Source organism: Talpa europaea (assembly GCF_964194135.1).
Source record: "Talpa europaea genome assembly, chromosome: 5".
Taxonomy (NCBI): Eukaryota; Metazoa; Chordata; class Mammalia; order Eulipotyphla; family Talpidae; genus Talpa; species Talpa europaea.
Genome location: NC_140071.1, coordinates 72,423,000 through 72,666,792, shown reverse-complemented (window position 1 = coordinate 72,666,792; position 243,793 = coordinate 72,423,000). Strand labels below are relative to the sequence as shown.

Genomic DNA, 243,793 nt, shown 5'->3' with positions numbered 1-243,793 from the left:
TGCCGATTAGGAATCCCAAAATGGCGCTCTCAGAGTTGGCCGCCAGCCAGGAGCGGTGAAGCCAGGAGGCGAGCGATCGCAAGCCAGAGAGCGAGCAAGGCCCACGTGTTTGGTTTTTATATCCAACCTGGCTGCCCAACTCCACCCTCAGGTCCCAGCCACCCTCCCCTTGGTGGTGATGGGATTTGTCTTTCCCAATGTCCTGATGGCTTTAGTCTGGAGTGGGGGTGGAGTCCACAAAGCCTGTATGAGATTATCTCAGGACATCCTTACCCCCTAACAGCATGAACATCATCCCAAGTTTATCTGACTTCCTTCTTAGGGATTGCAGACATTAATGTGCTTCAAGCTAGCTTTCTCCATGGCCTGCCAGAGACCTAGTCTATCTGGTTTCCAGGTTTAGGAGCATCTGACACATAGGATAAACTTAATGAACATGAGTGGGTGAATGATCTTCGATGTGAGGCAGAGTTCTTATCTCCTCTATCTTTTTACTTATCTATGAAAGTATCTAAGCTTTTTAATGATGACTGGAGCTAAAGGTCCCACACTTCCCAACCTGATTGTAATTTCCTAAAGGCAAAAAATATTTAGTGTTCCTCTAATTCAATTTTAGCATCTAGTCTTGTGGAGTTTTTCTTTCCTTCTTAAATTATTAACAAATATTTATTTTGTATCCATGCTTTCAGAACTTTGTAAAAGTAATTCATTTAATCATCATGACAACCTTGTGAAATAGGTACTACTGATATTTCTGTTTTACGGATTAGGAAACAGAAGGATGGGCGTTTATGTAACTTGCCCAAAGTGAGACAGCTAAATTTAGCTGTAAATGAATCAGTACATGTAGCATTTAGAATGCTGGGTGGTATTTCATACCACCATGTTTGATATTCATTCAACAAAAATTACTGACTGTCTATTAAGTGCCAGGAACTATTCTAGCTGTTTGAGTTACAAGTATACAAAACAGAAAAAAATCTATCTTCATGAAGCTCAAATCTAGGGGAAAAGAAAAAAAATTAAAAAGTAGAGCATTGAGAAATGTCAGACAGAAACAAATGCTAAGGAGAAAAACACAGGAAGAGTGTTGGTGGTTGCAATTCAGGATTAGAGAGACATTGCCATATGTCCTCTGGGGGGCAAAATGGCTTCTGGTTGAAACCACTGAGCTAGAAGTACAGCGAAAACCAGGGGAAAGAGTGGGCTTAGCTTTAGGCACTCTTTTATTTTTTAGCATTTTCATTTATTTTCTTATATTATTAATTTTGGACAGTATTTGATTTCTCCCCTCAGGTGCAATACTCATAGTTCTTCCACAACCACAGCACCCGTGATCCATTATCATATGCCCTTGTGTTCTTCTCTCCCCTGATTAAACCCCTCTCCTCCCTCTCCTCAGATCTATGGTCAGCTTGCAAGTTTTGTTTTTTTCCTGATCCTTGTTTGGTTTCTCCATAGTCCGCATATGAATGAAACCACCTGATATTTATCTTTTTCCTTCTACTTATTTCACTTAGCATAATCCCTTCTAGCTCCATTCATGTTGCTGCAAAGGCATGAATTTATAATTTTTGATCACTGAGTTGTATCCCACTGTGTATATATACTACTTCTTGATCCATTCATCTGTTTTGGGGGCATTTAGGTTTTTTCCATATCTTAGATATTGTAAATAGTGCTGCAATAAACATAGGAGAGCAGGTTTTATGTTAATGTTTTTGTGTCCTTTGGGTAGATTCCTAGGAGTAGAATTGCTGGATCACATGGTAGATCCATTTTTAGTAATCGAGAACCCTCCACACAGCTTTCCATAAAAGTCAGCTCCATAAAAGGGGCTGGACCAGTTTTCATTACCACCAGAAGTGTAAGAGGGTTACTTTTTTCTACATCCTTGCCAGCATTTGCTGTTTGTTTTTTTAGTAAGTGTGAGGTGCTATCTCCCTGTAGTTTTGATTTGCATTTCCCTGACATAAGCGATGTTGAACATTTTTTCATATGCCTGTTGGTCATTCGCATTTCTTCTGGAGACATGTCTTTTTAGCTCTTCTGTCTTTAGGCACTCTTGATGCCAATCTTTAGGCAGATGTGACACCACTGCAAAGCTAAGAGTTAAAAGATCACTGAACGCACAATTTTAAAATGGTACAAATGATTGTCACATTGAGAACTGACGGTAGGCGCAAAGACAGAAATGGAAAGTCCAGTTGGGGGACTAGCTCCACGATTCCATTCATTTTTAATTTGGATTAATGTGTTCATTGATTTGGCTGCTTGATGGTGGTTGTGGAAGGGGTGTGGCAGACAGCTTATAGAACTGAGCTAAGAAACTCTGGGGAAGAAAGGAGGAATGTAGAATCAGCATAAAATGAAAAAAGAGTGTGCAAGCAATCTTTTGCTGAAATGGAAGGCACAATAGTAGTTAAATTCTTTTGAAAGAGCAGAAGGGATTGTGTAGGACAGAGTATGTAGAGGTCAGGGTCAGTAACTGCTGTAATAATTAATGACTCAGCTCTGGATGGAACATTTGAGCTAGAAAGAATCATTTCAAAAGGAGTCTCCTGGAATAACATGGGTGAGAGAGAATAAGAGATGAAGTTCAGGTGGAGGAAGAGCAGGGGCACGACTTTCTGGTCAAATGAGGTCGTGCTCCAAAGCTGGAAAGACCATCTTCGCGATGATTTTGTCTGTAAGCTAGAGCTGAAGGGGGTTAGAAATATTATCACCACATCAGACATCAAGTGAATTCCAGTCCGCCTTGAAAAGTTAGGTAGTGCAAAATTTCCGTGAAGAGGATGTCCCCCCAAAGAAAGCATGTGTCTTCAGCAGTCTTAAAAAAAAAAAAAAACAAAAAAAAAAAACCTAACATCAATAGGTGAGAAAAACGATGCCGAGTCTGGCAACGAAGGAAAAATTAGGTCAGTAACCAAAGGTTCTTCCAGGATGGTGGAACATTTCAATTTTCAGATTGATTTGAAACGCCTTGCTAGTTTTAAGAAGCCCGTCTCCTCGCCCCGCGGGGGCGCCCCCCACGCCCGCCACATTCTGCGCTGGGACTGGAGCTGCGAGTCCGGACGCCCGTCGCGCCCCGCTCCGCCGCGCGGTCAGCAGCCCGGGCGCGGCTGCAGCGCCGGCCGCCTCCGAGGGGCCCCGCCCGGGCGTGGCGAGGTGCGGGAGGGCGGGCGCCGCGAGGACGTGGCCGAGCGGCCGCCCCGCCCGCCGCCGCCCCGCCCGCTTCCCGCCCCCGGCACCCCGGCTCGCGGCCACCGGCACCAGCAGCAGCCCCGGGCGGCGCGACGGTCCCCGCCATGTCTGCGGCCATGAGGCAGAGGTTTGACCAGTTCCTGCACGAGAAGAACCGCATGACCGACCTCCTGGCCAAGCTCGAGGCCAAGACCGGCGTGAACCGCAGCTACATCGCGCTCGGTGGGTGCCGGGTCCGGGGGGCGCCGCGGGCTCGGGGACCGCTGCCGCTCCGCTGCTGGGGCGCGGGCGGGGACGGGGCCCGGGAGGGGGCGTCGGGGACGCGCGGCCGCGAGGCCTCCCCCGGGGCCGGGCTGCTGGCCGAGAGAGGCCGGGGGCCGGCGGTCTCGCCCGGCGGCCAGGCTAGGGCGTGGCCGGCCTGCGCCCCGGGCCGGGTGGCGGGCGGAGCCGGGCGCGGGGCCGCGGGGCGCTGACGTGTCGGTGCCCGCGGCGGGCGGGTCCGGGCGGGGCCGCTGCGGGCGGGGGGAGTGGCGCGAGGGCCCCGGGGCGGGGGGCGCCGGGCGCCCCGAGACTTAAGGGAAGGACGGGGGGGCGCGGGCCCAGCCTCGCTGTGCGTTGTTGTTCCTGAACGCCAGGCCCAGCGTCGCGGGGGTGGGGAGGCCGCGGGGCTGAGCGGCTCGGGGCCGGCGACTCACTCCTCTGTTCGGGTCTGCAGGTGTCGTCGGGCTGGTGGCCCTGTACCTGGTGTTCGGTTATGGCGCTTCTCTCCTCTGCAACCTGATCGGATTTGGCTACCCAGCCTACATCTCGTAAGTGGCTTTCCCGCAGCCGCCCCTTCACGTCCACTCACTGCCCCGGGACGCGGGGGTGCCCAGGGGCAGGGTAGCGCCACTTTCCTGGGAGAGATGGCAAAGCACTGGAGTAACCGACTGCTTAGGGTTACACATTTTAGAGCTTAATTTGATGCCTGATGATTCGTCGAAATGTATATTTCATCACATTATACTGGCTTGCTGTCTACATTCCAACCCAAGCACAATGAAAAGTGTCACAATACAGACAACCTGCCTGTACTGCCAGGGAGATCCCTAGGGGCTGAGAGAGACGTTTCTTCTTCTTCTTTTTTTTTCAACTAGAAAGGCTATTTTTTTTTTTTTTAAGATTTATTTATTTTACTTACACAAGCACTGGGTACAGTCAGAAGCGCGGGAGGGTGAGAGAATTCACCAGAGCCAGGGCGGGGAGCAGAGCAGGCAGAAGGACCGAAGTACACTGCTGAGGGGAGCAGCGGGCGGCAGGAGAGGTCTGCGCGCCATGTGGGACCCTCCTCTGGTGGCCGGGGAGCAGCCGGGGATCGAACCGGCGCTGCAGAGGCCGCGGGCAGCTTCGCAACCCAGCGCTCAACCGCTACGCCATCAGGGAGGCCCCGATTTCTTCTTAATAATTATTCTTATGTATATTTCAACTTACAGATGTTCAGAGACGGTAAAATCCCAACGGTTAGGACTTCCTTAATTTTGAATTTATGTTAATTATGTTATTTTTTATTTATGTTAATTATGTTAATTAAGCTAGGGAGAATTTTACCTTCTTGAATTTAAAAAGCTTTGCCAATTGTTACAGGCAAATAGGAATGCTTACCCTAGTATAAAAATAAACTTTATAAAGTGCATCCCTTATATAGGGATATAAGTATCTCTATATAACTAATGTGATCTTGGTTTTATAAATAATTAATTTATATAATTAAATTAATTAAAGATGAATCATCAGATTTTTATCCAAATTACTAGTTGAAGTTGTTTTTACTCTACAGTGTGATTATTTGACAGGTATTCCACAATTTAACTTTTAGATAGATTGACATAGGAATCATTCTTTCCCACAAATGAATTTTGTTTTACTCTACAGTTCTTCCTAAGAAAGCTGGTGGGTTTTACTGTCATTGAATTGATCTCTGCAATTTTCCTCAACCCTAGGGACAAAAATTAAGAAAGAAAAGATTTTCAGCTGTTCAGCTAAAACACAGATAACACATTATTATACCTTGTTTCTATCATGGGCTGGGCTAGAATTTAATATATGACTAGAAGGGGAAGTAACATTTTAAAAGATGTTAGTTCTGATTTGAACAATGAAGTGGAAATTACACAAGTAGTAGTAACTGTATAGTCTTGTGCAGACACACAGTGACACTCAGAAAGTCTGCCTACATACATTGCTTGCTTACGAATTTGGAGGCACTCTGTCTTACAGTTGAGAAGTGCTTTTACCCTCTCCAAGAACATACCATTCAGATTTTATATGTATACTAAATGATGCCAAAGGAAGGCTAGAAAAACTGGTTTGTCTTGTCCATCAGCGAAAAAGGTACATGAATAGCAGTTTTCCATAAAATGTCATGTGCTGTCTGCTGTCTATAGAAAGTTAGTAAGCAAACCTGATTCAAAATGGCTTGCATATCACCGTATTTAAAGATATTCTTTTACATTAATTCAAAGCAATATATGCTGTGTTCACTGAGAAAGAAGACATTTTCAATGAACTTGGCTATAAAAGGAGAAGAGTTAGAAGGAAAAAGCTAAGTGAGGGTTTAGTGTGCAAATATATTACCTTTCCACATATGTGTGTGTACATGTATAATAAGTAGCATATACATATATGTATATATGTAAATAAAAAAGTGTTCTTTAACCAAAAAAAACCAAAACATGCAAAGTCTTTCTCAGATTTGTGCTTTAGATGTTATTGATTACAGTTAGAATAAATCTTATGTGGCACATTAATAACTGCATAGCTGCTTGAGTTACAATGAACTAGCAAGAAATGTGGATTTTCTAAAATACCAAATAGTATGAAAAAAACATCACTTCCACATCAGTGTCATTTTGTACATAATCTTATTTTTTATGTTTTTCCATAACCTTCTCTGATGGTGTGGCTATTCATTGGCATGGACTTTAGAAAGTTAGACATCTGTTTCTAAGTGGGATATGTAGATCCATATATGTATAGGAGTGGATATAATTGAGATGAAGCCAGAATTACTTTTCCTTAACCTGAAGTGGATTAATTCTATCAGGGACTATTTCTTTAGTTGTATTTTGAGGTAATTTCAAGCCAGTCATTTTTGGCTTTATCATTTGTTTGTAGACAGTCAATTTTATATTATGCCTCTTTTTACTTAAAAGAAACTAAATGTTCCTCTCTATTGCAAGGAATTCTGTAAAATTGTCATATTTCTGAGTAGTTCAGGTAAGTTGGCTTTACATATATTAGAATTATTCTATTCAAGTGTACACATTTCTTTTCTATTTAAATATCTGTGGTAAAGTGACATTTGAAGTATACCTTAATATGAGTTGGAAAAAAAATTAAAAATCTAATCAAAGGAATTTCACAATTTAAGCAAAAACTCAAGAAATAGTTTATGAATATCTTTGGGTTGGTATTTAATTCAAAGTATTCTCCCTTTTTTTTAAGATTTATTTATGCGTACAATAGTGGCATACAGGCCAGAGGTATAGGGGTAAGAGGATTCATCAGAGATAGAGTGGGAAGCAGAACTGGCAGATCCACTGAAATACACTGCGGAGGGGAGCAGGCAGTGAGACAGGAGAGGTCTGCTGTGCTATGTGGGTAGCTCCCTGGCCTGGTATTAACTCGTGCTGCAGTGCAGTGGCTGCAGATAGTGCGGTGACTTAACCCCTTGCACCACCAGGGAGGCCCCAGTATACTCCTTTTTGATAGATCCAACTCTTTTACCTTTAAAGTAAATATGAATCTATGATGATAAGGAAATTAGATGAATTAAATGGTCTCTACAAGTATGTGGCTTTTCCCCCAAATAGTTGTTCCCAGCCTTGGCTATCCATTGGAATTATTTGAGGAACTTTAAAAAATACAAATGCCTGGCTCCAGCCCCCAGAAATTCTTAAGTGGTACAGCCTGGGGGTGGGAATTTTTTAACTTCCTTGATTTTTTTACTAGTCTAAAAGGATTTAATGAGCAATGTTGAGAACCCCTGGTGTATGGTAAAAGCAGTACCCTGTGCTTTTCCTCGAAGGTGGGGTGAAAGGGAAGGGGAAATGTCCTGTTGAACCTGGGACTAATCCAGAGGCCTACTTGGCCTTTACTTTGTGAAGGAGATTCAAGATGTGGAATTATGTGCGAGTAAAACCCTAGTTAGTAAACAGTCAGGCAATCAGTGTTACATTAGTCTCAAGTCTGTTCATTGCTTAACCAATGTGTATCATTGTCAAAAGAAAGCTCTTGAAAATAGCAGTATCAATAGCACCTAAGTCAGAGTCACTTTGAGTGTGATCTATGATTATCTTCACTTTGTTTTCCTTGCCTATTGTAATTCTCCTGATGTTCCCCAACCAAAGTTCATCAATTCCGCAACAGTCAAATGCCAATCATGTGCCAGGTACAGTGGCGACACTTTAGACACACCAGGGGCTAAGGCAGACATGTTCTCCATTTTCCTGAAAGAACCATCTACCGGGGTGAACTGCAAGAAAGGGTAAAGTAGCGACAGTGTGGTGAATCCTCTACAGAAAATTGACAGAGCGCTGTGTAGAGAGTAACTGGAAGGACCCTCCTCAGATAGTTATCTGCCATACTCTCACAGTTAAGATGTGAGGAATGAGAAAGGGCCCAGCAGAGGGAGTGGAGTGTGCCAGGCCTTGGGGCAGCAGGTACCCAGGCTGGTGGAGGAACTGGGGTCTGTTCTCTGAGAAGGAAGTGGTTGCAAGAGGATGAAAAGGAAGGTGCCAGTGGGTAGGGCTGGAGCCAGTACACAATGTGCATTTTATACTAGGTGGTTGTCAGGAGTTTGCATGTTTTCTGAATGCTTGAAAGAGTTTTAATAGGTGTAACATGAGATAATTTGCATTTTAAGGTCATCCTGACTGCTGTGCCTCCTGGAAGTAATCAACAATCCTGCCAACTATTGCTGATCCCTTACTGTTTCTCCTGAAAACTGAAAACTTATGCTCCTGCTGTTTCCTTTTCCTGGGCCATTATAGAGAGGAGCCCACAGATTGTGTGTAAAGGGATCTTATAAAATTTGGAGAACCTCATTTGGCTTCCTAATTTGAGTTGCCACCTTGGGAAATCTGTGGGTGGGGCTCTAGGTCAGGTCTGGGTAAGTTGGAATGCGCAGCTGAGGCTTGCCACTGCTCATGGACCAGCAACCCCCTTCTTCTGGCTTACTCTCACTTTCTGTGTATGTTGTTTCTTTGAGAGCACAGCCTTAGTCCTCTACCTTTGTTTCCAGACATTTGGCCACTCTATATAGGCAACTTGAAATCTGATTCCAGCCTTTTCAATATTAAGTGCTGTGGCAGAATTATTTAATCCCTTACTTTCCTCTGTTCCTGACAGGAGAAGGAAAACCACTGGATAATACTAGGAACCTCTATTATAAGATAGACCGGCTCACCACCCTTTTAATATGCAACATTTTCAAAGTATACAACTCATAAAGTGTGCAGCCCTCACCACTATCTAATTCCAAAATATTTTCATCACCCCGGAAAGAAATGTTATTTCTATTAGCAGTTACTCTCCATTTCTCTTACATCCCAGTCACCGGAAACCACAAATCTATTTTCTATTTCTATAGGTTTGCCTATCCTAGATATTTAATATAAATAGAATCATATACACAGCGCTGAAACTTGTTTCTGGTTCAGCCTTCCTCGGGGTCCCCTCGAGAACGTGTGCTGCACTGCACTTTGTGCTGCAAAGACTCCTGCCAGAGACCACTTTTAGTGGCCCCTGAATGGGGCCACTGGTCCTGTGCCAGCTCCTTTGCTCTAATGGGATTATGAGGGAAAGTTTAATGACTTTGTTTCTATTTTTATTTTTGCTCTGTGGAAAAAAGGAAAAGAGGAATGGTTTTTTGTGGTTTTTTTCTGTTTTTTTTTTTTTTTTTTTTTTTTTTTTGTCTGACAAAGTCACTTTTTGTTTTAAATTCTGTGGAAAGGTTGATTTTTCTCTTCCTTTAATATTTTCCTAAGGATCAGGCTGGCACTTTCCTGGGACTCTTAGAGCTGAACCTTAGAGATCAGACATGATTCCTTTAATTTTCAGATGATCCAGGGACACAGAGAGGTAGTGTATGCTTCCTGTGGCACAGGTTAGACATGGTCTGGAACCCTCAGCTACTACACAAGAATGTGACAGCACATTTAGGAATATTTTACCATCAGGTTCAAGCAGATTAAATATGTTTAGAGTCTTGCATTTGGTGTCTGGTGTTTGTTAACACTTGCGTAATCCCAGGCCCACTAAAGTGATCTGTCATTTGATCATTTATGGACCTCTTCAGCTCATTTTAAATTTTGCTACTAGTTCAAACAATGTTACTGCTTTTCTCTCCTTGCATGACTGCTGAACACTGATGCAACATTTTAACATGTAACAGACCTGTTTGTCTATAAAAGTTCCTTCCAAATACAGCTTGTTTAATCCTCATAACAGCCCTCCACTTAAGTACTGTGATTGTTCCCATTTTACAAATGAGGAAACAGGGAAAGCAAACTTGATCAAGGTCTTCTAACTGGCAGATGGTGAAGATGGTATTTAAACCTACGAAGTCTGACACATGTTTATAACCTGTGTGCCTTACTGTTTCTTCTGTGGCTTTTGGAGTGTCTCACAGATATAGGCCATGACTATATGTGTACTGAAAAATCACAATGTCGGTATTAGCTTTTTCTTTAATGCCTTTATTGCAGTGTGTTTTTTCTTTATCATATAAAGTACTGCCATCTCAAATCATACATCTGTACTCATGGGCCTTGATCACATTTTGTGAAAATGAGTTAGAATATGTTACTAATAATTTCTTATTATCTGTTCATGTAGCTTTGATTCATGACAGTAGCAATGTAAATAGTTATTTGCTGGGACTTGCTCTGGTATACCCTTCTGAAGATGACACCCTGAATTGGGTTTCCTAAGGGAATGCTGTATTCCTTTAGTTCCATGTCATCAGACAATGAATCTAAAGGGGAGAATGTTAGGGGATAGTCCCTATGACATCATATCAAAAAGGGAGTGTGGGGACAAATTTGGAAAAACACTGTCAAATAACTACAAGAGTTTAATACAGTTAACTACATAGGAAAAGCTGTAACATCTTAGCAAATGATATCCAGCCAATGAAGTGAGGAAATATGGGTTTAAAAGGATTGGAACTTATTTAATAACATACTTGTTTATGATTTACAATGGAAGACTCCTAAACAGAGTTCATTACCAGAGGAGAGTGTGAGAAAGTTGCCATGTAAACCACTTTTTGTTTCACAGAAGCAAGTGACCTGAAGTAGAGAGAAGCAGAGCCAGGCTTCTCTTCGTACTAGAGGGTTTTTGTGGTTCTCTTCTTAGATTGTGTTTGGATTTTGTGAGGGGGATTCATTTTCTTGTGGGGTTTTTTTTTTTTTTTTGAAAACTTGTAATTACATTTTTTCTCTTTTATTTCTGAGAATTTGAAAACGGGTAGATTCCCTATAAGTTGCTTATGTTCCTGTTACATTAGCCTTTCTCTCTGCAACTGTATGTTCTTTGTTACAGTGCTTAAGAGCAGAACAATGCACACCCACATTTTACCTTCTCAGTAATGTAAAGATGTCATCTTCTAGCCATCAGTGCATCTGGATCAAAAATATAACCTGAATTCTGTTAATTTGCCTTAAGCAACACTGAAATCCTATACATTTAAGCACTTTACTTTTGTCAGCTTTTTTTGGTTATGTTTTCACTTAGTATTACTGCTAATATTGCTAGCCTATTTTAAGTTGAAGTTGTGGAGAAAAATTGAAAAGGTAATAAAATAGCCATCTAACAACTTGTGACTATTTTTGTAGATAATTTGATAACTTTTATTTCCCTCTTGCCTGTGACATAAATAGTTTTGAGGAGCAAAAAGATGAATGATTTAAGTTATTTATTCATCATCTGAGTTTCTGGACCCTAAAATAGTTGATAGGGGGATCACATTCCTAGAACTCTATTCTGGAGTCTTTCCTATGAACTTGAATGAACTTTTATTTTTGTCTTTTCTAAGACCCTGAAGATTGAGTCCATTGTCTTTGGAGCTGCCTTCATCTCCCCTCTGTCCTGAGTTCTTCTCTTTTCAACACTTACTTTGTTTTTTTAATATAAATTTTATTTTTATATTCCCCATACAATTGCAACCCCCTTATATTGACCCCAATCCCTCCCCTCCCCAGCCCCCACCCCCCATAGAGTGTATCTGGTTCATAGTTGTTTGTTGATTTTGATTTTCACTTTCTTATAGTTATTCATTTTCCTGGTCCCTTATTTAAGTTTCCTGGATTCCTGCTATGAGTGAGACCATCCAGTATTTTTCTTTTTCTTTCTGGCTTATTTCGCTGAGCAGGATCCCTTCCAGCGCCATCCATGTTGCTGCAAATTGCATGTGTTTTATCTTTTTTGATTGCTGAGTAATATTCCATAGTGTATATGTACCACATCTTCTTGATCCAGTCATCTATTTTTGGGCATTTAGGTTGTTTCCAAAGCTTAGCTATTGTAAACAGTGCTGCTATAAACATAGGGGTGCAGGTGTTCTTTGGAATTGATGTTTCTGTGTCCTTTGGGTAAATATCTAGGAGTGGAATTGCTGGATCATATGGAAGCTCTATGTTTAGTAGGTCCAGAAATCTCCACACAGCTTTCCATAGTGGTTGGACTAGTTTGCACTCCCACCAGCAGTGCAAGAGAGTTCCCTTTTCTCCACAACCTCGCCAACATTTGTTGTCGCTAGTTTTTTTAATATATGCCATTCTCACTGGTGTGAGATGGTATCTCATGGTAGTTTTGATTTGCATTTCCCTGATTACAAGTGATGTTGAACATTTTTTCATATGCCTGTTGGCCATTTGCATTTCCTCTTCAGAGAAGTTTCTTCTGCCCATTTTTTGACAGGGTTATTTTCTTTGTTGTTGTTGAGTCTCATCAGCTCTTTGCAGATTTTTGTGATCAGTCCTTTATCATTAGTCAACACTTACTTTGAATGAGGACTCATTTTTCAACTTAATCTCCTCATATCCCATTTAAAGTAAGTGGCTATTGATAACATACCAATTAAGAAATTTTGAGGAAATGAATTTATATCAAAATTTAAAAACACTTTCAAAAATTGCTAATGAGATGACTTTATGTAGTAGTTGAAATGTAAGTAGAGGCTATAGAAATCTTCCCTGACTTCATTCTATCACTTTTTCATTATTCTGACTTCTGGGAAGAAAGTTTCTCTTTACCCCTTTCAGTCACATGGCTATAGGATCTAGTCATGGGATCGCTAACATGTCAGGGGGAACTCTAGCCTGCTGCCTACGTTTTGATCATCATCTGTTGCCTGGAAAGATTGGCTTATGTTGTTCCAGTCAAGTTTGTGAAGGTACTTGAGCTCAGATTTTATTATAGTTGATATATGATATTATATGATATTATAGTTGACAACTATGATATTATAGTTGACATAACTAGCCTATTTACAGAGTGATCAATTTTATAAACAACAATTTTCCCCAGTAGGATGTGCATCTACTATTTTATTGCATGAGGAATTCATCTTTTTTTTTTTAATTTATTTATTTATACAAAAGCTGGGTTTCAAGTCAGAGGTGTGAGAGGGTGAGAGGATTCACAGAGGGGGGAGCAGAACAGGCAGAGGGACTGTAATACACTGCTGAGGGGAGCGGCAGGTGAGACAGGAGAGGTCTGCCATGCCATGTGGGTATCTCCCTGGCCAGCCGTGAATTGAACCCGTGCTGCAGAAGCTGCGGACAGCGTCATGCACTGCGATCAAACTGCTGCACCACCGGGGAGGCCCAGAATTCATCTTTTTAAGCCATCTCTCTATCAAATCGTTGAATGCATTCAGTTTTGAGTTAGAAAATTAGGGAGGAGAGGTCTTAGAGATCAAGTTGCTGAGGTCATATGTTAAGCAAAGACAGGCACAGGCATGGGACTGCCTGACTCCCTGGCCTGGGCCTGGTCAACAGTTCAATATTTCAATTTGACTATGGCTGAATCTTCTATTTTGCATTATAAAGCAACAACAACAACAACACTAAAATGGCAGGTAGTTGGTAAATAAGGTCATTGTAATTGAACATCAAAATCTTTGACCACTGAGTCAAAGATTTGTCTGTATAATTCACTCTTCATAAGAAATGTTTTAAAGACTCATTTTAAAATGTTTGCCCATGAATTTAGCTTATTTTATGTTATACATTTCACTAAATCCATCAATTTATATTATATGAAGTCTCTGTTAAAGAACAAAGGAACTTTATTTATTCTTTCTTTCCTCTTGTATAATCATCTTAGAAATCATATTTGCCACTAGCTAATATCCTTTTTTTTGAGTGGGGGAGAAGTGTTGGGCATGAGATGAACTGTAATAAACAAATCAGTTTTATTTTCTGTTCCATTTTTGTTTTTAGTCTATTGTTCTGTGGATCCTCTCGCTTGCTTTGAATGCAATTACTCTATAATAAAAAAGAAGTGTTACTTTCAGAGTGCTCGTATTTTCTTACCTTCTTTTTTTCTATGAAGATGAAAATCTTTTATTTATTAGTGTGGAAACAAACTAGTATTTATGTCTTAAAATGTATAATTTTTTTCCTGCAGGGGCAGACACCTAAGTAGAGGTAATATAAAATTCTTTGAAGCTATCAGGAATTCCTACATCACACTGTACATAAATAGAGCCAAACCAGTCCCATGCATAGTGGGTTCTATGGATGGTCATATTATGTGTCTGCTATATCAAAAAAGGATTATAAAAACATGATGGTTCATATTCTTTATATTTTGGCTTACTAACAGTATATCTCAAAGCTTTTCTCCATTATAAGATTTTTATTAACTGATTTTTTTGATGCACTGTCCATCTTGTAATATAAACTTAAAATTCTGTTGATGAATACATTTGGTTTTAGTGGTATAGCCAATGCCTTAAAGGCATATAATAATTTTATGTCATTTGGCTAGTTTGAATTGTAGTGGCTAGTTATATATGAACTGAGGCAGTACAGAAAGTATGTACTCTGATGTGAGTAATTGGAAGCAGATGATAAGTAGTAGTTATATTAACCCTTGGACAAATAGTTTAACTTTTTTTAAAACTAAATTTTCTCATGTATAAGAGAGGGGATAATATGTGTCACTTTTCACAGAATGCTTAAGGATGGTAACTTTGAACATAAAAAGAGGAAAGAAAATTGACTTATCATAATTACAGTTCTCTTATTCTATGTTATTGAACTTTTGAACTATTAAGGAAAAACTTTCCAGGTAGTGTTTTCTTTTGTTTAAATTTCTGCTTTTTTTTTGTTCCTGTCTTAACTTATATCAACATCTTAATTCAGCATTACTGCAAGAACAAAAAAAGGTAAATATATGTTTTTGCTAATGGTTTTCTTCTGTTTGGGTAGAGTGGTATATATGCTCTTAAGTAGTGGTATAATTTTAACAATGTTCAAATATTAAATTCATTTCCACTTTATTGTGTTTCCATTGAGATTTTCCATTTCAGTTTCCCATAACTGCCTCCATGGTTCTCCTTGATAAGATCTCCCCAAGCACAAGTGTACAATAATTAGGAAGGGAACACTTTTTGACTATGAGCTTTTGGTCTTTGAGAATCATTGTTTTGTCCCCAAGACTTAAGTACAGTGTCATTGTGTGATGGGTACTTGTGCTTGGAGTGAATCTATCCCTGGTAATCTGGGGTAGATTAGTAGACAGGGCTCCATTGGTCATTTCATTTCACTTCACTGTCTGTCCCTTGCACCCAACCGACTACTTAGTGGAGAAAAATAAAGCAAGTCAACTTTTGGTTTATATTGATAGTTAATAATTGTATTTACTTTCTTCATTTCCTTTTTATCTTGAGAAAAATTATATCAAAGTAAAGATTAAATCATACATTCTTATTTCCTATTAGAAACTCCCTTTAAAGTATATCTTTTAGGATATAGGACACAGGAATGAATACTTAGAAAATTCTAAATGAGCTTTTTGGATTTGTCATCTGTCTTATGATTTCCCTTCACTTTGTGTGTGTGTGTGTATAATACATAAATATAAATATATACTTCATTTTAAGGTAGGAAATTTACATTTTTATATATTATGACATGAATGAAGGTATTGAAATACTTATTAATCAGGAATCACTTTTGAGTCTGTAAGATTAATATGGTACCAAAAATGCTTAACTTAGAATGCATTTCAGTAAGCTATGAAATGCTTACATCCCAATGAACTACATCACTTAGCTTGTCATGACAGAAGAAAAGTTAAATAATTGAAATGATGACAAAATATTTCAAAGACACAGAAAATACAACTCTCCCCCATATCTGCTGTCTCCAGGTTACTAGTTTTAATTCCTTTTTTAAAAAATATTTTTTATTGAAGTAACATTGCATTATAACATCATATAAATTTCAGGTGTGCATCATTATAAATCAACATGTGTATATGCTACAGTAAGTTCACCACTAAAAGTCCAATTATATCCATCACCATATAATTGATTGTAGTTTTAGTCTTCAAAGCAATAGAACAAATATTGATGAAATTCTTCTGGAGCACAAAAAAACTTCAAATAGCCAAGGTGCTCCTGGCTAAAAAGGAGGGGAATGGCAGTATTACACTCCCAGATTTCAAACTATACTGCAAAGCCATAATAATTAAAACAATATGGTACTGGAATAAAAACAGACACACAGACCAGGGGAATTAAATACAAAGCCTAGAAATAAAGCCACAAAAATATAGACAACTAATCTTTGACAAAGGAGCAAAGAATATGCAATGGGACAAGGACTGTTTGTTCAATAAATGGTGCTGAGAAAACTGGGTCGCTACATGCAAAAGAATGAAGCTTGGCTACTACCTCACACCATGCACAAAAACCAACTCAGAATGGATTAAAGAGCTAGACATTAGAACTGAAACTGTAAAACATATAGAAGAAAATACAGGCAAAACACTACATGACATGCATCTCAGTAACATCTTTAAAGACACACCACCTAAAGCAAAGATAGTTAAGGAAAAGAACAGCTGGGACTACATCAAATTAAAGCACTTTTGTACAGCAAAAGAGACATTAAACAAAACAAAGAGACACCGCACTGATTGGGAGAAAATTTCTGCACACAACACCAATGATAAAGGACTGATCACAAAGATCTACAAAGAGTTGAAGAGACTCAACAAAAACAAAATACACAATCCAGTCAAAAAATGGACAGAAGAGCTGAAAAGACACTTCTCCTAAAAGGAAATGAAATTGGCCAATAGGCATGTGAAAAATGTTCAATATCTCTTGTTATCAGGGAAATGCAAATCAAAACCACAATGAGAACTACCTTACACCAGTGAGAATAGCACATATTAAAAAAAAACTAGCAATAACAAATGTTGGCGAAGATGTGGAGAAAAAGGAACTCTCCTACACTGCTGGTGGGAATGCAAACTGGTGCAACCACAATGGAAAGCTTTGTGTAGGTTCCTCAAACTACTGAAAATGGAGCTTCCATATGATCCAGCAATTCCACTCCTAGGGATCTACCCAAAGGACACAAAAACATTAATTCAAAAGGACACCTGCAGGCCTCCCTGGTGGCACAGCAGGTTGAGCACCGCACTGTGAAGCTGTGCCTTTGCAGTGCTGTTTCGATCCCTGCTGGCTGGTGAGAATCCCATGTGGTGTGGCAGACCTCTCCTGTCATGCCTGCTGCTCCCCTCAGCAGTGTATTTCTGTCATCTGACCTGCTCCCCACTCTGTCTCTGGTGAATCCTCTCACCCTCCTGTGCCTCTGGCCAGTACCCCAGCTCTTGTATAAAAATAAATAAATATTTAAAAAAAAAAAAGGACGCCTGCACCCCTATGTTTATCACAGCACTTTTTTTTTTTTAAAGATTTATTTATTTATTTATACAAGCACTGGGTATAGTCAGAAGTGCGGGCGGGTGAGAGAATTCACCAGAGCCAGAGCAGGGAGCAGAACAGGCAGAAGGACCGAAGTACACTGCTGAGGGGAGCAGCGGGCGGCAGGAGAGGTCTGCGCGCCGTGTGAGACCCTCGCCCGGCGGCTGGGGATCGAACCGGTGCTGCAGAGGTTGCAGGCATCCTTCGCAACCCAGCACTCAACTGCTGCGCCACCGGGGAGGACCTATCACAGCACTTTTTACAATAGGTAAACTAAGGAAGCAACCCAAATGCCCAAAAATAGATGACTGGATCAAGAAGATGTGATATATATACACAATGGAATATTACTCAGCAATCAAAAAAGATAAACTCATGCCATTCACAGCAACATGGATGAAGCTGGAAGGGATTATGCTCAGTGATATAAGCCAAACGAAAAAAGAAAAATAACAGATGGTTTCACTTATAGGAGGAATGTAGAGGAAATAAATAAGGGATTGGGGGGAAAAAAGTAATTATAATGAAAAATCAAAATCAAGAGGCAACTATAAATCAGAGACATTCTGCAAGGAGGAAGAGGGAGAAGGATCAAAACAGGGGTGGGAAGAGCACAAAGGACTATGGTGATGGGACACAGGTGAACTGGTGGTGGGAATTTCACGGGGACTACACCTGAGAGGAGAAAGCATACATTGTACAAAAATGATGTAAAATATATATAAAATTAAAAAAAGAGTAAAAAAAAATTGATTCTAGTTTTAGTTTCTTAGTAAATCAATCTCTTATTTTTTAAGTTCTTAATTACCTAATAGTCAATATTAGGTAAAATTGAGTGTCATGTTATTTGGTATATTATTTTTTATATTTGTTAAATGTTTTAAACTACTAAATGTATTACATGTTAGATATGATAAACCTTGATATTGTCCTAAAAAAAAAAGATAAGAATTCAAAACAGAAACATGAATAAGCTGTTTCATTTATATGTAGAATAGCATTTTTATCAGCTTTTAAAGTTTGTTTTTATCAGTGTGAGCCTGACTTAAGAGCATATGAAAGTGATTATTTTCCTAGATGGATGTGTTAAGGCTGAAATAATTTTATTAAGTAGTGTATTTCTCCTGTCTACCAAATGAGCATTAACTGTAAATAGTTTGACATATATATATTTGTATATGTATGTGTGTGTATATATATATGTATGTGTGTGTGTGTGTATGTATATATATGTATTTGATAATGGAATTTGGCAAGTTAAGCAGAGATGTTTTTTGACTGTTTTCCAAGACTTTTTCCATGGTTCCCCTCACCTTTTATATCAGGTTTCAGTTAGGTGTGGCTATTAACAGTGGCCTAAGCAATGAAGAACTTGAATTAACTAACATATTAAGAAGTCTGGAAGGTGATGTTCCATGGGTGATACAGCAGGACTCAGGGTCTTATCTGGGCACAATAGAGTGCTGACTTCCCACCCCTGCCTGTTGCCCTACCTATTACAAGGTTGCTGCCTCCCTTCATGCTGGGCCCCATAAAACTATGAAACTCATCATCATGTCTTTAGTTATATGATTTCCTTCTAATAAAGTTTTTACAGGATTTGCAACTTAGTCATGTGCATAGGTCAGGGAAATCTTAGGTTCTCTGAATGATGCCACTTAGTTTGGAAGGGAGAGCCTAGTACCATCTTTGCTCAGCCGTTGCTTTTTTTCACATATTTTAAATTCTATCCTTTGACCATCCTTGGCTTCTGTCCTGGCTTTTAGAAAACAGCAGCAAAGGTGTGAATAAGTAGATGGCCACCAACAAGAGTGGAGGCAGCTGGTACTGATACAGGGCAGTAAGGGGTACTACACCTGGCCAAGAACACTGCCCAAAGAGTTTACTGGCCACCATCTGAGTTCTTCGCCCAATTGTAAGACTCTCAGGTTCAGAGAACAACAATAATGGGATTTGTTTAACAAACCAAGGAAAACAAAGAGTTACAGAGGTCAAAATTGTCTGTTTACCTCACCCAAAGCAGTGTCCAGTGTTTTCAAGTCTTAAACACAAACTCCCAAGATGGCATCTTCCCGCCACTGCAGACCTGAAGCACGTGGCTGCCAGACTATAGGCCTGGATCCAACTCACAAAGACAACAGAAGACACAACAGGAGATTGCTCACCATAGCTGCTGAGATGCCCCAGCACAACACCAGACAAATGACACTCAAAACAGCAGCTGCAGCAGCCGAACAACCCAACAAACAGCCATACTCATGCAGCTCAGAGAGGGGCCAGGCACTGGGTCTTCACCTTTCCTGCCAGACTCAGTTGCTTGGCTGTAACAGCAGCAAAACTGGGAACAGTTTTAGTTGCTCGGCTGCTTGCAAAGCCTCCGAACTTTTCCTCTCTGAGAGTGACTGCTGGAAGCCTGTCCACATTCTTCAGATGCCCACAACAGCCTTCTGGAAGATCAGCATGGTGGGGGCAGAAATCACTGATCCTGAAATTGCTGAAGATCCAAAAACGCTAAAATCCTTGAACGCTGAATCCTGAACATTCACACTCGAATGCTCACTCACAAACACTGAATGCTGAGCGCTGTTCTGCAATCCCTTTTGTATATATATTTTATCAGATTCTCCACCCGGAATGATACTTTGTTCGCATTTTCCCTGGGGCTCTCTATCCTCACCAGCACTCCCATCCAGGGGAGACCACCTCTAACAGTCTTTGGCTTTAGCCACCAGTTATAGTACCAGTCACAGCGGTCTGCTGGTCTGGGTGAGGGCCAGTGGATTATGTACACCAATCCAATATAAATGTAAAAAAATAATTGCTTGTCTGTGCCTTGCAGCATGGATCTGAGCAGTGTTTTCTGTGGCCCCCAAGTTCATTTCCACTGACCAAAAAATAGGATTTCCAGGATTTCAGCTAACTTTTTACTCTGTAACATTTGGTATTTTGGAGAGTAAGATATAATGATATACATGGATAGTTCTCTAATCTTTTAGCCTTATGAACAATGGTATCAATCCTTTACCACCTCTACATAGGCATAAGGCCTATAGTGTCCTTACAACTCTCTAATCTTTTTACTCTCCTATTTTCCTATGACAATAATAAATTATTATAATTATTACCCATTAACGTGCAATCTACTGAGCTCTTACTCTGTTCCAGTCATTGTTCTGGTCATTGAATTTAAACAATTCAATAAATCAATTTAATTAAATTAATTAATTAATTTATTTATTTATTTTTTTTTTTAAAAGATTTACTCATTTATTTATTTATGCAAGCACTGGGTACAGTCAGAAGCGCCAGAGGGTGAGAGAATTCACCAGAGCCAGAGCAGGGAGCAGAGCAGGCAGAAGGAGCGAAGTACACTGCTGAGGGGAGCAGCGGGCGGCAGGAGAGGCCCGCACGCCATGTGGGACCCTCCTCTGGTGGCCTGGGAGCAGCCGGGGATGGAACCGGCGCTGCAGAGGCTGCGGGCAGCTTCGCAACCCAGCGCTCAACCGCTGCGCCACCGGGGAGGCCCTAATTAAATTAATTTAATCTTCCCAACAACACAATAAGATTTATCATCCCTACTTGACAGAAGAGAGAACTAAGAAAAATTTTGTCCAAGGTCATACCTAGTAAATGTTAGGATACAATGAAGGGAAAAATCTAGCTATTCCATAGTTCAGTATAATTCATAATTTTTTGATAGCTTGTTTTGAAAATTAGAATGAGTTCAATTTCTCTCAGCATCTTTCTTGTCTGTTTGTGTATTGAAGTCCTTTTAATGAACTAAAACACAACAGATTGTGTCTGATCATTGTTTAGAGGAGTTTGTAAGTAAGTCATGAGCTGTTTCCTCAAGAGAGAAATTAAATGAACTTGTCTGATGTTCACTTTACTGTTTGTTCTTAACAAAGCCCTATAGAGGAAACTAGTCTCATGGGAGGAAGTAGTTATACAAGGTCTGGTGCACTTTATTTTCTCTAGTAGAAATCTTTTCCCTCCATGTATGAAAAATAGTATTTGCTCATTGCAAAGATCTTCAAAAATAAATTCTACTATCCCAATATCCAATATTAACGTAATAATTTGAAATATATACTTCTGGATGCCATCCTTGGTGTATAAGCATGCACAAATAAATGTTCCTTTTCTTTAAACACAAAATTATAACACTATTTTAAAACACTCATTTTAACAATATTTCTTGGACATCTTTCCCTATTACTACCCCTTTTAAAGACTTCAGAATATTTCATTGTATGGATACACTAAAATGTATTTAAATAGTTCATGCAAATGAATGGAACTCAACCACCATCCACAAAAATTAATTCAAAATTAAGATCTGATACCATAAAATTCCTAGTGGAAAATATAGGCAGTAGCTTCCTTCACATCTGTCTGAATGATATTTTCTTGGATCTGTCTCCAAAGGAAAGGAAGGGCAACTAAAACAAAAACTAAATACATGGGATTACATCAAACTAAAAAGATTCTGCACAGCAAAGGACACCAACAAAGGAGAAAAGATACCTATGGTATTGGAGAATATATTTACAAATATACCAGAGAAGGGATTAGTATCCAAAATATATGAAGAACCGTTATTGCTCAAAAACAAACAACCTGATTGGAAAAAATCGTCAGAGGAAAAGGGAATTAGAATAGTGAAATGCGGAGCTGGAGTTGTCTGTACTACTTCTTGGATAAGAGATGCCTTTTCAGTTGAATATCCATGGACTACAGTGAGTTTCTACAGTGCCATTGAGAATTTATGCAGATTAACCAATTGATGCTGATACAGCAGTGATGGGTTCTGGCCCTGGAGGATGTGATCCTATATTAAAAGTGGTAGTTAGGCTCAAAATAGTGTGCTTTGAGAAAAATGAAACACTTGTTAGAACTTGCTTGAATGTTGGTTGTATTCTTTCTAAGGTTGTATTAAACAATTCTCATTATTATCATATGACCCATGAAAAATATTTTCATCTAGGGGAATTGAAATGCCTGAAGTCCATTTGAATTCAGAGAGAATGGTGGTGCAGAAACAGCAATGCAGTAATTCTATTTATCCAAATGCTCTTGAGCAACTGGTTGTTTAGTTTGCATGTATTCACAATTTTTTGATTTTTTTTCTTATAGTTTGATTTCTAATTTATATCATTATGGTCAGAGAGAGTACAAGGTATAATTTTGATCTTTGTGGTTTTATTGACTTGAGCCCCAAGATATGGCCTTTTCCTAAAAATGTTTCATGTATACCTGAAATAAAGTATATGTACCAGTTCTATCTTGATTGTTAATTTTGTAGGGAAAAATTATGGGCTGAAAATATTTTTCATCTGGAAATTCTTTAATTATTATCCTTTAAATGCCTTTTTCCAGTCTCTATGTGCTTGTGATATTTCTGCTGAAAAGTCTGGAAATGATTTGATTGATGTTCCCTTATAAATTACCCTCTTTTAATATTTTTAATATTCTGTCCTTATCATTGATTCTTAACAGCTTTATTATTATGTGTCTTGGTGTATATCTGGTATTAATTATTTTGTTTGGAACTCTTTAGACTTCTTGAATCACAACTTCTGGTTCATTATCCAAGTTGAGATTGTTTTCAGTGTTTATTTCTTTAAAAAAGTTTTTTGTGCCTTTCTCTTTTTCTTCTACCTCTGAACCCACCATGCTATGGGTATTACTTCTCTTTATGTTATCTCTGAGATCTTTTACACTATTTTCATTTTTTTTACACTATTTTCATCTTTTACACTCTACATTTTTCTATCTGTATGTTCACTGACATTGTGCTTTCAAAGTCATTATTTTTTCCATTGCCTTTGTTTGCCCGCTGATAAGTTTCTCAATTATATTTTCAAAATCAGCTATGGTGTTTCTTAGTTCCATTATTTGTAATTGTAGCTGTCTCATATTTTCTTTATCATTATTATGTTGTTATCTTATATCCTCCATTGTTGTTTCAAGGTCCACCAGCATTGCTAGAACTATCATGTTGAATTTCCCTTCTGCCATGCCCTGCAACTGTGTTGAGTCAGGGCTCCTTTTGGGGCTTTCCTCCTCACATTTGTGATGTATTCTCCTGTCTCCTTGTTTTCAATGTTTTATGGGTTTTAATAGGGATAGCTTTATAACTGTTGTCTTTTATCTGTTGACTGGTACTGGCAAGGGGTAGTCAGTATAAAAGAGGACTGGGCCTTTGGGCACCATAAGATCACCTCCAACAGGCTCAGGAACTTGTGCTCTGGATACCAAAGTTGTGTGATGGAGACTCACAACTAGCTCCTATGTCTTAGTATTTCCAGCCTAGGAGTTTTTCTCTTTTCCTCTCCAGTACAGAATCTTATCCTAGGATGTCTACTCCCACTTCTGGTAGCTGCTCAAACTCTAGTTTGTTTGGAGTAGTGGCAGGTTTTTTGGATTTCTTAGTGAGGGCTTCAAGCTAGTACCACTTGCAATAGTAATACAAAGAATATTCTTATAATTACAGGTTCAGAACTTACTCCTTTTTCTGGAATAATGATTGATGAAGATTCAATAGTGTTATATACAGGTGCTTTCTTTGAAAAAATGTTCCATAAAAAATGGTTGTCATTTGCACAGTAGTAATAGTGTAGAGTTGGGTTCAGTTTGGCAAAGACTTAATACAGATGAGACAGCAGTTGAGTTTTTGAGTCATGTTGGTGGAGTTGAATGGATATGGTATATATAAATAATTTTAATATATCCTTCAAAAATAAGGATTTAAATTTAAACTGAATATGAAAATTACTGGTGTCACTGAGAAGTTAGATGGGAAAATTGATGTTTCTATTGAAGTTGCTGCTGGTGATCAAGCTAAAGTTACACTGTGATGCACCTTTGGTTTATATTTATTGATGAGCATTTACTCAGAATTTGGGCCTGGAAGAACTTGGAGTTGATCTAGATCCTAGAGGTAGAATTCTAGTCAACACCAGATGCCAAATTAAAATTCCAAGAATCTATGCTATTGGTGATATGTTTGGTGGCCAATGCTGGCTCACAAGGCAGAGGATGAAGGCCCTATCTGCACTGAAGGAATGACTCATGGCTCTTTGTATGTGAACTACAGTTGTGAACAACCCTGAAGTTGGTTTGGTAGGCTGATCAGAAGAAAAATTGAAAGAAGAGGGTGTTAATTTCAAAGTGGGGAAAATCCCATTTGCTGTTAATAGTGGAGCTTAGACAAATGTTGACATAGCTAGCATAGGAAAGATTCTTGGGCAGAAATCAATGGACAGAGTATTGGGATCATATATTCTAGGTCCAGGTGCTGGTGAAATGGTAATTGAATATGAAGGATCCTATGAAGATATATAGCTAGAGCCTTTTCCTGTACATCCAATCTTATCAGAAGCTTTCGAAGAAGCAAACGTGACTGTGCCATTGGCAAACCAATCAACTTTTAAATTAGAAGACTAGATTTTTTTCTGAAATTTCCTGCAAGTTTTTATAGATGTCACATTTCTGAACAGGGAATGCTCACAGTTCCACAAACTTCTAGAACTGAATTATGAAACACTTGGGAGGTAATTAAGAGTTTTGGAAGAATGGATTAGTCTTTATATTTTAGATAAATTTATTTTCTCTCAGTTCACTAATACTGCAGAAAAATGCTACCGTAGTTGCAGCCTGAAAAAACTTCATCAATATGTTTTTGTGTTGTCTATGTAAGGTTCAACTTCACTAAATTTATGTGAAGTACCTTTTATCTCTCTATATAAGGTTGGATTTACATATACAAATGGAACTTGAGCATGATATGTGAATAGCAAATTGATCGTTATTTTAAACTTGGATTTTATATCAGAAACAGATGTAGGTCATTCAAATAAGATTCAAATATGTATAAACTGAATTGATGTAAATAAAAATGATGGTCTCCAAAAAAAAATGGTAGAGGATCTGAACAACTACTTCTCCACAGAAAACATACAGATGGTCAACAGGCATGTGAAATGATCTTCAACATTACTATTAAGCAGGGAAATGCAAATCAAAACTAGAATGAGGTATCACCTCACATCTGTCAGAATGGTTTTTATCAAAACATCAACATGAAAGCAATTTTGCAGAGGATGTGGAGAAGGGAACTCTTGTGCACTGTTTTTGGGGATGTAAATTGATGCAACCAGTGTTGAAACCAGTATGGAGTTTCCTCAAAAAGTTAAAAATAGAATTACTGTAACTTTCAGCAATCTCACTTCTAGATATGTATCTGAACAGAACAAAAGCACTAATTTGAAATATTTATTTTATTTAAAATATCACAATTGTACTATGTTTGTCATGGCATTATTCACAGTCACCAAATATGGCAACAACCAAAGAGTCCAACAATGGATAAATGGTTGAAGTTACTTATAGGTGCAAATCCAAACTCTGCTACTTGCAGCCAGGTGCCCTCCACATGTTATTTTTCTTCCCTAAGTCTCAATTTCTTCTTCTCAATTATTATTTATATATATTCCATAGAACTAATGAAGTTTAAATGAAATAATTATTCAGCTCTTTCCCTCTCATTCTTTATTTTTGTCCTTTGGTCCATACAATAAATGACCAATAAACATAGAGTGCATCTTGGATTTCCTGAATTCCCCTGTGCTGCCTAATAAATTGTTACATCCTCATTCTGACACAGTGAGTTGAAATCTGTACATACTGTACAAGTCCAGTTGTAGAATCTACCCATATTCACTCACTTGGACAAGGATGTATTGGCTTGGTGTTACTTTAGCTAGTGTATATATGAGAAAAGGTAATACAGGCATATACAAGTCATTATTTTATAATAATTTTTTAAAGTTCATTTTATTTACATTTATTTCATACATATTTTGTGGTAAAATATCCATTTTGCCCTTTCTCTGATGTTCAAAACTGCATTCACTTCCTCATTCTTCCTCTCCTTCTCTTCCTAAATCATTAGCATTAATCTCATTCAACTCTAACTTTCCCTCTTGTTATTTTTGTCACACTTTCATGCATGTATGCAGGCATACACTCATAGCTTCTCCTAATTAATTCAGAATCTTCCTTAGTGAATGACTCAGCATGACTCAGGGCCTAACAGTCACTTTGGGGAACTGATTTTAGTAGCTAGTGCATTTTCAATAGTTAACTCATCTCATACGCTAAACAAGATTCATATTTTTTCTAGTTTATTATTTTAGTCCAGCTCAGTTATAAGCATTCAGATATATGTTGGGATAGGATTTAAAATATTTCATTTAGCTTTAGAATGAGGAGATTCACAAGACTATAAGAAATTTCTGTAATTCAGAAGTAAAAAGAAGATTGTTATACAGAATGAAATCTCTAACTAAATTTCATTTGCAGAAAGAATTTGTTTAAGCAACAGTTGCTACTGAGAAAGTCATATTATTGATGAGAGGAGGAAGATAAGAGGATCACAGAATGACAACCAGAACCAAATTGATAGCAAAGTATTTTCCCTATTTGTGTGTTATGGAATTTGGATAGTATCTTAACTATGTTCCTTTATGAAAATTGTTATTGACCCATGATGTACCTCAGTTATTAAAAGTGCACAAGAACTGAGTTATCATAAGAGATTTTTTGATATATCCTGGTGGTAGACCCCACTCAGTTCTAGTCTCAACCCCGTTTGGAGTTACTGGTCACTGGTGGTATCTCCTAGGGTCTGGCTGGAGCTTGACAGGAGACAACTGGTTTTGGTTTCTCTGGTCACCAGAGGATCAGAACAAGAAGTTATAATGGTTTGTCCTTACTTCCCCACATTGCTTCCTGGCTTAGGTTGTACTCTTGCATCTAGTAATAGTATATACATTTGCCTGAATTTCTTACTTCATGTTAGAGGACAGCTGTGAAAGTATGTTTGAAAATGCCTTATTACACCTTATTAAATGATAAAACTTACATTTGTATTGCCTTTCAGGATTAAAGCCATAGAGAGTCCCAACAAAGACGATGATACTCAGTGGCTGACCTATTGGGTAGTGTATGGTGTATTCAGCATTGCCGAGTTCTTCTCTGACCTCTTCCTGTCATGGTTTCCCTTCTATTACATGCTGAAGGTATGTGACTTCTCCCGCAATGCTCTGTTTCCTTTCATCTATGTATTTGGTTTGATGTCTACCACTAAATTAAATTCTCAGGACCCGTATCCCAGGAATAGGAACAAATGCTTGGATGTTTCACAGCTGTTGGCTATGACTCAGGTTACAAACAAGAAGGCAGGATTCAATGTGTCTAACTTTTTGTATACTGTCTTGGAAAGAGCCAAAGCAATTGTGTGTTCATGGTGTGTTTGATAAGAACAAAGGATGAACATACCATGACTAGCACAGGCATTGCTGTGGGTTTGCTCCTGGCAAAGTTCTCTACAATTGATGTGGAAACATTGCAGATTTTGCAAGGCAATGACTGATTATTCACAGTGGTGAACAGGAGTCATTCTTTTCAAAAGAAAAAAAATACATATTTTTTTATGTAGGTTTGGAGAAAGAAGATGTGAACTAGGTTGTCTGAGGAAATTATTTTAATAAATTCAGCAAGTGCATAGGCAGATGTCAGGCCTGCCATACCTCGAATTTGCAGAGGATTTGCCTTAGTTACAGCCATGTGGGGAGAGGAATAGGAAGTTGAAAGTCACTCCCAACAGGACCTTTGTCAACTCAGGACTTGCACCAGAGGCGATTAAGAGTGAAAGAGTTCACAACTTCTGGTAGATAGAGTGGTTCTCTCTCCCTAGATGAGACAAACTGTCTTCAGTTGGCAGCTCAGATGTCTTCCATGGGAGAGGCCCTGAGTCCTATTAATTGTGTAGGATGTAAATAGTCCCTCAGGTTCACAGAGCAGGTGTTCCACACTGGAGAGGGTGGTGAGCTCAGCCATTGTAAATTCTGGCTTTCTTCTTCCCTTTGTACTTTTTATTTTTAATAAAAATTAAAAAATTCTTTGTACTTTTTCATTTCAATAAAAGTTACATATGACATAGTTTATAGACTGAAATATTCCTGTAAGATTTTAGAAGAAAAACATGAGTTCTGTACCTTTGCCCCCCTATGTTGCCTTTCTTAAAAGCAACCACCATTCCTTCATTTTTGGCACATTAGCTTGTCTTCACCTCTGTGTCTCTAAATAATATTCATATCAACCACTCTTTAATTTTTCCACTTCATGCAGTAACTCTTTGATTCTCCTTGAATAATAATGTTTCTCCCCTCATCCCTGCCACTCACATGCAACCTTCCCATTTTCCCATCTTCCTCAGACATGTGTGTCAGAGTCTTGATTAAATAAACAGGTATTACTTATTATGAATACTGTCTAGTTGGGCCATACAGAGCGCACATAAGGTTCATGTAGTGTCCTTGCACATTTAAAAAGAATTTTCCTGGGATCTAGTAATTATTTTCTTATTTATATATTCAGACCTATTTCTAGTATCCTATTTGTTGTACTACTTTTTCTATATTTCCATTTCTTTTGTTTTAAATTTCTTATCTAAGGAAGTTTAGATATAGGAAATTAGATGAAGGAAGTACTCTCCTTCTTTGGTTTCCCTTACCCCAACAACTACATTGTTATTTTGATATTTTGATCATATATATATGTACATATATTTGTGTAATGTATTCATTTGTATTTTACTTCTTCCTAGAAAGTTTTCTCAATCTTACCTTCCAGTTCTCAAGTTTCTCATACCTTACTTGATTTTTCCTATGTTTGCTTGTTCTTGTTTCTTACTGCTATATTCCTTTTAGCATAGTTAATATTTCAATTTAAAATTCTTGGTCAGTCAGTTGTAATATTTCTGCTACTGACAGAATCTGTAGTTGATTGTGTTGTCTTTCTTTTGAAATGGTTGTACTCTTCAGATATCCCCTCATTTTGGTCTAAAAGCTCATTTTCCTTCAGGTGTATCAGCACCTCTGTCAAGCTCTAGAATGGGAAGGCCATCCCAGTTGTTGGCAGTAAAGAGCTCTGGGCGGATGAGTCCTATGGAGGTGTCCTAGGCAGCAGAGTAACCACAGTTCATCATCTCCCCCACAAAAGAGCTCTTCACCTTTGCTTCCCACTCACTCCAAGCAGCATTGTGAGAGGATGCTCCTGAATTTTAATCGCAGCTCTAAGGGTTGGAGCTGGGGGCTTGCGAAGGAACTGCTTTTTAGTCCCTATGTGTATTTTCTTTCCTCACCAAAATGTCTGTTTTACCAGAAATATATAGGAAGGTGGTTTTTAACTTGGAAGTATGAAAGTAAGACAAAAAGCAAAAGTCACAAAGATTTGAAATTTGAGTAATACAATATCTAAAAATTAAAATTTTATGTAGCCATGGCAGCATAGACAAAGTTAAAAAAAAAAAAGACAAAACTAGGAAGATACATTTACAACATTTACACCAATAAGAAATTGATATCCAGGGGCCTCCCCGGTGGCACAGCGGTTGAGTGCTGGGCTGCGAAGCTGCTCGAAGCCTCTGCAGTGCAGGTTAGATCCCCAGCCGCCAGGCGAGGGTCCCACATGGCGCACAGATCTCTCCTGCCGCCCGCTGCTCCCCTCAGCAGTGTATTTCGTCAGTCTGCCTGTTCTGTTCCCCGCTCTGGCTCTGGTGAATTCTCTCACCCTCCCGAGCTTCTGACTGTACCCAGTGCTTGTATACATAAATAAATAAATGTTAAAAAAAAAATTTCATGAGTCATCTGTGAGTTAAAATAGTTGAAATACCACATATTGTTTATTAAGTTGACAGATATTTTAAAGATTGATAAGATTTAGGAATATTATCTGTATTGGAAAATCTGTGGTGGGAGTGTTCTAAGTTGAAATGGCATTTTAAAGGCACCCCACGACAGATTCTTGTCAAACTGAAAAATGATACTGTAACAGTTCTAAGTATCTGTCCCAAGGAAATGTCCACTGTGCATAAGAAAGCTGCATAAGGATATATGTTGCTGCAGTTTTGGATATAATTAAGAATTATAAACAATGCCTCCCCAGTGGCACAGCGGTCGTCGAGCGCTGGGTTGCGAAGCTGCCCGCGGCCTCTGCAGTGCCGGTTTGATCCCCTGCTGCTCCCTGGCCACCGGAGGAGGGTCCCACATGGTGCACAGACCTCTCCTGCCGCCCACTGCTCCCCTCAGCAGTGTACTTCATCATTCTGCCTGCTCTGCTCCCCACTCTGGCTCTGGTGAATTCTCTCACCCTCCCGTGCTTCTGACTTTACCCAGTGCTTGTATAAATAAATAAAAATAAATCTTAAAAAAAAAGAATTATAAACAGCCAAATGTCCAACAATAGATAAAGGGTTCAATGAATTTATTAGCAGCCAGAGGTAGTGGGTTCTTCAGTTCCTCCCTCAAGAATGAAATGGGGACTCTAACCATGGCAGTTGATTTTGAAGCTGAGACTTAACTGAAACAATAGATCAACCTCCCTTCAATATCAAATAATTATCAAAGCAACTTCTGCCCAACTGTCAAAGCCCATCCCATGAAATAAAATTCTTGCCAAAAACACATTTTGGGAGGCATATTTTTGTTTCAAATAATTAAAAATATTAAATGGACCACACTTATTATACTTTCTTTTAATATTGAATGACATTACCACAGAATGCCTTGAAGACAACTGTAATTTTCATTTCAAAACAAATGGAAGATTAGTCTTTTGGAAAATTTAAGATTTTAGAGATTGCTGGATTTTTTTGTTATCCAAAGATATTTAGCACTTATAAAAATATTTTTATGATCCTTGAATTTATCTAAATTCACATATGTTAAAATTTAAAATATTTGGAAGTCCTTATTCATAATGCCCATCTAATAGCAGTGATATCACAGTGCAGTCTCCAATAGAAAGAGACTTGGCTTTTGCCTGGGGCCCACAGACTGTGCAGTAGAGGGTCCTGTCAGCAGAACCCCACCCGGTTAATATATGATCTCAAACTATGAAACATGAGCAAGCTTGACTCCCTCCCTATTCCTGCTCCCCTCTGCTAGTGGAGGCTACATGAGGTGGAGAGAGGATCCAACATAAAAGAGAATTACTAAATCATTTATATTTGTTTTTAAAGTACATTACAAAAATTGCTTTGCAGCAGACTTTCTTCTCTATTAGTCAAATGCTTGTGTGTCCATTATTATTCAACTCCACAGCACCAATGAGATCACTGAAAATAAGTGAATTTACTGCAGATGTTCTAAATAGATAATATACTTGGATGAGAAAACATTGAATATGCTGTCAATCAAAATGCTTTCTTCTGCATTAGTGATATATTCTGAGTGAAGGGACTGAGGAAAAGTCCATTCTCTGTAAGAGAAATTTTTGAAGCATATCCCATTTTAAGGGGTAGCAGGGATCTTACCGATGTCATTGCTACAAACACACAGTGATTGCTTGGAGTGTAAAGACATGTTTAATATTTTATCTTTTATAGAATTTTTTTTTATTTGTGTTTTTGTTTTTCTAACGCAGCCTGTAACATTGGAGTATCCACTGGTTAGGCATCAAAGATCAGTTGAGAAGATACAGCGCCATGTGTGGAATTAGAAACAATACAACGGTCAAGTTTTGTTCTGAGGTCTGTCTTTGACAGGTTTTAAAAGTTAGTGTAGGGCCTCCCTGGTGGCGCAGCGGTGAGCGCTGGGTTGCGAGGCTGCCCGCAGCCTCTGCAGTGCCAGTTCGATCCCCAGCTGCTCCCCGGCCACCAGAGGAGGGTCCCACATGGCGCGCAGACCTCTCCCGCTGCCCGCTGCTCCCCTCAGCAGTGTACTTAGGTCCTTCTGCCTGTTCTGGTCCCCGCTCTGGCTCTGGTGAATTCCCTCACCCTCCCATGCTTCTGACTGTACCCAGTGCATGTATAAATAAATAAATAAAAATAATTAAAAAAAAAAAGTTAGTGTAAAGGCACTTTTTTTTTTGATTATGAAAGTAGTATATGTTCATTCCTTTACTCAGCAGATATTTATCTGAATGTTAAAAATCTTTTCTAAATCTAGGGGATACTTGGATAACACAATATCCCTGTGGTCATTCTCTTTACATTTATGTGTGTTGGAGCATGTTTTAGATACGGAGGAAAATAGCCCTGGTAATCCTACCAATTTTAACATATTAGGGTAGTCGTCCTTTTTTTTTCAAACGCACAAATCTATTGGCATGTATACATAAATACATACAGAATTGTGTATGTATTACTGCCCTAACTAGATATGTAGGGTACATCTAATTCTGCCTCATTTTTTTCAATTAATACAATACTATGGGTTTATTCTCATGTTATTCAACATTCTTTGATATAGCTGTCTAATTCATATAGAGAATAATGTACTCATTTCTCCAGTTGATAGACATTTAGGAGATCTGTCTTGCTATTATAACTAATACTGCAGTATCTTTGAACATGAGCTTTACCCTCATTTAGATCATTTTTCTAGATTTATTTTTAGAACAAGATTGGATAAACTCTGACAAGTTTACGTTTTGATCCAAACTGTTACCTATGCTGTTATACCCATTGACAGAGATCATAGCAGTACTCTTCTAATTTTGGAGGAGACAAAATTCACAATTTGTTAAGCTTTTATTTGTGCATGCTGAACAGTCATTTTAAGTTTAACCCATGCCTATTCATGTGGCTACAGTGCAAAGATTTCCTAAGACTTATAGTCTAATAAAGTAATTGTAGTGTATCAGGAGGATTTTTCTAACATTAACTCTTGGTTCTGAGCAGCTAGTCCTATACTGTATATGTTAAGCATAATCCTACCTTGGAAATACCTCTCTGAAGGAAAATCAGATAGTGACAGAATTATCCGGCCTATTGTCATCATTCATGCAAGGAGTGAGTATGTTAGTGCTAATACAATCTAGAGTCCAAGAATTGCCAGACTCTTTGTTGATCTGCTGGTAAGAGTGGCTTGTTGGTATATCATCGGCTGGCACTTTGGGCTGTAGGATAGCGACATAGATTAAGAAGAGGGAGCTGAAAAGCTGGTGACTGAATATCACCTGAGAGTTGAGCAGTAATTAACTTTATTATTAATATAAGAAAATTATTCATTTGAGAACTGGAAAATGCTAAGGATGTAAGTAGAAAGCAGTAATTATTTTACTGTGTCAAGGCAATAGCTAGAGAGTACTGGAAAGAACTAAATTAGCTGGACGGTAGCCTACAGAGCAATCACAGTGGAGAAGTATGAAAATGCAGGCAGTTGAGTCTGGTCCCTCTCATCATCTGCTTAATCCATTCAGAGAAGGTGAAAGAATCATTGCTGAATGGTTGATATCTATATAAGCAGATAATATAGGCATCGGAGTGAAGTAGAAATGACTCATTCTCGTTATGAATCAGGACAGTTGGAGACTGCTTTATGATTTTAGATATGTTAACTACCCTCTCTAAGAGTCAGGTTTCTCTTCTCCAGGATTTTAAGAAAGTCACAAATTAATGTACTTAAAGTATATAAGATAGTAGTAGTGTTACTAAATCCTATAGTTGTTGAAAATCTTTAAAATATTATCTGCTTATATAGATATCAACCATTCAGCAATGATTCATGGTCGGCAAAGTCTAATTGACCTGGCTTTCAGCAGAGGAAATGAATACTAAAACCGGTGAACAATGCAGTCACTTAGTTCTCCATTTTGTGTTAATGTAGATGTATAGATCAAAAAACCAAGGTTCTCCCTGGCAACATCTCAAAATTCACTGAGATAGCTGGCCAAGCCCAAAAGGTGCTAGGGTAGAATCACTGGGAAAACTGACAGTAAATATGAACTACCCGCACCTACTGAAGTACTGAGGGTCCTTCAAGGAGGGAGCTTCATTTAAGTGCTTGAATGTTTTAACACCATTGTTTATCTGTGAGAGCTCATGGAGTTTTTGCATGGTTGCATATTTCTATACGTGTTAGTGTAACTAGGAGATGACCAGTCTGAATCCTTGCCATTCCTACTGCCATGCTTCCCACCCCCCACCCCCGCTTTGTAATCCTAACTGAATATTCTGTTTTCCAGTTGCTGTGTTCAGTAAACCAGTCTTGGCGGCTGTCAGACATCAGGAGTAGGAGAGATGAAGCAGGGAGGGCTGGCTTAAAACCCTAAGAGGGAGATTGTGGCAGTGAGTGTGTTTGGTTGGGTGTTCTGATATGGAAAGCAGGCTGTGTGGTCTCTCTAGTCTAGGTAGTCTCAACCATTTGGAAATATATGTAGGAAATCTTGTTTGTAGCCACTATAGTCACTGATTCTACTTATGGATATTTTATGGCGTTTTTTAGCATATTTTGGTTTAAACACTTATATACTGAAATATATATTGTTTATTATGTATTTTCACTTTGTTTCCTTTATATTATAGTTGGAGAATTACATTGATTTTTTTTTATAATTATGTGTGTAAATATAGAAGCACATTGAATGTCATTTCAGGTAGTAAAAGGAGTCAAAATATTTGTATAAAAAAGGGGATCTTGTTTCATGATTTGATTTTATCCACTTTATTTAATTATTTTTTTTAAGATTTATTTATTTATGCAGACAAGAGCTGGAGTACAGGCCAGAGGTGTGGGGGGTGAGAGGATCCACCAGACACAGAGTGGGGAACAGAACAGGCAGATTGACTGAAATACACTGCTGAGGGGAGTAGCAGGCGAGACAGGAGAGGTCTGCTAGACCATGTGGGTTTCTCCCTGGCTGGCCAGGGGATCAAATTTGTGCTGCAGTGGCTGCAGACATTTTCATAAATTGCATCTTAACCCCTTGCACCACCAGGGAGGCCCAATTTTACCCCACTTTAAAGCTAATACATTAGTCTGTTACTATTTCATGGGTGGGAGTAGAAGACACAGTATTCTTGCAACAGATACAAAGTCCCTACTATTCTAATGCCCCAAATGCTTATTTTCTTACAAATTCTGTGTAAGGTAGATTTTTAAAAATTTTTCATGAGTATCTATTTTAGAGAACCAAAAAGACAAGCAGTTAAATGACTTGCAGAAGGTTTGCCCAACTAGTAAGTAGCAAGAAGAACTCAGGAACCCAGTTTCTCTGAGCCGACTTTTCTATATACTACAGGAGATAGTTCTCTTAGAATTCCAGTTTATTGGGTGGGAGCCCTATATATATATATCTTTATTTATTTATTTATTTAAACATTAACTTTTTTTTTTTTTAAGATTTATTTATTTATACAAGCACTGGGTACAGTCAGAAGCACGGAGGGTGAGAGAATTCACCAGAGCCAGAGAGGGGAGCAGAGCAGGCAGAAGGACCGAAGTACACTGCTGAGGGGAGCAGCGGGCAGCAGGAGAGGTCTGCGTGCCATGTGGGACCCTCCTCCGGTGGAATCGAACCGGCGCAACGGAGGCTGCCGGCAGCTTCGCAGCCCAGCACTCAACCACTGCGCCACCGGGGAGGCCCTATATATATCTTTAGATCAAGATTTTTAATTTTGTGTTCTTTGTTCTATATTCTGAACAATTTAAAATTTGTTTGATATATTCTTTTTTTTAATTTTTACTTGTTTTTTTTAATTTTATGTTTTTTACATCATTTTTCATTTTTGCACAATGTATGCCTTTTCATATTGGTTATAGTCCCCATACAATTCCCACCCCCCCTTATTTTGATCCTATTTCCTTCTCCCCCATGCCCTGTAGTGTGTCTCTGGTTTATAGTTGCTTGTTGATTTTGATTTTTACTTTAGTATAATTAGTCTTTTTCCGGGTCCATTATTAGGTTTTCTAAATTACTGGTATGAGTGAGACCATCCAGTATTTTTCTTTTTCCTTCTGGCTTATTTCGCTGAGCATGATCCCTTCCAGCTCCATCCATGTTGCTGCAAATGGCATGGGTTTTTCATTTTTGATTGCTAAGTAATATTCCATTGTGTATATATACCACATCTTCTTGATCCAGTCATCTATTTTGGGGCATTTGGGTTCTTTCCATAGCTTACCTATTGTAAATAGTGCTGCAGTAAACATAGGGATGCAGGTGTACTTTGGAATTGATGTTTCTGTGTTCTTTGGGTAAATACCTAGGAGTGGAATTGCTGGATTATATGGAAGCTCTATCTTTAGAAGACTGAGGAATCTCCACACAGCTCTCCATAGTGTTTGCATCAGTTTGCACTCCCACCAGCAGTGCAGGAGAGTTCCTTTTTCTCCACAACCTCACCAACATTTGTGGTTGCTAGTTTTTTTTTAATATATGCCATTCTCACTGGTGTAAGATGGTATCTCATTTTAGTTTTAATTTGCATTTCCCTGATTACAAGTCATGTTGAACATTTTTTCATATGCCTGTTGGCCATTTGCATTTCCTCTTTGGAGAAGTTTCTTTTTAGCTCTTCTGCCCATTTTTTGACTGGGTTATTTACTTTGTTTTTGTTGAGTCTCATCAGCTCTTTGCAGATTTTTGTGATCAGTCCTTTATCATTAGTGTTGTGTGCAAAAATTTTCTCCCAGTTGGTGGGGTATCTCTTTGTTTTGGTTACTGTCTCTTTTGCTGTGCAAAAGCTCTTTAATTTGATATAGTCCCAGCTGTTTATCTTTGCCTTCACTATCACTGCTTTGGGTGATGTGTCTTTAAAGATGTTACTGAGGTTTACGTCATATAGTGTTTTGCCTGTATTTCCTTCTATGCATTTTATGGTATCAGGTCTTACGTCTAGTTCTTTAATCCACTGTGAGTTGGCTTTTGTGCATGGTATGAGGTAGTAGTCAAGTTTCATTCTTTTGCATGTAGCAACCCAGTTTTCCCAGCACCATTTATCGTACAAACTTTTTTTGTTCCATTGCATATTCTTTGCTCCTTTGTCAAAGATTAGTTGACTGTAAATTTGTGGGTTTGTTTCTGGATTTTCTATTCAGTTTCATTGGTCTGTGTGTCTGTTCTTGTTCCAATACCATGCAGTTTTGATGATTATGGCTTTGTAGTATAATTTGAGGTCTGGGCGTGTGATACCTCTGTTCCCCCCCTTTTTTTTTTTTTTCAAGAGAGCTTTGGCTATTCAGGGTATTTGGTGGCTCCATATGAATTTCATCAATATTTGTTCTATTTCTTTGAAGACTGTCATTGAAATTTTTATTGGAATAGCATTGAATCTGTAAATTGCTTTTGGTAGGTGGCCATTTTGATAATGTTAATTCTTCAATCCATGAGCAGGGGATGTCTTTCCATTTCTTTGTGTCTTCTTCTGTTTCTTTTAACAGTGTTTTACAGTTTTCTTTGTATAGGTTCTTTACCTCTTTTGTTAGGTTTATTCCCAAGTATTTGATTTTTTTTTTTTGTTTCAATAATAAAAGGGATGGTTCTTGATTTCTTCTTCTGATTTATGGTTTGTGTATAGGAAGGCTACTGATTTTTGTGTGTTGATTTTGTATCCTGCTAGTTTACTAAACTGATTGGTTTTTCTGTGGAGTTTTTGGGGTTCTCTATGTATATTATCATATCATCTGCGAATAGTGATAGATTTACTTCTTCCTTCCCTATTTGGATTCCTTGTATGTCTTTCTCTTGCTATGTCTTATTGTATGTCTTATTGCTCTGGCTAGGACTTCCAGTATTATATTAAAAAGCAGTGGTGAGAGTAGACATTCTTGACTTGTTCCAGATCTTAATGGAAATGCTTTCAACTTTTCACCGTTGAGAATGATATTGGCTCTGGGTTTGTTTTAGATGGTCTTTATGATGTTGAGGTATGTTCCTTGTATCCTGAGGATTTCAAGGACATTTATCATAAATGGGTGGTGTACTTTGTCGAAAGCTTTCTCAGCATTTGTTGATATTATCATATGGTTTTTATATTTCTTTTTGTTGATGTGTTAGATTACATTGATTGATTTTAGGATGTTGAACCATCCTTGTGTCCCTGAAATAAATCCTTGGTGGTCATGGTGAATTATCTTATGGATACATTGTGGATTCTGTTAGCGAAAATTTTACTGAGGATTTTTGCATCAGTGTTCATTAGAGAGATTGGCCTGTAGTTTTCTTTTTTTGTGTTGTCCCTGTTTGATTTTGGTATTAGTGTAATGTTGGCTTCATAGAACGTGTTTGGTATTATCCCTTCCTTCTCAATTTTTTGAAAGAGTTTGTGAAGGATAGGCACTAATTCGTTTCTGAATGTTTGGTAGAATTAATTTGTAAATCCATCTGATCCTGGGCTTTTTTTGGAAGGAAGGGTTTTGATTACCAATTCAATTTCGCTGCTTGTAATTGGTCTGTTTAGGTGTTCTATTTATTCTTTATCTAGCTTAGGGTGATTGTAAAGTTGTAGAAATTTGTCCATCTCTTCTAGATTGTTGAGCTTGTTTTCATATAACTATTCATAGTATTTTCTGATTATTCTTTTGATTTCTACTGTGTCTATTGTGATTTCTCCTCTTTCATTTGTGATCCTATTTATTTGTGCTTTCTCCAGTTTTTCTTTTGTGAGTCTGGCTAGGGGTTTGTCTATTTTATTTATTTTTTCTAAGAACCAACTTTTTGTTTCATTGATCTTTTGGATTTTATTTTAGTTTCTATTTCATTTATTTCTGCTTTGATTTTTATTATTTCCTTTCTTCTACTGGTTTTAGGGTTTATTTTGTTGTTCTTTTTTTAGTTCTTTGAGATTGAGATTAGGTTCTTTCTTTGAGTTTTTTCCTTTTTTTTTTTAAAGATTTATTTATTTATGCATACAAGAACTGGAGTACAGGCCAGAAGTGCAGAGGGTGAGAGGATTCACCAGAGACAGTGGGGAACAGAACAGGCAGAATGAGCAGCAGGTGAGTTAGTAGAGATCTGCTGCATCATGTGGGTAGCTCCCTGGCTGGGGATCAAACTTGAGCTGCAGAGGCTGCGTATTGCTTCATAGGCTGCATCTTAACCCCTTGCACCACCAGGGAGGCCCTCTTTATTGTTTATTGATGTGAGCCTGTATTGCTATATATTTTCCTCTTATTACTGCTTTTTCTGCATCCCATACATTCAACTTACAGCATTTTTTAATTTCTTCTTTGATCTCCTCATCTTCCAGTAGTTTGGGCTTCAATCTCCATGAGGTAGGAGGATTCCTTGCCTTCCTTTTATTGTTAATTCTAGTTTGATTTCTTTGTGGTCAGAGAAGATGGTTGGTATGATTTCAGTCTTAGTGTATCTGCTGATGTTTGTCTTGTGTCCCAGTATGTGATCAATGCTGGAGAATGATCCGTGTGTGCTTGAGAAAAATGTGTACTCAGATTTTTTTAGGTGTAGTGTTCTATAGATGTCCGTTAAGACTACGAGGTAGAGAGCCTTATTTAGAGCCTTAGTGTCCTTACTTATTTTTTGTCTCGTTGATCTATCCATTGTTGATAGTGGTGTGTTGAAGTCTCCTACTACATACGTATTTTCTCTGACGTCTGTTTTCAGAGATGATAATAATTGTCTGATATATTTTGGTGCTCCTTCATTTGGTGAGTATATGTTAATGAATGTTATGTCTTCTTGGTATATTGTCCCCTTGATCATAATGTAGTGTAATGCAGTTCTTGTATGCTCCATCTGAGTCTCTCTTTCCCTTTTTGAGTTTCAAATCTGTTTTATCTGACATAAGTATAGCTGTTCCTGCTTTCTTTTTTGGTCCATTTGCTTGTAGGATTGTTTTCCATCCTTTTACTTTTCAGTCTGTTTTTTATCTTTTGTAGTTAAATGTGTTTCCTGGAGACCGCAAAAGGTTGGGTTTTGTTTCTTAATCCAGCCTGCAACTCTGTGGTTTTTATTGAGGAGTTTAGTCCATTTACATTTAGCGTTAATATTGATATGTTGGCGTCTGTATTTGCCATTCTGTTTGTCTTTTCTGTGGTTTTATTGTTTGTCTTGGTTCGTTGTTATTCATCTCTCTGTTGGTTCCAGTTTTAGGACTCCTTGTAGTATTTTTTGGAGAGGAGGTTTAGCGTAATGAAATTCTGGAGCTTGTTTGTCTGGGAAGTTTCTTATACTTTCTTCATAGAGGAAGGAAAGCTTTGCTGGATAAAGTGTTCTTGGTTGGTATTTGTTGTCTTGGAGTTTTTACTGTGTCTCTCCACTCTCTCCTTGCCTGTAGTGTTTATTTGGAGAAGTCTGATGTCAGCCTGATTGGTTTTCCTTTGTATGTTATCTATTTCTTTCCTCTTGTCAGTTTCATAATTTTTCCTTGTCTTGATTCTTGGAAGCCTTACTATTATGTATCTTGCTGTATTTTACTTTCATCATGGAAGTTTGGTGTTCTTCTTGCTCCTTCTTCATGCTTGGGAAGTTCTCATTGATTATCTCCTTGAATATTTTCTCTGTTCCTATGTAGACACATAGGGATCCTTCAGGATCCCTATAACTCATATTTCCTTTCCTCATGGAGTCAGATAGTTCCCAAAGTCTGTCTTCATTCTTTTTCTTTCATACTTCTCTTTCCTTTTCTGTTTTGGTTCTTTTTATTTCTGTGTTTACGAGAGTACTTTTTCATTCTTCCATTTCATCTATTCTGCTTTCACTGCTTTCCCCAGAGTTCTTTAGCTCCTCCATTAATCCTTTATCTCCTGCATTTCTTTCACTTCCCTCTTTAGGGACTCAATTTCATTCTTCTGATTGTTGATTATTTTCCCCATATCATTTTCTACTTCTTTCAGTTTTTTAATCATGGTGATTTTAAATTTTCTATCGAGAAGGCTCAGAAGTTCTTCCAAGTCACTGTTGTTGCAGTCTGGTGGTTGATTTTCTTTTTGTTGTGTGTCCTTTCCCTGAGGACTGCTTTGGTGCTTGTAGTTTTTTGCTTGTTTTTTGATTTGTACTATGCGTTGACACACTGTGTCTCTGGTACTGGCCAACATCTCTTTGGTGAGCTCTTTCTGGGATGTCGGAAGCTCTGACTTTGGGGATAGCCCTTTCTCAGTTCCACACAATTTTGGTGAGGTCCAGATGTGGAGCTCCCTGCTTTAAAGGTGGTGTGTCTGGGAGACGCTCACCTGTGCCCTTGGTCTGCCCCAGTGGTGGCTGGATCACCCTCTGGGCACCAACTTGTGGCCAGTTGGGGGGGGGGGGGTTGCCTGGCTTGTGTGGAGGGGGGAGGAGGAGAAGTGGGGAGGGTGTTTACTTCACCTCTGACTGTGGGGACAGCCCTTCTCAGTTCCATACAGTTTTGGTGAGGTCTGGATGCAAAGCTCCCTATCTTAAATATGGCGTGTCTCACACGTGGTTTTTGATTACTCAGTGAGGGTCATTCACCTCAGTGACAGTTCCAGCATGTCTTCCCAGGAAAATAGGTCGAGTGTGCAGGGACCTGGGCAGCCACGTTTCATGTGTGCTTTCTGAGCACGCGCGCTTTTCCACACAAGCTTACCAGCTGTCCTTGGGCTATTTGTAGGTCTCTCCACTGAGTCCTTATCTTCCTCTAATGGTGCCCAGAGCCATTCGCTCACTTCTATGGCGATTCCTGCACAGTTCTTCAGTTACCGTTCGCAGGATGTGGTGCCTGCAATAGTTCCTTTCTACTCAGTGCCCCCTCTTGATCTGTAGTTGTTCTTGTTGTTGTTTTTCTCCTTTCTTTTGGACAGAGAGTGCCGGCTTTGTGGGTGGGGGAGGGAGGCAGGGTTCTGAGCTTTACTCTCTTCTCGTGCACTTTTATGGCAACTTTCCTCTTCAGGCAGTTTGCCAGAGTTGCCCTTTATCTTCCGTGTCCTGGTTCCCACAGGGACCTGCCACATTTCCTCCCTATAATTTTTTTTATGGGAAGACTTACTCGCAGCATTTCCCCACCGCCATGTTGATCCACCTCTTCACAAGTCTCATATATTAATTTGATGGAAGTGTTAAAATCTACTATGATTGTGAATTTTGTCCTCCCATCTATATATTTCTGAATTTAATATATATATGTCAAAACTATACTTAGTTATATATAATTATGTTATAATTATAAAAATGAAATTTATCTAAATTATAAAAGTGTGATTATATAATTACAAATATATACAAAGCTATATATAATTTATATATTTCAAGAAATATTATATATTTCTTTGAAGAAATATATTTCAAAGAAATATGTAATAAAAAATTTAAAATGTAGGTTTAGGTAAATCTTCTTGGTAAATTTTTTTCTTCTTTATCACTTAGTTTACCTATTTTGCCCCAAATAATGTTTATGTACTATTAATATTTCAGGATGAGCCATTTTGAAAGTTGGTATTTGTCTGGGTTATCTTTTTTTTTTTAAAGATTTATTTATTTATTTATACAAGCACTGGGTACAGTCAGAAGCATGGAAGGGTGAGAGAATTCACCAGAGTCAGAGAGGGAACAGAACAGTCAGACAAGGAAACACACTGCTGAGGGGAGCAGCGGGTGCGGCAGAAGAGGTCTGCACGCCATGTGGGACCCTCACTGGTGGCTGAGGATTGAACCTGCCCTGCAGAGGCTGCGGGCAGCTTCACAGCCCAGCGCTCAACCACTGCACCACCAGGGGAGGCCCTGTCTGGGTTATCTTTTCCCATCCATGTTCCTAATTGGTTTTCAGTTGTGCTTCTTGCAAGAGGCATATAGCTATAGTTTGTTTCTTTTTTCATCTGGTCTAATAATCTGTTCTTTGAAAGCTTGCCCCCCTGCCCTTGTGTGTCTATTACAAACTCAGATTAGTGGATGTTACTTTTCTAGAATTCTGTAGTTCAAATAATCTAGAGAGAGTAATCTGTTGAGAACCTGTGTTTGTATTTTGAGTGTAATAGAAATTCAAAATGCAGTACAAAATTTTAAAAAACAAACATGATAATGTAGTAATGAGCTTTTGGTCACAAATATGTGCATTAGCGCTCAAGTCTCATAGCTTATAAACTAAGCAGTGGTCCACATTAGAAGGGAAGTTTAGGTGCTGGACTTGGTGTGTTTTTTTTTTTTTTTAAGATTTATTTATTTATGCATATAAGAACTGAGGTACAGGCCAGAGGTGGGGGGGGGTGAGAGGATTCACCAGAGACAGAGCAGGAAACAGAATAGGCAGATTGACCAAAATACACTGCTGAGGGGAACAGCAGGCGAGCCAGGAGAGGTCTACTGCGCCATGTAGGTGCCCCCCCTGGCTGGGGATCGATCTCTGTGCTGCAGTGGTTGCAGCTAGCTCCATAGGTTTCATCTTAACCCCTTATGCCACCAGGGAGGCCCTGGACTTGGTGTGTTTTACAGTCTCAGCTTTTCCCTACTAGCCCATTATTTGTTACATTTTCCCCATCTAACAGAAGCCCACAAGCACCCTGTAGAAAACAGTGGAAATGCTACTGGAGAAAATAGCACACAACCATCCCCACTGCGCAGACAGTGTGTGGGGGACACGTGCCCCTCCTGTTACATGTCAGCTCTTACTTTGCAGTGTGGCTTCCTGCTGTGGTGCATGGCCCCCAGCCCTTCCAACGGTGCTGAGCTCCTCTACAAGCGCATTATCCGTCCTGTCTTCCTGAAGCACGAAGCCCAGGTAGATGTTGTGGTGAAAGACCTGAAAGACAAAGCCAAGGAGACTGCAGATGCCATCACCAAAGAAGGTAAGACTTGGGGCAGCATGGTTCAGTGTGTGAGAGGAGACGGGATATGCTGGGCCTCAACAAACTTCCCAGCCTTCTTGTCCTGTCAGCTCTCTTCAGCCAAACGCCAAAGCTATGCTGGGATTTTCTTACCAAGGCTGCCTATTGCCTTTTACTTTTTCCACATTTAATGTGCCATTCAACCATCACATTAGCAAAAATGACTTTCAGTGGTGGCAGAGATTTAGATAATACTCTAATTTATATACAAATATAATCTCTTTAACCCAGTTCAGGTTGAACTGCTTACTATGCTTTTCAAGATGCTTTTTATTTATAGGTACAAGAGAATGCCCCCTCTCTCAGCTCTCCTAAGTCATTCAACAAATGTTTATTTTTTAATTGAAGTTTTTTTATATGTTCTTATAACATATTAAGTTCTTAATATGTGCTTATGAACATATAAGCATGTTCACAGTACTGGGAATAAACCAGTGAACAAGATCATGTTCCTTGAACTCATGAAGCTTGTAATCTTGTTGAGAGAGAATGACAATAAAATTTTAAAGTAAGAAAAAGAAAAATTTTAAAGTAACTTATATTTTATATTAATAGTTTACAGATGATAGAGAAAAAAAATAAAGCAGAAAGATAGGGCTTCCTAGTGCCAGGAGCTGAAGGATAGGCTACAATTTTAAATAGAGTGATTAAGGAAATCCTCATGCTGAAGGCTGTCCTGAATCAGATTTGAAAGTGGTAAAGGAAGGCACAGAGAAAAGGAGCTCCAGAGAATGCTCCAGAGAAAAGGAGCCGTGCTTGCAACAGCTGGCAGGTGAGAGCACTGTGACTGGAAGGGGGACATCCAGGCAAACCAGGCAAGTCCAAGAGGTTGGGAAAAGTAGGCTGGAGGAAGGCAGATGGTATCATGTCTTGCAGGCTATTTTATTTTATTATTTTTTTTTTAAATTTTTTTTTTTAAGATTTATTTATTTATTTATACAAGCACTGGGTTACAGTAAGAAGTGCGGGAGGGCGAGAGAATCCACCAGAGCCAGAGCGGGGAACAGAACAGGCAGACCAACGAAATACACTGCTGAGGGGAGCAGCGGGCGGCAGGAGAGGTCTGCGTGCCATGTGGGACCCTCCTCCGGTGGCCGGGGAGCAGCCGGCAATTGAACCGGCGCCGCAGAGGCCGCGGGCAGCGTCGCAACCCAGCGCTCAACCGCTGCGCCACCAGGGGAGGCCCCTTGCAGGCTATTTTAAAGGCTTTGGATTTTACTCTGTGTGAGTTGGGTGCTAATGGAGAATTTTGAGCAAAGGAGCAACATGATCCATCTTGTATTTAACAAGATCACTTTGGCTACTATAATGTATCAAGAATAGCCTGAAGTGGGGACAGGGAGGACATTGGTAGACCAGTTAAAAGATTATTGCAGTGACTGTATGATGGTGGTGGCTTAGTTCATAGTGGTAGCTGTGGGAGCTAAGATGTCATTGGATTCTTGATGTATTTTAAAGCTAAGTGGATATAATTTGTGGATCAGGCATGGAGTATGAGAGAGGGGTCAATGACAAGATAAAGCTTTTGAGCCTGAACAAATGCAAGAAAAAAATTGTCATCGTGCAGGAGAGGACTGGATATAACAGATTTGAAGGGAAACACAAAGAATTTCCTTCTAGACATAACTTTGAAGTGTATATTAGATACCTACATGGAGCAATCAAACACCAGTTGGATATAGATATCTGAGAGTTAAAGAGAAAGGTCTTGGCTGGAGATTTAAATTTGGGGGTTACCAGCATATCCAGTATAGTAAGCATGAGATTGGAGAAGATCACTGAGAGCGAATGTAGTTAGGAAAGAGGAGGTCTGAGAACTGGGCCCTTGGCCCCAATATTTAGAGACTCAGAAATGCAGACTGAGAAGGGAAAGCCCAGTTGAGAAAAAAATCCATGAAGCTGTGGTATCCTTGAGTCAAGTGCAGAGAGTGCTTCAAAGAGTTAGGAGCAATCCAGTGTCACATCTGCAGACATGTCAAATAAGATAGATAAGGGCTGAAATGTTATTTGATTTAGCATTGAGGAAAGCACTAGTGATCTTGACAAAACAGATTTTGTGGAGTGGGAGCAAAATCCTGACTGTTACAGATTTGAGGAGAATGGGAGGAAAGACATGACCTAATTTAGACAACTGGAGAAATTTCCTGCAAAGAGGAGAAATGGAAAAATTTATTTTTTTCTTTTCTTTACAGTAGAAGAAATAAAATATGTGTGAAGGTTAAAGAGAATAATCCAGGAGAAAGGCATGTTGAGAAGAAAAAATAATTTTGAAAACATGAATTGGAGCTCTGACCTTAATTAGACCAGACAAGACAGGTAACCTCGTGTAAATAGAGGGATTACTCATAGGAGCAAGAACAATGTATAATAACAGAAGGGAAATCAGGGCTTATGGCTGCAGATATTGGTAGGTGAGCTTACAGAAGTGATTGTCTGATTGCTTCAAATTTCTCACTAAAGTAGGAAGAAGGTTAGCTGAGAATAGGGAAAAGGTGATGGAAAGACTAATTATGAACTGACTATCTGGGACTGAGGTAAACATTTTCTGTGGAGTGCCACATAATAAATATTTTCTTTTTTAAGGACCTTCGGGTCTTTTGCAACTACTCAGCTCAGCCACTGTACTGTGAAAGCAGCCACAGGCAATTGTAAACCAGTATGTCTGTAATTTGCTTGGCCCTCTTGGACAGTGGGGGAATGAATGGACTGTGTGACATGGTTGCTAGGGAGTATAAAAGACTGACTTGAGATTTGTTTGTGATTTTAAAGTGAGACTGTTGTGTTTTTCTCCTCCCACATTCACTCCATGGATGGAGAGTGTGTCAAGGTTGATTTTGATAGAATTTGTATGTAGAAGTGTCTGGCTGGGCTTTTGTTTGGGGGGAGATTATTTTTTAAAGATTTATTTATTCATGCATACAAGAATTGGGGTACAGGCCAGAGGTGTGGGGGGTGAGAAGATTCACCAGAGACAGAGTAGGGAGCAGAGCAGGCAGATCTACTGAGATACACTGCTGAGGGGAGCAGCAGGTGAGTCAGGGAGATTTTTACTATTAATTTCTTCTTAGCTTAGCTAGAAGTTTATTTTATCTTCTCAAAGAACCAACTATTAGCCTCACTGATCTTTTGTAGAGACCTTTTGATTTCTCCGTCTTCTATTTCTGCTCATTTTATTATTTTCTTCCTAACTGAATCATGTTTGTTCTTTTTTTCCAAGTTGCTTTAGATGTGATAGATTTTTTTTATTTGATTTTTCTTTCTTCCTATTTCAATTATCTTCTCCCTTAAGACTGCATTTGTTGCATTCCATAATTCTGATAGTTTCTGTCATTTTCTTTTGGCTCAAGGTACCTTTTCTAATGATGAAAAAATTTATATTTAGAATTAGTCCACTTTAAATGATTCCAGTTTTGTTGGAAACATCTAAAAACAATCAGGAGCTTTGGAGGAGCTAGTTGGCCATATGCCTTTTATTCTCCATCAGGTTTGATCAGGGTGTTGTTGACCTTGGCCATGTCAATGTCATAGACTTTTTTCACAGTCTGCTTGTTGGCTTTGACATCCACAATGAACACTAGTGTGTTGTCCTCTCTCTTCCTCATGGCTGGGGGAATTTGATGATGGCATAATGGTCAAGGTTGTTTCTCCTGGGGGTGGTCTTCTGAGGATATTTGGGTTGCCTTCAGAACTACAGTATCTTAGACCACTGGAAAGTAGGTGACAATGCGAATCTTCTTTCTTGTGTGGCTGTGAAGCTGGTGTGTGCTGTTACCATGATTACAGCTGCTGCTGCTGCTTTTCACCCTAGTAACCCTTAAATTACCATGAGTTCTTGTCCCGTGAAGTTGTAAAAAGAAATTCATAGACAAACCCTCGATAAATAAGTGGAGAGAAGCAAATCTTTTAGAGAGTAAAGAAAAGATTATTTAGAGGAGAAAGAACAAAAGCAAAGACTCCAAGGCAGCGATGCCAAGGAGGAACAAAAGATGCCATATGGGCCTGCGTCTAGGGGATATTTAAACCTTTTTTCTCTGTTCTAAAATGTCATCCTCCTACTAGGTGTTTGCCTCTTTCTCCTAGTGGCTGTACTCCAGGCAGATGTATCCATTTTCCCAGCTCTTAGAGTTTCTCCTTTACCTCCCCTGTCCAAGGTCTCTTAATATTTATTGCCCCCAGTAACCCTTCTCTCTGGAGTAGGTTTTGTTTAGCCCCTTTTTAACTGTCCCAAAGGCCTGCCTGCACTGTCCCTGAAGCTGTCTGATTAACCCTAACTTGCCTGGGACTCAGCTATGGAAGCCTTTCAACACTGCTTTCTTGTTCTTTAAAACTTTTGCTTTGGTTTTGGCTTTGGGAGAGGCAGGGACTTCCTTCTTTGCTTTGAGCACCATCTTTATATTATCAAGGTATATTTTAATTTCTTCTTTGACTTCCTCTTTTATCCAATAGATATTAAGCAGCATGTTGTTTAGTTTCCAAGTGTTTATAGTCTTTATGCCTTTTAACTGGTGAATTCAGGCCACTTACATTTAAGGTGATGTTGAGACTTAAATGCTGACTGCCTTTTTTTTTTTTAGTTTGTCTTTTTCTTTTGATTTTTTGAGCTCTTCTGTGTATGTTTTGTTTAGAATCCATTTCCATGTCTTATTTGTTACTTCTACTGAGTTTGTTTGAGATTTAGTATATGATGGACTATTTGTGTGAACCACTGGACTGTCTGTTCCCAAACTCATTCTGATGGGCCACATTGTTGCTGTCCTCTTCCATATTATATAATTTAGGTGACTGTTACCTTTTTATTTGTTGTTCTGTCACTTTATAATAACCCTGTAGTACTTCTTTCATGTGAAGCTTTTAGTTTTTTCTTTTCAGTGAAACTCTTACACTTCCTTCTGTCTAGAATGTTATTCTTGTAAGATAAAAGATTCTAGACTAGAAATATTTCTCTTTGAACATTTTAAATATACCCTGCTGTTCTCTTCTTGCCAGTAGAGTTTCTACTTAAAAGTCTACAGACAACCTAACTAGTGTTCCCTTATAGGTTACCTTTTTCTCTAGATATTTTTAGTATTCTGGCCTTGTCACTGGTTTTCAAGTTTTATTATAATGTGACTTGAAGTGTGCCTGTCTGGTATTGTTTTGTTTGGAACTTTTTGGGCCTCTTGGATCAGGATATCTGGTTCATTTCCCATCTTGAAATGATTGTCAGTAATAATATCTTTAAATACATTTTCTATGCCTGTCTATTTCTCTTCTACTTCTGGGAAAACCATGGTATGGGTGTTATTTCTCTTTAGGATAGCCCAAGGATTCTTTTTCTTTTCTTTTTTTAAAGATTTATTTATTTTTGCATACAAGAACTAGGGTGTAAGCCAGAGTCACAGGGGCTGAGAGGATTCACCAAAGAGAGTGGGGGCAGTACAGGCAGATGTACTGAAATACACTGCTGAGGGGAGCAGCAAGCAAGGCAGGAGAGGTCTGCTGAGCCATGTGGGTTGCTCCCTGACTGGCAGGAGATAGAGCTTGTGCTGCAGTGGCTGGCGATAGCTTGATAGTGCTGTCTTTAACCCCTGTGCCACCAGGGAGACCCCCCCCCCCCCGCCCAAGGATTCTTACACTATTTTTATTTTGTTTATTCTTTTTTTCTCTTTGTTGTTCTATTTGTGTTTTCTGTGACATTGTGCTTTAGAGTTCACCAATTTTCTCCACTTCTTGCATTTCTCTGCTGTTGAGGCCATCTACAAAAACATTACATTTTTTAATTCGGTTATAGTATTTTTTAGATCAATTGGTTCTAATTGTTACAGTCTCCTATTTCTTGGTCTTTATTCTATGCCTGTTTTACATTTTCCACTGTTTCTTTTAGTTCAGTGAGTCTTGTGAAAACTGTTACCTTGAACAGTTCTGATGAATTTACTTCTTGTAGGCTTTTCTTTGCTCCAGTGTTTGTGTTATATTCTATTGTCTATTCATTTTTAATTTTTACAGGTTGTAGCAGGGATAAACTTTCAGATTGCTGCCTTTACTCTGTTAGGTGTCCAGAGAACAGGTGGCAAGGGGTAACAAGTAGAAAGAAACTGAAGTATACATGGAGCACAGGAGGGTCATCTCCAGTGAGAATCAGGGATTCAAGCTTCCTTCTTTCCTATAGGTATGAGTTGTGTCATGAAGCTCCATAGAGACCCCCTTCTCCAGAAAAACTCCCAGCCTATGTGTATGAACACACACACACACACACACCACTTCATATAATGTGTCACACACCACTTGAGCATTGGACATGGATTGTTTTTGAGACAACGCCAACAAGACAGGTGTTGGTTAATGCATTTCCAGTATAGAGCCTTACCCTGGGGTGTTTGTGCCTATTGTTGAGATCTAGGTGTTTAAATTCTAGTTAATTCAGGTGTCATCTCAGTTTTGGTCCTGGGTTGAATGGTGGCAGGTGTTTAAAATATCACAGCCTCAGGCTGCAAGTCAGCCTCATCTATGAGGATACTCAGGTGATCTGACCTAGTTCTCTCTATTGGTTCAGGCTCCAGCTGTTCTATAGTCGGAGCCTTCAGTTCAAGCCAGTAATTATCACTCTACACCCGTTTGTTCTATAGTTTCCCAACAGTGCACCCTCTGTCCTGGATGTCAACTCTGTACATACCCTTATGCAACAAAGTGCTGGGTCTCCAAAGTCTCCAGTGTAGGTATGAGCCTGAGTCAAGAGCTGAAGGTGGTGGTGGGGGGGGATGGTTCCATTCAGCAGCCATATCTAACTCATGAGTTATATTGCACTAGTTTTGCAACAAACACAGTTTACTGCTGGACCATTGCTCCTGTTTTGTGCTATAGTTGTCTCTTCTCTTTCAGGGGTTAACTTTGTCCTCACTTTGCTGCCATCTTGTTGGGACTCCTCAAAGTTGACTTTTTAAAATAAAAGCTATGAAGTTAGAGTGGGGCTAACAAATAGGTAATGCCTGACAGTGGAAATTAAGCTGGGTGAGGAAGAAGAGAAGAACAGAAAGGAAAGAGAGGATCAATGTAAAAAGTATTAGGATCAATGAATAGAAAACCAGGTGGTGGGGGAAGAACTCTGAATCAGTATAATAGTGATCATGAGCTGCAGGGATAGGAGGCACCGAGATTAAAGGAACTGTAGTTCTTGGCAGTGACAGAGGCCACAGAGTGAGTGTCTGAGGTAGAGTATGGTAGGTAGGATGAAACATTGTTTTGGGAGGGAAGAACTAAGGGGCTAGGATATTAGAAGGATTGTGGACATCTATGGTTATTGAAATCATCAATAATTAAAATAGGAGTAGTGTTAGAAAATAATGTTATCTTTGGGGCAAAATCTTAAAGAAATGAGGCAGCATATGTAAAGATCAGAGGTGGCTAGGGGAAAACACACTAGTAGTAGATATAATAAGATTCTGAATGGGACAATGAAGAACAAAGAACAATGAAGAACAAGAACAACCTCAAGCCCTGGTGCTAGAATCATAGAAGAAAACAAATAATCACAACCAGAGAAAACACTGTCCTTAAGGACAGCTGGATTTCTGTAAAAGCAAGAAGGTATAAAGGAAACATTCAGAGACATGAATGAGGATATAGAAGTCATATATAGAAAGCTAATGATGATCTTAAGTTCCACAGGGTTTTTAGAATTTGTAGAAAAGTGGGCAATGGACTTATAATTCGGGATTTTTTTTTTTTGCACTCTTTAATTAGAAAGCGGGAAATGAGAGATGACCTTGCCTCTTGAGGAGGCAAGATGCCCACCAAGATAGGTCTCAGCAGCACTGGTGTCCCTGCGGGATGTTCCCCCACTTCCTTCTCACAGGCCTCTCTCCCTCCTACACTGCTATTTCTGGGCACAAAACTCCAATCTACTTAAATACTTTTCTATAATTTTAAGAATTCTCTTAACTTGTAACTTCCATACCCTTCTTCCACCTTGGGCTCACCAGTTTCTTTTTCAGAGCTCAGAACTCCTAGATGGCCTTCAAGAACTTTGTTCAAATACTAATATTTGTGATCTGAGGCAGTATCTTGTCCATTTCCTGGAAGTTCTCAGCCTAGACCACAGACTTCTGTGTTCCCTTCTGAACATGAGTCATGCGATTGCTATCTGGTAGCTACATTAAGCACAGAGCCTATATTGCAAACAACTTTGATTATTTTTCTTTCCTTCTAACAGCCAAGAAAGCTGCTGTGAATTTACTGGGTGATGAAAAGAAGAGTACCTAAGCCATGACTGGATGGACCCTTTCTGCCCTCTCTATACCTTCTTATTAGAGCTTGCTATTACTACATTAGGGATTGTGGTATAATCGTTTTAATGTTACCTTGGACACATTTTTGATATATGAAAAAAAGGAATGTGTTGGGTTGTTTTTGTTTTGTTTTTTTTTTTTTGCTTACTTTTACTATATACATAAGGAGCATTTTAATTTAAATTTAATGTAATTTTTGGAAAATATGTTTGCCTCTGGGTAGGAAGAGACAGATGTTACTGTCCTACAGGAAATAAAAACTTAAAATTAAGTATCCCACAGGCATTATACCTTACTGTTCTCTCTCTGCATGCATTCTCTCTGTACTTACACTTACTCTGTGTGGTTCTACTTCATGAAATGTACAATTTTGTATGAAATGTTTTTAATGTATTTGTGCATTTATGTGGAAAAATGTTATAACATGCATAATGCTCATGGAGAGCAACTGTCAAAAACTGAAGACTCCATTGTGATCTGCTAAATAATACTGCAGAAAATTAATACAAATGAATAATATTTCTAAGTCAGTTAAGTGATAAATGAGATTGAATGGAGGGTGGCCTCCTTGTTTTCCTATCATGGTAGCATCTAAATATAAGAACAACTTTGTAAAGCAGTCACTTTAGTGATAAATGTGGAAATGTACACACACATTAGTAATTACAACTCCTAATTCTGTGTAGAACTCGTAATACTATCTTGTGGCCTTTTAAATACTTGCTTATAAGCTTTAGATGTCTCTATTTTAAGATGCTAAAGTTTCTTAACTTCAAGCTGGTTTCACTTTCAAAAGTGAGGAGTAATGTAACATGTTGGTTTAGTCTTGTTTTATTTCCTAGTCTTTTTTAAAACCACTTTAAGGAACTGCCCATCTCTGATTCCATATTCTTGTTTATATCATTGGTAATGTCATGATGATATTAGGTTTTAAGAACAATGCTGACAGAATGAAAGGAAGTATAATAAAACCTGTAACCTAGTTGGCAGTGGTTAAGCCAGCTGCCCTAACCTTCTTTCTCTGGCCTTTTAGGGCAAATACAAGAGATACCCCTAGTATACTATTCACAATCACTTATAGTCCTTTAAATGTTATCATTTTTATGCTTTCTGTTGATAACCTGCATTTAACTTCAGAGCAAAAAGGATAAATTAATATCTGAAGCTGGATCAGCCAAATAATAGAGACCTTGACAACTTGTCAGGACTAGATAATTGAGCTTTATACCAGTACCACTGCTTGGAGCCTTCTGAAGTAGAATAAATTGACTAAAACAAGACTGTCACAGAACTAACAAGATTAAATATCCAACCTGTAAAATATTTGTTGAGGCAAATAGAGCTGGTTAACTCTCTTTTAGGTAACAATTAAGATTGTAACATGGTTCATGTTATAAAAATGAGACAGTATCACCCAAATATTACAATATGGATCAGGGCTTTATTTTTTTTCTGAAAAACAGTGGTGATCATAAGTCATCTTAGTAAACTTACCTCAAAATTAAAAAAAAAAACAAAACCTTTAGAAAGCAAATAATTGTTATTGGGAGAAAAATCAAGCCTTAACTTTTTGTTTTTAAAAAAAATATCTCTAGGAATATTTAAAGCCCTTTCCCCATAGATAAAGTATGCTTTTCTTGATGGCAGAAAAATGAAAATTAGCAACTTAAAAATTAGAATATGTAATTGTTAGAATCCAAAACATATAACTTTTACTACATAGAATATATTATCAGGCAAGAAGGGGAGGCATAAGTTACTACCGCTCATAACTGCTTATAGGCTAATAAGTTTAAAAGCTATATTAAGAAAATATATTCTGACTGAAAATTTTTTATCCATATAACTTTCTCCTACAGTGCATTCTGCAAGGAATTTAGGGTACTCTTCTGGGCAAAGTGTACATATTATTGACAGAAGCTATGAGCTGAAAATTCTCAGTTTAGATTTCCCAAACAATATATTGCTATGGTTAATGTATTTGAAAAACTAATTAAACCTGTGTTTAGCTAGAAAACAAGCATTTATTAGTACCTGAATGATATTTCAGGGGTATGTAAAATTACAGAATCCCTACAGCAATTTCTTTCCTACTTGAAAGGTTTCAGATCAACAGTTACTGCTACCCTGCGAGACTCTTCTACATACAGCCTGAAGAAAATGAGCATAACCTTTAAATAAATTACAACCTATCTTGGAGATGTGATATATTAAGTGGAAATGGATGTAAATAAAATTCCGTTATCTCAGTGACTGTTCTATTTCATTTTATTTTATGGGCTTTGGAAAAAAAACCCTAAAATTACTTAAGCAAAATCATAGTAAATATAGAAATGAATTTTAAACATTGCTGTTTATTAACCGCATTGCTTATCTGTAATTTTTCCCTACTGATCACTACTTGTCAGAGGAAAGACCTTCCCTAAAAAAGTTTCTACCAATAATTAGTACTAGATTTAAAAGAAACTGAAACCATCGCTTTCTATACACACCAGTCTAGTGTAACATAAGATAGTGTTTTGCATATATGTTGATGTATAATAAACACTTCTTATACGTGCCTCTAAATCATTCTGTACTATTTTATTTTATTTTTTAAATATTTATTTATGCATACAAGAACTGGGGCACAGGCCAGAGATGTGGAGGGTGAGAGAATCCACCAGAGACAGTGGGGAACAGAACAGGCAGAGTGACTGAAATACGCTGCTGAGGGCAGCAACGGGTGAGTCAGGAGAGGTCCGCTGCGCCATGTGGGTAGCTCCCTGGCTGGGGATCGAACTCGTGCTGCAGTGGCTGCGGACAGCTTCATAGGTTGCGTCTTAACCCCCTGCGCCACCAGGGAGGCCCTCTAAATCATTCTGTACTATGTTAGAAGAGACTGAGAAAAGAACTTGAGAATTTTATTTAAAAATACCTACTTCTGGAAGGGTGATTTTTGATCAGCTCTATCTCATACATCTACTTTTTAGACCTGTATGTCTAGAATTGTGGTGTTTAGAAGAACACACACATTTCACATACTTAGCCATCAAGATTTCAGTACAGTATAGTCTGGCAAGAAAGTAGATAAATTTGAGAATGACCTTAAAAGTTTTTCTAGGTCCTCTTAAAATATTGGCTTGTAAGATCTCTTTATAACACACACTTCATGGAGAATTAAGGGCAATAAGGAATTTCTTTGGTTAAATCAGTAGTTCTCCTACATTAAGATGCTTTCTTTGAGTAGGGGGGCATTGTTAAAACAGACTGATGATCCCATCACCCCCCTAAGTTTTGACTCAGTAGGTAGGGCGTGGGGCTGAAAAATTTGCATTTTCATCATATTCCCAGGTGGTGGTCCAAGAACCGCACTTTGAGATAAAACCACTGGGTTAGGTAAATGTATCATTACAAAAGTTTTCAGATCTGGCTGCACATTACAGTCACTTGAGAAGCTTCCTAAAAAAACTGGTTTTTACCTCTACTGCTAGAAATTCTATCAGTCAGCTATGGTACCCAGGTACCAGTGCACTTTTAAACTACAGGTGATCCTAATATATAGCCAGGGCTGAGAACCACTGATGACTACTAGTAAGAACAAGAATCCCAAAAGATTTGTCTTAGCTAGATAGTTCATCTGGCATGTTGGTTTGCTGCTGTAACAAATTACCACAAATTTGATGGCTTCAAAGAACACAAATGTACTAGCTTACAGTTTTGGAGACATCTGAAAATGGGTTGATAGAGCTGCATTTCTTACGGAGAATGTAGTGGAGAATCTATTTCCCTGCCTTTTTTCAGCTTCTTTTTTTTTTTTTTTTTTTTATAAATTTTATTGTTATATTCCCCATACAGTTGCAGCCCCCCATTCTGACCCCAATCCCTCCCCTCCCGCCCCCGCCCCCCTAAAAGTGTCTCTGGTTCATAGTTTTTTGTTGATTTTGATTTTCACTTTCTTATAGTTATTCATTTTCCTGGTCCATTGTTTAAGTTTTCTAGATTCCTGCTATGAGTGAGACCATCCGGTATTTTTCTTTTTCTTTTTGGCTTATTTCGCTGAGCATGATCCCTTCCAGCGCCATCCATGTTGCAGCAAATTGCATGTGTTTATCTTTTTTGAATGCTGAGTAATATTCCATGGTATATATGTACCACATCTTCTTGATCCAGTCATCTATTTTTGGGCATTTGGGTTGTTTCCAAAGCTTAGCTATTGTAAACAGTGCTGCTATAAACATAGGGGTGCAGGTGTTCTTTGGAATTGATGTTTCTGTGTCCTTTGGGTAAATACCTAGGAGTGGAATTGCTGGGTCATATGGAAGCTCTATGTTTAGTAGGTCCAGAAATCTCCACACAGCTTTCCACAGTGGTTGGACCAGTTTGCACTCCCACCAACAGTGCAGAAGAGTTCCTTTTTCTCCACACCCTCGCCAACATTTGTTGTTGCTAGTTTTTTTAATATGTGCCATTCTCACTGGTGTAAGATGGTATCTCATGGTAGTTTTGATTTGCATTTCCCTGATGACAAGTGATGTTGAACATTTTTTCATATGCCTGTTGGCCATTTGCATTTCCTCTTCAGAGAAGTTTCTTTTAAGCTCTTCTGCCCATTTTTTGACTGGATTACTTTCTTTGTTGTTGTTGAGTCTCATCAGCTCTTTGCAGATTTTTGTGATCAGTCCTTTATCATTAGTGTTGGGTGCAAAAATGTTCTCCCAGTTGGTGGGGTTTCTCTTTGTTTTTGTTATTGTCTCTTTTGCTGTGCAAAAGCTCTTTAATTTGATATAGTCCCAGCTGTTTATCTTTGCCTTCACTATCACTGCTTTGGGTGATGTGTCTGTAAAGATGTCTTTGATGTGCAAATCACGTAGTGTTTCGCCTATATTTCCTTCTATATATTTTATGGTTTCAGGTCTTATGTCTAGTTCTTTAATCCATTTTGAGTTGATTTTTGTGTATGGTGTGAGGTGGTGGTCAAGCTTCATTCTTTTGCATGTAGCGACCCAGTTTTCCCAGCACCATTTATTGAACAAACTTTCTTTGCTCCAATGCATAGTCTTTGCTCCTTTGTCAAAGATTAGTTGACCATAAATCTGTGGGTTTATTTCTGGATTTTCTATTCGATTCCATTGGTCTGTATGTCTGTTCTTGTTCCAATACCATGCAGTTTTGATGATTATGGCTTTGTAGTATAGTTTGAAGTCTGGGAGTCTGATGCCTCCATTCCCTTCTTTTTTTTTCAGGAGAGCTTTGGCTATTCGGGGTTTTTTGTGATTCCATATGAATTTCATCAATAATTGTTCTATTTCTTTGAAGAATGACATTGAAATTTTGATTGGAATAGCATTGAATCTGTATATTGCTTTTGGAAGGATGGCCATTTTAATAATGTTTATTCTTCCAATCCATGAGCAGGGGATGTCTCTCCATTTCTTTGTGTCTTCTTCTATTTCTTTTAACAGTGTTTTATAGTTTTCTTTGTATAGGTCCTTTACCTCTTTTGTTAGATTTATTCCCAAATATTTGATTTTTTTTGTTTCAATAACAAAAGGGATGGTCTTTTTGATTTCTTCTTCTTCAGATTTATTGTTTGTGTATAGGAAAGCTACTGACTTTTGCGTGTTGATTTTGTATCCTGCCACTTTACTGAACTGATTGATGAGTTGAATTAGCTTTTCTGTGGAGTTTTTGGGGTTCTCTATGTATAATATCATATCGTCTGCAAATAGTGATAGTTTGACTTCTTCTTTTCCTATTTGGATTCCTTGGATGTCTTTCTCTTGTCTTATTGCCCTGGCTAGGACTTCCAGTATTATATTGAAAAGCAATGGTGAGAGTGGACATCCTTGTCTTGTTCCAGATCTTAATGGAATTGCTTTCAGCTTTTCACCATTGAGAATGATACTGGCTGTTGGCTTGTCATAGATGGCCTTTATGATGTTGAGGTATGTTCCTTGTATCCCAAGAACTTCAAGGGCTTTTATCCTGAATGGGTGTTGCACTTTGTCGAAAGCTTTCTCAGCATCTATTGATATTATCATATGGTTTTTATATTTCTTTTTGTTGATGTGTTGGATAACGTTGATTGATTTTCGGATGTTAAACCATCCTTGTGCCCCTGGAATGAATCCAACTTGGTCGTGGTGAATTATCTTATGGATACATTGTTGGATTCTGATAGCTAAAATTTTATTGAGGATTTTTGCATCAGTGTTCATTAGGGAGATTGGCCTGTAGTTTTCCTTTTTTGTGTTGTCCTTGTTCGGTTTTGGTATTAGTGTAATGTTGGCTTCATAGAACGTGTTTGGTATTGTCCCTTCCTTCTCAATTTTTTGGAAGAGTTTGTGAAGGATAGGCACTAATTCGTCTCTGAATGTTTGGTAGAATTCATTTGTAAATCCATCAGGTCCTGGGCTTTTGTTTTTGGGGAGGTTTTTGATTACCATTTCAATTTTGCTAATTGTAATTGGTCTGTTTAGGTGTTCTATTTCTTCTTTATCTAGCTTTGGGTGATTGTAGAGTTGTAGGAATTTGTCCATCTCCTCTAGATTGTTAAACTTGTTTCCATATAACTGTTCATAGTAGTTACTGATTATTCTTTTGATTTCTGCTGTGTCCGTTGTGATTTCTCCTCTTTCATTGATGATCCTGTTTATTTGTGCTTTCTCCCTTTTTTCCTTTGTGAGCCTGGCTAGGGGTTTGTCTATTTTATTGATTTTTTCAAAGAACCAGCTCTTGGTTTCATTGATCTTTTGGATTGTTTTTTTAGTTTCAATTTCATTTATTTCTGCTTTGGTTTTTATTATTTCTTTTCTTCTACTGGTTTTGGGGTTTTCTTGTTGTTCTTTTTCTAGATCTTTGAGCTTCGAGATTAGGTTGTTTCTTTGCGTTCTTTCTTGTTTCTTGATGTGAGCTTCTATTGCTATATATTTTCCTCTTATTACTGCTTTTGCTGCATCCCATACATTTAGGATATTGGTGTCCTCCTTGTCGTTCAATTCAAAAAATTTTTTAATTTCTTCTTTGATCTCCTCATTAGTCCAATGGTCTTCCAGTAGTGTGGTTTTTAATCTCCATGAGGTAGGAAAGTTCCTTGCCTTCTTTTTATGGTTTATTTCTAGTTTGATGCCTTCATGGTCAGAAAAGATGGTTGATATGATTTCAATCTTGGTGTATCTGTTGATGTTTGTCTTGTGCCCCAGTATGTGATCGATCCTGGAGAATGATCCGTGTGCGCTTGAGAAAAATGTGTACTCCGTTTTTTTGGGGTTTAGTGTTCTATAGATGTCTGTTAAGCCCAATTGCTCTAGGTCTTTATTTAGAGCTTTGGTTTCTTTACTTATTTTTTGTCTTGTTGATCTATCCATTGTTGATAGTGGTGTGTTGAAGTCTCCCACTACGTATGTGTTTTCTCTGATGTCTGTTTTCAGAGAGGACAACAGTTGTCTGATATATTTTGGTGCTCCTTCGTTTGGTGAGTATATGTTAATGAGTGTTATTTCTTCTTGAAGTATTGTCCCCTTGATCATAATGTAGTGACCATTGGGGTCTCTTTTTATATTTTTGAGTTTGAAATCTGTTTTATCTGATATAAGTATAGCTGTTCCTGCTTTCTTTTTTGGTCCATTTGCTTGTAGGATTGTTTTCCATCCTTTAACTTTGAGCCTATTTTTATCTTTTGTAGCTAAATGTGTTTCCTGGAGACAGCAAAAGGTTGGGTTTTGTTTCTTAATCCAGGCTGCAACTCTGTGTCTTTTTATTGAAGAGTTTAGTCCATTTACATTTAGAGTTAATATTGATATGTTAACATCTGTATTTGCCATTGTGTTTGTCTTTCCTTTGATTTTATTTATTTATTCTTTTAATAACTTTTTTTTTTTTTGGCCTTCTTTCATTGTTATTCGTCGCTCTGAGGTTCTGGCTTTAGGACTCCTTGTAGTATTTTTTGGAGTGGGGGTTTAGTTGCAATGAAATTCCGGAGTTTCTGTTTGTCTGGGAAGGTCCATATTCTTTCTTCAAAGAGGAAGGAGAGCTTTGCGGGATAGAGTATTCTTGGCTGGCATCTGTTTTCTTGGAGTCTGTTGACTATGTCCCTCCACTCTCTCCTTGCCCGTAGTGTTTCTTCGGGGAAGTCTGATGTCAGCCTGATTGGTTTTCCTTTGAATGTTATCTGTTTCTTCCCTCTTGCCAGCTTCATTATTTTTTCCTTGTCCTGGATTCTTGGGAGCTTTACTATTATGTGTCTTGCTGTATTTTTCCTTTCGTCGTGGAAGTTTGGTGTTCTTCTTGCTTCTTGTATATCAATTTTCAGCTCCTTCTTCACATTTGGGAAGTTCTCTTCAATTATCTCTTTGAATATTTTCTCTGTTCCTACATCTCTCTCCTCTCCTTCTGGTATTCCTATAACTCTTATATTTCCTTTCCTCATGGAGTCAGATAGTTCCCGAAGTCTTTCTTCGTTCTTTTTCCTTCGTACTTCTCTTTCCTTCTCTGTTTTGGTTCTTTTTATTTCTGTGTCTTCAAGATTACTTATTCGTTCTTCCATTTCATCTATTCTGCTTTCATTGCTTTTCCCAGAATTCTTTAGTTCTTCCATTAATTCTTTGATCTCCTGCATTTCTTTTACTTCCCTCTTTAGGGACTCAATTTCTTTCTTCTGACCATTGTTTTCCCTCTCTAGGGACTCAATTGCATTCTTCTGATCGTTGATTATTTTTCCCTTATCATTGTTTTCCTTTATGACTTCTGTCAGTTTTTTAATCACGGCAATTTTAAATTCTCTTTCTGGAAGGCTCAGAAATTCTTCCAAGTTATTGTCGTTGCAATCTGGGGGCTGGCTTTCTTTTTGTGGTGTGCTTTTTCTCTGGAGAGTTGCTAGGTTGCGTGTGGTTCTTCTCCTCCCTACTGTCTGTTTTCTAATTTGCCGTATGCGTTGGGACACTGTGTTGTTGGGACTTGCCGGCATCTTGGGTGGGCTTCTCTGTTCCCCTCTGGTTCTTCCAGGAGTCATCTGTCAGTTTCAAGCAGCCTTTACTGGAGAAAGGTCCCTGTTCTAAAATGCCGATGTGGGGACACACTCCCCTGTGCGCCTGGTCTGCCCTGGCAGTGGGTTTCTGCTCCCCTCTGGGCTTGGACTGCAGGCCAGAGGGGGTCTGGCGTGGGCGAACTTCCCCCGCTCACCTCTGGCTCCTGAGGAAGCCTTCTGCAGGTAGTCTTTACTGAAGAAATGTCCCTGTTCTAAAATGGTGATGTGGGACACACTCCCTGCGCTTCTGGTCTCAGGCACACTCTTCTGCGCGCCTGGTCTGCCCCGGCTGTGGGTGCTCGCTCTCCCTGTGGGCTCAGACTACTTGTTCAGAAGGGGCCCGGTGTGGGCTAACTCCCCAGCTGGCCACTAGCTCCTTCAGTAGCCTGTGCTGGGGTCAAGTCGCTAGGTGGTACCAGAGATCTCTCCTAGAGCCCTTGGGGAGCTGATTTTCCACCCCGTGGGACAGGGAGCAGAGCGGGGATGGTAGGGTACACCTCAACGGCTTTGGGGTGCTGTGTCTGCCTTGTGCCCCACCGTCGTGGGGAACCCACGCCCCTAATTTCGTGCCCCGGGTCTCAGTTCCAAAGCCCTCAGTTCCAGGACGCGGGCTGTAGCCCAGATCAGTGGCGCGGGAATGGCGCCTTTTGAATCCTGCTCCCCTGCCTGGGCGCCTTGTTCCTGCTCACTCAGGGAGGGCCTCCGCCCGGGTCTCAGTTCCAAAGCCCTCAGTTCCAGGACGCGGGCTGTAGCCCAGATCAGTGGTGCGGGAATGGCGCCTTTTGAATCCTGCTCCCCTGCCTGGGCGCCTTGTTCCTGCTCACTCAGGGAGGGCCTCCGCCAGGGTCTCAGTTCCAAAGCCCTCAGTTCCAGGACGCGGGCTGTAGCCCAGATCAGTGGCGCGGGAATGGCGCCTTTTGAATCCCGCTCCCCTGCCTGGGCACCTTGTTCCTGCTCACTCATGGAGGGCCTCCGCAGTCTCCCCGCAAGCCTAGGTCGCAGGCGCAGGGCCCTGGGCAGCTGCAATCCGAGCGCCGCTTTCGCGCAAGCTTACCGGGCGGCCGGGGCTGTGTGCTGGTGCTGGTCTCCTCCTGGTGGGCGGGGCTCTCTTTAATGGCGCCTGGAGCTCACCTCCGCGGCGGATCCTGCAGGGTTCGCCTCAGCTCCCGTTCACGGGGTGTGGTGGCTGAAATAGTTCCTTTCCACTCACAGTCCCACTTGCTGCATCCGTTTTTCTTGTTGGGCGTTTTGGTTTGTTGTTTCCCTCGTCTCTGCCGGTCGGAGAGTGCCGCCTCTGTGGGCGGGGGAGGGGAGCAGGGTTCTGTGCTTCCCTCCCTTCTCGTCCTCTTTTATGGCAACTTTCTTCTTCGGGCAGTTTGCTGGAGTCGTCCCTTTATCTTCCGTGTCCCAGTTCTCACTGGGACCTGCCGCTTTTCCTCCCTATTAACTTTTTTTAATGGGAGATCTTACTCGCAGCGTCTCCTCGCCGCCATGTTGCTCCGCCCCCCCTCCTTTTTTCAGCTTCTAATGTGGCCTGCATTTCTTGGCTTGTGAACCTCTAATACTCCAACATTGACTTCCTTTTTATAAGGGGATTATATTGTGATTATATTGGACCACCTGGGTAATCCAAGGTACTCTCTCCAGATTGAAATCCTTCATCCCATCTGCAAAGACCATTTTCTTTCTTTTAAAATTAATTTATAAATTTTCTTATATCATTGTAAAGATGTGATTAGGATGGGGCAGTAGTTTATTTCTCTTCTCAGGTTCTAGTCCTCATTCTCCCATCACCATAGCACACCCGTGATCCATCTCCCCTAACCCTCACACTTTTCCCTCTCCTGCTGTATGCTTCAGATCTATGGTCAATTTGCAAGTTTTGTCTTTTTCCTAACCCTTTTTTCTGTTCCTCTACATTCCATATAAGATTGTCCTTGGATATTAAACTGATAAGAACTCGATGTTAGCGAAAAGGCTGAAAAGACTGTTTCCATGTAACTTAACATTCACAGGTTTGGGGGGGGGGTGCTGTAGGGGAGCATTATTGTACCTACTTTACCCAGTTTCTCTTTGGGTATAGAAATTTCACTATAAAGTCACACCCAATATCAAAATGCAGATCTTCGTTGACTTACAATGGGGTTATATCCAAAGAAATCCACTGTACATTGAAAATACCAAAGTTGAAAATGCATTTAATACACCGATCAAACATTATAGCTACCTTAATTATGCTTTTATCAGCTTATATCAAGTAAAAATCACCTAACACAAAGTCTTTTTTTTTTTTTTTTTTTTAGAGAAAGAAGGGGGTGGGGGCGGGGAAAGGAAGGGTTGGGGTCAAAATAAGGGGGTTGTAATTGTATGGGGAATATAAAAATAAAATTTAACTTAAAAAAAAAGAAAATAATAACACTGGAGTCATGGAAAAAGGGTGATCAAACTTTCTTACCTCCTGTTGAAAAAATAATGTAAAGTGCAAAATCCTGGGCACTATTTTCAATCTGTCAATGGAATAAATGAACAGACATTTAAAAAAAAAAGAAAGAAAAGAAAAAAAAGAAAGAAGGAAATCCTGCCATTTTTCTTTTTACTTTTTTTTTTTTTTTAAGATATATTTATTTATTTATACAAGCACTGGGTACAGTCAGAAGCGCAGGAGGGTGAGAGAATTCACCAGAGCCAGAGCGGGGAGCAGAGCCTGCAGAAGGACCAAGGTACACTGCTGAGGGGAGCAGCGGGCGTGACAGGAGAGGTCTGCGCGCCATGTGGGACCCTCGCCCGGCGGCCGGGGATAGAACTGGTGCTGCAGAGGCTGTGGGCAGCTTTGCAGCCCAGCGCTCAACCGCTGCGCCACCAGGGGAGGCCCACACAAAGTCTATTTTATAATAGTGTTGAATATCTAATACAATTTATTGAACACTGTAATTTATTTTCACTGAAAGTGAAAAACAGAATGATTGCATAGTTTTTCACCAATAATTAACACAGTTGAAAGTACATTGGGCCTGGAGAATGAAACACTGCACTAAAATTAATTGCTGGAGGATAGAAATGCTATAGTTACAGGGTTGTCTTTCTGTGATAAGGCTCAGAACAGCTGGTAGGTAGGTTGTTTACTTGCATGATCACATGGCTGACTAGGAGCTTTGGCTCCCTGCCACTGCCCAACAGCATGAGTACTGCACAGCCTATCACTAGCCAGCACCCCCATCCCCCAAAAAATAATCTGTACGGAATGTGTGTTGCTTTCACACCCATTGTAAAATTGAAAAATCAAAAATCTTAAATAGAACCACTTTAAATTGGGGATTATCTGAAATGAGCAATCTCAACATTGAGAGGGAACAAAAATAAGGGAAATAAACCGAGAGTAGAGGTTTATCCTCTTAGGATAGGTTGAGTTGAGGGAGAGAAGTAGTTATATTAAAACAGAATTGAATGACTAAATTCTGAGACCCAGTTCCAAACCGTCTTCTCTCACTAAGCCCTTACAGATCCTTCCTCCATTCAGGAAAATTGATAAAAAGCAGATCAGCCTATGTGAAAACACCTCTGATCTTGGAGCTATCTCCCCACATGTGTCTGGCAGATATCCTTTTAATAAAATGCATAGTATTTATGTGCTCAGTAGTGCCAATCGACTTCTTGGTGTTTCACTCTTTAAATACTCATCACTGTCCCAGCCCTCCCAGTTACTGGAATCAGCCCGGGAGCTTCTGCTAGGCAGGGTAAGATTTCAGCACTGGGACCCTCCACTCACAGTCCTCACAGCCCTCCAAGCCAGTGGAACAAGGCACAGACATGCTCCAGGGCAGGCTCTACCACCACTCCAGATCTCACAAGGCCCCAGCAGCTGTGCCCAACATCAGGTAACACCCAGAGCAGGGGAGAGAAGGACCCACATACAACAAAAGCCCCAATTACAACAGAGCAAACCCAAAGCAAACAATAGGGAGAAAGAAAAATACAAATAGCCAAGAAAGTCTTCTGGGGAACAATATAAAACGGGAATATACAGTGCTCAAACATTTAGTTTATTTCTAAAACTTGGTTATTGTAAATAGTATTGAAACGATGCTAAGACAGGGCTCTAGCAGGGCTACAGCACTCAAAGGACAGTGCACAGGTGGAGGTCAGGTCACTGCTATGGTTTTTCACCATGTAAACACAACTAAAGACCACTAATGTTCAAGGAACAACAACAATGGGGCTTATTTATCAAACAGGGGAACAAAGAATTCTGGCTATCTCAGCACAGAGTCCAGAAGTCCCAAACAAGACTGTTCATTAGATGGTGCTGTCCCATCAATGATGGCCTAGAGTTTGTGGCAACACCAACAAGCAGTGGGCCAGGATCCAATTCACAGTGGCAGCTGGAAGTGCTCAGAGGCGGGGCTGCTGAGATGACAATGCAGAAGCTCACAGAAGGATAGACTGGACAGCACCAGAGACAACAGCACCGGGAGGTGGTACTGGACAACAGAAGTGGTGGACAGCTCTTAGAGGTGACCCAGACAGCGTGCCAGTCACCTGTCAACAGTACTGATAGTACTGGCCAGTAGTGCCAGTCACCACTGGTCACCAGAGGCAGGCATAGCAGCCAGGTCTCTGTAACAGTCTTTGGCTTCTTTCTTTGGAGACAGGCTGCTTGAACGCTTCTTCTTTCCTGCAAGGTTGTCACTGATCCTTTATTTCTTCAGAGTCCTGAAACAAAATCTACAAGCTGGCTCCTGCCCTTCCTTCTATCCTTTTCAGGGTCTCCTACCATACAAGTCTGATTGGACCATTTTCAATCCTAAATTACTGATTGGACATTTGCACCAAACAGCTCATTCTTGTTTTTGGTTATGTGTTTTTATGTGAATAATTAACTAATGATCTGGGCTTGAGCCTTATTGGTTCATTTAGCTCACACATGATTGTTTCATTCTACAACTTGGTGTCTGCAAAGACCCTACCTGTTCTGACCTGAAGGCAGGCTCATGGGCTGGTGGGCTCTGAGCCAGGGCTGGCCTCAGTGGGACTGGAGGCACTTGGCGCATGGTACCTGTTCAGTGGGGCTGGGTATAAAATTAAGGCTGAGAGTAAGGGGGTGGCCCTGCAGCAGCACTGGATCAGCAGCACTTTGTCCCAGCTGCTGCTGGGTGGGCTCAGCTGAGAGCCCACCATGTTAGCCTGGGGCTCCAGGAGCTGCAGCACTGGAGCTGGTCCAGTTGGGCCCCATGCTCCTCCCTATAGCTGTGAATCAGGGGCCATGGGATTTGCTGTTGCCTCCTGCAAAGGGTAACCTTGCCAGTGGGGCTGCATGCCTTGGGGCAGTGTGGCAGGGGAACCACTGCCCCATGAAGTGTGTGCCAGCAACAACCTGAGCCCAGTGGAGCCACAGGTGGCAGGCAGTAAAATGCCCCCCACAAGCAGCATGCTTCTGGAGCCAGCTAATGGATCCCCGAGAGAGGGGGCTCTGGTGCTCAAACCTGCCTTGTGCTGGGGCCAGTGCCTAAGGTGAATGGCAATGTAGCCATTAGCAGGGCTGTCTGGGTGCTGCCCAGAGGCAGCATCCTCGGTGGCCTGTGGGAAATTCCCCCTGCAGCCTGTGGAGCCTTAAGGAAAGGGGCTGCCCACAGTATCTTCAGCCACTATGCTTTTAGAGTGCTGTGTGCAGCTCTCAGCAGCCTCCACTGGCCAACCCTCCAGCTGTACTCACTGATTGGTAAGGTGGAGGCACCAACAAAGCCACATGTCCCACTGCTTGCTTAGTGGTAAGGAGCTGGTCTTGTCCAGAGGCTTATGCTGCAGGGATCCGGTTTCAAATAAATAACAGAAAAGAAAAAAAACCCTGAGAACCTAACCACAGACATGGAAGAGCTCTCTTACCTATCAGAAAAGAATTAAAAATTGTCATGATTAAAAACTAAAGAATGGGAACAATACAAAGAAAACTCATGAAAAGTGATCAGAGATATATGAGAAAACTCAGAAAAAGGAAATGAATACTGAGAAGCACAAGCAATAAACAGATCGAAATTGAAACTTTAAACAAGAAAATAGAATTGCAAGATGTACAAAGATAAATAGAAGAGGTAACAAATTCTGGAGAAAGCCATGAAAGCACAATAAACCTAATGAAAGAATAAGCAATCTCAAAGACATAAATGAGGCAAGAATAAAGATACAGGGCCTCCCCGGTGGCGCAGCGGTTGAGCGCTGGGTTGCGAAGCTGCCTGCAGCCTCCACAGCACCAGTTCGATCCCCGGCCACCTGGTGACGGTCCCGTCCCACATGGCGCGCAGACCTCTCCTGCCGCCCGCTGTTCCCCTCAGCAGTGTGCTTCAGTTCTTCTGCCTGCTCTGCTCCCCGCTCTGGCTCTGGTGAATTCTCTCACCCTCCTGCGCTTCTGACTGTACCCAGTGCTTGTATAAATAAATAAATAAATCTAAAACAAACAAACAAACAAAAAAGAATAAAGATACAAAAAAAGATTAAAGGAAAAAGAATGAAGAGGGCTTCCCCCGGTGGCGCAGTGGTTGAGCACGGGGCTGGGAAGCTGCCCGCAGCCTGTGCAGCGCCAGTTCGATCCCCGGCTGCTCCAGGGCCACCAGAGGAGGGTCCCGCATGGCACGCAGACCTCTCCTGCCGCCCACTGCTCCCCTCAGCAGTGTACTTCGGTCCTTCTGCCTGCTCTGCTCCCCACTCTGGCCCTGGTGAATCCTCTTACCCTCCTGCGCTTCTGACTGTACCCAGTGCTTGTATAAACTAACAAACAAACAAATAAATAAAAACATGCCTCTATTAAAAAAAAAAAACAAAAAAACAAGAACTAGCTTGAGGAAAACATAAGTACAGAAAAGAAAAATAACTGAAGCATACTTCAGTGTTTCTCAAACTTATGTGTAAGAATCACTTGGGAATTTTGTTACATGCCTTCAAATTCTGGCCTGCATCTATAGAGATTCTGCGTTTTTCTCAAGCTCCCAGGAGAGGCCAGGACTGTTTTTGATTAATGAAAAATTCATTATGTGCTAACTAAAATAAATGTGAAACAGCAATATAATGTTACAGTAATTGTTCAGAAACTTTTTCTGACAATCCTACTACTCCATAACTAAAACAATTTTAGACTCCAGTTGCCTTTTTGTAACGTATCTTTTATTTGGCTACTCCCACTGCCATACTCTACTACCTTCTTCCTTGGTTGTCTTTATTATCAGGACTGAAAAAGCTACATATTCAGTCTCCCAGCCTCCCTCTCCCTCACAGCCAAAGATGGACAGGTGTCACAATTTTCTACAGTGACAGTCAGCTGAGAGGGATTTTGAGAAAACTGACTTTCCTATTGAAGGACAGAAGAGGCTGGCACAGCTGTCTTTTCTTTCTGCCTTTAACACTGCTGGTATATTTGATATTGTGTCTGTCAGTCCTTTTACAAGCTTGAGACAACAATCATAAGAATGTTAGGAACATGCCAAGAACAGTGAAATATACAGATACATGAGGACATCAGTGACAGCTGAACCAACAGTTATAATCTGTAGATTTCATATTATTCCAAAATTAACTAGTACAGGGGTCTGTTTTGCACATATCATCCCAATATTTATTCATGATATAGCTACTTAGATATTTGACTTTTGTTCATCACTGTAAAGTACATTAACAGAAATTATTAAGGAAAAAAACAGGAATTCCAATACTTCCTCCTGCACATCAATGGGTCACTGAAACTGTGGGTTTATTTTTCAACCAACTGAAATTGTTCAGTCTCAGGCAATAAAAACTTAAATGAGATTTACTTGAAGGTGAGGTAACTCACAGAATTCACAGACAAGCTAAAGCAGGCCTCAGGAATTATAAGTTCAAATTTGTAAATTATTAGGAATCTTTGCTCCCATCACCATCCATACTTCAGATTTAAATTCCCGAGAAATAACCTACTAGCCGAAGCACATGGAGTCAGACAATGCAATTCTACAAGTAAAGTTCATTAGCCAAAAACACATGGCTGGGTAAGGATCCCAGTAAATTTTTACACAGAATCAGCATTTTCAGAATAGTCCTTTGGAATAAAGTTACTCTCTGATCCAATTTAGTTCTTGAAAAATAGTGTATAATTTTAGAATTGCAATTAAGATAATGTTGTCAAGTCTATAAAATAAGCAAATCTAAAGCCTAAACTCCAGGACTTTTTTTTTCCATATACAAATGGCTGGCTTATTTTTATTAAAAAAATTATTATTATTAAAAAAAGGAAAGGATGGGCCTCCCTGGTGGCGCAGTGGTTGAGCGCTGGGCTGCGAAGCTGCCCACAGCCTCTGCAGTGCCGGTTCGATCCCCTGCCACTGGAGGAGGGTCCCACAAGGCGCGCAGACCTCTCCTGCCGCCCGCTGCTCCCCTCAGCAGTGTACTTCGGTCCTTCTGCCTGTTCTGCTCCCTGTTCTGGCGAATTCTCTCACCCTCCCACATTTCTGACTGTACCCAGTGCTTGAATAAATAAATCTTAAAAAAAACTGAAAAAAAAAAAAAAGGAAAGGATGCTTGCAGAGACTCAAGCAGGCAGAAAGAGCTGCCTCCAGGGCATTCTGTATGTCAAAAAACTAATTGCACAATTTGGGTATAGCAACTGACTAAAAATTATGATCTACAAGCTACTCATAGTCTTCCAAAAGGATCTAAAAATTCCTATAATTTCACACTTAACCTTGCACTACTCATTTTATTCTTATGTCCTCTACTGACATTAATGAGTTCACAAGCAGAAGCTACAAGTCAGTTTCGAATTTTATTTAACTTTATTTAACTTAAAAGGTTAACAAAATGTGTAATTAAAATCTTACCAAACTTATCGATCTAAAATATGTTTACATAGAGGACAGTAACTTATGGTAGAGTCCATGTTCATTTAAAAATATGCTTCTTTCTTCCACAAAAACTATTGAAGGCAATTAACATTTTCTTTTACACAGCATAAGAATCAGATGCAAACTTTAGATGTAAATTTCTTTGTCAACTCTGAGGCTGAAGGTGGGAGGCAGAAATGTTCATAGTGCAGAAAAATGATGGAAATAAACAGCTGCTTGTTCCAGATGCCTCTGTTCATATTTCTTACAGTAGTATCACATACTTGAAACTCAGACCCAGTCACTTCTTCTTCTTTCCTTTTCCTTTCTTACTCCCCTCTCCTTGCTGCAGAGTTTGGTCACCACCTCCTGTTTTTTGTGTCCTTGTTTTTAATTTAGGTATCATTTCTGCTGCATACAACATTACTGACTTACCTAAGAATCAGAAATTAGGCTTAGTATTTAAAAGAACAAAATCAAAACGTAAAACATTAAATTGAAAACAAAAATGTTGGCCTTGGTCCAAAATTGAACTTGACCTGAGCATCAAAGGAGAATATATCTCAATATATCTCAAGCTGGAAACAAGAGTCAGAATATCACACCTTAAGCTATAGAAACATGCCTTCTCAAACTTATAACAAAACCCAATTAAGGTACAAAAGATTTTAAGGTACAAAAGATTTTACTCAAATGTTTAGGTGATTTATATATATAGGCACGTGTTCTGTACCAAGAGCCTCTTCCAGCTCCAGTAGTTACCATCTTTATCCTAAAACACCTTGCTCTTGGCTCTTTCATTTTACTATTTTCTTAGTGGAAACATGAAATATATCTTCAACTGTAATTTCTATCGTTATTTTATTTATTTTATATAAAAACCAATCTTTAATTCAAAAAACAACTGAGTTGTCAAAAAATTAAATTGTCCATTTGGGGTCTTTGTGTAAAGGGAAATAAATCTTATTTTTAAAAATTCAAATGCTTGGGTTCCCTCGTGGTGCAGGGGTTAAAATGCAACCTCTGAGGCAATCCACAGCCACTGCAGCAAGAGTTCAATGCACCGGTCAGGGAGCTACCCATTTGGCACAGCAGACTTCTCCTGACTCACCCACTGCTCCCTTCAGCAGTGTGTTTCAGTCAATCTGGCTGTTCTGTTCCCCACTCTGTCTCTGATGAGTCCTCTCACCTCCTGCACCTCTGGTCTGTACCACGGTTCTTGTATGCATAAATAAATATATCTTTTAAAAAATTAAAAAAAAAATTAAAATGCTTTTTGAAATAAATTCTGAAAAGATTAACACATAAAAACTTATTTTCCCAATACCTAGAATTAAAATTTTAGAACTCAAATGTCAATTTTATTGGTTATGGTTATTTAAGAAATAAAGCACTAAATATAAGGCTATAGTCCTCCCTGACCATCTCTATACACCCTGCACTCTGATAGATTAATTAAAAATTGGCTATTTTCTTCTAATCATTGCAAAAGCATTTTATATATGTGTGTGTGTATGGATATATATGTGCTATATATGTATATATGGATACATATCCATATACACACACACAAAATATCAGTACAGAATATTACATTACACATTTATCAACAAGTAGTGGTATTTTGTATTCAAATTTACCTAAGAGATACCATACAATGTATATACCTCTTGCTTTTTTCAATGTGGCTTTTTAGATTAATCATAGAAATTATTAACACAGACCTCAAGGGTCTCTAGAATCTGAATGGCAGTTAACATCTGATTAATTAATAATTTTATATCACTAACTGGAAGCAATGATGCATTTCCAGCAGATTATAGTGTTTGTAAAACTTTTTTTGGACAGATCATTAAAATTTATCACAATCTCAAAGAGGTTCTTAAAAGAAGTTAGAGCCACTGTTTACCTTTTTTTTTTTTAAAGATTTATTTATTTATTTATTTATGCAAGAACCGGGGTACAGGCCAAATGTGTGGGAGGGTGAGAGGATTCACCAGAGACAGAGTGGGGAACAGAACAGGCTGACCAACCGAAATACACTGCTGAGGGGAGCAGCGGGCAAGACAGGAGAGGTCTGCTCGCCATGTGGGTATCTCCTGGCGGGAATCAAACTGGCACTGCAGAGGCTGCGGACAGCTTCACAGCACTGCGTTCAACAGCCTGCACCAACAGGGAGGCCCACTGTTTATCACTTTCCATCAATAGTCTTTATAGAATGCATATTATATTTTTACCTTTCAAAATCAATTTCAGAGCCTTTTCTGCAGTACAGAGGAATAACCTATCCCCAAAATGTGTATTTGTTCATCAAAAAAAGCTCACGTGATGGAAACTGTACAAGACACAGGCTGCCATCTTCTTGCTTGAGCTGGACCCGGACTCTGCCCCTGTATTGAACATCACGATTCCATTCTCTGGAATACATTTTATTTTTCTAACAAAAATAAGAATAAAAAGTTTTAAGAAAATTGAAAATTATCCCAATAAGATATGCATGGAAAACAGTGAAAAAAGAACCACATCATACCTCAAGAAATACATTAAGTCCAACTGCTGAGCATACATCTTGAATCTCTGTAGCTGTGGGATTTTCAACAGCCTGAATAGTTAAAATAAAAACACTACAGCTTAAAGTGGATACTGCTATATTGTGTAAATCACTTAAAATACCAACACCAAAACACATGTTAAAATCCTAGGCTTTCTCTTTCACTAGGTACAGTTGTTTTAATTGTAATTTTAAAAATTCCTAGGAATAACAATGATCTATACTTCTGTGGCCACTCCCTTAAAACAGAACATAAATTTCACAAGGGCAAGGACTGTTTTGTTCACCCGTATATTTAGCAGCACCTGACTTGCTGCTTGTAAAACAGTAGATTTTCAAGGAATATTGATTAAACGACCACTTTAGAAATCTGGAAGAAACTACTAAAGCCAAATACTTGCATTTCTTATGGGCCTGTAATTCTACTCTAGGATCTATCAGTAAAATTCAAAAATTCATTCACTAAAGTTCAAAAATGTTCACAGCAGCAGTATTTTTAATAGTCCCAAACCAGAAACAACTGAATTATACATGAACAGTAGTATGAATTATGGTATGCTAACGCAATAAAATACTACAGAGCAGTGCTTTTCAGTAAGGCAATTTTGTGCCCTAAAAGACATCTGGAAATGCTTAAGAGTCATTTTTGATTGTTATAACCTGGGTAGGGTAGGGCACTAGCAACTGGTGGGTTGAGGCCATGAATTCTTCTAAACATCCTAAAATGTACACGGTAACTCCCACAAGAAACACTTATCTGACTCAAAATGTCAGGCTTCTGGTGCTGAGCAACGCTGTGACAGAGCAATAAGAATTACTACACTAAAGTATGGGGAAATCACATAAGCTTAAAGTTCAGTGAGAAAAGACAGACAAAAGCACACAGTATATAAACCATCTGAAACCACTGTTGGAAGCCAGGGCAGCGATTATCCTTTAGGGTGAGTATATATACAGAGAACAGTAACCAGAGGGAACATAACGGAATCTTCTTGGGTGCTAGCAATTTTTTTTTTTTAATTTGGGTGCTAGTTACCCATGTGTACGTATATACTTGACATTTATGTATCTGTATGTATACTTTACATCAGTAAAGTTAAAAACAATTCATTCTCCAAATCATAAGAACTTGCTACTAGAGGTCTCCCTCACAGCGGCTAAATTTCAAGTATTCTGAATCACTGCTTTAGTGTCTTCTCTTTTACCCTGAAACAGCAAAGTAGAATTTCCTTTACATATTTATGCAGCAAATTGGGAAACATTAAATAACACAAAAATAACAAATTCCTGGTTCAGGTAAAGTTACCTTACATCTGTTGTTAGGTTACAAAATGTAAATGACTCTTAAAAACTAGGGCAGGGGCCTCCCCTGGTGGCGCAAGGAGTTGGGACGAAACCTATGAGGCTGTCCACAGCCTCTGGGGCAGGAGTTCGATCCCCTGGCAGGCCAGGGGGGCAACCCACATGGCAGTGTAGCAGACCTCTCCTGATCCACCCACTGCTCCCCTCAGCAGTGTACTTCAAGTTAATCTGCCTTTTCTGTTCCCCACTCTGTCTCTGTTGAATCCTCTCACCCCCCACACCTCTGGCCTGTACCCAGTTCTTGTATGCATGGATGAATAAATCTTTAAAAACACACACACACACACACACAAATAGGGCATGGGATGGTTTCACTTATATGTGGAATACAGAGAAAATGAACAAAGGGCCAGAAAAAAGAACTGGCAGATCTGAGGCCTACAGCAGGAAAGGGGTGGGGGAAGGGGAGGAGGGGTGAAAACAGTGAGGGAAGAAGAGCACAAGAAACAGGGGTGACAGATCACAGGGTCTATTCTATGGTGGTGGGAGAACTATGGGGACTACAGCAGAGTAGAGAAATCAAACACTGTACAAAAATTAACACTGTGAGTAAATTCAATGATAAAAATCTAACAACCAAACCAACCAAAAACCTACAATATGACCTCAATTTTGAAAACAAAGTAACTTCTAAAATAACCCTGCAGTTGGCATTAGTACTTTTCAAACTTAAGCCACCAAGTCAACTATCACAGCACACAGGGGAAAATCCTACCTTTTAAAACTATAATACCCTAATTTAGAAAGCATTAACTTTAAAATAACTGTACCCCTCTCAAAAAAATAAAAAAAAAAAATAATGGAACTATAACAATGAAACTTGTCTTAATTTTCTGCAAGTCTTGTTTAATACTTCAACTGCATTCTGGATATTATATTGTACAATGCCATGTTGGCTTCCTTTATCAAGGAGAAGACTACCAAAATCTTGATTTAAAAAAATATGCAAGCCCTCACCTCCCACCCCTTTCTTTCAGACAGTTTCATAAAGCACTACACCTCAATTCTTAGCTGCCGCTCTCCTCAAGCCCCCCACATTAAAAGTTACTGTGGCCTTAACATTACAACTTTTCCCAACCCTGCCAAAGAAGTACCTGCCACCGACTTACCTTACTTATGGGGATTCGCCTCCCTTCCGCGATGGTCTTCTTGTTATTTAAGTAAGCAGGATAGATGCAAATGAACCTGCCACAATAAAAAGCACAGCTGGTATCACCGGGACAGTATTTCAAAATCTCATCATTCATCTTCATCACGATTGTTAACCTATCTATACTATTATTTGTTTAACTTTTTAATGTAACCTTTTATGTAACTTACTTAAAAATGAAACTTTACTACTTTGAATGAAAAAAAATCACCTGTTAAGGGAAGGTTAAAACAAAAATTCGTATTTAGCGCGACAGAACCGCCTGTCAACAGTTGCTGAGGGCGAGGCCCTTTCTCCCAAGCAGAAAGTACGGCGACAAAGGTATTAGGGATTTTTAAAGAACCCAAAGCAGCACAGACATAACAAAAATGAAAAAGAACAGATTTCCCACTTTGTCATTCTGTTGCTTAATAGCCCTGGCCACTTAGACCAAAGTCCTTTGTCTCACAGACAGGTACGCGACGAGCAACTTATCTAGAATGCCGGGACCCTCGGGTAGGCACCAGCGCCGGGGCCGAGCCCCGCGGGGAGCCCTGGGGGGGGGGCGTAGCCCCGCGGCAGCTGCCAACCCCTCCCCCCCCTCAGGGCCCACCTGTCCTGGTCGGCCGGGGAGCGCGCCGACGCGCAGGCCATCGTCCCGGCGGCGCACTCGGCGCGCAGACCCCGGAACGTGAGAGAAAAGCGGCTGGTACTCGGCTCCGAGAGGTCCCAGACGCCGCTTCCGGCGGAAGTCCCTCCCCCGCACGGGCCGCGTCAGCCCGCCCCTCGCCGCCCGTTTGTCCCGATACCTGTCGCTCGGCGCCGTCGCTGGTTCTGACGTGGCGTTGGGCCCCTCTCCTCTCGCGAGGAGAAAACTGACCCCTCCCCTGTTCAGATCCGTGGGCGAGCACGTTTTGGGTCCGTGAGCCCTAAAGTCGAGTTCGAGTTTCAGGCTGTTTGCCAGTTTCCTACGGAGCTAGGCTAGTGCCGCTCCTCGTGGCTGGGGCAGTGCGTCTGCGTCGTCCCGCACGTCACGCGGTAGTAGAACCTGCGAGGAGACGTCCATTGTGTTGAAGCTTTCCTGGCTCCTGGGCCCTGCTGCTTGTTTTTAACTTTGCAAAGTGGGATTGATAGTGATGGACCTAAAAAATTACTGGCTGCGCTGTACATCCATCGGTGTGCTGTACATACATCGATAATTTAGACTACCAGCTTTAAACTTCTGAAGAATACCTTCTGCCCTAAACTTAAATGTTTTTGCATACTTAGGTAAATTGCAAAGCACTCTTTCAGCATTTGCTAACTTCAGGTAAATACACTTTAATTGTTTTTCAGTAAGCAGGATGAACATATTTGTGCTCCAAGATTTCATGGTGGTCAGGGCTGTTCATAACTATTAAATAACACAAAACCAAATTCATTGCGTCAGGTAAAATTACCTTAAATCTGTTGTTAGATTACAAAATGTAAATGACTCTTAAAAAATAGAGTAGTGAGAGGAACTGAGGCCAGGACAACTTGGGGAACGGGAAAGGATGAGATTTGGGACAGTGATTTTAAACAACATAGGAACAGAGGAAACAAAACAGCTTCCAGGAAAACAGAAGTGTTTTATTGAAATGTTGCTGAGCTAGCCACCGCCTAGAGTAAGATCAGGTTACAGGATAAGTAGGGAACAGAAAAACGACCACCAGAAACTTCCTGGACAACTAGTGCCTAATCAATAGTCTGGCACATGGGGCAACAGCAAGTCTAACAGTATATAGTCATAAACAGGACTGGAGTAAAACTGGCATCCTCCCATAGACACCCACACCCCCCCCCCCCCATCATCAGGAGTTCTTTCTGTTTGCTTCAATACCCACACTAGCTTGCTCTCATGTTTGGTATGGTGGCTGTTATTCTTCAACGGGTGTACACACCCAGACCCAAGAGCATCCACTCTCTTAACTATGACATAATTCTGTAAATAAATTTTCTGCAAAGACCCTTCAGTTGTCATAAGGCACTTTCCAAACTTAAGCCACCAGGTCAACTATCACTGCACACAAGGGGGAAATCCTGTCTTTTAAAACTATAAAACCCTATTTGTTTAACTACAAGGTTACATGGTGGTCAGGGCTGTTCATAAATCTTTGGAATGTCCCCCTATACCTGGAAGAAGGTAATTGTTCATAGGCACAAAAAAGCATAAGTTGGAACAAATGAGGCATAATTAATTATAGAAAAGTGCAGTCTTTCAGTGTACAGCATGCTTTTCTGGTCCCAGAATCCTCAGATGGCATGGTGGCTTGTGACTGGTCTGATTGTTCTGAACCCACTGTGCCATATCCTAAAGAAGGCACTTTTCAAAAAAAAAAAAAAAAAAAATGGGTGGGGGCAAGATAGATAGGCAGACGGATAGATAGATGATAGGAATTGGCTCATACCAATATGGATGTTGAGATACCCCACTGTCACCCCACACCTCTTATATATAAACCCTTGGTCTGCCTTCAACAAATGTCCTGTTAAGCAAGAATCCCTCCACCCAGAGTAATTTTCCATCCACTGACCCTCATTCTGCACTTTGGTTAAACATTTCCTGTGTATCTGTTGTATTCAGAATTGAACTGATCTCTTTCCTTTATTGCAATAATCTTGAACCGTTTTTCTTACCATTTTAACATGTGTCAGAGTAACTTTTTCTTTAACAAATTCCTCATAGCATGATAGTTTCAGGACTTCTTAAATGGTAAATGGTTTCCTAGAGGTGTCAAAGTAGAAACTGCAAGGTTTTTTTTTTTTTTTTTTAATGTCCGTTATTATTTCTTCCACATTCATTGGTCAAAGCAGTCATAGTGTTACAGAGCAACTCCAATATAAAACGAGTTGCCTGACTGTGGGTCCTCACCTGCGCGCTTAAAGGGGACTTAAAATGCAGGCACACACAAAAGGTTAATCACAGGTTTATTTACAAGGAAAGGGGAAATGAGGAAATGAGTAACTCAGGGAGAAAAGGAGGGAGATAAATTCTTTAATGCATCCTATCCATTCCACTGACCTGCAATCCCAAATTACCTGCCAAAACCAAGCACTACCTGGCCAAGACAGAGCTACTCCCACTCACATGGCTGGTTAAAAATACAAACAGAGAAAAATGGCTGCTTAACTCCACCCTCAAGTCCTTTCAACCTCCCTTTGGGGGTCATGGAATTTGTAGCTCCCAGTGTCTTGATGGAATGGGGGTGGAGTCCACAAAGCCTGCATGGAATTTGCTCAGGCCATCCTTTCCCCCTAACAATAGGACTAGTTCCGATTCAATGAAGGTAATACAAATTCTTTTAGCAAAAAAAAAAAAAATCATATAGGATGTGGGATATTGTGCAACCTATGGAAATATGATCTACCATAGTGTAAGTCATGTTCTACAGAAATATAGTACAGCCAGTTTCCACAGAAGACAGAAGATGGGATTACTATCTGCATTAGTTCAACTTGACCTAATGCAGAGCTTCCCTGTTGGGAAAAATCCAGAGTACACATGGTATTTATGACTAAGTTTTGTTTTTATTCCATATTCAGTCTCTGTGGGATTTATACCCATATCATTAGGTGATACCCATATCAAATTTATACCCATATCAAATGCCTTGCATTTGAGCACAAACAGCTTTGGTAGTCTTATGAGAAACTGTTAATTCTAAGGGGAGGGCAGCTATTCATCCCACTTCTAGAGCAGCACATGCAACTTCTGGGCACCAAGAATTCCTGACAGTACAATCTACACTTGGGCAGTGTAGGGTAGAGTAAAAGGTATCAGGCTTTTCTGCCCTCCCGCCATTAGGATAGATGACAGAACCCTGTGGTCCCGAATGCATGCCTGATGGCGGGCACCTGGAGTTGGGTGTGGGCATAGGTAGATGGGATTCACCTGGGCTAAGACTGGGCTTTTAAGGGCAGCGTCATGGGGACTCCAGTAGAAGCTGAGAAAAAGAGAAGCCAAGAGAACAGAGAGAACGCCAGAGAGCCCAGATAGAGTGAGGATTTGCTGGAGCTGGGAGGACTGCCAGCCTCCCGGCCCCCCAGCACGCCTGCCTGCCATATGCCTGGTAAATCTAAATAAAACACCTGCAAAAGCCACTGAGGATTCTGATTTCTCCTTTACCCAGTCTGCTGGATCATACAAAACCTGCTCAGTGTCCAGTCCTGCTCATACAATTGGCGTAAGTCAGCAAGATGATCCAAGCAGACGGGTATGGAGCCCTCCAAAGACCTGGAGGGACTAAGGAGTAACAGACCGTGTTTGCCTGTGACGACGCTGGAGGCATCATGGTGGCAGAGGAGATGAACAAGGTCCAGGAGCTGCAGGACGAGACCTCGCCTGCAGGAGACACCCGAGAGGACCAGCCTGAGATCGCCGAGGCAGCAGAATCGGTGGGGAAAGAAAGAGGACCATGATTCAGAGCTTGCCAGTGCTAATAAAGGGAAAAGCCAATGGACTTGGACTAATGGACTTGTACTGACAATCCCACCAGAAGGTGGAGGAACTTTGGCAAGCTAATGTTGTTCTGGGGACCCTGGGGGAGAACTGTTTGTACACCCCAGGAGATGGGAATCTGTGGGTGGCCAGTGGGCCTTGATGGCCAAAAGCAGCCTGTGTATTGCCCAGCAGCTAGGCAGAGGAAAAGCCAACTGAGAAAGCAAAAGCTGGTACTAAGTTTGGGAAGCCCTAAGTGGCTGTTAAGCACTAAGTAAGCTGAGGAAGGCCAGTGAGTCACGTAAAATCACCTGTGGGTGATGCCCTATGTAAAATCAGGAATGGCCACAGTGCAGGTTTTCTGATCCCATGTAGACCAGGTAAAGAGTCAGAGTCCTCAGTGGGTTTTTGCAGGTCTTTTATTGGGGTTCACCAGGCATATGGCAGGCAGGGGTGCTGGCTGGGGGCTGGGAGGCTGGCAGGCCTCCCAGCCCGCAGCAATTCTTTATCTGGGCTCTCTGGCGTTCCTTCTGCTGCTTCTCGGCTTCTCTTTCGGCTTCTGCTTCGGCTTCTGCTGCTGCTACTACTGCTGCTCCTGGCGTCCCCGTGACGCCACCCTTAAAAGCACAGTCTCAGCCCAGGTGAATCCCATCTACCTATGCCCACACCCTGCTCCAGGTGCCCGCCATCAGGCATGCATTCAGGATGGCGGAAGGGCAGAAAAGCCTGACATTTTCTTTACCCTATACCCTGCTCATTCTCAAGTGAGGAAGCCGTCCTTGGGGGGCGGGTGGGGAACATGGCTTGGGGTGGAGCCCAAGCTGAAGAGGGGACCCAGAGAGGCCGCATGTGCTTGTAGAGTGTGGATCTCCGACCCATGTGCTTGTGCAGTGGGTTGGCCTGAGTGCAGGGGTCTGCGTGTCGCATTGGTGGCTTTGAAAGCCAAGTGTTGGGGCGACTGCAGACAGAAACCCTGAGGGTTGGCGATTACCCCCAACAGTAGAATAGAATCACCAGTTCAAGAGTGAGTGCGTCCTGGGGGTGGATGCAGCGTGTGGCTTGTAGCGGAGACTACAGCCAGAGAAGGCTAGGAAGCCTGACGGCTCCTGCCTGGTGTGTTACAATAGATGCCGTGAGTGGTTCCCCTCCCTCGTATGAGCAGTGCCTTCGGCAGCAGATTTGATGGATCACCTGCTGGTGCCAATAATTGTCTTTTGCCACTAGGTTGCTGCCCTGCCTGGAAATATTTGTGTTCTGTTGTATTTTATGTATTTTGTTCTACTGTGGTGTACATTATTTGTTTTTGTGGGCCATGGCTGCAGTGTCCTATTGCCAAGAAAAACATATATATGACTTGTATAGACTGTCTGGCAGAAAACCCTGAGGGGGTGGATTGTAGGGTAAGGTAAAAGGTAGCAGGCTTTTCTGCCCTCCCGCCATTAGGATAGATGATGGATCCCTGTGGTCCTGAATGCATGCCTGATGGTGGGCACCTGGAGTATGGTGTGGGCATAGGTAGATGGGATTACCTGGGCTAACACTGGACTTTTAAGGGCGGTGTCACAGGGACGCCAGTAGAAGCTGAGAAAAAGAGAAGCCGAGAGAAGAGAAGCAGAACACCAGAGAGCCCAGATAGAGTGAAGACTTGCTGGGGGCTGGGAGGACTGCCAGCCTCCCGGCCCCCCAGGACCCCTGCCTGCCACATGCCTGGTAAATCTAAATAAAACACCTGCAAAAGCCACTGAGGACTCTGACTCCTCCTTAAACCTGGTCTGCTGGATCACAGAAAACCTGCTCAGTGTCCAGTCCTGCCCATACAGGCAGACACTGGTGTTTGATACAGAGAATTTTTTTTATAACCAAGGTTATAAAAAATTGGGGTGTGCAGTGGCAGAAAGTTGAATTTTTTTCAGACTTTTGATGCTTGTACTTGCAGATACAGTTTATCTGATACCCTGTAGGGTAAATGTTTGTCAGGCTTTTCTGCCCTCCTGCCATTAGGATTGATACTGGATCCCTGCAGTCCTGCATGCATGCCTGATGGAGGGCACCTGGAGAAGGGTGTGGGCATACGTAAGTGGGTACACCTGGCCTAAGACATGGCTTATAAGGACGGCGTCACGGGGACGCCAGCAGAGCAAAAGGATAAGAGAAGCAAAGGCCACGAGAGAACATCAGAGAGCCCAGAGAGAGTGAAGACTTGCTAGGGACTGGGAGGCCTGACAGCCTCCTGGCCCCCCCCAACCCCCCCCACCCCCCACCCCCCGATTGGCTGTGTAGCTGGTAAATGTAATAAAAGCCTGAAAAAGCCACCGAGGGATCCAGGACTCTGCCTTTAACCCATCTGCTCCATTCGTAGAGATCCTGCACTGTATCTTACTGCCGCTACACACCCCAAGCAAGTAAAACAACAACCTTAAACTCAGTGTCATGCCAGGCTAGGAACTTGGAATGCAGGAAGAAAGGGCTACCTAGATAACCGTGTGAGACTGGCTGAGATTAAGATAGAAAACTTTTCTAAAAATCTCACCAACCATACCTTTGCTTAAAGAAAACAGGAATTGGGGCCTATGGTTGCAAGCACCACAATCCTTGCCCTTGAGAAATGATACCAGTCTGACCACCAGGTGCTCATGAGTCAAGATAACATGAAAATAAAACTGGCTGACACACACGTCCCACATCCCCTGTCCCTTTAAAAACCCTCCAATCAACTTAAAGACATCCAAGATAGAATATTAGAATGCTGGCCCATCCATTTCCTCAGGACATTGACTCTTAAAAATATCAAAACTTTGCTTTCCTAACTCCAGGCCTTGTATCTCATTATTGACTCACTAGTGGTGACAGCTGAACCTGAGTCTGGAAACAATTTTGGATAAAAAACACAATTTATGCCAGTTAAATGTCTTTATTTCAAGAATAAAAACAAAACATTTCAGACATCAAGGTAGGAAATAAAAGTTAATTATAATGGGAAAAATATCTTTGACCAGTATTTGAACTTCTTAGCCAAGGTAAACATCAGAAGGTAAAGAGTCTTGAGGAGAAACAATTGTGAGGAAAGTTGGGATCCAAATGATCCGTTGAATGAGGGCAAAAAAGATTATTTTAAACAAGCAAGGATTTAGAAAACAAGTAATTGTGGCAAGAAGGGGGCAGAATGAAGAAAATGGACTCTTCCTCCACATACAGACTGCAGCAGTGCAAAGCTAATAATGCCTAATGGAAAAACAGATGAAGACAGCACCCACTAGGGTTAAGGTCCTGAGGAGGGAAGCCCAATGAGCAGTGAAATGGACCAAGCAGGTAGCCCAATTGGGTGGTCAAGGTGAGCCCTGGTGGCTGGCTGGGCTCTGCCTGTAGCACAGTAGAACTGGTAAGGACCTTACATAGTAGCTCTTGCAGACATCACTGAGAACTGGGACAGGACCTAGAAGCAGACCCATCTCTGGAGACCCCACACAGACCTCTGCTGGAAGAATTTGGGGAGTCCCAGGGTGGGAATGGGAAACTGATCCACCACCTTTGACCCCCTGCAGACATCTATGAGCTCCAGATTGGGCGCTGGAAACAGCCTCACAGGTGGTTTTCCTCAGCAGATTTCAGACAGCCCCTTGACTGGACCTGGTAGCAGATCTTTCAGTGTCGACCCCACAGACCTCAGTGAGTTCTAGTGCATGCCCTGGAAGCATCCCAACTAGTGGTAGCAGAACTCAGCAGCTCCCAGGAGGGTCATGGTTGCAGCTACACTGTGGTAGGCTCCCCAGAGACCTTAGTAGGCATTCTGATCTACACTCTCCCTTACCACTTTAAGACTGGAACTTAATTTGTGAGGCACTTTGGGAGAACAGGAACTGCTGAGTATCTCATTCTAAACTTGTGTGAGGGGCTAAGGGGTGCCACAAACATGAGCCAGCCCCACTCTAACTCATCCACACAAATCACCTGTATACCTCCAACTCTCTCCAACACTTCAACTCTGCTGACTAAAGCTACAAAACAGATCTGAGTATATACAGAAACCAGAAAAATCGAACAAAACGATAGCACTAGCTGTGGGAATAATAAAAGTTAACCCCCTTAAGTTTCTGCTAAGATATTAAAAACAATATAATAGGAACACCTCAAGTAGCAAAAATGGTGGCAAAAAATATAATACATGGAAATAAGGGACCTCAAGAGAGTATGGAGAAAAACTCAGAAAGGCAATTCAAAGTAACAGAAGAGAACTCAGCAAAGCTAATCAAAAAGGTGCAACAAAATTCAGAAGAACAAATTAATGAGCTCAGAAATAAATGAACAGATGGTATAAACAAAATCTTTAAATAAGAAAGTAACAAATTCAGGAAAGCTATGGAAGTAGAGTTAATCAAATGGAGGATCAAATAAGTAGCCTAGAAATATTTCTGATTTTCTGGGTTGCCATTTGCTTGTAAAATTGTCTGATTTATGCTCTGGTATTTGTGGTGTGTTCTGTCTTTTTAAATTTTTTATGACTTATAATAGGGTATTTCATGCAAAAGAATAAAGCTTGACTACTACCTCACACCATGCACAAAAGCCAACTCAAAATGGATTAAAGAACTAGACATAAGACCTGAAGCCATAAAATATATAGAAGGAAATAAAGGCAAAACACTACATGACATACACCTCAGTAACTAACATCTTTAAAGACACATCACCCAAATCAGTGATAGTGAAGGAAAAAATAAACAGCTGGGACTACATCAAATTAAAGAGCTTCTGTACAGTAAAATAGACAGAAACCAAAACAAAGAGACACCCCACCAATTGGGAGAACATTTTTGCACACAACACTAATGATAAAGGACTGATCACAAAAATCTACAAAGAGCTGATGAGACTCAACAAAAACAAAGTAAATAACCCAGATAAAAAATGGGCAGAAGAGCTAAAAAGAAACTTCTCCGGAAATGCAAATGGCCAACAGGCATATGAAAAAATGTTCAGCATCACTTGTAATCAGGGAAATGCAAATCAAAACTACAATAAGAAACCATCTTACACCAGTGAGAATGGCACATATTTAAAAAACTAGCAACAACAAATGTTGGTGAGGATGTGGAGAAAAAGGAACTCTCCTACATTTTTGGTGGGAGTGCAAACTGGTCCAACCACTATGGAGAGCTGTGTGGAGATCCTCAATCTGCTAAAAATGGAGCTTCCATATGATCCGGCAATTCCACTCCTAGGGATCTACCCAAAGGACACAAAAACATTAATTCAAAAGGACACCGGCACCCCATGTTTATAGCAGCACTATTTACAATAGGTAAGCTATGGCAACAACCCAAATGCCCCAAAATAGATGACTGGATCAAGAAGATGTGGTACATATACACAATAAAACATAATAATAAAAATAATAGGGTATTTTTCCAGACTGTTGTCTTTGAACCTATTGAAGTAATCTAAGAATTGGCACTGATGTGGGGTAGAAGGTATGAAAGAATACTGGGGCAGTAGGCCACCAAACAATCACTTCCAGTAAACTCAGGTCTTCAAATTTTATACTGTACTGTGGATACCAGTGTTTTGTGGTAGGGTTCACCATTACTCCATCCCTTAGGCCAGCTCCTCTGTCTTAATGTATCTTATAGCCTTGTGTCCACTTCCATTTTAGTTATATTTTAAATGCAAGATGCAGCACTTACCACGAATTGTAGCTGATTTGGTGTCACAGACACCAGGAGTTATTATTTTGTCTTTCCCAGCAGTCTTATCCTGGAGTGTTTGTTCCTGTTACTGTTAGGAGCTTGAGCTCTAGTTTGCTCAAGCATTTCTTTGTCTTGGTTTTTGTCCTGGTATGGGGGGTAGCATATGTTTTGCTTACCTCAGCCTTAGCTTTGAGTAATAGCCTCTTCTATAAGAGGCCCAGGTGCTGAAACCTGTTTTCTGTGTAGCAGTTCAGGCTTCAACTGTTCTACATTGAAAGCCTCAGGTCAGTCAGTAATCCTTGCTCTGCACCTCTACACCGAAATCTCTCCAACAGTGCACCCTCCATCTTGTGCACCAACTTATGTTCCCCCTTATCCAGTGGAGAGATGGTTTTCAGGAGTCCCCAGTTATGGCATGTGTCCAAGTCAACAATTTTTATGGGGTTCCACATAGCAGCCATCCCTCCCTTTTGTGGTTTGTACAATGTCACAACAAATAACATTCAATTAAAGTTTTATGTACCCCTCTCTGCCAGACCATTATGCCTAGTGTGTGCTATAGTAGTCCATTTTTCCCTCAGGGTTCTTTTGGCTTTGTTGTACTATAACCTAGTTGTATCTGGAGGACAGGTAGTCCAAGTGTCTTCACTCTGCTGTCTTGTAGACCTCAAGATGAGCCAAGTATCTTTTGTTATTGTGGTATTTTTTGACTCCAATCTGTGCACTCACAGATTATTTTACTATATGTGTTTAATACATTTATTATTTGGTATCATTGTCATTTTATGCTTTTCTCACTAATTCTCCCTCTCCCTATTTCTCGTGTTCTTTGATGTCTTGTTCACGTATTCTTAATTATATTTTGGTTGGTGATTTAGATGGAATTTTTTTCTAACACTGGGGTTACCACTAAATTAAAAGTGATTATTTTCCTAAGTTAAAAACAAAATAGCATCTATTGACTCTGCTTACATTTGAATTTTATTATGCTTTTGTCTTCCCTCCCTTCTAGCTTTCCAGTATGAGTTGGAATAATCTGTAATTTAATATTATTAAAGTTAATTTTATCTTTTTGAGTTATGTGGACATTCACATTGAAATTCATGATCAGATTAACAATATTTATTTATACATGGAAGCACAAAATTTTTATTGCTAAGTTTTTTTTTTAATGATGTTTCATCATTTAAAAATTATTTATTTATGCATACAAGAGCTGGGGTACAGGCCAGAGGTGGGGGGGGGGGTGAGAGGATTCATCAGAGACAGAGTGGGGAACAGAACAGGCAGATTGACCAAAGTACACTGCTGAGGGGAGCAGTGGGCGAGTCAGGAGAGGTCTGCTGCATCATGTGGTAGAACCCTGGCTGGCTGGCTGGCTGGGGATCAAACTCGTGCTGCAGTGGCTGCAGACAGCTTCATAGGTTGTGTCTTAACCCCTTGTGCCACCAGTGAGGTCCCTAATAGTTTTTTTTTTTAATTGAAATAGTTTATTTCAACTCCTATTCAGCAGGAATAATGTGATAGAACTTTTTTCTGGCTTTTGGCTGCTCAGTGCTTGAGATACCCCTTGTAGATTTGGAAAATTCATGTTTTATGAATTTAGCTTCTTAAATGGAGAAACCAAAAATTTGAGCTTTCCCATACTTCAGTCATGTTGATCCAAGCAAGACTTCAATTCAGAAGAGAGCAATATGTGGGAGCAAGTTCCATAAGTTGTTTTTTTTTTTTTTTTTATGATGAGGATGTGTGTGAGAAAGTTCTGTTATTTAGGGGCAGCAATTGGGTCTTCACTAAAGCAGTCTGACATATGGTTTGGGTATTTTTTCCATTGTGTATTTTTCAAGACTGATTTTCTGGACCTCCTAACAGAGCCTGTGATCTACCTAATATATTTTTTTTTAATTTATTCATACAAGAACTGGGGTGTAAACCAGAGGTGTTGGGGGGCGGTGAGAGGATTTACCAGAGTGGGGAACAGAACAGGCACTGAAATACACTGCTGAAGGGAGCAGTGGGCAAGACAGGAGAGGTCTGCTGCACTATGTGGGTAGCTCCCTGGCAGGGGATCGAACCTGTGCTGCAGTGGCTGGTGATAGCTTCACAGTACATTCTTTAATCCCTCTGCCACCAGGGAGGCCTGCTACCTAAAATTCTTTAAACAAACATCTTGTCTTTTGGGGTCTTGTTGCCAAGCATACTGAATGTTACAAGTATTTTAGATAAATGCTAATTGAGCTGGTTTCAGAGTTCTTAATGTTTATTTCCTTCAAATGGTGATATACTGTTCTATTTGTTCCATTTTTTTCCTTTTTGGCACTAGTATTGCTAAGAAGAAATCTGATGCCAACCTAATTTTTTTTTGTAGGAAGTATATTTCTTTCTCCATAGATTTTTTTAAAATAAAGATTTCTCTATCTTTGAAAATTAAAAACTTACTGATATGTCTTAATGAATTTTTGTTATTTTCAAGGTAATTCAGAAACAAAATGTTGTTTTGAAGTTCACAAATGACCCAATCTCAAGGAATAGTATAGTGAGGTCCCAGAAAGCTGGTATTGAGACGATACCAGGAACAAGTGACTTGTGTTATGTGTCTTACTTCTTCACTCTGATTTCCTCTCAAATATTCCCTTCTTTCGCTACAGGCTGGATTTGTTTTTTGTTTTTGTGTCATGATGCCAATAACCTCAGCCTTTACTATATAGCCTTTTAGTTCTAGCACTCAATCAAAAACCTGAATTCTCCTTCGTGATTCATGATTTTTACTTGCAACTGAGCAGCCCAGCCTTTTTCTTTTTTTTTTTTTAAACCATGTTATACAAGTCTTTAATCACTGGCCCTAGGTTAGTATCTTGTGGGGCAGTCACAGTTAGGGGAACAGACTGTATACATGGTTTAGTGACCAATACTGAATCTAAATGTTTAGATTTCCAAACATTTGGGGCAGGTGATATTTGGTATCATTCTCAATAATTGCTTTTCACAAATGAACATTATAATCAATGCTCACCTTAACTAGTAAAAATTATGTTGAGTAATTTTAATTTGAAAAAAGTAACAATCACAAAGCTTCAAGAAAATAATAGTCACAAATGTAGAGAATTATCCTGAATATTAGAAGAAACAAAGTATATTTAGCACCAAGAACAATATTTTACACATAGAACATACAGGTTGAAAGAAGTATCAATGGCCTAACAAAAACCAGAATATAGTTTTATAGACCACAGAACAGTTATGAGCACAGCAGGAAAAGGACGTAGTGTTTACAGGAGTCAAAGTCCATAGGTGTCAAGACTATAAAGTAATATCTTAAAGTCAGCATAAGTATCAGGGAGATGCCCATTAGAATAAAAAAGGTAATTTATAAACCCTATTTCGGTAAGCTTGACTTTTGAAAAATTATTTTTGTTTGGTAAATTTTAATCATTTGACTACTTAAATCTTTCTTTAGCACTTTGACAACATATTTTCTGCATTTATGGCACACTGTTCTTTTCCTATCTTAAATACAAGGAAACCCTGTTAAAACATGAATTCAGATATAGCATACAACTGATTTTCACCCTAAGACCTATCCCTTCACTTAACTTTGTATTAGCATAATCTGTATTTTACATCATCAAAACAATTTTTGACTATACTATGTTATTTGCTCTCTCTGGGCTTATCTTTTATTTCATTACTCTTCTGTCATTTTTCCTTCCTGTGTTCAGGTAACATAGTTTATCCTCATATACCAATCTGATTTGTCATAGTAATTGTTGCTAATCACTCACACTCTTTATTAACAAATTGGGCACATTTTCCTTTAATCAATCTTCCCTCATTTGAAAGATCATTTCTTATATTCTCTTGACTTTACTAAAGCAAACACATTAGACATTTGCTGAAACTATTGCCTTTAAAATAACAGTTTCAAAGGATATGTCAGCTGACCTCTTAAAGTCATTCACATCAGGTACATCTGTCCACTATTGGAAGATGAAATTGGCTATACCAGCGTATCATTCAATATTCAAATCTTTCATGCCTATAGGAGAGGGAAGTGAATCTGTTGGTATAATTTTGTCAGTTTGAAGGTCCACTTGTTGAGATAAATGGATGTAACAAGGTAATCACTGAAGGAGCTTCATGTTATACCTTCGAGCAACAGTTCTCAAAAGTGGTTCCTTGACCACCAGCACCAATCATCATCCGTGAACTTGTTGAACCTGCAAATTTTTGGGCCCCATTCAAGTCTGAAACTATAGAAGGGTAGCCCTGTTGTATCTTAATAAGCATGACTCATGATTCAAATGCACTCTACTACCTTTGGAGTTCTTTGTTGCAGTCAAAGCTAGAAAGGACCATTTCCCCTACTTCTCTTAATAGGCATCATAATTCTTAACTTATCCTCCAATACTTGGTCAGTATACTGCTTGTAATAAGCATAAACTGGAAATATTTGGCTTGTTACTGTCACAGCAGCACCCTGTGAATTTCTCAAAGTAGAACTGAGATTTGTCCCTTTACCAATTCTGTCATTATCTCTAACTAAAAGATTTCGTAAACCAACTTTTCTTCAATGGCTATTTGGACTGGTCTTTACCTAATACGTGTTGCCTACAGGAATTTGTAAGTTTTCTGGCACATGAGGGAACCCTTTTTTCATTGTCAGCATTGATTTTTTTTTCCTTGAAAAGACAATTTTATTCTAATTGGCTTATATTCCATCTCTTTCCATAAAAGCATTTAAAGTGGTTTATAAAAATCAGCATGTAATTCAGAAAAATAGAAAATCAGAATTAAAAGAGAAAAGAAATATAACTTATATGCATATATCTATCCTTGTTGGATAAGGCAGCCTTTTAGAGCAGTATAAATATAATAAATTAGTAGTAGTATTCACAAACTTTCATTCAGATAAAACTTGACAAAAATTTAAAAGTAGATATATTCCAAAGATTAGTAAATCGAGGTGTTTGCAATGAGGCACAGTGGAAAGAGTGTATACTTTAAAGTCAAATGCCTTTTTTAAACTTTAAATAGCAATTCTGTCTTAAAAAAATCAGCCTCACTACATGTGATAACAACTCAAGAGGAGCAGGGAGGTGTATGTACTCCTTTCCACACCCTTTCCCAGGGCACCATCACACCTAAATAGCCTTTCCTTTTCCCAAATGCAAACTGCATGAATTTGATCATTAAAAAAAAAAAAAGTTCATTTATTCACCAGAGAAAATTTATTATTTGTGTTCTCTATTCTTTTAGAACACATTCTGAGAAGACAAGTTAAATTAGCTAAGTGTTATCAAATTCTCTCTCTTTGTGAAGGAGGACTTTCCTTGCTGTTCTTACACAACCCAGAACTCTACTCACCAAAAACAATCTTCCTTAACAGGCAGGGGTTTTGAAATAGTGTTTTAAATATCTTAATGGTATTAAATCTAACTAACATTCCACAGGATTAGCATTTTATGAGCATGGCAAAATGCTGTTTATGCCTGGCTGCTGTAATTTTCCACAATATGTAGAGTGATAAAACTTGCTCATTCCAAACCCAGTTAACAGGGTGAAGATGAAGGGACAAGACAGTTAGAGGCTTGGGAGGGACTACTTACAATCAGAATAATCATTTTTTTCAAGTATAGAGTTTAGATTTCTATTAAGGAAAAGGAAATATTCTATATGGGCCTATTATGTTCAATGCCTAGTCCTGTGGCAGTTTACATTGTTATTATATTAATTTGTTTTAAGTGAATTCCAGGGGAGTAAGAAAAAAACACAAGGGTAAAAGTACCTAACATCAAAAAGTTCTAATCACATTAAAAAAAATTCAGGAATGGTTAAGTGCCAATGCATGGAATGGTTAAATGCCAATAGCTCCAATTATTTTTATTACAGTAAGAGAACTTTTACTCTTAATGCATAGAATTTGAAGAGAAAGTTTATATAAGCTTTTAAAAGAGGCCCTTTTAACAATACAAATACGAAATAACACCCTCAAATACCAACTTCAGTAATAGTTTTACATACAGCAATAATTTATTCTGAAATGTTCATTTAGTTTCTTTTGAGACATGATTCATGTCTCATTAATAAAAGAGCAGCCATCTCACCTCAAATACCAGAATATACAACAAGTTACAGCATAGCAAAAAAATCTACCTACTTTCAGATAAAATCTAGTTCAGGTAAAATAGTTTCAATTACACAGATTTTTCTGTTTTGTTTTGTTTTGAGCACAAAATAGTGTAAATTGTTACACCCTAGCTATCTATATGCACATCATGTGACCACAGAACTTCTGAAATTGAACCATCAGTTTCATTCATGCAGTAAAGCAAAGCAGGCTTGATAAACTTGTTCATTCAGAACCATATTACTGTGAATTTCACAGCCACATGATTAATTATGGACTCACAGGAACTAAAACAGATTATTTTTTGCATAAATACCAATTTCTCCCTGATGTAAGTTTAGTCAGTTTATAACCTAGAAATGACTGATAATTATGTATCATATCTTCTATTTGTAGTGTTCATTATTTTAATACAAGCAATAATTAAAGGATGGGATGCTACTTAATTACATGTAATACATACTGTACAAATATACTTGGCTTTACTATTTTCTTCCTAACTATCAGGATTGTGTCCCAAAATATGACCAGTGAAGACAAAGTATACTATCAAATATGGCTTTCAGAACAAAAACCCTCTAACAAGAATCAAATCTATTTACAAAAACTTTCATCAGTCTTTAAAGTTTCCTTTGAAACAAAATTTATACATAGCAGTTGTAATTAACACATAACCTTCTTAGTATCATTATTCCAGCTCTTTTAAACAGATGTCACAAGGTAGGAGCCAGAGTGGCGCTTAGGACTTTGAGTTCCACTGGATTCTGTATTGTCAGTTTTGGAATCTCGTTTCTTGGTAGTGTTATTCACTGGAGTTGGGATCTGAGATGGTCGGGCTGAAGTGCTGTCTGCGCTGCTTTTTCTAGGGCTCGGGTTGTAATTAAAAGGAGTCACTCTGGCAGCAACAGTCCCACTAGGTGAACTGTGTTTGCTTGAGCTGCTAGAACTGAATGGGGTACGTTCAACTATAGAACCTTCATTAGTCTCTGACACAGCGGCAGAGTTTTGACCCGTTTTTGCATCAGTTCCTTTTTGGTCTGGGGCATCTACCTGAATAAAAGAGTTCAGGCGGTTTTCTAAACCCACAGTGCGTATAGTAGTGCTGCTGTTACCCACATTTTGTTTTCCCTGATTATCTTTTGCATCCTTAGCAGCTGGATTTCCCTTTTCTGAAACACTGTCAATCACTGGTGGAGCATTTCCTGTGGGAGATCTTCCAGATCTAGGGTTGTTAATGGGACAGTCCTCAATTCTCACCCACACATCCTCTGTTTTAGAAACAGCAGGTGCCATTTGATAAATCAGAGTCTTTGTTTCAGCACCATTTGCAGCACCTGAGGAAGTGGTCTGAGAAGTACTTGTGGGAGAAATTTCACTTTCTTTTATTTTTCTCCATGTTCCTTTTGTGAATATTTGATTTTCTTTAGCTTGTTTTGTTCCTGAACTCGAGTTCACCTGTTTTTCATCCTCACTTTTTGCTTTTTCACTAGATTCTGATGAAGCAGAAAGAATTGAGGATGAACTTCCAGTCCTTCTCCAAGTGCTTACTCGGGGAAGGGATGATGAATGTTTGCTGTGCTCCCGTTTCCAGGTTCCTGCCCTATTGATTGGAAGTCTGGAAGGGCTTTCAGAATGGGATCGGGCAACATCATGGCGCTTTGCTGGTCTTCCATCATCATACTCTAGAGTGGGACTCAGATTGGGAGGGAGTTTTCGCCATCCACCAGCCTGAACAGATGAATGTGTGGACAGGGACATATCAGGAAGGGAAGGACTTAAAACTGGAGTCTGTACCTGGGATCTAGTGGGAGAATCTGGTCTCGAAGATGGAGAAAGAGATTCAAATGAAGCAGATTCCTCCAATTTTCTTCTAAGGGTTGGGCTTGGGGTTTCTTTGATGAAAGTTGACTGGCGTACTAATACTGGTCTCTCTGATCTATCAGATTCACTTCCACTTGATTTAGTTGAAGACATTCTAGAAAGCTCTACTTTTTTATTGGATCCATTGCTATTACTGATCTGATTCAATCCTTTGGAGGCAGACTCACTTCTTGGGATACTACTGCCGTTCTTTGATAAACCGGTTTGTTTGGTAAGGTTCTGCTGGCTCAGCTGTCTGCCTGGTGATGTGTACGGCATTTTTCCAGAACCTGAGGACTTAGTTGAAGCAGTACTAGGGGATGATGTCCTTGGCAGTTGAGATAATTTGTTAGGAGGACTTATTCCATTTCTACCAGGAGAAATTGAATTTCGCCCTGGGGACTGCATAGGTCTACTTAATGGCTGCTGGGCAGGTCTTGAAGGAGTGGAATCTCTAGACCCTGATCTAGAAGGACCTTTATTTGACCCACCTGGCTGGGAAGCAGGTCTAGTGACAGGACTTAATTCTGACTTCACAGATGGCTTGGGTCCTCTTGGAGAAGTGGTAGCTGTCTGGCCTTCGCTAGGGCTTTTGGAGGCAGGTGTTTTAAGAGGTGGGCCTTTTTTAGAAACAGGACTTGTACTAGAAGAGCTATTTCTAACTCCAGGAATATGAATCATTGTCCTACCTCGAGAGATTGAAGGCATGTTTGTTTGAAGGGACTGCTTCATTTGGCTTGAAACTTCTGAATTAGATCGAACTTTTCCAGTAATCAAACTTTTATAAACTTTTTTTCCTCCTTTGATTCCTTTATTTTCAGATTCAATTTTTTTAGTTTCCAGTGTACTTTTCTCCCCTGGTTTTAAAATTCGTGGGCCTTTATTACTTGTAAAGGGTTTTTCCTCTTGATCAGGTGTAAGATGAAATGGTGATCCGAGAGAGATTCCTGATTTCAGTGAAAGGATGGAATCTGAATCAGATGAGGCTTGTCTAGATAAACATGCAGCAGCAGCAGCTTGATGCAAACTACTTACTATGGAATTTGCACCTTCCTGAATAGCTTTCCAATCAAAATTTTCTGAGTCAGGGGATAAACCATGTTCTGAATCTGGTCTCTGCACATCTTTCAAGTCAAGTGTCAAATCTTCTGCTAATATGCCACCCACATGTCTAGGACTATGCTTTTCATTATCACCCTTGAGTCTTGAAGGCTTTTTCTTTTTTGGCATTGCAGAACTTATACATTCCTGCAACAGGTCATCTTCAGAATCAATACTAAGAGAACTGAGAGAACTGTTTCTTGAGAAACAAACCGGGGTATCTTCAACATGAAATGACTTTGGAGCATAACCTGATGCTTGAGCTTTACTTGGTTCTCCCTGTGAGTCAGGGGGCTCTGTTGCTTTGATAGGCTCATTTTCTTTGTTGTTGTTTTCTTGATCAATGTCACTAAGAGAACTTAGAGAGGAATTTTGGGAAAAGCAAACTGGAGTATTTTCAATAGCAAAATTCTGTAATTTTTCATCAGTTGCTGCCCCTCTATCTGGTATGTCTTTGGATGACTGGGGAAAAGTGGATTGCTTCTGCAGCATGGGTTTAGACTGACCTCGATTTATTGTGTGTTTTGTAACAGTTTGTGGCTTATGAGCTGACTGCTGATTGGAAGTTAGCTCTGTGTGGCTGCTGACTTTAGCTTCTGATTCCTTATTTTCTTTCCCCTTTCTTAATTCAGCCTTTTCCCTGGAAAGGTCAACATCATCATCATCAAAATCTAGAGAACTCAAAGAATCATTTCGTGAAAAACAGTAAGGCGTTCCTTCAATAGGTGTGTAATGATGGGGTGAATCAAAAGTAAAACTCCCTCGGATTCGATCTTCATTATTTGGAAGTTTATCATGGAAGTCCTTGGAGTTATTTTTCAAGTTCTGTTTCTTAGAATCTTTGTTGTCTGAGAAAGTTCTTTCAGCATTCATATTATTTTTTGAGTCTGTATTTTTTCTTACACGTGTCCTATATTCAGTGTTTTGTGGAATAGGTTTAACTGGCGAAGTGGGTTTTTTCTTGTTGCCATCTAATTGATTTTTGTTAGTTCCAGATGAAGACATAGAAGCTTGCTGGACCTGGTCCATTATCTTTTTCACACGGAAAGGCTTGTGACTTTTTCCTTTGGGCATAGCAGAATTGATGCATTCTGCAAGAATATCACCTTCTTCTGTTTTACTGTCATCCAGTTCAGGTATAGTTATAGATGAGGTTTTCCCTCTCTGAGCCTCATCGGTACTTCTGCCTTCCGTAGGAATGGTATCTCGTTTTTCAATTTCACAAGACTGTGCCACTGTTCTACCCCCCTCTCCAGCAGCTAACTCATTTGGAGGGGATTCTATTGTTAGATCACTTAGAGATGTAGCTGTGGAAAAGTTGATAGGTGTCCCTTCTACACAATATACCCGTGGCATATCATCTCCTGGTGTAAAGCTAACATGCTTCTGTGCTTGCAATCTGTTTTGTGATGGCAGAAGTTTATATACAGGCAGTTGACTTGGTTTCCTTGCCACAGGAGGAGGTAATTTTGAAGCGGTCTGAGCTGGTTTTTTGGCTCTGCGAGAAGATTTTGTTGGCATGGCAGAGATAATACATTCTTCTAGTATTTCAATATCATCTTCATCTGAATCATCTAATAGATCTTTTTCAGAATCAGTAGGTTTTTCTGTCTCTTTTTCTGGGTTTTCATTTGATTCTTCAGGCTGCTCAGATTCTGTTTCATTCCCATTGTCATTTTCCTGAACTGGAGGCATTATTCTTAACTCCACATCTTTCTGTATAAATGGCTCATCGAGGCTCAGAGCACTCAGGCTAGATGAACAAGAAAATCCATCTGGAGTACTTTCTGTGGCAAAATGTAATAAAGTATCAGCATCTGGAAGAACTTGGACCCTCTGTACTGCAGCATTCACAGCAGCTTGCTTAGGTCCACTCTCCCTCTTTTCAGCAGTAGGTAGTTTGTTTTTAGGCACTTCCTGTTTAGTTGGAACTGTTTGAGGAGGAGGGGTTTTACTTCTGCTTGGTGGCATGGTTTGTCCAGGGCTATCTGGAAGGTCACTGGGGCTTATAATGCCACTTACCATCCCACTGCAGGGTTCACTCTGAACAGAGCTGGCAATTGAACGACTCTCAAAACTATCAAGTGAACTGACAGAGGTACATCTGCTAAACATGAGTGGAGTCTCCTGAACATAGTGCTCTGGTGGACTTTTAGGTGTCTGAGCACCACTTTTTGATGGAGACTTGGCCCCTGAAGAAAATTCAACAGCTTTGTGCCTGCTTGAATCTGAAGATAAACCAGAAGCCTGGAGTCTGCTAGACTTGGTTCTAATGTGCTGGGCCACTGTTGGAACTTCACTCACAGAATCTTCAGTTGATCTAGTTCCACTGTTGTCTTTAATTTCTGCTATTTGTAGAGTATTAGCGGACTCTGTTTTCTGTGTTGCCTGGTCACATCCTATTTCATCTTCAGCTGATGACAAAGATGATAATGAACTACACCTTGAAAAACATATTGGTGTATCTTCTACACAGTAAGTCTGTATTGTTTCTTGGTTGATAGAGGGAACTTTGCAAGAGGTGGCTTTCTGTGTCTGACCACTTCTGGTCTGTGCTGAACTTGGGTGGAGCTGATTCTGCCTCTTGGTATTAGACGAAGGTGCAGATGTATTTTCACTGTTTGAAGAGATGTGTTCAGTTTTAGTGTTCTGCCCAGAAGAACTCTTTGAGAATGAAAATGATGGTTTCTGTGAGGAAGATATGTCTGTGGCATATTTTAAACTATAATCAATAGGCTGATCCACATGATGTTTTTCTTCATTATATTTTATGCTATAATTTGTTGGTCTCTCTTCTTCCTCATGCTGTTCTTCCTCAGAGTAACGTTCACTATAGTTGGTTGGTTTATCGTCTTCATAGTCATCGTCCTGACACAAAGACTGGCTTACATTTTGATTAATTCCATGATTAGAACCCACTCGATTTGTTTCTGAACCACTGGCTCCTCTTGACCTAAATGAGGAAACACATTCTTGCTGTCCGAAATGTGGTTGGAACTTGAGGTGTTTATCATCAGTGCTCTCAGTATATACAGGATAAGTTGTGCTTTGACTTCTTGATTGTCTTGGCTCACTTTGTTTTATTTCATCTTCTATTACATGTTTAGGTCTTGCCCATCTTTCATTCTGTGAAGGACTCTGCCTCCCAGAATTTAGTTGCTCATCTGAATATTTAAGACTATAATTTATTGGTGTATCCAGTTCTCCATCATTATCATCCATATGATTTGCACTATGTATTTTATGGGCCAGGTCAGCTGGATATTGTCCATAGCTACAAAATTTACTTTCATCATCCTCAGAATAAGATTCAATTGATGGTTTCATTTGACCTCTTTTACCATAACCATCACTGCTGCTGACACTATTTAAACTATCATTTGAAGATCTCTTATATTCCAACTTGGCATAAGGCATAGCACATGTCCTATTTGAATTTTCTGACTTAGTGAAGTTGTAAGCATTTGAATGTGTGTGGGTGGTAGAACTTCTTCTTACTGCAGTCCTCTCATCTGTCCCACAGTGCAATTCAGTGGTAGACCCAGAACTTCTGTCTTCCTGGAAGGTATGAATGGCTGATACTTCTTCCATAACTTTAGCAATCTGGGCTGCCGTGGTAGAGATCTGCAAACCTCTCTTTGAAGAGGTTCCTGAATTTTCTGTTGCTGGGTGGTAGTTGCCCAGGCTAATTCCTCGTTCTCTCTCTAAACTTCTATCTTTTTCAGAACGAGAACTATCTAAACTTCCCCTTGGTGAAGAGGAGCTGGGTAACACTGTGGTATTTAAATATGGTGAAAGGACAGTGACGTTTCCAGTATTAAAACTGTCTGACCTATTGTCATCATGTCGATTGCTATCAAAAACATAGTCACCATAGAGACTTTGCTTGTGTCTTTGCTTACTACGATGAGATGCCTTGGGACTTAAATTATCGATATTGTCAAAAGTTTCTGATAAATGCTGAGCATCTAATTCTGCTTCCAGGGCCTTTTGCTTCCTGACATGAAGAGATGGCAAGCTTGAGCCAGGAGACATAATATTGGCATCCTTATATTTAGCAGGTCTATTTGCCATGAGATTCCTTAAAGCTGCGGCACTTCCCATAGCAATCATTTTATGCTTTGAATGAATGAGGTTCTTGAGCATGCTGACTGCCCCCATGTCCCATAATGCTTCCTGGTCTTTGGGATTTCTTGCTGAGAGATTCCACAAGGTTCCACAGGCATTACTGACAATTGTCAAACTGTGAGATTTCAAGTGTTGTAATAAGGTTTGCAGACAGTTGTTCTCCCTTAGGATTTGCCTGAAGTATAAATAAGAGATCACAAAACTATGGTCAAAATCTGTTTGTAGTAACAACAAATAAAAAGGTAGAACACATATAAATCTAAAGATTACTACTAAAACTTGAACATGCAAAATATAACCAAGTTATACTATAAAAGTTATACTATAATTTCAAGCATTCCCTATCTGCTTTTGCTAGTTTAACTAATATTTATTGTTTTAATGGCTCCTCTTTCAAACCAAAAGAAGTAAAAGTGTTAGTTTTAGTCTATTCTACATTTATTTTTCTGGTGGAAAATCCTTTTATAGATGTATATTCTGCATTTTGCATTCTGGTTCCAACAGCTCTTAAAATTTTTTCTTTTAGTCCAGTTATATCAAAAGGACTATAAATATATCATGAAATCTTATGCTGAACAGGGGCTTTGTAATAATTTAATCTATGGATTGGTGCCACAGTGCTGACCACTTAGGTAGCTTGGAAGAGGCAGAGAGAAGTGATCAACAGATCTTTATGCAGTCAGCAAGAACAATGACTCTCCTAGAGAAGCAAACTGACTTTTGGAGTATAATCTTTATGTCTCCAGCTTGACTCTGTTATACTGCCATCCCCTTTACGTATGCTCTGGCAAACTGTGTATATGTAGTTGTTATTTTAAAAAATAAAGTGAATGAAAGGTTTTCAAGACATCTTAAGGTAACAAAAACAAGGGTTGAAAATTGGCTTAACGAATTCTGGGACCTGAGAGAGCTTCACATCTTTTAATATATATGAAATGAAGTTTCAACACAGTATATTCAGCTTTAGTGGGTTTTAAACTGAGTGTCAAGTGTTTGCAACAGCTTCAACATGGTGGTCTCTCAGCAATCCAGTAGATACCTGAGTGCTTACTGAGTTTAAGAAATCTTTGCATGGCAGAAAGGGCTATAAAGCAAGTTTATGTATTAAAAATATAAAGAACATCTTTGTTTATTTACAACCTATAAATGTATTTTTATAGGTTATACTTTACTAAAAGTACCTCATGATCTTTCTGAAAGTAAGAGAGGAACAATACTGGATAAATTAAAAAGAAACAACATGCTGTGGAAGATACCCTTATTTTTGTTAAAACAATATAGAGCCCAAGTTCTGAAAATGTCTATCCTGCATCCAAAGTGCTTTCCTAAGTCTCACAGCTCTAGCAGATTAGACAAATGTCTGTTGGCTAAATAGTGGTTATCATTATTGAAGTTACAACACCATTTGCAACACCAGTATACTGTTTTTATCAGTTTTTCATAAACCTTACATTCCTTTATTCCATACTGACCAAAAGGAAGGGATTTTGTTCTATTATCTGTGACTTGAATTTTTTCCCTCTATACACAGGTCATATCTCTCATCTCTTACTTGTTTATTTCTAGACATCTTTACGATATTATGAACTTTTATTAGAGTACACATAAAGTGAGTAAATTGGGGATTAATACCTGTATTTTCCCTGTAATACGGCTTAGCCCAGAATTTGCATAATTATATGAAACAGTATGTATAACTGGGCCCTTTAGAGAATATGAATTTTTAAAAATTTTATTTTATATAATTCTTACATCATTTTTCATTTTTGCACAATGTATGAATTTTCATTTTGGTTATATTCCCCATACAATTCCCACCCCCTTATTTTGGCCCTAATCCTTCCTCCCCCCATAGTGTGTCTCTGGTTTATAGTTGCTTGTTGATTTTGATGAATTTTCTACTAATTCATTTAGAAGTAATAAAAAACTCTGTTTTTACCTGTGGTCCTCATTTGTAGCAATCAAACTGGACACATTCCGTAATATTCCACCTCCACTTTCAATAATGGCCAAAGTATTTGTCTGGCTCCGATAAGTGAGAGTGCCAACCAAAAATGCAAGTGCACCATCTACAGCACATATATCAGCTTTATTCTCAGTGCAATGTGCTGACAAATTCCATAAGGCACTCAATACACTTTTGAGAGTCGATTCCTATTAAGAACAAATCATCTAATTAGAGGCAGAATTTATCTCTTGTAACTCCTGTGTTTACTTGTATGGAATAAGTTATTATTTTTATCTGACATGCTGTCTAGCCCTCAATGAAAAGGATTAGGACTCTTCATTTAGAACAACTTTATAAAATATAAAATGGAACTTAAGTCCCATAAACTATAAAATAAGCAGAACACAATATTAAACTAATGACTTTACAAGCTTTATTCTAAGTTTTTAAATGGTAGACACATTTCTTACAAGAGCTTATGTTAGAATAAAAACAATAAAATGGAAACTATTATAAAATAACATTTTCAGGAAAACAGAAAGTAAATTAAAAAAACCCATATGTTGATATGGAAAGATATCTAAGAAGTATTGTTAAATGAGAAGAACAAGTTGGAAAGCATTGTGTATATATTCTGTTTGTATAAAAAACACATGGATATATGTGGTTGATTGAACAATAACAATGTAACTTATTAAAAGGAAAGCATACTGGAAAAACACCTTGCCATGATGCTGATGTCAGTCTTTCTTCTCACTACAAATAGATTAGGGAACAAACATTCATTTTAAAACTCTACTCTGAAGCTATCACAATTAGAGGTACTTCAGAGGCTACAAACAAAGCATACTGATAACTGCTTTAAAGGTGCTAACAATTTACTTTGGGGAAAAAAAGATGTAAAGTCATAATGAAATAAAGTACTCAAAAGGAAAGATTATCACTACCTGAACTTAATAAAGTAAATAAAATATTTCATGGAATTTCAGCTCTTCTGTAGAAGAGCTATACAGAATTGAGAAGACAGGTGCTCCTGGCAGAAGTGGAATGAGGAAAGGCATGGAAGTGGGGACCAACAAGGGAGGACCAATGAGCAGAAAGAAGACACAAGATCAAAGTCCACGGTGGGGAATAGTGGGAAGCATGGCCAAGAGGTAAGGACTTGCAGGTTTGGGCAAACATTTTGGGCCTAATCCAATAAATAGGTAACAATTCATTTATTCTTATAGGTAACAATTCATTTATTCTTATTCTCTTCATTAGAAAATTTAGTGAGAGGGCCTCCCCTGGTGGCACAGTGGTTGAGCGCTGGGCTGCGAAGCTGCGTGCAGCCTCAGCAGCACCAGTTCGATCCCCGGCCACCGGGCAAGGGTCCCACATGGCGCGCAGACCTCTCCTGCAGCCAGTTGCTCCCCTCAGCAGTGTACTTCGTCACTCTGCCTGTTCTGCTCTCCGCTCTGGCTCTGGTGAATTCTCTCACCCTCCCGCGCTTCTGACTGTACCCAGTGCTTGTATGATTAAATAAATAAATCTTCAAAAAAAAAAAAAAAATTTAGTGAGAAACCAAATAAAGGGTTAGGAAAAAGATAAAACTTGCAAGCTGACCACAGATCTGTGGCATACAATAGGGGAGCAGAAAGGGTCAAAACAGGGGAAGGAAGAGCATAAGGGATGGGAGAGATGGATCATGGATGCTGTGATCAAATACTGTCCAAAATCAAATACTGTCAAAATCAAAATCTGTCCAAAATACTGTCCAAAAATTGGGCCTCCCGGGTGGCTCAAGGGGTTAAGACGCAATCTATGAAGCTATCTGCAGCCAGTGCAGCAGGAGTTCAATTCCTGGCCAGGGAACAACCCACATGATGCAGCAGACCTCTCCTGACTTGCCTGCTGCTTCCTCAGCAGTGTATTTCAGTCCATCCACCTGTTCTGCTCCCCACTCTGTCTCTGGTGAATCCTCTCACCCTACACACCTCTGGCCTGTACCCCAGTTCTTGTATGCATAAATAAATCTAAAAACAAACAAAAAAAAACAAATACTGTCCAAAAATTAACAAATAAATAAATGAAGTAATCTAGGAGCAGCTTTATATACTATTTATCAGATAAACAGGAGTCTGGAGGAAATGCTTTCATCAGTAAATATGTAAGAAAGTTAAGAGTTCAATTTAAAGTGTGACTGAAGTGACAGTGGGACAGAAAACAACAGGAGAACAGAAAAAACATCAAGTCTAGAAGAATGAGCAAAACTGCAAGTGGTCCATAGGTGAGGGAGAAAGAAAAAAAAAAGTGGCTTTCTATAATCTTACATGTAGAGGACCAAGAATTTTGCTGCAAATGTTTTATAATTAGAATCAGAGGCAATAAGAAGAAATGATCTTAGGTTAGAAATACTGGTGGTAAAAACAAAGAGGAGAGTTTCAATAAGGCACGTAGTTAAAAAATTGTCAAATACAGGTATAAGTAGAAAAGAAAAAAACCTAGTAATTTGTGATTTACGAGAACAGTTGTGCTGAAAGCAAAATTAGGAAGGACTGAAGAAGGTAATGTTAGTTAAGAAATGGAGAAAGTGGGGCCTCCCTGGTGGCGCAAGGAGCTAAGCGTCAGCACTATGAAGCAATCTGCAGCTCTCAGAGCAGGGAGGTGACCCACATGGCGCAGCAGACCTCTCCTATCTCACCCGCTGCTCCCCTCAGCAGTGTTTTTCTGTAGACCTGCCTGTTCTGCCCCCCAAATCTGTCTCTGGTGAATCGTCTTAGCCCCCCATACCTCTGGCCTATACCCCAGTACTTGTATGCATAAATAAATAAATCTTAAAAAAACAAAGAAATGGAGAAAGTAATTTGCTCAGGGTCTTGGGTGTCACAGGAAGAAAAGATACAATGTAGGGTCAGAAGAACTAACAAATATTTTTTCATCTTCAAAATACTGGGCTTATACATAAGTTAAAACATATAGTCTTCTCTACAGCTAGTAGAATAGAAGCAAGAGTAAGGAACTGATAGTTTTGAGTAAATAACAATATTTGGGGCACAGAGCGCAGATGAAGGAAAGGGTCACTGTGTGGTGGAAAAAGTCAGCTAAATGAAGTTAAAAATGTAATACATATGATTATGGAAGGTAACTCCAATTCCCCTATTAGTAAATGAAGCTAAGAAGAAAGAGATGATGAATTAAAGAGAAAAGAGAATGGTCATAATGACTGGTACATTGCATGAAAATTCTAATACTGCTAACTACAAGTGGGTCCAAACCCGAATTGGGTAAATTTCTGGTGGGCTACCTTTTCCAAGATTGGGCTTGCATTAAAAATTTATAGATGAATTTAGGGAGAATGATCTTTAAAACACTATCTTTATAAGAACAGGGGTATATCTTTCCATTTATTATAGTCTTCTTTTATGTTTCTCAGTAGGATATGTCTTTTAATCTAGCTTTCTCAATTGTAGCAACTAGTCTACATGTAGAATTCTGAGGTCTTTAAGATGTTATAAAATCATGAACTATTTATTCTGCAGCAGTATAAGTTCCCATAATACATAAAGACACATCAGGTATTTCTAAAAATATACAAGATAGATGAGAGTAGGAGTTTTAAAGTGTGCATGGTATTGGTTTGTGTAACTTTACTGAGGTTTAACTTGAGAATTGCAAATGGTTCAAGTGTGCAATCTGATCATTTCTCATGTATGTGCATACCTATGAAACTATCATTCTAATCAAGGTAACATTTATGTCACCAACACCCCACCCAATTCCCTAGTATTCCCTTTGTAATTCATCCCAAACTCAGGTAACTACCGATCTGTTTTATATCATTGTAGATTATTGCATTTGTTAAATTTTTAATAGCTGAGTAGTATTACATTGTAGATATTCCATGATTTGTTTGCCCATTTACCTGCTGAAGGACATTAGTGTTCTGATTATCACAAATAATATTGCTGTGAACAAAACCGTAAGTTTTTGTTCCTCTTGAGTAAAGATTTAGGAAGGGAATGGAGGTAGGTGTATGTTTAAGTTTAAAATACTGCCAAACATTATCCAAAATGGATTTAACACTTCATATTTCTACGAGAATTTCAGGTGATCCACATCCTTGATAACACTTAATCAGTCTTTTAAATTTTAACTAAAATAATATGCATGTTATCTCATTATAATTTTAATTTGTATTTTCTAGACGACTAATGTTGTTGAATAAACTTTCAAGTATTTTTTGGTTATCTACATATCTTCTTTTCAAGGAACAGTAATTGCTGTTTGTCAACACAGTAGGGTTTTAAAGGTATCTTTATGTGGCCCCTAAGTACCTAGAATATTACCTTTATAATCAATTGTTTGGTTGAATATTTTTCTTATTTCTAATAATTTTTAAGCTGATTTTCTTGGGGTTGAATCCTAGGGCAAGTTAGGGAGAATTAGGCAGCCTCAAGGAGAGTGCAGGTGGGGACCTTCAGAGAGTTAAGGAAGAGTCCAGAGATAAGGACAACAAGAGGAATGTAACTAATTTCGCTGGGAATAATAAATATCCCAGGACTAAGAACAACATTGTTACCAAACGCCAGCCTCAGTTTCCCTCAGCCAATAAAGGGAGGTGGAGTCTGAGTGGTTTAATTTGTTGACAAATGAGGAGGGCAGCAGACTCATAGAAGACCACCGTCCTGCCCTTTGACAGAGTGCAGGGATATTTATGCAAGGGGGAGATGGAAAGGGGTCAGCATTGAGATCAGTGGGAGCCAGCCTATTTTTCTTCAATAGCTGATGTTTGACTTTCTCTTCCTTGACATGCACGGATGCTCATTTGGGAGACTGGGTAATAAAGATAAATCTATCAAACAAGGGGGAAGATGCAACAAATGGGGAAAAACAAACCTGTTAGGTAAGGAGCAGTGAGGCCACCTGGGAACCAAGCAATCACAAAGAGACTGGTGGAGCTTTAGAATAATTAGGGAAAGAAGGTATATATTCTCTGAGACAGAGACACGACTCCACTTTGGCTTCCTTGCCCCTCCCTGGCCTGGTTTCATGGCCTGGGAGTCCCACTTTATTTCTGTTCCTTTTCTCCTCAATAAACTTTTTTTTTCTTTCTCTAAACAAACCTGCCTCTTCCTGCTTGCTTGCCTGAGCGTCTGCGAAGTTCCTGCTGTGGCTTCATGAAACACCAACCCATGGTGGTCTAGTGGCTGGGGCTCAGTGCTGGCCCCTGCAGTCTGGGATCATTCCTGGCTGGGAGACTAAGCCTGAAAACCTACAATTCCGGTATCAGGGTTTCCAGAGATGCAATGGCAAAATTCATCAAAAATACATAAATAATTAAAAACCAAAACTTTTTGCTGTCTTTCAAAAGGACATTTTGAAGGAAAAATTTAAAAAGTATAAGCAAATTTATAGAGACTGGTTGGGTGAAAAGAGGCCTGGGTTAGTTAAAACTGTACAGGAATGCATCCCTGGCAGGGGGTAAGGCGCCCCTGTGAGCTGGTACCATTTCCCACCACCCTACCCTCCCTCTCCAACCCACCCACTTACAACCTGCTGGCTTGAAGGACAACTCCCAGCAAGAATGGCAGGATTTTCTATGTGTGTGTGGGGGGGCGGGGTGGGAGGATTATAAGGAAGTAGAGAGGTTTGCAAACAAACACACCAAAAAAATGGGAGGCCTTGCAGGCAATTTATCTATCACCCCTCCCCACCCTCAACCCCCACCTAGCTCAAAGGGTTGAGGTGTTGCCTGTGGTGGTCCTGCCTCTGTAGAATTCTTCCCTCACTAATTCATTGCTTTCCTCTATTCCCTCTGTTAATAAATCCTTTTTATTTCTCTATTTTGGGGTGATGTCTCTTCATTCCAAAGCAGTAAGTAAAAACTCACAAACCAAACATGGCACTTTAGTAAGCTGATTTGCTTAGCCCTCTCTAATTTCAAGTTTAATGAAAAAAAAAAGAAAAAAAAAACAAACAAAAAACCAAAACAACAAAACTTAGTTTCTTAAGTAGATATCCCACTGGACATTAAATTACCTCTTGTAAACAAATTATCATTTTTTGGGGATTTTTCACCCAATCCTCACCTCTTGATGACTATCAAAATTTGTAGATTTTGGAGGATCAATATTTGAAGAGCACAGAGGTTAACATTTATTCTCAACTAGGCATGAATCTGCCCCTACTCCTTTATGTTGGGGTACAACTGAATAAGGTTAAAAACTGAGCCCCTACTCCTGACCTAGCAGGCAGGTTTGGGAGGCTGAAATACATAAGGTAATGGATAAGGCTGCCTTGGGGATAAGGCCATAAAACTGATTGTTAGGGGTAAAGGATGTCCTGAGCTAAATCCATACAGGCTTTGTGGACTCCACCCCCACTCCAGATCAAAGTCATGAAGACACTGGGAACGACAAATCCCATCATCACCAAAGGGAGGGTTGCTGGGACCTGAGGGTGGAGTTAAACAGCCAGGTTTGGTATAATACTAGACACGTGGGTCTTGGCCGTCTCTCTCTTGGCTTCATGGCTCTTGGCTCGCGGCCAGCTCTCAGAGTGCCATTGGGATTCCAGGTCGGCATAACGGGTAGGACGCATTTAAGACTTTATCTCCCTTTTTTCCTCCCTGAGTTGTACATTTCCTCATTTCCCCTTCCCTTGTAAATAGACCTTTTATTAACCTTTTGTGTGTGCCTGCAGTGGAGTATTAATAAGTCCCTTTTAAGCGCGCGGATGAAAACCCACAGTCAGGCAACCCGTTTTATATCAGGGCTGCCCTGTAACATGACCACCACGACCAGAAAAACTAGCCCAGCTCCAGGAAGGCAGAAGCAGAGGCCAGAACATGCTTCTATGTCAAAGGCCAGTGCTGGAGACCACACATCCCAGAAGATAACAGGAGAAAACTGGCGAAAGCCAATGAAAACAGAATATAAAAGAGAGCCTCAAATCCTCCTTGGGGCGCAGACTTCTCCCAGCTCGCCCACTACTTCTCTTAGCAGTGTATTTCAATAAATCTTCCTGTTCTGTTCTCAACTTCATTTCTGATGAATTCTTTCACCCCTGTGCCTCCAGCCTCACCCTGATCTTTTCCTCACAACACTTGGACTGACAGGTAAACAGGTCAGAAATTAGTAATAAAGTAGTCAAAGATGAAACTTCTATGGTAGTACTAAATGTTTCAAAAGGTACCTTTTTAACTTCCAAAGCACATTCCATCAATGCTTTCACACTTCCAACTTCACGCAGTGTCTTTTTACTATTTACATCTGCTCGCCAAGACAAATTCCTCAAAACACTTGCAATAACCTGCAAATGAGTCAATTTTAGAATAATTTGTATATGAACTGTTTTATACTAGTTGCTCTTTAATCAAAGAGATAAGAATAGAAAGCTGTTAATAGAGAAATTCTTCCTAAATGCTAATATAGAGTCAAAAGGAATTGCTACAGTTTAAATATTTTCTATTATTCTGGTGTTAATGTAACCGTAGTTTAAACAGGAGAAACTAAGTACTGAACCACAGCTTAAATTAATCTTATTCAGAATATTAACTGCTAATATTTAAGAAAAACAGCTGAAATTCTAGGCAGTACCTGCTGTAGGTCCTCACTTTCAGATTTCAGTTGGGCCACAAGTGCTCTCATACAGCCTTTCATTGAGCATAATGTAGCCTGTAAAATTAAATATGTACAGAGGTCAAAAAACAAGGCAATATGAAACTGTGTTTTATTTTTGACTCGAACTTCAAATGTAGTTTTAATAGACTCATTTTAATCATACTGGTTGTATTTAGCCATAAAAAATCTAGAACTAGATTATTAAATAAATGAAAGACAAATACCTTCCTAATCCTTTGTTATCTTTTGGCTAACTGGGGGGCAGGGGAAGTGAAAAAACTATAAGAAATGAGAAAAAAAGGATTTTTTAGTCTCTTATTTGGATGGGACCAATATGTGTGCAATTTTCATACTTTTGCTCTCATTCCTAAGACCAATGTTTTAAATGTGACTGCATAAGTCCACCAGTGTGTTGCATCTTTTGCCTTTGTTTACTAGGCACGAGACAAACAAATGAATAATGACATGGAGTGGGATGTAAAGTACAGGTTTTTTATCAGTCAGTATTTAAAGAAGAGTAACAATAAGAAAATCAGTGAAAAGTAGTTTGTATGAAAGTAAAATAATTCATAAAAAATGAACCTTGTCAAACATACCTTGTTGGCTACATCTCCAAAAGTCAAGTTTGTCAAAGCCATTCCAGCATATCGTCTTAATGTAATACTGTAGTGGTCATTAGTAAGCCCATACATTTCACAGTCTACTTGCAATAATTCTGCAATGGCCTGTAGTCCCCCTAAATTTGAAAAGGGCAAGAGGAAAAAGATAATAATCTAAAGCACAACAAATTGGTACCAAGTTTATAACTTAAAAATTAATGAAAAATATCTCAAAGAATGACAACATAGTGTTTAAAATTGTCTTTAGAATTACAAACTACAAAGACTGTTACACAGGACTTTTGTGTAATATATTTGTATAGTCGAACTGACAACTATTTAATTTTCTGCTAATATCTCCACCCTCCAGTTCCTTCCTTAGGAAAGGAGAACTTATTTTTATCATGGGGACTTTACACTCCTCACTGTCACACACTGTGTCCTAACTAATTATTCTTAGGAATACTGAAACTTTTAAGTGAAATGTCATGAAGAAAATCTTTCATTTTTATGAAAAAGAGTTGTGTTCAAATTGTTATTAAGTTCTGTAAAACTACTTATGTTTCTAAAAATTTATTACTTTTTGTTGATATTCACTAGTGTCAAATACAAACTATTTAATGTTTTCTTTCCTCATGATTCCATTGGATATGCTTAACAAAGGTTATCCAGTGTTAACAAAGCCTACAGTGGTGAACACTAGGAAACAAGGAAGAAAATGAAGAGAAATAAGGAAAGACATAAAAGGAAGGATAACGACAACATAAATAAACAAATAAACCAAAAGGTGAAGTGAAATGGTAAGGGTGTGGACAAAAAAATGCATATAGAGGCTATTAAAAATATTCATTTATCAACATTAGTCATCATGGGACTGGACATACTGTTTTATCACAGCAAAGTAGGTAACACAGAGAAAAGGAGGATGAATATAAAAAAACAACTGTTGGATACTGTAAATTAAATAGGTTATAAATTTGAAAAGGAATCTCTACATTTCGTATTTTTGTAAATGATTAAGAAGTATCAGTGTGTAGAGAAATCTATGTTTGAGAACCAGACAAAATTCTATCTTGTATCAAGAATTCTAGGCCAGGGATTTAACTTCAGTTGAAACAAAGTTTTATGACTAGCAAAAATGACTGATATATTTGAATGTAGATAAGTGAAAATTAATTTAAGGAAAACCCAAACCATATTTAGAAAATTTTCCTCTATGCATCCATGATGGTGGAAAAATATATAGCCAGTGAACAAAATATGATCACTGACTTAATGGAGTTTCTAGATTAAAGCAAGGATCAACATTAAATAACTAACTTAATCATGGCAGACTTTGTAGAAGCACAGGGCAAGACAGCAAGTAGACTTAACTAAGAGCTGGGGAATCAAGGAAAAGGCTGAGGAAATATGTTTAAGTTAAAGGATGAATGAGTATCTCAACGGAGGAACAGGAAGAATAACGAAGCATTTTAGGCATATGATATATAGCATGTGCAAGGGTCCCTAGACTTGAAATAGATAGGTCACGTGATGCATGCGACGAACTTACACAAATAGGCCAGATCATACAAGAATTGATGTGCCACACTAAGGATTTAGGGATGGAATAATTAGATGTGTGTTCCAAATGAATTGCTAAGGCTGCAAAATATTGGAAGTGGGAAGACAAAGTACTGAAAAATAGGAGAGATGATGATGACATCTTAGAAACTTTTAAGTGAAATGTCAAAAGAACAGCAGTGATTTGCGATATATTTAAGAAGGAGAATTAAAGCACTCAGTTACTAGATGTGGGAGTAAGGACAGAATCAAGGATTGTTTACAATATTCTGGCTTGAGCAAACAGATTGGCGGGAATGACATTTTCTGAGAAAAGGAATCCTAAAGAGTAAAATATGGGACTGGAGGAGATAAATTCAGTTTGTGCCATCTGAGTTAGAGATGTCTGCAAAACCATCTAAGTGAAGATGTCAGATGAGCAGTCTGATAATGTGTCTAAAATTCAGGAGTGAGAAGTTAGATAGAGATGTAAATCTGAAAAACACTGTAAGTGAAGTCATAGGTGGAGGATACTGGTTAGAGAGAGGAAGAGGACCTAGGACAAACTTCAAGGAATTCCACCAATTAACACTTCAGCAAAGGAGAAAAATTCAGTAAAAGAGCTGAGTTTTGAGCCAAGAAATTGACATGGCGAGCCATTCTTGATTTGAACAGTACCCCTATACACTGATTAGATCATCGAAATGTTAAGCACATCAATACCAAAACAAAATATACTATGCAAAATCCTGCCTGGTAGAGCAATATCCGTGATACTTTCTTGAGAAAGATATAATGATTTCAAGAACAACTCAAGAAGGCACTAAGTGATCAAAGAGTTGAGTACTGTTATATGGAAAAACTGAAAATTTTAGGACTTGATTGTGAAAACAAAGATTAAAGGACATAGTCAATATCAACAAAATCATGAAAGACATGGCTAATGAAAAAAACATTAAATAAAATTTGGAATATCAGGTTAAGAGGGAGGTCTTTATGATTTCAACAAATGGAAAAGATTTCAGTGAATTTTAAGGCAAATAACAGAATTTGTATATTAAACTGTAAATGGACCCACAAAAATATGACACAAATTCAGGTTTACTAGAACAAAAAACAGGTTGCCCTATGAAAAAAATTAGGATATTTAAGGTAATGAATGCAAGATGATAAGCAGGCCCTTTTGCATTTTTGTTGGTGCCTGTATTAGGAAATAGTGGTCTATATGGACCAAGTACTATCCAATATTGGTAGCTTACATCCTGACAGAGAGTAGAGTTCTTTAACTGTTTCAGGTGACATTCAACAGAATCCTAATTCACACTTATCAAAAAAGATAACAGATGACAATTTTAAAAGGCATATTTTTCTTTTACTTGGTATAGTCACCATTAGCCTAAAATACTTCATTCTAAGATAAATAATAGGGACCCAACATCAATATTCCTCAGGTTGCTATTTCATAAATCTTCCTGATCATTAAAAATTACTGGGGCCACTAATTAATCCTAGGTTTCACTGTTGGAAAGTCTGTTTTACAAAGCCTTTTAGAAGGCCAGAGAATCTACATGGTGTGAGAAGTGTCTTCGGTGATCATTAAGATCTGGTTTGGGAAACACTAATGCAAACAAACCAGGAGTTCATGAGGACCATGTCACAATCATTTTTGAATCTAGGGTTTAGCACAGTTTCTGGGACAGAACTGGGAAGTACTGAATATACCTATCATTGATATTACAGTCTAAAACAATGCTAACAGGTGCAAACTTAAATGATCCTGATATCCATAGAATCTTCTTGTATGTAAAAATGGCAGTCCAGCTGACTGGGTTTAGGAACTTCCTGTCATCTACTTGGGACTTTTCTCTTTATCCCTCACTCTCAGATTCCTTATGCTATCTTAGTCTATCTCCTCACAATCCATCAACTTTGATCATTCTTTTGCTCCAGTGGAAATTCAGAGGCTAGGGGTGAGAAGAAAGTAATCCCTTGTGTCTATGTCCCCAGCAGTCACACCCCCAGAGGCCCCATCCTGCTCCTCACCTGAAAGCCCCTGCCCTAGCTCCTGTGATGAAATGCCCAGGGTAGCCTTCCTACCTGAAGAAGGAAGAGGAACAAATACTGAGTCTAGGTTTTATTTTGAAATTCAGATGATTAATGTGTCATTCCTAATCTGTAGTACATTGGAACAAAGGGACATTCACAGAAAAACCTTTCAATAGCTTAAAATTGGAATAATTTTCTTGCTTATTCATTATTTTTATCCTGTTCCCATTTTTTACTGGCATTTATAGAAAACTTAAAATTTCCACATATGCTAAAATTGCATTGAAGGGAGAACTCCAAAGATTATACTCAATTCTATAGGAGGCTGGGGGGGGGGGGGTATGGGAGGAAAGAGTAAGTGGTAAAATTGCTAGGGCCCTAGGGAAGAAAGGCAGCTGGTATCAGAAAGTAACAGTGTCCAAAAGTGATGGTGCTACAGGAGACAACACTCATTTTTGGTGTTCAGATTCTGTAAGAGTTTCATGAGTTTGCCACTTTTAAGATAAATGATGAATGACAATGATGAGGGCACTAGGAATGCAACACACGGGCTAGAATGTAATGTAACATAAATAGCACAAAAAGCAAGGGCACAGCTACACTGAGATGGGAACTCAGTGTATGGTTCTTGCTTGTGGCATGACTAGAGAGATCCAGTTCACATGAGGTGGCTCAGGATGCTGCAATTTATAAATACCATATGAGCAAAATGAACCTAGAAATCAAAGAAAAACCATTACATGAAAAATGGGGTCCACAAATACAAGTTACATAAGCTTCAGAATATGTGATAACACATACTGAAAATAGTAATCCTTCCAAAATTAATGGCCTATTTCTAACTTCAATTAGACTATAATTTTTTCTATATTAAGCAGTTTCAAAGATAACACGCTGCTTATTGTGAAAATGCAGTAAAGCATTGATAACCACGAAGATAAATGAAAATATTAATAATTCCTTCTGGAGGAATCAGTAGCTTTGAGAAGAAATTACTGTTTCAAGTACAGTAAGTAGCTCTACATTTCAAAATATTTTAAATTATCCTCCTTGTCAAGTGTCATGGAGGGTCTACCTTGGCAATTGGGACAAGGAGTGGCAGCCCATTGAAGTAGTTTTTCCAGTATTTGGTTAAGATTTTGAAAATTCAAGTTAGTTTATCACACGGTAGCAGTTATGGTTATTTAGGCCCTTATTTCCTCTGCAAACCAGAGCATAAACATTTCCCACATGGAATAGGAAGCAGCTGGGAATAGAAATCATGGCTTTATATCCCAGTTCACCAAAGGTGAAAAATTTTCAGTGTTCTTCCATGGCAATGAGAAATATTTGTCTTACCAAGTTCATTCATTGCATGTCTATGTTCTTCATCAAAGGAAAGCTTCATGAGAACACACACAGCAGGGCAGATCTGATGTTCAACAGGTGCTGGCACTGAAAAATAAAATGAACATAAACCATAATGCTTTATTTTCTCAAAAGCAATGATGTGCCTCACACTTTAAAAAATACAGTGCTTACTGATGCATAGTAGTTTAGCAAATTAACAAATATTTGCTGAATAGATGAATAAATATACAAACATGGAAGAGAAAATGAGTAAAGGGCATTTTTTGGTGCGGAAAAATGTTTACTTTTTATTGCCCTTGACCAAGTCTGTTAGAGTAAGTTTCTAAAAGGTTTATGCTATAACTCAGATGACTAATTACTTAGTCCAAGAAAATGTACCTCTATATTTAATACTATGGACAAAGTTTCAAAGCTCATTACTTGAAATAAAATTTAAAAAGCCTATTTTTCAGCAGTAATTACATTAACTTATTCTATTTAACTTTTTGAGAACAGGTATCAAGGGCAAAATAGTTAAGTCATCACATAATGTGGAGAGTCAAAGAAAACAATCTAGAAAAATTATGTTCCGCCATTTATTAGTTTTCCCCATCCCTAGGACAGATAGCTTTTTTCTTATCTTGAAAGCTTTCTGATTTTAGATAAATACACACCTTTATACCTAAGTTTAAAAAAAAATCTGCTAAGACTTCTCATAGATAATGTTCTCACCATCATCCCTCCTGCTCTTAAATCAACAGGTTGAATAAAACAGACCTTTGTCCTGTGTGTGGGTACATGTATGTATATGTGTCTGCGTGTGTTATTATAGGTGAAAGGAAGGCCTTACCTTATATACTTACTGCTTTTGGTTCTTGCTACACGAATGAAGTAAGTCATGCCCCCAAGAGGCCCAATTCCCATGTTCCCTTCTCATGAGGGAGAGTTGGTGCTCAGGGGTCTCTCCCTGAGCAAAGAGCTGGGTGGTTGATCAACCCCAGCCAGTGGGGCCCAAAGTCTCGAGCAGGATGGTGTAGTAGGAAGAGCACTTGGTTGAGAGTCAGAAGATCTGGCCTCTTCCTGGCTCCACCACTTACTAACTGAGGCTCCAGGCAAGTCTTTTAGTTTTTCTGAGCCTCAATTTCTTCATCTGTAAAATGGAGATGATAATACCTTCCCTTCCTACTTCACAAGGTTGTTGTGAGGATTAAACAGATTTAATAGCTCCATATTAACAGCTGAGTAGAGCAATATGCAAATATAAAAAATTATAGCTTAGTCACTAATAGCTGAAGATTTTACATCAAGTCCCTTTCTTGAGCTTAATCTATAAAACCAGAGATAGGCAACATAGTTGCTTAAGATCTTTCTAGAGCTACTATGCTATGACTAAGTATCTCTTGATTCCTGTTCTTTTTTTTGGCATAGCAGTGCACAGAACATTTTCCTTTGCTATTTTTTCTAGGGAAATATAAACCTTAGCTTTAAACTATGTTTGTAGTATAGATGGTGAATGTAAATGTCCTCTCCTTATTCATAGATTACATACCAACTAAAAAAAGCTTTTTTTAAAAAAAAACTTACGTTTGCTTTGTACCATGCACTAGGATGTACACTATAGGGAACATACTTGGATTTTTGTCCTGGTCCATGCCTTGTTCATGGGCTTCCTGCCACTCCCAACAGGTTTCACAGTATGCTCGTATCTGTTCCAAAAGATGAAGGACTCGGATTTCACGCCTGCCTCTCTTGTCATCAGGCTGTGAGTGAATGATGTTGTGGAGTGCTGCACTGGCCCTGGCCCGAGCCTCTTTACTGCCCCGGGAATTTCCCAACAACACAGAGTCTTTGTCATTGCCATGTAAAAGCTGGATGAGGAGAGGAAGACATCCAGACTGTCGCATGGATATACAGCTGTCTTGGGAGCTAGACATAGCTAGCAAAGTTCGCGACATATCATCCTTATCATGAGTACCAAGCATTGACAACAATGAATACACCATTTCCACCTGTGGGCCAAATGAGTTTAGAAACAAAATTATGACTTTAATATCCAAAAGCCAACACCAATGAAGTGATGAATGGGATATTTATTGTAACTTATTAAAAGAAAAAAAAAAGAACAAAAACCCCTTTCTGGGATGAAAAAATGAGCATTATTTAAAAACCCATATGATCATCACCAATTTATATACATGAATAAAGAATAGCAGTGTTAATGAGCAGTGCTGAAAGAGAAAGATTTTTGCAATACTTAAATTGTTCTTTGGAAAAGCTGGTAATAACCCACTGATTGTAATGAATGACAACTGCGCGCGCACACACACACACACACTCACACTTAGGAAATGATATTTATTTTAATTATTTACAAAATTAAAATTTTATTTTACTTTTATAATGTATTAACTATAGCCAAGAAATAGAAAACCTTTTCAGCAATTATTATTATATGAGTACTAAGTTTTCAGCAATCACCGACCCTCATCAGATTATAAGTATATTATTAAAATTATGTGATTTCTCTTTCTCTCATATTTTGTCATAAAAATAGGGAGTAAAAAAATCAGCATTCTTACTCAGTTTTGTTTTTTTTTTTAAGGCAACTGGTAGCATCAGTTACTCTCTGACAATAAATTCTAAGGATTTACTTATAAACAGATTAGACCAGGAAACAGTATCTAGTTATGCAGAACTGTGATGTTTCATTTCAAAGCTATCATCTCTACAAATCAGTGCTTCTTAATCAGGCAATCTTTACACCACCCCTCTCCCAACATACAGTTGGGAGGAAGTGTTTCTAGAATCTATTATGTAAACACTTGGGATACTGCTAAACATCCTACAATATAAAAAAAGAACTGCTCTTCAGTTAATAATGTTGAGGTTAAGAAACCATACTCTAAATGTGTAAATAAACACATACTCTTAGATAAAAAGTTTCAGCAAGCAATTCAGAATTATGGATACATGGGCTTTCAAATTCTGGTTTCCTACTTAAAAGCCAACTGTGTGACACTGCCAAGTTGAGCCCCAGCTTCCTCAGTTACAAAATGGAGGAATTTATCTAGTAGGGTTTTCTCTGTGAAGAGTCAATGAAATTATACATGTAAAGAACCGTATCTGGCATTCAGAATGTAGTGAGATTTTAATATTATCATGCACTTCAAAAGGAAACAGTAGTTTAGCTGCCAGTTTTTACAGAGCACTACTGTTAACTATTAGAGACTTACTTTAGAATAAAAATATGTACTGATGTTGGAAAAACTTGGAGGCAAATTCCAATTTACTTACACTGCGTAAACCTTTTTTTGCTTCAATTTCTTATTTTAAGAAAAAGCAATAAGAACATGCCATAGGATTTTTTGAGGAGACCAAATAATGTACAAACAACTAGCACAGTTACTGGCACACCAGAGGTCCTCAGTAGTAGCTATTATTGTGAGTCATGAAAAGGATTAAGTCTCATATTAACAATATCACAGATTACTCTAAAATTAATTTCTTGAATCAACAGTATTTTAGTGGTGCTTTTTCTAAGAATCATTAGAGTATACAGAATATGTTATGAAAACAGTTATGGAAATATTTACACGGAAAATATTGTTTAGTAATATTAAAATTTCATCTCTGCCAATAATAAAGCCTTTGTCTTTAAAACAACAGTAAAATAATCATCCTGTTTTTGAAAACGTATTATCTCAGGCCCTAAAATATCTGATAACATCTGATAACATTCAATAATATTTTATCCACTGCAAAAAATACATAAAAAAATAGCCCAATTCTAAAAACTCCAAGAGCTTCAAGTAGACAGTAGTGACTTAAAGGAAATACAGAAGATGCATTGGGAGGTGAGAGTCTTGGACATTAGAAAATACTTTCTGAAGAAATAAAGACAGCAAAGAGTTGTGAAGTTTGGCTGGGCTTCTGACAATTTGCACTGGCGCAGAAAGTCAAGCGTGCTATGGCAGGCAAGGCATGGAGGCAGAAAGTCACAAGACTTGCTTGGGAAGCAGCAAGTGTGGTCAGCACTTAAGATTACAAGGTTGAAAAAGAATCAAAGACTAGCTAATTGGGTACTTTTCAAAATCCTTATTTTCCCTTTGTCTATGCTTCTTTATATAAAAAACATGTTATTTATTTACGAGAGTGTGATGATGGGATTAGAATTCTGTAGCTGAATTTAAAAGATGAATGAAGGATATTTTAGCAAAGTATTAATACCACTAGTGACTAGTGTTTATAATTCTCTGTTACCTTGGTTCCCAGGTGACTTGTCAGCCTTCGAGGAGCAGAGTGTGTGCTACTAGAACTCAAAACACTGGCAGTTTCATGATCCATTCGTGCAGTTGACCCCTAGAAGTTAAGCAAATTATAGATAGCATAATTTAGATTACAAATAAATACACAGCTATATTCATGGTAAGATGCTCCAAACAAATTGTCTTTAGGGTAAATTGCTAAATATGCTACATATTCACACTAAAGTGTGAACAGTTTACTGCTCAAAGTGAGTATTTTTACCTATGAACTTAAGGTTTTAGAGCAAAATTGAAGAAAAGCTAGATTAGAAAAGACAACTTAAACTACAGAGTGGAAGTATACAAACACTGAAGGAATTTTCTAAGAGTAGTATTTTCTCAGAAATCAAAAGATGTGAAACCACATTCAGTTAAATATAAATTGACTGATAAAAAGTTTCAGTGATTAAAAGCTTCAAAATTACCACAAAACTAACTGATTGACACAGTCCATGTTCTCTAGGAGCTCACAGTATAGAGACGACTGCTTGAAACTTATACCTGAGAAAGATGTGAAAAAATAAATACCTACAATGTGATATGAAAACTGTAGTAGAATGTATCAAACATTGACTGAAAATAGGAAGAAACAACCTGTTTATGTATGGCAGAGGAGTCACTAAGGACTGCATAAATTAAGAAGCATTTAAGGTTGGTCTTAAATTTTCAGGTAGAAGACTGATAGAAGAGTCTCTGTGAAGGTATAAATATAGACAACAAGGTTTTCAGTTTGAGTGCAGAGAACACAAGGTGTTTGCTTGCAGATAAAGGTTGGGTAAAATTATTAAGGGTCTTGAGTCATTTTAAAGATGTTGTGGAGCCACTAAACTTTAGGCAGGAGAATGGTATAACCAGAATTATTTCCTAAAAGAATAAAGAGGACAGCATGGAGAAATGATAGGTGGGAAATCAGAAGAGGGTATTTTTTTTTTTTAAAGGACCAATGGATGGTGGTGAGTTTTTTTTTTTTTGGGGGGGGGTAAGGATTTATTTATTTCTTTATACGAGCACTGGGTACAGTCAGAAGCGTGGGAGGGTGAGAAAATTCACCAGAGCCAGAGCGGGGAACAGAACAGGCAGACCAATGAAACACACTGCTGAGAGGAGCAGCGGGCGCGGCAGGAGAGTTCTGCGAGCCATGTGGGATCCTGGCCGGTGGCCGGGGATTGAGCTGGTGCTGCAGAGGCTGCGGGCAGCCCCACAGCCCAGCGCTCAACCATTGCGCCACCAGGGGAGGCCCCAAAAGAAGGTATTTTTAATAGCTGAGCAGGTACAAATAAAGAAGTGAGAATAGGGAAATGGGGATGTATACTTAGGGCTAAAAATTAACTGGCTTATTAGCTGATTGTATGCAAATGAAGGGAGATTTGTAGTTAAAGACAACTTGGAGGTGCTAGGACTGGATGAAAGGATAGATGAAGGTTTCATGAAAGGATACAGAGACCCACGAAGAGATGATGTCTCAGTGCAGGAACTGAGTTCACCTTTGAATACCCTGACATCCAGTAAGAATGCTCAATCAGAAACATAGGATGTCATACCTATAGATAAACAACAGGGCTCTATCAAAATACAGGTCACAGCTAAAGCCATTCATTAATGATTTTTAAAAAATGATTGTAATATTCATAGCATTCAATCAGAAAACACTATTGGCAGGTACCCTGTTGCAGTTCTCAACCTTTCAAGAGGAAATGATAGAATATAAGCTCTTTGAGAAACTATTCTGTTCACTGTTACTGCTGTATTCTCTGTACTAAGGGTAGTCTTAGGCTTAGAGTAGCTGTCAACAAATACTTGTTGAATTATGAATGAGTGAGGAGATAATAGTAAAATCTATAAGAATATCTGGACAGTGGAAACCACTGATGGTTCTCTTTCTGATACAAATGCTTTAGCCAGAGAAGTGGCAAAGAGAAAACTGATGGAAGTACTAACTTTTGAGGATTGTGCATTAGTATCTTCTACTTCAGGAGACACAAAAGGTTTGAATGAGTACATGTTTTCAATACACCCCATTACCCTAACATTTGGAATCAAAAGACCTCCTAATTGCTTTCATGCATTAACATCACTCTTGGTCAAGTTAGAAACTCTCCCATTAGTCAGCAACCTTAACTGTTTGTTCATCTGCTAACTGCCACTGGTACACAACACACAAAACGGTTAACAAGCATTCCCAAGTCATTAGTCAGGCTTCTAATAGGTAATAACTAAATGTTCATTCGGAGACTTCTGAATTTGCTACAAAAAGTGCCCAAACAGGGGGCCTCCCTGGTGGCGCAGAGGGTTAAGACACAACCTATGAAGCTGTCCGCAGCCACTGCAGCATGAGTTCAATCCCCCTGCCAGCCAGGGAGCTACCCACATGGTGCAGCAAACCTCTCCTGATTCACCCACTGCTCTCCTCAGCAGTGTATTTCAGTCAATCTGCCTGATCTGTTTCCCGGTCCGTCTCTGGTAAATCCTCTCACCCTCAATACCTCTGGCCTGTGCCCCAGTTCTGTATGCATAAAATAAATAAATCTTTTAAAAAAGAAGGGAGGGCCCAAATAGGTAGTACTTCAAAGCTCATTTTGAAAACAGGCAGCCTAGCACTTACATAGAGGTCATGCTATATAGGCTAAGGGTAGATTTTACTGACTAGTCCCAAAAGCAGATTTAGGCCATCTTCATAACAATGTTTTTAAGAGAAAATTACAATTGTCAAAACTCTTTCACCTGTATACTTAAAATGGGTACAGTCTATTTTGTGTTAATATTTCTTCAATAAAATTGATTTTAAGAAGTCTCAACTTGAGGTCTTTTTCATGTTTTCCCATATAAAACATAAATACCCACTTACAGTGACATAGGAAAATCTAGGGTTGATTTGAGAACACTAGTATAGAGATCCAGAGTAGCAATCTTTCCAGGCTCTAATGCTTTTATGGGTTTGGATACTTTATGTTGATTAGTCCTCTGGGGATGCTTCTTAGTTAGAGCATCTAAGTTAGCACTCTTCAAGGCATGGAAACGGGGTAGCAGAGAAACTTATAATGCATGTCCTTTCACTGCTACTGGGCACTTCTTGAATAGTCTTGCAGTTTACATGCAACCAAACAACACATATTTACTCAACTTCTGCTACTTTCCAGGTAATCACCAGGAATATAGCTGTATAAGACATCTCACCCTTGCTGCCTTATCTATGGGAAGCTCAACATGTAAACGTATAGTGATAATTGACAGAATACATATAAGGAAAGGGGATAGGGAGAGACAATGACAAATAAATTTGGAAAAAAAAGGGGTTCTTCTAGTTGCAACAGAGAATGGATTTGAGAGACCAAGACTCTGGGTAAAGACTCAGGGCACTTTTTTTGTAAATTCAGTCAAGGAGATTTTCTTGTTCTACAGTGGAAGGGGGCTGCTCCTTATCGTGAAGAAAACATACTATCTTATACTGTGTGATTCTAAGACAACTCCTAATGATCCTTGCTACCTAGTAATCACGCCTTTATGTAATCTCTTTCCAAAAAGATTACATCTAGTGACTGATTCTTAGTGATGAGAATGCAAGAGAGGCAATGAAAAGTCATTTCTAAGATAAGGTTGCAAAGACTGTGGCTTCTATCTAGGGTACCTCACTTGTTCTCTGAGGGAAGCCAGCTATTATGCTAACAACTTTTAGAGACCCAAATGGACTGATATCTCTGGGAAGATTTAGTGAGGACAAGAGGCCTGCCAATAGCTGTATGAGTGAGTTTAGAAACAGTCTACCCCTAGCTAAGCTTCAGATGACTACATCCAGCCAACACCTTGATTATGAATGACCCTGAACCAGAGGCGCTCAGCTAAGCATCTGAATTCCTGACCTACAGAAACAATAAATGTTTTGTTTAAAGCTGCTGAATTTACTAAGCAGAAATAGATAACTAACACTGTTCGGGGAAAAAGAAAAGAAAAAAGGGGTTAAGTTATGAAATAAGGGAAAACAATTCCACACAACACTCATTTCAAGGTAGACACCAGATCTTTACGTTTCAGACTTAGTATCTTCCTAGGACTCCTTGATTTTGGGACATCACTTCCCTCTCCCAATCTATCTAGCTAGAATCTAGATGCATTTACTGTAGATCAAAAGAGAACCATTCACATATCCATATTCCCAGTATGCACAGAACTTGGGTCTTGAGAATCTTTATGGCTAGCCCTAAATCTACATCTTTCAGAGCAATATAATCTCTCTACTCACAAGAAATAACTTTCTGAGCAGCATTTTCCTCATTAATAAACTGTGAAGAAACTTGAGTGTGATTAACTCTCAAGCACATAATCTTGAACTGGCCATGCTCATTGTCCAAAGACTTAAGTACTTTGTATATCATTCCTGACTATTGGTCCTAAGATGTGTGAGATCCTGTGTTCCACTGTTCTCTTTCCTATCTAACCTTCCTTACAGAATCCAGGTTCCATTCTTCATAAATAACACAAACCCTCAACTTTTATTTTTATTTCTTTTTCTTTTTTTTTTTAACCAATAGTTGCTTTCCCCTACCCCCTCAGATCAAATCCCCATAGAATTTCCTTCCCCAAGGCAACCGTGCACTATCACCACAGTCCCCTGTGCTCCTCTCTCCCTCCCTCTCACCCCTCTCCTTTCTCCTCCCCAAGTATGTCTCTGATTTATAATTGTCTGTTTTTGCTTTGTTCTGTTTTGTACTGTTATTGTTATTGTTATTATTAGTATTATTTTTTAAACTGATTTTTATTTGATTCCTCTATATTCCTGTTACAAGTGAAACCGCCCCATATTTTTCTTTCTCCTTCTGGCTTATTTCACTGAGCATAATTCCTTCTAGCTCCAACCACGTTGCTGCAAATGGCATGAGTTTATATTTTTTGACTGCAGAATAATATTCCATTGTGCATATATGCCACATCTTCTTGATCCAGTCATCTATTTTTGGGCATTTGGGTTGTTTCCAGGTTTTACCTATAAATAGGTTTTACCTATAAATAGTGCTGCAATAAACATAGGTGTACAGGTGCTCTTTTGTATCACTGTTTTTTTGTCCTTTGGGTAGATCCCTAGTAGTAGAATTGCAGGATCATATGGTATCTCCATTTCTAGTAGATTGAGGACCCTCCAGACAGCTTTCCATAGTGGTTGCAGCAGTTTGCACTCCCACCAGCAATGCAGGAGAGTTTCTTTTTCACCACATCCTCGCCAACATTTGCTGTTGCTTGTTTTTATGATATGTGCCATTCTTAATGGTGTAAGGTGGTATCTCAGTGCGGTTTTGATTTGCATTTCCCTGATTATAAAAGACATTGAACATTTTTTCATATGCTGGCCATTTGCATTTCCTCTTTGGAGTAATGAAAGCACTCCCCAAAAACAAAAGGCCAGGCTCAGAAGGCTTCACAAATGAAATTCTACCAAACGTTCAGCGGTGAATATGTTACTCCATTCTCTTCTTGCCCGTAATGTTTCTTCGGAGAAGTCTGAAGTTAACCTGACTGGTTTTCCCTTATAAGTTATCTGTTTCTTCCTCCTTGCCAGTTTCATTATATTTTCCCTGTCTTGGACTCTTGCAAGCTTTACTATTCGGTGTCTTGCTGTAGTTTTCTTTTCATTGTGGTAACTGGAAGTTCTTCTCACTTCTTGTATGTCTATATTCGTCTCCTTTTTCATGCTTGGGAAGTTTTCTTCAATTATCTCCTTGAATAATTTCTCAGTTCCTTTGTCTCTCCCCTTATCTTCTGGAATGCCTATAGCTCTTATATTTCTTCTCTTCATGGAGTCTGAAAATTGTCTAAGAGTATCCTCGTACTGCTTCATTTGCACTTCTCTCTCCTTTTCTCTTTTGGCTCTTTTTATTTCTGTATCTTCGATAGTACTGATCTTTTCTTCCATTTCATCGATTCTGTTTTCATTGCTTTTCCCAGAGTTCTTTATCTCCTCTAGTAATCTTTTAATTTCCTGCGTTTCTTTCCTTTCCTTTCCTAAGGTCTCAATTTCATTCTTCAGTTCTGTGATTATTTGTCTCAAATCATTTTTTTCCTTTTCGTTTTCTTTCTGCTTTTTAATCATAATGATCATTAATTCTCTATCTGATAGGCTGAAACGTTCTTCCATGTCATTGTTGAGCTCTGGTGACTGTATTTCTTTTTGTGGTGTGTCCTTCTGTGGGCTTGCTTGGTTATTTATATTTTTTCTTCTCCCTGTTGTTTGCTTCCTAATACACCCTCAACTTTTAAATTAATGATCCTTTTAATCCTGGATTTAACTGAAACTTAGTTCTCATAAGATACCACTTTTCCCTGAAGCCCTCTCTCCTACAGCCCTTATACTTCAGTCAGGACATAGTATAAGTCTATGTTTTCCTCACTTCTTCAATACCACCTTGAAACCATTATTTCTCCACCTTCAATAGATCCAAATCTCTTTGTGTTATAACTACCCTTCCCTTCTCCAGTGTTATCATCTACTAATTTCTTAATCTCTGTCCTCAATCATTAAATATTATGTTGCAAGGGTCAGTAAGCTCCTTCCATTTTAATTACTGCTAGCATTTTGGGTAACTTCAACATTCATGCACATGATCCATTCAAAGTCTTGGCCCCTCAGTTCTCTGATATGATCTGTATTTAAGCCGTTGATATCCATAGTCATATAACAGACTATATCAATTACCTCAAAATGTACCACTTCTGTTGTAACTCCTATAGCCTGTTCTTCTATCAATCTTCTTTAGTCTTTCCCAAGAAAACTTTTTGAAATGACTGGAATATCCAATGGACGGATCTCTCTACATACTCCAGCTTGGATTTCTGTGATTTATCACTTCCATAATTCTTTTTTTAGCTTTCAATAGCTTTGCCCACAGTTATTCCATGCCAAACTCCTGGAAATACTACAACTCTAGATGAATCCAGTGTTTGTCTTCCCTGCATCCTGTTATAAAATGCTAAAGCAGTATATGAGAAATTTGAGCATGTGAAAAAAAATCACAAAACTCTCAGAATGCCAAACATTTATGAACTTGGGCCATTTATGTTCCCCAGTATACCTGGACCCTTAAGAACACACCTGTAATCCTTGCAATTCCCTAATCAGCTTTCATTTCTTTACTCAGAGTAGGAATTAAGTTGATAAGCCTTGTTTTGTACAAAACTATGGTTCTTCTTCCTTTTACTACAATTTTATATACTAATTTGTAGAGAAATAGAAGAAACTCCCTCAACTTCTTGCTACTAAATCTGGATCCATTTTCATCTCCCTCTTCTTTTCTTAAAATTTTTTTTTCTTAAGAACAGGGGTACAGGCCAGAGGTGTGGTGGGTAAGAAGATACACCAGAGACAGAGTAGGGAACAGAACAAGTGGACTGACTGAAATACACTGCTGGAGGGAGCAGCAGGCAAGACAGGAGATGTCTGCTGTGCCACATGTGTTAGCTCCCTGGCTGGGGATCGAACTTGTGCTGCACTGGCTGCAGATAGCTTCATAGTGCTGCATCTTTATCCCTTGCGCCACCAGGGAGGGCCCATCTACCTCTTCTGTTCTTGCATCAAGGCACCCACTCTTCTTAGGCCCATCCTTGCATGAGTGCTCTGAATCCTTCCCCTCTCCAACTCTTTTTTCCTTGGGTTCTTTACAAACTTTTTCTCTACTAGTGCGTCATGATTATTCAAACATGCTCATCTCTTCTATCTTAAAAAACAGAAATGACTTCCAAATTTTCACTCAAATCTGCATTCTGAATCAGTTGATAGCTGTTTTTTCTCTTGGACAATTCATACGTAGGCCTTTTGAATTAGCTTAACTCTTCAACTTTTTAACCTTTTTTTTTTTTTAAAAGATTTATTTATTTATGCATACAAGAGCTGGGGTATAGGCCAGAGGAGTGGGATATGAGAGGATTCACCAGAGACAGAGTGGGAAACAGAACAGGCAGATCTACTGAAATACATTGCTGAGGGAAGCAGCAGGTGAGACAAGAGAGGTCTACTGCGCCATGTGGGTCACCTCCCTGGCCAGGGATAGAACTTGTGCTACAGTGGCTGGCAATAGCTTAACAGTGCTGTCTTTAAAATCTGTGCCACCAGGGAGGACCCTACTTTTTTTTTTTTGAGCTATCAGCATTTTATCTATTTATTTATTTATTTTTTTAAATAATAAATTTTATTTTTATATTCCCCATACAATTGCAGCCCCCCCCCATTCTGACCCCAATCACTCCCCTCACGCCCCCCACCCCCCAAAAAGTGTCTCTGGTTCATAGTTTTTTGTTGATTTTGATTTTCACTTTCTTATAGTTATTTATTTTCCTGGTCCCTTATTTAAGTTTTTTAGATTCCTGCTATGAGTGAGACCATCCGGTATTTTTCTTTTTCTTTTTGGCTTATTTCGCTGAGCATGATCCCTTCCAGTGCCATCCATGTTGCTGCAAATTGCATGTGTTTATCTTTTTTGAATGCTGAGTAATATTCCATGGTAGATATGTACCACATCTTCTTGATCCAGTCATCTATTTTTGGGCATTTGGGTTGTTTCCAAAGCTTAGCTATTGTAAACAGTGCTGCTATAAACATAGGGGTGCAGGAGTTCTTTGGAATTGATGTCTCTGTGTCCTTTGGGTACATACCTAGGAGTGGAATTGCTGGATCATATGGAAGCTCTATGTTTAGTAGGTCTAGAAATCTCCACACAGCTCTCCATAGTGGTTGGATCAGTTTGTACTCAAACCAACAGTGCAGGAGAGTTCCTTTTTCTCCACACCCTCGCCAACATTTGTTGTTGCTAGTTTTTTTAATATGTGCCATTCTCACTGGTGTAAGATGGTATCTCATGGTAGTTTTGATTTGCATTTCCCTGATGACAAGTGATGTTGAACATTTTTTCATATGCCTGTTGGCCATTTGCATTTCCTCTTCAGAGAAGTTTCTTTTTAGCTCTTCTGCCCATTTTCTGACTGGATTATTTTCTTTGTTGTTGTTGAGTCTCATCAGCTCTTTGCAGATTTTTGTGATCAGTCCTTTATCATTAGTGTTGGGTGCAAAAATGTTCTCCCAGTTGGTGGGGTTTCTCTTTGTTTTTGTTATTGTCTCTTTTGCTGTGCAGAAGCTCTTTAATTTGATGTAGTCCCAGCTGTTTATCTTTGCCTTCACTATCACTGCTTTGGGTGATGAGTCTGTAAAGATGTCTTTGATGTGCAAATCACGTAATGTTTCGCCTACATTTCCTTCTATATATTTTATGGTTTCAGGTCTTATGTCTAGTTCTTTAATCCATTTTGAGTTGATTTTTGTGTATGGTGTGAGGTAGTGGTCAAGCTTCATTCTTTTGCATGTATTGACCCAGTTTTCCCAGCACCATTTATTGAACAAACTTTCTTTGCTCCAATGCATAGTCTTTGCTCCTTTGTCAAAGATTAGTTGACCATAAATCTGTGGGTTTATTTCTGGATTTTCTATTCGATTCCATTGGTCTGTATGTCTGTTCTTGTTCCAATACCATGCAGTTTTGATGATTATGGCTTTGTAGTATAGTTTGAAGTCTGGGAGTGTGATGCCTCCATTCCCTTCTTTTTTTTTTTCAGGAGAGCTTTGGCTATTCGGGTTTTTTTGTGATTCCATATGAATTTCATCAATAATTGTTCTATTTCTTTGAAGAATGAAATTGAAATTTTGATTGGAATAGCATTGAATCTGTTTATTGCTTTTGGTAGGATGGCCATTTTAATAATGTTTATTCTTCCAATCCATGAGCAGGGGATGTCTTTCCATTTCTTTGTGTCTTCTTGTATTTCTTTTAACAGTGTTTTATAGTTTTCATTGTATAGGTCCTTTACCTCTTTTGTTAGATTTATTCCCAAATATTTGATTTTTTTTGATTCAATAATAAAAGGGATGGTTTTTTTGATTTCTTCTTCTTCAGATTTATTGTTTGTGTATAGGAAGACTACTGACTTTTGCGTGTTGATTTTGTATCCTGCCACTTTACTGAACTGATTGATGAGTTGAATTAGTTTTTCTGTGGAGCTTATGGGGTTCTCTATGTATATTATCATATCATCTGCAAATAGTGATAGTTTGACTTCTTCTTTTCCTATTTGGATTCCTTGGATGTCTTTCTCTTGTCTTATTGCTCTGGCTAGGACTTCCAGTATTATATTGAAAAGCAGTGGTGAGAGTGGACATCCTTGTCTTGTTCCAGATCTTAATGGAATTGCTTTCAGCTTTTCAGTATTGAGAATGATACTGGCTGTTGGCTAGTCATAGATGGCCTTTATGATGTTGATGTATGTTCCTTGTATCCCAAGAATTTCAAGGGCTTTTAACATGAATGGGTGTTGCACTTTGTCGAAAGCTTTCTCAGCATCTATTGATATTATCATATGGTTTTTATATTTCTCTTTGTTGATGTGTTGGATAACGTTGATTGATTTTTGGATGTTAAACCATCCTTGTGTCCCTGGAATGAATCCTACTTGGTCGTGGTGAATTATCTTATGGATACATTGTTGGATTCTGATAGCTAAAATTTTATTGAGGAATTTTGCATCAGTGTTCATTAGGGAGATTGGCCTGTAGTTTTCCTTTTTTGTGTTGTCCTTGTTCGGTTTTGGTATTAGTGTAATGTTGGCTTCATAGAACGTGTTTGGTATTGTCCCTTCCTTCTCAATTTTTTGGAAGAGTTTGTGAAGGATAGGCACTAATTCATCTCTGAATGTTTGGTAGAATTCATTTGTAAATCTATCAGGTCCTGGGCTTTTGTTTTTGGGGAGGTTTTTGATTACCATTTCAATTTTGCTAATTGTAATTGGTCTGTTTAGGTGTTCTATTTCTTCTTTATCTAGCTTTGGGTGATTGTAGAGTTGTAGGAATTTGTCCATCTCCGCTAGATTGTTAAGCTTGTTTCCATATAACTGTTCATTGTAGTTACTGATTATTCTTTTGATTTCTGCTGTGTCCGTTGTGATTTCTCCTCTTTCATTGATGATCCTGTTTATTTGTGCTTTCTCCCTTTTTTCCTTTGTGAGCCTGGCTAGTGGTTTGTCTATTTTATAGATTTTTTTCAAAGAACCAGCTTTTGGTTTCATTGATCTTTTGGATTGTTTTTTTAGTTTCAATTTCATTTATTTCTGCTTTGGTTTTTATTATTTCTTTTCTTCTACTGGTTTTGGGGTTTTTTTGTTGTTCTTTTCTAGATCTTTGAGCTTCGAGATTAGGTAGTTTCTTTGAGTTCTTTCTTGTTTCTTGATGTGAGCTTCTATTGCTATATATTTTCCTCTTATTACTGCTTTTGCTGCATCCCATACATTTAGGATATTGGTGTCCTCCTTGTCATTTAATTCAAAGAATTTTTTAATTTCTTCTTTGATCTCCTCATTAGTCCAGTGGTCTTCCAGTAGTGTGGTTTTTAATCTCCATGAGGTAGGAAAGTTCCCTGCCTTCTTTTTATGGTTTATTTCTAGTTTGATGCCTTCATGGTCAGAAAAGATGGTTGATATGGTTTCAATCTTGATGTATCTGTTGATGTTTGTCTTGTGCCCCAGTATGTGATCGATCCTGGAGAATAATCCGTGTGCGCTTGAGAAAAATGTGTACTCCGTTTTTTTGGGGTTTAGTGTTCTATAGATGTCTGTTAAGCCCAAATGCTCTAGGTCCTTATTTAGAGCTTTGGATTCTTTACTTATTTTTTGTCTTGTTGATCTATCCATTGTTGATAGTGGTGTGTTGAAGTCTCCCACTATGTATGTGTTTTCTCTGATGTCTGTTTTCAGAGAGGACAACAGTTGTCTGATATATTTTGTTGCTCCTTCGTTTGGTGAGTATATGTTAATGAGTGTTATTTCTTCTTGAAGTATTGTCCCCTTGATCATAATGTAGTGACCATTGGGGTCTCTTTTTATCTTTTTGAGTTTGAAATCTGTTTTATCTGATATAAGTATACCTGTTCCTGCTTTCTTTTTTGGTCCATTTGCTTTTAGGATTGTTTTCCATCCTTTAACTTTGAGCCTATTTTTATCTTTTGTAGCTAAATGTGTTTCCTGGAGATAGCAAAAGGTTGGGTTTTGTTTCTTAATCCAGGCTGCAACTCTGTGTCTTTTTATTGAAGAGTTGAGTCCATTTACATTTAGAGTTAATATTGATATGTTAGCATCTGTATTTGCCATTGTGTTTGTCTTTCCTTTGATTTTATTTATTTATTCTTTTAATAACTTTTTTTTTTTTTGGCCTTCTTTCATTGTTATTTGTACCTCTGAGGTTCTGGCTTTAGGACTCCTTGTAGTATTTTTTGGAGTGGGGGTTTAGTTGTAATGAAATTCCGGAGTTTCTGTTTGTCTGGGAAGGTCCTTATTCTTTCTTCATAGAGGAAGGAGAGCTTTGCGGGATAGAGTATTCTTGGTTGGCATCTGTTTTCTTGGAGTCTGTTGACTATGTCCTTCCACTCTCTCCTTGCCCGTAGTGTTTCTTTGGAGAAGTCTGATGTCAGCCTGATTGGCTTTCCTTTGAATGTTATCTGTTTCTTCCCTCTTGCCAGCTTCATTATTTTTTCCTCGTCCTGGATTCTTGGGAGCTTTACTATTATGTGTCATGCTGTATTTTTCCTTTCGTTGTGGAAGTTTGGTGTTCTTCTTGCTTCTTATATATCAATTTTCAGCTCCTTCTTCACATTTGGGAAGTTCTCTTCAATTATCTCTTTGAATATTTTCTCTGTTCCTACATCTCTCTCCTCTCCTTCTGGTATTCCTATAACTCTTATATTTCCTTTCCTCATGGAGTCAGATAGTTCCAGAAGTCTTTCTTCGTTCTTTTTCCTTCGTACTTCTCTTTCCCTTTCTGTTTTGGTTCTTTTTATTTCTGTGTCTTCAAGAGAATTTATTCGTTCTTCCATTTCATCTATTCTGCTTTCATTGCTTTTCCCAGAATTCTTTAGTTCTTCCATTAATTCTTTGATCTCCTGCATTTCTTTTACTTCCCTCTTTAGGGACTCAATTGCATTCTTCTGATCGTTGATTATTTTTCCCTTATCATTGTTTTCCTTTATGACTTCTGTCAGTTTTTTAATCACGGCAATTTTAAATTCTCTTTCTGGAAGGCTCAGAAGTTCTTCCAAGTTACTGTCGTTGCAATCTGGGGGCTGGTTTTCTTTTTGTGGTGTGCTTTTTCCCTGGGGAGTTGCTAGGTTGCGTGTGGTTCTTCTACTCCCTACTGTCTGTTTTCTAATTTGCCATATGCGTTGGGACACTGTGTTGCTGGGACTGGCCGGCATCTTGGCTGAGCTTCTCTGCTCCCCTCTGGTTCCTCCAGGAGCCATCTGTCAGTTTCAAGCAGTCTTTACTGGAGAAAGGTCCCTGTTCTAAAATGCCGATGTGGGGACACACCCCTGTGTGCCTGGTCTGCCCCGGCGGTGGGTTCCCGCTCCCCCTCTGGGCTTGGACTGTAGGCCAGAGGGGGTCTGGCGTGGGCGAACTTCCCCCGCTAACCTCTGGCTCCTGAGGAAGCCTTCTGCAGGTAGTCTGTACTGAGAAATGTCCCTGTTCTAAAATGGTGATGTGGGACACACTCCCTGTGCGTCCGTCTCAGGCACACTCTACTGCGCACCTGGTCTGCCCCGGCTGTGGGTGCTCGCTCCCACTGTGGGCTCAGACTACTGGTTGGAAGGGGCCCGGCGTGGGCTAACTCCCCAGCTGGCCACTGGCTCCTCCAGGAGCCTCTGCTGGTTTCAAGTTGCTAGGTGGCGCCAGAAATCTATCCTAGAGCCCTTGGGGAGCTTATTTTTCCACCCCGGGGGACAGGGAACACAGTGGGAATGGTAGGGTAAACCTCAACGGCTTTGGGGTGCTGTGTCTGCCTTGTGCCCCACCGTCGTGGAGAACCCACGCCCTGAATTTCGTGCCCCGGTCTCAGTTCCAAAGCCCTCAGGTCCAGGACGTGGGCTGTAGCCCAGTTCAGTGTCCGCAGAATGGAGTCTTTTGCACCCCGCTCCCGTGCCTGGGTGCCTGGTTCCTGTTTACTCAGTGAGGGACTTTCACCTCAGTGAGGGTCTTCGCGCGCGTCTCCCCGCATGCCTAGGTTGCAGGCGCGGGGACCTGGGCAGCCGCGATCCCGATCCGCGTTTGCATTTCAACCGCACTGCTTTTCCGCGCGATCCCGATCCCGATCTGCGTTTGCTTTTCCATCCCGCCGCTTTTCCGCGTGATCCTATCCGCGTTTGCTTTTCCAGCGCGCTGCTTTTCTGCGCAAGCTTACTGGGTGGCCCGGGGCTGTGTGCTGGTCCTGGCATCCTCCTGAGGGGAGGGGTCTCTGTTTAATGGCGCCTGGAGCTCACCTCCGCGGGAATCCTGCAGGGTTTCCGCAGCTCCCGTTCACGGGCTGTGGTGGCTGCAATAGTTCCTTTCCACTCACAGTCCCGCTTGCTGCGTAGTTTGTTCTTGTTGGTCGTTTTAGTTTGTTTTTTTTCCTCCTCTCTGCTGGTCGGAGAGCGCCGACTTTGTGGGTGGGGGAGGGGAGCAGGGTTCTGCGCTTTCCTCCCTTCTGGTCCTCTTTTATGGCCACTTTCTTCTTCGGGGTAGTTTGCTGGAGTCACCCGTTTATCTTCCGTGTCCCAGTTCTCACTGGGACCTGCCGCTTTTCCTCCCTATTAACTTTTTTTTAATGGGAGATCTTACTCGCAGCATCTCCTTGCCGCCATGTTGCTCCGCCCCTCCCGAGCTATCCGGCCCCCTACTTTTTAATCTTTCATTTGAACTCACTTCAGTATGATATGGTAGAGAAGAAAATTAATGAAATTCCTCTTGCCAAGATCAATACTGAACTAATTTTTGTGAAACCCAATGGGGATTTTTTTTATCATCAACAGTGTATAATGTTAACCATTTCCTCTTTTTTTGGATAATATTATTCCATTGCTTTGATTTGAGATGTCAGATTAGGTTTTCATCTTTTCACTCTATAAGTACAGTGGATGCAAACATCTTTTTTTCATTATCACATCCTTTACCTTCCCTTCCAATTCTAAACCTAAATATCCAATAGACTAGACATTTTGGCTTCAATATTTCAGACTAAACACTTTAAATTTAACCTTAAATTTAACATTTTCAAAATTAATATATTTTCCCATACAATCCTGCTGCTCATTTAATATTATCACTCAATCTCATTGCCATCCTTCTATGACAGAACTTGGGAATCATTCTTGACTCCTTATACCTCAAATCTGCACATCCAGCACTAAAACTTGTGGATATAATTTCCTAAACAGTCTTAGATCCTGAGCTGAAGCTGACTAAATGACTCACACATCTATCAATTCTTCCCTAACCCCCAGGTCACCATCATTACTTGCCTAGATTCCTGGTTCTAATTTGTCAAATCACCTTTGAGATATCAGTATAAATTAATTTGTAACTTTCTCTAAGACAAACGTCACCTCTCTCTAAAACTAGTTTTAAGTGCTTCTAAAATGTTTTCCTGTGGCACTCTGTACTTTTTCTGTCATAGTATTTTATACACATTGTGGAAATTGTTCATCTGTCTTCTAGAGTATAAGTTTCTTGAGGTAACGTAGCATCTACCTAGCTAACCATCATAATCTAGAGTTGACATGATGTAGATGCTTAGTAAACAGATAGTAAACACTGAAAAATGAATTTTACATTATCTTTCAGTGAAAAAAGCAGGGGAAAAGGTTAACAGTAGAGAGAAAAATGGACTGAGAAGTAGAAACAGCAAAATCCAGACTATGGAAAACTTTTTAAGCCAAGAAACTTTGGTTCTTCAACAAATAAATATCAAGAAAACAAAAGAGTAAAAGAGGCTTCAGGATATTTTAGCCAATCTTAAATTTAACCCTGAGTCAAATAAATGGTGAACAATTTATGAACAACTGTAAATTTGAGTACTGACTGGATATCTGGTGCTATTAAGGAATACTGTTAGTTTCTCTGAGAGTATAATAATGCACTATAGTTATGTGTTAAAGTGTTGTGTTTTGGAAATGCATAGTGAAATATTTATGGGAGAAATGATGATGCCTGGATAGTTCCTCAAAAATAAAATGGAAGGCAGTGGTTGAGTGCTGGGCTGCGAAGCTGCCCGTAGCCTCTGCAGTGCAGGTTAGATCCCCGGCCATGGGTGAGGGTCCCACATGGTGTGGCCGACCTCTCCTGCTGTGCCCGCTGCTCCCCTCAGCAGTGTGTTTCGTCAGTCTGCCTGTTCTGTTTCCCGCTCTGGCTCTGGTGAATTCTCTCACCCTCCCGTGCTTCTGACTGTACCCAGTGTTGTATAAATAAATAAAAAAATCTTTAAGAAACAAACAAATAAATAAAATGTAAGGGCAAAGCTCATGGGGTACATGTGGATTACTATATTATTCTGTCTCTGTATATACCTGAAATTTTTCATAATAAAAACTTTAAAAACTTACTAGCAGCAGAAAGGGTTCTTATAACATTTAATCTCTTTTAACTACTCTTGGTTGAATTTCATCACTACTTACTCACTAGCAATAGAGATCTAAACTTTAAATAGTAAAGTTAAGAACTAACTCATAAATGAGACTAAGCAAGCAGTGATGTGGCCTGCAATGTATTTTTAGCTTTTTCTTTCCATTTTACTTCCAGGGGCTATTAATCACATCAAAAAACATTATTTCCTGTGGGGATATAAGTTCTCCTTCCAACAAACACAAATCTATTGTTATGCAGTTACCAGAACTATGTGGGCATGAAAATGGATAAAATGAGACAAAGTTCCTGCATTCCTGGAGCTTGAGAATAGTAGGAGAGAGATACTAATCAAATAATCACACAAGGGGCCTCCCCGGTGGCGCAGTGGTTGAGGGCTGGGTTGTGAAGCTGCCCGCAGCCTCTGCAGCACCGGTTTGATCCCCGGCTGCTTCCCGGCCACCGGAGGAGGGTCCCACATGGCGCAGACCTCTCCTGCCGCCCGCTGCTCCCCTCAGCAGTGTGCTTCGGTCCTTCTGCCTGTTCTGTTCCCCGCTCTTACTGTACCCAGTGCTTGTACAAATAAATAAATAAATCTCTTAAAAAAAAAAATCACACAAGTACATATGAAACTGCGAACATGGTTGTCTTCAAAGGATAGGAATCTGCAATGATAACCTATAACAGTGGGATCTGAACCAATCAAGTATCTTTAAGAAAGTGATGTTTAAGCTCAGACATACATGAAAAGTGAAGTGGGACAGGCCCAGACTCTGCACAAGCTGAACTGCACAGGAAAAAGCCCAATCAACATAACATACGGAGAAGTCAGTGTGGCTGAAGTGATAAAAATAGTGTGTTAGGTACAGACGACTTATATAGGTCATAATAAAGGATTATTTTAAGACCCAAGGAAAGCTAATAAAATCTCCAGTGAGGGTTATTTACTCTTTGAAAATTCATGCTGGCAGGGTGGATGTGGGTAAGTGGGGGGTACCATCAGCTTCCACATGGTGGTAGAGATAAGTGAATTAGGATAGGAGCTTTGGCAAGTCATGCTGCTGTGAAAGTCAAAGAGAATGATTTTTTTTTAAAAAGATTTATTTTTATTTATTTATTTATACAAGTACTGGGTACAGTCAGAAGCGTGGGAGGGTGAGAGAACTCACCAGAACCAGAGCGGGGAGCAGAGCAGGCAGAAGGACTGAAGTACACTGCTAAGGGGAGCAGCAGGTGGCAGGAGAGGTCTGCGCGCCATGTGGGACCCTCCTCCGGTGGCCGGGAAGCAGCCGGGGATCAAACCGGCGCTGCAGAGGCTGCGGGCAGCCTCGCAACCCAGTGCCCAACTGCTGTGCCACCGGGGAGGCCCCAAAGAGAATGATTTTTATTTTCAATTACTGTCAATGGATTTTGTCTCTGGAACAAATAATAAAACAAAACAAATGAACAAATAACAGGAAGTTGTCATATGAATAGATCCTATAAAGATAGATTAAAGGAATCTTGGCATAGCTGAACCAAAGCTGTAAATACAGATCTCTTTTCATATCAAGGTAGTGGCTACAGTGTGCCATGTTTAACTATGACTGAAAGCAACCAAATGGCATTAGCAATATTAGTGCTACTTGAACACCAATTTGGTGGGTAAGTCCATGACTGATACTGTCAAAAAACCAAACAGCTTGTCATGTTTACTACTAAATCCACAGTATTATCAGAAGGCATCATTTGAAGAATGGCTGAATACTGGCCCCTGATTTACTATTTTTAATAGATCTCATGCTCATTACAAAAAACTGAAACAATATATGTATTTATATTTATATCAACAATATAAATAGTATAGTATATAGCATATATATAGTATATAGTAAATATAAAAACCAATTTATATGATAAAAACCATATAAATCCCAATGTAAGAGTAGCATCTGAAGAATATCTGAACATATTAAGATAATGAGGAATATTTTCCTGACACTTTTCTATGCACACATACGCGTATACATATGTGTAGTAAGATAGGCCATACAATATTTGCTTTTTTTTAAAGCAAGGTTATAGTAAGTTAACTTAATAACATTTGTTTATATTTAATAAGCATTTATTAGCAATTATTGTATGCCAGGTACTATGCTAGTTGTTTGGGGTATAACTGTAAACAAACACAATAGCTCAAAGGACTTTAAAAAGGAAAGTAGACAATTAAACCAACAATAAATTGTATTACATGTTTTGAGAACAGAAGTAGAGAATAACTGAGAGCACTTCTAATCTAGGGAGGTAGGAACAAGGAAAACACCCTGGAAAAAGTGTCAATTAAACTGAGGGAAAGAATGAGTAAAACACATAAAATTAACTGACGAAAGCAGAACAGGCAAAGGGAACATCATGGGGAAGGTCTGGACATACTTAAGGACCTACAAGAACTTAATCTGAAGGAGGGAGTGGTATATAGTGGGGACAGGTAGTCAGAGATATTACTGGAATAGGCAACAGAATCTAGATTCTACTGTACAAAAGTGGGTAGTCTCTGAAAGGTTTAAACAAGTGATCTGATCAGATCTGTGTTTTGGAAGGATCACTGATCAAGATATGAAGAAAACCCTATGAAGGCAAGACTGCACTTGATCTTAGCCAAAAGGCCGAAAAGTGATTACGAAGGCAAGACTGAGGCTAAAACAAAAGTTAGGTTTCTATATAAAAACAGATGTAATTTATCATTTTTAACATTTCCATGTATGTACCATGTAGATGTCAGAACTGTTTTTGCTCTTCAATTTTTTATTTCCAGAGTCTAATATAGTATCTCACATGCAGTATTTATTAATTAAAAATAATTATTAATAGTCATTAACAACAAAAGCTACTACCTTTAATGACTAACTACTAGATGCTAGGGACTGCATTAAAATGCATACAGCATTTAATTCTCACAGTATGACCTTATTTTATTATAGAGGAAACAGTAGATAGACCTCAGAGTTTGTTACTTAGGGTCAAGCCTTTCAGCTAGTTAGGGAGAATGGGATTTACTATCAGGTTTACTGCCTCTAGTTACTTAGCCACTTAGCCACTTGATGGGCTGGTAATTTAAAACTTAACCTACTGATTAATATTCATGTTATTTCTATTTTTGCTATTAAAATAATATTATTATAAAGCTCTTCAAAAATGTCTGACATAGGCCTCCCTAGTGGTGCAGGCGGCTGAGTGCAGCGCCGTGAAGCTGTCTGCAGCCTCTGCAGTGTAGGTTTGATCCCGGCAAACAGTGGAGGTACCCATATGGTGCCGCAGACCTCTCCGTCTCGACCGCTGCTCCCCTAACCAGTGTATTTCAGTCATTCTGCCTGTTCTGTTCCCCGCTCTACCTCTGGTGGGTCCTCTCACCCTTCCGCACATCTGGCCTGTACCCCGGTTCTTGTATAAATAAATCTTTAAAAAAAAAAGTCTGACAATTATTAACTGATTACCTCAGTTAACATAAACTCTTAGATTTGTAATGATAAGCCAAAGAGAAAGCAAATTATAGATTTTGATATATTTTACAAAACTTGTCTTCAGAAAGGTTGTTGTTTCACACAATTAAGAGCAGTATATGAGAATTCCTGGTAACTTACAATACTGAGAGCTATTGATCCTTGCCAACTACTGGCCTCCAAATAAACTTCATTTTGGTTGTAGTTTATATTTATACATCCTTACTAATAGAATTGATCATCTTTTCATATGCTTACAAATGATTTTTTCTTTCTTTTAGTCCTTGTTTATCCTTTGCTGACATCTTAAAGATCTTTAAATAGCTGATTTGCAAATATCATTATGAATTTTGAATTTTCTTTTTCCTAATCATACACATTTGCAAATAATATGATTTTTGTTTTGTTTTCCAAACTGTTATGATTTTATGGCATAATGAAGTTATAAATGTTTAAGTGAAATACATTTATTTCTTCTTTTATAGTTTTCTATCCATATCATAAAAAAAATTCAGCCTAAATACCAATATTTCTTCTAATCTATCTATACTTTTAGGTTTTTATTTTGACACTAAATCTAGTTTACTTAAAATTTAGTCTGACTAATTCTTATTTAAGAAATAATTGATTAAATTGCTCTTTTTTAAGTGGATAGCCAATTGATTGGACAGTACTTAATAATTAGAGTATGACCCAAAGCACTAATAGGTCTGATTCTAAGCAAAGAAGTTTTCTTGTTCCTACAACTATGTAGGAACGCATAAAATTCCCAAATAATAGACAAACTTCAATGTATTATTTTAATATAATTTCTTTTTTCCTAATTTGCCATCTCTAAGTTAAGAGTTTTAGTGTTACTAATAATTCTAAAATGAAGTCTCTCTTTGTTTTCACTCTGTAAAATTAAATACTTAAATATGAGACATTTTGATTTAAATTTTAATGAATAAAGGCATGTGCTCTTATAATAATTATCATCAAAACTAATCTACAGATACTAAAGGAGTATTTTATATCAACAGCAGGAAAATTAACTTAAAATCAATTTAGTGAAACTGTTGAAAATCATTCATATACAAGATAAGAATATTCACTGAAAAGAAATGTGGAAAAGACAGATACCTCCCATCCCAATTCTATCATTTTAGGATGCATTCCAACAAAATAATTTATGAAAGCATAACAAGTTATAAACAAAATCAATTTAACTTTTATAATATAAACAATGTGATTAACAGTTACACATTGATTAAGATATATCTCTTTAATTTTTTGAATATTAGAGTAACTTTTTTCAATAAGATTAATGGATATAATCTTAAGTACAACAGAAAATAAGAACTCTAACAAAGTCCTTATGATTAATTAAGAACAAAAAATATATATTGCAAAGAATTCATTACAGAAAGAGCACATATATTCACTGCACAAAATAATAACTAGGTCACATCACATATATAACCAAAATACATACAAATTAGTATTTATTTTTCAAAAAAAAAAAACTTATTCACACAAATCATTTTTGACTAAAATAGAAACACACAATTTAGAACTATAAAACATACTTAGGAATTTTGAAGGCATAATTGCTAGATGTAATAAAATGATAGTATTTTGATACTGAATTCTTCTAGAGCTATTCTTTCAGGAATAAGGAAACTTATAGATTATTCTGAGAACCATTCCACTTCACAGTCCTTTAAAAGAATTTAAATCGTTAAGTTAAAAAACAAAACAAGCAATAAAATGGTTTACTTACCTGACCACTACCAGACGTTGCTATGTTCATTTCTGCCACTCCCTGACCTTCATTCTGCCGCTCAGAAGGTGAACCGGCTTCATGCTTGCTCTGAGATGACCTCTGTTAATATGGAATTAACATTGTTACAAACAAAAATGTTGTATGCTTCCTTAGCTCACAGCTTGGTTTTTTTTCTTTCTCCTTTTAAAGTTTTGAATGCATCAACTAAGAGGCTTACAAAGGGATGGAACTGCACTCCATACTTCACAACCTCCAACATCATTGGCAGTCAACTATTTTGGTCAGAAGAAAGTGAAGTGTGTCCCCTGAGCATTAGAGCTGCATAAGACAAAGGATTTTCTGAGACTCACAGAAACACCATCCTTCACCAGCTGTGCTCATATCACTATCAGGAATATAATCCAACTAGCACAAATAACTGTCTTTTCTATAATGTCACATGGTTTTGGCATTTAATGGAGCTGAAAAATTAAGAGTTTTTTTTTAAAAACTACACTTAGAAATACTTTTGTGGAAGTATATTGAGATATAACATCTACGTGTGTGTGTGTATATATATGTATATATTTTTTTTCTGTAAATAAGTCAAATGAAATCAACAGCTAAGCTCTTAGACTTAAACCAAAGCCCTTTTCTACTGTAACAACCATCTGCTACATGAGATGAAAATGAAAATGACAGATTAGATCCAGTAAAAGCTTCAGATCAAGATCATATCCAGTACAAAGAAGTCACTTTGTAAAAAACCCCTGCAGAGTTAAAAAAAAAAAATTATAGAAACAATTACAAATGTGCTTGTGCTGGAAAATTATACCCTAAATTAATTATTACACTTTAAAAAATTTGAAATAATAGTGGATGATTATATTACAAAATTGTTTTCATGGGAATTTCTTCACACATCAATCTTTCCTAGGTCATTTAAAACCGACTTGAAAGATGAACTAACATGCAACATTTCCATCAAACTATATGTAAGCAAAAGAGAGCTGTAATAATTCAGAAAGAGAAAATGGTACTATCTGAAAAGTATACCATAACATTCAATAAATTTAAAAAATTGACATAAAAATCAATAAAAAATTGGGCCTCTCCAGTGGCGCAGTGGTTGAGCGCTGGGTTGCGAAGCTGCCCGCGGCCTCTGCAGCACCGGTTCGATCCCCGGCTGCTCCCTGGCCACCGGAGGAGGGTCCTGCATGGCGCGCAGACCTCTCCTGCCGCCCGCTGCTCCCCTCAGCAGTGTACTTTGGTCCTTCTGCTTGCTCTGCTCCTGGCTCTGGCTCTGGTGAATTCTCTCACCCTCCCACGCTTCTGACTCTACCCAGTGCAAAACAAACAAACAAACAAATAAATAAATAAAACATGCCTCTATAAAAAAAAAAATTAAAAAAAAAACAATCAAAAATTGACATAAAAATCAAAAAGACAATGAATCAAAGATCCTTAAAATCATAAAGACTCAACACGAAGGTAATCAAATATGTTAATATAAAAACAATTGCTGAGCATCTGCTATGACAGTTGCTTGTACTAGGTGCTGGAGGATGCAGTGATATCAAAAATAGACTTTGTTCTATGTACCCTTGGAAGTGACAGTCTAGTCAGGGATATTGTCAAATAAGGAGAGAATAACAAGTTAAAATTTTAACAAAGCACTATGAAGGAGAGGTAGAAAGTGCAAAGAATATGTAACAGAGGTATGTCATATGGTCTAGGAGTTTAGGAACACGTTCTCACAGGAGTCCTAGGTTTTAGGTAAACAGAAGATCACATTCAAAGGTCCTAGGGTGGGAGGAAGTATGTTAAAGGATCATGGTGTCATAGCATGGGACAAAAAGATAAAAAATTCACTGACTGCAGAATTTTATTGTTATTCTCGGATGACACTAGTTCCCACCTAAGTAGTACTAGTTATATTAAAGGGAAAAGTTGAAGGCAAATTGATTCTTTTAAAGTAAAATTTTAATGATCTAAGTAGGTAGGAAACAGAGAGGAGAAGAGTGTGTCGATTAATGTATTAATGTGAATGTGAGATGATAGTACCTTATCCTAAGGAAGCAGACAGATTAAAAAAAAGAAACAGGGCCTCCCCTGGCAGTGCAGTGGTTGAGCGCTGGGTTGCGAGGCTGCCCACAGCCTCTGCAGCGCCAGTTCAATCCCCGGCCACCGGTGAGGGTCCCACCAAAAAAAAAAAAAAAAAAAAAAAAGAAACAGAGATAAATATGAAGGACTTGATGGTAGACTGGATATCAAGAGCAGAGGAAAAGACCAAGACCTGGTGTCAAAAATTATTCCCTTCTTCTTTAGTGGAAGCAAAATAATAAATAATGATGGTATAAAAAGAGGTAATACAAAGGAGAATGGGTGTTATTTGGAGGAGGGTCATTAGGAGGTTGAGGTGGAGATCATTAATTATGTTTTAGATATGTTGGATTTACTATAAAATGCTCTTGAGACAATCAAGTGAAGAGTAGGCACATAGATTTTAAGAGTCTGGAACTCAGGAGTAGAAATATAAATTTGAGAACCAATAATATATAGATAAGCAAAGTCCTAAGCATAAATGAAAAGCATACCATAGATATGTTTTTATATTATATTATCAGTCTCCTAGATAATATAATATAAAGAAAAGAGAAATATGCCTTAGCGCCTACAAAGGTCAAAGGGTTGGGAAAAAGCCAAAATAGTGTTTTATAGACTACAAGAGAAAGTATTTAAGCAACAGAAAATGTTCAACAAAAAATGTGGAAAATGTCAAGATGATGATCAAAATTTCAATTTAATTAATATGGAAGTCACTCAATGTTCCATTTCAGTGAAACTATCAGAGTAGACACTAGCTCTAATTAATAAGACAGGGGTTGAAAGGAAAGACAGCAATTCTATTCTCTGTGGAGGAGGTGGAATAATTAGACGGAGGGATAACAGTAAATAGCAGGACTGCCAGGCATATTTGATGATGATGGTGATGATTACAGCATTAAAAAAATCTAATGTTTATTTTGCTCTAGTCACTCGGCTTCTGCTAATTTATTTTATACTAACTAATAACTAATTACTAAATAACTAATTTATTTATACTAACTCTGAGGTAGGTAATATTATTATATCCATTTTACAGATGAAGAAACCGAGGCACAGAGAGGACAATTATCTGGCTTCAGTCACACACCCAGTAGGTGGTAAAGGCAGAACTGAAATTACCACTCAATGGTCTGACACTAGAATCAATTATTTTACACATCCTTTTTCTTCTGTCCTTCCTATTTCCTTATTTACTTCCCTTTATTTTTTTATTGATCCTAGGCTACAGAACTGCCTGAATTTAAAAAAAAATTAAATTTTAGTTTTTAATGAGGTACAATTGTTTTATAAACTTGTTAGTATTTTGACAGTATAGGATTTCACCCCTCAAGTTGTTAACGTAGCTCTCCAACCACCAAAGCACCATAGTATTCCACCATAGTCCAATGTGTTTTCTCCTCCCGTCCCATTCACACCTTTCCCCTCTGGATGCCTCAGATCTACGGTCAGCTTTCAAAGATGGTTCTTTGAGCACCACAACTACCTATAACACTGAAGGCAAAGAGGCTGTTGCTGATTCTTTTGTTTTTTTTTTTTTTTTTAAAGATTTATTTATTTTTATACAACAGCTGGGGTACAGGCCAGAGGCACAGGATGGTGAAAGGATTCACCAGAGACAGAGGGGAGCAGAACAGGCAGAAGGACCGAAATACACTGCTGAGGGGAGCGGCAGGTGCGACAGGAGAGGTCTGCTGCGCCATATGGGATTCTTGCTGGCAGGCCGGGATCGAACCTGCACTGCAGAGGCTGTGGACAGCTTCACAGCGCTGCGCTCCAACCCGCTGTGCCACTGGGGAGGCCCTGTTGCTGATTCTTATGAAAGAATAATCCTAACGAGCATCCTCATTTCTATAGTTGTTGGACAGCTTCCCCAAAATTTCCTACCCTTCGGACTGAAAATCTTTCTTTAAAAACAATTTTCCTGAGGTATTCACATACCATAGAGTTAATTAACTCATTGTAGTGTATAATTCAATATTTTTAGGTAAATTTACTGAGGATCACCTTAATACGATTTAGAATATTTTCATTATTCTAATAGGATCCCCTTGTGTCCATCTGCAGTTAATCATCATTATTACTCACAGTGACAGGCAACTACTAACCTTTTGTTTTTATAAATTTGCTTTTTCCAAACTTTTTTTTTTTTTAAGATTTATTTATTTTATTTATACAAGCACTGGGTACAGTCAGAAGTGCGGGAGGGTGAGAGAATTCACCAGAGCCAGAGCGGGGAGCAGAGCAGGCAGAAGGACCGAAGCACACTGCTGAGGGGAGCAGCGGGCGGCAGGAGAGGCCTGCGCGCCATGGGGGACCCTCCTCCGGTGGCCGGGGAGCAGCCAGGGATGGAACCGGCGCCGCAGAGGCTGCAGGCAGCTTCACAACCCAGTGCTCAACCTCTGCGCCACCAGGGAAGCCCTCCAAACATTTCTTATAAATGGAGTAATGTGACATTATGTCTAGCTCCCTTTACTTAGCATGTTTTTGAGGTTCATCCATGTAATATTTATGTATCAGCAATTTCTTCATCATTACATTTTGTTTATTTGTTACTTACTATACATTTGCATCATTTCTACTTTAGGCTATTATGAATAATACCAACATAAACATTCATGTTGAAGTCTATGTATAGTCATCTATTTTCATTTCTCTTGGATACCCAGAAATGGTTTTCCACTTTATATTGCCATAGCAATGTACGTGGGCTTTTGTTAACTTATATCCTCACCGATGCTTATCACGTTTATACATTTTCACATAAAAGCAAGCAAGATATTGGATCACAGTGACATCCTAATAGGAATGAAGCAGTATTTTATTGTGGTTTGATTTGTATTTCCCTAATGACTAGTGATAGAGCATACTTTTATGTGCCTGTTGGCTAAAAAGCCATCCTCTTTTAATCTTTTCTGGTAAAATGTTTACAACTGGACTATTTCCTTATTAATAAGTTGTAATAGTAATAAGTAAGAATAAAAGTAAACATTCTCACTGGTTATTTCTGGGGATTGCAAAAGAATGCTAAAATTCCCCTGATAGTTCCCTTCCCTGTGATCCCCTCAAAGGTATTTACTTGTCAATAAATAATGTATCTTTGAAAGAATATACAAGAATGTGGTAGCACTGATTGCCTCATGAACTGTAACTTTTATAATAATTACATCATTTGAATTAAGTTCAGTACCTAGACCTTGAACCAAGATTCTTAGCAGGTGGGACAAAGACTGTACTATAAGCAATATGCTTCATGGTGGAGAAAAAAGTATTGCTTGGAAAAAGTATTTCTTTTTTTGTCAAGGGTGCCGATGAATTAATCTATGCATGTCTAATCCCAGGTTTCTCCCCCTGGTTTATGTTAGAATAATATGGAATAAAGAAACTAACCAAATAAAGAAACTTCAAAATAAAAAGAGCTTGGCTCTTTCTTAAATGTGGCATGATACTTTCTTTTAGTTTATGTTCACTATTTATCTAAATATAATCATTTTAGGATACAACTGATATAAACATTTTCACATCAAAAGGAAGCAAGAGGATACTGGGTCACAAATGGCATACAGCTGGTGCCAAATCCAATGATATCAATAAAAATTTTGAACAAATACTGAAAATACAAACTAGCCGCCAACCTGCAAGAAACTTATAGTAGTACTGGAATATGAAGATGGCTATTAACTAGTGACAATTTTTTTTAGACTCTTTAGAGGCCAGGAAGTTAGCAAAATTTATAAATAAAGGCAGGGAAAATATAAAGTCAGTATAATAATATTAGTAGAAAACACCAAAAAAATCAAGGTGATAAGTATTAAGTAGAATGAGGAAGACTATTTTATACAAGTAAGAGATTCATCAACTAGAAAAATTAAAATGTGAATACTGGGCCTCCCCAGTGGCGCAGCGGTTGAGCAATGGGTTGCGAAGCTGCCCGCAGTATTTGCAGCGCCAGTTCCATCCCCGGCTGCTCCCCGGCCACCGGAGGAGGGTCCCGCATGGCGCGCAGACCTTTCCTGCCGCCTGCTGCTCCCCTCAGCAGTGTACTTTGGTACATCTGCCTGCTCTGCTCCCCGCTCTGGCTCTGGTGAATTCTCTCACCCTCCCGTGCTTCTGACTGTACCCAGTGCTTGTATAAATAATAAATAAATAAATCTTAAAATAAATAAATAAAATGTGAATACTGATTTAAAATATGTTAGATGCTGCCAAATAGCAATAATCAGAACAGAAGCAAGATGGGAGATAAAGAAAGAAACTACAAAGCAGTTTGGAAAACAGAAAAAAAAAAAAACTCAAAGAAAGTATCAAAAGAGAAAGTGCAAATGCAGTGCTTCTCACTAAAAAAAGTTTTCTTTTAAAAAATAATTCAGGGGCCTCCCTGGTGGCGCAAGGGGTTAAGATGCAACCTATGAAGCTATCAGCAGCCACTGCAGCATGAGTTTGATCCCCGGTTAGGGAGATACCCACATGGCACAGCAGACCTCTCTCCTGACTCTCCCGCTGCTCCCCTCAGCAGTGTATTTCAGTCAATCCACCTGTTCTGCTGCCCACACTGTCTCTGGTGAATCCTCTTACCCACCACACCTCTGGCTTGTACCCCAGTTCTTATAGGCATAAATAAATAAATCTTTAAAAAAATCAAAATTAATTAAAATTAAAAATAACTTGAAAAATAAAAAATAGTGAATTTGATCAAGGAGGAAAATAGACAGATAAACTTACAATGAAGTCATCAGGGTCATATAAACAAGGATGTTGCATTTAACAATGTCAATGAAAATGAAAATGAGGGCTTCCCTGGTGGTGTAGCGGGTTAAGCCCAGTGTTGTGAGGCTGTCCACAGCCTCTGCAGCTTGAGTTCGATCCCCAGCTGGCCAGGATGCAACCAATACGGCGCAGCAGACCTCTCCTGACTCGCCCACTGTTCCCCTCAGCAGTGTACTTCGGTCTATTTGCCTGTTCTGTTCCCCACTCTTGTTTCTGGTAGATCCTCTCACCTCCCACACCTCTGGCTGTACCCCAGTTCTTGTAATCATAAAATAAATAAATCTTAAAAAAAAAAAAAGAAAATGAAGCAAAGAAATAGTGCCTTTATTTGGTCCTCAACAAATTACAAAATGGCCATTTATTCCTTACATTATAAATATTTGGTTTATTTTGGCATAAGATAGCCAGGTTAAACTGCTTTTAGGAATCTGAGGATTACATTGTACTTACATTGTCTACTTAGCAAATTACGTGTTTCTGTATTTCAAAATCAGATGTACTGAAGCCAAGATACTAAAAAAGTGAGGTGGGATAAAAATATTCTTAGAAAGAGTAAATGTGCTAACAGATTTCCAGGCTGCAAGCTTTAAAAAAAAATTAATTTCACATTAAAAACTATTGTCTTCCCTGTATATAGATGCATCTACACTGTTTTTAGTTTAAAACAGAATTAATTGTTCATTATTCAAATATCCTTAGAATGGATACATGGATAGAAAATATGTGCTGGCAATGATAGAACATGCCTTATTTGTTATTTACATAGAAGTTTTCTCTCCTCAATATAAAAGCCATACATACATACTATAAAAACTACAAAAAACCCAACTAGAATAAAAAAAGGGGGATATTAATACTTTTTTTTTGCCTTTTCAAATTATTTTTCATGCACATGCTGGTTTTTAAAAATGGGAATGAAGTTGAATAAACATTTTTAGGTATCATAAGCACTTTAAATAGTTCATTATGTTTTCAGCAATTATGGCTACAAAACACTACTGTGCTGATGTTTCATTCTCTATGTCCTTACATGATCTGGGATGTGAGTCTATATCTCAATGCATAGGAGAAAATTTACACTAGTTATAAATTTAGTTTGTACAATAAATTTAGTTTGTACATATTTGCCCTATCCCAGCATATTTTTGCCCTATCCCAGTATATTTTTTTCTTTGAGGATATTACTTTCCTATCTCTAAATAAACTGCTTTTTAATGGTAGTCTGCATTTTTTAGTTTTATCCACCATTTATTGGTTTCTCATTTTGAAGACTGGGTTCTCTTTACCACTATCCCAGCCTTAACACCACATGCATCCTGTTCTTCTATTGTTCTAACACTGCTTTATCGATAAAATTTTTACTACTTACATTATCTTGATTATTAAATTCTAATTATAGCTGATAAGTGGTATACTATGATTGTTTCCTTTTACAACTTCATTACGGAGTTAAAGGGTATCTTTTTTGTTTTGATTTTCTGTGCATTGATGACATCCTCATTTTTTCTATTGTATAAATTTCTTTTTGTTTCAATAAACTCAAAAACATTAAGCAGTCTACTGATTTCATTTTCTTAGACTCATTTCTTTTGCAATATTCTCAACCAATATGGACTGGTTACTTTTTTCTATCATTTGTTTTAGTTTCTCTAACTTCATTCTAGGGAATCTTTGATCTCTTTATATTGTATCCCCAAAGTTTTGGATGCCAAATCTTCATTTTTCTTGCTTAACAATTCATTTTATTTAAGTATGTAATAACATGAGAAAAATTCTGAAACTTTGCCTACCTGAAAATGGGTTTTTATAGTAGAAAATTCTACTCTAAAAAAATTTATGAGCAATCTCACTAGAGGTAAAATATTTTTTGAGCTTTGACTAAAGGTAAATTTATAGGCTGGTGTGGTACAATAAAAATCATATCTGGCCTTTGTTGCTTTGTTACTGGCACAGTGTTTCAAAAACACTTGAAATTTTCCGAGTTTTGTCATACAAATGACGTGACTCAGGGAGGATTTTCTAGACAGCTTCTAGTTGGGTGCTGATCACCAGAAAAACCAACCATGTGAATAGAAAATTGGAAACTCTGGGCCAGACTGACATCCTTGGAGAGATGTCAGAGGCTGGAAATTGAGTTAAATCACAGTCATTTATTTAAACAATCTTGCCTACATACTGAAACCCCAATGAAAACAAACTCCAAAGCTAAGGTGGTGAACAAACGACATGCTGGGTGAGTGGCATATCCATATTCAAGCAGGAGAAGCACAGAAGTTCTGCCATCCTACATCCCTCACCTTCCCCAGATTTTGCTCTACATGCTTCTTCATTTGGCTGTTCCTGATCTCTAATCATTAGAGTAACACCATAATTTTAAGTATAGTAACTTCTCTTCTGAACTATTCTAATGAATTATTAAATTTGAAGAGATTATGGGAAGCCACAAATTTGTTGCAAACTGGGCAGAAATATAGGTGACTTGGGAACACCTCAATTCTGTGGCTGGCATCTTAATAGGGGGCAGTCTCATAAAGGACTAGCTCTTAATATATGCTAACACTAGTTATTGTACTGCACTATACCAACCTGGGGTGGAATTTAGAGCAAGCTGGGCAGAGTACAGGTGGCCTGGGGACAACTGAAATACCTAAAGTCAGGGTAGGTAGTCTTGTGAATGACTTTGCACTTAAATGTGGGGTCTATGTTAACTCTGGGTAGTTAGTGTCAAATTTAACTCAACTGTAGGACACCCAGTGGTGGCAGAGAATTGATGATTGGATACAGCTGGAAGTAATTTTCAGAAATTGTTACCCTACTTCTGAACTTCCAGTGTTGCTGTTTATAAATTTAGAGCATTTATATTCTTATTTCTTTAGGTGAAACTTGTTTTCTTTGCCTTCTCTAGAAGGAATTTCTTTTTATCCCCAGTAATCTGAAATTTCATTATATTTCATTAAATGAGCTTAGTGTGGGATCATTTTCATCTGTGGTGTTGGATAATTAAGAGACCATTTTATTTGGAAAACTGGCATGCCTCAGTTCTGCAGAATTTAATTTCTATGACTTTCTTCCTCTAGTTTATCCATTTTCTTTCTGGATTTCTTTTTATTTGGATACTGAACCCTCCTAGAATGATTCTCTGATTTTTTTTCTTTTCTATTTTCTATCTCATTGTCTTTTGTGTTCTACTAAGAAATTTATCTCCTGATGTTTCCAGGTTTTCATTTCTGTTATTACAATTTAAATTCCTAAGAACTTTTAAAAAATTTTTGAATATTCCTTCTGAATACCATTCTTTTCTTGCCTTATGGATTCACTATCTTTTCATATCTGAAAATATTGTTAGTTTCATTTTTTAAAGTTTTCCTCTTCCTGGGGCCTCCCCGGGGCGTAGCGGGTTGAGCGCAGCACTGTGGGGTTGTCCACAGCCTCTGTAGCGTGGGTTCAATTCCCGGCCAGCCAGGGAGATTCCCACATGGCGCAGCAGACCTCTCCTGTCTTGACCGCTGCACCCCTCGGCAGTGTATTTCCATCGTCTGCCTGTTCTGCTCCCCACTCTGTCTCTGGTGAATCCTCTCATCCTCTCGCGCCTCTGTACCCCAGCTCTTGTATAAAAATAAATAAATTTTAAAAAAAGGTCAATATTTTAAAAAAATTAAAAAAAAAAAGCTTTCTTCTTCCTGCACAGCATCTATTTCCATTAAATATTAGAATTTTTCTTAAAATGTCTGGTGGTCTTTACCAGATACATACATGTATGTATGTATCCACACATTTTTTTTGCCACCAATAAATAAGAGTTTTTATTAGTATGTGATTGGTTATATTTATAAGAATTCTTATCACATAAGCATAAAGTTTTAAGATCTGCTCTTTTCATTTAATGTTGTAAGAATTATCCTCTCAATTACAATGCACTTAGAAGCTGGAAGAGATAAAATTGAATTCTCCCATACAATGTTAAGAGGCAGTGGGGCAATACTGACACTTTGATTACATATTTAAAAATTTATGAAAAAATTAAATGAAGCTCTATAACCGAGGGATGGAGCTTTTTAATTACAGCTATCTGGCAGGGTGGTCCACTGAGGCTGTTTTATTGGGGAACCCTCCAATGTCAGTAACTTGAAATTTCCACCCTTTCGGGGATTGTTCAATAACATTTTTAGAGAAGCTGTTGCCAGAAACTTGTGAATACTATAAAGTCTGGATGTTACTGGGGGTTTCAGCACTCTTAAGTAAATTTTTACTTAGTTATGGTCCCCTGCCCCCCAAACAAGTAGGTTATCCCTATCCAAGATCCTTTGTTTTAGCCTTTCCAGTCTCTCAGCTGTGCAGAGTTGAAGAAGAGACTTCATATGTTTTTTTAAAAGAAATTTACAATCATCTCTTGCTTTTAGCTCTATTTTTTATCCTCACACTGGGGATATCTGGTATAACCAATTCTGAAAACTTTGAAAACATGACTGTGAAATGGGTTGCTTCATGACCTCCTACTGCTCACTTAGCAAGCAATTCTCTACATTATGCTAGAACAGGCATTTGTTTTCCTGCTTTCCAGTTTTCAAATTTCATTGTCACCCTTCCTAGTCTTTGTGTCTTGTTTTTCATCTTATCCCTTTACTGTCATTTTAATGAGGTTTGTGGAATAAGCATAAATAAACGTATATGATCACTTTTACTATGGATTATATATGGTAACAGTAAATACATGGTTAACAATAGTCAAGTTACCAGATTATAGGTAAATTAATACCTGAAGTGAGTACATTTACTTATGGCTCTAAAATTTTAACTGCCTAAAAGATGTGAAGAAACCAAAGTAATCAAGGTTTTTTATAATTGTGTCCAAATTCTCTAGCAGAAATCTTTATTTCAATAATGTCTCGTTACCTATGCATATTTTCTTTTCTTAGATTAACTACATTTATTCTTGCAAAGAAAAGACAATTTACTAACCTCTGTTTCTGTCGCTTGGGACTGTAAAAGCTGTCGTATACGAAGTATATCCTTCTCTATTTGTTGAATTCTGGTTACTCTTCGCTAAATAAAAGAAATGACTAAATTAGACATATTTTTATTAACAGTATTAACAATTATATGACAGTGTTAACAATCAGTGATGGCTACCATTTAACAACTTAGGGTTATACCAAACCATCCTTACATAAGAAGTTATGTCATCTGTTCACAAACGAATGACACCCTAGAGTTCATTCAAGTTCAGTATTTTAAGACATCTACTTTTATATAACAGATCTCTGTACCTGTTCAGGAAAAATTTACAAATACAAGTCATATATCGAGTTGTATAATGCATGCAGTGTGAAAATTGGCATTTTAAAATGCATTCTCAGCAGTGTATTTCGTCAGTCTGCCTGTTCTGTTCCCTGCTCTCTCTGGTGAATCCTCTCATCCTCCTGCGAATTTGGCCTGTACCCCGGTTCTTGTATAAACAAACAAACAAACAAACAAATAAATCTTTAAAAAAATAATAAAAAAAATTTATTCTCCTTGGCCTCCCTGGTGGCGCAGGTGGTTGAGCGCAGCATTGTGAAGCTGTCTGCAGCCTCTGCAGTGCCAGTTTGATCCCTGCTGGCTGCGGAGATGACCACATTGCAAGGCAGACCTCTCCTGTCTCGCCCGCTGCTCCCCTCAGCAGTATATTTCATCAGTCTGCCTGTTCTGTTCCCCACTCTGTCTTTGGTGAATCCGCTCACCCTCCCACACATCTGGCCTGTACCCAGTTTTTGTATAAATAAATCTTTAAAAAAATTTAAAATTTATTCTCCTTGTTTTTTCTCTCTCTCCAGCCATCTTGGTGGCTGCTCTTGTTTGAGAGCTGTATGGTATACAAGGAAGAAAAATGGTGACCACAAAGAAGATGAAATAGTAGCTAGAGTCGATCAACTCTAGGTTCCAACTTGTTATGAAAAGTGGAAATTACATAGTGGGACACAAGCGGACTCCCAATGTGGTTAGACAAAACAAAACTGGTCATCCTTGCCAACAACTGTCCAGCCTTGAGGAAATCTGAAATACACTATTACACCACTGTTGGCTAGAACTGGTGTCTATCACTATAGGGGCAGTAATGTTGAAGAGGGTACAATGTGTGGGAAAAAATAGAGTATGCACGCTGGCTATCAGTGATGTAGCATTAGAAGCATGCTAGAACATACCGATGAAAAGTAAATCACACAAAATTTCTCTTTAATGAAACCAGCCCAAATTTGTTTATAATAAAATTATTCTCAAAAATTTCTTAACAAAGAGAAAATTACAACTGAATTTAATCTTCCATGTTAATACAGATTCTAACATAATAGATTTACATACCGCATGGTATGCCTGTAAAGGGAAAGATGTTTGAATAAACATCAGTTTAAAGAGTAGGATTAACCTTTCCCCAAATTACTCTTATTGTCAGTGAGCAGTACTTTTCAGAGTTAGCTTTTTGTTTTATGATGAAAAAACCCAGCATTTTTATTCCTAACACAGGATCAAAATGATGGTGGAACTTTTGCTTACCCACTAACCTGAGACCATCAAGTGAAACACAAGCAGTAATTACATATCAAACAATGTGAAATTAAAACAATGTGGGAAAAGTTTTCAAAAAAGCTAAATGTTGTTTCAATTTTTATGAACACTAGGGGCAAAGGGGAAAAAACAAATCACTTATATTTAACAATATTACAAACGGAATTATTTTAAGTTGACTTTATGATAGATGAAATAAACAGGTTTTAAAAATTAGTACTGCCGGGCCTCCCCTGTGGCGCAGCAGTTGAGCGCTGGGCTGCAAAGCTGCCTGCAGCCTCCGCAGCACCGGTTCGATCCCGGCCCACATGGCGCGCAGACCTCTCCTGCTGCCCGGTGCTCCTCTCAGCAGTGTACTTCTTCACTCTGCCTGTTCTACTCTCCGCTCTGGCTCTGGTGATTTCTCTTACCCTCCCGCACCTCTGACTGTACCCAGTGCTTGCATAAATAAATAAATAAATAAATAAAATCTAAAAAAAAAACAAAAAACACTAGCACTGCCAGTAATTTTTTGCAATAATTCTATAGCTGACATCCTAATAGTCAAACATTAACAGTTATAAGAATAATTGTTTCAATGAGGAAAAAGTGTCAGAAGCTAAATGGAGTTGTTTCCAATCTTTTTTCAATTATGCACCTCACAAATAAAAGCATTTTTTATCCCTATAGATAATAAAAGCACTTAAACAAAATTTTAAGTAGTTATGAAACTTAGATACAAAACTTACCCTTTGATCATATCTACTTTTCTTAAATATAATAGTCTCATGATTTTCTTATTGCCATAGCAAAAGTATTTATTGCTATTATTCAACATTATGATAAACAGAGAAGCTCAAAGAAGCTGTGCTCACCAACAAAAATCTTTCTTTTCTTTATAATTGTACATCTATGTTGATTCTCTACCATGAGTCTGGAAATAGTGAAATTTAGGTAAATAATATTACCTCTAACAAATCTTACCATGTCCAATTTACATCATGAAAATATTGCTGAAGGAGAAATGCCTGTTATTTTTGGGAGTTTTTTAAGATTCTGCAGTGAGGAGTGATGACTTCTATAACCAGATGGTAAATATTTTCTGGCTTCAAAGAAACAACCAAACTAGAGCACAACTAACAGGTATCAAAATTTTAAAAACTATGACAAACATAACAAATGTGTATCAGTGCAGGCACAGAAAAACTAAAATAAACTAATGAAACAGAGTCCAGACATATCCAGCAAATATAATAGCTTATGGCAGAGATGGCACTGCTAATCAATAGGGAAACAATGGTGTATTTAATAAATGACAATGGGAAATTTAGTTAACAACTTATATAAATTTAGTTAACAACATGCATATATATTTAAAATTAGATACAAAAATCATATTATGTGTATATATCTATATGATTAGAACCCTTCTTTCAAAACATACATGATAGCAAATTCCAGATGAATCAAAGACCTAGTTGTAAAAATAAAACATTATAAATATTATAAATAATAGGAGGGTTTGTGATATTTACATTATCTCAACAGATTGGTATCAGGAGGCTATTAAAAGATCTCTCAGACAGGGCCTCCCTGGTGGCGCGAGGGGTTAAGACGCAGCCTATGAAGATGTCCGCAGTCTCTGCTGCACAAGTTCGATCCCCAGCTGGCCAGGGAGCAATCCACATGGCGCAGAAGACCTCTCCTGACTCGCCTGCTCTCCCCTCAGCAGTGTACTTCTGCTGATCTACCGGTTTTGTTCCCTGCTCTGTCTGGGGTGAATCCTCTTACCCCTCACACCTCTGGCCTGTACCCCTGCTCTTGTATGCATAAATAATCTTAAAAAAAAAAAAACAACTCTCAAACACACACAAATAAGACATTTTAACATAATAAAAATGGTCAAAAGAAAGAAAATCTAAAAGTCTGATAAGTATGGAAAAAGATATTCAATTTCAGTAGTACTCAAGGAAATGTATAAACTAAATGACAAGATGTTTTATTGCCCACTGACTGTTAAATAGAAACAGGAATTCTCATGTACTACTAGTAGAAATGTAAATCAGTACTTTGAAAGCTATTTGGTAAACTCTATTTCAAAACACTCATACCTACGGTCAGCAATTATGCTTTTAGATACATACCCAAAAGTAGAGCTTGGCAAACTAGGGCTTACTAGCCATCTGTTTTTGGGAATTGAGTTTTGTTGAGACATAGTCATGCCCATTTACTTGCACACTATCACCTATGGCTGCTTTCTTACTGAAAAGGTACAGACGAGTATTTGTAACAGAGTCTAAAATACTTTCTATCTGGCCCTTAAAGAGAAAGATTGCAGCCTCTCAAATGACACCCTTGCACATGTTCATAAGACATGAGCAAGTATGTTCATCAGAGTTCTTTTGAAAAATTACAATCCAAATGTCCATCAGCCAGGAAGGAGGTAAACTGTATCATCCATATAATTAAAAAATTTTATGGCAATATTAATATGTTAAGTAACCTCTGCCACACCAATCCCTACTTCTCAGAAGTAAGCTCTATTAACAACTTGATGTATATTTTCCCTGCTCTTGCTTACATGTATATAAGAGTAGGGGCCAGCATGCCAGTGTTCAATGTGTTGAACAAACAAGAGTAAATAAATAAATAAATAAATAACAAGGTGTTAACAGAGGTAAATGGAGACCAAGGAGAGAAGAATTTGTTTTGAGTTGTTATCAGTAATTTGTGTATTTTACTGGTCTTCTGTAGCTCCTTTTCAGTAAGTTGATTATATTCTTTGCCATTTAAAAAAAATTGTCTTTCTTTTATTAATTTGTAGGAATTCTTATACTTTAGGGATAGTAACTTCTTTTTCTTTATATATTACAAAGTTTCCCTTTAGTATATCTCCTGCAAGAGCAATACTTTTTTCCCCTTTGTTTTTGAGTTTCTGTAATTACTTAAGGTCTCTGTTGTCTGGTATTTTCTTCTATTAATTTTACATTTATGTCTTACATTTATATACATTTATATTTTTACATTTGTATAAAAACATTTATATTTTTATACAAAAATATAAAACAGTGATCTAATTTAATTTTTCCAAAATAGGTAGGTTGTACTTACATATTTATTATTTACTATTTTCTCTAAAATTTATAATGTAATTTTTACCATGTAATCATTACATATATTTTTGAAAGTTTTTCTAGTCTCTATTTTGTTCCATTTGCCTATATGTATTCATGCGCTATCACACTGTTAGGGGGAAAGGATGTCCTGAGCTAATTCCATGCAGGCTTTGTGGACTCCACCCCCACTCCAGACCAAAGCCATCAAGACATTGGGAAAGTCAAATGCCATCACCACCAAAGGGAAGGTGGCTGGGACCTGAGGGTGGAGTTAAGCAGCTGTTAGGGGGAAAGGATGTCCTGAGATAATCTCATACAGGCTTTGTGGACTCCACCCCCCACTCCAGACTAAAGCCATCAGGACATTGGGTAAGACAAATCCCATCACCACCAAGGGGAGGGTGGCTGGGACCTGAGGGTGGAGTTGGGCAGCCAGGTTGGATATAAAAACCAAACACGTGGGCCTTGCTCTCTCTCTCTGGCTCGCGATCGCTCGCCTCCTGGCTTCACCGCTCCTGGCTGGAGGCGAACTCTGAGAGCGCCATTTTGGGATTCCTGATCGGCGGATCAGGTAGGACTCATTTAAAACTTTGTCTCCCACTTTTCTCCCAGAGCTGTACATTTCCTCATTTCCCCTTCCCTTGTAAATAAACCTTTTATTAACCTTTCACGTGTGCCTGCAGTAGAGCATTGATAAGTCCTTTTAAGCGCGCGGGTGAGGACCCACAGTCAGGTACCCCGTTTTGTATCGGGGTTGCTCTACAACAGTTTGGCGCCCAACGTGGTTTCCACATTACACCCGCGGTTGACCAGCCCAAAGTAACATTCCTTGCGTTGGTCACCATAAGTGCACTAGTTCTGCAGGACTAGCAGTATAATATTTGTCTCTAGTCCTGAAAAGTCTGTTTTTTCCCTGTGCGTACAGCCCTTGTGGGTGCGATTTGACTCAAATATGGCCTCAACCATGAGCCTATACAGTTTCATCCCTAGCCTGAGTTCTTTCAGTTTCCTTCCGGCCTTGAATTTGAGTAGCCTTCTTCCATTAAATATCACCACCAGTTTCATTAATGTAAATAATTTGATGAAGCCTGGTGTATGGCACGTGATTTTACTATTGTATACATACATGGGTGGTTTACAAGCCATCCCTTTACAGACTGTGCTTCTGGGTGGTTTTTTGGTAATATGTGTAAGCGCCATTTGCTACATTCTTGTTTCTGTGAGAGGCAGAAGTTCTACTTCACATACTGAGAATGTGCAACAACACATTCAGACTCTTAACATAGCCATGCAACAACAAATTCAGGCTTTTGATTTAACTATTAAGAGTATAAGGGATGAAAATCGTAACGTTTTTGAGTCAGCTTATCAAAGCATGCTGTATCAAGTGCAACAACAAAATCGGACTTTTGAGTCAACTTTTAAAGGTATACAGGACCAAATACAGGCCGTCCTCCATAACTTAGATATGGCGGAGGCGAAGGCTAGGCTAATGGTGCAGAGAAAGGATAGACCTTCCCCTTTCCACGAGGACAGCCAGCGAGCAGAGTTAGAAGAGGAGGAGCATCATATTTTAAATACTTTAAATACATCAGGACAAAATCCTCTTCCACTTGACAAGGCCCCTCAGGTGCAGACCCCTGAGGCTGCACAGCCTCTACTGCCCTCTGGGGAGGACACTAAAATGGCGTCTCCTCCCCACACTAGACTCGGCACCCATTTTGGCAGGAAGGATCAACCTGAGGCAGGGCAGTTTCCCCTTCGCCAGATGCCAATGGGTGGCTTAAATGAACATGGGAGACCTGCTGGGTACTTTTGGTCGCACCATCCGTTCAGTACTGCGGACCTCCTAAATTGGAGGAGCTCTGTTCCCTCATACCAGCAGGCTCCCAAGAGGATGGCGAACTTGTTTGCCTCTATCTTTGTCTCCCAGCGCCCTAACTGGGCAGATATACAGTCCATGCTGCATACTTTATTAACGCTGGATGAGCAGAGGATGGTATTCAGGAAAGCCAGGGAGGAGGCTGACCGTCTCCACCAACAGGATAGGCAGTCCCCAGAGCCAGAGGTTGTTGTCCCAGAGAGAGATCCTGGATGGGACCCTAACAATGGAGGAACGGCAAAATTGGAGCTGTACAAAAAATGTTTATTGGTAGGACTGAAACAGGGGATCCCCAAACAAAAAAACTTTGCAACTCAAGCAAGGAGCTAATGAGGATCCATCAGAGTTCCTTGAGAGGATTATTCAAACTTACACTAACCACACAGATATAAACCCAGATGCCCCAGAAAATGCTCGTCTGATCACTATGGTTTTCATTACCCATAGTGCCCCAGACATAAAGAAAAAATTAGCTAAGGTGGACGGCGTCACAGAGATGAGCCCGTCCCAGGTAGTGGACCTGGCATTTAGGGTTTATAATAATAGAGAGGACAGGAGACCGAAACCTGCGACTGTTTTCTTACAAAGAGAACACAGAACAGGGTTTCAGGAAAACAATAATGGACAGAGACGCGAACCCCTAGGAAGAAATCAGTGTGCTTTCTGTAGGGAAGAGGGACATTGGAAGTACAGTTGTCCCAGGTTACAGGGAAGTGGCAGACGCAATAATTATAGAAGGCAGGATAGAAGACAGAGAACCCCAAGATATGATGATTCACATAGGGGTTACAGGAGGGAATATAGAAGGAGTACACAGAACCAGGAACCAAGGAGAGAGGAAAGAAGACAAATGTTAGCACAGAGTAGAGGCTCAGATGATGACAGGGAATACAGACAGAGAAGGAATCGAGAGCCCAGCACAGAGGAAAGGAGACAAATGACAGCACAGGGTAGAGCCTCAGGTGAAGATAGGAGGGAATACAGACAGAGTAGAAGGAATCCAGAGCCAAGTGCAGAGGAGAGGAGACAAATGATAGTTCATGGAGAAAGTTCCGATGCAGAATAGGGGTGCCCGGGGGCTCCACTAGATCTAGAGAAGCCCATTAGAATAACCCCCTCAGAGCCCCGGGTAACACTCGCTGTGGGGGATCGTCTCATTGATTTCTTGGTGGACACTGGAGCGACATACTCAGTTTTGAATTCAAAATTAACTAAAATGAGCAAAGAGACTGCAGCAGTCACTGGGATTACAGGAAGGCCACAACAAAAAGCCTTCCTGCAACCTTTGGAGTGCCGGCTAGGCACCACACAGCTCCAGCATAGCTTCCTATACATGGAAGAGTGTCCAATCCCTCTCCTTGGTCGCGATCTTTTAAGTAAGCTCAACGCACGAATTATATTCTCACCAAAACATCAGAGGCTTCACCTACAGGTGCCTCCAGAGCATGCTCTGCGGTTCCAGATGTTACTTACTCAAGATGTTCCACCGAAAGGTGAAATTTTACCTCCAGAAATTGTTGAAAGAGTAAGTAAATGGGTATGGGCTGATGGAACCCCAGGACGTGCGAAAAATGCGGAGCCTGTAAAAATAGAAGTGATAGAGGGGAGCAGAAACCCGAGGAGGAAGCAATACCCCTTAAAGGAGGAAGCCTTGAGGGGAATTGAGCCAGTATTGAAAAGGTTCCTTCAATCTGGACTCATTCGGCCCTGTCGCTCACTGTATAACACTCCGATTCTGCCAGTGAAGAAACCCAATACAGTCGAGTACCGTTTTGTCCAAGATTTAAGGGCCATTAATGACATTGTTCGGGATTTACATCCCACTGTGCCTAATCCCTACACCTTATTAACTGCCATACCTGGTGACTTTGGGTGGTTTTCGGTATTAGACCTGAAGGATGCCTTTTTCTGTATCCCAATAGATGTCCAGGTTCAACCGCTTTTTGCCTTCGAGTGGCAAGACCCTAAGTCCAAGAGCACTCTCCAGTATTGCTGGACTGTGCTTCCACAGGGGTTTAAGAACTCCCCAACTATTTTTGGGGAAATACTGGCCAGGGATCTCAGGAAGGTTCAATTAAACCAGGGCGTCTTGTTGCAATACGTAGATGATTTATTGATTGCAAGTCCAGACTACAAATCTTGTCTGGAAAATACCATAGTGGTACTGAACCACCTGGCAGAATGTGGCTATAAGGTGTCACCCCAAAAGGCACAGATCTGTAAACAAACGGTGACGTATTTGGGGTTTGAAATTAGGAAAGGCAGACGGAGCTTGATGACAGAAAGGAAACAAGTAATTTCAGCCCTTAAAGTCCCCAGCAACCGGCGACAGTTGCGTGGATTTTTGGGTATGGCTGGGTTTTGCAGGATTTGGATTCCTAACTTTGGATTAATAGCAAAACCCTTGTACAATGCTCTCAAAGGCCTGGACTCTGAACCTTTGTCTTGGACCTCAGAATGTCAAAAGGCCTTTGAAGAAATAAAAGTAAAGTTGATTTCAGCACCAGCATTAGGGCTTCCAGATCTTAGGAAGCCATTCAAACTTTATGTACATGAGAGACAGGGTGTTGGCCTTGGAGTACTAATCCAATTGTTGGGACCAGAAATGCAGCCCGTTGCATATCTGTCCAAACAATTGGACCACACCACTAAGGGATGGCCTCCATGTTTGCGTGCTGTAGCTGCCACTTGTGACCTCCTACACGAGGCAGAGAAGTTTACATTGGGTCAGCCCATCACTGTGTGTGTGCCACATCAGGTCTTGACATTGCTGGAGCAGAAGGGTGGACTTTGGTTGACTTCCGGGCGAATGGGAAAATATCAAGCAGCTCTGTTAGACAATCCTAATGTGAAGCTGCAGGTTTCTAACTCCCTGAATCCCGCCACACTGCTTCCAAGCAATGCAGATGGACCTGAGGATGACACTTTAATCCACAATTGTTTAGAAACCATAGACACAGTGTATGCCAGCCGACCAGATCTAACTGACCAGCCTCTGCCAGACCCAGAGTGGGAGCTATTTACAGATGGCAGCAGCTTCATGGACCAAGGCCGTCGATGTGCTGGATATGCAGTGGTGACGCTCCAGAACACCGTGGAGGCCAAGGCTCTTCCGGCAGGTACATCAGCGCAAAAAGCTGAATTAATAGCCCTGACCCGTGCATTGGAACTCTCGAAAGGTAAAAGAGTCAATATATTTACTGACTCCAAGTACTCTTTTATGATTCTCCACATGCATGGGGCCATTTGGAAGGAGTGGGGACTTCTTACTGCCAGTAACAAGGACGTCAAACATCCATTAGAAATCCTGGCCCTGTTAAAGGCAGTAGCTTTACCATCAGCTGTTGCCGTGATGCATTGTCCTGGCCACCAAAAGGGTGGGTCTGACATGGCAAAGGGCAACAGGGCAGCCGATCGGGTGGCTAAGGTTGCTGCCAGTTCTGCCCATTCTGCCCTCCAGGGTGCACTCATCCCTCTTGTGGACCTGACTCAGTATGCTCCTGAATACACCGAGTGGGATGAGGAGAGAGCTCGTGCATGGGGATTTACTGAGTTTGATCCCAGCTCTACTTGGAGAGTAAACTCTCATGGGATGATACTCCTCCCGGAGGCCCTGGTATATCCGGTGCTAAAACATCTTCACGAGGGATCTCACTATGGGAGAGATGCCTTATTAGAAACAGTGCGCCCATATTTGAAGGGCCCGTATTTACACAAAATAGCACAATGGATCACCAGAGGTTGTGAATTATGTGCCAGGAATAACCCCAAGACTGACTCCCACCCTAAAGCCATTGGGGTTCAATATCGGGGCAAGTGTCCTTTTGAGGACTGGCAGGTGGACTTCACACAAATGCCTAGAACAACAGGCAATTTCAAATATCTCTTGGTTTTTGTCGACACGTTCTCGGGATGGGTGGAAGCATTTCCCACAAAGACGGAAAAAGCTTCCGAGGTTGCCAAACAGCTACTGAAAGAGATAATCCCTCGCTTTGGGTTGCCGGACTCTATCCAGAGTGATAATGGGCCGGCATTTGTCTCTGACGTCACCCATGCAGTAAGCAGTGCGTTACAGATAAACTGGAAATTGCATGCTGCTTGGAGACCGCAGTCTTCCGGGCAAACAGAAAAGATGAACCACACCTTGAAGAAAACCTTGGCAAAACTGTGCCAAGAAACACAACTTCGTTGGGACCAGGTACTATCCCTTGCCCTCCTCCGCATAAGAGTGGCACCTAGAAGTGGGCTACAATTAAGCCCCTTTGAGATTGTGTTTGGAAGACCTTTTCAGGCCTCAGTTCTGAAAGCCAGTCCGGAAATAACACAAGATTGCCAGATCACGCAATATGTGAAACACATCCAGGAGGTTCTGGCAGTGATTCATAACTTTGCAACCTCAAGGATCTCTATGCCTCCTGATCAACCATTGCATCCCTTCAAACCTGGAGATCAGGTCTTACTGAAGACTTGGCAGAGCGGGGATGCTCAAAACCAGCTGTCAGAAAAATGGACTGGTCCCTATGATGTCTTGTTGAGCACACATACTTCTCTGAAACTTGCAGGCATAAAACCCTGGGTACATCATTCCAGAGTTAAGAAAGCCCCAGGAGGAACTGACCCAGAGACGAAGTCCCATTGGTCTTGTGAACCCATTGAGGACTTGAGATATTTGTTTAAGAAACAGACAAAAACTTGAATGTTACTGACTTCTTTTCCAGTTATTGTTGCAGGATACCCAAGGACTCATTTTTTTTTTCCTGAAGAAACCCTGAGAAAACTAACATGCTCTAACCAATCTTCTTCCTTTCAAAGTTTAGGAGACGTGAAATAACATCTAGGATCATGCATATGCTGCCACTATTTTTTTTCTACACAGAAAGGTTTTCAATCTTGATTTTGATTTTTTAACTTTTTGCCTTTTTTTTACCTTTGAGATTTTTTTCTCTGCTTTCTTTTTGTTACTTTGGCCAATGAGTGAAACTGCAGTTGCATGAGATATCCCACGCGTGATAAATGGTAACTAAAGAGCTCTTTGTATCTATATGTTGTATGTCTGTATGTCCTTTCCTTGTGTCCTTGTCTTGACCTCCAGTGATTGACAAATTGGTATACATGGTGCCCATAGACGTTGGAAAAAAGAGTCTCCAGTTATGAGAAAAACTAAAGGTTATGGTTTGTTAACATTGTGCTACTGAACTAAGCCGATGCCTTCATAGAGATTGAACATTGTTGTTTCTGTTATTTTTCTGATATTTATGGCAAAGCTTCCCAGAAATCTAAATTCAAGTACAAATTTGGTAGCCTGTCATTTGGCTGATGCAAGGAAATTTTGTGGAACCTCAGTAGAGCTCCTGAGACACTCCACAAAGTTTCTCCCTTTCCTCCTGGGAAAGGCATTAGATGAATTTGTTCTATTTGGCTCACCTAGTAGAGTAAAACTAGAAGGGAAGCATTGTCACTTGGGAAAACGGGTAATAACACCTTGACCTGATGGATGTAAATTGTCAATGATGATTGTCACCTTGTAATATTGTATACTTCAATTGTTTAATATCTACAGGAATTGTTTCTGAAAATATAGGGAGAAAAGGTCTCAACAGATTCCTATTGATGGAGCTGTTTAGAGTAAAACTTTTCTACTAAGGACTGAATAGACTTGGAAATACACCTCATATTTACTAAGTTTTCCTTGACATAATACTCATGATTTTTTTGCATTTTGTTCTAAATCCACAAAGTTTTCTTGTTTTGGTGACCAGGATCTGCAGCAAGGTTGTAATTTTTTTTTCCAACAAAGCTAACTTGTGTTTGCATTTTCTCTCCCCTTGATACCAACACAGCATAAAAATAGTGGTAGTAATCTTTTACTACTTATCTCAGAGTCTGTTTTTGCATAACTTCCATAGGGATTTTGTTTAAACTGAAAAAATTGGACGTGAGTTTGATTGTGTGGCTTTGTGTGGAGTTCTTCCAGAAAGTTGAAACAGAGCTGAACCAAGAAGAGGAGAACCTGTTTGCTTTGTTCGTAGGGTTCCAGAGACCTCCAAAGAAGGTGAGGAAGCTTGCCTCCATTGGCAGGACTGGACAACCCGGCCAACGAAAAGTCCCTGGTACCCTCGAGAAGAGGAAAGCCCAGGTGGAGTCTGATGAGACCAACTTGTTCCTGAAGCCTACACGGACCGGATGTCAACAGTTCGCTCTGAATCCTATATGGAGTATTCCAACGAAGCCAGCTAAAAATTGCTGCTTAGTTATTCTGCCCTGTGATTTTATGCAAAAATAGGCAATATGGTTTAAAAGTAGATTTGGTTTGCAAACTTTTGCTATGCTGTTAAAAAAAATTTGGGATCAAGGTTGAGAGAATTTGTTTTTACATAAGTTGAACCATTTTAAGATTTTTTTTTTTCCTGTGATTTTTGACATATCTGCTGTCTTGTTCTGGCTAATGCCTCCAGATGTTTTCTTTTGGCTGGGACTGATGAACTGTTTTTCCAGGAATGGAGGACTTTTGCTTTCCACAATGGACAATACCTGGAGGGATTCGTTTTCTTTCAGACTGGAACCCTGGAAAACTTTCATCTGAGACTGTATCCCAGCATCCATATGTTTGATCTTCATCACCATGGAAATGGTGGCAAAAAGTGAAAAGGGGGAATTGTTAGGGGGAAAGGATGTCCTGAGATAATCTCATACAGGCTTTGTGGACTCCACCCCCACTCCAGACTAAAGCCATCAGGACATTGGGAAACACAAATCCCATCACCACCAAGGGGAGGGTGGCTGGGACCTGAGGGTGGAGTTGGGCAGCCAGGTTGGATATAAAAACCAAACACGTGGGCCTTGCTCTCTCTCTCTGGCTCGCGATCGCTCGCCTCCTGGCTTCACCGCTCCTGGCTGGCGGCGAACTCTGAGAGCGCCATTTTGGGATTCCTGATCGGCGGATTGGGTAGGACTCATTTAAAACTTTGTCTCCCACTTTTCTCCCAGAGCTGTACATTTCCTCATTTCCCCTTCCCTTGTAAATAAACCTTTTATTAACCTTTCACATGTGCCTGCAGTAGAGCATTGATAAGTCCTTTTAAGCGCGCGGGTGAGGACCCGGGTCAGGTACCCCGTTTTGTATCGGGGTTGCTCTACAACACAGCCAGGTTTGGTGTAAAAACCAAACATGTGGGCCTTGGGGTCTCGCTCTCTCACTGTCCTCCTGGCTTCATGGCTCCTGGCTTGCGGCCAGCTCACAGAGTGCCATTTGGGATTCCAGATTGGCGGATCGGGTAGGACGCATTTAAAACTTTGTCTCCCACTTTTCTACCTGAGTTGTACATTTCCTCATTTGCCCTTCCCTTGTAAATAAACCTTTTATTAACCTTTCGTGTGTGCCTGCAGTAGAGTATTGATAAGTCCTTTTAAGCGTGCGGGTGAGGACCCACAGTCAGGCAACCCGTTTTGTATAGGGGCTGCCCTATAACAATACTATGATTATTATAATCTTTCAAGTTAATTTTAATAAAGGTAAGGTAAATTCCCACTTATGATTTCTTTCTTAAATTATTTTTGCAAATTCTTACATGGTAAACTTAATAATAATTTCCTCAGATTCCAAAAAATTAACTAAGGTTAAGATTGGAATTGCATTTTATTTATATATTATAATAACACAAAAAGAGAACTTTTTAGAATAGTAAACTCTTCCAGGTGCCTGTATTTTTAAAGGTCATTGTTTTGCATCTCATAGCAATTTTGTATTTTTCTTCATGTGGGTCTTTCTAGGTATTTTAAAGTTTCCTGTTACTGTGAACAGGGACATTTTTATTTATTTCAAGATTTATTTATTTTTATGCATATAAGAACTGAGGTGTATGTCAGAGGTGTGTGGGGGGTGTGAGAGGATTCATCAGAGACAGAGTGGGGAGCAGAACAGGTGGATCTAATGAAATACACTGCTAACAGAGACAGAGTGGGGAGCAGGACAGGTGGATCTGTTAGGGGGAAAAGGATGTCCTAAAGCTAATTTCATACAGGCTTTGTGGACTCCACCCCCACCCCGGGCCAAAGCCAAAGACACTGGGAACTCCAAATCCCATTACCACCAAAGGGAAGGTGGCTGAAAGGGGGGGAATTGTTAGGGGGAAAAGGATGTCCTAAAGCTAATTCCATACAGGCTTTGTGGACTTCACCCCCACCCCAGGCCAAAGCCAAAGACACTGGGAACTCCAAATCCCATCACCACCAAAGGGAAGGTGGCTGGGACCTGAGGGTGGGCTTAAGCAGCCAGGTTGATATAAGGCAGACACGTGGGCTTTGGAGGGGTCCCCCATTTGGCTCTCCACCAGCTAGCAGCGTCTGGCCAGCTCTGAGAGTGCCTTTGGGTTTCCAGGTCGGCGGATCGGGTAGGATGCATTAAAGACTTTATTTCCCTATTTTCTCCCTGAGTTGTACATTTTCCTTATTTCCATTTCCCTTGTAAATAAACCTTTTATTAACCTTTTGTGTATGCCTGTAGTGGAGTATTAATAAGTTCTTTTTTAAGCGCGCGGGTGAGGACCCAGAGCCAGGCAACCCGTTCAATATCAGGGCTGCCCTATAACAGCTCTAATGAAATACACTGCTAAGTGGATCAGCAGATGAGACAAGGAGGGGTCTGCTGCATCATATGTGGGTTAGCAACCTGCCCAGTGATTGAACTCAGGCTGTCATGATGATAGTGATGAGACTTAACCAGGCCACCAAGAAGGTCCCCATTAAAGAAAATTTTAAAAAATTATGTTTTGGAGGTTTATTCTCTAGGTTCTAGGCAATCAACTCTTATCATTTACAAACAACAATTACTGGTCTCTCGCTAGGAGCCATGCTACTCATGTTGTCTGACAAAGGTCCAGGCATGGGGCAGATTCCTGAAAAGTCAGGAATCTCCTTAGCTGACTCCTGCTAGACTCTCCTCATTTGTTTATGGCTAGTTTCTACCATTGTTAAAATACGCATTTAAAAGTAAAACTGCAAATGCTTTTTTATCAATTACTGAATAACCAATTTGATGGCAAATGGCACTGCATGATTTATTGATAACATTGGTTTCTTGACATAGGAAAAGGGGAAGGGTGCAGATCCTTGAGAATGGCCCAGAACAACCAGCCTAGCAGGCTGCCAGGCCTTGTTTAGATATGCTTATTAAGGAAGCAAACTTGTCTTTCCATGTCTATGGCTCTTTAGCAGGGAAAGAGTTCCCTTTTTCCTTAACAGTTCCTTTTTCCTTAACAGTTCCCTTTCAGTGACAATGGGTATGGTAGCTGTTAAAGTATGCATTCAAGAATAAGTCAGCAACAAGTTTGTGACTGGTTAAGGTAATAACCTTGGCAGCACAAATAATGCACTTGGAAATAGTCAATGTTACAACTATTGATATGTCCCGTATTAACCATTCTGAAAACCAGAAGCTATAACCATCTCCGGCCCTGCCTCTGATGAAATATTTGTAATTCCTTAAAACAACAATCAGCAATCTTACAGAAAAAGGAATTTTTCCCTTGATCTTAAAGTTAGACACAGAAACTAGGCTGACTAAATAAGTATAGGAGTAATAGGCAGAAAAACTCTTCTGTTAGATTAGGAGAATTCCTCCCTTAATTGAGAGCTTGGGGCTAGGGAAGAGTCAGTGTGGCTTGTCTGGCATTGACACCCTGCAGGCCCTTGGTTCCTTAATATTGAATCAATATCTTATTAAAGCAATATACTATTAGGTGATGATTTCTATATAAAAGCCTTCTGTTTTTTGCTTTAATCATATGGTTATATGTTAGTCTAAACTTTATAGGTTAGTTAGAAAAAATCACTTGTCTCCCTTTCCCCAAGTAACTCTCTGTCCTTTGTTTCCCCTAGCCCTTAGTTAATCCTTCACCATAGTAAACATAGAAACTTTAGTTTCAGTCACATAAATTTTTGCTAGTAATAAAATAATTGTTTAAAATGACTATTCTAAGAACACTTTTGTTTAAGCAACTGTGCCTTCTTCAAAATAAAAAATGTTAGGACCTCTGTTGAAGGGCAAATGAACCCCTGGCTGTTCTAGAGGAAGATATGATATTGTTATCTTACTACTCTAATACATACGCTTATTTACCTTGTAATGTATAAATAAAGGGCTGCTGAGACCCTCAGCAGGATGATGTCTGCACCCTGATCAAGTGTTTGTGTCTCCTCACTCCCCCTCCCTAACCCCTCAGATTCGTCCAAGCTGTTTCATCCTTACTGGAACCCTTGACAGGACAGTTTGCCGAGGCTGGTCCCCAGCAGTCTCTTCCTCTGCAGTTGGAAATAGTGCAGTATTTAATGCCACTAATTTTGTTTGTCTAATTGCATTAGTGGAGGCTTGGTACAAAAATAATGATAATAGCAAGCACCCCAATTATATTAATAATTGTATAATCATTAATTACAAATTGTATTAACATTTTTGTTATAATCTCTTATTCTCTATTTTCTCAAGTTAATATTGGTACAACTCCTGCAGAAAATGGTATGGAGATTTCTCAAGAAAATAAAAATGGATATTCCATATGACCCAGCATTACCACAAAGAGGTATAAGTCCAAATAATATGAAAAATCTCATCAAAAAAATCTATTTATACCCATGTACACAGCGGCACTTTTTATAATTGCCAAATCATGAAATTAACCCAAGTATCCAGATGAATGGATAAACTGTGGAGCATATATTCAATGGAGTATCACACAGCTATGAAGATAAAATGCCATTTGGGACAAAATGGACATTCAGTTGATTACGTTGCATGAAATCAGGCAAAAAGTGAAAGACAGATTTAGATGTTTTCATTTATCAGCAGGATATAAATACCCCCCCCAAAAAATTACAAGCAAACAATAGAAGTGTTGTAGAGCAACCCCGATACAAAACGGGGTGCCTGACTGTGGGTCCTCACCCGCGCGCTTAAAAGGACTTATCAATGCTCTACTGCTGGCACACGTGAAAGGTTAATAAAAGGTTTATTTACAAAGGGAAGGGGAAATGAGGAAATGTACAGCTCTGGGAGAAAAGTGGGAGACAAAGTTTTAAATGAGTCCTACCCGATCCACCGATTAGGAATCCCAAAATGGCGCTCTGAGAGCTGGCCGCCAGCCAGGAGCGGTGAAGCCAGGAGGCGAGCGATGTCGAGCCAGAGCGCGAGCAAGGCCCACGTGATTGGTTTTTATATCCAACCTGGCTGCCCAACTCCACCCTCAGGTCCCAGCCACCCTCCCTTGGTGGTGATGGGATTTGTCTTTCCCAGAGTCTTGATGGCTTTAGTCTGGAGTCGGGGTGGAGTCCACAAAGCCTGTATGGGATTAACTCAGGACATCACTTTCCCCTTAACAGAAGGAATAAAAATTTGAACTCAATAAAAGATAATGGTTACCAGAGGGAATAGGGGAAAGAGGGATTGAGGAAGGGAGGCAGGTGGGGTATAGGCACATGTGGTTTGGTGGAAGGAAAAAAAAAATCCAAGACTAGCAATGTTGAATAGCTTTTGATATCCTTATTGGCCATTTTGGTACCTCATTTGAAAGTATTTAAGTGAAATCTTTCCCCCTATTTTATTTTAAAGATTTTATTTATTTATACAAGAACCGGGGTACAGGTCAGAGGCGTGGGAGGGTGAGAGAATTCACCAGAGATGGAGCAGGGTGCAGAACAGGCAGATGGACCGAAGACACTGCTGAGGGGAACGGTGGGCGAGGTAGGAGAGGTCTGCCACGCCATGTGGGTTTCCCCCTGGCTGGCCAGGAATCAAACCCTCACAGCAGAGGCTGCTGACAGCTTCACAGCGCAGCGCTCAACCCGCTGCGCAACCAGGGAGGCCCTCCCCTATTTTAAACTGTCTTTTTTTTAATTGATTTGTAATCCTTTATATACTTTTTTTTTTAAAGATTTATTTATTTATTTATACAAGCAATGGGTACAGTCAGCAGTGTGGGAGGGTGAGAGAATTCACCAGAGCCAGAGCGGGGAACAGAACAGGCAGAATGACGAAATACACTGCTGAGGGGAGCAGCGGGGAGGTCTGTCAGACCTGAGGGGAGAGGTCTGTCACGCCATGTGGGACCCTCGCAGGCAGCCGGGGATTGAACCGGCGCTGCAGAGGCTGCGGGCAGCTGTGCCACCAGGGAGGCCCATCCTTTATATACTTTCTATGAAAAAAAAAAAATCAACCTCAAAAGTACCTTAGAGTTGATGAAATATATAATGACTTGCTTAAAGTCAAGGCACAACTAAAACAGGAGCTAATTTTTAATGGGGATCAGATAATAACACTAGTACTTAGATTATATTCATTGAGTATTATTCATGAACATCATCATCCACACATATTTTTTCAAGTCTTGCTTGAAAGCAAAAGAAATGACGAAAGGGTAGATGATAAAAATATAATTAACCAACAGAAACTAGGATTTACTCTCACCCATGGCAACATTATTTATAATCTAACCACTTCTTGACTACAGTGCATAATAAATCTCTACAAGGATGGGAAGTGGGGAAAACATTACTGATTTGCCACCTTTAATTCCTGCATTAGTTTCCTATGGGGAAAAAATTGTATTAGTGGACCTTTGAGACATAAAATAATAACATAAAATAATAACTATGTTAATGACAATGGCTATAACCTCTTAATCTCCATTTTCTTCAATATAAATTTTCCTTCTGATTTCTGAGACTTAATAATAAAAAAAAAAACTTTTTTCTTTCAATTCTTATCTATTCCTTTTCCTTGCAAATGAACTCCTACATTTTTTCTCATGGTCTCAAGTCCCCCCAAAATTCACTTCCAGGTCCAATAGGTGGACATCTCATTTTACATGTTGAGTCACAATCGGAATTAGGAGAGAAAGGAGTGCTCTATAGTCCCTGTGTTTTCCTTATCCTACCACCTTATTATTATTAAAACTTGCATAACTATTGATTTAAATGATTTACTAAATACCCAAATGATAGTGAAATTGTTTCTTGTAATGACTTATTGTGTTACAATACTACCATAAAAATTATACCTATAATTCTTAATGCCTTAGGTAAATATTTCTGTAGGACACATAGAATTAGAGTCAGAGCACATAGGCATTTAAACTTTGACAATATCTTTTACAAATGTATCAATTTATTTTTTCTTCTCTTAAAGATTTATTTATTTACACAAGAACCCGGGTAAAAAAAACAGGGTAGACAATGCTTCTTACTCTCACACTCAACAATATTGCACGTCATCAAATTTTAAAGCTGTCAGTCTGACAGGCATAAAATCTACCCCCCCCCAACACTCTACTACCACCCAACCAACTGACTAACCAAAACAACCAGCATCAAAAACAGTTTTATTTTATGTTACACTGCCTGATATGTGACATTTAAGCATCTTTTCACAATTGTTTATAATCACTGGCACTTACTTTGTACTGGGATTATTCACATCTTCTGGTATATTTGGTTGTCTTGCTTGCAAATGATTTGTTATCCCCAAGCACTAGGTATATTAACTTCTTATATATGCTACATTTTTTTTTTTTTTTTTAAGATTTCTTTGGGGCCTCCCTGGTGGCACAGCAGTTGAGCGCTGGGTTGCAAAGCTGCCTGCGGCCTCTGCAGCACTGGTTCGATTCCCAGCTGCTCCCTGGCCACCGGAGGAGGGTCCCACATGGCACGCAGACCTCTCCTGCCACCCATTGCTGCCCTCAGCAGTGTACTTCGGTCCTTCTGCCTGCTCTGCTCCCCGCTCTGGCTCTGGTGAATTCTCTCACCCTCCCACACTTCTCACTGTACCCAGTGCTTGTATAAACAAATAAATCTTAAAAAAAAAAAAAAAGCTATTAAAAAAAAAGATTTATTTCTTTATACACATAAGAGCTATGGTACAGTCCAGAGATGTGCAGGGGGAGCAGAATAGGCAGATGTACTGAAATACACTGCTGAAGGGAGCAGCAGGCAAGACAGGAGATGTCTGCTGCACTATGTGGGTTAGCTCCTTGGGCAGGGATCGAACTCAGTGGCTGCAGATGGCTTCAGAGTACTGACACTTAACCCCTTGAACCAACGGAGAAGCCCCACATTTCTATTACTTGATTTTTCACTTTGTCTATAGTATTACTTCACTCCTAACCTTCTTATGGTTATTTCCAAAATAAATGGATCATGTTTCATTTCTAAAAACAGGGAATAAAATTTCCTTAGAATACTAACTGCCAAAATGAACAAAACTCTATTTTAGGAAAAAATGACTAAACTGGCACATGTCTGAAAAAAAAAATATGGCCAAGAACTCTGTTAATCTGTCTTTTTAGAATACAGATTTAGGTATCTGGAATATATCTATTTACATTTAAATTTTCACACCCACCCTCTCATTTTGCCCAAGAATCTCTAAAAACAAATATAGAAATAGAAAAATTAACTTTTATATACTGTATTTCATATATTCTTACTCTAAAAATGCACTCATACAAATTAATTTCTTACAGTTCTGCAAATAAACAAACCTGCCTTTCATTTTAAATTAATACCATAAAATCTCAAATGATAATTATACATTTTAAATAGACTATTTTTTGGAAATTCTTTATATTGATTTTAATTTTTTGCCAGTTATATGGCGATAAATATTTTTTCCCAATTTATAACTCATCTTTTCATTTCTTTAAGGTGTCTGATGAAGGTCTTCTTAATTTTGATACAGTAAAATTATCAATCTTATCTCAAAAAATCAGTAAGTTTTGTCTTCAGTGCCTTCTTACCCCAATACTGGAGAGAGATCCATGTGTGTTTCTAGAAGGGTCAATTTTCTAAGTTTTACTTTTGGCATTTAAGATAGTTAACTTGAATGGGATAAATATGAGGGATAAAGATGAGGTTATGGAAAAGGAATATTTTATATAAAAATATTGCAATGTCGGGCCTCCCCTGGTGGCGCAACGGTTGAGCGCTGGGCTGCGAAGCTGCCCGCAGCCTCTGCAGCTCCAGTTCGATCCCCGGCTGCCTGTGAGGGTTCCTCTCCTGCTCCGCCCACTGCTCCCCTCAGCAGTGTATTTCATCAGTCTGCCTGTTCTGCTCTCCACTCTAGTGAATTCTCTCACCCTCCCGTGCTTCTGACTGTACCCAGTGCTTGCATAAATAAATAAATAAATAAATAAATAAAAATCTTAAAAAAAAATATTGCAATGTTACTAATTAATAAATGGATTTATTAGTCAAGCATGTGGCTTAATTGTGAAACTAAAAGGCATGAAATATATCATGGTACTGGTGACTAAGTGTCATCTTAGACTAGTGCCATACTCTTGCATTATTAGAATACACATTATGTTTAAATGCTACCACATAAAAGATAAAGACTACACTATGGGAAATGTAAAATGTCCCATATCAGTGATTTTAAAACTACAAAAAAATCTTTTCAGAATACAAAAATGTATGTAATCCTATGTAATCCACACATAGGGTTATGGGGCCTTGCTTTTAAATGCTTTTTAGAGGAAATCTTTCTAATAGTATTTTGCTTCCCATTTATCCCCAAAGTTTTTTCTTAAATCCTCATTCTTGTTTGAAACAGATACGGCAATCAGCAAAACCTCTTCAGGTTTTAAAACATTAGTCAAACACTTGTAGTAATTACAAAAGGGCTAGATTCAATAACAGTATATAAAATACTTAAAATAGTAAAGCTAGTTTATATTTCATCTTGACATTAGCTGAAAATAGAAATACAGGACTCTTTTCCAGCCATCTCATTTAATCACTCCCAATGATTTTTTTTTCCCCAGTGTACAACTAAAGAGCAGTGAAATATTCTGAATGTCATTATACATACTTAGATTACAAAAAGTAATAATCTCAGAGGAGAACTTAAGCTAACTATCAGCTACCAAATGACCTGCATCTAATTCTTTCCCCCTCCTACAATCTCAAGGCACAGTAGACAGTACCAGGGAAAGGAAATGTGGTAGAAGCATAATTATATAAATACTGATTATATTAGTGGCCAAGGTAAATTATTTGTATTTTCAAACAGTGTCAAAGACAGACATATAAATATCTTTAACAAGAAAATTTAATTAACATAGGTAAAAGTCATTACACAGTTATAGGGGCTCTTCTCCAGCTAGTGCTGTTTTAGTTTAATAAAGAAGTTACCTGTGCTCGTTTTTCCATATCCTGACAAGTACCTAGTTGCTCTTCCATTGCAACTCTGATTTGCCTTGCTTCATATTCCAATTGCCTTCTGGTCATATCTGTTTGTAAGGAAAACTGAAAGCACAAATGAAGGGGATGTTAGTATCTGGTGAATGTGTATTAATCATTAAAGGCAAAAAAAAACCAACAAAAACCAAAACCAAAAACAAAACCCAAAACAAAAAATAAACACCAATAAAGAAAACAAATTACTGTGTGTGAGAAAACTCTTTTTACTCCACAGACTACTAGAACTCGATTGTAGATGGCAGGCTCAGTCTGGGTCCCTGATATGAAATGCAGAGAAGAAGTACTTTGTTGTTACATAGTCACAAATGGCTTTAATTAAATTGTACCATTTCACTTAAAATACATAGTTGGTCCAGTTAGGGTGAGCTTATCTTCAGTTCCTCCCCATTCTTCTCTGTTGATGAGGTATTACTTTTTATTATCAAACCCAGCAAGTAAATGTGGACAACATTAAGAAAATTTAAAAAAATCCATTATCCTTGAGTTAATGCTCAATATACAGTAACAATTGCTATAAAATGTTAATTTAAAAGAGAAACTTCGGGCCTCCCTGGTGGCGCAAGGGGTTAAGATGCAACCTATGAAGCTGTACGCAGCCTCTGCAGCAAGAGTTCAATCCCCCGGCTGGGAGCAACCCACATGGCACAGCAGACCTCTCCTGGCTCGCCAGCTGCTCCCCTCAGCAGTGTACTTTGGTCAATCTGCCTGTTCTTGTTGCCCACTCTGTCTCTGGTGAATCCTCTCACCCCTGCACCTCTGGCCTGTACTTCAGCTATTGTACACATAAATAAATCTTAAAAAAAAAAAAAAAAGAAACTTCTCCATTTGTAAAATGAAGAAATCAGCTAAGAAAAAAAAAGCTTTTCTGTAGTATAAATAACCACAGATTGTTAGGATAAAGGCAACAAACTTTTTGGTAAAAATCCAAGAGTAAAGCAAAGTTGAAACAAATGAAAAGAAGTACCTCTGCTCAGAGGTTAATTAAAAATTAATTAAAAAGTTAATTAAAAATTAATTAACAGAGTTAATTAAAAATTTTACTAACTCTCTAATTGAAATTCTAAGCACTGATAACTACCAGGCATACAAAAGTATAAAAAGGACAAGGTAATGAAACACATGCCCCAATATGTAAAAGAAGTTAAATATGTGATTAGATGAAATGATAAGTTACAATGGGCCATGAAAATAAAGTACTATGCTGATGCCCATTAAATTTGTGTGTGACACATGTCTGATTCAGAATAGAATTCTGTAGGTCCAAGGATCACAAATTGCATGATGATTTTAAGCTAGAGAAAATTCTCACCCTTTTTTCTTGCAATATACAAATAACATTCAAGTACAAAATATATTCTTATAGGCTTACCCAAATTAGTCTGCATGTTATTTCTAATTCCCAATGAGCCAGTATCACTCCACTCATTTGTCCCCATTTCCCAGTCCCTCTTTGCAACAAGTGTGTTGCAATAATGTGGTTTAAATCTGGTGTTTTAAACAATGTCTAAGATCCTGGTCAGTATTTCCATATGAAAATGTTAACCTGGCTTCCCAAATAAAAGCAAAATTTGTGAAATTAGAAAATATCTATGAAATAAAGTTTGCTAAAGTTGTCAAACAGACCATAATAATTTCTTACATGTGATATTAAATATATGCTTATTTAATAAATTGATAAAGGAATATTTGACAATTTATCTTTGTTTCAGATATTAACCAGTTGGTTTTGAGTTGTCATACACATCTTAGCCCTTATCTGAATTTGACTGCATGTACATAGTTGAACTCTAAATTATGTAATTCTTTCCTTTTTTTATTTTCATATTTTTTTTATTGCGGTAACACTGGTTTACAATAAAAATGATTCACGAATATAGGATCACACCTCTTCAGATGTGATACCATTCCATACCCACCACCAAGGCATTTATAGTCCTTGACCACAGTCCACTGAAATTATGTATATTCTAATTACAAAACTGAATGGTGAGCAAATCTTCACTTCCCAATAAGCATTTGTTCACTATTTGTGTCTCCATAACTCCTGGGAAGATATTAAGGACATTGTCAGAGAGTGTGGTCCTGTCTCTCCCTCTCAAAATCCTGGATGATTGTTCTAGGAGAGTAAGCACTTAAACTTCTAGTTCTAGCTCCTGCCAGACAATGCCCACTCAGAAAATCAGTCAATAAGTATATGTTTTGGAAAAGATTTTCCTTCTTCCTATTTTTGCTTTTTTGTTTATTATATTTTCTCAAAAATGCTATTAGAAAATGAAAAATCTGGGGCCTCCCCGGTGGCACAGCGGTTGAGCGCTGGGTTGCGAAGGAGGAAAATACATTTTAATTACTCTATTTTTCTTTTTAACAATTAAAAAAAACCTATGGACAACATCTAGTAATGTATTTTAGAAATGCTTTTATATGTGCCATTCCATGAATGAAATAGGTGACAAGAAAAGGTTGGGTGGAAGAAGCTGACAAGATTAAATTCTTTTTACATAGCTATAGTTGCAAAACAAGAATATTTTTGCATTGGCAAAAAGTTTTAAGATCCATTCCAGTAGCAATTGTTATTTGTAATAACTAGAATAGGACTCAAATTATATTCAGATAGTTTAATTGCAAAAACTATATAGCATGATTCCTGTAATGTGGTTCAAAAAGTAGATAGATGGTAATAAACATTTCTAGAGTATGCTTTGGCAATTCAACGTACAGGATAAAAAACCAGTCACTTAGTTAAATCTTGGAATATGTAATAGATTTAATTAGAGGATTAAAATAAATACTTAAGCATAATGAAGTTTTATCATCTTTATAAAAAATATTCATTCACTATTATAAATTCAGGTTTAAAGTTGGATAAATATATGATAGTTTAAAAGTAACTATAAATGCAGTAATCTTGAATTTTTAATAGCTAACCTATGTACTATTAAAGGTGAAGTTATTAAAGTCTAAAGTAAGTCATATTGCCAAGTTACTTACATTTTCAGTTAAAGGAAGACTATCTATTCTTTTTGTGAGATTTTGAAGTTGAGCATAATACCAGTCTTTTTCCTTTTCTTCTTTGTCAAGATCAGCAAGAAGTAATGATCTGTTTTTGAAAAAAAGTTAAGTTTACACAATGCCAGTACATAATGGATAACGGTAATTTTTCTAAAGTGTTTGTAAAGCTTCCTTTTTAAACAAAAGTACTACTAATAAATAAATGGAAAACACATGATTCTGGATTTTTGAAGATGAGACTTAGATTAATACAATCATTAAATAGAACAATTCTAAAATTTGTATGGTATCACAAAAGATGCTGAATAGTGTAAACAATCCTAAAAAAGCAATATTGAGAACATAAGGATAGGCATTATGCATCCTAGTTTCCAAACTATGTTACAAAGCCATAGTAATAAAAAACAGTGTGATACTGGCATAAACACAGACACAGATGAATGCAACATAATAGAGTTAGATAACTTATGACAATGGATCAAGAATATGCAATGGGGAAAGGAAATCTGCCTCAATAAATGGTGTTGGTAACACTCGGCCAGCAACTGGCAAAAGAATGTAATTGAACCTTCATCTTACACCATACTCAAAAATTAACTCAAAATGGATTCAAGACTTGAATGTAAGATATAAAACTCCTGGAATAAAACTGAGGTAGTGAGCTTCTTGATATTGAACTTGATGATGATTTTTTGGATTTGACTCCAAAAGCAAAGGCAGCTAATTGAAAAGTAAACAAGTGAGACTACATCAAATTAGAAAGCTTCTACATAGCAAAGAAAACCATCAAGAAAATAAAAAGGCAAACTACAATATTTGCAAATCCTATCTGACAAAGGGATTAATATCCAAAATATAAAAAGAACTAATATAATTCAATAGCAAAAAAAATTTTGATTAAAAAATGGCCAGAGGAACTGAATAGACATTTTACCAAAGTAAACATACCAATGGACAACATGTATGTGAAAAGGTGCTCAACATCACTGATCATCAGGGAAATGAAAATGAAATTACAATGAGATATCAACTCACCCTTACTAGAATGGCTATTACCAAAAAGACAAGAAATCACAAGTGATGTCAAGAATGTGCAGAAAAGGGAAGCATGGTGCAATGCTGGTAGTAATGTAAGCTCATGCAGCTAAACAAAATGGATGTTACTCAAAAAATTAAACAGCGATTCTACTTCTAGGTATTCAGCTAAAGGAAATAAAAACTCTAACTCAAGAATGCTGCTCATTGAAAAGTTTTACTTCCAATAGCCAAAATAAAGAAATAACCTAAGCATCTATGAATAGACACAGAGAACGTGGCATATACACAATAGAATATTATTTAGCCATAAAAAGAAGGAAATGTTGCCATGTACAACAATGCTGATGGACCTTTTATGGCCATTTTATGCTAAGTAAAATAAGTCAGAGAAATACAAGTACTGCATGATCTCACTTACATGTGGACTTTTAAAAAGAATTAGCTCTGTCCTCTAACTGAACTTACAGACAGAATATACTGGTGGTAGTCGGAAGCAGGGGATGGACAAAATGGTGAATGGTCTCAAAGGATACAAATGTCCTGTCATAAAATGAATCATGGGATGTAATATACAGTTTGGTGATTATAGTTACTAATACTGTATTATATATTTGAAAGTTGCTAAGATGAGTAAATCTTAAAAGTTCTCATTACAAGAAAATTTTTTTTAACTATTTGTAGTGATAGATGTTAACTAGACTTTTATGGCAAACATTTCAAAATACACAAAATAGTGAATCATTATGTTATATGCCTGAAACTAGTATATGTCAATTATACTTCAACAAAATTTTTTAATGCAAAAAAAAAGCTTCCTCATGTAATCTCATGTCCTCATGTAATCTCATGCAGTCCTCAAGCTAACTCACTTTACCTAGAAGAACATAGTACTTTTAAACTTTTTTTTTTTTTTTAATTTATTTATACAAGCACTGGGTACTGTCAGAAGAGTGGGAGGGTGAGAGAATTCACCAGAGCGAGAGGGGAGAGCAGAGCAGGCAGACTGACGAAGTACACTGCTGAGGGGAGCAGTGGGCAGCAGGAGAGGTCTGCGTGCCATGTGGCACCCTCGCCCAGGGGCGGGGGATCAAACCAGTGCTGCAGAGGCTGCGGGCAGCTTCGCAACCCAGCGTTCAACCGCTGCGCCACTGGGGAGGCCTGAACATAGTACATTTTTAACAGGGATTTAATGAGTATCTGTTAAATGTATGAATGGTTAACAGACAATAGCTAATATTTATTAAATGCTCCATGTACCAGATATAGTACGAAGTACTTTTTAAAAAAGCTAGTTTAATCTTCAAAACTTTTGAGGGCGATTTGGAAGAGGGGAGAGAGAGCTTCCATTTTTTTTTTTTTTATTCAAATAACAAAACCACTAACTCATGTAAATTATTCATGAACTTAAAAAGACATAGAACAAAGTCAAATATGAATTTAAAAAAATATCTGACACTATAATGTGTAGATAGTCTCTTAGTTTAAAACTAGTTAAGTTTTAAGTACCCAGCTTTTCTCAAGTTGTTGTAAAACCCAAGGATCATTCTGACTATACAAGTGATTAATGATCCTTTTTTTTTTTTTGGTGGGACCCTCGGCGGCGGCTGGGGAACTAACGGGCGCTGCAGAGGCTGTGGGCAGCCTTGCAGCCCAGTGCTCAACCTCTGCGCCCCCCTTTTTTTTAAAAAAAAAAAAAAATAGATATGGAACTCAAACAACTCCTCTTACTATTGCTATAAGCAGCACTAAAACTGGCCAATGACACTGCCAAAGCATTTACTGGTCACGGAGTTCTTTACCCATGCGCACAACTGCAAGACTACTCAGGCTCAGAAACAACAACAATGGGATTTATTTAACAAACCATGGAAAAACAAAGAGTTACTCAGGCCAAAAATGGTCTTTACCTCACCTGAAGCAGTGTCCAGTGTTTTTCAGTTCTAAAACAAAAGGAGTTAAGATGGCATCTTCCCACCACTAAGGATGCAGAGTTCCTCTCCCGAATAGGCCATGCATCCTAGATGGTGCTTTTCTGCCTCTGTTAACCAGGAGCATGCGGCAGTCAGACTCTAGGCCTGGTTCCAACTCACAAAGACAACAGAAGACACAAAGGAGACGCTCCCAGAGCTGCTTGGATGCCCCAGCACATCACCAGACAAGCAATACTGAAGACAACCAGTGCAGTGGCTGAATGACCTGATAAACGGGGACACCCCCCCCCCCACACACACACATATAGCTCAGTGAGGCACCTGGCTGTGGGTCTTCACTTTCCAGGCGGTAACAGCAGCAAAACAAGGAACAGTTTCACTTGCTTGGCTACTTGCAAAGTCTCCAAACTTTTCCTCTCTGAGGTTGGCTGCTAGAGGCCTCGCCATGTTCAGATGCCCATAACAGCCTTCTAGAAGACTGGCAGTAGTGGGGGCCGGAATTTGCTGACCCCAAATGCTGAAGATCTGAAAACCCGCTGAATCCTAAAGACCGAATGAATTGGTGCCCTCTTCTGCAGTCACTTACATTACTTATCAGTCCCTCCAGGCCCCAAATGCCATACTTTTTAGCATTTTCCCTGGGCCTATCCATCCTCACAGCAATCCCCTCCAGGGGGCACCACCAGTAACAGTTTATGGCTTCAGCCACCAGTTACAGTATTACTATATTAAATGCTGCTTAACAGTAACTGTGTTCAAGAACTAGATTTTTCCAAACCCATTTTTTATTTTTAAAACAAGTTTACTATTTGATTACATTTACTATTTGATTACACTATAGAAAAAACCTGAAAACACAGAAATATATAAACAAAATTAATATTATCCAGCATTTCCCCCTAAATACAAATATATGAAATCTTTTTGTACATTTAAGTAAAATTTTAAAACAAAATTAGTACTTTAATGCTTACAGTAAATACTTTCACTTCATTTTATAGAGCAACCAATTCTTAAGGAGATTAAAAATTGTGAAAAAAAAGATGTCAGTTGCTTTATAATCCAATTAGAGCTAATGCCTAATTTATCTCTAATTTTTAGATAGTCAGATTGTTTTGAATATTTACTATTATAACACTTGATACATCATTCTTTGAATCTTATAATTAAAAAAAAAAAATTCCCAGGAGTGCAGTGACCAGCACAAAGTGTGTGTAACTATTAAGCTTTTGATACACTTTGCCAAACTGCCCTCCAAAAAGATTGTCCTAATTTATAGTCACACCATAAACAGCAAAAGGATACCATTTCTTTTTCATTTGCCTTGGCAACACAGGAAACAAGATGTTATCTCCCCCCTTTATTGTTACAAATTTAATTAGGGAAAGATGAATGGTATGGTCTCCTTCCCTTTCTAAGTGTCAAATTTATCTGCACACGTTTACTGGTCATTTGCTTTCCTTGTTTTTTGAAACAATGCAAGTCTTTTTAGAAGGCCTCTCTGATAAGCATATGGTCTCTCCTCACTCTATGTTCTACAGTGGATAAAAACCTAAACTTTTGGCTTTAGTGTTATTTTCAGGGTCTTTAAGTCCTGTGTTTCTGATAAGGGCTAGGGATGGGGAGGAGATGAGGTAAGACACAATGTATGGTATAGCAGGAAATCTGCCTACACAGGCTGTTTATGGTCTGTCTGTTCTTTGCTTAACGTTTAATTTTCCAGCCCAAGGACCCTTCTGGAGGAGTGCAGGGAGTCAGTGCTATCTTAAGAGCAGCCTCAGCACAGGGGGATGAGCCTGAGTTCAGGAGTCCAGGAGAGTGGTAAGGAGCTTTGGGGGTTGGACATCACAGCCTCCTAGCAGCAGTGAAGGCCTGCTTACTGAACTGTCTTTGTTCAACTCACTATAAAAAGGCAGCTGGAAATGAAATATTAAGATGGTTTCTTTAGGGTGTTAGCCACCTGTCCTCCAGATTGCTAGCTGTCTGATTAAAGTACACCTTAAAGATGCAATTCCTGTCTACTTTATTGGCATTTGGTGGTGACAGGTGGTCACAACTCCATACTTCCAGTAATACTTTCTGGGGCTTTTTCCAGCAACTGTGATCTGTTGCATGGCAATACCCATATAAAAAATTCTAGGCTACTTAGCAAGAGCCACCACTGGAGCCACAGTCTTTTTGATTACATCCACCCCTGAGCATGAAGCTGTCTGCCCAGGAACTACAGTAAGTTCCTTTTGAATGGCACCAGAGTCCTAGCTTCTCAGTAGTCTCTATGAGGACCGCTCTTGTTTTGGGGCAAAAATGGCTCAACCATTAGCATATGGTACAGTTCCCTGGTACAGGAATGACTTCCACCATAAAAACTCTGAAGCCTTGTGGGAGTCCTGTTATGAACTGCTTTATGATAATGATGCTGATGAGCTGAATCTCTTTCTTCAAGGAGTCTTAAATACCAAAAAGTCGGGCCTCTCTGATGGTGCAAGGGGTTAAGCACAGCACTGTGAGGCTACCTGCAGCTTCTGCAGCCCGAGTTTAGTCTCCGGCTAGCCAAGGAGCTATCCACATGGTGCAACAGACCTCTCCTGTCTTGCCTGCTGCTTCCCTCTGCAGTGTGTCAATCCGCCTATTCTGTTCCTCACTCTGTCTCTGGTGAATCCTCTCATCCTCCGCACCACTTGCCTGTACCCCAGTTCTTGCATGCATAAATCAATAAATCTTTAAAAAATAAATATCAAAAAGTCACTACAACATGGATCTGTCCTCCTCCTTCAGAAGCCAGATGTTTTCTTAGTAGTTTCTTCTGAAGGCATGAAGGTATGCTATTCTCCTGTGTCTTGCAAGGAGAATGTGATCAACATTCTTTTTTCCCCAAATTAAGTTATCAGAAGGTTTGCCAAATGGAGCTTGCCATATATTTTTCAGTACTTCCCTCTAAGATTTCTGGATTACCCAGGTGTGTTCCACCTATTATTTCAATCTTTACTAGAGCAGAGGTAGTGGCTTTCAGAGGCATGTCAGTGTGAAGAAGTGGTGGTCTAGACTAAGATGGGCAGTAGACTGCGGGCCAGAAACAGGAGCTGGTTCTCCAGTAGTTATTCTTATGCTATTTCTACAGACTAGAAAAGTGAGATTTAAAAAAGTTACATAATTAAGGACCAGGGTTGACTACTTCTAGTACTTATTGTGAGCAAAACAGAAAATGAGGTAATAAACATAGAGTTAATGTATGACATGAGAGAGGTCTAGAAAGAAGAATAGGAAAAGTAGAAGGAAACCATCATGGAAATAACACAAATTTCAAAAGTTAAAGAAGATAAACCTCTAGATCAAAAGAAACAGTGAACATCCAGCATGATGAATAAAACACAAATATCATGGCATTCTAAAAGTTTCAAAGGAACAAAAACAGCTGGCTACAAAGAAATGAGAATCAGACTCATCAAATTTCTTATCAAAGAGTGATGAAGAAGGAAAATGAGTTTGAAACTAGACTTAACCAAACTATACATCATGTGTGAAAACAAAATAAAGATGTCAGCTACAGAAAGTCTCAATTTACCTCCCTCCCACACAATGAGAACCAAGAGGACACAAGATATGTTGGAGTCACTCTCACACTCTACCACTTTTCTCTACTAACAAAAAAGCAGAACTTTATGTACATGAAACAAAATGAGTTCCTAGGAAACTCAGTATGCTCAGAAGTCCTTTGCATCTTAATAGAGCTCAAACAAGATGATGAAAGGGAAGATGGGCCTTAGTATCTTATTTTTCAGGAGACTGATATGCTGTCAGACACAAATAGTCCTGGTTTAAAATCTGACATAGAGATTGACAGAAAGCTTAGCACTACTTCTGTTCAGATGACTATCCCTATTTTTATAGATGGGCACACCCAAATCAGAGAGAAAGTAATGAAAGGGCTTTTGTCTTTCAGTGAGATAAGATGGGCATTTTCTATACATTAATTTGAAGAAGAGAAAAATTAATACATTAGATGTGAAAAATAGATTCATTGTATATGTCAAGCAATGTTTTTTAGGTATTGAAAATGATAAATTAAGAAATGTTTCACTGTGGCCACCTGTGATAATGTAACCAGTGGCTGAAGTCAAAGACTTCAGGGGGTGTCCCATATAGGGGAGTGTTCATGAGGGTTAGAAAGTATTGCATTTTGGGGTGCAGTGACTGAAAAGAAATATAAGTGACAGCAGAAGGAGGTGTGGATTACTCAGTCTTCGAGATTCAGCACTTCAGATTCAGCATTTAAGGAGTCAGTGTTTTCAGCCCCCACCGCATGGTCTTCTAGAAGGCTATTGTGGGCCTCTGCAGGTGGAGGCTTCCAGTAGCCAATCTCAGAGAGAAAAGTTCCAAGGCTTTGCAATTAGCCGAGCAACTGAAACTGTTCCTGGTTTTGCTGCTGTTACAGCATGGCAGAGAAGAAGAAGACGTGAAGCCAGGTGCCTCACTGAGCTGTGAGTGTAGCTGTTTACAGTGTCATTTGGCTGCTCCAACTGCCGTTTTGACTATCACTTGTCTGGTGCGGTGCTGGGACATCTCAGCAGCTCCGGGAGCATCTCCTGTTACATCTTCTGTTGTCTTCATGAGTTGGATCCTGGCATACAGTCTGGCTGCTGCATGCTCCAGGTCAGCAGAGGCAGAAAGACGCCATCTTGGGCACGTGGACTATTGTGGCATGTGGCCTACTGTTTGGGAGAGAAGCTCTGTGTCATCAGTGGTGGGAAAACGCCATCCTAGCTGCTTTTGTTTAGGACTTATAAACAGTGGACACCGCTTCAGGTGAGGTAAAGGTAATTTTTGGCCTCATTAACTCTTTGTTTTTCCCTCATTTGTTAAATAAATCCCATTGTTCTCTGAACCTGAGTAGTTTTGCAATTGTGTGTGGGGCTGAAAACCTCAGTGATCACTATATTATTAGGGCAGTGTCCTTGGCTGGTTTTAGTGACCCTTGCTTCCCTGTATGAATAGGATTTCCATAATAAAAATAGTCACATTATATGGGATGTAGGATCTAAAATTTAATGACTTCAATTCAAAAGATAACAAGATATTCATTAAAAAATCAGTTCCATAATTTAACAGACATCAATTGTGATCATGTGATTATTCAATGTACAGAGCAGTTGAAGTATTTAAGCGACAAAGTCTTAGAATCTCAAGAAATTGCCTCAGTTATATTTTTAGATTTAATATAAGTACAATCAGGGCCTCCCCGGTGGCGCAGTGGTTGAGTGCTGGGTTGCGAAGCTGCCCGTAGCCTCTGAAGCGCTGTTTTGATCCCCAGTCACCAGAGGAGGGTCCCACATGGCGCGCAGACCCCTCCTGCCGCCCGCTGCTCCCCTCAGCAGTGTACTTCGGTCCTTCTGCCTGTTCTGCTCCCTGCTCTGGCTCTGGTGAATTCTCTCACCCTCCCGTGCTTCTGACTGTACCCAGTGCTTGTATAAATAAATAATCTTTAAAAAAATAATGTAAGTACAATCAATAACATACTGTCTTTGAATTAATAAAATGTTAAATGTTAGTGATCACTCACCAGACATGCTTTATAATTCATATCTTCAGTGAATGACAAAATAAAAGCAAAACTGGAGCATACAATTTACTATTTAATGAAGAAAAGTTACCTCTCTTTCTCAAGTTCTTCTAAATAACCAGTATTTTCTCTGCTTCCATTCACAAGCCCTCTTCTTGGAAATGAACCCATAGGAACAGGACTGCACTCTCCTGAACGACTAGAGATGGATCCTTCACGGCTTCCATAAGAACGGAGGGACATTTTTGTTCGCAGTTTCACTCCTGGGAAATTACTGCTATCTAAGTTAAGTTCTAAATTAAACAGAGACAAGTTTTTATATAATACTTGCTTTAAGTGGTCTGAGATATTGCTGATGCAATTATATTGCTTTAAAAGTGACATCTTAGGTTTATATTTTAGCATTCAACTTTAATCCATTTTAAAATTGTTGAAAATATATTACATATATTACATGAAGCCTATAGGAGTACTAAATTATAGCAGTTATTGAGTAGCAAAATTATTCAAGGAAATCCTTGTCATAAATGCTAATGCTCTGAGAAACCCACTGATTCTTTGTTCTAGATAAATGTGAAGGTAGGAGAAAGAATAAAAGAAAGTGGGGGGGGGTCAGAAAATGGCTAAGTTCACACTTTAATAAAGGCTATACTTCTACAATTTCTAAATAAGGAAGCCACCGATAGATATGAATAAACAATTATTTAAAAACAGAATGGCTGAACTTTTCCTCAAATCAACTTGAATCAGGGGGGAAAGGAGTTTGTCAATGAAAAAGAAGACAAAATGACCTTTCATAAATTCCTGCTAGATAATAATGTATTTGGGCACCCAAAGGTAATCTCACCACCTAGATTCATTTATAGGTAAGGACATTCTCTTTTGACAATGGAACCTTGAAAGGTTACTTTTCTCTTTCTACACAGCAGAGAGCCCATACTTTGAAATGCTGTTTTTCACCATTTGGGTATGCATTTGCAACAATGTATCAGTTGTATGGCTAGGGGCACTTAACAGTGTAAAGGGGACTACCAGTTGAACTGCTATTCTGTTTCTCTCAGCAGTTGGACTCTCTCTTTTCCTGTTTGCCTGGTCCCCTGTAGCAGTATTAAAGGACTGCAAAATCTATCAAAGGCTCCAAATTCTCTTTTTTTCCATCTGCGAGAACTGACAATGAACCCACCCAGCATGGGATGGCTGCACGACAAATCTTTAACCAACAAAGTGAAAAAGACACCCTTTAGAAATTCTGCAACATATGCTTTATAATCAGTTTATATATGTGAGAAGATAAAACATTTCTATACTGGAAGGAACAAAGATGAGTACTATTTCTTCACATTTGAAGTACAGGATACTCTATGGCTTATTAGAGGTCTATTTAGTGATCACCAGAATAGCAATGAGGTTTAAAAAAAATTTTCAAGGAAGTGATCCAAAACAGTTTATTCAAAGCCAGTTTAAGTGTTCAACTGAAGACATGACTAGCAAATAGACTTCTTACATATTCGTACTTTAACAATTACATCCTTACGGGTAAGGCTGTAACACACACCAAGAAAATTGGTACCAACATGCAAATCAAGAGAAGCTAAATTTGGATATATACATCTGACACCGGAGCTTTAAAATTACTTTAAAACACTTTTTAAAAATTTACCTTTGAGGCGCTCTAATAAATCAATCTGTCCAGAAGTCATAACTTCATCTTCAATACTTCCTTGTAGCTGTTTAAGTACTTCCTGTAAAAAAAGAATACAATGGATTAACATGACAAATTCTAATAACTTTTTGAAGACATGATTCTAAATTTCTTGATATTTAGATATGCCAGGGGGAAAGGTATTCCAGATCAATGTGAGATCACAAGCCATAAAGCCTCTTCATATAATACCTATCATTATGAATAATAAACTATCCCAACTACAAAATATTTGGTGTTTGGGGAATGTCTGTGCAAGAAAGCATACATACATTGCTTTTAACTTTTAAAACATACAGTAAGGTAGACTACTCTCATTTTTCAGATGTATCAACTGAGTCTAGTCACAAAAAACTAGTTATGTTTCTGAATCCATGTCTCTTAAAACTTGTACACACACCAAATTAACTCAATATGCTATCTTATTTAGTACCCAATTAAATAGTCAAGCTTTTACACGCCACATTTAAGTATATTCTACTAGCATACTGATTTACATTTAGCAGATATTCAAATGACTACATGCTTACTGCCTCTTGACTTTTGATGCCATATTTTCTTCCCTATCCCACCATCTTCTTGACAAAATATTCTCAAAGATTGTTGGAATTTTTCATTTTCTACTGTTTTTTTTTTTTTTTCTGCATGCTCCTTAATTTATGTCTTCCACATTATAAGGCATTCCATTCTAGTTCTGGTCAATTATTTTCCTAAATGTGACAATGTATTTGAACATTTATGACCTTGTAACTATGGATAAAGATTAGAGATTGAAAAGCAAATCTGTCAAAAAGTAAGTGTATTAATAAGCAAAGACAATTTCACAGGTTTACCTTGAAGGTGACATTATAAACATTAAAAAAGAATCTCTTGGGTCTTCCTGGTGGCTCAGGGTTAAAGTCCCAGCACTATCAAGCAATCACCAGCCACTGCAACACGACTTTGATCCCTGGCCAGGGAGCTAACCCATATATATGGGCAGTAGACCCTCCCCTCAGCAGTGTATTTCAGTAGATCCACCTATTTTGCTCCCCAATCTGTCTCTGGTGAATCCTCTCACCCCTCGCATCTTTGGCTTCCACCCCAGTTCTTGTATGCGTAAATAAATCTCTAAAAAAAAAAAAAGAATTTCTTTGTGAACTTAACACCAAACCTTCAAATAAAAGACCATGTAGAAGACCAAAAGGCTTCGATAAGATGTTAGTGATATGGAGGTGACTGTTATTCACATTCAAAATATTACATTCAGAGTGCACGACATCTGTGGGTTAGGTAACAAATTTTAGAGCGGAAGACTCCCTTGAAAAAAATGAAGACCCTTAAGATGTCTACTACAAAATTCAGGACACCAGCTCTTCCACAAGTTTGACAAGTACTCTCATAGTCTATGGTTTCCTAGGACCCCAATTCTCTTTCCATATATTGCTAATGATTTAACACCTTTGTAGGGTAAATGTCAGTTTTTTCTGCCCTCCCACCATTAGGATTGATGATGGATCCCTGTGGTCCTGAATGCATGCCTGATGGTGGGCGCCTGGATTTTGTTACATTGTTATATTCAGTTGTATTCTATTCACTTTTGTGGAGTGGAGTGGTGTAGAGTGCCAGGAATTACCAGAAGGAAAGAGAAACAGGAGAGTGAGAAGCAGAGGCCACAAGAGTGTGAAAGAGTCCAATAAAGAGTGAAGATTCCCAGGGGCTGGGAGGCCTGCCAGCCTCCTAACCCCATCCCCCAACCCCTGCTTGCCATGTACCTGGTTGCCACACTACATGTAAAAGCTCAATAAAACCCTGAAATAGCTACCGAGAGCTCCAAGATTCTCCTTTACTCGTCTGCTCAGATCAGAGAACCAGCTCTGTGCCTTCCTGGCACTACACCCTTCAATGATCCTTTAATTTATCCCTGCTTGTTAAACAAACCTGTCTTACAATTTAACATATCTTTCTGAAAGAGACTTCCAATTACATGTGTCTAATGCTTATGAGTCTGAAGGTCTTCCCAATGTGACTAGATGTTTTGGCTCTGGATGACAAGCACTTCATATGTAAACATTTATATGTAAACATATCATTTTGTGTGATAAAAAACTATCCTTTGCTTTTTTTTTTTAATTTAAAAGGCCTTTCCCCCTCCAGACTCAAATGCTTTGTGTCCCTTCTCTATCCCTAAGCAGTAATCAAATTCCGTAGATTTAACCTCTAATAAACTTTCTCATAGCCACCTCTTTTCTACTGAAATATCTATTCTAGTCTATTCAATTTCTATTCATCATCCATGTGATCAATCCCACCAAAATAATTAAAATAATCTATTAAATGGTCCTATCTTGCCCAGAGCTATCAGAGTATAAGTCTTTTAAAGCACAGTTATGATCATCAGTCTTTCTTTCTTTCTTTATACAAGATTGTTCTCCAAAGCCAAGAGTGGTTCTGAAGCTTCAGCTTGTATCAGAATCAACTAAACAGTTTGTTACAACATAAGACTGCTTATTCAATAAGTCTGGGGTAAAGGCTGAGAATTTGTATATTCAAAAACTTCATAGGTGATGCTGACACTGAAAATAATTATCAAGATATTAACAGCGGTATCTCTGGAACTTGGAACATTTAAGTAATTTTTTTGCTTGTCTTGTTTCTTAATTTTTAAACAATAGGAATCACCAAAAAATAATTGTTTTCAAACAAGGTATACAGATTTAAAAACAATAATAAAAAGAAATCCTTGGCATGACAAAAGTATATACCCAATTCTTCAAAACTAATGGCACATTAATGATCTTTAAAGTACATGATAATAAAAAATTAAAGCAGCATCCAAAACAACTTATGCTTGAAAGTTTAACATTAAAAATTAAATAAACTTATGCCATTAGCTATATGTGTAGTGCCATGCAACTAAGGTAACACTATATTAAGGGAAAAAAGATCAGAACACTAAAAATGATCCAATCAAATGCATGAGAGAAAAATATACATATACACCTATATCAAAGTTATCTTGTTATTGGGATTTGAGGGTTTCTTTTTCAAATGTGATTTTGATATCTTTTTGTTTTTCCAAAATTTCCTAATTTTTAAATATAGTGAAAATGCACCACTTGTAATAACATTTTTTTAAGGCTTCTGTACCAATTGCTAGAAATCTATTGAAAGAAACTATAAAAGTTAATAAAATTATTGAAATTTAAGTTTTAAAAATTGTTTTTAAAGAAAGACTTTCAAAGCAGTCCTGGAAAGCTACTTTTTCTAATAAAATTATTTTTGTAAATTCTGAGTTATAAGGCTCACTAAAAAAAGTTGGGCATTTTACAGTCATGTCCCCTTTTTGCCTCAAGATGACATCATCCAGTATCACCGTGTTATTTACTACTTAGTTGTGACTAGTTTATGGCTATTTAGTAATGACAATTAAGTTTTTTTGTTTTTCTCAATTGAGGTAAAAATACACTTTCAGTATTTGCAGGGGATTTGTTTGCAAGACCCCTGTGGATACAAAATTCTGTAGATGCTCAAACCCCTTATATAAAAGTTACATAAATACTTGGATATAGGGCCTCCTCTGGTGGCGCAGGCTCTTGAGCGCTGCATTGTGAAGCTTTCTGCAGCCTCTGCAGTGCCAGTTTGATCCCGGCCGGCAGGCAACAGTCCCACATGGTGCAACAGACCTCTCCTGTCTTGCCCGCTGCTCCCCTCAGCAGTGTATTTCGTCAGTCTGCCTGTTCTGTTCCCCTGCTCTGTCTCTGGTGAATCCTCTCACCCTCCCCCACATCTGGCCTGTGCCCCGGTTCTTGTATAAAATAAATAAATCAATCTTTAAAAAAAAAACACAAAACTTGGATATAACTTATACTGATCCTCCGTACACTTTAAATCACCTCATTGTGATTTAGATTATCTAATACAATGTAAATGCTATATAAATAGATGCTATACTGCACTGTTTGGGAATGACAAGAAATGTTACTAGTTTGATAGCTTTCAAACTAGTAACAACCCAAATGCCTATGAAGAGGATAAAGGATAAAATCAACTGAGGCATAGTCATACAACGAATTGTTGTCTGGCTATGTTATGTCTGGCAATGTTATGCATTATGTATTTTTACCTGTGGTTGGTTGAATTTGAGGATGAGGGCACAGAGGGCCAAGTGTACACCCAAAAAGTACACTAACCTGAGGTATCTGATGAATTTCCACATCCATGTAATCACTACCCAGGTGAAGAACATAGAACCCATTAAAGTTCCCTTCCACACCATACCAAACAATATGTGCTGCACAAAGGAAAACACTATTCTGACTTCTCTCCTAATTAGTGTGATATGCTTGTGAATGTAATATGAATATACTCAAAGTCTTTTGTGTCTCATGTTTCTCAACAAAATAAGGGATTCACCCATGCTGTTGCATATATAGATTAATTACTTTTTAATGTGACTAACAGTTCATTGTATGACTATGCCTCAGATGATTTTATTCTTTATCCTCTTCATAGGCATTTGGGTTGTCACTAGTTTGAAAGCTATCATGAAGAATGTTTTTATGCACATTCTTGCACATATATTTTAGTGGATATATACACTCAATTCTCTTGAGTACACATCTGGAAGTTCAAATGCTGAGTCATAGGTCTTAAAGAAATTGTTAAATGGTTTTCCAAAAAGGTTCCATCAGTTTGTATTTCCACCAGCAATACGAGTATCCCAATGTTCTACATTTGGCACTAGTCTTCTAAATTTCAGTGATTTGAGTACAGGTGAAGTGATAAGTGCATTTCTCTGATGATTAATAAGGAAGTTTAATCCTTTTCCATATGCTTATGGACCACTTAGCCTCCATTTTGAATTGTCTTTTCAAGTCTTTGGCCCATGTTTTTAAAAGCTGACTTTATTTTGTTAGATTTTAATTTTAATTTAGTTTCATGTTTTAAAGAAATTCATTTTATGTATTTTTCTTTTGTTTAGTCCTTAATGTGTTCTAAGAATTTCCACTTGCCCTAAAGGTCAATTATTCTATAGATATATAACAGTCTTTTGAAGAAAAGTTCTTGATTTTAATAACATTCAATTTATCAATTGTTATAATAGTGCTTTAAAATTCTGCTTAAATCACTGCACACTCTAATGATATGAAACTGTTTCCTGTGTTTACTTCTAGAGGCCACTATTCTCTCTCTTATGAATTAATTTTATGATATGAGTTAGGGCTCTAGCTTAATTATTTTTTTATACAGATAACTAATTGGTCCTGTGCCATTTACTGAAAAGACCACCCTTATCCCAGCGATTTGCAAGGATGCCTTGGTCATGAATCAGGGGATCACATGTTGGTATTAGCTCTACTTCTGTTAGTCTCTAGTTGACCTTAATTACCACAGTGTCTTTACATTAATTCTCAGCCACTACCTCTTCAAATGTTATTTTTGCTTCATTCTTTTCTCCTGTCCTTCTGAGACTTTAATTATGTTTGCTTTTATCTGTTTGTCTGTGTCCTCATACTTCTTATACATTGCTTTATGTTTTCATTTCTTTATCTCTGTGCTTCAGTTTGGATATTTCCTATTGTCCCTTTTACATGTTCACTAATTTGGTCTTTTCGCAAGTTCATTAATTGTGTTTAGTTTGCTGTCAAATCCATCTAGTTAATATCAATATATTTTCCAGTCCTACAGTAATTATTATAGGTGCTAATTCTCTGTCAAAATTTTCTGACTTTTCATTCATTTTATCCATCATTTCTTTCTTCAGGACATATATAAATAACTGTAAAAATTCCTGACTACTAATATCTAGATAATATTTGCAATTACCTCTATTATTTATTCTCTTCATAATCATTTTGTTTCTTTGCATTTTTTATAATTTTTGACAGTGTGCCAATCATTATGTATTTAAGACTAAAAGAGACTTAAGATGACTGTATTTTTCCTTTCCACTTTTAGGGGTCTGAATTCCTCCAACCCATCAGGAACCGATAATGAATTGCAATTTCTGTTTAAGTGAAATTCACACTCATTTGGTTTGCTAAGCTACTTGTATGTCTCTCTAAAAATATTAGAGGTTTCTATCTCTAAAATCTTAGCTAGCTAACTTACACAGCTCCACAAAATCTAACATTTATCTTGAAAGGGAAACCAGCCAAGTTAAAGGCAGGTCTCTTCTCCTATTTATTAGGTTGTGTCTCTCAAACACTACAAGATCATGGCATATTTCTCTTCACCCTTCTAGATCAGCCATATTCTTAGATGACACCTGATTCATTTAGCCCTTAAAGTTCTGCTCCTTAAGAGTGTGCAAGCTTAGGTCTTTAATCTCCTGCTCCACAAAGTGCAAAATCTGGTAAATGTCATAAGGAGGAGACCAGTTGTGTGAAAGTAATCTTTCCTCTCTGGCAGGACTTTGCCTTCCTAGTTCATCCCCAACATGCTTCACCACAAGACAGCCAATGTTCCATGGTGGAAACCAGCCATGCAGTTAGAGCTTCTCTAAATGTTAACATTTCAGATGTTTGTTAAGATCTCAACTAGTTCTTTTCTAGTTTCCAGTGAAGTCCTGTTTGGGCCAATGAGTATAAGTCTGTACACAGTACCAACAAATATGCCTGGGAAAGAAAGTTACCAATGACCTAAAGCTCATTTAGAAAAAAAGTCTTTGGAATTTTAGTTAATGCAGTTCTTGATGATTCTACAGGTCTCCAATGTCTTTTAAAACACAATTTTTTATCCAAGAATTTATTATCCACTGTTTTTAGTTACTGTAGTACAACTGATTGCCTGTGGATACATACTACATACAACCTAGAAGAAACAAAGAGCTTTTAAAAGAAAAGGCAACACAACTGTAAAGCAATTCCACATAAAATATTTCAAGAAATGTTTTGAATAATAACAGCTGTTAAAATTAACATGTAATCCTGAGGGTAAGAAAATTCATTTGTATTTATAAATTCTAGAAATTTAGTCTTAAAATTTTATTATATAATCACATATTACTTTGAAAAATCATTTTTAAGATTTTAGAAACATTATATAATTATTTTTTAGAGCTGGAATGTGCTCTGAGCATATCAGTGAATAGATAGCATTTATTACTCTGCAATTGTGTCATTTCAGGGAAGTTGTACTTTTCCTCTTCTGTGTTTTGTTTGTTTATTTTGTTTTTACATTAGAGCTATAGATACATTTACTTGGCCAGATGAAAGTACATTTGATAATTAAATTTTCAAAATAAATTAAGAAATTTGTCATTCTGAATTTTTATTTTGCATTTTCCCCTCAAACTCTGAAAAGATACTTTACATGTATATGATTTTATGGTTTATAATGTTTCATTTTGTCAAAATACAACAAGGATATAAATGGTTCAATAATAATTTGTCTAGAGGTAATTTTTCTATACGCTGTATCTGTTTAAATATTTCATATATCTACATGACCACATTTATCTTGCTGCTATGCTCAGCATTTTGAAGTAAATTGACTTTTAACCCTGGAGTAAAAAACAGACCACATGATTTTTTAAAAAAAGTTTAATTTCTGCATTTATCTGATTCCAGGTCACTGAAATCCCACGAAACTGATTTTATTACAAAAATCAAACTTCCTTGTAGTATCTTCACATCTAGCTTTGATAATTTCCAATCCAACCTTGTTTCAATCACACTGTAGATACTTCTTCCATATCCTCCCTTCCACTAACATTTATTTTTAAAGCAAGTCTTAAACATCACACCATTTCTTCTGTAAATATTTCAATATGTATATTTAAACAGGGATTCTTTCTAAACTTAACTACAATCTGACCATTATATGTGAAAAATAATTATTTCCTTAATATTTTCAAATGTGTAGTCAGTGGTCACATTTTCCTAACTGTTGTGAACATATTTCCCTTACACACACACACACACACACGTTTTTTACAGTTTACATCACTATCATGTAATCAACAGCAAAGCAATGTTCTCTTTTGCCACTAGATGGTATAACTGCATAAATTTGGAGGCATGCCTTTCTGTCTTTGGCTTAGATATTGATAGGCTAATGATGAGGTAACATGATTCAATGATTATTTACATAATCATTTATATGATTATGTAAATTGAGTATGAAGTCTAGTAAGTTTTGAGGGCGACTAACCATTGTTTTGGACTACCTCCAGAATGTAGGAAGGAAGTGACAATGCTTCCATGTGTCTGCACAAATCAACATTCTAGGACAAAAAGAAATAGGTAAGGATTCCTGCTCTTTAGCAGTTTTAAACATGTTAATGAGAGATAAATAATTACATTATAAGGTTGTAACTGCTATAGTACCATATGCCCAATCCTAAAGAAATAAAGAAATGGATCTGCAAGGATATCTGCAGAAGCATGTGTTGAGTAGTAATCAATTCATGGTAAGTTCTGACAAATCTTAACTGTTAGTATTCATGATGAATATGATACCACAAGGCTAAACTGATATTCCACTGTAAAATTTAGGGTTTGACTTGCACTGTTATTCTGAGAAACATTCCACTTCAGCATGGAGATGAATATAAGAGCAAGGTAAATGTCTTCCAAAAAGAAATTTTCATTTAGTCAAATAAAAAACTTAAAAAGTGATCTCACATTTTCATACCACAAAATGGACATCCAGATAGACTGGTGGGAGGAATTCCCTGTAAACTGTACCTCCAGAATAGATGAAAGAGCACTCCTGTTGGGAATCTTAAATTCTGTATTTTTAAATTTTTAAAGACATATGCCATGTACAATTTTAGATATATTATGCTGATTAGAGTTAGAATACACAGCTGTTCTTTTCAGCCTATTAGATTAATGATTCATGTTTTTAAGATCACTCATAGTCTGTGGGTAAAAAAAAAAATTGTGTTTTTATACTCTACCTTACTCCAAAAGAATTTGGAGATCTATTATTGCTGAGGATAGCTTTTACTGAAGAAACAGGCAATTAGATAGAAAAGATTTACAGGTAGACAGATTTATAGATAGGTAGGATAGTATATATAAAGAAAAGGTTTAATTGTTATGATACTAAATATTAAGTGTAAAGAGGAGCAAATATAGTTTAGTGATATATAGAAGCTTAAAGGATATGGGCAACCTCAAAATGCATAGAAAAAGATCTAGAAGAAAATAGGAAATGAGTAAGGCATAAGAGTAGAGAGCAGACAGGAAGAATAGAGTCAGGAAGCCAGATGTTAAAATAGCTTTAGGACAGAAACAACACAAAAGAAGATTATTTTTTAAAGAGAAGGAGGTAGCCAACAGTTTTGTTGATGATCTCCAATTAGGTGAAAAGAGAATCTGCCTCAGTTTCAAAGCTAAAACAGCTAATTTTAATCCCAAGTATTTTGAAATTAGAATATATTTTCATCACTGCAGACTGGAATATTTTATTCTTTGAGGTTATTACAGCTTTCAATGCTATTTAGCAAGCCACTTTCAGGAATTGAAAGTGGTATGGAAATCATCTTGGCTAGCACAATGTCTATGTTTTCCAAATAAGGCCAGAAGAGTACCTAAAGGTGATAAAACTCAGCTTTTGGCAAAACCAGTAATAGGACCAGGTACTGACTTTTAGTTTAGGACAGGAATTTCACAAGGCCTCCCTGGTTTTCTCGACCATCACATCACTTTAAGTGGAAACAAAATCTAAGAGTTGGAGAGTAAAGCTATATTTAATAACTGAGATATATAGAACATTGAACACCACCAGTTTGAGCTGCATGGTTCCACTTACACATGGATTTTTTCTCCCAATAAATATAGTTGGTCTTACATATTTGCAGGTTTTGCATTCACAGATGCAATCACCCACAAATCTGTGGAATCCACAAATCTGTGGAATCCATAGATATGGAGATTCAACTATAAGAAACTTGAACATCTTTGAGCTTTGATATTGGGGAAAGAGAGGTAATAAAACCAATCCTGTTATAGATACCAGAAGAGAATTGTAGGCAAGTTTATGCAGAGACAAAAGTTATACAGATTTTCAACTACTGGGGTAGTTTCTCTTGACCTGTGTTCTTCAAAGGTCAACTGTATCTTAAAGTTGTGTTGTTTGTTCCTAAGAATTATACAGAAACCCAGCCTCAGTATAGTGATGCTGAAGTAAGTCTCTTGTTTTTAACCTTAATAATTAAGAACTAACAAAATAGTCACTGGAGTTTATATAATTATTTTCTTTATATGATTCACTGGTTGAAAATAAAACACTTTATTTAAAAAATATAATTGCTGACTTTTGGAAGAAAATGTCTATATTACTGCTTAACTTAAAATGCACTTTTAGGTGAGTAAAGTATCTCACCTCATGTTTACAAGAAGGAATACTGAATCAAAATGGATAAACTAAAATTAAAAGTCACAATCTTGATACCTTCATATTAGATGCCTCAGTTTCCAGTTTTGTAAGATGATTGGAATTATCTTCTAGCTCTTGTCGAAGATTTGAGTTCTCCATCTTCAGTGCCTCAACTTGCTTTAACAACTGATCATATGAAGCTGCAGCCATCCTTGGCTAACCTGGGACCTATAAGGTTAAAAAGGATTTTGAAATTCACTACTAAAAAATATAGTGGCTGCCTGTTTACAAAGAAATGGATAAAGAAACAAAACTCTTGAGATATTTAATAAGAAGAATTGCATTAATATGCTAGTTTTGGTCTCAAATAGTACTGTTCAAGGAGCAGCATCTTTCTAAGAGGATTGGATCCCAGTTGAAGACAAATAGGATTAAAATTGAAGAGAATGTCAGTAGTATATGTTTGTCTGTTTGCCTTTTCACAGATGAGATTTCTGTTGGGTTAGAAGATTTTCAAGGTTTTAAGTATAGGAAATGAAGTTTATTTATACTGGTAATGTTTATTTGTAGACACAGAATTTGAGAGCCAGAATAGATTAGTGAAGAGTAAGTACTACATTCCATCACTTTTCATTTGAGTAAAGGCTAGTATTAAACATCAGCATGGGATAGGTATTGCCAGGTTCTAAGAAGGGTTCATTAGAAGGCAATCATTTCAGCAAAATGGACACAAAGGAAAGCATTCTATTGAAACTTCAAATCTTTTTGATAGGAAGATGATAAATAAAACTTACTAATAGAAAGTTTTGATTATATGTATTCAAAAAGAAGAATATAATAGGCCAACCTATGGCATATATAGTTTTGGGATACACAGTGCTCAGAATAAGGCCAAAAGAGCTTTAAAGAAAATGGATGATTTTAGGAATAGAGACTGTCAAAAAGAAGTGAAGCAGAATCTGATAGGAAATACATGACAGTTAAAGAAGAGGGGATAAAAGGAAGAAAGAAGATAGCCAGGTAATATGAGGTCCTTGGCATGAAGAATTAAAGATTGCTAGATATGATACTAAGATTAAGCAAATTCAGAAGACCCAGGTTCTCTTTTTAGTTTAATCCCGAACTCACTTTTGGAATAAATAAACTTTTGCCTATCTTAATTCCTTAAAAACTAAAAAACACTACACCAAGTTTGTATTTAAGCAATAAAGATCATGATTATAATAAAATTCACTGCACAAACTAAGGCATACAGGTTTTAACATTAGCTAGTCATGTCAATATTGGAATTCAGCAACTAGAAGGCCCCTAAAAGGGGAAATCAAGAGATTCAATTTGCCAATGACTAGAGTTAGGAATAAACTGGGTACAACCCATTATCACAAGGTGGAAAGGGAGTCCTGAGAGGTCACTTACAAAAGTCCTCATGTTAGGAGGAAAAGGATGTCCTAAGCTAATTCCATACGGGCTTTGTGGACTCCACCCCCACTCCAGACCAAAGCCATCAGGACATTGGGAAAGACAAATCACCACCAAAGGGAAGGTTGCCGGAACCTGAGGGTGGAGTTAAGCTGCCAGGTTTGGTATAAAAAACAGACACGCGGGTCTTGGGGGGCTTTTTGGCTTCACGGCTCTTGGCTCGCGGCCAGCTCTCTGAGTGCCATTGGGTTTCCAGGACGGAGGAATGGGTAGGATGCATTTAAGACCTTATTTCCCTATTTTCTCCCTGAGTTGCACATTTCCTCATTTCCCCTTCCCCTGTAAATAAACCTTTTATTAACCTTTTGTGCGTGCCTGCAGTGGAGTATTAATAAGTCCCTTTTAAGGGCGTGGATGAGGACCCACAGCCAGGCAACCTGTTTTATATTGGGGCTGCCCTGTAACACTCATGCTACTCATGCTTCGAAAAAATGAGCAATATAGGCTTGTAATTACAGATATGGTTCCTAATTTCAGGCTTCATCATTGTTTTTTAACTTTTGCCCTTTGGTTTTCCTTCATTTCACCATTTAAAAATAGACACCGGGCTTCCCTGGTTGGGGGGGGGGGTAGGGGGGAATGTGAGCACCGCACTGTGAAGCAATCCGCAGCCTCCGCAGCACAGGTTTGATCCCCCTGGCTGGGGAGTGGCCCACATGGCGCAGCAGACCTCTCCTGGCTCGCCCGCTGCTCCCCTCAGCAGTGTGTTTCAGTCAGTCTGCCTGTTGCCTGATCTATTCCCCACTGTCTCTGGTGAATCCTCTCACCCCCGTATCTCTGGCCTGTACCCCAGCTCTTATATGCATAAATAAATCAATCTTTAAAAAAAATAAAAATAGACACCACCTACTGTAATATAATTTACGAGGATATTTTTAATATTAAGTAACAAAAGGCAGGCTGAGAATACAGTGTTATGTAAATATGCTATATTATGAAAATACAATGTAATTTATATTCCTCAGTGAGACTTAAGGTGTATCTACTGTTCCAAGTCCCTGTGACCTGACCAATGTACAGGATATGAAAAAGTTTGCCCTCTTAAAAAAAAAGACACACTCTACATCTCAAAATGAAGGTGTGATCATTTTTGCTGTTGTTTTATCATGCCACTGATAGCTGGTTGGAAATATGTAGTACTTCAGAAATGTGGCAGAGGTGGTGATCTGAAAGAATAATGAAGTTCTAAAATTCTTTATTTCAAATAAAAATTTAAAGGTAATTCTGCACTAATAATACAGCAAAGTAAAAAAAAAGGTAACACAGAAAAAGAGATAGGTACACATCGGTAGGTTTAAACACAGAGGCAATAAACTTACACAATCATAAAAGGAGCCAAGTGGGCAAGATTAGCAGACTACTCAAAGCGATCTTATCAGGGCCTCCACGGTGGCGCAGGGGTTTGAGCACAGAGCTGTGAAGCTGTCCGCAGCACCATCTCCTCAGGCCTGGGTTAGATTCTGGCCAGCCAGGGAGACGCCCACAGGGCGCAGCAGACCTCTCCAGTCTTGCCCGCTGCTCCCCCTCAGCAGTGCTTTCCGTCTGTCTGGTCTGCCTGTTCCGCTTCCCGCTGTTTCTGGTGAATCCCCTCACCCTCCCGCATCTCTGGCCTCTACCCCCGTTCTTGTATAAATAAAATCTTTTTTTAAAAAAGTGATCTTATCAGAGAGGGAAAAAATTCAACTCCTCAGACAGAAACATAAAACATTTAATCATTTTTTTCCTACTCCAGAATTACAATGTTTAAAATCATTTCTGCTCTAGAGAGCAGGGTCTTTCATAATAATTTTATGGAAAAAAATCAAATGGTTTGTGGAATAATACTCTACATCCTTTCAGGATGTTGCAACTCTATTTCACAATTGCTTTATACAAAATTCAAGAATAATGAACTTAAAATGGAAAACTTTTTATAGAATCACAAGAAGTTTATACCAAATATGTCTTAACTGCAAGTTATTCAACATTTAAAAAAATAAATAAACTCATCTCATTAAACAGGGAAAACCTCTGAATCTTTTTCTTTACTGCAATTTGGTTTTGGTAGTAAAGATGTCCACTAAAGAGATTCATCTTCACACCTTAAGAGTTGGGTGGGACCTGTAACTATGCAGGTGCTTCTTTTCAACAACTCTCTCCCTCTTCAGGGCAGCACCTTCCCTGCCTGCCAGTGACCTGTACCTGTGACCTCCCTCAGCGGAGGCCACTCTCCTCAAGGCCCCCTGACTGTAACCAGGCAGGCCTCTCTCAGCAAACCTGTCCCTTTGGGGCAGCTCTTCCTGCCTGCTTGTGTCTATGCAAGTGTCCTTTAGTCTTCTGTCCCTTTCCGTAATAAACCTGCCCTTTAAATATTGGGAAAAAAAAAAAAAGAGTTGGGTGGGAAAGAATAAAGCAACAGGACTGTTAGACTTTCATCCAAATGTTCACAGGAAAACAAATTTATAAGTATCATATGAAATGAATACAAAGAGATAGTAAAGCTTAAGGCAGGTAAGAGATAATTAAAATGTGGAGGAGTCATTATTAATAATTTAAGATGCTTTGGATCACATTTGTTTTTAAATTTGTAGAGCTGCTTTTGTTTTGCTTTAGTGAATAAAATAAACATGTAAGTTGCCAGCACCATTAGATTGGCAATAAGAGGAAATCTCGGAAACCAAAAGAACTCTATGCAAAAAACTTGAGAACATAAATAGAATGGATAATTTATCCAAGAAAATTTATAATGACTCCTCAAAAAAATGGAAAATATAAGTTTATAATAAATACCACTATTAGAGAACCGTTACTATTCAATATCAATAAATCTACACAGAAAAAATACAATCATACAATACATACAATCATGGTGATGAAAAGATTTTTATAAATTGAAACCCATGAAAATGAATATGAAGACACTTTTAAAATACAAATTACATTAGCCAAAGCGAGCACAGTATTTTTTTTTTTTTATATAGCGGCATGCTTTATTTATTTATTTGTTTGTTTGTTTTGTTTATACATGCACTGGGTACAGTCAGAAGCGCGGGAGGGTGAGAGAATTCACCAGAGCCAGAGCAGGGAGCAGAGCAGGCAGAAGGACCAAAGTACACTGCTGAGGGGAGCAGCGGGCGGCAGGAGAGGTCTGCGCGCCATGCGGGACCCTCCTCCAGTGGCCGGGGAGCAGCCGGGGATCGAACCGGCGCCGCAGAGGCTGCGGGCAGCTTCGCAACCCAGCGCTCAACTGCTGTGCCACCGGGGAGGCCCGCGAGCACAGTATTAATGAAGAAATACTAGATAGAGCCATGAAGCTAAGTAGGGAAAACCCACTTTTACCACTCTATTACTTATAACAATAATTACACAATTAAACTTAAAATGAAGGTAGAAAGGAATATACTACTGGCAAATGACAAAATTAAATACCTGGAACAACCAAAGTAATCAATATTGTTATAACTTAACATAGTATAAAACAGAGATCTTTTGCTTATATGAGCTGTTTACCTAAAAATACAGAAAGCTAATTAAAAAAGGTAAAATATGTTCATTGGGGTCAAAGAATTACAATTTGGGGAGCATATATTTGGGTAGAAATGCCAAGAAAGGACAAACATCAGTACATTTTTTATAGAGAGAAAAAAACAGGATGAGGTGATGGATGAGAAAATAGCCTGGTAAAGGAGTCACAAAGTAAAATGGTCAGGTGGTGGGATCATAAGGTAGGTAAAAGCTTACTTTTATCAGTCCTTTCAAAGACAACATTCTCATTCTTGTTGGCTTCTTGGCCTAGTCCAAAGTTCCGACCCAGTTTAAGTAAGAGAACAAAGCAGCGTTTCTGCAGCAGCCATTCTGAGCCTATTTGAAGTTACTATACTTATGTTAACTTTTCACATTTCCCCCTTTCTACTGAGATCTTTGAATGCATCACTTGTCAACACTGTAAAGGATTGCTGATCAATCACTGGATTGAATTTCTTCACTGGATTGTGTTAGGTTGCATGTCATGTCCCACATTAGAAGGAAAGTAGTTTCCTTAGGAGCCCTTAGGTCACATTTGGGTAACAAGAGAATCAGAGCACAGAAAGGCTTCACCATCAAGTTTCTTTTAAGGGCCAGTATCTTCTGTGGTTCCTTGACGTTTCTCATGCAAAGGCTCATAAGCCTTAGAGATCACTTCAAAGTGTAGAGTGATCATTATCACAGCAGTTTTCTTATTGATCTATTCAAGAAACAGAAGTTTCACAACAACAAAAACTCCTATAATAACAAATAAAATGCTAAGTCCAAATTGGAGAACAGATTTGATTCAGCAGTCAACGCCTGAGGACAACCAGCTCGAGGTCAAACCATAGTAAATTGTTAGATGGATATAACATTTAGCCATTGGCTTTTGCCTGAATTTTGTCTAGTTCTATTTCCACTTTGCTGGAGGTGTTACACACATACAAGAGATATTTACAACAGAATAAACCCCCAACATGTTAAACTAGAATATAATCAAGAGCAATTCTTGTCTAGTATAACTCATGTAACAGAAACTTCCAAAGATTTTCCTGAGTAGCTACTGCTTTAGCAACAGATTCAACAAGAATGCCTAAGGTTTTAGGTATTAATAAGATAAATTTCTGATCATGTATTTGTATTTGTATTTTTATTTTAAGATTTATTTTTCCATGCATACAAGAACCAGGGTACAGGACTGATGCACATGAGGGTAAGAGGATTCACCAGAGAGAGCAGGGAGTAGAAAAGGCAGATGGATCGAAGACACTGCTGAGGAGAGCAGCAGGTGAGGCAGGAGAGGTCTGCCACACCATGTGGGATTCTCACTGGCTGGCCAGAATCGAACCCATGCTGCAGAGGCTGCGGACAGCTTCACAGCGCTGTGCCAAACCGCCTGGGCCACCAGGGAGGCCCTGACCATTCATTTTTAATTTCACGCAGTGCCTATCCAAGAAAATCTATAATAAATGACTCCTCAAAAAAATGGAAAATTATTCTTTCAAATCTGAGAGCAACGCTGGATTTGACACTACCAGGTAATCAAAAGCTTTGACTATGCTTGCAGTCAGCTTCACACTTTATTCCTGCAATATAGATTTAGGGATGTGGTCCAATGCTGAGTTCCTGATGTATCATACAACAAGCTAGGCATAACTAGTAATTCCAACTGCTCTAAAAGAAGCTATAAGAATTCAGTAGCCAGGTGGGCGGAGCAACATGGCGGCGAGGAGACGCTGCGAGTAAGATCTCCCATTAAAAAAAGTTAATAGGGAGGAAAAGCGGCAGGTCCCAGTGAGAACTGGGACACGGAAGATAAACGGACGACTCCAGCAAACTGCCCGAAGAAGAAAGTTGCCATAAAAGAGGACGAGAAGGGAGGGAAGCGCAGAACCCTGCTCCCCTCCCCCGCCCACAAAGTCGGCACTCTCCGACCGGCAGAGTGGAGGGAAACAACAAACCAAAACGGCCAACAAGAAAAACGGACACAGCAAGTGGGACTGTGAGTGGAAAGGAACTATTTCAGCCACCACACTCCGTGAACGGGAGCTGAGGCAAACCCTGCAGGATCCGCCGCGGAGGTGAGCTCCAGGCACCATTAAAGAGAGCCCCGCCCCCCAGGAGGAGACCAGCACCAGCACACAGCCCCGGCCGCCCAGTAAGCTTGCGCGGAAAGTGGCGCGGATCCGGACCAGATCCGGACCAGATCGCAGCTGCCCAGGTCCCCCGCGCCTGCGACCTAGGCTTGCGGGGAGACAGCAGAGGCCCTCCCTGAGTGAGCAGGAACAAGGCGCCCAGGCAGGGGAGCGGGATTCAAAAGGCGCCATTCCCGTGCCACTGATCTGGGCTACAGCCCGCGTCCTGGAACTGAGGGCTTTGGAACTCAGACCCGGGGCACGAAATTAGGGGCGGGGGTTCCCCACGACGGTGGGGCACAAGGCAGACACAGCACCCCAAAGCCGTTGAGGTGTACCCTACCATCCCCGCTCTGCTCCCTGTCCCACGGGGTGGAAAATCAGCTCCCCAAGGGCTCTAGGAGAGATCTCTGGCACCACCTAGCGACTTGACCCCAGCACAGGCTACTGAAGGAGCTAGTGGCCAGCTGGGGAGTTAGCCCACACAGGGCTCCTTCCGAACAAGTAGTCTGAGCCCACAGGGAGAGCGAGCACCCACAGCCGGGGCAGACCAGGCGCGCAGAAGAGTGTGCCTGAGACCAGACGCGTAGGGAGTGTGTCCCACATCACCATTTTAGAACAGGGACATTTCTTCAGTAAAGACTACCTGCAGAAGGCTTCCTCAGGAGCCAGAGGTGAGCGGGGGAAGTTCGCCCACGCCAGACCCCCTCTGGCCTGCAGTCCAAGCCCAGAGGGGAGCAGGAACCCACCGCCGGGGCAGACCAGGCGCACAGGGGAGTGTGTCCCCACATCGGCATTTTAGAACAGGGACCTTTCTCCAGTAAAGGCTGCTTGAAACTGACAGATGACTCCTGGAAGAACCAGAGGGGAACAGAGAAGCCCACCCAAGATGCCGGCCAGTCCCAACAACACAGTGTCCCAACGCATACGGCAAATTAGAAAACAGACAATAGGGAGGAGAAGAACCACACGCAACCTAGCAACTCTCCAGAGAAAAAGCACACCACAAAAAGAAAGCCAGCCCCCAGATTGCAAAGACAATAACTTGGAAGAATTTCTGAGCCTTCCAGAAAGAGAATTTAAAATTGCCGTGATTAAAAAACTGACAGAAGTCATAAAGGAAAACAATGATAAGGGAAAAATAATCAACGATCAGAAGAATGCAATTGAGTCCCTAGAGAGGGAAAACAATGGTCAGAAGAAAGAAATTGAGTCCCTAAAGAGGGAAGTAAAAGAAATGCAGGAGATCAAAGAATTAATGGAAGAACTAAAGAATTCTGGGAAAAGCAATGAAAGCAGAATAGATGAAATGGAAGAACGAATAAGTAATCTTGAAGACACAGAAATAAAAAGAACCAAAACAGAAAAGGAAAGAGAAGTACGAAGGAAAAAGAACGAAGAAAGACTTCGGGAACTATCTGACTCCATGAGGAAAGGAAATATAAGAGTTATAGGAATACCAGAAGGAGAGGAGAGAGATGTAGGAACAGAGAAAATATTCAAAGAGATAATTGAAGAGAACTTCCCAAATGTGAAGAAGGAGCTGAAAATTGATATACAAGAAGCAAGAAGAACACCAAACTTCCACGACGAAAGGAAAAATACAGCAAGACACATAATAGTAAAGCTCCCAAGAATCCAGGACGAGGAAAAATAATGAAGCTGGCAAGAGGGAAGAAACAGATAACATTCAAAGGAAAACCAATCAGGCTGACATCAGACTTCTCCGAAGAAACACTACGGGCAAGGAGAGAGTGGAGGGACATAGTCAACAGACTCCAAGAAAACAGATGCCAACCAAGAATACTCTATCCCGCAAAGCTCTCCTTCCTCTTTGAAGAAAGAATATGGACCTTCCCAGACAAACAGAAACTCAGGAATTTCATTGCAACTAAACCCCCACTCCAAAAAATACTACAAGGAGTCCTAAAGCCAGAACCTCAGAGGGACGAATAACAATGAAAGAAGGCCAAAAAAAAAAAAAAGTTATTAAAAGAATAAATAAATAAAATCAAAGGAAAGACAACCACAATGGCAAATACAGATGTTAACATATCAATATTAACTCTAAATGTAAATGGACTAAACTCTTCAATAAAAAGACACAGAGTTGCAGCCTGGATTAAGAAACAAAACCCAACCTTTTGCTGTCTCCAGGAAACACATTTAGCTACAAAAGATAAAAATAGGCTCAAAGTTAAAGGATGGAAAACAATCCTACAAACAAATGGACCAAAAAAGAAAGCAGGAACAGCTATACTTATATCAGATAAAACAGATTTCAAACTCAAAAAGATAAAAAGAGACCCCAATGGTCACTACATTATGATCAAGGGGACAATACTTCAAGAAGAAATAACACTCATTAACATATACTCACCAAACGAAGGAGCACCAAAATATATCAGACAACTGTTGTCCTCTCTGAAAACAGACATCAGAGAAAACACATACGTAGTGGGAGACTTCAACACACCACTATCAACAATGGATAGATCAACAAGACAAAAAATAAGTAAAGAAACCAAAGCTCTAAATAAGGACCTAGAGCAATTGGGCTTAACAGACATCTATAGAACACTAAACCCCAAAAAAACGGAGTACACATTTTTCTCAAGCGCACACGGATCATTCTCCAGGATCGATCACATACTGGGGCACAAGACAAACATCAACAGATACACCAAGATTGAAATCATATCAACCATCTTTTCTGACCATGAAGGCATCAAACTAGAAATAAAATATAAAAAGAAGGCAAGGAACTTTCCTACCTCATGGAGATTAAAAACCACACTACTGGAAGACCATTGGACTAATGAGGAGATCAAAGAAGAAATTAAAAAATTTTTTGAATTGAACGACAAGGAGGACACTAATATCCTAAATGTATGGGATGCAGCAAAAGCAGTAATAAGAGGAAAATATATAGCAATAGAAGCTCACATCAAGAAACAAGAAAGAACGCAAAGAAACAACCTAATCTCGAAGCTCAAAGATCTAGAAAAAGAACAACAAAAAAACCCCAAAACCAGTAGAAGAAAAGAAATAATAAAAACCAAAGCAGAAATAAATGAAATTGAAACTAAAAAAACAATCCAAAAGATCAATGAAACCAAGAGCTGGTTCTTTGAAAAAATCAATAAAATAGACAAACCCCTAGCCAGGCTCACAAAGGAAAAAAGGGAGAAAGCACAAATAAACAGGATCATCAATGAAAGAGGAGAAATCACAACGGACACAGCAGAAATCAAAAGAATAATCAGTAACTACTATGAACAGTTATATGGAAACAAGTTTAACAATCTAGAGGAGATGGACAAATTCCTACAACTCTACAATCACCCAAAGCTAGATAAAGAAGAAATAGAACACCTAAACAGACCAATTACAATTAGCGAAATTGAAATGGTAATCAAAAACCTCCCCAAAAACAAAAGCCCAGGACCTGATGGATTTACAAATGAATTCTACCAAACATTCAGAGACGAATTAGTGCCTATCCTTCACAAACTCTTCCAAAAAATTGAGAAGGAAGGGACAATACCAAACACGTTTTATGAAGCCAACATTACACTAATACCAAAACCAAACAAGGACAACACAAAAAAGGAAAACTACAGGCCAATCTCCCTAATGAACACTGATGCAAAAATCCTCAATAAAATTTTAGCTATCAGAATCCAACAATGTATCCATAAGATAATTCACCACGACCAAGTTGGATTCATTCCAGGGGCAGAAGGATGGTTTAACATCCGAAAATCAATCAACGTTATCCAACACATCAACAAAAAGAAATATAAAAACCATATGATAATATCAATAGATGCTGAGAAAGCTTTCGACAAAGTGCAACACCCATTCATGATAAAAGCCCTTGAAATTCTGGGGATACAAGGAACATACCTCAACATCATAAAGGCCATCTATGACAAGCCAACAGCCAGTATCATTCTCAATGGTGAAAAGCTGAAAGCAATTCCATTAAGATCTGGAACAAGACAAGGATGTCCACTCTCACCATTGCTTTTCAATATAATACTGGAAGTCCTAGCCAGGGCAATAAGACAAGAGAAAGACATCCAAGGAATCCAAATAGGAAAAGAAGAAGTCAAACTATCACTATTTGCAGACGATATGATATTATACATAGAGAACCCCAAAAACTCCACAGAAAAGCTAATTCAACTCATCAATCAGTTCAGTAAAGTGGCAGGATACAAAATCAACACGCAAAAGTCAGTAGCCTTCCTATACACAAACAATAAATCTGAAGAAGAAGAAATCAAAAAGACCATCCCTTTTGTTATTGAAACAAAAAAAATCAAATATTTGGGAATAAATCTAACAAAAGAGGTAAAGGACCTATACAAAGAAAACTATAAAACACTGTTAAAAGAAATAGAAGAAGACACAGAGAAATGGAGAGACATCCCCTGCTCATGGATTGGAAGAATAAACATTATTAAAATGGCCATCCTACCAAAAGCAATATACAGATTCAATGCTATTCCAATCAAAATTTCAATGTCATTCTTCAAAGAAATAGAACAATTATTGATGAAATTCATATGGAATCACCAAAAACCCCGAATAGCCAAAGCTCTCCTGACAAAAAAAGAAGGGAATGGAGGCATCAGACTCCCAGACTTCAAACTATACTACAAAGCCATAATCATCAAAACTGCATGGTATTGGAACAAGAACAGACATACAGACCAATGGAATCGAATAGAAAATCCAGAAATAAACCCACAGATTTATGGTCAACTAATCTTTGACAAAGGAGCAAAGAATATGCATTGGAGCAAAGAAAGTCTGTTCAATAAATGGTGCTGGGAAAACTGGGTCGCTACATGCAAAAGAATGAAGCTTGACCACCACCTCACACCATACACAAAAATCAACTCAAAATGGATTAAAGAACTAGACATAAGACCTGAAACCATAAAATATATAGAAGGAAATATAGGCGAAACACTACGTGATTTGCACATCAAAGACATCTTTACAGACACATCACCCAAAGCAGTGATAGTGAAGGCAAAGATAAACAGCTGGTATTACATCAAATTAAAGAGCTTTTGCACAGCAAAAGAGACAATAACAAAAACAAAGAGAAACCCCACCAACTGGGAGAACATTTTTGCACCCAACACTAATGATAAAGGACTGATCACAAAAATCTGCAAAGAGCTGATGAGACTCAACAACAACAAAGAAAATAATCCAGTCAAAAAATGGGCAGAAGAGCTTAAAAGAAAGTTCTCTGAAGAGGAATTGCAAATGGCCAACAGGCATATGAAAAAATGTTCAACATCACTTGTCATCAGGGAAATGCAAATCAAAACTACCATGAGATACCATCTTACACCAGTGAGAATGGCACATATTAAAAAAACTAGCAACAACAAATGTTGGCGAGGGTGTGGAGAAAAAGGAACTCTTCTGCACTGTTGGTGGGAGTGCAAACTGGTCCAACCACTGTGGAAAGCTGTATGGAGATTTCTGGACCTACTAAACATAGAGCTTCCATATGATCCAGCAATTCCACTCCTAGGTATTTACCCAAAGGACACAGAAACATCAATTCCAAAGAACACCTGCACCCCTATGTTTATAGCAGCACTGTTTACAATAGCTAAGCTTTGGAAACAGCCCAAATGCCCAAAAATAGATGACTGGATCAAGAAGATGTGGTACATATATACCATGGAATATTACTCAGCATTCAAAAAAGATAAACACATGCAATTTGCAGCATCATGGATGGCGCTGGAAGGGATCATGCTCAGCGAAATAAGCCAGAAAGAAAAAGAAAAATACCGGATGGTCTCACTCATAGCAGGAATCTAGAAAACTTAAATAAGGGACCAGGAAAATGAATAACTATAAGAAAGTGAAAATCAAAATCAACAAAAAACTATGAACCAGAGACACTTTTAGGGGGGCGGGGGTGGGAGGGGAGGGATTGGGGTCAGAATGGGGGGGCTGCAATTGTATGGGGAATATAACAATAAAATTTATTAAAAAAAAAAAAAAAGAATTCAGTAGCCAATCCAATTTATGGTAGAAAGTGGTAGAATTTATGGTAGAAACTTCAAATACAATAAACATTAGAATCTACTATCTACAAAGGTAAAACAATTTTTCTCTCTCCAGTTATCTCCATTTCTATTAAAGATAATCAAAACAAAAATAATTTGTTGACAAAATCAGTCTACTTTCAATAAACATGGTTTGTTATTTGGATAAATACAGCAACAATAGCAATTAACCATGTAGATTCTTTTAAAGCGTTTGTCATCAGATTTCAACTGTATTCCCCTCTGAGTTCAGACATTCCAGTCAAATCTTTGGTAAAAGAACCAATGGTATCCTATTACAAAGAGGACAAATTCTTATTGAAGTTATGCAATTAAGAACATTGTCATAATAAGAATACAATCATACATCACCGAGAAATATTTCATTAGGTGACTTTGCCACTGTGTAAACATCATGGAGTGTAATTACATGGTGTAGCTTATGAGGACCACCATTGTATATTGGATCCATCATTGAACAAAATGTCATTAAGCAACACATGACTATACTTTAAGATTCCAAATTCAGGAAGGATTAGATATGGGAGAAAAGAAAATGTTCCTTTGATAATTTTTTTTAGACAGATGCTGATAGTATATTAGGTGGAACCAAAGAAGGCAGTGTTCCTATAAGGAATTACATAGGCAAAATTTTGGGATATCTGCAGTTAATAACAACAAAATCAGAAACATTATACATATAACTGATTGCAATTTTTGGTCTTAAAGAATTTATGGCATTTTGTAAAAGCTAAAGGGTAAATTTGATACTCTCTAGCAAGTTATCTATTAAGATACTGTTTTTTCTATTTGTATCTCACACAAAACACATTTTGCTGCTATGCAAGTTACTTAAATCTCAGTAAAATATTTTGGAATAAAATTGTTATTGTTAAACATGTATTTTTATACACTTTTAAAAAGTTCTGAATAGATATGAAAATCAAAATATCTCTAAAAGTTATAATACTTCTGTGAAGGTCAACAGAGGCATGGAAGTCTAGAAGTCTGAAAGTACATGCAGGTCCACTAAATCCCATAAAGGTGCTGCACTCTTTTCAGAGGCCATCTGCTGAATCCTCCTTTCTTCAGAGGCCCTGGAGCAGAATGACTCAATCTGGCTCTTATTCTGCCCTATAGCCCCTTCAGGGGGCCCCATCTACAAAGTCTGATTGGATTATTTTAATTTTTTTAAAAAAGATGTAATTTTATTTATTTATGCATACAAGAACTGGGGTGTAGGCCAGAGGTGAAGAGGGTGTGTGTGTGTGTGTGTGTGTGTGTGTGTGTGTGTGAGAGAGAGAGAGAGAGAGAGAGAGAGGGAATTCACCAGAGACAAAGTGGGGAGCAGAATAGGCGGATCTACTGAAATACACTGCTGAGGGAGCAGTGGACAAGACAGGAGAGGTCCACTGTGCCATGTGGGTTAGCTCCCTGGCTGGAGATCAAATTCGTGCTGCAGTGGTTACTGATGCTTGATAGCATTGAAACTTCAACCCCTGTGCCGGAGTCTGATTGGACCATTTCACACCAATCATCTCATTTTCCATTTTTTCAATCCAAATAATTAAGTGAACTTGAACTTTGTTGGTCCCTTTTAGAATCCTACAGCCTGACATAAAAGGGGAAAAAGCCCAGCCTGGCCTGCACTTGGGTCAGGGCAGGCTCATGGGTCTGTTGACTTCAGGAAGCAATGACCAGAGCAGGTCTCAATGGAACTGGGGGTGGAGGGACATCCACAGATGGTGGGCTGAGGCGCACATGCCAATAGAGCCACCTTGCCCCGTGGCCTCTGGGTGCCACAGAATCTAGTAACAGTTGAACCAGACAAGGCTTTATTAGAGACTCAAGCACAAAGGAACAAATTCTACAAAAGAGAATTTAACCTGGCTCTTCCAAGGAAGTTAGGAGATATTTAAAGGGTTAAGTGTACGAGGCAGGGAGGAAGACACTAGTGTTACAGCTTGTTCTGGGTTGGGCTACACCCAAGCATGTACTGAAGCATTACATTCCAACTGCACATTTGGGCTCTAAGCCTTCTCCCTCCAGAAAATTGTGAGATAATCATCAGTGAGGATCTAACACTTTTTTTTCTAGCATAGTGCCTCATTGTCAGTGTGGTAGGTCAGATTGTTTGGGCACAGCTCACCAGTCCAGGTTCTGCTCAAAAAGAACTTGGGGCAATTCATTATACCAAGTTGTAATTTCTTTTACCTCAGCTATCTCATTACCCCCGGAGAGATTTTAAGTCCTTAATCTTATGGGGATTTGGGGCTGAAGGTGTCTTTTTCTATAGTTACTTCCGGCTGGTTAGGGTCCTTGTCCCTAAGTCTTGGAGGAGTGAAAATCTCTCACTGCTGTTTTAGCCAATGCTAAGAGTGGCTGAAGCGCTGAGTAGGGATGGATGAATCTTTGTGACAGAATCAACTCAACATGGGACTGTTGCAACCTCGAAGACTTAAGTTAAACAGATAGGATTTGAATCATAAGTGAGACAAGGACCACACTTAAGACACTGGAAACCATACTTAACAGCCATCTTGGTAATCTAGGCTATCTCAACTTCAACGTAACTGCAGCAAGGGATTTCCTGGTTAGTAGAGAGCTTGTGTCAGGAATTCCGGGCAGTTGTTTTCCTGTGGGATTCCCTCACTGGTGAGTACTCAGAAATTTTGTTTGCACACTTCTCAAGCTGAACTTTCTTTTTCCAACTCCAGTTGGTATATATGAAAAAATTTTGGCCTTTTCTCTTGTAAATTCTTGTCTTTTCATGTGTTCTACATCTTGTATAGATTTAATTCATTAGTAGTTCACCAATAAATTACCCTTTTCCTTGGGCCTCCCCGGTGGCTCAATGGTTGAGCGCTGGGCTGTGAAGCTGCCCGCAGCCTCTGCAGAGCCGGTTCGATCCCCGGCCGCAGGCTAGGGGTCCCACTGGCGCACAGACCTCTCCTGCTGCGCCCACTGCTCCCCTCAGCAGTGTATTTCATTCGTCTGCCTGTTCTGTTCCCTGCTCTGGTAAATTCTCTCACCCTCTAGCGCTTCTGACTGTACTCAGTGCTTGTATAAATAAATAAACAAATCTTTAAAAAAAAATTACCCATTTCCTCTAGTCTATTACCACAGATATGTAGAAATTTTCTCATTTTAAAATTCATCTCCTTTCCCATTATGCTCTGTTTTGTCTTTCCTTTTCATAGTCAGACTTTGTGGGGGTTCATCTAATTTTATAGATCACTACTAGCACATCAACTGTGGTATTATTTTTATTTTCTATTTCTTTGTTTTCTATTTCATTTATCTGCATTTATCTTTGCTAATTATATACTTACTTTTCATTGGCTTATTTTATTCACCACTGTTACTCAAATCAAATATTAGTTAATTCATATTTTTACTCATTTACTAGTCTATTCTTTAATATTAATTTAATAATATTTAAGGATATTAATTTTCTCAGTACAGCCTTAGCCATGCTCCATAGGTCTTAGAATGAAGTGTTCTTCTCTTATTTCTTGCTAATTACAATTTTGATCTGGAGAGCATTCTCAACTGTTAGGGGAATGACTTCTGAGACATCTTTTTATTGGCACTGATTTACTGTAGGTAAGATTGAATGGAGACTTGCCTATTAATTGCTACTTTTAGGATGTTTAAAGGTTTGTTCTAAGGTCAACAACATGATTTTCAAAAAATCATACTGAAATTTTTTAAAAAGGAAGTGCACAATGTTCTCCAAGTTCCATACCTGTTTAGTGACTATAGCATATTAAATTTTCTATATGTGCACTTATTTTTGTATTTGATGCATGTAGTGGTATAAAGCCTATTATTCGTTGCATATTTACAATATAGCAAGTACTATAATAAATGCCTAATATATATCTCATTTAATCTTCACAAAAACCTATGAGGTAGGTATCACTTCCCATTTTAGAGTTAAGGAAAATGAGACTTCAATGGCAAATAACTTAAGAATTAAGAACATAGATAAAGTGACTAACTCAGGGTTCAAACTCATATTTGTTTCTATAGCTCATGCTCTCAAAGACCTAAATGTGGTTTTCATCACCTGCTTCAGCTGACAATAGTCTATTATCAAACTAATATTCTATATATAAGGTTCCAGTATAATCCTTCTCCTTAAGTAACTCCCTTCTCATTATTTTAAACAAACACTGTTGTACTTTGCCTCATAATTCATCTCCTTTATGATTGTATCATCCATTTTTCTCTGCTTTGCTATAACATATCACCATCCTTTAAGGTCTTAAACAAAACTTTTCTGACTTCCCAAGACAACAATGAGTTTTTTTGTTGACTGAAAAGTAAAAACTATATAACCTGGTTTAACTATTCTCTAATGATTCCATCTTACATTGGTGAATTCTGTTTCCCCACCTTTAAGACAAAGTTTGTATCTTTGTGATTCTCAACATGCTTAACTGACAGTTACAAAAACAAATATATGCCAAGAATAAACAGAAATAATGGGGAAAGGAATGTAAAAGTGTACAAATTCAGGGAATACCTGAGATGACTTCTCCGTTAAAAAGAGGAGGAAGATGGATTTCTCTCCATTACTCTACAATTCAAATTAACAAACACCTGAGAACTTAATATTTACAAGATATTGTGCAAACATTTTAAGGAACATTTGCAGAATGAACTGTTTTCTCAAAAAAAAAAAAAATGTTGAATCCTAAGTACTTAAACTCTGATACCTGTGAATGTGACCTTGCAATTTGGAAATAAGGTCTTTGCAGATGTAATCAAGATGAGGTCATACTTGATAAGTGTGGGCTCTAGTCAATGTTGGGTAGCCTTTATAAGACCATGTAAAGAAATGGACATGTCCTTGTTCTCAAGTATCTCATTGTTTAGCAAAGGGGTAATATTTCCATAGAAAGGGTAAATAGGATCAGTATACAAATATATCTGATGTTTGTGTACCACCTCACATTTTCTCAGCTCACTTTGTTTCTGCATCCATCAATCAGCTCACTGCATATGCAAACTGACAGCACATGAGCTGTATCAGGTATCTTCTGTCCTAGGCCATCTCTGACACCCAATGTGAATCCACAACATTCAGGTATGTATAGCCTATAAAAAGGCACACCACACACGTATAGATAACCTATAAGAGTGAATATAGTCACACATGCATGACCTATAGAAGAGAAGAAATTGAAGACACTATTCCAGAAGAAGGAACAATAGCATGATCAAAGCTCAGAGGTTGGAAATATTATTTTATTTGGAGGAAGTCTTAGATGACATGATAATTTAGCTGAAATACAGTGTGAAGGAAACAAGGAAAAGAGAAAGAGTTTAAGTGTGAACTGTAATTACACTGTGTCTAGGTGACTTCACAGAGTAGGGGAGCTGAGGTTTGGATAAAGGTCCCATAGAAATGGTCTGATAACAAGTCTAAAAGTACAAGGTCATGGTGATTTAACATTTCTTAGTTCCATTACAGACTGCCAGAAGTAGCTAATACACTAATACAAATTATGTGATAATAAAAACAAGAATCTAACAAAAGTTAGTGAAAAATATATTTTAGTATTCTTACTACTTCAGTGACTGTGACCAGTACATTATTATTCTTCAAATAATTCTATTAAATGAAAGCCTGAATTTACCCAAAATATATTAACATTCATTCACAAAAGTATAACTTAAAAGAACAGCTTTTAAAAAGCTTTTAAAAAGTATGCATATGCCTAAAACTGTGTTTGTAGTACACTGAATAATGGCCCCACAAAGATATGTCTAATTCCCAGAACCTGTGATGTGTGACTTTACATGTTTAAAGGGACTTTGGAGATGTGACTAAGTTAAGGATTTTGATACAGCGACATTTTCCTGGATTTTTGGATCTAATGCAATCATTAGATCTAACCTTTCTATGAGGTCAGAGTCAGAGAAAGATATGTAATAATAGAAGTAGAGAGACAGATTCAGAAAGAGATCTAGTACGCTGCTGGCACTAAAGAGCCATGAGCTAAGGAAGGGAGAATGCAGATGGCCTCTGGAAGCTGTAAAAAGGCAAGGAAATGGATTTTCACCATGGCCTCTGAAAGAAATGTAACACTGCTATCTTGACTGTGGTCCAGTGAAAATCATTTGAGATATCTAACCTCCAAAGGGGTTGTAAGATAATAAATATGTTGTTTTAAACTACTAAGTCTGTGGTATTTTGTAACAACAGGATAAGAAAAAATACCCTATGATCCAGCAATCCTTACCTTAGGGATAAATTCCAATAAAATATAATGGGTCCATTTAGTAATTTGAAAATAGATATTGAATTTTTTCTTACTCTTCTCCTTTAAAGGGTTAATGTATTTCCTCTTGTGTGGGTTAGACTTAGTGACTCATTTCTAATAAAGAGAATATGGTAGAAATAATGGGAGATAACTTCTGAAATTGTCAAATGGGTTCCTCTAGCTCTTTCTCTCAGAGATGAGTAGAGGAAGTCAGTTGTCAAGTCATAAAGACACTCAAGCAGCCCCATGGAGAGGCCCAATGCAAGGTACTGAGGCCTTCCGCCAAATAGACTATTTGAATGATTCATAAGACAGTCCTGAATTTTTGCCTCACAGAAAGTCTAATAAAATAGTTTATTTTTTGTTAAGCCACTAAAATTTGGGATAATTCATTATGAAATGATATGTCACTAAAAAAGCCCACAAGGAATCATGTAAAAGAAAGTATATCCTAGCAGTGTTTGTGGTAAAACAGATTTAGAGGGAACTTAGGGCTTTCACTGGAGGAATAGCACCAAGTACTACAGAATACTATACAGCTAAGTTAGCACCAGAAACTGGACAGACACAAAGTGAAAGATATTTTTAAAAACTGTATTAAGTTCTTCCGACTCACCATTTTAGAATAGGGATCTTTGCCATCAACCAAGACTGCTGGCAACTGGGAAAGAGCTGCCCCCATAACCAGAAGTAAGGTGAAAAGCCCCCACACGCCAGACCCTCTCTGGCCATCAGTCGGAGCCCTGAGGGGGATCTGGCCACCACTGGGGCAGACCATGGGCATAGTAAGTGCCCTTTCGACTCGCCATTTTAGAACAGAGATCTTTGCATCAACCGAGACTGCTTGGAACTGGGAAAGGGCTGCCCCTACACCTAGAGATGAGCTGAAAAGCCCCCAACCAGAGCAGGATCTAGCCAACGCTGGGGCAGACAACAGGCGCAGGGAAGTGCCCTTTCGACTCATCATTTTAGAATAGGGATCTTTGCATCAATGGAGACTGCTTGGAACTGGGAAAGGGCTGCCCCCACAGCCCGAGGTGAGCTGAAAAGCCCCCACATGCCAGGCCCCACTTGGCAGGGAGTTGGAGCCCGGAAGGGGATCCAAAGATTTGCAGCCCAGCGAGTGATCCTGCCACAACCACCTCCAGGGCAGTCTGTGGGACCTCAAGACACACCGCTGGAATTAAACAAATACAGAAGGAGGAGATATTCTGTGACAGTGAGCATTAAATACTCATAGTATCACTGCCCTACTGGACTTCTGGCATAACCGTATTTGACTCGATTGGTCCACCAGTTTCTGACATCCCAGAAAAAGCACACCAAACAGATGCCGGCCAGTACCAGCGACACAGTGTACCAATGCACAGGACAAATTAGAAAACAAGCAGCAAGGAGAAGGAAAACTACAAGCAACCAATCAAGTCCTCAGGGAAAAGACACACCAGAAAAAGAAAATCACTTGCCATGATGCAACGACAGTGCTTGGAAAAACTTCTGAGCCTTGCAGAAAAAGAATTTAAAATAGCCATGATTAAAAAACTGAAAAAAGTCAAAAATGATATGGGAAAAATAATCAACGTTCAGAGGAATGAATTGAGTCCCTAAAGAGGGAACTGAAAGAAATGCAAGAGATGAAAGGATTAATGGAGAAGCTAAAGAACTCTGGGAAAAGCAGTGAAAGCAGAATAGATGAAATGGAAGAACGAAAAAGTACTCTCGAAGACAGAAACAAAAAGAACCAAAACAGAAAAGGAAAGAGAAGTATGAAGGAAAAAGACCGAAGAGAGACTTCGGGAACTATCTGACTCCATGAGGAAAGGAAATATAAGAGTGATAGGAATCCCAGAAGGAGAGGAGAGAGACCTAGGAACAGAGAAAATATTTCAGGGAAACAGGATGGTTCAACATCCGAAATCAATGTAATCCAACACATCAACAAAGAGAAATACAAAAAAACACATGATAATATCAACAGATGCTGAGAAAGCTTTTGAAAAAGTGCAGCACCCATTTATGACAAAGGCCCTTGAAATTCTCGGGCTACAAGGAACATACCTCAACATCATAAAGGCCATATATGACAAGCCCATAGTGAATATCATTCTCAATGGTGAAAAGTTGAAAGCATTTCCATTAAGATACGGAACTACACAAGGATGTCCACTCTCACCACTGCTTTTCAATATATTACTGGAAGTCCTAGCCAAAACAATAAGACAAGAGAAAGACATACAAGGAATCCAAATATGGAAGGAAAAAGTAAACCTATCACTATTCACAGATGATATGATAATATACATAGAGAACCCCAAACACTCCCCCAGAAAAACTAATGAAACTAATCAATCAGTTTAGTAAACTAGCAGGATACAAAATCAACACAAAAAAATCAGTAGCCTTCCTATTTACAAACAATAAATCTGAAGAAGAAATAAAAATATCCATCCCTTTTATTATTGAAATAGAAACAAAATCAAATACTTGGGAATAAAAGAGGTAAAGGACCTATACAAAGAAAACTATAAAACATTGTTAAAAGAAATAGAGGAAGACACAAAGAAATGGAAAGACATCCCCTGCTCATGGATTGGAAGAATTAACATTATCAAAATGGCCATCCTACCAAAAGCAATTTACAGAGTCAACGCTATTCCAATAAAAATTTCAATGGCATTCTTCAAAGACATAGAACAAATATTGATGAAATTCATATGGAGCCACCAAACCCCTGAATAGCCAAAGCTCTCTGAAAAAAAAAAAAAAAAAAAAAGGAGGGAATGGAGGCATCACACGCCCAGACTTCAAACTATACTACAAAGCCATAATCATCAAAACTGCATGGTATTGGAACAAGAGCAGACACATGGACCAATGGAACCAAATAGAAAACCGAGAAATAAACCCACAGATTTACAGTCAACTAATCTTTGACAAAGGAGCAGAGAATATGCAATGGAACAAGGAAAGTTTCTTCAATAAATGGTGCTTGGAAAACTGGGTCTCTACATGCAAAAAAATGAAGCTTGCCTACTACTTTACACCATGCACAAAAACCAACTCAAAGTGGATTAAAGAACTAGACTTAAGACCTGAAACCATAAAATACATAGAAGGAAATATAGGGGAAACACTACATGATATGCACATCAGAGACATCTTTACAGACACATCACCCAAAGCAGTGATAGTGAAGGCAAAGATAAACAGCTGGGACTGCGTCAAATTAAAGAGCTTCTGTGCAGCAAAAGAGACAGAAACCAAAACAAATAGACATCCCACCAACTGGGAGAGAATTTTCGCACACAACACTAATGATAAAGGACTGATCACAAAAATCTACAAAGCGCTGAAGAATCTCAACAAAAACAAAGTAAAAATCCAGTCAAAAAATGGGCAGAAGAGCTAAAAAGGAACTTCTCTGAAGAGGAAATGCAAATGGCCAACAGGCACATGAAAATATGTTCAACATCACTTGTAATCAGGGAAATGTAAATCAAAACTACAATGAGACACCATCTTACACTGGTGAGAATGGCACATATTAAAAAATCTAGCAACAACAATTGTTGGCGAGGATGTGGAGAAAAAGGAACTCTCCTGCACTGCTGGTGGGAGTGCAAACTGGTCCAACCACTACAGAAAGCTGTGTGGAGATTCCTCAACCTGCTAAAGATGGAGCTTCTATATGACCCAGCAATTCCACTGCTAGGTATTTACCCAAAGAACACAGAATCATTAATTCAGAAAGGCACCTGCACCCCTATGTTTATAGCAGCACTATTTACAATAGGTAAGCTATGGAAAAAACCCAAATGCCCAAAAATAGATGACTGGATCAAGAAGATATGGTACATATACACAATGGAATACTACTCAGCAATCAAAAAAGATAAACTCATGCAATTTGCAGCAACATGGATGGAGCTGGAAGGGATCTTGCTCAGCGAAATAAGCCAGAAAGAAAAAGAAAAATACCGATGGTCTCACTCATAGCAGGAATTTAGAAAACCTAAATAAATAAGGGACCAGGAGAAAGACTAATTATAATAAAGTAAAACTCAAATCAACAAGCAACTATAAGCCAGAGACACACTACGGGGGGTGGGGGGGTGGGAGGGGTTAGGAGGGATTATGGTCAAAATAAGGGGGGTAGGAATTGTATGGGGACTATAACCAAGATGAAAAAGCATATATGGTGCAAAAATGAGCAATGATGTAAAAAATATATAAAATAAAATATAAAAAAAAAATTTCGTTCATAGAAAAAAAAAGTATTCAGTTAAAAATATAAAAAAATGTAAATTAGAAACAAATTTGAATATATACCCAGAGAAAATGACAGCACAAACTCAAACATATATTTGTATACCCATGTTTGCCATAGTATTATTCATAACAGCCAAAAAGTAAAACCAATTCAAGTGCCCATCAATAGATTAAATAGATAAACAAAATGTGGCATATACAAACAATGGAATATTATTCAGCCTTATGAAAGGCAGGAAATTCTAACACATGCTACAACATGAATGAACCTTGAAGACATGCTAAGTAAAATAAGCCAGCCACAAAAGGACAAATATTGTATAGTTCTCTTATATGAGATTCCTTGTGAGTAAAATTCTTTGAGACAGAAAAGAGAATGGTAGTTGCCAGGGACTGGGAGAAAGGGAAAATTGGGAATTAAGAGTCTAATAGGTAAAGAGTTTTAGTTGGGCATATGAGAAAGTTCTAGAAATGGATGGTTACACATTCACAACACTATGAATGTATTTAATACTGTATACTTTTAAATGGTTATATAGTCCATTTTGTTATATTTTTATCACAGTAAAAATGCCTCATTAACGGTGGGGGGGAAACAAAATATTTCACAAAAATTAATGCATATTTTAGAACACATTTGAGTAAGTGCTCATAAGGGGAGTAGAAATAGGCATGGGAATAAAGTGGTGCATTTACATGAGCTTGTTTACTGGAAAAAAAATCTCATTGATAGTTAGACAAAGACTTTATTAGATAAAGTGAGGATTTGAACCCTGGAAGCAGTTTGACAGTGATTACTCTGTCAAAATTCTCCCAACTGTCAGAATTCTCCCAAGAAACACAAGTTTGAATTCAGTTTACAAGGGTAGGAACAGTGAGTGACTGATAAAAAAAAATTAATTATTTTTGACAGAGTGGGGAGTTGGGGGTATCCGGTGCTTCTGATTCTAAACTGTCTGGGCCTAAAGATATGCTGATGCTATCTATACACTGAGGAAAGCATCCTTCCTTTCTAAAGAATGCATTGCAGAGATGCAAAGGTTGGGTTGTTAAATCTTCTTTATTTGGCTTCTTGGTCATTAGTATTGGTTGAAAGGCCGGCTGACTTCAAGCTGCTGATTCCTGTATAATACAGGGGGTGTTGGCTTTGTCAATGCAAATGACTTTGTTCTCTTGTCTGCTAGACCAGAGAGCAGGGTTCCAAGAAAATGTAATATGATCATCGTGTGATGATGTAATAATTTGATTTACGGAAACAATTTCAAGAACTGATCTATTACATTACATGTGAAGTGCCACCTATATCTAAACGACAGTTGGTATACCTTTTCATCTAACAGTTGGCCCTAGAGAAATCAAGAACCAGACTACTGACTATAGAAACAGAAAATCTAGAAATCATCTAATCTCATTTTACATTTAGGACACTTAATACTTCCTGGGTAATTTACTTTTTAGAGTTACCTGTGATTCCAAAGAGATTTTACAATAAAGCACAGTATTTCAAAGAGCAAACAACTTTATTCCTGTAAAATAGAAGATATTTCAGATGTAAACCTCGAAAGATCCTAAGAGTAGCCAATGCAATCTGCGTTTAACTGGCAATAACATTTAACACCGTTCTATTGTAAGTTTCTTAGAGATAAGTTTCCAGGTCTTACTTGACTCCCTAGCAATTTTCATAGGTCTGGCTTTAAGTAGGTACCCAAATAGTAGTGAATATGTTTCCTTAAACATCTTTCATTTTCTCTAAATCAATTTAATACCCTCTCTCATCCTGTGAATTCAGTAAAGTTTCACTCAGACTGAGTTTTTAGAAAGGGTGGGAGAGGCCAAAATTAAAGAGAACAATTAACATAAAAAGACTGGTTAAATTATGTTAAATTAGTGAAGTAAAAAGAGAATATTAAATAAAAATCCACAAAGCAATTAATTCACAAAAACATCAATAAATGATTGAGTTCACAGGCATACTTACAAATATTTAACTTTTGAATTCTTTAATAGTTTAATTATGGCATCATCAATTACTAACAAGCAATTTACAGACCACTAAAGTCAATATAGTTTCATATTACATATTTCATACCTTTAATAAAGGGAAAGAAACCAACTTTTCTTATTTTAGTTGTTGGTTTCTTAATTATGAAAAATATCTATGTTCTATTTAGGATTGTTCATATGATTAACACAATGATCTTTAAAAACATGTGAATGTCATGAAAACTGCTCTCTCCCCATTTGCTTATTACCAGTATTTTACAAAGTGTTCTTCCATCATAGTTAAAAAGCCATAACCAAGTAAGATTACATTTGATGAATGGTTTGTTGATGATTTATACAGCTTTTCAAGTAATTTCTGTTACATATTATTCTGCATATTACGTAATAAAGAGACACTGTAAAACAGTTTTATGGAGCTAGAATAAAATAGATGACTTAAATTCATTACACCTTTATACATGACCTTGGATAAAGTCACAAGACACCTAACTAGGAAAACTCTAATATTTAATACAATCAACAAAAAATGCTACACTGAACGGCTGAAAAGGCAATACATATAAAAGCAAGAATTATAAGTCCTCAAGGAGTATATTAATTGGGGTTGAAAGAACTGAATGGTATTAACTATTAAATTTCATTTGAAATCTTAATGTGATATCTTCAATTCTAGCTGTAGCTTCCATCAGATTTTAAAACTGATCTTAAAGGCTATTAATTCTGATATCCATAGTCTAAATGATTTCTAAAGCAGAAATTTTAAATAAAGAATAAAATTGCTTGACTTCATCAATGAAAACTTTCCACAGTCTTATTTATTCAGGTTTAATTTTTCATTACCTTGAAATAAATTACTGAAACAAAATTATAGATTCTATAAAACTTTCTATACATTAGCACTATTTAAGAGACACTGTGTTGATCCTGGAGGACTTCACAAAGTCACTGCCATCCTGCAGGGAGTAGGGAGGCATTGCAGGCTGGCTATCATAAAAATACAGAAAGATAAAGCACTTAAAACTGTATTCAATCCAAAAACATGTTCTTAGCTATTTAAGGAGATAAATATAATGAAAACACTTTATACCAAAAATAGAGAATTCACTAAACAGAAATATCTCTAAAAGAGGTGACATTGTGCTTTAATTTAAAATAGTCACCTATAGACTTTATTCAGTGACATCTAAAATTAAGCAAGGAATAACATAAAATTAATTAATACAGCTCTTAAATACTAAGCCTATGAAAATTTATTACTATAATTCTCACAAAATAATTTATACTAAAAGTAATTTACTCTTGAATAACCTAATTAATGCCACAAAGCTACACTAACAAAAGAAAAGAACTGCTGCTTCATACATAATTTATTAAGATTTCCAACAGGATTTAGAAGCAAAGAATCTAAGCATCTCTTTTGTGATGCAGAATCAAGAGTCTGATACAGTCCACTGTCAAAGCATTCAAAGCTTGATATTTTTCCTACTTTAAAAAAAATATTTTTTCTCTGCTTGGGTTACAATTATAAATTATGGTTTCTTGTAAATGGACTTCTACCACCAGCTTCACTGCAAGGTTTAATGCCCTGCAGTGCTTTTCAGTCTAATAGAGGGAGAAACGCACTACTGCAGTCATCTGCAAAAGCCACCACCACTGCGTCTTGTAACTAACAAAGACACTAGCATCTCCTAGCCATCCTATTCACAGGGAGTTCTCTTAAACATGTTTCAAAAGCAGATACTTTTGGTGACCAAAATTTCATCCATCAACCAAAATCATCACCCAATCTCTGCAGTACCTGCCTCCTCTTCCTCTTCTTCCAATAGTCCTTTCCACTGGGTTCACTTCAGTCATCATCAGCTTTGTATCCTCTCTTGGCTACCACTACATGTATCTTTGTGGCCGGTGAGGAAAAGAAGCCTTTCAAAGGGCTAGAGCTTTTGCTCCTCGTCATGAATATGCTCCATTCTTTGTTGTCCTCTACCCGTTTCCTTAGATACTGTTATTCTACTCTACTTGTCAACAGGCATTATAAAAACAAAACCTCCTCCTAGCTTCAAAAACAGCTCTTTTTCACCAGACTCCTCTCAACACTCCTACCCCTCCCCCCTTCTTCCTCTCCTGTCAAAACCCCTGGATCAGCAGCACAGGAAATCCATTTCCCGTGCTGCAGCAGGGGAGTGGGAGGGAGACGCCCCTGCCTCCTCACTTGTTATGTGGCAGACGACCCTGTGCCCAAGGAAAGGTCATGAATTTCAGACAGTGCAAGGGGAAATGAATCCCCTACCCCCTCACCCGCAGCAAGACGAGCCATCGTGGCTCCAACACCTACCCCATTTCTGAGTCCAGCAGCACCTCCATTCCATCTCCAGTGACACCCAGGCTGGCTGCGCCAATACAGCCACATGTCGGTCACATGTGCTTGCGCACAGCCAATGAATGGGCTGGCAGCCGATGGGAATGGGGAGTGCCCTGGTCCGCATCCAGCGGATTACACAGCCCTTCTTCCCGACCTGCATTCAGCACTCAGCAGACGCAGGGCCCCGCCCCGCCACAAGGCAGGAGCCCTAGCCATCACCCCCATCCAGCACCAGCACCAGCACCCTGCACTGCCCTTATACTCAGGCAACCACTGGGAAGCTGACATGCTAAATAGGGTGGGGTGAGGGAGCATAAACCAGAATGATTAACATGAGATGCTAGAGTTGGATGGGTAATAAATTACATCGCAATCGCTAAAATTTACATGTTTGCAGCATAAAAAAAATTCTATTGTATGTATTACAAACGAATAATACGGATCAATAATAAATCACACCTCAATCGCTAAGATTTACGTTTTTGCAGCAGAGAAACCGAATTCTATTATATGTATTACAGCCAATAATTTCACATTAAAATTTTTTTTTGAAATCACATGAAATGTGTTTCAATTAAAAAAAAAAAAAAAACAGTTACCAGAAAAGCTATGATGCAGAGTGGTTCAGATATGAATCATGGAGTCATGAGGTCTGGGTTGAATCTACTGCTGCTTACTAGTTATGTGATTTTAGTTAAAGACTCTGCTTCAATAGTCTCTATAAAATGGGAAATAGACTGGAGGAGTTAATATATAAGAAGCAATAATTTAGGAAAGTCCCTGATTCAGGAAGTGCTGTTAGTTTACTACTAATCTGAGGCTTGATCTATTTCTAATCTAAAAGGTTACTTAAAAAATTTTAAATAGAGTATTTTAAATAAAGAGTAATTTAAATAGAGTACCTTTCCTTAATCTTTCACATACAAGCATGAAAAGCAAGCAATTAAACAGTAAAATGGGAGCAATTCCATATTATTAAAGTTATATATTAGAAAAGCAATGGACATATAGCAAAATGGTCATAGATATACACCAATAAATGTCATAGTGATTACCCTTGAAAGGTAAAATTATAGAGTGATTTCTGCTTTTCCTTTGTGCTTCTGGATATTTTTCTGTCTGCCTCTATATTACAGTGACTGGTAAATTGCAAATACTCCCTAAATATTTACAGAACAAATAAATCCACATATTACGAGTAATTAAAAAAATTACATGTTCAAAGTTTAAATATATATATTTTAGGGTTTTTTATTTATTCATACATACAAGAACCAGGATACAGGTCAGACTCACAGGAAGGTGAGAGGATTCACCAGAGACAGAATGGGGAATAGAACAGGCAGACTGAGTGAAATACACTGCTGAGGGGAGCAGCAAGCCGCGCCATGTGGGATTGTTGCCAGCCGGCCAGGATTGTGGACAGCTTCACAGCGCTGAGCTCAACCGTCTGCGCCACCAGGGGAGGTCCAAAGTTTAAAGATATTTAGAAACAATTTCTCTTCACATTTGAAAAAAGGAAACGTGAATTAATTTGATTCTGTCTTAAATATCCCTTTTGTCAGGATGACCTAGTTTTACAAAAGGCTTTCAAGGTACTCTTACTGAAAGTGCATGACTCACTAAATAGAACTTAATTATTTAAATAGTCAATGTGACAAACTTCAGACTAATTTCTGGATAAGTGTCCTTCAAAACAAAGAACGTATTTCAGAAGCTCCTAATACATTCATACAATGTACAAATGAATACATTGTATAAAGTACATTTAGAATTTCCTAAAAATAACTTCATACTACCCCAAGAAACAACTAAGTCTATTTACTTTTAACCGAGACTACAATACAAGCTATTATTTAGTAGACTACTCTGTAGGCAAAATATTTGCTTAAATTTTTACTATATGTATTACAGAAGTTAGTCAGTGATTCAAATGACATGTATTTAAAGAATACTATGACAATTACATGTTCATTTATCACTATGACTCAAATCTAAAAGCAAGCCAATCTGGGCCTCCCTGGTGGTGCAAGGGGTTAAGTCACAGTACTAGGAAGCTATCCGCAGTTACTGCAGCAAGAGTTTAATTCCCAGCCACGGAGCTAACCACATGGGGCAACAGACCACTCTGTCTCACTCGCTGCTCCCCTCAGCAGTGCATTTCAGTCGATCTGCCTGTTTTTTCCCACTGTCTCTGGTGAATCCTCTCACTCCCAACACCTCTGGCCTGTACCCCACTTCTTATATACATAAATAAATCTTTAAAAAATAATAAATAAAATAAAAGCAAGCCATCTAAAAATGACAATTTACAGTATTGCCAACTAAACTCTAAGCTTTTTATTTTTTGGAGGGTTTTGATTTAATATTCATTTTATTTACTTTTTATTGAAAATGTATCATATTTTATAGTCTTGTTCACTTTTTCATAATATAGTCTTTCTCCCCTTAGGTGTGATCACCATAGTTTACCCACCACCAACACACCATTGTTCAGTTAACATTTTTAAACTGGTTTCCTCAGAATGTCCACAAAAATTTGGTTTCAATTTTATTTTTAAAAATATATTTCATTATTTTAAACAATGTTATTAAAAACATAATCAAAATGCATTGAGTCAAATTTGTAGACATCAGGTCACTGAGCATTAATTTGTACTACTAGATTTTTATATAATGAAGACTAAATTTCTGGTCATCCCTATTTTAAAATATAATTTACAATATACATAACATGCAATAAAATATTTTCTGATTAAAAATTAAAGAGTTGTATGTGAAGGCCATTGTAAAACTACACTGACAAACATGCCCGATTTCAAATACTGATGTTTATTATGACAAGTTTGACTGTTTTGAGTAAATGTTATATGAACATATAATTCATGTTTTAAAAATAACCTTTTGAACCTTTTGCAGGTTAAATAATTAATGACTAAATAGGATTAACAGAATTTTTAATGTCTGAAAATTTGCATACTATTTTAACAAAGATATATTTGACATAATTTAAAACTTATTTTATTTATTTTTTAATTTTTTTAAGACTTATTTTTATTTATTTATTTATTTATTTATTTAATTTATTTATACAAGCACCGGGTACAGTCAGAAGCGCGGGAGGGGGAGAGAATTCACCAGGGCCAGAGCGGGAGCAGAGCAGGCAGAAGGACCGAAGTACACTGCTGAGGGGAGCAGTGGGCAGCAGGAGAGGTCTGCGCAGCCATGTGGGACCCTCCTCTGGAGGCCGGGGAGCAGCCGGGGATCAAACCGGCACTACAGAGGCTGTGGGCAGCTTCGCAAGCCAGCACTCAACCACTGTGCCACCGGGGAGGCCCTTAAAACTTATTTTAAAAACAGATGAAGAATATGGGCAGCAATAATAAGTAATATAAAATGAGTTATGATTAGCACTTCTTTCAGTTCTCTTAATTGATTCTTGTGCTGTGTCAACACTTTTTCTCTTTATTGAAGACATTAGGTAAAGAAAGATTTATGCCTCTGAAGAGAACAAGTTTTCTTCCTTCAAAAGTAATAACTATGTATTGAAAAATCATTCATTAAGTACAGCTAAGATTCATTAAAACTTTCCAATCTTTACTTATACTGGGTTATGTATGATATGATGAAAAGACACAGGAAGAGAATCAAATGGGTCATATTTTCAAGGTCAAACTACTTATAAAGACCAATTCTATCTTTTGTTTTCATGGGTCATAGGAAGTAGTTAAAATGTTGCAATGACAACAGAATTTTTTGTGATATATAAACTAAGTGAGAGCTAAGAGTCTTCCATCTTCCAATAAGCTCGATTTTATCTGTTTGTTCAGGGAGGAAGTTTCTTACATGTTCCTAGTATTAAAAACAGAATATTAGCTTTTTTCCCCCTCTACCCTTCCTCCTCTCTAATGAGCAAATATCAAGGTATTTTTTGATTCTTGCTCAAGAATATTACATGGCTTTACAAGGCTGACAGTGGAACTGAGATAGTTTGGAGTTTGTGTTGTACCCTGAATGTCAAGTTAACTTATCTTCCTACACTAAAGTTTCCTAAATGTATTGTTTCCCATGGCTTCCATAACAAATTATTACAAATGTCATGGCTTAAAACAACAAAATTATCTTGTGGTTTTGTAGTTTCAAAGTCCAAAATGAGTCTCAATGAGTTAAAATCAAAGGCTATAGCCCCTTCCTGGAAGCTCTAAGAAAGAATGTTTTCTCGTCCTTTCCAGCTTCTAGAGACCAATTATAATTCCTTGTTTTCAGGCCTACTTACTCCATCTTCAAAACTAACAACAGGTTGAGTCCTCAACTTGCAGCACTCTGACCGTGTTTATCATTATCCATTTGATTTTATCTGTTCTGCTTCCTTCCTCCAATTTTGAGGACTCACTCTAAAGACACTGATGCACTTCAATAAATCCAGAATAATCTTCCTATTTTTCAGGTTACCTCATTAGCAATCTTAATTTCCATTTGTTAAGTAATCTATTGTTGGCTTAAGGTGCAAATGCTAAGCCTATGAATGACATCCTAAATGAACTCTACTCCCTAATGTTTTCATGGACTAGAACCCATGTTGAAAATATCTCAGGCACCAAGGACTACAACTCCCAGCATGCCATCAATCTGACTTTCTGAAGGGGGGGATGAGGGGTGGAGGGGTGCAGGGAACTAGGGGTGGAATAAAGCACTATGCTTGCCATATAAGTGAACACCTGTGGGCTTGGCCCTTCTAGTTTTGACTTCCACCCAGAAGTTGAAAGAGATACAAGGACAGACATGTAGAGACACTTAGAAGAGATATATTGGTGAGAGACATGAGGAGGCTGCTCCTAGTTCTTTGTAGAGACAAATGATGTGATAGCTCATTCTGCCCCAAATCTCTGGGACCCATGTTGTGGTCCTAACTCCTTTCTTGGGTCCCTGCCAACGTACCTTAGACTTGTGAGAAGCTTTCAGACCTCAGCAGACCCATTTTAGGCTAAGCCTGTTTTACTAGGTATTTGCCCATGAAAGGTATTAGTAATTTTATTGCTGTTGTGTGAGCAGATGACTGGATCCCTTTCAGAAAGTACAGCCCTTAGTTTGGGGCCCTCAGGTACCCTTCAGTCATATGCTAAACTAACATATTCACATGATCTGGTGATTAGGAAGTGGACACCTTTGGGAAGCCATTATTCTGCCTATTACAGCTTTATTTCCAGTTACTTCAGCAGTTGTATACTAATAACACTCTAATCAAACTAAACAATTAACCATTTCTAAAACTTTCCTTAAATAGACAGCCCTTTACCTTTTCAATGATACAGTAGAAGGCTACAGCATATGAAGATTGGAGACTGCAGGTTAAAGTTCTGAATATCTCATTTTGTAGCTTTATAGATCAATCACTTAACAATTCTAAGACTAACAATTCTAAGACTTGACTGTTTGAATGTAAAATGAGAATATCTGTTTGGCTCATTTTACAGGGCTGTTGAAAGGATCAAATGCGTAATTGGGAACAAACAAATTGTGAAATACTTTTAAAAAGTAAGATTATTAAAAACTATTGGTTCAAAATAAAGTTCAATGTAAACATACATTTCCATGTAATAATCTATCAACCTCCACTGCATCTATCTTTTAAGTACAGAATTTTTACCTTTTGTGTGTATATCTCCTTTCCCATTCCTGACTGGAAGAAGCTTCAGGCAACAGCCACATCTGATTTTATCTTGCATGTCACATGGTATATATCACAATATTTTGTACAACCAGGTGTTCATTAAATACTAGTTTAAGGAATGATTTAAAATTAATCTCCAAAGGGCAGCAATGCAGACACACTCATAGATAATTGTAGAGCAGGTGCTAAATGACTATTACTGCAAAATACAACTCTCTACACAGAAAATGGATGTTTTAAATAAAACCCCAGACCTTAGAGGTGAGTAAAATTTAATATAGTCTTGAGACTAAGTTTCTGAGGTCTGGTGGCTGCATAATAGAATCATTTGAGGAGACTGACACCATAAATTGGAATCTCCGAGGCTGAAGCCCAGGTATTTGTTTAATGCTGCCAAGACTAAGAAGTAACAAGTACTACTCTAGCTTCTGCTGTCAAAGCTCCCACTTCACTCTGGTGGGGAGGCCATATACACACAAAAAAGAGGCTCAACATCACTAAACTTCAGGGAAATCAAAATGACAATGATGTGGTGAAAAAGGAACCTTTGTGCACTGCTGGTGGGAAAGTAGACTGGTGCAGCCACTATGGAAAATATTCTGAAGTTCCTTTAGAAATTAAATACACAACTGTCATATGATCCAGCAATCCCACAACTAGATACTATCTAAAGGAAATGTAAACAGGATATGAAAGTGATACCTACATTTCCATTTTACTGTAGCATCATTCTTAATAGCCAAGATGTGGAAATAACCTAAGTGGGGAGTGGCTGAGTGAATAAAAATTATGTAGTATATATACAATGTAATGTTATTTAGTCATGAGAAAGACGGAAATCCTGCCATTTGAAACATGATAGACCTTGAGGATAATGTGCTCAGTGAAAAATGCTAGACAGAAAAAGCCAAATACTGCATGGTAGCACTTATAGGTGGACTCTAAACAAAAAGTGAAATCCATAGAAACAGAAATATCACATAAGATATATAATTTTATACACATTATGTAATATTAAGTGAAAATGTAGAACACTGTATGCTTAATATGATACCAATTAGCTTTTTCTTTTTTTAATGTATTATATATTTGCACAGAGAAGATCAGGAAGAGGGAACCAAAATATCAACCGTCCTCCTTGGACAACGGATTGCATAAATTTTAATTTTTCTGAATTTTATAAAATTTCCATAACCTGACACGTTTCTTTTTTTTTCCCCAAGAGTTAAATACTTGGGGCCTCCCCTGGTGGCGCAGCAGTTGAGCGCTGGGCTGCGAAGCTGCCCGCAGCCTGTGCAGCACCGGTTTGATCCCCGGCCGCTGCTGGAGAGGGTCCCACATGGTGCACAGACCTCTCCTGCCGCGCCCGCTGCTCCCCTCAGCAGTGTATTTTGTCAGTCTGCCTGTTCTGTTCCCCGCTCTGGCTCTGCTGAATTCTCTCACCCTCCCGCACTTCTGACTGTACCCAGTCCTTTATAAATAAATAAATCTTTAAAAAAAAAAAAGTTAAATACTTTTTAGTTGGACACATATGAAGTCACAGCATTTGAGGGAGAGATATTAACATTTATTTCTTACCTAACATATTGTCAAAGGCAGATTCACATTTTGTGGGGTCAGGAGCGTATACATATTGATAAGTTGGGTGGGTGCTTTATTAAGGAAAGCACAAATTAACTCACAATTTCTAGGGCTGCTGAAAGGGCCTAGAAAGGGGCCATCCAATTAGGTGAGTTAAACTTCTTGAGTTTCATAAATTTGCTTCTAAACTAGTGGCAGACATTATGTGGGACAAATAAATAACCTCATCTAATCATAATAAAAATTCTGTAGAGATTGAAAACAAAGAAATAAATCACTGTTCACGCATAGAGAACTGAGAATTATAGGAATTAAAAAAGTCATCCAAGTCCAAACACAATGAAGTGGCAGTCTTAACTCCTAAACCAGTTTTAATCAAACTGCTCCACCTCCAGGACTCATGGGCATTCCCTACACATGGTTAGATCTACTAGTGTTATCTCCCAGACTTGCTTATACTTCTTCAGGTTCTCATGCCTCATTAAAAGTTAACTTGTTCAATTATTATCATCCTGATGACCATAAGAGAACCTGGCCCTACAGTAATAGATGCTCAATAAGCATTTATTAAATGAACACATTTTTTTTATAATCAGAGTAAATAAAGACAAGAAAACTCAGTTTTGAAAATGTCTATTTGGAATCCACAATCCACTTTCTTTACCCCCAAATTTTTTATAACTGAGTTATTTCTGATTTCTCTATACGATATTCAGGATACAATTTCTTTAAATACAGAAGACAATTTTATGTTAATTTAAATAACAAAGAAACAGTCTGGGGTTGTTTTATAGAGATGTGACAAATACAAGGTAATGCCAGATAGTGGGCATAGTAGAAAAACAGAATGACTCAAAAATGGTTATGTGGAATTAATTCTGCTTAACTGTCCTTATATGAAGTTTGATACGTTAAATATATTAGGTTAAACATGCCCTGGTATTACTCTAGTGAACATGCTACACTATGTGATAAAAAGGATGTGGCAGAGGGCCTCCCTGGTGGTGCAGGCAATTGAGCGCACTGCTGTGAAATTGTTCGCAGCCTCTACAGTGCCAGTTCGATCCCCGCCAGCCTTGGAACAACCCACATGGCGAGCAGACCTCTTCTGTCTCGCCCGCTAATCCCCTCAGCAGTGTATTTTGTCAGTCTGCCTGTTCTGCTCCCCACTCTGTCTGTCTCTGGCGAATCCTCTCACCCTCCCGCATGTCTGGCCTGTAACCTGGTTCTTGTATAAATAAAATCTTAAGAAAAAAAAAAAAAAAGACATGAAACACAATTTAAAAAAAAAAAAAAAGGATGTGGCAGATACAATTAAAGGTTATTAGCTGACTTTAAAATAGGGAGATTTTCCTGGGTGGGCCCCATGTAATCACAAGAGCCATGAAAAAGCTAAATCACCATTGGTTTCCCTGTGAATTTAGAATGAACTTCAAATTCTTTCCCTTGGTTTACAAGTCACTGCATTATCTACATCCTATTCTGCTCCAGCCTTCCAGCTTCTTGTGCCTTTGCACTTGCCTTTTCTTCAGTCTCCAGAACTCAAATGATTGCTCTCTGGCATCACTAAGATCTTGGAATATCATATCTTCAAAAAGATCTTTCATGATCACCTTATCAGCACTGTTATAATCCTGAAACTATCACATCATGTTTTTAATCATCAAATCATTTAAGATCTCAAAAACTGTCTATTTAATTTTATGTCCTCCTTATCAGTTTCCCAAAATGAAACTTAAATTCCATGAGAAAAGGAACCTAGATTCTTGTGCAATGCTGTTTCCTCTACAATTAGAACCTAACCTAATGTGCAGTAAGCATTGTATACATATTAATGAAAAATAAAGATGATATAAAGACATGAATTTATAATGTAGCTGGGGACCTAATATATTTACAACATAACTTTTAATACACAGCAACATATGTATCAAAAGATGGAAGATGAGATCATTTCCTGCTAGGTAATGATGAAAGATTCAAAATAAAAGGAGCATCAGAATTAGCCATGAAACATTTAAAGCACAAGGGGTTAAGACGCAACCTGTGGGGCTGTCCGCAGCCACTGCAGAAAAGTTCCAGGATACCCACATGAAGCAGTAGACCTCTCCTGGCCCACCCGCCCACCCCCATCAGTAGATCTACCTGTTCTGTTCCTCAGTCTGTCTCTGGTGACTCCCTCACCCCAGACCTCTGGCCTGTACTCCAGTTCTTGTATGCATAAATAAAGAAATCTTAAAAAAAAAAAAAAAAAGGGAATTTTTCAGGTGAAAGAATTCAACCTTGTCTGTTAGGTTAAAAAATTTAGGCGTCATCATGTAGATAATGAAAAACACAGGTGCTTCAAATAAGGAAATATGCAATTAGAGCAAGATCCACAAAAATCAATAGGACTAGTTTGCATTTCCTATTCAAGAAAAGAAATAATCAGAAATCATGCTTACTACCACTAGTTAAAAGTTCAAATTAATGGTCAAAAGCTGTTCAACTAGAAAATATGACAGGTAAAAACACTAAGGTTTTGTTTTATTTGATGTTATATTGGCAATTTTGACAACGCAGCTATAGTATTAATAAAACATAAATCAAAACTACCTTTTGCAAACATTTTACCTAATCAATACTTAAATATTTGCATATAAATAGGGAAAAAGTTTTCCTAAATTCCTAACATGCCCTAATCTTATAAAATTTCAGTTTTAGGACATCCAATGTTATCCTACTTTCAAAAAAATAAATAAGATTTTTTTTTTTTATCTTTTAAGAACTAAATGTTGAAAAGAAGATTTTTATGCTTGCCTGTTTTTTTTAAAGTATGTCTTATTTAATGTTTTATAGTTTGGTATTTACTGAAAACCTAAAACAGCTAAAAGATTGGTCCCAAAGGTATAATTTTACAAGCTTATAAACTCTATTAATACAGGTAACACTTTTTTTAAAAAAAAAAAAGATTTATTTATTTATTTTATACAAGAACCGGGGTACAGGCCAGATGTACAGGAGGGTGAGAGGATTCATCAGAGACAGAGCAGGGAACAGAACAGGCAGACTGACGAAATGCACTGCTGAGGGGCACAGTGGGCAGGGCAGGAGAGGTCTGCTTTGCCATGTGGGACCCTCGCCAGCTGGCCGGGATCGAACTGGCGCTGCAGAGGCTGCCGACAGCTTCACAGCGTTGCGCTCAACCCACTGCGCCACCAGGGAAGCCCCATACAGGTAACACTTGTGACTTACGGTCACCAAAACAGTACCAAATGTTTATAGTATCATGGTGAATTCAGGGAAGAGGCATACAGAGATGAGTTTATTTTTAAAGTTTTTCTCCCAGGAAAACATGATTAAAAGTTACCATCACTTTAATCTTTAAAATATCATAAAAACATCATAAATTACTTAACAAAGCACTTATCAATTCACAACACACAAATTTAGCATTGATATACATGAGAATTAGTAAAGAAAACCTCCAAATAAAAACAAAATTTGGAATACATTAAAGAATATACAATCTAATAATGGCATTTACACTTTGTTACACCTTTAAACCAAATGCCAATATCCCCAAATTCCTAATTTGGATGATGCACATGATATTGCCTAATTTTATCCCATTTTCTTCCATTTTGATTATCTTCCCTATGTCTTTTTTTTAAGATTTATTTATTTATGCATACAAGAACTGGGGTACAGACCAGAGATGTGGGCATTGAGAGGATTCACCAGAGACAGGTGGGGAACAGAACAGGCAGCCTGACTGAAATACACTGCTGAGGGAAGCAGGAGGTGAGACAGGAGAGGTCTGCTGAGCCATGTGGGTTAGCTAGCTCCCTGGCCGGGAATCAAACTCATGCTTGTAGTGGCTGCAGATAGCCTCATAGTACTGCTTCTTACCCCCTGCACTACTAGGGAGGGCCCCCCCCTTTGTCTTTTTTTACTGCTGAATTTTAAATATAAAGCAAAAACAGACTATAACTTAAATTTATTAAATAGGAAAAAAAAAACAACCCTAATAGCATCAACCAAATCAGAAAACATTAGGTGACTTGGATTATCCAAATAGCACCTAAATACATATTCATTTTAAGAATTAGAAGGAGTCACCAAGTAAAAGATTTCGAAGTGAAAACTCAGTATTATGTTCTAAAAGGGGAGAGAGAAAACCAAGACAAATTGAAACCCCCTCTTTCAATACAGATTACTGGTTTTTAAAACTGAAATTTCCTTCATACCTCTCTACCTTCAACCATGACTACGCAACTATACCACCTATAATCCAACCACCTGGAGTCCTGTGTACTCACCGCCAACTCATTGAACTCACTAGTTTGTCTCCTACAAGACTCTAGTCCCCACTTTTTCGTCTAACTAATGCTGACTCATTTTAGATGGCAATTCCCTAAAGATTCCTCTCTTTTTGACAGTTAGATCCTCTCTCCCCCTATGTTTCCAGCTAAAGCTTACCAACTATCTCACTTACACAAACTTGGAATTGCTTATTTACTTACCTTTCTTACTAAGCTTCTGAAGACAAGACTCCTGTCATCATTGTATTCTCAACTGCTAATAATCGACATAGTCCACCAGTTATAAATTATAAATGAATGAATTATAATATGAATGAATTACTTCTCATGTCAAAATCCAATTCTGTGAAAATGTCTCTATTCCAAAAGTACTTAAATTTACTATCAACTCAGAGCTATTCCCCCACTAACTACACAAATTGTTCCAGATAGCTAGTAGAGCTTAAGTTTTTGTTCAGTGAATGAAGAGAGTATTCCTTGAAAAGCACCAATGAGAAAAGCAGCAGTACAGGACAGACTGCTCATTTCTTATTTATTTCTTCATCTTTACTAATAATAATACACCACAAGGCTCTAAAAACAGTTTGTGTTTTCTACAGGATTAGGGATAGGGAGCAAAATTAAAATGCTAAATGTTTCCCAGGCAGCCTCTTATCCCAACTTCCTAAACATCTTTTCATCCAATTTTATTCTCATCTCTAACAATTACTCCCTTTACTCCCATGAAACTGGAGCCCTACCAGGTGCCTAGATGCAAGAATATTTATTACCTGAAAAAAGAATTGGGGGAAGGGGTAGTATGAAGGAAATGTTTTAATCCAGGGTAATATTTTTTATACTTTGGATATTAAATACCAAGTATCAAGGTATGATATATGATTTGCAAATAGAAGAGATGAAATATTGCTGATGGAAAAATTGAATGCATTTCCCTCTAGGACCAGTGTTACTCAATACTATACATGGTAGTTATAGGACTTAACATTACTTATGGATTAAAGGACCAGTGGGCAGGGATGGGGACTAATCATTACTGTCAATACTAGGACCATATCAAATGTTTGAATTTTTGTACTGCATATTCCTCTGAGAGTTCCCCTTCCTGCAAAAGGAAATGTGATGTACTGTTTAACATATTTAATATAACAGCATTGAAATTTATGTAAGTAAAATAATCACAGTATACGATATACTGTTGTACTAAAAATACAACAGGACTAATATTTCAACTAATCTAACTTCAAGCTCTTCAATTAACATTCTCTTCACCTATTTATCTTAGCTGAAATCTAATGACACCACTTTCTTTGCAACTTTCCAAGGAGAGATTTTTCGCTTCTCACATCTCCTGTACTTTAGACCAGGAGATTGGAATGCTGAAAGAGAAGGTTAAGAATGCACTCCTTCCACTCAATAACCATTTCCAAAACATTTTTCCAATTTTTTTTTTTAAACACTCAAGCTTTTTCAATAGACTTTTCAACTAGGCAACTACTGGTGCCACCAGCACTCTTCTCCATTTATTTTTAATTGAAACATAAGTGATATATTCCATTTTAGCGTTAGGTATACAAATAATAATTCAATTTTGTTTACATTGTGAAAAGATTGTAACACTAAGACTATTTACCATCTTTTCCTAGCAACTCTCAAATATGCAATGTCATATTATTAATTATAGTCCTCATGCTACACATTACATCTCCTTGACTTATTTTGTAACTGGAGTTTGTACTTCATGCTTCCCGTCATCCATTTCACTATCCCCTTGCTCCCATGATTTTAGTTTACTTTGTATTTTAGACTCCAGACATAAGTGACATGTGTATGTTTAACTTATTTCATTTAGTATAATACCCTCAATGTCTATTCATGTTTCCATAGTGTATGTACCAATATACATTCTCCCCATTAATGCAGCTTTCTACTCTCCACATTCTCACCAATACGTATCATTTGTTATCTTTTTGATCACAGACATTCTGACAGATATGAAGTGATATTTCATTGTCACTTTGATATGCCCTGATGATACCAAGATCATTTTTCCATGTTTGTGGCCATCGGTATGTTTTATTTGGAAAAATCTCTATTCAGTCTCTGATCTTTTTTAAATTTGTTTGTGTTTTCTTTTTTCCTCTTTTTTTTGGGCTGTAAAGTTGTGTGTGGTTTTTTTTTTTTATATATGTTTGTATAATTTGAATATTAAATACCAAGTACCAGGAAAGGCATCATGCTATTAAGTTGTGTGGGGTTTTAAAAAATATTTTTTATACTTTGGATATTAAATACCAAGTATCAATAAAGGTATGATATATGATTTGCAAATATCTTCTCCCTTTCAGTAAGCTGTTTCTGCTTTTTGTTAATGGTGTTCTTCACTGTGTGGATGCTTTTAGTCTGATGTAATTCCATTTGTTTATTTTTGCTTTTGTTGTCCTTGCCTTTCAGGGCAAATCCAGAAAAATACTGCTAATATCAATGTCAAGGCGCTTACCACCAGTATTTTCTTCTAAGAATTTATGGCTTTAGGTCTTATGCTCAAGTCTTTAATACATTTTGATTTAACCTGTGCATATAGTCATAAGATAGTGGTCCAGTTTCATTCTTTTACATGTGATTTGCTATACTCTTCTTCATTCTTACCCCAGTCATCTCTTTCAGTAAGTTCAAAGTCTATTTGGATAATTCATCTAATAGGCTGGTTTCTCAATTTCCTAGCTGGTTCACCTCTAAATCTCTACTCCTTTATGATCACATTCAGGGCCCTGTCATCAATAATTGAACCAACTCCAAAATCTTTATTATTATTATTATTAAAAATCTATTGTATTTACTTATACGTACAAGAGCTGGGGTGTAGGTCAGAGGTGCAGGGGGTGACAGGATTCACCAGAAGCACAGCGGGGAGCAGAACAGGTGGACATACTGAAATACACTGCTGGGAGGAGCAGGAGCAAGACATCAGAGGTCTGTTGCACCATGTGGGTTAGCTCCCTGGCCAGGGGTCAATCTAACTCCTGCTGCAGTGGCTGGCATAGCTTGATAGTGCTGAGACTGTTAACCCCTGAGCCACCAGGGAGGACCCAACTCCAAAATCTTAATAAAAAATTTCAATCACCAAAGTTCTAGTCTCTGAAGCATAATTCCTATCTCTCTAGCTCACAATACTATTTTTATGCATCACTCCTAGCTCATCATGTTCTTTAATCCAGTGTTGTTCTCCTCATTTTTCACTATTCGTTAATGTTACCTTTTGTTTCTTCTCCCTTGGACCCAATAATAACCTCTCTCTTTCAATCACTTACATCTTTCACTCCTTTCTTCTTCAACTATATGCACTAAAACACCAACTCTGGTTGAACTGAGCTATTGAAGTTCAGTGGCTGCATCAGAAAAGCTAATTATGCAGAAAAATAAGAAAAATCTGACAATAAAGGTGGATGGTTTCACTTCAATTAATTAACTATAAACATGAAAGTTTATTCAACACCACCTAGCAAGACTACTGTGTTTCCTTCCTATAAAGTTCACTTTCCCACCCTCTGAGTTAACGTCTTCATACTTTCCCTCAAGTCTACAACACACCTATTTTTTTCTATCTATGTCACTCTAAGGTAAAAACAGACATCATTCCATTAAAAAGTCCTCATATTTTCTACCAAACCTATTTCCCGTCTATTAAAATGTTTACCTGCTCTTATCAGAGATGAATATCCTCACAGGGCAATGGATTCCAACCACTCCTTTTTTTCTTTCTTCAAGAAATCGCCTTTGATTAGTTGCTCTCACTAATATATATAATCATTTTCTCCATTTCTACTGACTCATTCTCACCAACACACAAACATACTCTAGTATCACTCATCTTTACAAATCCCTCTCCTCTTGATCTTACCACGACCCCACATACACTAGATAAGAACCCATTTCTTTGATCAAATCAGAGCAAAATGTCTTGATCTTGTGGCCTTCATTTCCTGTTTTCTCACTCTTTAACCACCTAATTTTAAACAATTTCCTGAAGCTCAAATGTCAAGGTCAGCAATTACCATCACATGGCTATATTCCACTACCCACACCTTAGAACAACCACCTCTTAGCTATATTAGAATAAGTTGATCATTCTCTTCTACCCAAAACCGATGTGTGCTCTTGGCTTCCAAGACACTCTTCTGGCTTTCCTTCCTAATTTAAAAGTTCTGCCTCCTAATTATTTACTAAAAGATAAGAATGCCTCAGGGCTTTTTCTAGGACTGCCCTCCTTTGCTGTTTTCTTACCTAGCCATGACTTTAAACATTACATATATGACTCTAAGTCTCAAATTTGTATTCCCACACTAACCCTCTCCTCTACCCAGCTATCTCTGATATTTCATGTGGATGCATTAGACATTTCAACTAAACAGACACTAGATTCACAAGTCTCCCTGCTCCCTCCCTGTCAGACTTACAACTTTCAAATTCTTACTCATTTAAAGATTATCATCAAACATAACACACGGATAATTTTTCCCAGTTTTACCTGATAGGCACAATTTTACTCTTCCCTACTCTCCTAGCAGCATAAATATGTTAGCATCCTAAACGTTTGCAAATTGTAGTCAGAATTTTGTGAATGAAAATGCCCTATATTCACTCAGACAGATCAGATGATACCTGGACCCAATGATTAGATTAAAATATGACACCTATAGACAACATGGCAAAAATTTCACCAAGGTGTTAAAAGTAGAGCATGTATTCTACAATTTTTAAGATAAGTTAATATTAGTATCTTAATACATTCCCAATTCATGTAGGAAAAACAAACCAGTGGAAAAAGCTTGGCAATCAAACTAGCATTTTCCTGAACAATGTAAAAATAACAGTGTCTGTTGCATCCTGAAAACCTTAGGGTTTGGTTGTTTTTGTTTTTTTCTTTCCATATTCACCTTTAGATTACCATAAACACCAAACACTAGAATACTCATCCAATCAAATACTCAATACTCAATCCAGGCTTATCTGGTTGTTTAAATGGAAGGGTATCATGGGGGGAGGGCACCCCAATGATCTCGAAGTTCTGGAACTTACACTGCCTTTGTTCAGTGCTTCTCCCAGGTTCAAGAGAGCCACCCTGTGTGACCAATAAAATATACAGAAGTAAGACTTCTGAGGGTAGGTCACTGTAGCTCCCTTGTTTGTCTCCTGGATCACTGTCTGGAGTCATCACTATGTTGTAAGGATAGTCAAGTAACTGTGGAAAGGTCAACATGAGACCCAAACCAGAATAAAACTGTCAAATAATTTCTATTGCCTCAGTCAAGTCCACAAATGTTGCTGATGTAGACAGAAAATAAGCAAAATACCGATTTTTCTCACCTTACTGTAATCCACAATGAAAATACCTCACAAGCACAGTTTGTGTGGCTAGTAAATGAGCTACCATAGCTAGATTTGTCCAAGTTATCTTTAATCACAACACTACTTTTGTTAAACTTCAAACCAACAGATTACTAACTTTTAAGAAAAACACAAGTTAGACTATACCATAATAGCATATATACCTATGCAGAGAAGATACAGTTGGCTGAAGGACAGTGGTAAATTTATTTTCATTTCATATACACACGCATACTTTTTGAAATGTGTTCTACATGTACATAATTCCTGCTCAAATATAAAATATTTCAAATTCTGCTCTCATGATAAAGCTGCATTTTTTATTTTTATTTTTTTTAAAGATTTCTTTATTTATTTATACAAGAACCGGGGTACAGGCCAGATGCGCAGGAGGGTGAGAGAATTCACCAGAGACAGAGCATGGAACAGAACAGGCAGACTGACAAAATACACTGCTAAGGGGAGCAGCGGGCGAGAGAGAAGAGGTCTGCTTCGCCATGTGGGGCCCTCGCCGGCTGGCCAGCAGGGATTGAACCAGTGCTGCAGAGGCTGCGGACAGCTTCACAACGCTGTGCTCAACCACCTGTGCCACCAGGGGAGGCCCTAAAGCTGCATTTTTTAATGTTTACTGTGGGAGAGATCAAAAACAACTTCAGTAGTAATTCTAAACCATGCTGAATTATTTTCTTAGTCTAGTATGTACGACGTTATTTCAGTATCAGTGCCAACATTTAAGCCAAGAAACAAATTGTAAGTTGTAACTCTGGAAACATCCGAGATATGAAATTATCTAGCTTCTGATAACACAAAAGCAGAATATGAAGTTAAAAAATTCTATATAAATCAGCCTTAGTAAAGTTATTGTAATAGGGTGGTCCCCAGGAAAGGGGGAGGTTCCAGGTTCCCTGCCCCACCCAAATGGAGGGTGGAGCTGAGCAGAGAGAGAAGAAGCTGCAGTGGAGACTGAGGAAGGAAGCAGGATGGAGCCAGAAGGAGACCTGGAGGAGGCGCATGGAGCATAGAGACACGTGAAGAAACTGCGCTTGTCTTTTGGTCACAGATGTGGTTGAGACCCATGGGGAGGTGACAATGGCAGCTTTTATCTTGATTTTGCTCTTTTCCTTCCAGGCTTATCTGGTTGTTTCTGACCCTTTCCTGTGGGTCCACACTGGAAGATGCTTTAGACTTGTGGCAGGCTATGGGGCCTTGCTCTGGGCCAATCCCATTTGGAT

At 38.5% G+C, this 243,793-nt stretch overlaps 3 protein-coding genes across 12 annotated transcripts; 1 reads left to right on the top strand and 2 right to left on the bottom strand.

Moving 5' to 3' along the window:
* Positions 1 to 2,459: 2,459 nt before the first annotated feature.
* On the top strand, positions 2,460 to 52,020 carry REEP5 (receptor accessory protein 5; the record flags this gene model as incomplete). The annotated part of the gene is made up of 5 exons (XM_084234016.1): positions 2,460 to 3,426; positions 3,920 to 4,013; positions 27,141 to 27,279; positions 43,575 to 43,743; positions 51,971 to 52,020. The coding sequence occupies exons 1-5, from the start codon at positions 3,309 to 3,311 to the stop codon at positions 52,018 to 52,020; spliced, it is 570 nt and encodes a 189-aa protein (XP_084090142.1). The 5' UTR covers positions 2,460 to 3,308.
* Positions 52,021 to 70,194: 18,174 nt separating this feature from the next.
* On the bottom strand, positions 70,195 to 75,589 carry SRP19 (signal recognition particle 19; the record flags this gene model as incomplete). The annotated part of the gene is made up of 5 exons (XM_084233581.1): positions 70,195 to 70,328; positions 72,219 to 72,330; positions 72,424 to 72,495; positions 74,916 to 74,991; positions 75,549 to 75,589. The coding sequence occupies 5 exons, from the start codon at positions 75,587 to 75,589 to the stop codon at positions 70,195 to 70,197; spliced, it is 435 nt and encodes a 144-aa protein (XP_084089707.1).
* A 16,318-nt stretch (positions 75,590 to 91,907) lies between these two features.
* Positions 91,908 to 197,740, bottom strand: APC (APC regulator of WNT signaling pathway; the record flags this gene model as incomplete). Of its 10 annotated transcripts, none has more annotated exons than XM_084233099.1 (16): positions 91,908 to 98,469; positions 100,234 to 100,448; positions 107,419 to 107,535; positions 107,823 to 107,900; positions 108,443 to 108,582; positions 112,031 to 112,084; positions 113,372 to 113,467; positions 114,993 to 115,371; positions 117,623 to 117,721; positions 139,354 to 139,455; positions 151,168 to 151,251; positions 173,908 to 174,021; positions 176,965 to 177,073; positions 185,603 to 185,804; positions 187,172 to 187,253; positions 197,600 to 197,740. In XM_084233099.1, 16 exons carry the CDS (start codon positions 197,732 to 197,734, stop codon positions 91,908 to 91,910), a joined length of 8,568 nt encoding a protein of 2,855 aa, XP_084089225.1. The 10 variants fall into 10 exon arrangements, with proteins under 10 accessions (XP_084089225.1, XP_084089221.1, XP_084089217.1 ...); XM_084233095.1 differs by having other exon boundaries at positions 114,993 to 115,068; positions 197,600 to 197,734; XM_084233091.1 differs by lacking the exon at positions 112,031 to 112,084.
* Between the last annotated feature and the right edge of the window lie 46,053 nt (positions 197,741 to 243,793).